Below are 288,358 nucleotides of genomic sequence, written 5' to 3' on the forward strand. Positions count from 1 at the left end.
ATTACGTTGTCCAGGAAGCAATTTATACGCAGGTCATGAAGGTCCCTATCCGCTGTAAATGGAGACACCTTATCCACCGTAAATGAAGACACCATATACGCAGACAAATGGAGATGTATGAGGTGCAGTCATCTACGAATTGGGCCAAGGTAACAAAGCCACAGTCATGATAACCTAGCCGCAGTAAGCAGCAGGAAGATGATCTACATACGCTGTAATGGGAGTCAATCATACGCTGTAATAAAGAATCTATACACACAGCGTGGACAGTCTATACGTTGTCATTACACGCAGCAATGGAAACTCTTTATACACAGCCACAGTGAGAAAGAGGAATCACTGTAAAGGCATGAAGCCGCAGAGAGCCGCAGTCAGGCAAAGTCATAGTCAAATGGAGTTACAATCAAGGTCATGGAGCCATAGTGAGTTCAGTCTCCTCGGATGGATTAAGGAACTAAAGCCTATCCATTCTCGGCATGGCAATCTTGATATGAGAAGGAGCAGTTCTGATTTTGGTGGCAGTCGTATAGCAGACTTGTTACAGTCTTGCTATAAGAATTCAATGAGAAGATCCTTGGCATACGTATCATCACTGCAATCAGATCTAGCTCAACATGTTTCGAAGAAGTGGCAAGGACAACATGATGATGAATGAGATCATGATGTATGGGCAACATAATGTAGATCATGGGCAGCATGATGTATGGGCTGCACAGTGATGCATGAGATCAAGAGCAGCATGATGATGCATGATGCATATGCAGTGGTGCAGCTTGAGAACCTGATGTAGGATGATGATAGGTGAAGGAGTCACCTTGGAGGATCAGTTGAAGCAGAATGTCTTCAACTGATCTCATCGTTATAGGAGATGATCTATGCTCAGATCTAGACAAGTCAAAGTGTTGACTTCTGTTGTAAATGTACTCTCTCTCTTTCTCTGCTGAACTTTGAAGATAAAAGAAGGATTGACCAAAGGGTTTCCCCACACATTGTGGGGTTTGTCCCTGGCTCGCGCCATATCTTGTGTCCTCTTGTCTTGGCTTGTCTTCTGTGTTTTATATTTATGTTCTATCTGCAGTTTATCGTAATGCTGATGTGATTGCTAACTGTGAAAATTTAAATAAATTGCTCTAGCATAGAACATACCTAATCTTAACATTATTGTTAGGTCGGCTTGGTTATATTGTGACTCCTTAGACTCCTATATATAGAAAGGAGGTTTTGTCATTTGAATCATCTAAGAATTGTTCATTTATGTAATGTAAAAGAGGTTGCCCCCTCGAAGAGGCTGAATTCTAAGTCGTTGATCTATCTTTTCTATCTTTTCTTGAGTTGGTTTCATAACATTTAGTATCAGAGCTTTGGATTCTAGGGTTTCGCTGCTCCAAATAGGTCATTGTGGCATTTTCGCTATAAATTTTTTTCTACAATGTTTTAGAAGCTAAAAAAAAAACCCATTTGAGAAGACATCGCACTGAACCTCGGGTCTGAATTTCAGAGCTTTTCGCACTATATTTGTGGATATATGATCTGAGGAAGTTGGTCTTTTTGCAGACTCCTGAATTACATTCCAAATAGGTGACCTGGGGAAAATCGTCATACCTTTCTCTCTGAGCATCGGATTGAAATTTCGTAAGAAGTTATAGAAATAGGATGTAATTTAGTTTCTTTTAGATATTTTTCAGAGCCAAAGGTCGAAACAGCGACTCGTGGAACATCATACAAGTTCGCTCTACTGAACTAGTCTATAAACAAGTCACTGTGGGAGATTTTGCATAACTCTTCCTTGGAGAATCCAATTTGGGTCAGACTGGTGGCATCGGAAAGAGGACACAGAGGGCTACTGCAGGTCATGATTTCAGAACTGGATTATTAGAAAGTACAGAGATACATCAGAGGCAATATCGAGCTCCTACAAAGTGAAAAAAGGTGTGTAGATTTTCTTAAATTTTTGCTTAAGCTTGGTTTGAAAAATTATTTTGAAGGAATTCAAAGGGCATAGTAGAGCATTATTATCGGTAACTGATGTCTCGAGGAAAGAAAATGCAAACACCTAGTAAGAAACTTGAAAGCTCTAGCATGACTCATGAAGAAGAGGAAGAAATGCTACATGATATATCAAAATTACAAGAACAAGTGCAACAAATGTCACTCTCACAAAAGCTAACAGAAGCTAAGATAAATGGCGTGGAAGCTAAGATGAATGGCATGGAAGCTAATATGGACAACTTGAAGATAGATTTAAACACAAATTTGAAGACAGGCATGGAAGATTTGAAGACAGATTTGACAAAGTTTCTACAAGAAATACTTACTAATGGTGAAAAGGTAGTAAAGGAAACTCATGATGCGAACAAAAGAAATGTTAATCATGATTTCTTAGACTCTAATGTGGGATCGAAGACCCACCATATTCCAAAAATCGATATGAAGAAGTTTGATGGCAAGGATCCCGCAACATGGATATTACAAATGGAGCAATTTTTTTATCTCAATAATGTGCAAAACAACAAAAGGTACGTATTGCAACTTTATATTTGGAACCAAATCAGATTGTATGGAATCAATGGCTTTGCTCTCGTAAACAAATTATCACTTAGGAAATTTTTACGGAAGAATTGATAGCACATTATGAGGATACAAAAAGCAACACTTTTTTTAGCCAATTGATAAGTCTCAAACAAAACGGTTCAATAATGGAGCACATTGAGGAGTTCCAAAAATTGAACATAAGGGTAAAAAATATTCCAGAGGAGCATAGGATTAATGTGTTCATAGGGACTTTAAAGGATAATATCCAACATGATTTTCGCCTTTGGGAACCTGATTCATTAGAGAAGGCATTTAGGTTAGCAAGAAAAATGGAAAGCAAAATTATGGCAACCAGGAAGCATACCACTCACAACGATAAAGATGGAAGTGTGGTTGCTCCTAGTCTTCCACAACCTATAAGGTTGACACCACAACAATTGGAAGAAAAAAGAGCAAAAGGGTTGTGTTACAGTTGTGATAGAAAATACACTAAAGGTCATAAGTGTGCTGAGAAGAAATTATTCTACATAGATTGCGAAGAGGAAGAAGAAAAGGAGCAAGAAAGGTCAAAAGAAGAGGATATACTCCAGGAACAAAGCCTAGATAAAGAAGAAATGAATCCGACCATATCTTGTAATGCATTGGCGGGAATTACCACTCCTCAAACCATCAAGATAGAAGGACAAATCAAGAAGAAAAAGGTAATAGTGTTGATTGATTCAGGAAGTACCCATAATTTTATTCATTGTAAGGTAGCAAAAGAATTGAATTGCTTCTTATATCCAGCACCAGAGTGTCAAGTGATGGTTGCAAATGGAGGAACAATAAATTGCTCTGTAAAGTGCCATAATATCAAGCTATCAATGGGAGAATATGTATTGACTAGCCCAATGCTTTCCATTCCAATGGGAGGTGCTGATGTTGTACTAGGAGTCCAATGGCTACAATCCTTGGGTACAATAGCTTTTAATTTTCAAGATATTTTCATGAACTTTTCCGTGGAAGGAAAGGAATTTGAATTAGGGGGTATTGCAGGGAAATCGGGAAAGATAATTAGCTCTAATGGTATGACAAAGCTTCTAAAAAAGGAACAAAGGGGTGTAATTGCACAATTATGTTCGCTAGATGTTTCCACATTGCAATAATCTATTTCTCTAGATCTCCAAAAAGTCTTGGACAATCATTCCAAGGTATTTGAGACTCCCAAATGTCTCCCACCTATTCGTGATCATGATCATGCTATTCATTTGATTCCAGGAAGTGTTCCTCCAAACATCAGGTCGTACAGATATCCCTACGCCCAAAAGAGTGAAATTGAACGTATGGTTGCAGAAATGCTAGAGACTAGTATAATTCAACCGAGTCAAAGCTCTTTCTCTCTTCCAGTAGTATTAGTGCACAAGAAGGATGGATCATGGCGCATGTGTCCGCATTATAGGGAGCTCAACAAGCTCACTATTAAAGATAAGTTTCCCATTCCCGTCACTGATGAATTACTAGATGAAATGCATGGATCAATTTACTTCACCAAGTTGGATCTTCGTTCAGGATATCATCAAATTAGAATGAAGACTGAAGGCATTCCGAAAACAACATTTAGAACTCATGAGGGTCATTATGAATTTTTGGTCATGCCTTTTGGCCTTACCAATGCACCTTCAACATTTCAAGGTTTGATGAATTCCATTTTCAAACCATTCCTTAGAAAATTTTTGTTAGTATTTTTTGATGATATACTAATCTACAGCAAGTCTTGGAAGGATCATGTTGAACATGTTGACAGGGTGCTACAACTATTGGAGAAGAAACAATTATATGCAAAAAGATCCAAATGTTTCTTTGGAGTACAAGAGGTGGAATATCTGGGTCATATTGTATCTCATGAAGGAGTTAAGGTAGAGCCTAGCAAAATTAAAGCCACTAAGGAATGGAAAATCCCCACATCCATAAAGCATCTGTGAGGATTTCTCGTGTTGACAAGGTATTATCAAAAGTTTGTTAATAATTATGGGAGAATAGCAGCACCTCTAACAACATTATTGTAGAAAGATGCATTTTCATGGACTCCAAAAGCAACAAAGGCCTTCGAACATCTTAAAGAGGCAATGTGCCAAGCACCGGTCTTAGCTACACCGGACTTCACAAAAACCTTTATTGTGGAATGTGATGGTTCAGGAAATGGAATTGGTGTTGTTTTAATGCAAGATGAAAGACCCATTGCTTTTTAAAGTCGTGCAATCAAGGGAAATTTTTTACACAAAGCTATTTATGAGAAGGAAATGTTAGCAATACTCCATGCACTTAAGAAATGGCGACCCTACCTAATGGGAAGACACTTCAAGGTAAAAAAAGATCATGATAGCCTTAAATACTTTTTAGAACAAAGATTATCCTCTGAAGAGAAACAAAAGTGGGTCACAAAGATGTTGGGTTATGACTTTGAAATCATCTACAAAAAAGGGAAGCAAAATGTGGTGGCAAATGCACTCTCAAGAAAGGATGAGGATGTGGAAGCATTGTTGTGCACCATTTCTATTATCCAACCAGATTGGATAAACGAAGCAAGGAAGGAATGGAAGAATGACGAACAAGTGTGGGCACTTATTCGAAAGTTACAACAAGATTCCAGTACGTCTGATACATTTAGCTGGCAAAATGATTCTTTATGGTACAAAGATCGCTTATACCTTTCTAATAATTCCTAGCTAAAACAAAAGATTCTTATGGAATTGCACACTTCTCCCTTAGGAGGGCACTCAAGATTTTTAAATACTTACCACAGGGTTAAGAAGGAATTATTTTTTGGATGGCCTTAAATCGGATATTCCAAAATTTGTTCCATAAAGTTGAAACAATTAAGACCCCGAGTCTATTACAACCTTTATCCATTCCAAGCCAACGTTGGAAGGAGGTTTCAATGGATTTTATCACAGGTTTACCCAAGTTTGAGGGAAAGAGTGTCATCATGGTGGTAGTTGACAGACTTACCAAGTATGCACACTTTTGTGCATTATCACATCCATTTAAAGCCAGTACAGTTTCTACTGCATTTATGGAAACAATTCAAAAGCTACATGGAAACCCAAAGATTATTGTAAGTGACAAAGATCCCATTTTCACTGGAAATTTTTGGACATAATTATTTTATTGTCTTGGTACTCAGTTAACTCATAGCTCATCTTATCATCCTCAATCTGATGGGAAAACTGAGATAGTAAACAAATGTTTGGAAGGATATCTTCGTTGCTTTGTATCTGATAAACAGACACAATGGGTCAAATGGTTGCCTCTGGCTGAATGGTGGTATGACACTTCCTTCCATACAACAACAAAAATGACCCCATTTATGGCACTTTATGGATATCAGCCACCATCCATCACATCATATTTAAGAGAAAATTCTAAGGTTCAAGCAGTGGAACATCACATTGAACATCAACAACAAGTCCTCCAACTCTTAAAGGATAACCTCATGTTGGCACAGAATAGAATGAAACAACAGGCAGATCAACATTGCAGTGAAAGAAGTTTTGATGTAGGTGATTGGGTATTCCTACGGCTACAACCATATAAGCAAATGTCCCTCAAGCAAGCTAAGAAGGATAATAAATTATCACCAAAGTATTATGGTCCGTAAAGGTGTTGCAAAAGATTGGTACTATGGCATACAAATTGGAGCTTCCTGCAGCTTCTCGATTGCACCCAATTTTCCATGTTTCATGTTTAAATAAGGTTATAGGCGACAAGCTCCCAGTTCAAGCAATATTACCGAAACTTGACGAGGAAGGAAAAATTATATTGGAACCGGAATCAGTCACAGAAACAAGAACTCGACAGCTACGAAATCAATCAATTTCAGGGTATCCTATCAAATGGAAGAACTTATCCACTGAAGATTCCACATGGGAGGATGAGAATTTTATACAGAAACATCCAGAACTACTCAAGCATTGAGGACAACACTTTTTTTGAAGGAGAGGGGCATGTTGGGTCCCTATAATATTAGTAATTACCCCATTAGTATTGTAGTTGCATCCTTTATTAATATTGTTGTGCCCCTATTATCCCCATATTGTTATTATTGTTCCCCATAGAATCCCTCTATTGTTATTTTTGTGGCTTTATATCATTATTGTTAGGTCGGCTGGGTTATATTGTGACTCCTTAGACTCCTATATATAGAAAGGAGGTTTTGTCATTTGAATCATCCAAGAATTGTTCATTTATGTAATGTAAAGAAGGTTGCCCCCTCGAAGAGGCTGAATTCTAAGTCGTTCATCTATCTTTTCTATCTTTTCTTGAGTTGGTTTCATAACACATATCAAGAGAGAAAATGAAATGTACAAGGAGAAAAATAACAAGGTTGTTAAAGAAAACAAGAGGTTGAATAAGAAACTGAATAAATTAGAAACACAAAACATCCTCATTTCAAAATAGGCATACAGGTGGCTAAAAGAGAAAAAACAATGGCAGTACAAATATGAAAAATAGAAAGTGAAGAGTGTAATCTAAAGGAAAGAGAGCAAGAAGGTATTGACATCCTTTTACAAGCATCTCAGTGATCTGTTGTTGAATGTTAGTTTTGTTGTGCTAATTTCAACTTCAGAATTATAAACAATTGCTTATCACTTGCTTCATATGCATAGGTTTCCTTTATGGTGTTTGTGAATGAACAGGTAAATTTTTGTCAAGCTCTATGTGAAATTCATTAGAAAAATAGCATGAAAGTAAAGTGTTGAACAATAGCAAACAAATTTACAAAAAACCATCAAAATGAACACTTAACACAGTGTTTTGATGAAGGTATTCACCCCTCTTGGGCTACATCTCCTTGGTCCAGCGTCCATGGCTTGGGCCTCTATATTAGCTCAATAAAGGAAAAAGTGTTGTTTACAATGCTCTACTTCTCCTAAAACCTAGTTCAATGTGCTCAGAACATAAAAATCATCTATGAATGCCTTTTCCTGATCCTAATTTGGTCGAATTTTGCAAAAGTTATGGCAAAATCAATTTCTCTAAGGAATTATGCACTAAAACTAGAGGAACTCCAGTTAACTCTGTTAAAACTAGAGTTACCGCTGAATATGGGGGCTTTGGAAAACATGTTTCCATATTAAATGCACTTAATTAAATGATAAACATGTATTAACTAAGCATTATTCATGATTAGTGCATTAAACTTGTTTTATGGCGTGGTTTTGGCTAACCATTAACCTGCGATTTGTAGTGATTATTACATGGTGAGTGGTACTGGTTGTGGTTACCACTAACTGTTGTGGTTTGCGTAGCCACCAATTATGTGTTAGTGATCACATGGGAGGGGGCTAGCCTATGGGTTGGCTCCCTCCTCACCCCAACCGCAAACATAATAAACTTTAAATATAACTTAAACCTGATACATGTTAAGAACTGAAGTTGCGGTATAGTAGTAAGTCGTGGAGTTTATACAAGCGAGGTCGCGGGTTCAACTCCGCAAAACTGCCAATGATTTTTCTAAAGTGCGCCGATATGCCGGTCCTTTGGGGAGGGACACATGGCGGCCTCTGGGCTTGTCACTTGTCCCCTCCTCATTGGTCCACCTCCAACCAATAGAATCGCTCCAAATCACCAACCTACAAACCAATAGAAATGTGCCACTTGGCGAAACCTAGTAGGCAGTTGATCACCTTTGACCCTTCCCAATTACCTACCATGTCAACAATACAGACTTTTGACTATGTTGTGACTGTACCTTTTTTTTCAAAAATTCATATGTTTAGAAAAGCGGACAGAACACAATATCTTCCTCATACGAACTCAACTTTGAGTGAAATGAGTTGTGTTGGGATAATATCGCTGAGACGGATGCAGTCAATTAGGTTTCGAGTGATTCTGAGAACTTTGATTTTTGAGCTAAATATTGAGCACCTGATGATTCCTCGCCACTGGAAGCCTTTTGGACCCCAAAAGATACTATCAATTGTTCAGCAAGTGATGGTACAACTACCTCACCTTCTTGATCTGCAACCATTTGGCCTTATAAGGCTTTTGTCCCTTCATTGAGTGATTCTGAGAACTTTGATTTTTGAGCTAAATATTGAGCACCTGATGATTCCTCGCCACTGGAAGCCTTTTGGACCCCAAAAGATACTATCAATTTTTCAGCAAGTGAGGGTACAACTACCTCACCTTCTTGATCTACAACCATTTGGCTTTATAAGGCTTTTGTCCCTTCATTCCCACTCGAAGGTATTCAACATTCCCTCCCTTTGAAGTTCTAGTTCTTCTATCAAGTATGAGATCTTACTGAAGTTCATCAAGATATTCTGGCGAGAAATCATCTATTGATGGTATCTAAACATTCTCTCCTTGATCATCAATCAAAGGAGGCTCAAACAATCTCAAATTCTCAACATTAACAACAGAGTATATTTGCATTTAAGGAGGCAAATCTAGCTTAAATGCATTGTTATCAATCTTTTCCAGGATTTTAAAAGGACCATAATGGATTGGTTTCAGCTTTTTACCTTCCCCTTGAAGTCACTCTTTTCTAATATATAACCAAACTTCGTCTCCAACTTGAAATTTATGATTGACACAGTGTTTGTCATGCCTTGCCTTGTAGCTGCTCTGACTCTTTTCAAGTTGTTCTTGCATTGTATGATGTGTCAACTAAATTTTCTCAATCAACTTCCTTGCCTTATCAATATCGCTATGACCATCAATGGCAACATATTTCTCAAAGATGAATTCCAATGACGATCTTGGCAAGTACCCAAAACATGCCTCAAATGGCGATGTGTTTGTGGAAGAATGCTTTGCCCTGTTGTATGCATGTTTTATGTAATGCAACTGTTCATCCCACAACTTGGGATGTTTGCTACAATATCCTCTAAGAAGATGAATGACTATCTTGTTGACCACCTTGGTTTGTCCATCTATTTGCGGATGAAAGTTTGTACTCTTCTTCAACTTAGTTTCCATCATGTTCCACAAATTTGACCAAAAATTCCCAACAAATCGAGAATCTCAATCACTTACAATGGAAGTAGGAAGACCAAAATGAACCCAAATATTTTGAAAGAAAATATGAGTTTTTTGTTCAGCTATAATTTGATTTTTACATGGTGTTAGAATACACATCTTGCTGAACATGTCTACAACTACATACAAGTAATCATGACCTTTCCTTGAAAATGGAAGACCTCCTACAAAATCCATTGAGATACTCTCCCATGGACGTGAAGGTACCGGAAGTGGAGTGTACAATCCTAGTTTCCTATTGCTAGGCTTACTTGTTGCACACAAAGAACATCCTCTAATGAAACGAGATACATTATCAAACATGTGTGGCCAATAACAATACCTTTGGAGATTCGCTATTGTCTTTCCTACACCAAAGTGTCCAGCAATCAATGAAGTGTGTGCCTCCCTTATGATATTGTTTCTTTCTCCCTGTGGAATACATAACTTGCCCAAGTGATACAACAAATTTTTATGTACATGGTAATCTAACTCTTAAATTTGGTTTCCTTGCCTCAAGCTTGCATACACATCTTAAAATTCATTATCATATGCATATTGCTCAATGTAACTTTCATGTAAAACAGAATTGTGCTTGAGTATAATAGATGAATTTACAATAGGCCTAGAAAGCATATCATCTACCTTATTGTATATTCCCTTTTTGTATTTAATAACCAAATGAAACTGTTGTAGAAAACCCATCCATATGAAGTGTCGTGATTGCTGCAAATTTGACTGTGACTGTAAGTACTGCAATTGTTGATGGTCGGTATGGATAATGGTCTCTTTCCCCATCAAGAAGTGTTTCCATTTTTTAATACTTTGCACCAATGCGTAAATTTATTTGTCATAAGTGGGATAGTTAGTCATAGCACCATTAAAAATTTTAGAATTAAATGAAATGGGCTTACCATGTTGCATAAGAACTTCTCTCATGGGGTAATCTCTAGCATCCGTTTGAATCTCAAATGGATGTCTAAGATCTGGAAGAGCTAATACCGGTGTTGAACTGATCTTGTGTTTTAAAGCATAAAATTATTTTTGTTGTACATCTCCCCAATGGAATACTTTCTTGACACTAGCCAATGCATGTAGTGGTGCCGCAATGGAAGAAAAATTAGCAATAAATTTCCTCCAATAGTGTGTTGCCCCTAGAAAGCTTCTTACCTTTGTAACTGTATTGGGCTTGGGCCAATTCACAATGACCTCAACCTTAGAGGGGTCTATATTTAGCTCACCTCCTCCAACAATGTGTCCCAAATACACTAAATAAGTCTGCCAAATTCACACTTTCACATCTATAAAAACAATTGTTCTTTTCTCAAGACATCAAGTACTTTGTTCACATGCATGACATGTTCATCTCTGGATTTGTTGAATATGATAATATCATCTAAGTAAACAATTACAAAATCATCTAGAAATGGTCTCAATACATCATCCATAACTCTCATGAAAGTAGCTAGAGCATTTGTAAGACCAAAAGGGATAACAAGCCACTCAAACAATCCTTGTTTAGTTTCAAATGCGGTTTTCCAAATGTCCTCTTTAGCTATTCTAACTTGAGGATAACCACTTCGTAAGTCTAACTTAGTGAAATACTTTTCATATCTCAATTGATCAAGAAAATCATCAATTCTTGGGCGTGGATAACGATACTTTACCATTATCTTGTTTAGTGCACGGAAATCCACGCACATGTGCCAAGTCCCATCCTTATTTGGCACCAAAACAATGGGTGAACCACACGGTGAGGTAGATGGGTGTATGATACCTTTTTTCATAAATTCTTGAATTTTCTTCTTGATTTCCATGCTCTCCATATTCGACATGCGATACATGCCAATGTTTGGAAGTGGAACATCTTGTTGCAGTTGTATCTCATGTTGAATTCCCCTCTTGGGAGGTAACCCCTTTGGTTCCTGAAACATCTCACCATGCTTGCTTACCTCATCAAAAAAATCAGATTTTAACTTATCATCACAACCTTCAAAAGATTCATAATCAATATCATTCTTTTTCTTGATCATGAGAAGCACAAAATGTTTACTTGCATTTACTAGTATGTTCATCTGCCTTGCATTAACCAAAGAAATGTTTAACTTTTTTCGATGGGATCTCACAATATACTCCATTCCATCCTTGATCAACAGATATTTATTCTCATGGCGATAAAATACCGCTTTCCTATCAGACAAATATGGGCTTCCCATAATGATTCCTGAGATTTCAAGTGGAACTACATCTAACTCAACTTCATCAATGAATTTTTAAGTAATGGAAAACCTGAATAAGCATTTCTTTGTAACCTGTAAATTTTCATTATTGACTATCCAAGCCAAGGGATATGGCTTATGATGAGGTACAATTTCAAGGTTAAGCTTTTTGACCAAGTCTTATGAAATTAAGTTCAATTGTGACCCACTATCAAATAGTGCATCAATATTTGTATGATTTGAAATTACCCTTACATAGAACAACTCTATCCTTGATTCTTCGTTTGGAGTGTTGTTGTGACTATATGAGGAACTAGTGCTTGCAATAGCTTATTTTCCTTTTGTTACCATGGCTGAAATCTTGGTCTCGTCACCAGAATCTAATCCAAGATCATGTTGTGTGGTAGCGATCGTCTTTTGTTTTCCCTTATTGTTTGGTTTCTTAAGCCTTAGTTCGGGATGTAATTTCCAACAGTGGGGCATGATGATGCCCCGCTTTGGAACAATGTTGGCAAATAGTTTTCTCCCCTTCTTTATTCACACTTTCATTCTTCATTCCTTTCCCTTTTCCACCCTTCTCTTTCTCCTTACCCTTGAATGGCTTCTTCTTACTACCCTCTTCCTAAATGTTCTTTCCTCTTTCTTCAAGGTGTGTGGCTGCTTGCACACATACTTCATCCAAATTGCTTGGGTTGAACATAAGGATAGTATGTTTTAAGTAGGAATGTAAACCCCCAATATATTTCAAGAGTGTATCTTGGGAATTCAAGTTTACTCCTAACAACAAATCCCTTTTCCTAAACTCCTAGTATAGTCTTGAATTGTTTGGCCCTTGAGTTGCCTAAAATTTTTCCAACTCATAATGGCTTTTTGCATATAGGCTAAAGGATAAAACTATCTTCTAATTGCAGAAACAAATTCAACCCAAGAAATGGATATATTACCATGAATTTTAATTTTCTCTTGAGTCTTTGCTTCCCACCATACTAGTGTTTCTCCTTCTAGCCTCAATGAATCCAACTGGATCTTTATGTCATCTTCTTGAAGGTTCTGAATTCTGCAATAAACCTCCAATTATCGAATCCAATTTTTTGACTTTTCTACATTCACTTCACCATTGTACATGGGAAGTTCAAACTTAATGTCCAATTTGAGTAGAGTTTTTTCCTTTGGGGATTTTGAATGAGTATGAACATTTTTTTGTGGTGGAAGTGGAAGATGATGTTGTTTGAGATGATGAGGATGATGAAGATGATGAATATGGTGGAGATGGAGGAGAAGTCGTCCACTACCCTTTGAATCCTTCTTTTCATATTTTTTATCTCCTGAGCTTCCCTCTCCATGTGGGGAATTAGAACTCTCTCCAGCCATTCTAGTATTCATCTCTTCATAAAGGACTATAACCATGTCAGTTAAGTCATAGAAATATTTCTTGAATGCTTCCTCTTCTGAGACCTTCAGTCTCTCCTACTCCATACATGATGGCTTTGGATTCAAGCTCAGCGTCTAGTACTGCTTGTACCTCCTCAATCTCAATTGAAGGTAAAACTTGAGGTGTTTCAAGTGCAGCGGGGATTAAAACTTTGGGTGGAGATTGTGGCCTTGTGGCTCTCCTTCTTCTGGGCATTACCTCAATATTTTAAAACAATAATTTCCTTTCTCCTCTCTGCAACTTTAACCTTGTAAGCATCACAAATTTGCAACCATTAAAGCCCTACTTGCACAAAACTCAATAAATCAAACAAATAACCTTTGCTCTGATACCAACTTGATCTATTGTTGAATGTTAGTTTTGTTGTGCTATTTTCAACTTCAGAATTATAAACAATTGCTTATCACTTGCTTCATGTGCATAGGCTTCCTTTATGGTGTTTGTGAATGAACAGGTAAATTTTTGTCAGGTTTTATTGAAATTCATGAGAAAAATGGCATGAAAGTAAAGTGTTGAACAACAGAAAGAAAAAAAATGTACAGCAAACCATCAAAATGAACACTTAACACAGTGTTTTGATGAAGGAGTTCACCCCTCCTGGGCTACATCTCCTTGGTTCAGCTTCCATGGCTTAGGCCTCTGTATTAGCTCAATAATGGAATTTGTTGTTTACAATGCTCTATTGCTCCTAAAACCTACTTCAATGTGCTCAAAACATCAAAATCATCTAAGAATTCCTTTTTTTTAATCCCAATTTGGTCAAATTTTTCAAAAGTTATGGAAAAAGCAATTTCTCCTAGGAATTTTGCACTAAAACTTGAGGAACTCCAGTTAACTCTGCTAAAACTGGAGCTATCAGCGAATTTGGGGGCTCCTCCAAACATGTCGTCATCTTAACTGTGCTTAATTAAGTGATAAACATGTATTAACTAAGCACTAATCGTTATTAGCGCATTAAACGTGTTTTATTGTGCGGTTTTAGCTAACCATTAACCTGCGGTTTGTAGTGATGGTTACATGGTGAGCTGTAATGGTTGCAGTTACCGTTAACTATTGTGGTTTGCTTAGCCATTAGTTATGTGTTACTCATCATATGGGAGGGGGCTAGCCTGCGGGCTGGCTCCCTCCTCCCCCCAACTGAAAACATAATAAACTTTAAATATAACTTAAACCCATTACATGTTAAGAACTAAAGTTGTGGTATAGCGGTAAGTCATGGAGTTTATATAGGTGAGCACACGAGTTAGACTCCGCTGACTTGCCAATAATTTTTCTAAAGTGTGCTGATATGCCGGTCCTTTGGGGAGGGACACGTGGCGGCCTTCGAGCTTGCCACTTGTCCCCTCCTCATTAGTCCACCTCCAACTGATAGAATCGCTCCAAATCACCAACCTACAAACCAATAGCAATGCGCCACTTGGCAAAACTTGGTAGGAAGTTGACCACCTTTGACCTTGCCACGTCAGTGGTACGGACTGCTAACTATGTAGTGATTGTACCTTTTTTTTAAATTTCTATGTTTAGCAAAGCAAAAGAACGCGATATCTTCCTCATACGAACTCGGTTTTGAGTGAAACAAGTTGCATTGGGATCATATCACCGAGACGGACACGATCGTTTAGGTTTTGAGTGATTCTAAGAACTTTGATTTTTGAGCTAAATTTGAGCACCTGATCACTCAGATAGGGGCTTTGACATCAGGAGGCAAGTCCACAAGTATTACATGAGGGAGATTAGCATGCATAGGCAGGAGATCCAAAAGACAAAGACAAGCATGAGGACATGCTTGTAGATCAGCAAGGGGGAGATGTTGGCCCCTAATTTTTACATTTTTCACCATGCACATTCCACCATTATATCATCCCTTACCTCCATATCATGATCATATTTGTCATATTTTGGCCTCTTTTTTCACATTAAGGTAAAATAATTATGTCTTTTAATTTTTAGTAAAAATTGGGTATTAAAAATTATTTTTGGCAGAAACAGAATTTCTCGTAATGGCTCCATTGAAGTCGTATGTGTAGGACACTTGGGCACAAACTGAAGATAGATTCGAGAAGTATAGGAACCAAGGATGAACAGACTCCTATTGGCACACTCCAAATGAGTCAGAACAGGCCCAGTCAAAGTTGGTCAAACTTGACCAGTCATTCAGGAAATCCCCTGATTTAGGGGCAGTTTTGTGATTTTGTGGAAACTTCCCATATTTTGTGCAACAAAGGGATGGATTTAACCCTAGTAGGTGGAATAGGACTCTCATTGGTGGTTACAGCCATTATAGCTGATTTAGTTATACTTTTAGCCTATTTAAGCACAACAACTAAACAATTATGAACATATATTATTATCATTGTGATTACTCTCTTTTTGGGAATACATTTGAAGACTTGCTCTATATTTCTTATGCTTCATTGTTGTGGGATTTGAATGATGAATTGTTGCAACTAATTATTTTAGAGGTGTACTAAGCAAAGGTGGAGGGCCCCCATTCCAAACTAAGTACATTATTTTGTGAATTAATGTGCATAATTGTGAATAAGTTAGCATTTCAGTTTTCTGTATGATTTATTGTGAATATTTTATATATATAATCATTGTCATGTTATGATCATTTAGATTTTGGAATTGATCTTCTTTCAGTGACTATTTCGGATAAAGAAGGACAACACAGGCCTCCAAGTTGGAGCCTCTTCTTTGTGGACTAAGAATTGGACTGAAATTACTTTCTATGCATTCATCTCCTCCTGCGTTCTTAAATCAAGTGTTATGCTTTATGGTTTGTTTGTTTTTGGTTGAAAAAGAAATCAAAGGAAGGACAATCGGGATCTCTAGAATTAGAGTCTCTTTTGCGTTGATTCCGATTCAATATTTAAAATCATTATTTCCTTATTCATGTTTGTATATCAAATTTTTATGATTTCTTTATAATTAGATTTTATATTTGTAATATGAATTTCCATTATTTTCATCTAAACAACTACTTCCTACACTAGTTTAATCTAAGTTCCATAAACTTTCGTTTGCTTCTAAGTCTACCAACCTGGATTGATAAGTAAAATATATGCTCTAATTTATCTTATTAAATTGGACTGACACTCTCAATCCTATTCCGAAGGCCTAGTACATATGTGAACCCATGGATAGATAAAGTGTTGGGTTGTTCTACAAACCCAGTGCTATGAAGACTTCTCTTTTGTTGATAAGTCTCCCAAGGTAACTAAAGTTATGAAACTTATTAAGAAATTATTATTTATTGATAAGTTGAAGAACGTTCATTCTCCTATTATTTGCTATTAACACCAAGACATGTATTATTTTCAAGAATTGATGGGACAGCTAGACTTTTCCTTGGGTTGTGGAAAAATTGGTCAAGATAGAGAAGATCCAAAAGTTTTAGAAAATCTGAGGCATCTTCCATAATTTTAAGATATTTGAAAGGACTATGAAAATTAAGGAATAGAATATGGAGTGCCAATGCTTTATATAATCATCCTCTAAAGCTATGGAAGATCAATATTGAGAGTGGAGAACGACCCAAGATAGTTTCCATAGGAGACCATTAGGACAACCACACGATGGTTGATATAGAAGCTTTGCTTAGAGAATATAGAGCCTTATTTATACAAATTTTTACTAACATGAAGGGAATAAAAGGAGGCCTTGGTGATATGAATATTAAGTCATGGTCAAATCCCATGCTTGTTTAGTGTCATCCCTATCAATTCAACCCTTAGAATTAAACAAAAGTTCAAGAAGGAGATTGATAGGATGCCAGTTGCAAGTTTGATATTCCAATAGGAAAATCCAACTGGGTGTTCCCATCATCATCTAGAGAAAAAAGGATGCTAATGATATCATGATTTGTGTGGACTTCAAAATCTTGTACATTGCTTTCATTTAAACAATCCAACAACTGTTATCATACATTTCCCATACATTCAACAATGAGATATTTGATCAGGTTGGGAGAAAGGATGCCTATGTATTACAAATGGATTTTTGAGGTACCATAAAGTATAAATTATAGAAGATGACAATTTTCACTTCTTAATTAGGCTCTTTTACATATAGTCATGCATTTTTGACTTAAGAATGCCCCAGCTATTTTTTCTAGAATTGTTATTGCTACATTTATAAATTTTATGTATATGTTTCTTGAAGTTTATATGGATGAGTGAATTATATATGATTTATTGAAAAAGTATATAGGATTTTTTAGGCTCATGTTTGATCAATGTAGACAGCTTCAAATCTCTTTAAGCTTGAAGAAATGTATATTTTGTGTGCCTTTTGACAATTTGTTGGGACACGTTGTTTGCAAGGAAGGATTATTGGTCAACCTTACAAAGATTGCAGTCATTGTAAACCTACCTATCCTAAAGAAAGTTAAAACTAGAGAAATTTTGAGGTCTAAAATGGGCCTCTTAATGAATATTATAAAATAAAAGTGGAAATAATAAAATAAGATTACATTACATTATCAAATTTTACAGGGACAAAAAAAACTGCTCATTTCAACTTGTATTTTCAACTTATCTCCCTACATTTTTACTCAAATTTTGAGCAGGAGCACTCGTTAGATGCAAAATTTAATTTCTCATTCATGGATTACTCATGTTGCATACTTTTGATGGACCTCGCTTCACGAAAAATGAGAAATACATGAAACACGTGATTGCAATCACATTTTTCATGTATTTCTCATTTTTTGTGTAGTAGGGTCCATCAAAAGTATGCAACATGAGTAATCCTTAAATTATGCATCTAATGAGTGCTCTCGCTCGAAATTTCAGTAAAAATGTAGGGAGATAAGTTGAAAATATGAGTTGAAATTTTTTTCTTATTGTTTTACTTTTGAACTCCAAAAATCATGAATCATCCCCCATGGTTGACATCATCATATTGAATCTTATTGGTACTTATAAAGTTGATTTTGATTGTACATTTTTTACCTCAAAAATTCTCTAATGACTAGGCCATACATGATATTACAAAATATTTATTTGCAACTATTCTTCCACCACAAATCCATTGGAAAGGTTGTTAAAGAGGACTAAATTGTTTGTGTGGACTTCAAAATGTGATTCAAATTTCCATATACTTTAGGAGAAGATGGTAAGTTCCCCAATCCTAGTGCACCTTGATTGGGAATTGGAGTTCCATGTGCATGTAGATGCCTCAAGGATCGTCGTAGGAGCAGTGCTTGCATAAACTAGAGAAGGAAAATTTGACCATCCCATATATTTTGCGAGTAGAAAGTTGTAGTAGAAAGTTATAGTGGGCTAAGCACAAGTACAAAAGCACTGAATAGGAAGGATTCATTATGTTGCATGCCTTAAAAAAAATTAGGCACTATATATTAAGAGGACAACTTAAATTTTATACTTATCATTTTGTATTAAAGTATTTGGTTAACAAGCCCATGTTGGAAGGTCAAATTTGTAACTGGTTGTTGTTATAAGAGTTATCCTTTGATATTATGGTCAAACCAAGAAGGCATAATGTGGGAACTAATAATCTTTCTAAGTTGGAAAAGGAGAACAAGAAGTACTACAAACGATCAAATTATCGATGCATATTTGTTTGAAATAAAGGTTGTTATTGATTATTTGGTCAATATTACTTGACTTTCACCCAATAGTGTCACCTTGAAAGAAAATTCAAAAACTTAGAAACAACACTTGGTGGTTTGAGTTGTATAATATCAGTTGATTGCAAGATAGATGTACAAATTGAGCATTGATGATATTCTTAGATGTTCTCTAATGGACCATGAACAATGGGGTATTTTATGGAAATGCCACATTAATGGAGTTGCAAGAAGACATGTGAGAGATAAAGTAATTGAACACAAGGTATTATAAGAAAGGTTGTTGTGATCAAACACGTTCAAGGTTTCTAAGGAGTATGCTAAATCTTGTGATGTATGTCCATATGTCGGGAAGCCCTCCAAAAGAAACAAGCTACCTCTCCATTTAGTGAGGGCATTGCAGCCTTTTGAGAAGTGGGTTGTAGATCTCATGGAACCCATCAACCCTCCTACTCACCATTCCAAGGCCCACTATATCATCACCACAGTAAAGTATCTAACAAAATTGGAAGAGGCAAAAACTATGAAAGTTTGATCAACCCATCTTGCTACCAAGTTCAATTACAATAATATCATCACTAGATTTGGTTGTCCAAAATTTTTGACAAGTAAATAAGGTATGCACTTTATGAATAATACTATAGCTACCTTGACTAAAGATTTTATAATACAGCATCACAAAAGTGGCCCTTATCACCATCAAGCTAATAGAATTATAGAAGCATTCTATAAGATTTTAGAAAAAGGGTTGACAAATTATGTTCTGCAAACAAGGATGACTGGTACAAAAGAGTTATTGTGATGTTAGGGGCATATAGGACCACTACTAAGAGATTGCACAAGAAAACACATTTTCAGTTGGTGTACGGTCAGAAGATATCATTCCTACATAATTTATGGTACTTAGTCTCCATATTTCCCATGCCACTTATATGACAAATTAGGAATTGAGGAATAGCTAGAAAAGTCAATAGAGTTGGAAAAGTCTCAGTTTAAGGCTCATTCTCACCAAACAATAGAAAAGTCTTGACAAAAATCATGGCATGATCAACATATCAAGGTCAGTATCTTTGTTGAACGAGATCATGTTGTAACATATGATCATAAGTACATGAAGAACCCTATAAAGCTTCAAATGCAATATTTGGGACATTTTATAGTTGCAAAAATCATAGATTTGGGTGCAATTTGACTAACCTATCTTGATAGAATCCTTAGGCTAGGATGGATAATGGAACTCACCTAAAGCCCTACATTTTAGCTCCCGGAAATTATTTTAATGCACTCTTGTGAAATGGAGTGGGGAACGTTAGGAAAATTTTAGGTTTTGGTTTCAATTTTGGCTTGTTTTGCAAGCCTAGGTGAGTTAGTTAGATGTTATTTTTCCATCATGTGTCAAGTTTTGGTCAAATTTTAGTTTAAATCTCAGTCAAAGCTTGAGGTTGGGGACTTATGTATTCTAGTTCACTAGGTTATTAGTTCAATTATTGGATGATCCATTGTGGTTAGGGGGAAGCCAAGTTAGCTTTAGGGTAAGGAATTTTGAAAACACAATGCATCATTACATCTTTGTCAATTACGGAACCCCCAAGTTCCCACAAGAATGGTCTATAAGTGTCTTGTTTGTCCAATGGATTGCATCATCACACCCTATCATTCACCAAGAGTCTTAGTGGATCAAGTTCATTGGCTAGTAAGAAATTTTATAGGTTGATTTTATGCATCTCGGTAGTCGTCACGTGGAATTTAACAGCTGGAAATCCAAGTATTGAATGACATGGCATGAAAACTATAACATGTTTGGCTAAAACCTTGTAGCCAATTGAGAGGTTAATATAGGAAGAGTCATAGAATATCCACCCATCAATCCAACTCTCACTTTCATTTTCATTATCATAAGCTATTAACCACATTGGAGCTCCAAGTAGTTGAAGATTTGGAAACTAGAGCCCATAGTTGCCCTTACACTCACCCTATGATCTAGTTTGTGTACTAATGTGAATCTACAAACATGGGAAAGGTATCTTGTACTAAAACAGTGGTTGCATGGACAAAATAAGTTGTTATGATTGATTTCTATGATCCATGGGTAGAGATTATAGGGGATCTACAAAAAAGGGAAGGACTATACTTGGTTGATTTAACAATGATTTTTTCGATGGTGGCTTGTTACCACACATGAGATTGACCATCTGTATGGACCAATTTCCATAGGAATTTGGAGAAATCGCTTTAGTTTTGAAACCTTGTTTCAAACCTACATGACCTCCTGGTGTTTGGCATCATCGGTAAGTTGGTGAAGTGCACTAAAATTTTTATTTATAAAGTGCATAGGAATTCCCTATGGTTGGATAAGGTGCATCCTTATCACGGCCAAGATATCCATGTGCTAATGGGTTTGTATATGGAAGGTTTAGATGTCTCAAAATCTTTCCAAGGGGTCAAAAAGTATGATTTATCAAAGAATGAGCCAAACCTATACTAGTATTAAAACACACAAAGAGGAGGTTGTAAATTTTTTATTCCTTAGATAAACCATGATCAAGTTCACCAAACCTATCATATGTTCAATTTTTTCCTCATGTGAAAGTATTCCAAGGGTGATTGAACCTTAGACACGATCTTGATAGTGGAATTTTTCACCCAATGGGCTATGCTCAATTGGTGAAAATTCTTAATGGATGAGCTATTGAAAGCTTGTGTCAAATCCCATACTTGAACATATTACTTCATCTTATGATATTAGTTGGACACCTTTGCAATATGGAAATTTCATCCTCTGTAGGGTAAGGAACTACACCTGACTCCATGATGAAGCATCATTTCCTTATGGTTTGATCCCTAGAGGAGTCAAGAAGATACAACCAATAAAGATTTCAATGATTATATTTTTGCCAAGAGGTGCAATCACATGATCATGGCTACCAACCTGCTTTTGAGAATTCCACATGTGTATTACCAAATGAGCATGCCAAAAATGTATGGTTTGGCATGTCTAGAAACAATGCCTTTGTATGACTGAAGTCACTACTAAGGGCCCATGGATGAAACAAGTTGTTGTTAAGCTAGAAACATACAAGAAGTGGAAAGGAACAACAACTAGCCCATATTTTGATATGGATCTCAAGGATAAATGAAGCCAATCTTCCAACGCACCTTAATTTTCCAACATTCTAAAATTGACCACCTTGGACTTTGTGATCTTTTCAAGGAAGGAATTCAAGGAATGCTTGGTTCAAGTGGCCAAACTTTTGAAGGGGGAGAAAACTAAATGAAAAAAATAACATCCATGAGTTGGTTACCCCCAAAGTTATTAGATTTATCTAGCAAGTTTGGGTTGGAGCCTACCCTACTTATGGCATCTATAGGGACATCTCAGCAGCCAATACCATCAGACATAATTTTGTAGACTCTTGTTGAAAATGTATCTAGTGTTGGTCTTCATAATGTAATGAAAATGTATCACTAATGTATTTATCATATTCAATATTATATCTCATTTATTGGTAAAGTCATTTTCTTCATGCTTATTAAAGTTAAAAAGAGTTAAGAATAAATTATTTTGAGTCGAATAAAATGTACTTGATTCATGTCCCATTTAGAAATTTGTAAAAAAATATCTTTAATTCTATATTGAGTTGAAGTCCACCTATTGTCGTTGTGACAAACATCCTCCAAGTTATTCTTACATTCAAATTTTGAATCCTCATTATGATTATGACATCCTTTGTTTCAAGCCATTAATGTCATGCTTATTTATGTTGCTCTCTTCCTACAACAATTATAAATTTCGAAGTGACATGCTTTTGCATGCTTAGATTGTGATGCATTTACAGAAAAACCTCTTCTAACCAATCCAAGTCAAGCACTATGCAATGCCTAATCATAGTGACTACGCAGTGCCTAATGACAGTAACTACGTAGTTCTTCATGACAGTGCTTGCACAATCCATAGATACAGAGACAATGCAATCCTTATGTACAAAGGCAGTGTGAGGGAATACTTTGCAAATAGTGATTGCACACTCTTTGTCGACAGTGAGAGTTTACTTTTGGCTTCTAGTTTCCTGACATGCACTAAGCACGCCAACCAATTGTAACTCTAATTGCATGTTCGCTCTCCCTGTATAAAGAGTCCAACCCGGAGTTCATCCCAATGTTCATCTTTCACTTTTGAGCTATGTGCACTATTGGAGTATTCTCTCACCTATGGTTGCAAATACCCCATCATTTGGGTGATCTACTCAATTGTCACCTTTCACTAGTGTCACTTTTGCTTTATTTTTCTCTTACATTTTTTTTTTTGCGTTCTCTATCTTTTATAAGTTTCACTTTTGCCTACTTTCATTCTTACATGTGTTTCTTGTGTTTTATTTTTGTTTGCAAGTGTCATTTCCACTCTTGCATGTGTTGCTTTCACTTGTTTTCACACATCTTAAGAGCACTATGGGGCACCTTCTAAAGGCATCTCTAATGCATTCTCTTGCAAAAATTGATGGTATTCATCACTATAATATGTGTTGGACACATTCTTATGGCATAGCGCACCTTTCAGTTACAGTCGACACTTGTGTCATAAAGATACATCCTAAGTGTCACACTTAGAGTCAAGTATCGTTTTATTGTCATTTCACTGTATACATGTTGATTTTGGGTATTGAACATCTTCTGGTCATGTGTTGGATTTTATAATTGTGTGTGATCATGTTTACGACTTCTTATATGCTCTTACTCTCACTCTTTTGTATCACTAATCCCACACTTAGTCAATTTTTGAGTTTTCTTGGTCCTCTCAACTTGCACAATTCATAACTGACCCTTCAACCCTATTTAACTATGCATTGTGCATTCACAAGCCACATAGATGAAGTTCATACCTCCTGGAACTTCCCACTGTGCATTCATAGATGACATCCTCATTCAACTGCTCATTACGCAATCCCTGATCTTAGCCACTCCATTCTGCTGACTACACTTTCTCACTTTGAAGTCCTTGATAAACTTTACCCAATGTTTTGCATTGCACACTTCTAGTGCACAATAAGGTCATTCTTAGACCCTTCCCATACTCAACTGCAAAACCCTTAGGTCCTCTCCTTCATTAACTATACACTACGCAATCAAAGTTCCCAAGCAAGTCACTCTTGTCTCCTTAACTTTACCAATGTGCATTGCCTTAAATAGCCTTGCCTTCACTGTGCAATACACAATTTTAGTGAGCAGTTGGGTCATCTCTTAGTCATTGCAGTGCTCAACTGTGTAGCACCTAGACCCTCCCCTTCAACCATTGTGCACTGTGCATTCTCAGTGAGTTGGAAGGCCTCCCTTGCCTCTTGGACTTTCCCAATGTGTAATATCTCACTTTGCCACATTTTCCAACCGAGAAACCCCAATGCCAATACCCTCACTCCTTTCCTCCTTAACCTATTCACTGCACCCATGAAGGCCTCTCTCTCATCCCTTGTTCATTGTCCCATCACGGTCAGCATGTTGCATGAGTAAACACAAATAGAATAGGTGATTATGGGACTGATGTTGTCTTGTCATGAGTGAAATTCAATTGCAGATGATATAATTTGACCATGACAAGATGATGTTAAGCGGTTCATCAAGGACACTTGTGGAAGTGGGACATGAAGATGATATCATACAGGAGTAAAGGAATCTTGGACCACTACAGAGAGATAAAACTCATATTCATTTAGAAGGTTCCAACACTCATCCAGACCCTTTGGACAGTGAATATGAAGCACACCATAGATCAATAATTAAGAATTGAATAAATGGCAGCAGATAAAGGAGACTCACATTGATACATCACAATGAAGTCTCACATCAAAGTCACCAAGTTATAGTCATTCAAAGTGCCAACACAAGAGTGTTGTTTGGTTCCATGTATTTTCGCCACATTATTTGTGGAATGTAATTATGTAATTTCAAAAATGAAAAAATATAAAATGTGTGGAATCCCAAGGGTCACACATGTAACATGAGGAGTCACTAGGAGGCCCTAAAGTCATATAGAAGCTCAAAGGTCACATAGGAATTCAAAAAGTCACATGGGAGCTCAAGAGTCATGAGGGAAGGTCACGAGTCACAAGGGATGTGGAGAGTCACCTTATTTGTTATAAATACACCCTTATAGCTCAATCAAAGGACTTTTCACCTTGACTTCTCTAGCTTGGCATAGGAAAGAAGATTTTCTTTGGATGAGAAAGTGGTGACTTAATGTTCCACTATTGGGGCTAGTGTTGCATCATTGTAATCATGTATCTTGGTACTTTCACTTAATATATGAAGCTATCAAAACCATCACACTTACTTTCATATGTCATGAAGTATTTTAAGACTATTATTTCATTTTTTTTAGTGCATGTTTATTTTCACACATACTAATGAAAATGAACGATTTTGTTGAATTTTGTATTCATCTTGATGAATGTGTGTTGTTACTTTCTTTTATGATCGTTGTTATCTTGTGAACTATGTTGCAGGTTAATCAACGATTCTTTCCTTGCTATCGTGTGTCTCTTTCAGGATAATACTATTACTTTTCTTCTAGAGGCTCACTCTCTCTTTCCCTTCTGTGAAAGTACCTTATATATATTACAATCGTATGCCTCACAGTGTCAACTTACTTGCTTGTTTCAAAGGTTGTGTGCATAATATCAAATGTTGATAATTGCAGCCAAGGAAAATCTCTAATATTAATTATGGTCGGGCCTATTATCTAGATGGGGCTCCTACTCCAAATGGTGTGAGTTCTAAATGAGACTTCATACCGGGCATACCCCCTTTGTTGGTGGATTTCCAACACCTTCAACAAGTGGTTCTAGAAGGAGGGCCAGATGACAAGATGAGCCCATTGAGTTTGTTTTGAATCTTCATCTTGAAATGGCTCATTCCCAAATCATAATCCTAGAATGCTTTTCTAATAAATAAAATCTTACAATCCCCATGAAACTAATGTATAACTTGTCTAAATTTGAGTTTGATGGTAACAATGAACTAACGTTCCTTGGACATGTGATTCAATTTCTTCATTTTTTTTCTTTCTAATGGAATACATTGTAAGGATGTCATGGCCAAGTTTTTCACCCTCACCCTTGAATGTCGTGTTAAACTATGGTGTCATACATTACCAACTACTTCTATTATTTCATTCGAACAACTTGTTAAGGAGCTTTGTGAAGCTTTTGATAGGTACGATTATCAAGATACATGTAAGAGGATCAATCAAATTAGAATGAAATCTGATGAATCATTAGAGGATTTTTTTGATAGATTTCTTCATCTTTGTTATGAATTTCCCAAAGAGGATGTGGATTGGGATTTCATGGGTGAAAAGTTTTAGGATTTGGTTCAAATCTCTTTGAATCAATTTGAATATGAATTCCCTGTTGATGGTGGATTATCTTATAATGATAGTAATATTCAAAACACAAATCAAGCAAGTTCGATCCCAAATTTTATTTATTTCCAACGTTTCTCAGTCATGAGACACCTCAAATCATAGAGTAGGAATCTGATACCCCTTTTGTTCCTTCTCCTCCTCCTTTTTCATTACCAAATAAATTACTCTCTTGTGGAAATGTTGGAGTTGGGAAATCTGAAAATAAAACCATTGATCCGCTTATCCCACCTTCATTTTCTTCACATGGTCAATTCTTTATCTAGGAAAACTTTCAATGTTATAATAAATACATGAAACCTAAGGTGAATATTGACCCCTTGGTTTCTCAAAATAACATTACTGGACATAATATTAATCTTGAATTTGATTCTATTGAAAGTATTGTTTATTCAAGGGATACCTGTCATCCTCCATCATTTACATCTCATGGCTCTTTGCACCTTGATTCTCTTAATCAATCTACTCCACTAACAAGTTCTTTAGATACTCATGATTCTCAATTTGTTCATCCAAATGGTGACGAGGTACAAGGTAGTCACATTCTACAGGTAGAGAAGCAGAAGGGTGAAGATGCTTTTAATCTCTCTTTCCTTTTTCAAATTCCTCTATGTCAAGATGTTGCTCCTTCGTTTTTAGTTGATCATGAATCTTGTAATCTCGGTAATCATTCAAATGGAACCAAGCTCTTAACCAAGATGAAGCCTTGGACATCCATCGCCCTGACAACGATGACTCCATTACTAGATATGGTGATGAATTCCCAAGTACATCAAATAATCTCTTGTTTTCTCAAGAAGACTTAGATTTGCAAAGATTTTATCTGGAATCTAATCTAATTATAGAAGAGTTTCTCATAGGAATTTCTTCCTCAGCTCACCATCCCTTGTGTCGAAATGTGTATAATGAATCAACTGATATATCTTCCAATTTTCATTTTGATGAATTAGATCTTAATTCCACATGAGGTGGTAAGGATTCCCATGATGAATAATATGATTTGGTAATCATTGAACATGTTTACTACAATTTGGGTAACCTATTTGGTGAGGTTGACACATCCGATTAAACTGTTGATTTCAACAGTTACCATATGATTCATAATGATATTGCTAAAATAATTGGTGACAGTTGTCTTCACACAAATTTTGATATAATTATGCCCTCAAAATTTAATTATTCAACATTCAAAAGTTTAAGGGCTCATTAGGAAGTCGCGGCACTTCAACTCTTGTTGATGGTTAGGTCAGGTTCTCGCAATCCTGATGAGGTCCCCGAACTAGGTCGTATTAGAATTTTCTCACATAATTATTTTCTCATAATTGTTTCACTGGATGTAAGATCAGTCTTGACGGATTTTCAACATTTTCAAGTAGATCTTCTTATTCCTCAATATATATTTTTTAATCATGTACAATATTCACGTTTGGCTAATTATTCTTCATGCAAATCTCTTGTATCTAACCCAAGGTTGGAAGGCATATCTTTCTCATATGTACATAGCTTTGAAGCCTATCATTTTGATTGTCAAGAAAAATATCATCACTAGTTGAAAGGTTCATTCCTATCAATTTCTTCCGTGATTAGTCAACTTCTTATCTCTCTAGTGTATGCTATAAAGTTAATAATTTTCCTGGCACAATCAATCCTTTTGAGTATCATTCAATGCTTGAATCATTCGGTGAATCAAAACCATCATGTTGACATGAATACTAGATTTGACTTCACATGTGCTTCTAATCTTTTGTCAACTTAGTATTCTAATTGGTTTCCTAGATTTACAATGCCAACAATTTTTTTTAATTCCCCAAGCTCCGAAATTGTTTGTTTAGTATGTAATCAGATACAAAGGGAAACAATAGAGAATCGAGAATATTATATGTTGATCCTCCCATCTGATCATAACATTGGTTTTAATAATTTTCTCTCAATTAATCATTTTCCCACTAATCCATCTGATGATAGTTTTTTTACATCAGTTGATCTTCATGATTCATCATTTCATTATTCAGATACTTTTCGAATAGTTGAGGCACTTCATCTTTTGTTGATGGTTATGACAGGCCCTCACGATCATGACAAGGATTCTAAATGAGATCAAGTTATCTCTTCATTGCATGATTCTCCCCATGATTTGATGGCACTGATTGAAAGTTCATTCTCCCAAGAATTTCAGGATTTTCAAATTGGTTGTTTCGGATACTATGATCAAATCTATAATTGGCTAGAGAAATATTACTTAGCAAGCTTTGTCATTAATAATAAGTTTGAATCTTATCTGATGTTTTTTAAGAATGAAAACACTAATGAATGTATAATTGCATATTGGTTAAAAGAAGCATGTATGGCACACTTTTCTTCCAATAGGAAAGACCATCAAAATTTTATGCAGGATATTCAGGTAAACCTTTTTATTTTTGCGCATTGTTTAATCATGGTGCTAATTGCTCGTATATTTCTGCTTGCAGGTGAGGAGTAACTCTCATGGATATATTATAAACTTGATTTCACGTGATCCTAACCTTCTAATTTATATAGATTAGGATTTAGGTTTAGTTATTTTCTTTGGTTAGTTGCACGATAGCTATGTTTACATTTACATTACAATACTTTCCCTGCATTCCCTTTATCATTTTATTTTTTTCTTTGATTTCGTATGTTATGTATTTTATGTCGTGTCAATTGTCCTTCCATGTCTTTGCTTGCATTTTGTTTTAATAATACCATCTATGAAAGTTGCTTTGTTTGGATCTAAGGTAATGTGGCGAAATTCGAAAGGGTAACTATAACAACTAGCAATGCTTGGCTTATCTTTGGTCTACTCCTTTGTTTAATATCTTTTAAGGTCAATGATGCATGTACAGAAAATATGTTTCATCCTAAATGAAAGCTCAAGCGGATCTATGATGCCCGTATTTATCGTATTATCTTATTTTCTTGAATCATCCATTTATATTGATCGGTTTTAAATGTGTCAACTCAGTTGAGTAGAGAATGGAAAAGGGAAAAAAATTAAGCGAGAAAATCAATTTTAGAGTTGTATATATAAGAGTCTTTGCAAAACAAGGAACAACCTCTCTTGCTCGTTAAATAAGTCGGGATCCCTCTTCCGCCTGATCAGCATAAAGTTATAATTAAATAAAAGGGTGAAAAAAGAGAAATCCTTCATGCACAAAGAAGTGAAGAAAGCAACTTCGTCGTGGTATTGAACAGGCTCACTGGCAGCGAAAAAATGCTTGTGATTCCTTGACGTGACTCTGCAAGTTTACTAAATAGATCTACTGGAAATAGATAAACACTCGAGACAATAATAAAACTATGAACATATTAAACTCATGGAAATTACATACTCCTATAGAAATTATGATGTATATTCGAAACTACTCATGAAATTTACTAAAACACGAGACTGAAATCTACTCTACTATTCTACGGAATTCAATTCATGATCAAGAACAAAAATCATAAATATGCAATAATAATTATCACACATGCACAGATATTTATCTAGGGGAAATCAACTTCTCAAAACCCCTTCCTATCTATATTGCATTAATCAAATATGAAATACATATGCTTGCTTAAGCCTAAGCACAACCTGCAAGGATAGTCTATCCCTCTGCCTCACTGAATGTCTATGGCCAACACTTTGCTAAATTTCAAGCCCTTCATGCTCCTATTTCCTTGCATTGTTCCTTGAGGAAATTAGCCCATATTATTTAGGAAATTCCCTCAATTGGATTGTACAATTCCTCTAGGGTCATCCTCTAACTGGATGCACCACATGTACACTTCAGAATAGTTTACAATTGATAGTACATTTCCTTGGAATCTCCATCTCAACTGCATAACTTGAATTCTCTGCATGCATCAGTTATTTTGGTTTAATCGATTAGTTAACTAGTTTATCACTAAGTTTGGCTAAAGTTACACTTCCACAACTTGACCTTCCACTAGTTCCTCCAATAGTTTGAACTAGTTTAATTGATCATAACTCAATTTTAACATCCTTAAGTCTGAGAGGGGATCCTGACTCCCTATGAAAGGTGACTGTACCAATCCTGGTTACGAAGTATGTTCCATTGTCTCCCATAGCGATGTACATTTGGAGATATTTCTCCTCCAAATCGCTAGTAAAATCTCTATTCCCCATCATGTGGAACAGGCACCATTGTCCAAGTACCACACACTCCCCATCACTGTGTTCCCCATTCATGCAATGATGGTAAGTTCAAGCTCGAGCTATGAACCCAAATTTTCACCTGCTACTCCTCCTGAGGTCTTCTTTCGTGTCTTCTTGTGTGGACACTTCATGGCATAGTGCCTAAATTCATGACAGTGAAAGAACTTGATTCTGGACAAGTCTTGCCCCCTTGACTAGAATTTGGTTTGGATTTGGATTTCTTCCCTTTTCCCTTCTTTTACTTTCCATCCAAGGCATATTTTTCTTCATCCTCGCCCTTAGATGAAGTCTTGTCTCTCGTATTCCACCTTATTTCCTCGTGTACCAAATTGTACCATAAGGGTTCTCAATTTGGTAGTTTCTCCCTCCCATTCACCGAATCTTGGTAGTTATGCTAGCTCTTAGGAAGGCCTAGAAGGGCTAACCTTACTAAATCATATCCTACAATAGTAAGACCAACTTAACCAAGTTCATCATGACATTATGTGAACCTGCTCAGGTACTGCAGAATAGTGTCTTTCTTTTGTATCTTGATATTTCGAAGTTTATCCTTGAGTGTTAGCTTCCTGTAGTCACTACTATTCTACAAAAAATCTATGAGTGCTTTCCACATTGCATATGGAGTCTCTTTCCCATGGATATTTGAGACAATGTGGTCTCATACTCCCTCCAATATGATTCTCCTCACCTTGTCTACACACTTCATTCTTTCTGCTAGATTCTAAGTATCAGTTGTTGTTGGTTTCGAGATGTCATTATCAAAAAATTCCTCCAATCCATTATCTTCCAACATTGCCTCCATGCGGTCCTTCCAAGAAACATAATTTTAGTTACCCTCAAAGGAATACTCAAGACTTAGTCCATAGAAATCCATCCTTCTAGCTCTGAAGAATTGATCCTGCAAATCTGATGCTCCTGCAATAAGAACTTCAAAATTTCTACTCTATTATGAATCTTAATCTAGTTCCATGTAGAAATTACGATGTAGATTCGAAACTACTCATGAAATTTACTAAAACACAAGAATCAAATCTACTCTATTATTCTGTGGAATTCAATTCATGAATGAGAACACAAATCATAAACATGCAAGAAGAATTATCACACATGCACATAGATTTATCTAGGTGAAAGAAACTGTTCAAAACCCCTTCCTATCTATATTGCATTAATCAAAGAATAAATATGAAATACATATGTTTTCTCAAGCCTAAGCACAACATGCAGGTGTATAGTCTATCCCTCTGCCTGACTAACTGAATCTGGCCAAAACTTAGCCAATTTTAAAGCCCTTTAAGCTCTTATTTCCTTGTGTTGTTCCTTGAGGAAATTATCCCCTATTATTTAGGAAATTCCCTCAATTGGATTGTGCAATTCCTATAGGCTCATCCTCTGATTGCATGCACCACATGTGCACTTTGGAATAGTCTGCAGCTGATAGTACACTTCCTTGGAATCTCCATCTCAATTGGGTAACTCGAACTCTCTGCATGCATCAGTTATTTTGGGTTGATTGATTAGTTAATTGGTTGATCACTGAGTGTGGTTGAAGTTACACTTCCACAACTTGAACTTCCACTAGTTCCTCCAACAATTTGAACTATTTTAACTAATCATAACTCAATTTAACTAAAATATATTGCTACAAATTAGCAATCAATCATACTAAATTGAACTCAAGCTTCCCCAACTTGAATTAACTAAGTTAACTGGGTGACAAGTTCCATGTCACCTCGATTAACTACCTCCAAGATTTATGCTAAAATAGAAATTCGAATTTTCTCTAGTTTGACCAAGGAAAAGTCAAACTAAGATTTTCTTGTTGCATTTTCAACAAATCCTACTCCCTAATCGAAACCATTCCAGTTTGAATAATCTTGTGGAATGTGTTATGTCGACAAGGGGAACATAAGAAACTGCATCTATAACTGGGCTAAGTAAAGAAACTAGGGTGATCAATAGGATAATGCAATACTTCCAAAAGTCTAGACCTTGTACTTAATGTTAGACCTAAATAAAAAAGTTGGAGTTCTTTTAGTGTGTTGCCAAGTGTTATCGTTGTGACAAACACCCTCCAAATTTTTCCTACATTTAAATTTTGGAGCCACCTTATTATCATGCCATCCATCATTTAGGGCAATTAATGTCATGCTTAGTCATGTTGCTCAAGTGTTTAAGTCTTCCTTCCAGAATTTTAAGTTTCGAAGCGACCTACTTTTACATGCTTATCTTATGATGCTTGTATAGCAAACCTCTTTTGAGCAAGCCTAGCAGTTAATGTGTATCCTTGCAAGTCAAGCACTTTGTAACACCTAATCATAGTGACTATGAAACTCCCAATGAAAATGACTACACAATTCTTCATGACAGTGCTTACACAGTCCCTAGAGATAGAGATTGTGCAATGCTTATGCAAAGAGAGTGTGAGGGCATCCTTTACAAATAGCGATTGCACACTCTTTGTAGACAATGAGAGTTTACTTTTGACTCCTAGTTTCCTAACATGCACTAAACGCACTCACCAATCATAAATCTAATTGCATGTACACTCTCCTTGTATAAAGAGTCTAGCCCATAGTTCATCTTGATGTTCATATTTCTCTTTTGATATTTGTGCATTGTTGGAGTATAAGGAGCATTCTCTCACCCATGGTTGCAAATACCCCATCATTTGGGTGAGTTACTCACTTGTCACTTATGCTTTCGCAGGTGTCACTTTTGCTTTCTTTTTCCCTTACATGTGTCACTTTTAATTTTTCTATCTTTTACAAGTGCCACTTTTTCGTACTTTCATTCTTGCATGTGTCACTTGTGTTTTATTTGTGTTTACAAGTGTCATTTTCAATCTTGCATGTGTTGCTTTCACTTGTTTTCACACATCTTAAGAGCACTATGGGGCACCTTATAGCGGTATCTCCATCGCATTCTCTTGCACTAGATAATGGTATTCATCATTAGAAAATGTTTTTGACACATTCTTATGGCATAGAACACCTTTAGGTTGCAGTCGACACTTGTTTCGTAAAGGAACACCTTAAGTGTCGCACTTGGAGACAAGTGTTTCTTTAATGTCGTTTCACTGTATATATGTTTATCCTAGGTACTGAACATATTTTGATTATGTGTTGGATTGTATAAGTGTGTGTGATCATGTTTACAACTTCGTGTATGCTCTTATTCTCACTCTTTTGTCTCATTGATCCCACACTTAGTCAATTTTGGAGTTTTCTTGGTCCTCTCAACTTGCACAATTCATGATTGACCCTTCAGCCTTCTTAAACTACACACTAAACATTCCCAAGCCATAGAGATGAAGTTACTACCTCCTGGAACTGTGCACTGCACATTCATAGAGGACAACCTCCTTCAACTATGCATTGTGAAATCCCAGAGCTCAGTCACTCCATTCTACTGACTACACTTTCTCAACGTGTATTCCTTGACCAACCTTGCCCAGTATTGTGCATTGCACACTTCTAGTGCATACTTGGGTTATTCCTGCACTCTTCCCATGTTCAATTGTGCAACCTATAGGTCATCTCCATCATAAACTGCACACTATGAAATCACAGTGCCCAAGCATGTCACTCTTGTCTCTTTAACTTTCCTAATGTGAAATTCCTTAACAACCTTGCCTTCACTGAGCACTTCACACTTTCAGTGAATAGTCAGGTCATCTCTTAGTCCTTTCATTACTCAACAATGCAGCACCTATACCCTCCCCTTCAACCACTGTGCAATGTGCATTCTCAGTGAGTTGGAAGGCCTCCCTTGCCTCATGGACTTTCCCAATACGCAATCTCTCACTTGTCTTCCTTTTCCAACCGTGCATTGTGTAATCCCAATGCCTAGTCCCTCACTTCTTGCCTCCTAATCCTATGCATTGTTCCCATGAATGCCTCTCTCTCATCCCTTGCACATTGTCCCATCACAGTCAACATGTTGCATGAGAAAACACAAATAGAATAAGTGATTATGGGATTGATGTTGTCTTGTCATGAGTGAATTTCATTTGCAAGTGATATAATTTTACCATGACAAGATGATGTCAAGGAGGTCATCAAGGAGAGTTTCAAGAAGTACATTTGTGGAAGAGAGACATGAATATGATATCATGCAGGAGTAAAGGAATCTTGGACCATTATAGGCATATGTAAACTCATATTCATATAGAAGGTTCCAACACTCATCCAGACCCTTTGGAGGGTGAAGATGAAGCACACCATTGATCAATCATTAAGAGTTGAAGACATGGTAATAGAGAAAGAAGCCTCTATACATCACAATGAAGTATCATCTCACAGTCACCAAGTTATAGTCATTCAAATTGTCAACACAAGAGTGTTGTTTGAAACCATGTATTTTTGCCACATTATTTGTGGAATGTAATTATGTAATTTCAAAAAAGATAAAATGTAAAATGTGTGGAATCCAAAGGGTCACACATAGAACATCAATAGTCACTAGGAGGTCCTAAAGTCATATAGAATCTAAAAATTCACATAGGAATTTGAAAAGTCACATGGGAGCTCAAGAGTCATGAGAGAAGATCAAGATTCAAAAGGGAGATGGAGAGTCACCTCATTTGTTATAAATGCACCTTCATAGCTAAAGCAAAGGACTTTCACCTTGGTTTCTCTAGATTGGATAGGAAATAAGACCATTCTTTGGAGGATCAAGGGGTGACTTAATGTTCCACTACTGTTGTTAGTGTTGCATCATTGTAATCATATACCTTGGGACTTTCACTTAATATATGAAGATCATAGATCTGATGCACTTTCATGCATATGTTGTGAATGATTGTAAGACTATTATTTCATTGTTTGTGGTGTATGTTTATGTTCACACATACTAATGAAAATGAAATATTTCGTTGGCTTTGGTATGCATCTTATTCAATGTGCATTCTTGCTTTAATGATCGTTGTTATCTAGTGAACTACTTTGCAGGTTAATCAATGATTCTTTCCTTTCTCTTATGTGTCTCTTTCAGGATAGTACTATTAATTTTCTTCTAGAGGCTCACTCTCTCTTTCCCTTCAATGAAAGTACCTTATATACATTACAATCGTATGGCCCATAGTGTCAACTTGCTTTCTTATTTCAAAGGTTGTTTTCATAATCTCTTATGTTGATAATTGTAGCCAAGGTAAATATCTAAGAATAATGGTGGTCGGGATTATTATTCAAATGGGATTCATACTCCAAAATGTGTGAGGTTTAATTGGGACTTAATACAAGATAGACCCCCTTTGTTGGCAGATTTTGAGCACCGTAAACACCACCAAAATGGTCAAAGTCAGCCCTCCCTAGGATAAGCCAACCTGGCCCTCCAAGAGCCACCTATTTGACCTCCTGGACAATTATATATAATAATCCAATTAGACTTAATTGAAGGTCATCCATTCAACCATAAAGATAGTTCTGAAATCAATGAGGAAGATAAGTAAAATGAAGTCAAAAGAGAGTAAAAGGATGAAGTCAAAAGCAAGAGAAAACTCAAGATTGATCGAAAATTTGACAAAGGAGAAGCTCGCACATGTGGTCAACAATTATTTGCACAAGGTCGAAATTTTCTGAGGTTGCCACAGGGCGGAATTTTTACCTCCTTCTACATGTCTATAATTTCAGTGCGTTGACTATATTTGAAATTTTGACTATCGTTGACTTTGACTATAGTTGACCAGACTTGTAGGAGAGTTGGATGAGGGTTGGACTTGAAATTTTGGTGGAAGTTTTGTGTCTTAGTCTTGGTCTTGGAAGTCTTTTTTTGATTTGATTATATAAGAGAAGGATTGGTTTTTTTTCCCCCTTGTGGTTTTTTGCCCTAGCTTGGAGCCTAATTTTATGTCTCTTGCTTCTTTGCGGTCTTTTTTTTTTGGAAGACTGAATATTATAGGACTACTTGATGAAGAAAACATAATAAGTAATAAGAACAAGTTTAACATTCACAAGTAATTATCAAGATAGAGGAATCAAGCATAATCTACATACCCCTTCATTTCTCAACATTGTTTCATAGCTATGGTGAAGATAGGAGCATTAATGAAGTAGTTGAAGACTAGGAAAGAAAGATTTGGGCATCTGAATTCAAGAAAAGAAGAAAATCCAAACATGTGATGGCACTTTTGAACAAGTCAAAATTGTGATGATACTTTGCAAGTAGTCTAAACCTATGGTAGCATTTGTGAATATTTTGAACCTATGATCATATTTTAAACAAGATACAAACCTATGAAGCAATCTGAAACTATGTGACGGCTTGATACAATCTATGTGGCATGTCTCTCTCTTTGTTATACAAGTGGCATATTTCTTGAAACATATATGATGTGAGATTTTAATTTGTTGTAGTAATCTGAATTTTAGTGTCTTCTCATATGAAAATACAAGTTTCAGTAGCACTAAAGTCATAATTAGCCCTCGCTCAAGTAAATTATAAGGCGAAAGCTTACTATCTGAAGATACATGAAGTTTATTACTGTGAAACCCTAAACGAAGTACTGTGCGAATTTTTTGGCTAACATACATGTGTTTCTAAGATATAATGTTTTGAAAATGTTACTCTATTACAAGCAAATGACAAAACTTATATGTCAAGGACCAAAGTTTAATCTTTCCCCAAGTTCTATAACTTTGTGGAAAGTCCAAAATTAGTACTCTTGCTCAAATTGTATTACCATCTGAGATCTAGTTCTAAGACTGATACCTAAAAGGATAATTCAAGCATCCTTTATGTGATCCAATAATTTTTTTTTAGATATTTCCATTTTGAAGTTAATTTCTAGGTCGAACCCTAGAGGGACAGTATAAGTTCATCACTGTGTGATCAGAGATACATTTATTGATGAAAATTCCTGAGGTTTTATCTGAGTTCAATAACATAAATGCAATATTTGTGGGTTTGGTCCAAGGTAGTGGTTCAAGATTAGACATTCAATTGCATTGGAATATTTCTTGTGGATTAAAGCAATTTTGCTTGAGAGAAACTGAAAGATATTACTTTTTGATAGATGTGAAGGACAAAATAGAAATTCGTCATTAAGATTCTAAGGTGCATCATCTATGTAACAAAAATCTGATGTTGAAGTTGACCTCATTACAAATATTCATGGAGAACAAACCTATAACATTTTTCTTCGGAAGTTCACTTTGTCTATGGTATCGTCGAAGGGACCGAAACTATGTGGGAGAACTATGATAAGACATCTAAGCTCATCTCAATGGCACAAGTATGTGAAGTTTCTATACCATTATCCTATATATAAAAGAAGGATGATTTTTATTTCAATGAAGTCGACATGTCTATGAAGTTTGAAAGGTACCAAGACAAAGCAAGCACCCCAAAGAAGTCTCTTTGATTCGTAATCTAGTACAATGGTTGAAAGATTGAGGTACATTTGTTGGATAAAATATGTTACATGACAAATGAATAAAATTCAAGAGATAATATCTATATAAGGATGAATAAGGTAAAATTGAAGAGGTATTTATAAATTTTGTTCACTTGCATCTAATGACTTATGTCAATCATATTACACATGACACCAATTCTTCTAGGTCATCGTGAAGTCGCATCTAGGAACTGAAATAAAGAGTAAGCTAATGATATGTTGAAATATAGAGGTGTGCTAGAAAATGGTTTGCATAGTTACATTAGAAATCATGACTTAATTGAAATAGCAGCATTCAAATTCTTTCCTTGCATATAAAGACTAGGTTTTTAAATGAAATGATCTCCATCTCATAGAAAACTTGACTATAGCATCTATAGGGTTTTGCAACTAACTCTCTAGTATGCTTGTAGAATTTTCAATTCTTAAATGGTATATCTTGAAGAATTTTGAGAATCTATGTTTTGTAAACCCTATAAAAAGTTTGAGTTAGAAAACCCTAGGAACATAAACCCTAACTAATTGTTTCCACTGTAAAAATAAAAACTAGCTCTTGAGAATGACAGGATTGACATCATGTTGATGTGAGGACAAGGTTGATGAAAAGGTCCAAGATTAAGAGGGAGTTTACTCTCCTCAAAGAGATAATTATTATCCACCTTTATTTAATTATTATTTTTGTTATTTTGTCTATCACTACAAGGAAAAGACCCTCTGATGGAGATTCTTACGGAAGCCCCTATATAAATAGCCCAAAAAATCTGTTCGTAGCGGAGGTCACTACTGAGAGGTGGGTGGGCAGATGTTTTGGCGGATTTTATATTAACAGTGTGTTTATAATATACAAACGCATAGGTGATATAATATACATATAAGCACCAGTGTGTATTAGAACATGGTGCACCATGGCATTTTTTTTCTTTTAATTAAAAAAAATGGTGCGCTAAATAAAAAAGAGCATCAGTGCGCATGCTACGCGATAGCACCGAAAAAGGGTTAAAGCTACAAAAATGTCGGTCATGAAATTCATTTTTCCCAGTCCGGTTTTATACTGTGACGACGAACCGGTGCTAAACCAATACTCTAACACCTCGGTGCATACATAATATAGTGCACCATCGAAGCGTTATTTAAAGCAATGGTGTGCTACCTATATATAACACACTAGTTCTTACACTAATCGATAACACTAGATAGAGATTAAATTTAAAAAATGTTGGTCCTAAAATTCTTTTCACCATATTGGTGCTATATCCACTCAAAGCACCAGTGTTGTTCTTGTATTAAAAATCCTCGGTGTGTACTTAAAAGGAGCACTCCTATAGGGTTTTTAATTTTTTTTAAATGTGGTGCTATACTCCAATGAAGCACCAGTGTTTTTCATGTATTAAAACGCAATGGTCTCTCTTAGAAATAGAACCACTAGGGGTTTTTTAATTTTTTTTAAAAAGAGGTGTTATATTCCCACGAAGCACCGGTGTGGTTCATGTATTAAAATATCCTAGTGCGTCTTAACAAGAGCACCGCTATATGGTTTTTATTTTTTTTTAAATGTGGTGATATCTTCCCATGAAGCACCGATGTTGTTCATGTATTAAAATGCCCCAGTAAGTCTTAGAAAGAGCAGTGCTAGGGGGTTTTTATTTTTTATTTTTAAATGCAGCGATGTTATATTCCCACGAAGCACCGATGTGGTTCATGTATTAAAACGCCCAGGTGTGTCTTAACAAGAGAAAAACTATAGGGGTTTTAATCTATAAAAAAAAACGGTTCTCTTGGAGATAGTACGCACGGGTGTGGTTATAATAATGCACCTAAACAAGATTAAATAATAATAATAAAAAATATCGGCTATAAATTTCATTTTTACCATATGTAGTGTTGTATATTTCTAGAGCATCGGTGCCACTCTTTCCTCATGCAAGCACCCTGTCGTTGGTGCTTCTCTTGCTCACCATCCTTTTGCATTGTGCTTAGTGCATGGCTTTCCAATTTTCTCAAATGGTGGTGAAATTTGTTTTTCTCAATTACGTGTCAAATATGCCTCCTCTACAACCAAATGTCCAAATAATGTCTATGTTTCTCTCTAATTTAATTTTTTAACGGATTAGAATTGCAAAATAGGTCCAAAAATCCAATGTTTTTGAAATATATTTTTTCCTACACAGTGCGTTTGAGAGGTTCCGCTCGCACAGATAGTGGTGCACCATGTAAACTTATAGGATGCACCGTAATTCGATGTGTGAACCTAACACACCGTGGTGTTGTCAACATGTCTTGTAAATTACAACGCACCAGTAATAGCTATAAATTGTACATCGGTGCATACATTTTTAGGTTACTCCCAGTGCATTTATATTTACCAAACGCATTGCACATGTAATATTAAAAAAATATAGCTCGGTATGTTTGATAACCTGAATGTTTCGTACCAATGCGAAAAGGTTATATGTACGCATCATTGTATAAGGTTATCTCTACGCACCGCATTGAAAATTTATGTATGCCCAAAAGCAGTGTGTCATATGTATTTACGCACTATTGTCGGTGTTGTTGTGTTTGATAGTGCGCCGGATCAAGTGCATTATTGTTTTTTGGGTGCACCAGGGATGATTTTTTTTTTCTTTTTAATTGAAATTTATGTATCCATATTTATAAATACATTTTTCATTTAATAAGAAAAAAATTGTGTTTTATGCATGAAGTTGATGTATTTTATATGGCAATCATGTAGCAGAGATGTCAACAAAGGGAGCAGGAGCACTAGCAAATAGAGGACCAATACAATGTGGTCCAACCATGGGAGGCACAAGAGAAGGAGAGATATTATACCCTCGCCCTATTAGTGCAATGACCCGAGTGATGTTGAGGAATGTAGGCCTCCTTAAGTATTATGAGGAGGATACATCCCTGAAGGTACACTCTAGATTGTTGGCACAACTGATCCATCGGTGGAATGTCCAAGAACAGTCTTTCAGTGTCGGTCTTGAGACGTGGTATAGGCCCTCTTAGGGGGACATATATTTTATCACTGGCCTATCCATGAGATGGGAGGATTTTACCAAGTTCCCTAATTTACCCCATGGGGTTGCAGTAGAGATTCAGTTTGTCTACTCTCAGAGATATGTTAAGGGTCATGTAATTTGTCTAGTATATTTTCAAGTGTGTGGTGGACAGCTACAGATTACTTCTTTTGTTGCACAGGAGGTTAGGTTCCTCTCATTATTAGTGACCACCATTGCACACTATACTAGTGATGGGCATGGCATCAATTTCCCTCTTTTGTATTATGTCAATTCTTTGATGCAGGTGCCACAATGTATCAAATGGTCTGCGATTTTTTAAGGTAGTTTTGTAGGGCTTTAGATAGATGTAGTGTGATGATACATGGGAGGAAAAACTTCCCTTTCGCTTTAGATATTTTGTGTTTATTTTTTTAGAGGTTTCCATAGACAAAGACTACATTTGAGAGGGGCACCCCTTGTTTTAGACTTTGCATACAGCAATCTCATACTTTTAAGAATGTTTACAGCGATGTTTATAGTTATCTAGATTGTAGGAATTATAATGACACTCAAACGTATTTAGCGTGGCTTGCTAGACTCATTATCTTTTGCTTTTGGATGGCTTATCATGTTGTTAGGTGGCCAACAGACCTAGTTTCTCAATGGGAAGGTTGAGGCCACATAACCATATGAAATGTGGACGTAACCTACTTATTTTTTACAGAAAATTAATAGAAAAGACCTACCAATATTAAAATATATATATATATATATATCTAGAACATTCTTTAACTTTTTTTATTAAGTTATTTAATGAAATTGTCTAATTATTGTTGTGCACTATATATTTTGTAGACATCTACACATCTGTTGGGGACATGCCTCCTCCCCCACTGGAGGGGTCAAAGGCAAAGATGGGCGAGGCCCAAGAGGGTGAGGCACATGATCCTCAAATGCAGAGGGGTGGCACAGTCATCTAGGCCTATAGGGTTGGTCTCAGACTTAGGATGGACTACTACGACCGACTATCTAGAATTTTGGTGGAGAAGAGTCTTCCATGTGAGGGCCCGATACATTAGGGCAGATCCTAGGCTCCTGGAGCGCCTTAGGGATTTTACATGCAATATGATGACTCTTATGCATTATATCGTTGAAGCTACGAGGCTACTGGAAACGAGGAGGGATACACGACATGCAACAAATGCGTCGCATGAGTCCACGCAGCGTTAGCCCATCAGATCATGATGGTGAGGGTGGTGATCATGCTTCTGGTAGTACTACCCCATCAGATCATGGTCAGGGTGTTGGTGATCCTTCTGGTAGTACTCCACCTCATCATCATTTGCCTCATGATGATCACCCAATATTAACGGTGGTGCCTCATGTTTCTCCTAAGAGAGTATACCACCCACCTTCTCCTCCACCTGATAGTTCAACTATTGAGGCAGTACTTGACCATCCATCATCTTCTACTACAAACCAAGTTGCCACTACTACGTCTGTTGTATCAGATATATGATAGCAGATATTTGACTTGAAGCAGTTGTTTGACTTGTTTGTGTGTATATATATATATATATATGGTGCATTTTTTTTCTTCAAGTTTATGTACTTAATTTATATGTTGGTGTTGATGTGTATATTGTTAGGTCATGTTAGATATGCTCATTTAATGTGCTTGCAGATAGATGTGTATGTGATAACAATTATTTGACATGAAATGTATATTAATTTGAGGATGTGTGTGGTGATGATGTTAGATTACAATGCTTTTGTTTTGTTAGATGTGATCACGATGATGATGCCATGTTAGATTATTAGATTTGTGTGCTAGCTAATGATGTTTATATGTGCTAAAGGTGTATATAATTAGATGATGGTAGTGAATTTGAATGTGTATCTTAGATGATATTTATGTTTGTTAGATGGTTATTATCATGATGTTTATTTTTATGAAATAATGTTTATTATATATTATGTAATTGTGAACTTATATCAAAATTTTATATATGAAATTACATGCAAAACGACTTACTTTAAAAAATGCAAAGATTTTTTTATAAATTATAAAGTTTAGCATAGTAGAAACTATAATTGTAAAATTATCATAGATATTTTTTATTGTTTAGATAGTTCATTTGTATTCATTCTAACCCGATTAGTAAAATATTTCATTACTCACAAGGAAAAAATAAGTAAAGATAAAATATTTTAGTCGGTTCTTAATAAGACGAAAATGTGTAACTCATTCAATTTTTAATATAAAATATTAATAATAATAAATTATTCAAAAATGCAATTTAAACAATTAAAAGTTACACTATGGTCAATGTATATATAGATAGATAGAAAACCACTATAGATCCATCTTAATCACAGATTTATCAATCACTAAAAAAGATTAAAACTTTCGTTATTGTGGTTTAAATTTATCCTTTTTTTTAATAATAAATATGAGTTAAATAATACAAAAATAATACTATATTAGATTTAAATTTTTGACAAATAATATATTTGATTATTTCTTAATAAACAACTCAAGAAATATTATTGTTTCCAAATACTTATCACGAGGTAGTCACTAAAATTCATGTTTTCACGTTTCTCCTAGCTAATATTACATGACGTTTACAATGATAAATACATGTCTACTTTAAATAATTTACTTATAAATACATAAAAATATATATTTATTTTACATATTCTAAATATGAAAGAAAAATGCATCACCAAGTCTATTAGAAAGTCAAACAAATGTCTCTAAATCACCATTACATTATTTATCATTTAATTCTTAGTCATAAAATATTTATTAATTCAACTTTTATTTATAATTACCATTGAAAAAAAAAATCAAAATTGTTTCATTATCCATGAAGAAAAAATTAAAACCTCTCACGCATCCATGTAAGCCCATTTTTTTATCTTATGATCCATAAAAAAAAAAAAGTAAACAACATTTTATACATGCATAAGACCTCCTTTTAGTTTACATGATGTTGCGAGAAATGGAATTTAAATATAGTAAACATGACTTTACCTCTCATGTCAAGAATTTAATATTACATATTAATACACATGTTTTCATTGTTAAAGTCCTCATAGATTTATCACTAATGATTTATATTGATTTTCAAATAAACATGAAAAAAAAAACATGTGAACTGATTAATAAACCAATAAGTATCTAAATCTAGAACAAATATTCAATGTTGTTTCTAAATTCCATATTTTCTCATTTTGGTTATATTCTTCTCATTTTCCTATTTGAGAAGGATTGTGACCTTGAATCTTTATTATCATAGATATTGTACACCATGTTTTAAACTGCATTTATATTTATGGATATATGTTGCATAGCAAAAATAAGGGAGGCTATTTTACTATATTGAAAAACTTTGACGATGGACTTTGTAGTAGGCCTTTTAGTACACATATATAACACAGATATGATTTTCCTTCTACATTTTCTATAACTTTGTGAGTCATTTGAGATTGATACTCAAAATGTCATTTGAGAAATGAGATAATATGAATATATTTAGATTGATATCTTAATAAAATATAGCTATAAATTGATAACTCATGCTTAGAATTACAATATTTTGATCCACATAATTATCACGAGATAGTCACTAAAATTCATGTTTTCACATTTCCCCTAGCTAATATTACATCATGTTCACAATGATAAAGACATGTCTACGGGAGCTAAAAAAGTAGGAGTTGCGGAAAACATGGCGAACTACGGTTTAGTGCAGGTTATCAATCTGTGCACGGTGGTCATGGAAAAGCGGTTTTAACCGTGACCTATTTCATCAAGGGTGCTCCAGGGCAGGGTTTTTTACCTTTTTCACAAATTCCATTGTAAATGTTAACGGGTTTTTGGAGGGCAACGATTTGGAGACTTAGCTTTCAGGCTACCTAGCCACGACGTCTATCAGCTTGTGTTTATACCTGTGGGTTGTAAGGAACAGTTGTTGTTTTTTGGCGGTCACTGAACCGAAGTTGGCAGTTGTCAGGGGGGCTCGTGACCCTTTTTCTCGGGACAACATCTGGGTTTCTCAAACGACATTTTTCATGCATGGATGAAGAGCTTATAAACTATTCTTCCGACACCATGGACCCTTCACAAATATGGGTTGAAGACAAACATTTGTCGGGTGGAAGACACTCATCAGAAGAGAACAAGCCACCAGATGCATAAGTTGTTGTTTACTCCTTGGTAATTGAGGATATGGAAGTAACCCCACAATGGTTAGGGTTTACCCAACCGGAAACGGTAGTGACTAATGGTTTACTCAACCTAGGGGAGGAATCGGAAGTGCCCTTTCTGAATATCCCATTGCCAACTGAGGTATTGTACTGGGCTCATGAACGGCAGGGTATTGAGAAAAATGTTCTGGAAACCTCAGGGTGGCAGTGCGGGGGGAGGGTGGAATGGCTGCGGATAAATTGTGTGGATTAAATTAGTCTCGTTACGCACCTGGGACTTCCACGTTTGATTTCTCATCTCCGGGGGTTGCATCTATTGCTGGCACATTGGGGTGTTTCGATGGTATCACAAGGCAAGAATTGGGCCCTGAGGAAAACAAAACCTCAGACTCTAATGACAATCACCAAGCAGATGGCGAGAATCAGCCCTTAACTCCGAAACACATATTTAGAGAGGGGAAAAATCCAAGTACTCCAAGGTACATGAGCAGGGGCGACTCCTAGTTTTCGGTGAGGGTATCAGTATGGCTCAAGCGGCGTTTACCGAGAGCACAATGTTGGTTGGCAAGGTCCAGGGAGGTAATCATACACTGGCACACCTAAAGCGGTGGACAGCAGAGATTTGGGGTCATTTGATGGATCAATTACCTGCGGTGCTCACCATGTCCAAGGGATGGTTTGGCATAATCTTCCCACAACTAGAACCTGTCAATTGGGTTTTGACCAGATATTGGCACATAGAGATGGTGCATGTTCTCCTAAAGAGATGGTTTCCCCTTTTCTATCCGGAGAAGGAAAACATGGGGGCGGGACTGATTTGGCTGCGGTTCCCTGGACTGCCTCTGCAATTATGGCCAGAGGAAATATTTCAGTGCATTGGAGATGATCTGGGGGTTTATCTGGACCACGACAGATCATATAACGAAATTGGATGCCTGGCCATAACCAGAATACGGGTGCACTTGGACACCCGTGAGGGCTTGGTGGAAAGCTATCAGCTACAGATGGGGGAAATTATAAGGTGGCAGATACTGGACTATGAAGGAATTCCCTTTCGCTGCAAGCAATTCCATGAGGTTGATCATCTCTACAAAGATTTTCCATTTGATAAAAGGGAAAACAGCGGGAACCCCCGTGAATGTATGTATTTGCGGTCACCCAAACAAGCGCAGAGGCGGTTTCATCCCAAGTTGTGCACACAGAGGACCCCCTGCCGAGCCTGAGTGGAGTTGTGACGGCGGCACAACAGACATACACCTAGACCTCCGAGGCACCAGTCACTCATTCATGATCAAGGGGCACTGATTCTTTTACATGTACTCTTTCCCCCTCTTCCCTTTCTACTCAAGATTGTCTGATATCTGAAATTGCATCATCTGTGATTGTTTCAGGTTCAAGTTATGGGGCTTGCAATCGATCTTTTATTAATTGTCCTATACCTACCACTCCCCCTGCTCCTCTTTGACTTTACAACTGGAACCTCTCCCTATGGCCTCCAGGGAAGGCTTGAGCTCTAGTGGCTCTCATATATACAATCTCAAATATTTACCTCATCCCCGAACCCTCTCATATGGATTTGTTGAGGACCCAATCCCTCCCAAAACCCTCAAACTACCTAGGGGTAGACAATCTCAATTATCAAAAGCCATCAAACGGGCTGGTATGGAGGTGGCATCGGGCATTCAGACTCTTATTGACCAGGTTCTTAGAGAAAAAGGAAACCCTGACAGGGTTACCCCATGAAGTGCCTCTCTTTCAATTGCAGGGGCTTGTCCAGCCAAGATAAAAAAATTGGATCTAAAGAGGTTGTGTCGATCAAAGCGTATTGATGTATTATTTCTTCAGGAGACACTAGGTGAGGGGTTCTCCATTAACAATGTCTTGCTGAAGATGCTCCCAGATTTGGATTTCCACTCACTGGGTGTAAGAGGGAGATTTGGGGGTTGTGTGTTGAGATTCAACAAAAAGACTATAAAGGTGGTCAACATTTGGGGGGGTGAGGGTTTTTTGGGAGCTGACCTCATATCCCCTGATATCAATTTTCCCCTAAGACTAATTAATATCTATGGACCATGCCACAATAGGGAGGCTTATTGGGACAGACTGTTGGGTGCAAATTACATGTAGGTGGACAATTTGATCATTGGGGGTGACCTAAATTTCTCATTAGGGCATTCATAATCTTGGGGCAATAGGGCTCAGACTTACCCCCTGACGGCCTATTTTGAACTTCTAATGGATTCCCATGATCTCTTGAGCATAGACTCGTCCAAGATTTTGTCGACTTGGAGGAACAGAAGAACTAGTGAGGATGTGTTGGGTTGTGTTATATTCTTTCCATGACTAGCCCACGTAGTTAATCGGGGGGGTAGAAGGGGGGTGGAGCCCCCCCTTCGTTGCGTTGATTGCGTAGTGGGGGGAGTCACAGGGGGTTTGAGTGGTGCAGGTAACCCCACTCTATGGGGTCCGGGGCAGCGCCCCGAAAAATTTTTGTTTTGGACCCTATGTTAGGTTGGGCGGACCTACCTATGGTTTTGTGCATGACTTTTCGCACATGGTTTTGGACGCGATGGTTTTCGGTCCATGATTTTGGACGCGATGGTTTTTCGGTCCATGGTATTGGATGCTTCGGCATGTATAAATATGTATTGTAACATTGAAAGGAATATAATGAAAAATCAAGCTGGTAGTCCCGGTTTTGGGATCCAGAGGAAAATCTCTGTGTATGTGTGTTTTATGTCTTATGCTCTCGCATTGTTTACTTTTTGTGTTTTAGAATTCATATGCAAGTAATTTCTGTACGGGGTTAAAACCTACATTTGGTATCAGAGCTGTTTTGGCTTCAAGGGGACGCCTTTGTTGTTGAGGGGTTTCACTCGGGCCTGTGTTAGACCCCGTTCAGTGGGAGATCTGCGGGATCGATTCTGGTGGTGAAAGAAGATGGCGAGCAGTGGAAAGATAGAGATCGAGAAATTTAATGGTCTGAGTTTTGAGTTGTGGAAACTCAAGATGGAGGATCTGTTGGTGGATAAAGATCAGTGGATCGCGGTAGATCCGGGTACTAAACCAACAGGAGTGTCTGATGAAGAATGGAAGAAGTTAGATCGGAAGGAAAAGAGCACAATACGATTGTGTGTCTCAGATTCAGTATACGACGAAGGCTTTGTGGGACAAGTTAGGGACTTTGTACCAATCTAAGTCACTGCTGAATAAATTGTTCCTACGAAAAAAGCTATATAACCTAAGGAGGAAAGATGGAGACTCGGTGACAGAGCATCTGAATGCGTTTAATACTGTGGTAAGTCAGTTATCGCCTGTTGATATTAAAATTTCAGATGAAGATAAGTGCATTAGTTTGTTGTGTTCTCTACCAGATTCGTGGGATACTCTGGTTATTGCAATAGGTAGCAATGCAACTGCCTTGCAGTTTGATGAAATAGTCTCATCCTTGCTGACGGAGGAGATGAGACGAAAAAATATGGAGAGCCAGAATGGTGATTCCTTGTCTGTACGAGGACGGTCCCAGAATAGAAACAAAAATAAGTCATCGAGTGGGAGATCTAAATCTCCAGGAAAACCTGTAAAGGTAGTGTGCTGGAAATGCGAAAAGGAAGGGCACTACAAAAGGGACTGTAAATCTAAAGCTCCTGAAAAAGGGAAGGGATCTAATGATGCTCCTTCAGCAGAGGCGAAAACCACCTCAGATGAAGGTGGGGATGTGTACTTGGCTTCTTCAAGTACACATGTAGATCACGAGGCATGGTTGATTAACTCAGGTGCATCCTTTCATTTCACTCCCTATAGAGAGTGGTTCTGCGAGTATGAGAAATATGATGGTGGTGATGTCTTCTTGGGGGATGACCGGAAGGCTAGAATCGTTGGTCGCGGAAAATTAAAGTTGAAGTTGCAAGGTGGAAGGGTTAGAACACTTCCGGGTGTTCTGCATATTCCTGCATTAGCCAGAAATATGATTCTGTAAGCAAGTTGGATGATACAGGTGTAAAAATAGTGTTCGAGAAGGATACCTGCAATATGATTTGGGGAGCACTGGTATTGATGCAGGGAGTTCAGATTGGGACTTTGTACAAGCTGCAAGGTAGCACTACTGTTGATGGGTGAAACAGCACTGTGGTTCCTGAAAGTGGAGCAGAAAATCTAGTGGTCTCTAGAGAGAAGACCATGTTGTGGCATAAAAGGCTTGGACATATTGGAGAGAAGGGCATTCGAATACTTCATGGTAAAGGTATGGTAGAAGGTATGAGTAATAGCTCTCTGGATTTTGATTTCTGTGAAAATTGTGTATATGGGAAGCAAAATCGGGTGAATTTCCCCTCTGGTGGTAAGAGGGCAAAACAGATATTAGAGCTTGTGCACAGTGATGTGTTTGAACCTGTGAAGATTCCATCACTAGGTAAGTCTGTGTACTATGTATCATTTATAGATGACTTTTCAAGGAATACATGCATATATTTCCTTAAGAAGAAATCTGAAGTCTTTGACAGGTTTAAAGAATTTAAGGCTCTAGTGGAAAACCAGATAAAGAAGAAGATAAAGGTGTTGAGGACAGATAACAGTGGAGATTTTTGCAGTAAGGAATTTGCAGAATCCTGTAAGAAGTGTGGTATAGCACAACAAAAGACTACTCCATACACACTTAAGAAAAATGGAGTTGCAAAAAGAATGAACAAGACGTTTATGGAAAGGGCAAGAAACATGCACAGTGGTGTCGGGTTAGGACAAGAATTCTGGGCAGAGGCAGTGGAGACAACATGTTACCTGGTCAATAGATCACCTTCATCAGCGTTGGAGGATAAGACTCCACAAGAGGTATGGACTAATAAGAAACCCTCTCTTTCACATCTGAGGGTATTTGGATGTGATGCATATGTACATGTTCCAAAGGAGAAACGAACCAAGTTAGATAGTAAATCTCAAAAGTGCATCTTTATTGGGTATAAGGATGGTTTAAAGGGTTATAAGATTTGGAACCCAGTAACAAGGAAGGTTGTGTACACCCGAGATGTGGTGTTCAGAGAGGTGAAAGATGTTATTAAACATGAAGTCCAACCAAAGGAACCTGAGAAGATAGAGTTTGAGCTAAAGGAGGAAGAATCAGACTCTACAGCAGAGGAGGAATCAGAAAATGAAGAGCCACAAACTCCGGGTGTGAGAAGATCAGTTCGAGAAAGAAGGCAGCCAGAAACGTATATTCCATCTGCTTTCTGTTCAAATTTTTCTTTATCTATTACTAATGATGATCCCAGAACTGTGAAGGAAGCAGTAGATTCAGAGGATGGAAAACTCTGGAAAGAAGCCATGGTTGATGAAATGGAATCTTTACACAAAAATGAGGCTTGGGATTTGTTGGACACCTAATCCTCTAAGGGTTCGTGTGGAAGCTGAATAGTCTAAGGAATTCCAAGAGACCTTGGAATATGAAACCAAAGGTCATATGATTGTACTATAAATATATATCATTTGTTAATAATAGATGGACTCTCCTGCTTATCTTTAATATTCTGTTGTTGCCATGTGTGTGTTTAACAGGATCTTGTGGAGTTGTCGACTGGAAGGAAACCCATTGGCAGCAAATGGGTGTTCAAGAAGAAGACAAATGCATAAGGAAAGGTGGAGAAATACAAAGCTCGGTTGGTAGAAAAAATTTATTCCCAGGTGTCGGAAATTGATTTTGGTGATATTTTTTCTCTTGTTGCCAAGGTAACTTCTATTAGATTACTTTTATATGTTGTTGTTGCTTTTGATTTTGAGATAGAACAGATGGATGTGAAGACATCATTTCTTCACGGGGATCTAGAAGATGAGATCTACATGAAGCAACCTGAAAGCTTTGTTGTGAAGGGTAAGAAAGAATTGGTATGCAAGTTAAAGAAGTCTTTGTATGGGTTAAAACAGTCACCAAGGATGTGGTATCAGAAATTGATACATTTATATGGGGACTTGGCTTCACCAAAAGTAAAGCAGATCACTGTGTGTATTTTAAATTAATTGGTGACCGTGTTATTTATCTGGTCTTCTATGTGGATGATATGTTGCTGGTTGGAAATGACAAAGAAATTATCTAGGATTTGAAGACCCAATTGTCCTCCAAATTCGACATGAAATATCTTGGTGTTGCAAACTATATTTTGGGCATGGAAATTAAAAGAGATCGGGCAAAGAGGAAGCTCCAATTAAACCAGAGGAAGTATGTCGAGACAATATTGCAAAGGTTTAATATGCAGGATAGTAAACCGGTGAAGGTTCCTATTCTTGTAGGTCTAAAGTTATCTGCTGAACAGTGTCCCAAGACACAAGAAGAGGAAGAAGATATGTCTTGTGTTCCATATGCAAGTGCAGTCGATAGTCTGATGTATGGATGGTCTGTACTAGACCAGACATTGTACATGCAGTGGGAGTATTGAGCAGGTTTATGTCAAAACTAGGGAAGCAGCATTGGACAACAGTGAAGCGAGTTTTCAGGTATTTGCGCGGCACTAGTGATTATGGTTTGTGCTACCAAGGAAGACCAAGATTGGACAGAGTGTTGGATATTCATGGCTTTGTTGATGCAGATTGGGCTAGAGATTTGGATCAGATAAGATCTACAAGTGGGTATGTGTTTAACCTATTTGGAGGTGCAGTCAATTGGATGAGTAAGAAACAATCTGTAGTGGCACTATCAACTACAGAGGCAGAATACATGGCAGCCACTCATGCAAACAAAGAAGCAGTTTGGTTGCAGAGATTGTGTTCAAGTATGGGGTTAGTACAGGGCGCTATAAGGATAAACTGTGACAACCAAAGTGCAATTTTCTTGGCAAAGAACCCTGCATATCATTCAAGGACAAAGCACATTGATGTTCAGTATCACTTTGTGAGGGATATGATAGAAGACAAAAAGGTGTTGCTGGTAAATGTGGACACTTTGAAGAATACTACAGATGCATTGACAAAATCTGTGAGCTCTGAGAAGTTCTCTTGGTGTAGAGAAACAATGGGCGTTGCAGGGCTGGATAAAGGACTAAGCTCTCTTGTGGCCCCTTGTGGAAAGAAAACAACAAGTGGGAGAATGTTGGGTTGTGTTATATTCTTTCCATGACTATCCCACGTAGTTAACCGGGGGGTTAGAAGGGGGGTGGAGCCCCCCCTTCGTTGCACCAATTGCATAGTGAGGGGGGGTCACAGGGGGTTTAAGGGGTGCAGGTAACCCCACTCTATGGGGTCTGGGGCAACGTTCCGAAAGATTTTGGTTTTGGACCCTATGTTAGGTTAGGCGGACCTACCTATGGTTTTGTGCATAATTTTTCGCACATGGTTTTGGACGCGATGGTTTTCGGTCCATGGTTTTGGACGCGATGGTTTTTCGGTCCATGGTATTGGATGTTTCGGCATGTATAAATATGTATTGTAACATTGAAAGGAATATAATGAAAAATCAAGCTGGTAGTCCGAGTTTTGGGATCCAAGGGAAAATCTCTGTGTATATGTGTTTTATGTGTTATGCTCTAGCATTATTTATTTTCTGTGTTTTAGAATTCGTATGCAGGTAATTTTTGTACAGGGTTAAAACCTACATGATGCACTGGCCAGAAGACAAGACTACTTAATTAAAGCTCCTCTGCTGGCTAGTTTGGATCGTATTCGTCAATGGGTGGGATCAAGGGGTATATCTGACCACTCCCCTATTTTTATGGATATTATGGAATCCAAACACAAACCAAATTCCCCTTTCAAATGTAATGCTACTTGGCTTGTTGATGCTAATTTCCATAAATTAGTAATGGCGTCATCGACACCCTGTGTTCTAGACAATCGCACCTCACCGGCAGAAGTGTTAGCATGCAACTTGGCCTGCTTAAAAACCAAAACCATCAGTTGGGCAATAGAAAAGAAGCAAAAGGATGAGATCTCCATAAACAACTGTTTTTTGGAGGAAAAATTCCAACACTATCTGGTCTCTGTGGGATCAGACTAGCAGGTAGGCCAGGACTCTCAGTCAACTTGCAGATATGGGCATCAGACATTTCTCCCATATGTTCAAATCCCCTAGGGAAGCCTCGATCGTTGAGATATTCCGCATTGCTGAAGTTTTTCATAGATTTGTGGAGGCTGAAGATGTAGTGACCCTAAATGAGCCTATAACGCTAGGGGAAATGGAAGCTTCCCTGAAAGGCTTCAAAAGAGATAAGAGTCCAGGCCCAAATGGGTGGCCTATGGAATTCTACCTTACCTTTTTCGATCTCATTGGGCCTGACCTCCTATTGGCTATTGAGGACTGCAAACTTTCTGCCCAGATGTATGAAGGTTTCAACTCGACTTTTCTTTCCCTCGTCCCCAAAGTTCATAACCCTCTATCCTTTGATGAATATCAGCCTATTTCCCTTTATAACTTCATATAAAAACTAATCTCCAAAATTATTGCTATGCACATCAAACCCTTCTTGTCCAAGATGATCTCCAAGGAACAATTCGCTTTCCTCATCCATCGACGGGTCCATGAAGCCATAGGGACTGCTAAGGAAGGTCTCGACTCGATCAAAAAAAAGAACAAAAATTGTATCATTCTCAAAATTGATCTTTCCAAATCCTTTGATCGTGCAAGTTGGTCATATCTGCAGCTTATCCTACTCATATCAGTTTCCCCCATTTATTCATAAACTGGATCATGTGTTGTTTCACTTCTACATCTTATAACATCCTTATCAATGGGGCTACTTCGGGATTTTTCCGTGCTGAACGCAGTCTAAGATAGGGATGCCCTTTATCCCCTTTGTTATTTCTTTTGATCATGGATGGATTAAGTAGATTGTTAATAAAATCTTTGGCAGATGGGTCTTTGGGAGGTGTAATGATATCTAATGTGTCTTATCTCTCACATATATTGTTTGTAGATGATATGCTTATTTTTTAAATGGTTCATTCTGTGACACCACTTGTTTCAAGAAAATACTATCTCTGTTTTAGAAAGCTACAGGTATGGAGCCCAACTTCAACAAATCCACCATCATATTAGCGTCTTGCCTCCAAAATGAGGAAAGACATGCCTTACAACAATTTGATTTTGTCAGAAAAGAGCTGGAGACGGGTCTCAAATACCTTGGATTCAGGTTCAAGCCAAATGGATACTGTATTGCTGACTAGTCATGGCTCATTGCAAAAATTGAAGGTCGCATAAACATTTGGCAACAGAGATGGATCTCCAGAGCCGGCAAACTCACCCTGATTAAATTTGTGTTGGAGGCCATTCCATTTTACTGGATGACTCTTGCCTGGATACCAAAAGGCATTATCAACGGGATACAAAAAATATGTTGTAGGTTCCTATGGAGGGGGGGAAATGTGGGGTGACTTTTTCTTGGGTCCGTTGGGACAGGATAGGAAAACCCAAGAAATGGGATGGATGGGGCATAAAGGATCTACACGTTTTTGCAAAGGCACTGGCTGCCAAGATGGGATGGTAAATTATCAAGTCAGAGAGCCTCTGGAAAGAGGTGGTCTACTATAAATGCATACATCATGTATCAGTTATTAACTGGATTCGAAGGCCTTCACAGTGCATATCCAGTGCTTCAATCATATGGAAGGCCATCTCGTTATCGATTAGTATCATCAAGGATGGTCTGGCATGGCGAATTGGGAACGGTATGCAGGTTAGACTGGTTATTGATGCTTGGTCTGGATGTGGGAACACACATTTACTACCACTGGCATTGCGACAATTTCTATCAACGACTAGCATCACCCAGGTCACCCACAAAACTAAACATAACAGAAATGGCTAGACACTTTGGACCTGGGCATCCCAGATAGATGGAGAAGGGCATGGCATAGATTTATAAGTGCACTGGAGGAAGAAAATATCAGAATTACTCCACATGAAGATGAAATCATATGGGCTTCTGCACCTCATGGTCGATATACACCAAAGGATGGGTATTTTGCTCTTATGAATGCTCAGGACTCGGTGGAGGTAAGTTGGTGGTGGCGCTCACTATGGAAACTAAAAGCACCTCACAAAACACAGTTGTTTATGTGGTGTATTCTATCGAATAAAGTACCCATGGAGGTAAACCTTATGCGACGTGCCTTTCACGGTCCGTCCAGATGTTGTCTCTACCATGGAAACTTAGAGGATATTGATCACTTATTCCTCCACTGTCCGGTTGCTGGTCAAGTGTGGACTCATATTACAACCACCCTTAACATTGCGCACAGATGGGAAGGTCTGCACATCAACGATGCCTGGAAACGTTGGTGGAATGAGGCAACCTCTCCAAAAGTCAGGAACCTCCCTCTGATTGTCTATCGGGGTATCTGGTTGAACAGGAATGGTAGTATTTTCCAAGATGCCCTGACCCATTGTCCACCCACTTGCAACTATATTGTTGCCATATATAACCTGATTCCTGATGATCCTAATCAACATCATGCTCGGGTAATCGTTCCGGAAGTAATAGACAAGAGCACTCCATGGGCTTACTTTGATGGGTCTGCTCAAGTTGCGATATGTGGGAGGGCGGGGGGGTGTTGTACTTCATATAAATGAACATATTTTCTTCAAGATAAAAGTGGGTTTAGGGAGAGGCACAAATAACTATGTGGAACTTAACTGCCTAAGACACCTCATATTTGCTCTGAAACAAAACTGCCAGACAATTCAGATTTTTGGGGACTCTCAGCTTGTTATAAACTAGATCAACTCTGCATATCATTGTCAGTTTACTAGATGAATTCATCACTCTAAAATCACAATTTTATTTTATTGTATGCTATCATATATTTAGGAAAAGGAATGTGGTCGCTAATTGTCTATCCAAATAGGTCGCGCAACAAAATAGGGGGCAGTGGCTGATTCAGGAATTCAGAGATCGAGTATTTTTCCATTTCTTTCATTGTCCATTGATCGAGTTGGATGGAAATATATCGGAATGATCTTCATAAAGATCATTCGACATTTTTTTTATTTTTGTTCAATTCCTGGCTTATTGATCGGTCTATTAACAATACACCTCCCAAAGACCCATCATTGTTCTTCATAAACTTTTTTTATGTAAATATTATGTTGATTTTTGTAAATATGGAACTATGACTGTACTGATCTGAATGGTTTCTCCATTTACTGGTGACTGCATCTCACACATGTGGATGATACAACATGTAATTTTCTTATAGTTAATGAAAATTGCGCTTTTTCTTGGGAAAAAAGATAAAGACATTTCTACTTAAATAATTTACTTAAAAATAAATAAAAATATATTTATTTTACATAATCTAAATAGAAAAAAAAATGCATCACCAAGTCTATTAAAAAGTCAAACAAATGCTTCTTAATCACCATCACATTATTTATCATTTAATTCTTAGCCATAAAATATTTATTAATTCAACTTTTATTATAACTGCCATTGAAAAGGAAAGTCCAAATTGTTCTATTATCCATGAAGAAAAAAATAAAACCTATCATGCATCCATGTAAGCCCATTTGTTTCTCTTATGGTCCATAAAAAGATGTAATCAACATTTAATACATGCATAAAACTTCCATTTAGTTTACACAATGTTGCAAGAACAAGAATTTAAATATAATAAACATGACTTTACCTCTCATGTCAACAATTTAATCTTACATATTAATATATAAATTTTTTCATTGGTAAATTCCTCATAGAGTTATCACTACATGATTTATATTGATTTTAAAATAAACAAGAAGAAAAAACATGTGAACTGATTAATAAAGCAATAAGTATTTAAATTTAGAATAAATCTTCAACGTTGTTTCTAAATTCACTATTTTCTCATTTTGGTTATATTCTTCTCATTCTCCTATTTGATAAAGATTGTGATCTTGAATCCTTATTATCGTAGATATTGTACACCATGTTTTAAACTTCATTTATATTTATGGAGATATGTTGCATAGTGAAAATAAGGGAGGTTAATTTTCTATATTGAAAAACTTTGATGATGGTTCTAATAGGTATTTTAGTACACATATATAACACAAATATGATTTTCCTTCTCCATTTTCTATCACTTTGTCAATTACTTTAGATTGATATTCACACTGTCATTTGAGAAAGGAGATAATATGAGTATATTTAGATTTATATCCTAATCAAATATAGTTATAAATCGATAACTCATGCTTAGAATTAGAATTACAATCGTTTTATCCATCTTGATGTATATCAAACGCCTATAAAAGAAGTCTATTGTAAATTAGATTTAAACACATTAAACAAATATGATAAAAAAAATATTTTTTAAATTGTAAATTACATAATTGGAAATACTTAGTTTTAAGTGTAAAAAAAAAAATCACTGCAAAAATATGTGTAAAAATGTTTGTGAATCTTACCAATTATATAAAATTCCAACAAGATGAATAAAAAAACAACATAATTAGTGAAATAAAGAAAACAAAAACACACAACAATTGAAACAACACAAGTACATATCACTCTCTATTGTTATCACCCTAATTATCTTCCTCGCTTGGCATGATAACATTGATGTTCTCAAAAATATGTTTTGATCTAGGGTTGTGTTTAATAAGAACTACCAATCCTTATCCAACACATCTAGGTAAAAAAACACATGGTTGCATTGTTTTGGGAAAACATAAGACTCCATAGCTTCGTGCCACATCTTTCTAGAGTTGATAGACATCAACCCATTATCATGATCTTTTTTACATTATTTCGATCAAAGGTGTCCCACAACTTACACCTAAAAATAACACATTGCAACGAATATAAGTCCACTTGAATGATCTCTTGTATCTTTCTGGCGTAACCTAACGTCCCCTATATTAGGTTTTCATCATGGTGGATAGAACAACTACATTAATCGAACTCGACTTCCACTCTACAATATTTTGTCATGCATCTGTCATCGCCATCCTCCGTGTGAAAATGATGTTCATATGCCCACATAGATGGAAACAAATGCACCTATAAAAAAGTGAAAAAGTCATAGTGTCATGTGTCTAATAACCTTAACATCATTAAAACTATAAAATTTAAACATTATAATTCAAAGGCGCAGTATGAAGTTAAAAATGTAAATAAAGAGACTATTTTCGAGTTGTTGCTCCCAATCCCTATGTTTAGCGCATCCTCTTCGGCACGCATGTAACAGCCAGATGCACCGTATTTCTCTCTGACTTGATCAGGAACCCAACTGTTAGGGCATGTCATTACCATATTTTCTTTTAAATGATCATGATAAAGCACACTTCTACCATTCAATTGTTTGAATTATTTCTTATCACTGTCCCATTTCCTCTTCGTTTGCTCATACAATGCAACCCACGGTTATGTCACTTCCATATTGTAAAGAATGAATTTGTTGATGACTTCAATTTTTGAATTCATTGATGAAATCAAATCAACATATATATAGTACATATGAGATCAAAATATGCATTAATATGAAGTTTAGTATGAATAGTTATTGTGTAGAAATTTGACAAATGATAAGCCACTTACTCTTTATCATGCGCCTCTTTCCATTTGTTTGGAGAAGCTCCCCTTCTCTTTTGTCTTCATCCCTTTCGTCTTCCCAAATCATTGCACCTGGTATGTTGTCAATCTGCCTGATGTACTCATTGGCTTAATAGAAAGACATACAATATATACCCCTCGATTTTTTCAATTTATCGAGCAAAACCTGTCAATTTCTTCATGTACCTCTCTAAGAAGAACATCCAATGACAAGAAACCACCCCAACTAATTCAACCTCATCTACTAGGTGAATTAGAAGATGAACCTACAAGTCCATGAAACTCGTCGGCAATTCCTTCTCAAACATACAAAAAATCTCAGTTATCTCTTGATGCCACTATGGAATGCTAGCCATATGAATGTCCTTTGATGTGATCCAACATAAAAATGTAGGTAATTTAGATATGGCATGTTGTAGGTCTTGGGGAAAGTCATGGTTCACACACCCATGCATGAGCAGAGGATAATGACACTGCACAGTAAATAGTACATTATACAAAAATTAATTATAAAATATTCCATTGCATAAAAATAAATAATAAAATAATAAAATCATTTTTTTGACATACGTACTCTTAGAAGGTTCAAATGGTCATGTGATTTCAACCCCAACAAACGGTCTTCCACAGTGAAGCAACATCGTAGTGAAGACCCATATAAAGAAGCCACCGTCACACTCATTATAAATTTTGTTGCCAAAGAAAGATCATTTTTCTTTAAAATCCATGGGACATCGACTTCTTTGAAAGACCAAGAGGGACCAGCGTCTCCTCTAGTTTCTTGTCTTGGCCAATGTTTCTTTTTAGTTTTTAGAGAAATAAGATCTCTCCTAATAGCGAATGTGTCATTTTCTTTCAATGATACGTGTCTCCATAAAGAAGATGAAACATTTTCAAATATTGCATGGGATCTAGTAAGTGGGCAATCTTAAGATGCTCCCAATATGGGAGCTCATGAAAGACATTTATTTTTCATCCCAATGGGAAATTTCTCAACATAGGTGTCGAACAACTCTGGATCATCGAACATAGGCTTCCCATTTGAATCAAACATTTATGAGAACTCCTCTTTATCTCTCGTATGCTCTAAATCATTCAACTGGTGTCCTTATTGCAGGCCTTTGGGTTCTCTCTGGTTTACTATTGAAAGCATATGTTGTTCTTCTGTAAGGGTGTTCTTCTGGGAGGAATACCCCGGAGCAGTAAAATCATTTTTTTGACATACGTACTCTTAGAAGGTTCAAATGGTCATGTGATTTCAACCCCAACAAACTGTCTTCCACAGTGAAGCAACATCGTAGTGAAGACCCATATAAAGAAGCCACCGTCACACTCATTATAAATTTTGTTGCCAAAGAAAGATCATTTTTCTTTAAAATCCATGGGACATCGACTTCTTTGAAAGACCAAGAGGGACCAGCGTCTCCTCTAGTTTCTTGTCTTGGCCAATGTTTCTTTTTAGTTTTTAGAGAAATAAGATCTCTCCTAATAGCGAATGTGTCATTTTCTTTCAATGATACGTGTCTCCATAAAGAAGATGAAACATTTTCAAATATTGCATGGGATCTAGTAAGTGGGCAATCTTAAGATGCTCCTAATATGGGAGCTCATGAAAGACAAATTTATTTTTCATCCCAATGGGAAATTTCTCAACATAGGTGTCGAACAACTCTGGATCATCAAACATAGGCTTCCCATTTGAATCAAACATTTATGCGAACTCCTCTTTATCTCTCGTATGCTCTAAATCATTCAACTGGTGTCCTTATTGCAGGCCTTTGGGTTCTCTCTGGTTTACTATTGAAAGCATATGTTGTTCTTCTGTAAGGGTGTTCTTCTGGGAGGAATACCCCGGAGAAGTCATACATTGGCTTTCGTAGGTGGTAGGACCACCTTGCCTTTAAAGAAGGTCCACAACATTTACATCTATGATACCCTTTTGTTATAAGACATACAAAATTATTATATACAAAGCACATTAACGATCATGAAGATTAGAAAAATTGTAGCAAATTAAATTAATATGTGAAACAATATTGTTACGTATATAAACAAATCAATAAAAATGTAATTTACCAAAGAAAAATCCTAAGCCTAGATAATCATGTATGGTGTAGGCACATATGCCATACAACGTAAAACTCCTCTCTGTTGTGATGGTTCTTAATACATCGTACACATGTATCCCTTCCCATAATTCTTTCAATTCATTTACCAATGGTTGTAAGTAGACATCCATATTCTTCACTTGTCTTTTACCAGAGACTATGAGAGCCAACATAAGATGTTCATTCCTCACGGACAACCATGGGGGGATATTTTTATTGATCACTACTACAGGCCAAACAAAATAATTGGTGTTTTGAAAGGAATATGGGTTGATGTCATCCATGGCTACGCTGAGTCATAAACTTTGCACTTCATCGTTGAATTTTTCAAGCCATCTATCCTCTATATGCTTCAGAGCTATTCAATTTGTTGGGATTCGCATAACTCTCAACTCACTTCTGTGTGAGGCATGTAATCCTTGCAACATAGCTAATTCTTTGCAACGAAAGAGCCTTTGAATTGTTGGGATTATAAGCATGTGCCTCAATATATTATGAGGAGGACCATGTGATTTACCCATTTTTATTTATTTATGGTACCTGTCATGCTCACATTTCAAACATATCTCTTTATCTGCATATTCTTCTCCATATAATATACAATCATTCGGACATGCATGATATGATATGTACTCAACACCCAACATTTTCAACAATTGTTTTGCCTCTTCGCAGCTACTTGGCAAGACATTATCACTCGAAAGAACCTTATCTTTGAATAACTTGCAGTTGAGGGGGAATATAATTGTACAATTTCAATATTTAACGTTCATAAAATCAACAATTTTTAATGTTGATTATTTGACAAGATTTCTCAAAATATAATAGACTTGATAGATCATGTAGGTGAATTACCTCAATATTGCCGAGAAAAATGCATTCGATATGCCAAACTTTACTTTCAAGTTGTACAACAACATTGTTGTCCCCAGCTGAGTAGACTTTGACTTGCCACCAGGTCTAAAGAGAGGGGTGGTGGAAGCAAATTTTAGGCTTTCAAATAAGGTATCAATGATAAAAGCATCATCCCCTAGCTCATCATTCTAGAATGCATCTAACAACGTTGCCTCCATGGCAGTCGTATCCCGTAAATAATCATCCATACTGACCTCTATTTGATTGCTTCCATTGCCAACTTATGATGAAAAACTACTATGGTTGTAGTCATTCCTAAGTGGTGAATCTGGATGTAGTAGGAATTGAATAGGTGGTTGATTCAACCACTATTTGTATGCTTCCTTTCTGAGTATTGCTCTTAATGCAACCTTCTCTCGATTTAATGTTGTAGTGGGGTACACCGGAAAATGGTAGGTGGGTCGTTCATCATCACTAGAATCCTAATTTCAAAAAATATTTAACATTAGTATATCAATGATATTAGTAAGCACGTCAATGTAATTGGTTTGTTGAAATGACATTATACCAAACAATTATTACTGGTTGGAAGATGTCATTTTCCAATTGGAAGGGTGAAGTGGTTGTCCATTTTTATCTACCAACTACTTGTGATGTGCTACAACTGATAAGACCTTCCGACGTTTTTGAAATGGAGGAATATTTTGTGCATCTGAACTCGATTCAAAATCAGGATCTTGAAAATTTGGATAATTTTTTATTCAAATTAAAAAGGATTATTAAAAAAATATCAATTAGATAATCGAAATATAAATAAAATCTGAACTTACTAAAGATGGAAAGGGAGAACTTCGCAAAGGAATTTGATCAACAATATGGAACCAGCCGGAATTTAGAGAATTGACCATTTGATATTATGAAAATTTATCTCTGCATTTGAGCAAAACTAGAAGTAAAATCTTGTGTACATATCTAAAATTAATTTCAAGAACCATGTAACCACAATCTGAATTTCAATATAGTTTTCAAACCATTTTTCAAGAATAAGGCAATTTTAAGCGGAAAATGTATACTATGAAGTATTACAACTCATGCGGATGCGTCCTAAATGATAATTTGAGATGAATATGTCATTTTATCTGAAAAAAAATTGATATAGCATTTAAACCCTATCGGTGCTCTTATCAGGACGAATCACACTGATGTGTTTAAATAATAACCACACTAGGGCGTTCAAATAATAATTGCACTACTTTCCGACATTTCAAAAATAAAATAAAAATTATTTTATCATATCGATTCTCTTGTAAAAAGCAATACTAATGTGTTTAAATAAAAACAGCGTCGATCTGCATTTGTTTCTGGGATTTTGAAAATAAAAATGAATCCCACCTTACCAGTGCTTTTATAACAATTACAGCACTGATGCATTTAAATACAAACCACATTTTTGCGTTAAAATATTAACCGCACCATTTTGCGATTTCGAAATTAAAATAATAATAATACTAATAATAATAATAAAAAAATATATATATATATCCTGTCATGTCGGTGCGTTTAGAAAATTTGGTGTCTCGGCAATTTTAATGTGTTTTACTTGTAAATGCATTGGTGCTCTTACTATCGAACACACTAATATTCAGATTATGTGGAAGAAAAAAATGCAAGTTTTTTTCTTTATTTTTAAATTGAAAAATGAGCGGCAATTGATTTTTCGAAATCTAATTTCATAAAGTTTTTTAAATATTAAAAAGTTATTCACTATTTCATTATTTTTCCCAAAATTTCAAGGGAGTGATTTGCAAGAGAGACATAACGAAATCATTGTGCAGGAGTAGAATACTTTGGAGTAGCAGAACTATTCAGAAGATCAAAAGCTGAAAGATATGGTGATTCACTTAAATCCATGCATAGTAAAAAAATAAATTTTATTGCAGATTTTACTAATAAAAATGTTTACAATTTTTGTTAGGGTTTAATTAAAAGATATATCATTTGCAAGAGATACATATTGGGAACACTGTGTAGTAGAATATTTTGGAACCACATAAAGATCATAATTTGAAAGGTATGGTGATTCACTCAAAACCCTGCATAGCAAAAATTTTAAATTTTACTGTTGATTTTACTGTTAAATTTTTTTAATTTATGTTAGATTTATTCAAAAATAAATAAAAACCATACATAATAAAAAATGTACTATTGATTTTACTAGTAAAAAAAATTATCATTTGTATTCCTATTTAGATTTAATTAAAATTCAAAAAAAAAATCAATACTTACTCTTAATTTTTGTTTCTTATTGTTTATGTGACTGCAAAATTTCACCTTAAAGTTTAACTCCCTTTACCACTTCACAATTACGATTTTTCAATTTAGGCATTTTAGATTTAATAGGTTTGTGTACTTACTATATATAGGGCATTTGACAAGCAAATTAGGGGGATCATTTATTGAATTAGATCCAAACCCTGTCAGCCATGTCCGTTTTTCTTTTCTTTAAACATTTGTTTCACGGTGCGCCCTGTGTAATATAATGCATCAGTGTTAGCGGTACTTCTATCGTTACATATCGCGCTGAATCATGTTGACCTTGTCTAGTCTGTTTATCAATGCATCTGGTGTAATATAACGCACCTTTGCCAAATAACATCGTTAAATGATGATAATGCTTGTATCATTACAAATCGCACCGTCATAATTTAAAATTATTTTAAAAAAATTAATTTTCGTTGTCATTGTTGAACAATTGTATGTCTGGTGTGTTTAGTATGTTAAACGCATCGGGGTGTTTATTCAAATAACCACACCGATTACCAAAGCTCTTTTTGGCTTAAAATTATTTGATTTATGTATAAAATATATTTAATGGCTTTTGTATTGAATGGTACAAGTTGTATATTGATAATAAAAAAATGTCTAAGAAGTTGTCAAGTAACAAAAATATTGATCGGCACAATGATAACACATCCAAAAAAGCAGAAAAGACAAGTTCTTTATAAATTCTTTACAAAATTAATATGTTTGAACTATATGTAAGTTTAACTAATATGTATTGGTTAGTGTGTGTCATGCAGAGCCACAAAATGAAGAAGATCAATAAGATTATTTCTAATCTAAGTGTAGAAGAGCATAAAACCCTGACAGAAAATTTGCAGGTGAATGAAAAAATATTATTCAATATGAGTTTTTTTTTTAATTTTCATTAATAACATACTTAAGAATATTAGATAATATGTTTCAAAAAATATATTAATTCATATATATGTTTAATGTTCTACAAGGAGCAACAACAAAGGAAAAACAATGTCGTTCTAAGAAAAGAAAAATTATAAAACATATAAATAACGATGAATTGGTCCTTAGCTCATCTGGAGTGGTGTTAGAGGTTAATGAAAGGGGAGAATTTTTTTTATAAAACTATGAAAGATATAGTGGAACAAACTTATAGACGTACTTTCCACTTAAAATACAAAATTCAATTCAATGATTTCAATAATCAAATTATATCTAAACTATAGGAAACGTTTCCAGAGCAATGGTCATTAAGACCTGTAGCAACAACATACAACAAAAAAAATCATTCAAAAAGTAATATTCGTAATATATATATATATATATATATATATATATATATATTACTACAAACCATTTATTTATTAATATCAATTTTGTTATATTTAATTCTCATCTATCAATATAAAAATAGTTCATTAACATTTTTTCAGGAAAATTATGAAAATCTCAAAGGATCAACGAACTGATATGTGAAACATGCCAATAGGAATGTCCAAAAAAGTGTACAAGGAGATGGTCAAAGAAATGAACATAATTACATCACAGGAAGAGTCGTCTCAACAGCAGCGTGCTTCAAATATATGTAATCATGATTGACATTCTACATATAAACAAATAATTTAGCATTAAATATTAATTTTCAAGTATTTTCTTGCAGAAAATAAAACAAAATGGAACTCATTTAGCACATAAAACAAGACGACAAGGAATAAAATGGTTGACATCAAAGTTTATGAGTAATTGTTAATATTTCCTTATAAGAACCCAAGGTTTCATTTTTGTATATTTTAAGTTGTTTTACAACAGTGATCATTGAATGTCTTTAAATAGGTGTTAACATATGAAGGAGAGTCATCAGAGGAATTGATTGACATTAGGTTAAATATAGGTTGTGAATATATGTTCGCATATCAAAAATTAATTGTGGAATTTGTAAGTATCTATGTTGTTTTACTTCTCTGAGTTTATAATTAATAGAACAAAAGAATCGTTTATATTAAATATATTATTCGTAATGAGGTATAAAACTTGTAGGAAACAAAGTATGGAACTACGTCACCAAAAGAGTTGTTGCAACAAGGCATGAGACTTGGTTTTAAAACCATGTGTTCAGTTCATGAGTCATTTATTGCTATGGTACATTGATATTCGATTTACATTGATGTATATTATTTATTTCAATTTTCATTATTAATGTGAATACACTCATTACACTTTATTTTTATGTTTGCGGATGGAACAAAATCAAGAAGACGAAAGCAATTGATGCAATCAACAAAACCTTTGTCCAAATAACTCAAGTGATGGAAGTAGTTTGAGCACTGACAATAGTTTCAGCGAAGAATAATAATCTCTTTGGATATCAATGCAAGTTGTTGTATTTTTTGAAATAATTGTTTGTGAAAATCAGACATTTTGTTTAATGTAATGGACAATGTCTCAATTGAAAGACAAAGAGTTACTACTAACAATCCCATTTTGTCTGACGAAAAACCTCTTATTGATATATAATAAAATACATTTTAATTTATTCTATTGTGTCATCTAATGTCATTTTGAAATGTTACATCATTGATTAAATATATCGTTGATTAAATATTATAATGAAGAGATGTGAAATCTGATAATATAACAAATTAATCCAAACATCATATACAAATGTACTAATTAAAATTTAATTTATAAGAATATTGTTATAAGATATATGTCGATTTTTCAATGAATAACAGATTTTAAAAATCATAATAATTGCATTGTCACAGGTCGATGTTTCTAAAAAAGAGAATCCCATACAAAAAACTGGTGCATCCATAACATAAAAATTCGTCAGTGCGTTATATTATCTAAAAGCGTCGTTACGACATTTTTTTGCATGGTCAATGTCGTTTATGAAAACGACGACACTGGGGTGTTTAATTCTTCAAGCACGAGTATTTTTTGCAATTAACGCCTCGGTGCATTGTAATTCTTAAAGCACCAGTGCTTTCATAGAACTAATGCCCCAGTGCTTCAAAATATTATTTTCAGCCCTCGTGCATTATTCAAATTAACAACACTGGTTCTTTTGTATCAGTAGTGCACCGGTGTTTTTATACAAATCATATGTATCATTGCTGCGAGTTTAAATAAAAGCACTGGACCTAGTCTGTAATATTTTTTTGCCTACCTCGGTGTCATTCCTGAAGAGAACACCACAGGGAGTTTTTTTAATATATACGCATTGGGGTAGTATACATTTCAGACACTGATGTTCTTTGCCTTCAACGCATCGATACTTTTAGTTATGTATGCAACCCTAGTGTTTTTATATATTTAGCAAACCAGTGTTATTTTTCCATAATGTTTTTTCGACAATTTTTGCCAATTTTATAGCACTAGAAACCTTTGTTATAACCTCCACTAAAAGGTATTTTCCTTGTAGTGTATGCACTTTGCCATTTTTCTTTCATAGTCTTCTTTAATTTATTCTATTGTGTTATCCAATGTCATTTTGAAATGTTACATCATTGATTAAATATTATAATGAAGAGATGTGAAATCTGATAATATAACAAATTAATCCAAACATCATATACAAATGTACTAATTAAAATTTAATTTATAATAATATTGTTATAAGATATATGTCGATTTTTCAATGAATAACAGATTTTAAAAATCATAATAATTGCATTGTCACAGGTCGATGTTTCTAAAAAAGAGAAAATCCCATACAAAAAATTGGTGCATCCATAACATAAACATTCGTCAGTGCATTATATTATCTAAAAGCACCGTTACGACATTTTTTTGCATGGTCAATGTCTTTTATGAAAACGACACTGGGGTGTTTAATTATTCAAGCACGAGTATTTTTTGCAATTAACGCCTCGGTGCATTGTAATTCTTAAAGCACCAGTGCTTTCATAGAACTAATGCCCCAGTGCTTCAAAATATTATTTTCAGCCCTGGTGCATTATTCAAATTAACAACACTGATTCTTTTGTATCAGTAGTGCATCGGTGTTTTTATACAAATCATATGTATCATAGCTACGAGTTTAAATAAAAGCACTGCACCTAGTCTGTAATATTTTTTTTGCCTACCTCAGTGTCGTTCCTGAAAAGAACACCACAAAGAGTTTTTTTAATATATATGCACTGGGGTAGTATACATTTCAGACACTGGTGTTCTTTGCATTCAACGCATCAATACTTTTAGCTATGTATGCAGCCCTAGTGTTTTTGTATATTTAGCAAACCAGTGTTACTTTTCCACAATGCACATCGCTAAAAAAACATCTGCTAAAACCTTCAACTGCCCAAATTTTGCGATGAAGTTCCGTTATAATCTCCGTTGAAACATATGCTACTACAAAATGATGTTTTAGCGGATTTTTTTTCGACAATTTTTGCCAATTTTATAGCACTAGAAACCTTTGTTATAACCTCCACTAAAAGGTATTTTCCTTGTAGTGTATGGACTTTGCCATTTTTCTTTCATAGTCTTCTAAGAAAGGTTGCAGGTCAAGACAAGATCTATCTAAGCTTGACTAACAGATAAAAGAATTAGAAGAACGTAGCAAAGCACAAAGACAAGTAGAAAACAGTTTGAAATGCATCAAATAAGTCAATTAGATGGCAGCATGAAAACAAGGCTTATTAAAAGAAGTTCACCCACCTCAGCGAGAAAGAGGGAGCTCTGATTGGTGGTTCAATTCAGGAACACATTGATTGGGTTGACAATATTGATGTTGATAGCGATACTACTAATAATTGGGAGCTAATATGATTTCTTAGAAGAGCATGAAGCATAATTTTGTTGCAATATGAAGAAATAAGATGTGAAGGCTTGTGCAATCAGTTGTGACTCATGTTTGGCTCCATAAGGTGTTTGATGAACTACTTGATGACATGTCAGATTCAAAGCTACATGAAGTTTACCAGGAAACCAGGAAGGTTAAAGCTTGATTCATGACATCATACAGGCTAGGAATTGAAAAGCTACAACAGATCTCCACAAACGAACAGATAGTCGATGTATTGATAAAGTTCTTTCCTAAAGGGAAAGGTTGAGCATTATGTGACAAGCTTAGGCTTGTGGTTATCTCCTCCCAGTTGAGAGGGAGTGTAAATGGACACCTTATTATCCGCATGTCATGTATTATGGCCAAGACTAACAATTGTAAGCTTACTAAAGAAGATTGGTAGGGAGAATGGTGGATTGGATAACCATCAGGGACGTACATTCTTGAGTCATGTCACTAGGACTAACATTCTAAGTTGGATACATGGACTTCGTAAAAATGATGTAGAGAGCAAGCTTTTCCTTGGGATGAGAAGGAAATTGTCCTATGAAGACATATCTTGGGAACACTTGGGTGGGGTATGTGCCTGAGAGGCGATGATGTCCATGCCTCTCAACATTGTGCTCCGATCTAAGTGGAGAAATGGATCTTACTTATGAAGGCCTTGATGTTTATCAATCTAGATCCTTTCTTATATGAATACTTCAACTTGAGATTGTCCTGTCAAGACATTATGAATACCTCCCTATTTAAGGGGGAGTGTTGAAAATGTAACTAGTGTCGGTCTTCATAATGTAATGCAAATGTACCATTAATGTATTTTTTATATTCATTATTATATTTCATTTGTTGGTCATCATGCTTATTAAAGTCAAGAAGAGTAAAAAAAAATTATTTTGAGTCAAAGAAAATATGCTCGAGTCATGTCCCATTTGGACATTTGTAAGAAAACTATTTTGAATTTTATATTGAGTCAAAGTCCACCAAAATGGTCAAAGTCAGCCCCCCTTGGGATAAGTCAGCCTGGGCCTCCAAGAGCCACCTATTCAAACACCTGGAAAACTATATATAAGAAGCCAATTCGACCTAATTGAAGATCATCCATTCGACCATAAAGATACTTTAGAGAAAAAAAAACAAAGTCAAAAGCAAGAGAAAACTCAAGTTTGACCGAAAATTTGACCAAGGAGAAGCTCGCACGTTTGGTTTGAAATTTTATGCATAAGGTCGAAATCTTTTAAGGTTTCCACAGGGCCAAATTTCAGCCTCCTTTTGTGTTTTTGTAAATTCGGTGTGTTGACCAAATTTGGACAATTTGACTATCATTGACTTTGACTAGAGTTGACCAAATTTGGAAGAGACTTGGACTTGACATTTTGGTGGAAGTTTTGTGCCTTGGTCTTGGTCTTGGAAGTCCTATTTTTATCTAATTCTATAAGAGAAGAATTGGTTGAGTTTCCCCTTTTTGGGGATCTACCCTGGCTTGGATCCTAATTTTGTGTCTCTTGCTTCTTTGTGATCTTTATATTTTCTTGGAAAACTGAATATTGTATAATTGCTTGATGAAGAAGACATAATAAGTAATAAGAAAAAGTTTAACATTCACAAGTAATTATCAAGATAGAGGAATCAAGCATAATCTACATACCTCTCGGTTACTCTCATGGATGCTCAATTTAGGAAACTATAAAAGTCTATCAAGATTTTGATCCAATATGTATACCATTTGACAAAGGCCAAATTTGTCAAGAAGATAGAAAGAATTTCTCATTAAGGAGAAATAGTTTGCAATGTCCCTTCATGTCCCCCAAGTTGAGATTAAGAAAGATGTTAATGCAATTAATGCTCCATTTTTCATTTATGAAACACCATATCAATTATCATTATTGTGTTTATTAGAAAGTGGTATGGTAATTCCATATCAATATAATATATAAAAGATGTCTTAATAGATCATAATAACTATATTAATTAATCTTGTGTTAATTGTTATATGTAAGATTTTTTATCTTCTTTGTAACCATATATGACACCATAATAAAGTTTTTTTTTAAATATTATATTTGCGAAAATAGAGTTTATCTTGTAAAAGTTTCCATGTTTCTCCACTAATATTTGTTTATCTTGTAAAGGATTTCTCCACTATCAACTCAATCGTCATGTGATCTGACATACCAACTTTACTTTCCTAAAAAAGAGTAGACTCCCTCATCTTTGTGGAGTATAGGCTCTTGCTAAGTCATAAATTTCTAGTACATATGGCTTACAAATTGTTGGATATACTCTTGGTGTTATAGTGACAACTGCTAGGTTTGATCTTAGACCTCACCAAAATTACTCCAACGAGTTACCAATTCACCATGGTTTAAAAAAAAACATATAAAACTATTTCATAACCACAAACACTAATTACATGGTCTACTTAGACTCTTGCCATATCACTAACGAAACGGAAGCGACGCAATAAAGAAATAATTTAGCACATAGAATAAGATTAGTAATTGGTTTGACAAATCTATCTGGGGTATAGCTAATAAATATTCATTGAATATTCTTTTACAATAATTTTTAAACAAAGAACTTGAACATTTAGCAAACCCTTTAACCCCTTTATTAGTCCCTCTGCCTTTAGCAGGACTGTAGCGATCGGTAGATCGTTGACTCTCAATTAATTGAATTGGCGTAATCATCATTTAACCAAACTTTTTTTACGGTTATTTTCCCATCAAAATATTAACGAAAGTTTTCGGCAGTGTTTGGCTAAGAAAAATGGACCTCTTATTGCAGGCTTGGCTGAGAGAAAATGGACTTATTACTACAAGCTTAGCTTACCCAATAAAAATGTTGTGAGAATCTATATTTTATCCAAAGTCGAGGTTATATTCACTTGCACAAATTTCAATTTTTTTTATATTCTTTTTTAGCACAAGTGCCTCGTGCTATTGATGCCAAATGTTAGAGACTTCTCCTTCTGTCTGTACCTTGATTTTATTGTTTTGGTATCACTAAGATAGGTAGGTTACAAAATCTCAAATAAAATCTTTTGTTGCAAACAATACAGAAGGGAATATTTTGCAGCAGGGAAGCTAGCGTAATTTATTCCAGTTTGATAGCTTTGCTCACTTCGCTTGGTTTCTGCATTTAAGCGGTTCCTTTGCATTCGCGGGTGTATAGCTTCAAATTGGGGATGGTCCAGTGCAGGGGGTCTGGAAAGGTCTATTAGTTAGGTTTACTAGCTAGGCGGTCTGGCAAGGTCCATTGGTTAGGTTTCCCAGCTAGGTCATACTTGCCCAAAAAAAAACTAAATGTTGGTTATAACCTACTTTCTTTAGACTATAGCTAGAACCTGCAGCTAGTCAGTTTGCCAGTTTCTTTAAACTATAGCTATAACCTACAGCTAGTCAGTATAAGGACAGCTCCTATCCTCTGAGCTGGTGAAAATTTCTCTTTGGCAGCAAGGACAACTCCTATGCTCTGATTTGGTTGTTGGAGGCCATGATAATTCTTGCTAAAAACACCTCGTGAGAATAAGAAGTATTGGAAAATAATTAGCAGGCTGACTGAGCTATTGTTATTCTTCATAAGAAGGTCAATTGTTAGTAGATTAACTAGGTTATATCTCATGGCTGGTGGATATAACTCACCTGTGCGTATAACGTTGTAGCAGTCCCAGGCACGAAGGAATGATTCTAGTAACAATCTTTTCCACCTTGACTTTTGGAAGGACCTATTCGACGTAGAACCAATTAGCTTTATGCCTATATGGATGAATTTTAGATTGGGGGAAGAGGTTATCTCTAAAAGACTTTGCAGATTCCTAATGTGTAAGACGAACATTACTGAGTTGAATGCCAACCCGCACTGTCTTGCCTCCCTTTGTGTGTCCATCGACCTTTCGGAATTGGGTATGAAGCAGGCTATGTTCCTAAGTCGCCCTTGCTTCTGCATGCACGAGGTGTTTGTCTCGCTTTAAATCTTCAACAAATGCCTCTGCCACTAATGCAGCTTAAACCACTCAATCAATTAGTTCTTATGGTGAAACTACTTCTCGAACAACAATTGACATTCGGTTCATTAGTTGAGATAGCTAGCAATTGTAATTGGGTTCATTAGTTGAGATAGTTATGATGACTACTGTTATGAAACCAGCTCAAGAAAAGATAGAAAAGAAAGATCAACACCTTAGAATTCAGCCTCTTCGAGGGGGAAACCTCCTTTACATTACATAAATGAACAATTCTTGGATGATACAAATGACAAAACCTCCTTTCTATATATAGGAGTCTAAGGAGTCACAATATAATCCAGCCGACCTAACAATAATAATATAAAGCCACAAAAATAACAATAGAGGGATTCTATGGGGCACAGAAATAACAATATGGGGGTAATAGGGGCACAACAATATAAATAAGGGGTATAACTACAATAGTAATGGGGTAATCACTAGTATTATAGGGACCCAACATGCCCCTCTCCTTCAAAAAAGTGTTGTCCTCAACGCTTGAGCAGTTCTGGATACTTCTGCATAAAATTCTCATCCTCCCATGTGGAATCTTCAGCGGATAAGTTCTTCCACTTGATAAGATACTCTGAAATTGATCGATTTCGTAGCTGTCGAGTTCTTGTTTCTGTGACTGCTTCCGGTTCCAATATAATTTTTCCTTCCTCGTCAAGTTCTGGCAATATTGTTTGAACTGGGAGCTTGTCGCCTATAACCTTCTTTAAACATGAAACATGGAAAACTGGGTGCAATCGAGAAGCTGCAGGAAGCTCCAATTTGTATGCCATAGTACCAATCTTTTCCAACACCTTGTACGGACCATAATACTTTGGTGATAATTTATTATCCTTCTTAGCTTGCTTTAGGGACATTTGCTTATATGGTTGTAGCCGTAGGAATACCCAATCACCTACATCAAAACTTCTTTCACTGCGATGTTGATCTGCCTGTTGTTTCATTCTATTTTGTGCCAACACGAGGTTATCCTTTAAGAGTTGGAGGACTTGTTGTTGATGTTCGATGTGATGTTCCACTGCCTGAACCTTAGAATTTTCTCTTAAATATGATGTGATTGATGGTGGTTGATACCCATAAAGTGCCATAAATGGGGTCATTTTTGTTGCTGTATGGAAGGAAGTGTTATACCACCATTCAGCCAGAGGCAACCATTTGACCCATTGTGTCTGTTTATCAGATACAAAGCAACGAAGATATCCTTCCAAACATTTGTTTACTATCTCAGTTTGCCCATCAGATTGAGGATGATAAGATGAGCTATGAGCTAACTGAGTACCAAGACAAGAAAATAATTCTGTCCAAAAATTTCCAGTGAAAATGGGATCTCTGTCACTTACAATAATCTTTGGGTTTCCATGTAGCTTTTGAACTGTTTCCATAAATGCAGTAGAAACTGTACTGGCTTTAAATGGATGTGATAATGCACAAAAGTGTGCATACTTGGTAAGTCTGTCAACTACCACCATGATGACACTCTTTCCCTCAGACTTGGGTAAACCTGTGATAAAATCCATTGAAACCTCCTCCCAACGTTGGCTTGGAATGGATAAAGGTTGTAATAGACCCGGTGTCTTAATTGTTTCAACTTTATTTTGTTGGCAAACCAAACATTCCGCCACAAACTTTTGAATATCTGATTTAAGGCCATCCCAAAAAAATTCCTTCTTAACCCTGTGGTAAGTTTTTAAAAATCCTGAGTGCCCTCCTAAGGGAGAAGTGTGCAATTCCATAAGAATCTTTTGTTTTAGCTGGGAATTCTTACAGAGGTATAAGCGATCTTTGTACCATAACGAATCATTTTGCCAGCTAAATGTATCAGAAGTACTGGAATCTTGTTGTAGCTTTCGAATAAGTGCCCACACTTCTTCATCATTCTTCCATTCCTCCTTTGCTTCGTTTATCCAATCTGGTTGGATAATAGAAATGGCACACAACAATGCTTCCACATCCTCATCCTTTCTTGAGAGTGCATCTGCCACCACATTTTGCTTCCCTTTTTTGTAGATGATTTCAAAGTCATAACCCAACATCTTGTGACCCACTTTTGTTGCTCTTCAGAGGATAATCTTTTTTCTAAAAAGTATTTAAGGCTATCATGATCCGTTTTTACCTTGAAGTGTCTTCCCATTAGGTAGGGTCGCCATTTCTTAAGTGCATGGAGTATTGCCAACATTTCCTTCTCATAAATAGCTTTGCTTAAAAACTTTCCCTTGATTGGACGACTTTCAAAAGCAATGGGTCTTTCATCTTGCATTAGAACAGCACCAATTCCATTTCCTGAAGCATCACATTCCACAATAAAGGTTTTTGTGAAGTCCGGTGTAGCTAAGACCGGTGCTTGGCACATTGCCTCTTTAAGATGTTCAAAGGCCTTTGTTGCTTTCGGAGTCCATGAAAATGAATCTTTCTTCAATAATGTTGTTAGAGGTGCTGCTATTCTCCCATAATTCTTAACAAACTTGCGATAATACCCTGTCAACCCAAGAAATCCTCGCAGATGCTTTATGGATGTGGGGATTTTCCATTCCTTAATGGCTTTAATTTTGCTAGGGTCTACCTTAACTCCTTCATGAGATACAATATGACCCAAATATTCCACCTCCTGGACTCCAAAGAAACATTTGGATCTTTTTGCATATAATTGTTTCTCCTCCAATAGTTGTAGCACCTTGTCAACATGTTCAACATGATCCTTCCAAGACTTGCTGTAGATTAGTATATCATCAAAAAATACTAACACAAATTTTCTAAGGAATGGTTTGAAAATTGAATTCATCAAACCTTGAAATGTTGAAGGTGCATTGGTAAGGCCAAAAGGCATGACCAAAAATTCATAATGACCCTCATGAGTTCTAAATGCCGTTTTCGGAATGTCTTCAATCTTCATTCTGATTTGATGATATCCCGAACGAAGATCCAACTTGGTGAAGTAAATTGATCCATGCAATTCATCCAGTAATTCATCAATGACAGGAATGGGGAACTTATCTTTAATAGTGAGCTTGTTGAGCTCCCTATAATCTGGACACATGCGCCATGATCCATCCTTCTTGTGCACCAATACTACTGGAGCTGAGAAAGAACTTTGACTCGGTTGAATTATACCAGCCTCTAGCATTTCTGCAACCATACGTTCAATTTCACTTTTTTGGACATATGGATATCTGTACGGCCTGATGTTTGGAGGAACACTTCCTGGAATCAGATGAATAGCATGATCATGATCACGCATAGGTGGGAGACCTTTGGGAGTCTCAAATACCTTGGAATGATTGTCCAGGACTTTTTGGAGATCTGGAGAAATAGATGATTCCAATGTGGAAACATCTAGCGAACATAATTGTGCAATTACACCTCTTTGCTCCTTTTTTAGAAGCTTTGTCATGCCATTAGAGCTGATTATCTTTCCTGGTTTCCCTGCAATACCCCTTAATTCAACTTCCTTTCCTTCCACAGAAAATTTCATGAAAAGTTCTTGAAAATTAAAAGCTATTGTACCCAAGGATTGTAGCCATTGGACTCCTAGTACAACATCAGCACCTCCCATTGGAATGGAAAGCATTGGGCTAGTCAATACATATTCTCCCATGGATAGCTTGATATTATGGCACTTTCCAGAACAATTTATTGTTCCTCCATTTGCAATCATCACTTGACACTCTGGTGCTGGATATAGGAAGCAATTCAATTCTTTTGCTACCCTACAATGAATAAAATTGTGGGTGCTTCCTGAATCAATCAACACTATTACCTTTTTCTTCTTGATTTGTCCTTCTATCTTGATGGTTTGAGGAGTGGTAATTCCCGCCAATGCATTACAAGATATGGTCGGATTTATTTGTTCTTCATCTAGGCTTTGTTCTTGGAATATATCCTCTTCTTTTGACCTTTCTTGCTCCTTTTCTTCTTCCTCTTCACAATCTATGTAGAATAATTTCTTCTCAGCACAGTTATGACCTTTTGTGTATTTGCTATCACAATTGTAACAAAGCCCTTTTGCTCTTTTTCCAATTGTTGTGGTGTCAACCTTGTAGGTTGTGGAAGACTATGGGCAACAACACTTCCGTCTTTATAGTTGTGAATGGTATGCTTCCTAGTTGCCATAATTTTGCTTTCCATTTTTCTTGCTAACCTGAATGCCTTCTCTAATGAATCAGGTTCCCAAATACGCACATCATGTTGGATATTATCCTTTAAAGACCCTATGAACACATCAATCCTATGCTCCTCTGGAATATCTTTTAACCTTATGTTCAATTTTTGGAACTCCTCAATGTGCTCCATTATTGAACCCTTTTGTTTGAGACTTATCAATTGGCTAAAAAAAGTGTTGCTTTTTGTATCCTCATAATGTGCTATCAATTCTTCCGTAAAAATTGCCCAAGTGATAAATTGTTTACGAGAACAAAGCCATTGATACCATACAAACTGATTTGGTTCCAAATATAAAGTTGCCATACGTACCTTTTGTGTGTTTTGCACATTATTGAGATCGAAGAATTGCTCCATCTGTAATATCCATGTGGCGGGATCCTTGCCATCAAACTTCCTCATATCGATTTTTGGAACATGGTGAGTCTTCGATCCAACATTAGAGTCTATGGAATCATGATTAACATTTCTTTTGTTCTCATCATGAGTTTCCTTTAGTACTCTTTCACCCTTAGTGACCATTTCTTGTAGCAACTTATTCATATTTATCTTCAATTCTTCCATCTTATCATCCATGCCATCAATTTTAGCGTCCATGCCATTCACCTTAACTTCCATGCCATCCATCTTAGCTTCTACGCCTTTCTTTAAACAGTCCATCTTAGCTTCTACACCTTTCTTTAAACCATCCATCTTAGCTTCTACATCTTTCTTTAAACCATCCATCTTAGATTCTGTTCTTTTTTGTGCAAGGGACAGTTGTTGCACTTGATCTTGTAATTTTGATATATCATGTTGCATTTCTTCCTCTTCTTCATGAGTCATGCTAGAGCTTTCAGGTTCCTTACTAGGTGTTTGCATTTTCTTTCCTCGGGGCATCAGTTACCGATAATAATGCTCTACTATGCCCTTTGAATTCCTTCAAAATAAATTTTCAAACCAAGCTTAAGCAAAAATTTAAAAAAATCTACAAACCTTTTTTCACTTTGTAGGAGCTTGATATTGCCTCTGATGTATCTCTGTACTTTCCAATCATTTAGTTCTGAAATTGTGACCTGTAGTAGCTCTCTGTGTCCTCTTTCCAATGCCACCAGTCTGATCCAAATTGGATTCTCCAAGAAAGAGTTATGCACAATCTCCCAAGATGACCTGATTATAGACCTTTCCAGAAGAGTGAACTTGTATGAAGTGCCACGTGTACAATTTTCGACCTTTGGTTCTGAAAAAGATATACAAGAAACTACAGTCTGTCCTCTTTCTGTACCTTCTTACGAAATTTCAATCCGATCCCCAGAGAGAAAGTTATGACGATTTTCCCTAGGTCACCTGTTTTGAATGTAATTCAGGAGTCTGCAAAAAGACCAACTTCCTCAGAGCATATCTCCGCAAATATCACACGAAAAGATCTGAAATTCGGACCCAAGGTTCAGCGCGATTTCTTCTCAAATGGGTTTTTTTTGCGACTTCTGAAACGTCACAGAAAAAAAGTTATAGCGAAAATGCCACGATGACCTGTTTGGAGCAGCAAAACCCTAGAATCCAAAGCTCTGATACCAAATGTTATGAAACCAGCTCAAGAAAAGATAGAAAAGAAAGATCAACGCCTTAGAATTCAGCCTCTTCGAGGGGGAAACCTCCTTTACATTACATAAATGAACAATTCTTGGATGATACAAATGACAAAACCTCCTTTCTATATATAGGAGTCTAAGGAGACAATATAATCCAGCCGACCTAACAATAATAATATAAAGCCACAAAAATAACAATAGAGGGATTCTATGGGGCACAGAAATAACAATATGGGGGTAATAGGGGCACAACAATATAAATAAGGGGTATAACTACAATAGTAATGGGGTAATCACTAGTATTATAGGGACCCAACAACTACAATGACCTTATAGAAATTCATATGGTGAAGTTTGTGTCGCTACTTATGCCAGTGCTTGAGGAAGGACTGAACCCCTGACGCAACTATTGGTTGATGGGCTTTGCACCAACAGTTGATGTGGGTTGAAAAGATTTGCAACAAGGTGAGGTAGTGTGAATATTGAGTACGTACGCAAAAATTTTGAGTTAAGCCCCTCTATTTGTGTGTCTCCTCGATTTTTTGATCAAGCTCAAATCGTTTCTCACATCAATATTTCAACTCAGCAAAGAGTTCATTAATCCTTTCACTTTTTTCCACCTATAGAGCTTTGCTGCAAAGTGGGTTAGCTCGACCCAACCCCTTAACTGCCAGCCCAACCCTTCAATCAAAACGATGCTTTGAGGACTACCTTCTTTCTTTTTATCCTGCCATTACCGCCATTGAATAAGCTGAAGCCCAGTGTCTTTCTTTTGTTTCTGCTCGAACAGGGTCACAACAAAGTACCATTATCATAGTTTTTGGGATATAATGATAGTTGAGATCATAGGCTACTACTACTATCAATCACAGGCACCCAGATAGCACCCTAACAGATAACACCATAAAATTCTCCTAAGATCCACTCGTCTAGATTGACACATACTACAGGCGAGAGAGACAGGTGAGAGATAATTGCTTTCCATATAGGCTTATTAGCATGTTGCAACTTTAAGTGGCGTGGTTTTGAGCTTGCATGACATATTATGAACATGGAGTAAGGAAACACGTGGCTCTCATGTGAGGGTCCACAATCGAGGTCATTTATTCGTTATATTTACAAAGCACTTTGATGAATAAATTTTTGATTCATTAAGTTTACAAAGCACTTTGATGAGAAATTTTTGATTCATTAAGTTTACAAAGCACTTTGATGAAGAAATGTTTGATTCATTGAGTTTACAAAGCACTTTGATGAAGAGAATTGTCGATCGTCCTTAAGTTTTTGGTTGTAAATACGAATTGCATGCATTTTGCTCGCATCTTCGATTTTTATTCCCCTCGATTCTAAAGCTTTTCGAATGTGGACCACTGTGTTTCTTAGGTGCTTGGGTTTTGGAGCATTCTTAGGTGCATTTAGTCAATTGGAGATTGAGGCCTTTGACTGACTTCTCAATTGATGTGTGTGACTTGAGTTTTTTCGGTTGTGACTTGAGTTTTGTGAGTTGTTGCTTATGCCTGGAGGTTTGGAAGTGGTTGTTTGTTTGGTTTAGAAGTGGTTGTTTGTTAGGTTGAGGTTTGGACGTGGCTTTTTGTACCTTTACTTGCTATTTGGAAATGGAGTTTCAGCCCCGATCGGTCTTGTGGGCCCCCCCAGTTCTTTCTTCCCCTTCTTTCTTTCAGGGCCTTCCTTTCAGCATTCGGTCCCTCATGTGGTCTCCCGTGTTATCTCGTTTAGCCCCGAGTAGCTCCGGGTAGCTCTCGTTCCTTCCTGCATATTACCCTCCTATTTCTTTCATTTCTCAACCTTCCAGCTTCTCAGTTTCCCGTCAATAGCTTTGTCTTTTAGTCAACCACTCAGAGCTTTATTCCACATCTCAGTTAGCTCAATATTTTATTCAACTCAACCTTTTAGAGCCCTACGTCCATGAAACGGTCAGGACTCTCCAACTTCTACGCACCTCCCCCCTCACCTCTCTCACCTTAGACCACACAGCTCCACCTCACTTGTGCCTTCTAATTCCATGGATCATATATGCACCCTCGCCCAGCGTTGTGTGTGTCCAACTCAGTCTATGTGTGTGAGCGAGTGCTATTGTTATTCTTATAAAACTATAATAGCATATGATCAATGAAAGCACATTTGGTCATCCTGTAACCCTGTTTGAGACTGAATATATAAGTCCCTTTATGGGAGTCCAATGAAATATTGTAAGGTTTTCAGGTCAATAATATAGCACAAGAATTTCAACTTTCATCTTCCAAAAACGAGGACTTTGTAGAACAGGGCTTTGAGTCTTGGTCTTGAAAATTGGCTCTATGGATTAAATTCAGAGAAATTTGCTTTGATTGTGCGCCCAACCAATATCTTTTTCTCTGTGGTTAATGACTGAGTTGTGGTTAATCACTAAGCTAGTATTGGTAAGTCCAAAAATAACTGCTTTTCCCTTTGATTTCTAGTAAGAAACCGCAATAGTTTAGAAGCATCTTCAACATGCGAGTATACGACAAAAGATTGATGTCTGAAATATATTTCGAAGACCAGGTTTTTTCATGCATTTTTTACAACATAGTATGCTGGTTAAAGCGGGGTTTGTTTTTAGCAAGAGACATCTTAGTTATGAAAGGTGTTTTTCATCTTATCTTTGATGATTTGCTAAATTTTCCAATGTCCAGACCCTCAGTGATTTTTTGGAAATGTTGATGTTTTCAACAGTGCATATTTGTACTTGCGATGTCTAGAAATTTCATTTGGAAATGTTAATGTTTTCAACAATGCATATTTGTACTTGCTATCTAGAAATTTCAATCGTCGTAGAAATATCATTTTCAACTTAACTCAACAAAACCCAAATGAAAGTTATCTAGTGTTAAATTGCATTCTTTACATGAGCTATGTAATGAACACTGACATGTCCCAAAACAATGATAACCCAAAATTTATATAAAGGAATACTGATTATTACAACATATCTGGCTCAGATGATATGTTGTCCATGTTAAAACAGAGGCCATGGTCTCGTGGCCAACAACTAGCCTTGATAATAGATCATCCTAAAGATAGACACATGAATATTGATTATTACAGTATACATGGCTTAGATGATATGTTGTCCATGTTAAATTAGAGGCCTCATGGGTAGCAACTAGCATTGATAATAGATCATCCTGAAGTTGAATGCTCGAAACCTGCAATATAGCAATCCTTAATCCAGCTACTATCTCCTAAAAGAACGCAGGGGAAAGGAAGAAGCTAAAAGAAAAGCAAGGGAAAAGGAAGAAGCTAAATTAAGTGCATAAACATATTAATATTGTATTCCCTAGCTATTGCAACTCCTTTGCAAAATTAGACATGGACAGCAGTATTTTAAAGAATCAATTGCTCTCGTAGGGTATCTATCAACATATCTAGCAACAACGATGGTAGTTTGTTACCATTGTGGCAATTCTAGCATAATTTTAAAGAATCAGTTGTTCTTGTAGAGTATCTAGCAACGTATCTAGCAACAACAATGGTAGTATGTTACCATTGTTACAAGTCTAGGATAATTATGTTTCACAATTATCATTGTCTTTACATCTCTTTGTTTATCATCTAACACATTATTCCTTTCAATTATTCATCCTTAACTAATCATTTGATAGAGTGCATTTCCAGTATCTATAAACTTCTAATGAGGGATGTGATAAACTATAACCATACTTATCTGCTTTCCTTGACATTGAAATCAGAATCAGCTAAAAGAAAATAAGCAATTGTGAAAAGAAACCTTCAGAGCTAACAAACTAACTCACTAAATAAGGACATGAATAATAGAGAGGACTACAACTCGATATTCCAATTCTATGAATAGATCATATTGCCCCAACAATCGCTGATACAATTAAAGGAATATCCCAGTTAAGCATAGTTTCTTTCAAGAGTTTGTTCTTACGCCTTTTATATTAGACATCGTTGTGGATTTAAGAAAAACTTAGTTTAGCTAAGCATAAGTTTAAGAGATGATGTTGTTTCTTCAAACACATAGTATACTTGATGGCAATTACTTCAATGGTAATAATAATGTGTTGTTTTGTGCATTTTACATCAGCATTCTGCGCCATTTTGAAACACATTTATATGGTTGATTTCTCAATTCCCTACTAAATATAATGTTATGTTAGTGCTCATGAACATCTCCTATGTTACCAGAAAAGCGAAGTGAAATAAAAGGAAAGGGAAAATAGTAGTGAGCTCAGAAGGTTTTGGATACAAAAAATAGGGCTATGAAATTAGAAATAAATAAACAAATTCCAAATTTGAAAATAACCTTATTTTTTGCATATAATGTGACAGACATATATGGATTGTTGTGCAACAAGTAAAGTAAGTCCCATCACCCAAAAGGTTATACTATATTGGATTTCATTTAAAATAATAAAATTTACATTTACAATGTTCCCAATTACAAACTTATGAAATACGAATAAGCTAGAGTTTTCAATCCAATAGACAATAAACAAATAAGCAAAGGGGACTCAGTTATCTAGCATATTTTTCATTCTCTTGCAAAACCACGAAAAGCAGCTCCCTATTCTCGTAAATTTTGTCAACAGCCATAAACCTACATTATAGGTGTCCACTAAGGTATTATGGTTGCTACTGGGATTAAAGACGAAAATTTGAGTTTCCATAAACCAATTCTTGAGCTTTTTGTAAAATTAGGTGATCAAAGTTGATACCATTGTATTTAGGCCAATGTTGACAGGCTTCCACAAAACTTAGCTAAATTTTGGTTCTGAGTTGTCCGCAGTCCACAAATGCACCAATTTCTTGCAGAGCCAAAGCTTGATTTCCGGGTTCACTACATTGCACAAGCCTAATGTTTTGTGCATATCTAGTCTCCTCAACATAGTGGCAACTGAACCCCAGGCTTTGTATCAATACAAGCCTGACTACCCTGGTGCTAGACCATAGTCCGTGGGCAATTAACAGAATTTTGGTTAAAAAGGTACATTTTTTACAAACATTTTTTTGGTGTATAGTTGAGATGGGTATGTGGTGCATGGAGAAGGCATCAAGATGTGTGGTTGTGGATGGTATAATGGAGACTTTCTAGGAAGTTGTTTTCCATTATCATCATATTCAGTTGCCGATTGCTTGCACTATTCAGAGGTGGATTGTAGAAAATTTTTACCAGCCACTTGGTCAAAGATAAGTTAATATTTTTTTGGCACAAGGGTTTCTTTCCAATATGACCATGAATTGACAGTGATAGAATTTGCTTGGTTTAATGATCACATCATTAGGTTTATTAGGTGTTAATGTTAGATAATTAGTGACTTGAGACATGTTGTAATAAAGTCACGGGTCCTTTTAGTAAAAATGTGAAGACTTGTAAAGACTAATGAGCTTTGCAGTTATTTGTTGACTCTTAGACTATGTTACCGGATCCGCGAGGGGCAGGTTGCGAAAACACGAATCCTCGAATCTGAAACAGATTCGGATACGGATCCGTCTGGATACGTGTGAGATCCACCAAGAAACAATTCTAAATATTCTGGGAAACTAATCCTGCATACAGGAGCAGTTTCATCCATCTTGGTCGCAGATCCCATGGCTTTAGAAGCATATTTGGCAACAACGAACTCTGTAATGTGCATCGCTAATTCACTGTTCCATTCTTTGTGTTTTGGCATTTGTTTTAGAAAGTTTTACAAATCTGTTTTGCCATCTTCTAAAACGAAATCCTCATTTCCTCATCGCCCGTTATAGGAACACATGTGGCATGGTAACTATAAGATAGTAATAATCCTCATCGCTCATTAAATTTAAAATAAAATAATTTAAACCATAAACCATAATATTTAATGTTATTTAATTATAATATAAATGTAAGCGAATAATAATAATATGGATTTTAACATACCGTTAACCGCCATCCTCATACTATTATAAAAATAATATTAGTTTTATAAATTTTGACATAACAATTAAAATTTAAAAAAGTATTATAAAGTTTAATTATTTAATTATAATATAAATGAAAGAAACAATAAAAATTATAACGATTATGCTATGCTCTATTAATTTTATAAATTTTGACATAACAATTAAAATTTAAGAAAGTATTATAAAGTTTAATTATTTAATTATAATATGAAAGAAACAATAAAAATTATAACGATTATTGGTCGGGTGTGATGTGGCTATGCTCCAACGTGGAGTCGCAACCTGCCCATGGTAATTAAAAATACTTCCCATCCTTTACATTTATTTTATGATTTACATCACCACTAAGTGGTCGCTTTTGCTCTTTGGTTAAAAATACATATAAAATCTCTATAATTTTTAATAAGTGGTCAATCTCTATAATATTTAATATACAATTAAATATGATATAAACATTTAAAGATGATTATATTATAATTTATTTATTTTTACCATAAATAATAATAATACAAAATTAAACTATAGACTAATTAAAATAATTTAAATTGTGTAGTTTCAAAAATATAAATTATAAACTAATTTAAGTTATAATATAAATTATTTTTAACTATTATACATAAATTAAATTATTTTAAGTCATGGTTTGTTTTTCTATATTATTTTAATGCTTCTATAATTTTAATAAGTGGCCAATCTCTATAATATTAATATAAAATTAAATATGATATAATACATTTAAAGATGATTAGATGATTATATTATAAACTATTGTTTTAACCATAAATAATAATAATAATAAATTAAACTAAATTATAAAATAGTTTAAATTGTGTAGTTTTCAAAGTATAAATTATAAACTAATATAAGTTATAATATAAACTATTTTTAACCATTATACATAGATTAAATTATTTTTAAGTCATTGTTTGTTTTTCTATATTATTTTAATGTTTTTCTATATTACTTTTTTCATTTTATTTTATTGGTCACAATTACGTGTTTAGATTTATAAATTATCTAATGATTTCATTTCAATGCTAATGTTGTTATTCATGAATAGTTCTTGCTAATGTTGTTATTCATGAATAGTTTTTTATTTTGAACTTTGAATATGTTTTTTTAACTTTCTAAAATTTAAAGAATATTATTATATAATTTTGTACTTAACATATCCTTGTATCCTTGCCGTATCCGGATCAGCGAAATTTGTTATTCATGAATAGTTTTTTATTTTGAACTTTGAATATGTTTTTTAATAAAAAATTTATTGAATATATTTTTTTAATAAAAATTTTAAAAAATATTATTATATAATTTTGTACTTGACATATCCTTGCAGTATCCGGATCCTCACTTTTCAAAATTTTGGCGGATCTGTATCCGAATCCGTTTCCATATCCAGATCCTGGTAACATAGCTCTTAGCGCAATGCTAGTTGGTTTTACAGGTGTTTGACACTCTCATGAGCTTTGCATCACATTTTTTATATTGAACGTGGCACAATCTTGTTCTCTCTCTATGATTAGTGGAGCAACACCAAAGACCTTTGGTAGTACTTGCATGTGGGATAACGTCTCTATTATCACATTAGGATTTTCTTGGTTGTGTAGGAATGCTACAATGAGATTGGCATTTTGGACGTTCAATAAAGTTCTATTCTCTCGGCAACTTTATACTGTGTGTGGATAATTTAATGTCTAGGGAAATACCAGATTGTTCTGGGGCCATATGTTGTTTAAAAGAACATGGCTTTTCTGTTTTTTAATATTTCAATTTTGATATTGTTGATTTTGCCAGTGAAGACAAGATGGAATGTTAAACAAGGAAAGTGGACATGAATTCTGGAACTATTTTATTTTGCATCAGTGAAAACTTACAAATGCAAAGTAGATTTATGTTTATGATCTTGTAAGGTCGTATATAGTTTGACAGAAGTCAGGACATTTGGTTGGCAATGCCAATGCTATTGTGAGTTATTGCCTATTTCACAAATCAGGTGGGCATGAATAATGATATTCGCTGCCAAGTTGTGATACATTTGAAATATACCTATATGATTGGTTACAGTTTATAAGGTTGTGATTTGCATTTGCAAACATTTTTATTGGTTCTTGGTACAAGCCGTATGGGAATTTGTTAATTTGATAGTTAAAAAACTGTCATTACCGCTGGTGATATTTGTTCCAAATTTCCTTTCGTTTTTCAGAAAAAATAACTGTGAAATCTATTTCATGAGTTATGCTTGATATTGTTGCTTTATGTTGACACAACTACAGGGGCTGACAACTGGTGGGTTGCCCACTTTTATTGATGTTGGAATTTGTTAATTTGATAGTTAAAAGCCTCGGTCACCACAATTTGGAGCATCCTTGAAATACATTAAGTTTGGTTTATGATTGTATTGGGCTCATAATTGAATATATGAGCATCCCCTTTAATTTTAGAAAACAACATGGACCTTGTTTCATTAACGTTAACCTCCTTTGAATTGTTCAAAGCAAATCCATCAACTGCCTTTTTCTCAATGTTCATCTCTTTATTAGTACTATATACATGGGAATTGTTGCCCAACATCTTGCAAAGAGACCTTGTGCTTTTTTTCATTATTGCATTCTAGGTTTGCGTCATATTTCCATGCCAATTCTTTGCGAATTCATTAGACATTTTTCTGTTCATACTACATAGTGATTGAACCTGCTGTAGAGTCATCAAGGATAAAGAGCTCTTCACATTCTAACCTGTTTTTTTAGCATGAGCAGAATTTGTAATATCTATAAAACCTTCAAACTCTTCATTCCTTTTTAGATTTGGAACATGCCTTCCCATTCGTCCTTGAATATCTGTTCTCAACTTTCATTATACTGCAAGTCTTCATCATCAAATTTTTGTAGCCCATCAAATTACAGTATATAAGATCTTCTTACAGCACACCCCCTTATTTACCTCAATAAGGAGAGGTGGTTCCTATGAAGAGCTGATTCTCAATGCAGAGTCATGAGAATGGGATCTGAAGGGTTTGCTATTTTCTTTTTTGCATTTTACTTTATTAATGTTAAGTATGTAGGAGATCTCTCCCACCCTGCACTATAAAAGCACATTTCACCCTACAATAACAAGACCTGTAGTTAAAATCAGATCCTTTTGTATCTAATCAGTTCTTCCCATCATGATGTATCAATTAAGAATGGCATTTTAGGGATTGGGTTCTGATATCTAGTTTCACAGAAGTACTGGCAGCGGTTGCTTCAACCCTTTCTATAGTCACGTAAACTAATCATTCCCCAAATAAATTTCGTTTTTGTTCTAAAAACCCCTAGTTCCAGAGTTCCAGTGGGAAGGGACACAATTGGATCCAAACTGTTGCAGATGGTATGGAATCATTTGCCACTTTAAATCCTGCTATTAGGTTTTCCATTTGCCACTTCAAATTCTACTGTTAGTTATTCTTATGCAATCTTATAATGTTAAAACGTAAGTCGTCCCTGAGCTATTCTCTTTTCGTCCTCAATGCTAGTGAGTACTACAATGAAAAGGCTTTTTGTGGAAAGAATAACCTGTAACTCTCCCTTTAGATGTCAATTATATGAGATCTATCCCCTTAATGCTTTCTCCAAGGGCCAGGCACCTAAAAATTTAGGTATAAAGAAATGGTTGCCTAGATAGCTCACCTCCTCTGCTACCACGTCTAGCTTTGTTAAGATCTTTGGCTTTTCTTTCACATTTGGGAAGCATGAATTCATTCAATAACAGTTTTGGATTTTGTGGATTTTGATTAATAAGTTCTTTAAAAGGGAAATGTTGGTACATTCCAAAAGAGGGCAAGGAATAAGTACCCTGTCTTGCAAAATCAACGAGTATATAGGTTGACATATATCATGTTAGATGTGGAAAGCCTCAGCTGGCAGAGGTATGGGGAGCTTATGCTTGACAAATAAAAAGACAGGTTGTTTACTATCTAATGAGATTATCAGAAAATAGGAAGCAGACAGAAAGCTTTAACTAGGATATAGGACCAGTAGCATCAATGCATTGGATAGGAAATGACAAGAAAAAACACTTACGTAGCCTTGATTTCTGTTGGTGAGGGCTAGAGCTTCCCAAAAGAAGTAACTAGATGCAGAGAACAAAACCTCTCAACATTTTTGAGAAATACGATATAAACTGGGCCAATCCAAACAAGATGTATTCTCCTTGTGTGTTTTTGGTCCAACACATCAAATTCAAATCGATTCAGTGATTTTCACAACAACAGAAAGCTGCATCAATTTAGACAATACAAGGAACTAAGAAAAATTATGTAACTTGCACTCAAAGGTCACCGATAATTATGTCTGTATAGTGTCTTCTATCTTTCCACCGATAATCTATTTTTGTCTATCCCAAGGTTCTGTCATCCAACCCTTGTCAACTTCCCATCTAGTGAGAGGTCCTTATGATGCCAAAACCAAAGCTTACTCTGAAATTGTTGAACACATGATACACCACAAATGCAATGCCTAGATACCTCACAATTGCCGTGGGTCAAACATAAGTCCAAGCTGTGGGAATCTAGTAGGCTGAGACTCTAACTCTAACAACCAAAAATTTGTCTTGTGGTCATTGACCACAACATTTAATGTAGAACCGAAGATGTCCAGACAAGCATGAGCATCATTAACCAATCTCTGCTTAACACTCATAGAATAAGGATCCATTAGCAAAATGATTGTTGACAATCTCGACCCATCCAGATGTAAATGATTGTTGACCATCTCGACCCATCCGGATGTAAATGATTGTTGACCATCTCGAACCATATGGATGTAAGATGTCCTTCACTTGCCCCCGAATGCCAGCAACTTCCAATAGGTGATCCAAGACATCCATTGTCAAACATACAAATATGGGGCAAAGGGGCACCCTGGAAAAATGGATTGATTTATCAAAATTTGGGGGGATAATAAGTTATTATCAAAGCCAAGCAAACCAACATGTCTGTGATGAAGCTCCAATCTGCAGAATACTAGGGCGCTAGCCACTGTCTCCAGCCCATTGTAAGGCTTCTCAAGTCTAGATTACATGTCTAGAATAATTGGACCCTGTACAGAACCTGTCTTCTCTTGTGGAACTACTTTCTATGCAATTGAGCGGATTTGCAGAGCCACTGCTTTAGCCATGATCTTGCATGAGACACTAAGGAAGGTAATGGGCCTCCAAGCTCCAACGGTGCCCCTAGCTACATTCTTGGTAATGAGTTTACTAAGGCCTTGATTGAGAGATTTAGATAGCCTTCTAGAAGAGAATTGTTCAGCTATCTCAACCATTCTTTTATGAAGGAGACATTTTTCATACACATCCTTATTTTTCCTCATCTTTCATTCAGGTTGCCTAAGGAATGTAAGGTATGAGGATTACAACTTAGGGTCCATTAGAGCTCAGTCAGGAAGCATTAAAACATCCCATTCAAGAATTGCATACATGAAGGAAAACCATTTCACCTTTTCAAGTACTCTCAAGGCCTGTGCTAGTTTAGGACCTTTGGTTCTCTTGTTGATATGTATGCTAAATGCAAGAGCATAGACAATGCAACTAAAATGTTCAATCAGATGCATGAATGAAATATTGTCTCATGGAATGTGATATTTGCAGCCTGCAGGATATGCTCAAAATGGTGAAAGTGATCTCTGGGCCAACTGAACTTCTTGCCTGCGCAGAATCCAATAGGCCATAAATCAATCACTTTCCGGGAAGCATTGCTCACTCTCACTTCCTGGGCTATTGTCGACCTCTTGCTAATGCTACTGACTATCGGCGATGAGAACAGGCACTGAGCACCTTCTGAAACTGACCGGCTGTATTGAAGATCTCTCGACAATGACTGTTATCAACCCAACCTGGTATTAAAGCCTAGTAGCCAAGTATCCCAGGCCAGCCTATCCCATGATCTCTATTTTTCCATTGCATTTAGGTACAGTGGTAAGTGTTTTGGCAACACCCACAAACAGAGGAGATATATTCAAAACTAGAAGAAATGACTGGGAAAATAAATTTGCACAATATGAAAGAGGTGCAGAAGGAAGATTTTCTGTTTCAACTTTCAACACAGTGAGAAGTTGGCTATTGTTTGCGGAGTTATCAGCAAGTCGTTTCCATCAATGTAAGGATGGGCTGTGTTCTTGTTGGGATTATTGGTGATGGCAGTAATGCTTCCTAGCGTTACACTGCAAAAACAAAACTTGCAATATGCAGAAACAAAACTTGCAATTTGATGTGTTGACAATCGATGATATTGAATTATTCTCCATGACCTTAATGCTTCCTAGCTTTACACTGCAGAAACAGAACTTACAATATGATCTGTTGTTATTCTTAGACTAAAGTTGGATTGGCGATAATAATGACTAAGCTATGCTATCCTAGAAACCTTCATGTGCTGAACTAAATAGACATATCATGGTTAGGCTGTCTCTATATAATTTGGATGGCATTGAAGTATCTTGCTTATGTTGCTTCGTTATATACGATGTTATAACCTAAGCATATCGGCTGGGTATACGATGTTATAACCTAAGCATATTGGCTGAGTATACGATATTATAACCTGGGCATATTGGCAGGGACTACCGCTACGCAGTTGCACGCAGTTGCCCTTGTTGATTGTAGAGAATGTGAAGAAATAACAACATTTATTAAAAAGATAATTTTATAAGGCAAATAAGATTTCAGAACACATATATTACAAAGTTGAAATTCCATGACACACAAGATGAACCGAGGAATAAAATTCCCAAATCAAAAGAAAGAAACCATATGTAACTCAATGTTGCTTTACACGTTCTAAGCTAGGCGCAAAGCAGTTAATCTATATGCATACCATAGATTATCACAATTTTTATTTGATGGTATGCAAAGCAAGGTCTTGCCATTTGTCTTCACTACCTTGTGGAAGCTCCTCCTGACCTGGCAAAAAGGAGCAGACACTAGATCAGATAACCATACCGACTTTATTATATTCAGCAATAATAAGCTCAATTCTTCTCCCAAAATAACAAAGAGATACGATAAAAACCTTTCAAACAATAACCACAGGAAGAAAGAAGTCAGAAGTGAGATAATTATTATGGAACAAAAATGTCCCCGGAGATCAAAGAAATGCAATGAATGTCAAGCCAAACTATGAAACTAGTAAGTATTCAACCCAGGAAACTATGTAGGTAGCAGTTGCTCATAAAGAAAGTCATGCAAAAGAATGGTGCAAGTTGTGATGTTAAACGCAAGTTGATTATTTAAACTTTATGAGGTTATAAATCTGGTTATAAGAAAATTGGATGCTTTGCTAAGGGAAGGATGGCTCACTTGCCTCCTCTCCTTGGTGATTCATTTGTTCTGCCTATAACCGTAGCAGCGTTGTAACACATTCCAAGATGCAAGGGATTAGCCAAAAGGGAGAATGGAGAAAACTTTCATGTAAGCTCACTGAACTTGCCAAGTGGTTTGCCAGTTTGTATACAAAGAGGAAGGGTGCTTTTGGAGCATAACAAAACCATAAAGTTATATAATATATACCATAAGGATAGGGCATTTCAAACATTTGATTGTTACAGTTGCAGATCAATCTAAATAGCAGAAAGCAAGAAGCACCTCTGATCTCCCAACTCCAACCTCCACGTGTGTTCTTATGCAAGACTCCATCTTATGAAGCTACATGCAACAAGAGTTCATAACACATATTTCTAGAACTTCCTCAGAATTTAGGGTTTCATTTGTATGATTTGACGGGGTCATCCCCCTATGATCATAAGAATGAAAGGTGTTTAATCCGTGTTTGCTCAATGTCCACCTTGTGGTCTCGAAATGAGTACGTTGTACTCTCATGTCTATGTAGTGTTACTATGTAATGTTTCCTGGAAATGAGTAGTTTTGCTGGGGTTGATCGACAGGAATGCTTAGGCAAGCCTCCACTTGATCCGGGAAGGCAAACATTCTTGCAACATTTTACTTTACCTCAGCTTGCCATGAACAATCTAGCTACGGTGAAGGAAGAATCTAAAAGAGTGCATGTTGTGACAGCCATCTCTTTTTTAATTGCACACATTTAATTTAATCAAAAGAGCAACATGATATTTTGAATAACAAATTTAGTCTACCCAGCAAAATTCCCTTGCAGAAAGAGGCCTAGTTTATAAAGAATGGCCACTAGGAACTACCAATAAGATGTTTTCTTACAAAATGGAACTCATCACGATGCATATTCCAAGAGGGTTGAGAATTTCCACCCTTTCATTAGTCCAATCTCTTCTAGTTGTTTGTAACCATGTAACCTTTGAAATCAATTAAGTGGAATTTGTATGAACAGGATATCAGTTCATACAAAAGAATTTCTGGGAGAGAAGATACTAGTTTATAAATAATCAGTACAACGAGGCCAAATAAGAAGAATTTCTGATCATGTCTTCCTCAAAAAAGGCCACATAAAAATCATATCTAGGGGGCTAGAGAACTTCCATCTTCCCACAACTATTTGATCAATATGCATAAAATATGATATTAGAACTACAAGAAGCTATCAATCCAATCAAAAGGAGATGTCCAATGAAACAAAATGAATATATTCTATGGGAGTTTGACTTATTGTAAAGATTCCTCTTCGTTCTTACAGACTGAGTTCAGCTATTTGAAAGATTAATGCAATAGGAATAGTTAACTTTCACATCACAGTTTAATATATACATTTTTAGCATTATTCCCGGTTGTTGTATATCCATACATGCATAAATATAGCCCCTTATCTTTGAATTGACTATCTTAAACCTTTTCAGTACCTCATATGCATAATTTTTATTTTTTAAACCAAGGTGAATCAGTAACACATTGGAGTAATCTGGGCAAGGCCCAGGATCAAATATTCCAGCTGCCACTATAACACCAAGAGTATATCCAACAGCCTGCGAGCCAGATATATCAATATGCATACATAAGTTGGGACATGGAGATGTTTTTAACCATTTGCCATACTTCCTAAACAACAATGAAGCAGGCCCCAAAATGCCATTTTAAAGGCTTTATGCAACTCACCTTTTAGTTCTTCAATCATCTTGGTATTTTACTTGTAAAGATCAGATTCTCGTCATACAAAACCATGTTCACAATTTTATCATCGCCTTTGATTTTTATGTATAATTTTGGATATGGACTTGTTTTAAACCCATTCACTTTTAAGGGTTCATCTATTTCTGTTGAAATTCTAGTGAGGCTAGGCTAGGGCTAGAATTGTTTTTCACAGTTGATAACTACTAATGATGCAATCAATTCTTTCTTTACACTTCAATCATCAAGTAGCTATACATGAAAAACTTCAATCATTCAATTCTTTGATAAGAGCAGTAAACAATGAACAGTAGACAGGAGACACCAAGAATTAGGCTCACAGTTAGGGCAAAACCCACAAGGGGAAAACCCAACCAAAATTCTTTCCTTATGTGAGAGATATTTTGTCCATCAAAAGTACATCAAGAATATTCCAATAAATCCAAATTTGATCTTAATAGAGTCCCAGTCAAAGCCAGTCAATAGGAGAGAGAAAGTCAACTTCTGTTCAATGAAAGTAGTCTGCACAAAGAGGCCGAGATTCTGTCCTGAGATGACTGAGGTAGCCAAAATTCAGCTCTGAGATGGCAACAGAACAGTCAACAAAATAGTCAAAAATTTCGGCCAAACCAGCAGCCCAGAGATGTGGTCAACACAGATCAACGTGCCAATAAGTATGAGCAGAATCTTCAGTCAACAGAGATCAATAAACACTGAAATCTTCGGCCTTCCAAATGATCAAAACAGAGATCCAAACCAAATGCCAATGTACCCAAAACAAACACGGTCAAAGTAGCTTCAAGAATAAGTCAACGCAGCTTCAATTAACCTTCCTTCTGATATTCACACGTGTGGAAACTCGCTTAGAATTGCAGAACAAACTTTCTTGTGAGACGTCTCAAATGAATATCATTGATTGCCCAATTTATATAAGTTTGATGTGGGCTAATTAGCCCTAAGTAGGGCCGACTTGAAGAATTTGTGAGGCCGACTTGTAGGGTTGACAAAATAAATTTTCTTCATGATTTTTAATGAAAAATACCGACCGCTGCTATCTGAAATTTCAACAATTTCTGCATACCAACCTCCAAAAGCTTGTTTGAGCCCATATAGTGCCTTGTTCATCTTACACACTAGATGCTCTTTTCCCTTTTTTGCACAAGAGTCGAGACTGTCACATGGCCATTTCCTCTTAAAAATCTCTGTTCAAGAGGCACTTTGACATCTATCTGATGAATGGTCCAATTCAACTAAACTTCAATGGCTAACACCAATTTGATCATTATTTGAGTGCCTAAATACAGTAATTTTATTAAAATATAAATGTCTATGAGTTATTTTAGAGAGAAATAAGGCATTGGAGATAAGTTGACTTTACAAATTTTGGTTTGTGGCGATGACATTATTGGCTGTTAATTTCTAACCCCAACACCTGGTTAATTACTTCCTAGCAGATTAGATCTACTGAACAATAACATCGTTGGGATTTTAATACAAATGAAATAAGTTGCGGAAGAAAACTTAAACAACAATCTCACAATCACATGTATACAAGATTTCTACCCTTCAAATCAGTCCTTCATACATTAAAAGCAGAACTTACAAGGGCTATGTTCTTGGGAAAATGGCTCACTAAGGAAAATACATACAACAAGAACCTGGAACTGATCTAGATGATCAAGCCCTCTGCAAATCTTGTTGGTTGATCTGGTTCTCCCTTGGTGCCCCTTGCACCTTCCTCGAACCCAACACACTTGAATGGAATTCCTTCTCCACTCAATCAATGTGATCTAACTCTCACTGTGTCTTGTCCTCAAGATGTTTTGTGTGTCTTCTCCATTAGCCTAGACTTCCCTTTATAAGTTTGAGTTACTGACTAAATCCACAACCCTAATCTCCGATGTGATTGACGGTTGAGATTAGCTCTCACCTCACTTGAGATCAACAGTTGATATTCATGTAATTCACCAACACAGGTAACCTTTGCATTTCATTAGATCAACTCACTTTATCTTATAAAAATGAATCACTTTAATAATAAAACAATTGCTAAAGTTAAGGGTCAATTAGGCAACTTCCGCAAGTCTAGACACTTAGGCCTACACAAAACTACCTACCCAAGTTACAAAAGTCAACATTGACACTGCCAAATTTAGAGATGCCCTTCATGTTCCAAGAGCTAGACCCAATTTTTCTATATACCACATCACTCAAACCAACAAAAAGGTGGACCTTATGTTGGTACCTGTTGCACTCAAATTGTCAAAGTTCTAGGGAAGCAAAAGTACCAACTTTTTCAACAAGGATCGGATCACATATCAGCAGTCCATGTGTCATGGTCATCCGATTCTGCAAGTTATATATTGTAAATGATCTTAGTAAAACCTTGAGTCTATGCAACAACCTAGGTAAGCCTATAATTTGATGACGAATTCCATCCTAGGAGGTTTTTTAACTTCACTCGCTCCCTGTGTTTTCGACACGACTAATCAGAAGAGTTTTTCCCTCCAGCTGAAACCCCCAAAGCTAGGGTGAAATCTATTGTCATATATTAGTGTTTTAGTCGAGTCTAACATAAAAGTGGTTTGGGAATAATTTAAACTAATTGGCTTAATTATTTTATTACAAATCACTTGGTTTACTAGATCATATTGAGTCGCAGATGGGTTATGTGTCTCGAGGGTCTAAGCCAAATGTGTATTCCCTCTTTGAGTCTTGTAAATGAAAAATCATATGTATTAGAGGGTTGGAAAAATAATTAAATCCCTTCATGTGTAAATTAATTAATTTTTCTGGGAAAATAAACTTATCCTAAGCCGGAAAATTAATTAATTAGAGTCTAGTTAAAATGTCTTAGGAAAATAAATTCTCCAAATGGAAAAGTTCATGGGTCTTAAAAGAGTCAATTTTTAAAGGTCCTCCACCAAGAAAATATTGTCTTTTTCAAGAAAAAAAATGGAACCTTGGACCTTGGTGATTAAGTCAAAGTCAAATTTATGAGAAAATTAGCTCAAAATAATTTATTTTGAGCTCATTAAAATAGAATTAAATGATAAATTCGAAAATTCTTCAAAAATAAAAAATCAAGGGCCAAGATTAAAAGATCTTGAAGTGTTTATCAACAACCAAGATTATTTTGACAAGGATCAAAGAAACTAGCCGTTATTTTTCCATTTGGAGGATTCATCTATAAATTAGAGAGTCAGTTGAGTCTCTAGTCATCTTGATCTCTGGCTAGAATTGTTGTTGAAGCATTTTGTAAACTATTGTCCCACTGGGAACTATTTTTTCTACTATAATAAAAGACTTTGGGGTGCAACTCGAGGTGTTCTTGTCGCTGATTTGTGGTATGTATTGACTACGGACTTCCTATGTGGTGTTTTATATTATTATTTTGAGATAATACATAACGTGTGCAGGTACTCAATCCTTCGTCTCCAAGTTAACAGACTGTCGGCAAGGGTTACTTTGCTTGGATCTCTAGTTTTTTTATATGGTGGATTGAATCTTCGCTTGGGCTATAGCGAACATTAATATTTCTGAAGCGTTTTAACCATTCTTTCAAAGAAAAAATATCATAAAAAATATTTTTTCAAAATCTATTTTAAAAACCCATGTATATTTACAAAATTAATTTTTTAATTTAAATTGTGAATTATTTTTTCTAACTTGGTTTGATATTTTTAGATTCATTTTGCATATATTTGGGGTTTGGGTGTTGTAAATATTATTTTTGTAGGTTAGATCAAGGAGCTAAGTGGAAGAAGAGCTAGATCTAGGCCCTTGGGGGTAAGATCTAGTCTCTTGGAATTTTTTGTAGGGTTTCCACTGAAGAATTTTCAGAAAATCAAAGAGTTGACGCATAAAAAAATTTGGAACAAGGGTTTCAAACTTTTCAGGGCAACTAGCCCTGGTTCTACCTTCCTAGGCCTCAACATCAGTCTTTCTCCCTCCAACGTCTTAGTTTCTAGCCCTCCCAAGGCTAGTCGTGACCCTTAGGGGTAGCGGCTTCCCTTGTTTACCCTTGCCGCAGGCCCAAAAGGCCTTGTGGCCTCCTCTTTTCCTCTTTCCCTCCCCTCCCTCAGACTCCTTCCCTCTCGGCCCTCCTCCCTTGGCCTTCCTCTCTCCTCTGTCCTAACTCAGCCTCCCTCCTCAGCCCTCTTCCCCCTCTCTTCCTAGGTCGCAACCCTCTAAGGGCTTGCAGCTCCCTCTCCTTGGCCTTTAATGTTAAATTATGGTATGTTCTATGCTTAGAGCAGTTTACTTATTTTTCTTCTTATTACCCACAGATTAGCAATCACATATACATTAAGTAAAGTGCAGATAGAACATTAAATGATCAACAGAAAACAAGCCAAGATAAGAGACACAAGATGTAGTGGCTAGCCAGGGACAAACGCCAATGCAGGGAAACCCTTTGATCAAATCTTCTTTTATCTTCAATAGTTGAGCAGAGAGAAATAGTACAAAATCTGAATTCTAAAATTTTATATTAGCAGCAGCAAACCCTAGATCAGCAAATTCAAACTTGGTCAAACTAGTTGAAATTGACCTCTAAAATGCTTGGTCAATTTCCGGTCAACTTGTCCTTGAACAGCCTGAAGAAATAGCCCTTGAATAGCCCCAAAAGTATAGTCAATTTGCATATTTCTGAAGTCAACTTGCAACCCTAAACTAGGGCAGTCAACATCGGTCAAACCAGAGGTCAGATCACCTCAGTTTTCGTGCCAAAAATTGTGGCCTGCCTAGGAGAGTCAAACACACCCAATCCGCACTTCTGGATGGTCAACGCTTGGTCAACGCTAGTCAAAGAGATGACCTGTTGCCCTAGCGTCCTTCTTTCTGCGTCTTCCTTGCCCTAGGACGTCTTCCTTTCAGCCACACATGTGAGAGAGAGAGAGGGAAGATGAGCGAATGAGTTGTTCAATTGAGGAGGAGGCTCCTTGTATTTATATGCAAGCGTTGAGGGTGAATAGACGTGACTGTTGGGCTTCTGAGCCTACATAAGTTTATTGGCCGACCTTGACAATTTGTCCATAATCAAAATAAATTCATATATCCATAAATACTTATCGGAATCAGATGATCTTTAGATCAATCCTACACCTCTCGATGAGAGGAATCTAGGAAAAATATTAGAAGCCATAAATAAGGTGATCCACATGGAGTTTGGCCCTAGTTGCCAATTTTAACACTCCCTCTCAACTAGGGAGAACTTCATCTGCAATTTGTCAGACGTCGCTACTATCCATCCATCAAATGCACTGTCATGTACAGCTTGACCCCGCTCTGCTCTGCTCTGCTTTGCTTTGCTCTACTTTGCTCTGCTTGAACTATGAAGAATAAGAAATGATCGAGGATGTATCATACCATCCTCCACTGACCCGAAGTCAGTCTCAGAGTGTGAACCACTCTCACTGATCCCAGATCAGTATCATTGATCCCAGATCAATGGAGGTCATCCTAGCATAGGGAGTACGGTAGACACAGCGATGCATCCATCGATAGTAATACTATGGTCCCTATCCTCATTTCCCTGCTCATTGATCAGATGAGAGGTACTTCCCATGAGTCCCAGACTGCATTGGTAGGATGCCTCAATAGGAGAACTAATCATCCTGTCCACAGGAGAATGAATCATCCTGTCTAGTGGATGCCACGGAGAACTAATCATCCTGGGCTACAGGAGAACTAATCATCCTGTTCCACAGTCGCCATAGAGAACAAATCATCCTGGCCCACAGGAGAACTAATCATCCTGTTCCACAATCACCACGGGGTGTCACAGGGGAAGGTTGAACCTTTACCCTGTACATAGTGCACCACCAGGGGATGGTGAGTCGCCCTGTGGCCACATGTTGCTCCAAGAAGTACCCGCGCCCCCCCCTGGAGCTCCCAAATCTCAATACATCATACTCAACCCTCATAAGAGGGTCTCTGAACAACACCAAGTCGTTCTCGGAAAGTCAGGAATTTGACCTTTCCTAGGGGCTTTGTCAAAATGTTGGCGACTTGTTCATCTGTACCAATATGTTGGAGCCTTATTGCTCCTCGCTGCACCATATCTCGAATATGGTGGTACCTGATATCGATATGCTTGGAGCAATCATGAAATACGGTATTCTTTGATAAATGGATCCTGCTCTGGTTGTCACACAGGATCACGGTGGTATCCAATGTAAATCCAAACATCTCACTGAAGAGCTTTCGCAGCCAGACTGCTTCACAGGAGGCCATGCTAGCAGCAATGTACTCTGCCTCCGCGGTGCTCAAAGCCACCGACTTCTGCTTCTTGCTCATCCAGGATATCGAGGCAGATCCCAAAGAGAAACAGCACCCGGAAGTGCTCTTTCGATCCACCACACTTCCTTCCCAATCAGCATCAGTATACCCAAGTAGTCTCACATCTCCACCAGTGTATCTCAACCCATGAGTGATTGTGCCACGAAGATATCTCAACAGATTCTTGGCACCAATCCAATGTGAGTGGTGAGGCTCAACCATATGTTGACTCAACGTGTTGACTGCAAAGCATATATCCAGATGGAAGTTCACCAAAAACATTATTGCTCTGACAAGTTGACGATACTCGGTAGCATTTCGTAAAACAGGTCTGGTAGCACTACCGCTTAACTTCTTGAAGTCAAGCTCCATCAAGGTAGTTACGGGCTTGCAATCCACCATGCCGAATCTCTCCAATATCTTCACCACATATTTTCCTTTTGATAGGAAAATCTCCTCTGGTTTCTGCCAGACTTCCAGTCCTAGGAAATAGTGCATAAGTCCTAGGTCTTTCATCTCGAACTTAGAAGCCAGCTCCCTCTTAGATTCGTGAATGAGAGGGTCTGCACCTATTAGAAAGAGGTCATCAACATATAGCACCAATATGAGAGGCTTGTCATCTATAACCTTAAAGTAAAGGTTAGGGTCGGCTTCACTCCTAGTGAATCCCAGCTTCATCAAGTAGCTATCGATCCTTTCATACCATGCTCGGGGTGCTTGCTTTAGCCCATAGAGGGCCTTCTTCAACCTGCACACATGAGATTCTCAATCATAAATCTCAAATCCTTCGGGTTGCTCCACATAGACCTCCTCTTTGATCGAACCATGTAAGAACGCAATCTTGACATCCATCTGATGTAGGTTACATCCTTGCGAAGCAGCAAGGGCTATGATCGAGCGGATGGTGGTATATCGGGCAACAGGTGCAAATATCTCGTCATAGTCTATACCTTCCTTTTGGGAGAAGCCACGAGCGATAAAACGAGCCTTATACTTTTCCGCACTTCCATCAACTGCATGCTTTATCTTGTAAAGCCATTTTGAAGTGACAACTGCTTTGTCCTGGGGTCTAGGGACCACATCCCAAACATCATTTTTCATAATGGACTCATATTCCTCGGTCATAGCATCCTTCCATACTTGATGCTTGACGGCATCTGTGAATGACGAAGGCTCATTTTGGATGATCGTGCTCATGATGGTTAGGTATCCCTGATACCTGTTTGGCTTCTTACTTTCACGGAAGGTTCCTCGGGGTGCAATGTGTCCTTCAGCATCATCAAGTGTCCCCCTAAGCCATGAAGGCCTCTTCCTAGAAGAGGAAGGCTCTTGCAAAGGAGGATCAATAGGATCCATAGGTTCCTCCACATCGGGCATCGTCTCATCTTCCTTTTCCTTTGGTTCCCCGGTGTCAGTTTCTTTAGATCCCCTTAAAGTAGGAAGATTGTCTACTTTGCTAAGAGCCATATCTTCGTCAAAGGTGACACCATGACTAATTTCGACTCCCCTTTGACCAGCTACATAGATTCTATAGCCCTTAGTATTTTCGCTATAGCCCATGAAGATTCCTTTCTTTCCAAATGCACCCAATTTATTCCTTTTCTCTTTAGGCACATAAAAATATACAGGGCTTCCAAAAATTCTAAAATGAGATACGTCAGGTTTCTTACCGGTGAACATTTCTTCGGGAGTCTTGGAACCCAATGCTTGATGAAGGCATCGGTTTTGTACATATACGACAGTATTTCGGCCCATAGAAACTTCGAAAGTCTTTGATCATGGAGCATAGCACGGACAACTTCCACAATTGTACGATTCTTCCTTTCCGCCACACCATTCTGCTCAGGAGTATATGGTGTAGTAGTCTCCCTCTTAATGTCAGAGTCTTTGCAAAAGTCATGAAACTCATTGGATTCATATTCAGTCCCATTATCAGTCCTTAAAGTCTTGATCTTCTTTTCGGTTTGATTCTCGATCAAGGCTTTGAAGTGTCGAAACCAAGAGAACACTTCATCCTTCTTTTTCAAGAAGTATATCCAAGTCTTGCGAGAATAATCATCTATAAAAGTGATGTAATATAAATATCCTCCCAAGGAGTTCACAGGCATCATACCAGATATGTCTGAGTGAACCAACTACAATATATCGGAGGTATTGCTTGGCTTGAGGGGAATGGTCCCCTTTTGAGCTTTCCTTCGGCACATCCTGGACATACACCTTCTTGCTCTAATCTGAACTCGGGCATCCCAGTCACCATTTTTCTTACATCGGGTAGAGCTTTATAATGAAGGTGAGCAAACCTCCGATGCCATAGTTCGAACTGAAGAGATGTGTCGCAAGACATGACACCCAGCGGACTACCTCCGACTTGATATAATGAATCAACTCAAAACCCAAGAGTAAAAGCATCTTTAAAGTTCTTTTTCCATACACGTATCTTGCCATCGCTAAAGGCCACCTTGTAGCCTTTGTCTTCCATTGCCGAAATGGACACCAGGTTCTTTTTGAGATCAGGTACATATAATACATCTTGTAAGTGGATGGTATTACCCTGATTCAATTGAAGATTGACATTTCCTACGCCTTTCACGGGGTATTTTGAATTATCTCCAAGAACAATTTCCAGGTTGGTTTCCTTCTCTACCAAATTATAGAGAGCTTCTTTGTAACCAGTGAAGTGCCTTGAGGCACCACTATCAATAAGCCAATTTCCCAGCGAGTCAGGGGGAGCAGTGGTAGATAGAGTGACTGGCAGATAATATTCATCTTGCTTATTGTTAACAGTGTTAGATTCATACCTGGAATTTCTTGCCTTCTTGAATGGTTGTCCTCTTCCTTGATTTCTGGCACTTCTTTTACCTCTGCCATTTGACCTGCCATTCCTTTGATTGCCTTGAGAGGGATTTTGATCATCGTCTCGGTCTGAGTCCCTCTTATCAGGGCACTCCCTTGCATAGTGACCCGTTTTATTGCAATTGTAACATCGTCCTTTTCTTCCACCCTTTGGTCCAGCCTTTCCTTTGAATTTAGCCCCGAAATTATTTCTTCTTTTAGTATGAGAAGAAAAGGCAGAGGGATGACCTTTAAGTATGGGCATTTCTTGCTCTTCCATCCTCGTTTCTTCTTGAATGCATCTGGCCATTAATTCCTCAAATCCAGGAATTACGTTATTGTTGAGAAGAGTAGTCCTGAATATATACCATTCAGATGGCAGTCCTCCAAGAGTTGTGAGTGTCATTTCCCTGTCAGGAATTACTTCCCCAATAGATAGGAGATTGTTCTTGATCTCGGTGATCCTTAAGAAATATGCTTGCATACTCTCATCTTTGCCCTTCTTAATTTCCTTCAGCTTATTTCTAAGAAACAAGACTTGATTTGCATCATTAACTTTAAATAAACTCACCAATCTATCGTAGATTTCCTTGGAGGTGTTCAGCTCGGAAACATAGGCCACCAAGCACTTGTAGATAGAGTCTCGGATGATCTTCCTTGCTTTGACTTCTCCCTTGGTCCATTTGTTCCTAGCAGCAGCGGATGTATTTGATGGAGGCTCAACAATTCTACCTCTCACATGGTCCAACACTTCCTGTTCTTCTAATGTTAGATCAAGAGATATCTTCCATCCATGATAATCAGACTTCTCACAGAGTTTGTCTTCAGCAGGGAAGTGTGTTGAGGACCCCATGTTTTTTTTAAGATAGCCTTGCCAACCTTCTCTTCGGTGATTGCTCTTGCTCTTGCTCTTGCTTGGGCTTTGTCTTCACCTCAGCTCTGATACCATGTTAAATTATGGTATGTTCTATGCTTAGAGCAGTTTACTTTTTTTCTTCTTATTACCCACAGATTAGCAATCACATATACATTAAGTAAAGTGCAGATAGAACATTAAATGATCAACGGAAAACAAGCCAAGACAAGAGACACAAGATGTGGCGGCTAGCCAGACACAAACCCCAATGCGGGGAAACCCTTTGATCAAATCTTCTTTTATCTTCAATAGTTCAGCAGAGAAAAATAGTACAAAATCTGAATTCTGTAATTTTATATCAGCAGCAGCAAACCCTAGATCAGCAAAGTCAAACTTGGTCAAACTAGTTGAAATTGACCTCTAAAATGCTTGGTCAATTTCTGGTCAAGTTGTCCTTGAACAGCATAAAGAAACGGCCCTTGAACAGCCCCAAAAGTACAGTCAATTTGCAGATTTATGAAGTCAACTTGCAGCCCTAAACTAGGGCAGTCAACATCGGTCAAACCAGAGGTCAGATCACCTCGGTTTTCGTGCCAAAAATTGTGGCCTGCCTAGGACAGTCAACCACACCCAATCCGCACTTTGGATGGTCAATGCTTGGTCAACACTGGTCAAAGAGATGACTTGTTGCCCTAGCGTCCTTTCTGCGTCTTCCTTGCCCTAGGACGTCTTCCTTTCAGCCACACCTGTGAGAGAGAGAAAGGGAAGATGAGTGAATGAGTTGTTCAAATGAGGAGGAGGCTCCTTGTATTTATATGCAAATGTTGAGGGTGAATAGACATGACTGTTGGGCTTCTGAGCCTACATAAGTTTGCTGGCCGACCTTAACAATTTGTCCATAATCAAAATAAATTCATATCTCCATAAATACTTATCGGAATTGGATGATCTTTAGATCAATCCTACACCTCTCGATGAGAGGAATCTAGGAAAAATATCAGAAGCCATAAATCAGGTGATCCACATGAATTTTGGCCCTAGTTGCCAATTTTAACATTTACACCGTAGGCCATAGGCCTTAGGGCTCTTCTTAGGCCTCTAAACCCTCCATACCTCCAACGCTAGCCTCATTGGGCATAGTGTTACTTCTTCGAGGCTTTATTCTTCATCCTTGGGCCCCAATCTATCATCTTAGCCCTCTTATTCCCACAAATTTGTCTCCCTTAACCTTGTTCTCCATTTTCTTAGCCTCATTTGCCCTAAATTGACCTGAAACCCTAATCTGAAGTTTTAAAGCTAAATACTTGGCGGTTTTGCAGGCTTAAGGTCTCAAAATTCATATTTTTCAAGCGGCAATGTGATCCCAAAATTTCAACGAATTTCAACCGTGACATTTTAAAGGCCTTGAGCCTAGGGTTTGACCTCTAAACCCTTGTTTTGCTTCAATTTTGTTACAGCAGTAAAATCATTAATATCTAAGCCCTAAAACCACATTTTAATTGGTCAAAATCAATTAGAATTGCAAAATCTGAATTTCCACAAGTTTTGGCCCACTTGGGCATCTCTAATTTGACCTAGATCTAACATTTTAGTTTGCTAGAATTTACTGCATAACTATGAAATTCAGTCTAAAGTATTTTTGAAGCATATACTTCATAAGGATCAGAAATTTTGAATTTTTAGTTTCCAGCAAAAACTTACTATTTTCAGACATTTTGGGCATCATCTTCAATATTTTATGCCTGCTGATTTGTGACTAATTTACTGCTGTGATAAATTTATCAGTTTTGAAATTTCTAAATCATACTTCCTAAAAACCCTAAAAATTGAATTTTTTGAGTTCTAGTGCATTTTTACTATTTTTGGGCAAATTGACCATCTATTTTTGGCATCTTTAGCTTGTTGATCTATCGTTGTTTACCGCTGTAAACCAATGTTTTACGAAAGGGCTGGCTCGAAACTGAAACAACCGAGCTAGTGCTTGGTCAGGTCGGCTCGGTGGCCGAAACAGTTTAGCTGGCTGGCTTGTTACTGAGCCGACCAAGCTGGTGACCGACTCTGCCGGCTCGGTAACAACCAAGCTAGGTCGTCCGAGCCTGAGCTAACTCAGCTGGCTCGATCACTGTCGCTAAAAAGTGGCATGCGGAATTTTTTTGTGGGGAAAAGGACCCCACAGACAATTCTAATTTGGCTTAGGGTTATTTTGAGGTCCATTTACCTCTCCCAAATCCTATAAAAGCTACCCAACCCCTCTCATTTCCTCACAGCTATCTCATTGCATGTGTGAGAATTTGTGAGGAGTTTGTGAAGAGATGTGGAGTTTGTTTTTGGAGCAGCAGTGAGGAGTCTTGGGCAAGCATTGGAGCAGCAGTGAGGAGCTTCTTGGGTAGCCATTGGAGCAGCATTGAGGAGGCGGTTTGTGCCTAGAGGTATTTTTTTTCACTTCTAAAATTTGTTTTTGCTTATTTATTTTTTTGTGCAAATCTGGAAATTGAAAAGAGTGTCTTTTTTAAAAGAAATAAACATTGAAGCAATGCTATTATTTTTTTTTCATTTTCATATTTTTTTTCCTTTCATTTTCAAGTCAAAAAATGGCTCCTAGAGTGAAAGATGTTGGTTGAGCATATGTTGAAATGGTTGATAATCAAATTCATTACAAATTTTGCCATAGAAAAATTAAGGAGGGTCTTGGGGGCATTCATAGGCTGAAACAACACTTGGCAGGTATTAGGGGCCAAATTACTCCATGTGAATCACCACAAATTGGGGAGATTAGGAAGGAGTTGTTAAATAGCTTTGAGAAGTTTCAAGAAGAAAAAGCTAGGAAAAAAAAATAGAGGTTGAAATTGGGAGGAAGAGGAGTATACAACAAATGATAGCTACCAACCCCCATTTTGATTTTGAGGGCTCTTCTTCTATCCCTTGTACTAATGCATCCAACCCCTTCCCTTATGTTCCTCCCTCTTTGGAGTCTATGCAAGAATAAAAGGGTAAGGGTAAAATGAAAAAGAAAGGTGATATGAATATCAAAAGTTATTTCACTGTCACACCCTCCTCTCCATCAGATGCACATGGTCCTCAAGCTAGTACAACTTTGCAGACCACTTTAGATGACCATTGGAAGAAAGAATTGAGGGAGACTGCTTGTGATTACATATCTAGATGGTGGTATGATGTTGATATCCCCTTCAATGCTTCCCATTCATCATATTACGAGCCTATGTTTGATGCAATATTTGCTACTAGAAAGGGCTTCAAAGGCCCTACTATGCATGAGTTAAGGGGGCCTCGTTTGCAGAAAGAAATTTCCCCCATTAATGAGTATTTGAAAGATTTCAAAAGCTCATGGGCAAAAACAGGATGTACCATCATGTCAGATGGATGAACTGATCAAAGGAACCGTACCATTATAAACTTTCTTATCTTTTGCCCACAAGGAACCATGTTTCTAAAATTAGTTGATGCATCTGATAGGGTGAAAGATGGACAATTGTTGTTTTAGCGATTGGATGAGGTTGTTGAGGAGGTGGGGGTGGCTAATGTTGTTCAAGTCATCACAGATAATGCCTCTAACTATGTTCTTGTTGGTAAACTGTTAAAGGAAAAACACAAAACCATCTTTTTTACCCCATGTGCTGCACATTGCATGGACCTCAAGCTTGAGGATATTGGCAAATTAGATTGGATCAAGAACACTGTAAATCATGCCAAAAGCATAACAAAATTTATCTACAATCATTCATGGATTTTGAGCCTGATGAGGAGACACACAGGGGGCAGAGATATTATTAGGCCTGCCATCACTAGATTTGCAACTCATTTTTTGACATTGCAATCTATGCTTTCCCAACATAGAAACTTGCAAAATATGTTTTCCAGAGATGATTGGAATCAAAGCCAGTGGTATAACAAACAAGATGGAAAAGATTTGAAATAGAAAGTTAATGAAGAAATATTTTGGAAAAAGGCAGCAAAGATTGTGAAGGTTACTGAGCCACTGGTTAAGGTGTTACAGTTGGTGGATGGGGAAAGATTGGCTATGGGCTTCATTTATGAGGCTATGGATCAAGAAAAGGAGCAAATAAAGAGGGCATACAAGGATAGAGTGGCTAAGTATGGGCCCATTTGGGCAATCATTGATGAAAAACAAAACAATCAACTCGATCGCCCTATACAAGAAGCTGGGTATTTTTTGAACCCACGGTATCATTATAAAGCTCTTGAGACAAGAGCTTTGGGTGGGGAGGTTAGAGATGGATTGATTGACTGCATTGATCGCATGATCCCATTGGAGAGTGATCAGCTGGAGATACACCGACAGGCACTTGTTTCAGCAAAGCCACAGGTACCTTTGGCAAGAACCTAGCAAAGATTGCAAGGGAAGCAGATGAGCCAGGTAAACAAAAATTTCAATTTTCAAATTCTTATTTTCTTAAATTGTTTATAATTTGAAAATTGGACATAATTTGTTGAGCTACCTCATTACATTACTATATTTTTTGTTGCACAATGGTGGGAGGCTTTTGGTAGCCATTGTCCTCAATTGCATAAATTTGCAATTCGTATTTTGAGTCAAACTTGCAGTGCTACTGGGTGTGAGCGCAATTGGTTTGCCTTTGAGAGGATTCACACAAAGAAGAGAAACCGTTTGGACAAAAATGGTTAAATGATCTAGTCTATGTCCAATACAACCTCTGGCTCAGACGCAACCAATTCTTGAACAAAAAACCTGATTCAGATCCCATTGTGTTGGAAGGTATTGATCCAACATCAAATTGGGTAGTGGAGGGTCATCCAGCAGAGTTTGATTCTGATCAGGATCTTGATTTGGATTTACTGACGAAGGGATCACTTGAACAAAATGTTCAGTTGAATGCAGATCCACTTGTACCAGCCTCAGGCCCAGCCCCAAGTCCTTCAGTTGCAGGTGCTTCCTTTGCTCAACAACGATGGAAGCGCATATCTCGTCTATCTCAGCATGCAGTTGCTACACAGCCTACTAGTGCTACCACTTCTATAGTTGCAGTTGGAGATGATGAGGAGGAGGAGCCATGGGTTTCCCTGTCTGACTTTGATTCAGAGTCTGAGCCAGATGATGTTGGCTCCTCTAGCAGTAGCCAGTAGTACTGGTGAATAGTGATGTTTCACAGTTTACCTTTGTTGTAGAGGCCATTTCTAGCCTCCTCGGTTATGTGTTTTTGTTTTGATCTCTGTATCACCATTCATGTATGTATTGGGCAGTGCACTAGGTGCCATTTTGATATAATGGATAAATTCATGAGCCTACTTTGATCATATGTTGTCCTCTCTCTATGTTCTAAAGCTTTGTGTTTAGAAACATGAATGAAAATCTTTAAAATTATGTTTTTTATTAAAAAAAAAATATTTAATGTATTTTTTACAACGACCAAGTCATTGAAATCAAACTGGCTGAGTCGATACCGAGTCGAAGTCGAAGTCAGCGACGACCCTCCGCTGTTTCCGAACCAGAGTCCGAGTTTTAAAACATTGTTGTAAACTAACAATCAGATCTGAAATATCATTGAATACAGCTTTACTAAGTGGGCTAAATAAGTTAATTTACATTTGTTGGTCATTGAGAAATTTTATGTTTTGTGTCCAAGGCAAATTTCATGATTTGAAGTGGTTTCCTCACTACTGTCATAACGTTGATAAAGTCTGAATTTTCTGAATTTCCATTGCTGATATAAATTGTCATAGATTTGAAATTGGATTATATCATCTTTGCACTCATAATCTGACATTGATCTTGTTGATTGGCATAATATCTTGTGTTAATAATCATTGGTGGATAAGTTGGTTACTTAAAATTTACACGTGTATCTCTTAGCACTTATCTTGTTTAAGATTGCATCACAACATTGTTAAGTACTCTTGCATTAAGATAAATTTCACATAAGTACTTAAATAATTTAAGCAATCTTGACTCAAGATAATCTCAGCCATAATCTCTTGCATATGCATATTAGGCTTAGATTGCATTAATAATTTACCTCCTAGCATAAGCTAAGTTGATAGAGAGATAGGGCAACCCTTCTCACTTAGCTTGAGGGGCCTCGGCAACTCTTCGGTGGTTAACACGATGACCTTGCAGTCGTCAAAGCCACAGTGATAGGAGCAAAACAGAAGGTATCGTTAATCAGGCCCTGGCCTGCTTCCTGTTGGTCTCCTTCCCACAACCTACTTTGGAGCTCAGCTTCAAAATAGTTAAAGGAAGGTTACATCTAGATTAGGCATTTAATTAAAAGATAACCAAGATCTTTGCATCACACATAGATCATAGGTTTGTATATCATTCAGGTTAGTCAATCATCTTAAACAGCAGATGTCCATCTAATCATTTGGTTCCATTTTATTATAAGCAAGACTTTGTGACTCCATTAAGGCACTGGTCTCATATTTTAAAATCTAATCTAATCAATAATCTTGCTCAAATTTAACCAATCGGCAAGGCCACTCATTCGTGTCTCCCAAACAAGTTGGTTTCCAACTTGTTTTCCTTAATCTCATTCCATAGGGACTACCCCCCATAGCCTGTTGTTGGGAGACAGCGAGAACGGATTGGGCGAAGATCAGACTGACAGCCCTCGTCCTGAGCATTGTCACGGTGCCTGTACAATCCGGGCAACAACATTTTTTGGCGCCGTTGTCGGAGACAAGTTTGCCTTGTTGTCGGGGTTAACGACATTATCATTATTGTACTCTCATTTCTCCATTTAGCTCATCAAACAGCACAACATTTTTTGGCATCATTGTCAGAGATAAGTTTAACTTGTTCTCAGCACTTCAACGACATCATCTTTCATCATATCATCTTGTGATCTTTCATTCTTCATTCATTGTCTCGTCAATGCCACAACATTTTTTGGCACCTTTCTCTCATCAATTTTCATCTTCTCATCACCTTATCCTTTTTTCTCTCACTAATCCTCTCATCTTGTTCATTCTCACATTTAGCACCTGGACATTTAGGTTGGTTTCTTGTTTGAGTAGCAACTCCACTTATTCATCCATTTACAAGAACATACTCTAGAAGGAATACTGGTGGCCTGGTTAACCCCGCTCCCAATCCTAAAAAGGTTCTAAGAGCTGGTTAAACAAGTTACACTCTAGAGATCATTTAAATTTTCTAGAACAGGAAGCTCTCCTTGACCTCCTTCGGCTTTTCATCAATCCTCCAAATCAAGACATCATGGGTGACTTCTATGGGCCTTGCAACTTCACCAACATCCATGGGTATCCGCATGATCTACCAAATGAGTCAACTATGAACAGATTGCCAATTTTTTAAGGAAATAATGCTATCAAAGTTATTAGTGTTACACCTACCTCTTTGATAGTGTATAGACTCCTATAAATACACCAATCCTCATTAGTATCCTCCACTCAAGCAGGTCACTTTTCAAAAGTTATTTACCTTAGGGGGCCTTCTCTATTGCACTCCTGAGTATGGCTATGGCTCACTCTCCTTAGCAGACTTTCTCTCTCCCAAGTGCACTAGTGCTAATTCAATGTTGATGATTTATCAGAATACCAATTGTATCAATGGTTGGGTTTACATTCCCAAACTTAATGAGGCTCCAACTTCTTTCCACATTGTGATTTCCATAAATTTCAATATTTGTCTGCAGTAATGTGACGCTATCAGATCCATGATAGGTGACATTTTTTAAGTGGTTTACCATAATGTGGTTCTAGCTTTGCTGGTTGTCTTCCCTTGGTGCAATTCAAGGACTTTAAAAATTATCCTACCATGGCATGCCGCCACAGGCCATATCTTAATTGTGATATAAATTTTAATGTGCTTCCTATAGGTTTGCACCAGTGAAATTCAATCACTACTATATTTGAGTGTTCAGATTGTTTACCATGCTTTATGGTTTAATACTCTACCTTTGTGTTCCATTTGTATTTCTGCAATCATGCTTACGCTATTTGTTTGGTTTGTCTTTTTCACATTATAGGATTTTGTGAATTGATGTCCTTGGACATGCATTTTAATTGTGGTAATAGAGCATCCTATGGTGTCATTGAAGGATAAGAATCTCATAATTTTGGAAACCAATTGTTTCATTATGTGGTTCCAATGTGTGGCTTTGTTAAGTTGCTAGCATTTACCAGTGATATGGCATGCGGTTGTAAAGCAGCCAGTTTACTGTTATTGATCTGCATTTTTATAGTAAGAATGGTGGGCTCTAATAGAACATTTGTAAAAGGGAAAGGAAATTGTACAATCTATGGAGGGATATAGAAAAAACAAAATGTATAACCTATGTGAATATACTTTCCTCGTGTTTTTCCCCAAGGATTAAAACATTAGAATCACTCCAAACCAGTTTAAAATGATAAAGGACGGAACAATTTTGCAAAAACAAATTTCCAGAGACAGATAAAGCTTAGAACTAGCAAACATTTGAATAAAGAAGCTCTATGATAATAGAGCCCCATCTTCCAATGGATCAATCAGAAGACAACTGAAGATTGACGAGTTCCAAACAAGTTAAAAGAGATATGACAGTAGAGAAAAACCATTAAAAGATACTTACAAGAAACAAAATAGTAAAATACAGAAAAGAATTTTAGTTAGATCCTAAATATCCTAGAACGGCCAATGGGATTGATACAAATATATCTAAAATATTTTAGTAGTAACATAAGATTGAATAAAGCATTTGTAGAGCCCACAGAGGTTTGGTCTCGTGGCCAGCAGACGATCTGTTAAGTCGTCTGTGCCGCTGTGCAGGTCACGAGTTCGAGTCTCATCTTACCCGAGGGCCATTCTTGCGGGCTGAGCGGTTCTTCCTAGAGGTTATAGTGGCAGCCGGTGGGATTCGACCCCGTGTAACACGAGTACAATACCACCACCGTTGCCGATTCCGCTAGTCAATTAAATATATATATATATATATATATAAAATAAAGCATTTGTAGAAATTTTTAAGGTTTTGCTGAAGCTCAGTTCTGCGATAGCCCACCCCAGTCTCAATTGGTTTTGCATAGAAGTTTAATGCCCAACCCACGGTTTATTGCATATAAAACTTAAATGCAAATTACGAGAGAAACAAAAAAGGATGACTACTACGTTTCTTTCACTTTTTCTTTACAGTTGATAAGAAAATAAGACAAGCATTCACACATAAATGAGACACTTATTTTTGGTCAACTCTGACCCTAGAAAAACCCACAAGGGGAAAACCAGTCTAGAAGGAGATTTTATATTTGCTTTTCTCAGGAATCTTTACAGCATTAAATTACAAAGTACAGTGTACTTATCTCTCCCAGATTTTTGTGCCACTGTCCTAGGAATTTGTGCCTATACAGCAATCACTGCCTGGAAGTTTGTGCCTCTTTCCAGCCACTCAGACTTCTGAAATTCAAGCCTCTGACAGAATGAATTTTGTGCTCTCTGCCCAGAATTTTTCCTCAAAATTCGGGCCACTGTTCTGACAGATTCCCCTTGAATTTTGTGCAGGAAACCTCCTTGATTTCAGTGCTGAAGATGCCTGCATTTCCAGCCTGATTCTCAGTCTGCATCCCACAGAAATTTAGGGCCTGTTCCTGCCCCCCTCTGCCTCAAAATCTGCGTTGGAAGCTACTTCAACCTCATCGATTTGTGTCCCTGTGCTTCAGTCCTCTTAGAACTGCGTGCCTCTTCCAGCTGTGAAATTCGATCCTGTAGTAGGGTCTCTTTGCTGTAAGTTAGCTATCTCAGCCACTTACTTGCTCCAGCAAACTCTCCTCTTCTCCTTGCTCTCCTCCAACACATCACACGAAGAATGAGAGTTCTCTTACCTTTTTCCTCCTTTTTAGTCTCATTAAGTTGAGAGAACCTTGTTACCGCTCAAACTAGCAGGAGCTCCTAAAGGGGCACTTGCTAGGTCAAGAGCAACAATGAAGCTAAAGCCCACTGTCACTACAGCTAAAGCTTCCTACTCTTTACGGACTTTCACTGATGGGAGGAGACCCGATATATAGAGAATCACTTATGAAGGATAAATCAGCTAAGATGGGTGTGAAGTCATCTCGGGAATCCTTTCTTAGGTGAGACTCAAGAATGAGACTTGCTTGCTTCTTAAGCAAGGTACAAATCTCTCTAGGAGAAGGGGATGAAGATTTAAGGGCTAGGTTTAAGGAGTGTGAATTGTAAAGGAGTTTCAAAAACCCTAAAATCCTTATTGAACTTGATTTCCCAAGTGGTTTTTGAAGAATTGACTTTTCAAAGTTATGGGACCACACGGAACCAAGTGAACCCAGGTTAAGTTAAGGGGAGAGAGATTAGCAACCAATGATGATCTTAACCTAAACAAGGAAGGGGAAAGAATCAAAACAAGAGTTTCCACTTAAAGGTGCCAAATTAATCCTATGATGCACTAGCCTAGGGAACACCAGGGCAAAGTTCGGTCTCGGGGCTAGAGCTTGGGATACCTCGCAATCCCACTGTCAAAATTTCTTCAAATTTGGAGGAGACCTTGAGGACACACCAGCGCGGTAGAGGACAAGAGATCGAGCTTTTTCTATGGCTACTTTGTCGGGAAAATGATGCCCTAGGTGGCCCAACGTGGAAAATTGAAGAAAAAGAGGTTTTAAGGTGATCACCTTATGGTGGATCAATGTCTAATTCCTTTGGGGATATGGAGTCAAGAAGAATTATGAGAGTAAATTTCTTTTCTAGCTCAAAGAGGCTTTAAGGGCAACTTCGTTTAGCATTAGGGCAAAAAGGAGAGTGAGCTTAAAGTGTTTATACTTCGTTCGCAAATCAAGATGGCTTGTCAAGATAACTTTGATCTCTAGGAAAATCCGTACAACAAACATGGCCCATACATAGAGATATGCTATATAGAGACAAAATTCCACAATGAAGCAGTAAATGCATGCAGCAATTAGCCCTAAAATAGTGAAAATCCCATGCTCAATGTATGTGACGAAGTAAAAGAAAATAGCATCAAGACTGTATTTACATGTAAGAGAATATCCAACGATCAATACATTTGCCAATTGAGAAGCTCCAAGATAGGAAAATACAATCCAAACATCAAAATTCATCCATGCTCCAATTTCATCCACTAAGAAGGAAATGTGAAATTCTCAAGAGAGAGAATGATCCAATCCAAGTGATGATACAAAATGAATTCATGTCTCTCATATTTATACACTCATTAGGAGTTCGAAATACCTAATTTGAGCCTACATTAGCCCATCAAATAAAAATAATCTGCAAATAACTAACTTTTGGTGACAAGCCCACCAAACTAGTTCATAAACAAAATAAGACTTCTCTCAATAGGTTGAATAATCAATAATGCATGTCATTGGGCTCTCTAAGAGGTTTGAATCTTGATGAAGTCCATAAGTGCCAAAATGATGAATTGGACTTCCAAAAGTAATGGACAAGAGGTTGGCCCCTTGTTCTCCACATAATAAACCGATGGTGCTCCCAATGGTTGTGAGGGCGCACAAGTGATCTCATGGATCTCCAACTAAGTCGAAGATGCCTGTAGACCATTTGTAAGGGCTCAGATGATGGTGTAAGTGATGCCACATTAGCATACAAGTCCTGGTCTTCTGCCAAGTGCATAGTACAATTGTGGGGTTGGCTGGGCAAAGATGAACCAAGTGCATGTTCTTCGTCCAATAGGTGAATCTCGAGCAATCTTTGAACATCTGTGGGGATCCATGGAGTGTTGTCTACTGTTGTGGAGGCCCGTGGCTCTCAACACACACCCTACATGTGCCAATGTAGCCCTCTGGAGGGTTAGGACCTCGTATAGGGAGACCAAACCCAAGATGGAGAACACCTGCAATCCTGGATAAGATCCAATGCATAACCTGACCTTCCAATACAACAAGCCATCAAGGAAATCGAGTAAAAGAGCTAACAAACCATGGACAACAGGTGGGAACTTCATAATGGCATGCTCTTCCATAATGGGCTTTGGCATGTGTTAATATCTCCAAGCTCCAAATGGGGTTAACCAAGCATCCCATTAGGTGGTTTTTACTTCTAAATGGGATAATATATCCAAGGTACAACCTTTAAAAGGTGGTGGCATGTGATAAAGAGATGAATGGAGTAGGGAATGAAAAGGGGCAGCCCTGGGCCACATGCTAGGGTACAAGGGTAGCTAGTAAAAGAAAAGCCCACATTTGGGTATATAATGTATAAGAGGGAGCAATCATGGTACATGAGGTGCCCCGGCCTTGATTTTTCCACCCTTCTTTATATGTCTTTCGCCTTTTATGATTTTTCTTTAATTAACTGCTTGGGGCTCAAGGGGTAAGAGCATGATGTGTGAGATATAGCAGTGGATACCCCTTTTAAGGTAGGGCAATTCATTGCGCACTAGGGGTTGGGAAAATCATGGGTTCCTAAATGATAAAGGCGGTTCATCTAGGGCCTGTAGGAACTAGGGTGATGGCCATGATGATGGGGTAGAGCTCATGTATTGGCTTTTGCCCACGTGCTAAATGTGTTTGCCCCGACCATCTTTTGCATTTTCTGGTACATTTTCCTGTTGAATGTGCCCAATTATGCTTTTGATTTTCTTTTCAACTGCATCAACCTCAGGGGCATCATTCCAGGCCTAACCCAAGGTGTGGGCAAGGGGAAGGGGAAAGTTAACCCTATGTGGACCCAGTGGTGGAATGTCGACCTAGGTGGGAGAAATGATTAATGGGGTTATAATGAGTGGAAAGGGGGCAATATATGTGGATGAAGGAGCGGGACCATGCAACCAAAATCAGAGTTTCTTGTGAAGTACCATCTCTAAAGCCAAAGGGTCAGTAAAAGAGATCCCAAAGGACTAGAATCCAAGGTTAACATCCCAAAAGGGTCTAGGGGACAAGAGCACAGACCTAGACCATTCTTTCTGTTGAAAACCCCATTAATCCATGCCCAAAAGTGTCCATGATAAGAAAACTACAATACTCAATTACCAAATGACAAGGCATACCTTTAGGTTCGGGAGCCCCACCTTCAAACATACGATCATGGCAGATGGGTGAAGGACCACATGGTTGGCTCAGGTGGCGGAGAAATAGCACAACGAGCTAATTGGTGGCTGCAAAGGGTTGTTGGCTGTTGGCTGTCGGCTGAAGAGCATTATGGAGAAAATTTTCACCTAAGGATATCGCCCACAAAATGGTGGGTAACAAACCCTATCCCTAAGATCAAGGGTTAAATTAGATCTCAATTCTCCTTGATCAAGGGTGGAGATCTAATCTCCCATAAACCCCTTTTTAATGTCTCCCCCCTCATTATTGAGCTCCCTAGTCACTTTTATATTGTTTTGGTACCTTGTACCTTTTTCTCATAAAGTCAACTTAAAACCATAAAGTGACTTTATTAACATAAAGTACATACTACAAAAGTACCTCATAAAGTGACTTGTGTTAATTTTCTTGAAACTCTGCAACTACTTAGATGAATTACTGAAAACTGAAACCAGATTTACTTTCACCAAGATACAGAGTTTCCTAACAAACTATAAGCAGCGGAAAATAATCAAGAGACAAAAAACACATTCACACAAATTGACATACTTGTTTACCTAGGAAACCCAAAAGGGAAAACATGTTTTCTTTGTTGTGGTAGTTTATTGATTGTTCTTGAGCAATTGGATCTATTACAATTCACATTGCTTCCTGCAACTAGCAATTTGACTCTGAGAACACACTTGTTCTCCTGCTAAATAGTATTGACTTGCCCTTGCAAATCCCTGATCCCTGCTCCTATTTCCTTGCGCACTAGAAGACCCTATTTCCTTGCGCACTTCCTCCTAAACCCTTGCACACAATCGCTCCTCAATTTGTTAATTTGGCACCTCAGTGACAAATTCCAACCATGGGACGAGATTCCTCTTTTTTAGAGGACTAATTTTGACTATTGAAGCCCACAATGTCACATTTGATCAAGTCAGCCCTAATAGGAAAATGGGCACCCTTGGAAACCTATAAATACAAGTAACCTCAAGCTCATTTGGACATCACCAAGCATCTCTTCTTCTCTTCTTCGTTGATTGGTTCGCACAGGTTTGAGGCTGGATCAAGGAAATTGGTTAGTACAGGTCCAAGATTGCAAGGCCCTGTTGTAGCAGCTACAACCACCCTCCAAAATTTTGCCTATGCTTCGATTTTGGAGCCTTTCTTTTTATCACAGGAGCTCATCTTGCACTGATCCAAGTATTCATGCTTCGACTGAGACTTACCTTTTCATTTTCGCTTATGTTTGCTAACTTATCTGATTGTTCTAAGTCACAAGCTAATCTCCCAACTTGATCTCACAGCAATCCTAGGCTTGCCTCCAAAAACTGCGCAATCCTTTAGGGCAAGCAGCCTTGATGATGGGAATTGCGCAATCCTGACACACATTGAGCCTTGAACTCAGAAACTGCACAGTCATGGGAGGCAGCCCAGCACTAAGCCTAGAAATTGCACAACCCTCACTGAGCTCAGAAACTGCTTAGTGCACACTGACCTAGAAAGTTGCCCAGTTCCCCAGAACTACGCAGTCTTTCCCGGCAATGTGCATGGCAAGTTTCCCCTGGAAAGGAAGAAAACTAAAGGGCAAAAAGCATCCCTAGGAAATAGGGATCTATTATTAGTTTCCCGAAGATGGCACATTTCTATTTTTAGAAGTTTCCACCAAGTGTCGCTTTTGTCCTTGATCTCAGGCATGCACGTCATAAAACCTCATTTGCTCAAATCTAGTTAATCAACGCCTCTAGAGCTCATTTGAGCATTCAATCTTGGAGCTCTAGCATTCCCAAAGAGATCAAGGAACCTTCGGTGGGGTCATCGTCGCTTTTCCAGGTGAGTTTTGCTTTTATCGCCTTTTGCCGCCTTTTCTGTCGCTTTTTGTCATTTCGCTTGTGTGAGTGTTGTTTTTCTTGTTTCTCTTCATGGTTGTTGGCGTTTCAACATATTTTAGCTTGTAGAAGTGTTGTTTCAAGTTATCATTTGCCTTTCACAAGTGTCGCATCGGTTTCTTTGTTTTTGCACCGATGGTCGTCGTTGCGGCAACTCTCCTCACCAATTTGATTCTCTTCCCGTTCATTCAGTTTCTGCACTTGATCTATCATGATTCATTCACACTTAGTCAGATCTGCACTCAAGCTTACACCATCACTTAGATTTGCTCATTTTTCACACTTCCTTGGGGCAGATCTGCACTTTCCTCTGCTAATTTTGCCTTGCCTAGCTAGGCACTGTGCAATCTTAAGGCTCAAGCCACAAGCTTGGCCTCTAGAACTGCGCAGTGCGCAGTACAGGTTGGCCCCAACTGCGCACTGCACAGTTCCAAGGGTCACCTTGTCACCTTGGCCACTAAGATTGCGCAATGCGTAGTCTCTCCCTGTCTCTGCCCAGGCTGGGACTGCGCATTGCGCAATCAAGCCTCAAGCTTCATCCTTGCCTGCTGGGACTGCGCAGCACGCAGTTTCCACAGGCAGCCAGTCCCCCTTGCGAATGAAAATTGTGCAATCATTCCCATCAGATGCAATTGAACAGACATGAGGATAGTCCAAAGGTCACAAAGGGGAGTTGAAGAGTCACCACCTCTTGTTATAAATAGAACCTCATAACTCATGTAAAAGGGGCTTTTGGGAGCCAAGCTTTTGGCTAGGCTTAGGCTTAGGAAGAGCTTGGGAGTATTGTGAAGAGCCTTGGCTTCTCCATAGCATAAAGTGAGTATACTTCTTTGGAGGAGCAGGTGTTCTTGACTGTAATGTTCCACTATTGGGGCTAGTGGTCGTCAATGGTGTATGTATGAATGGAACTTTCACTTATAATAATAAAATCAAAGTCAGCACACTTTCATGCATATGTTGTTAATATAGTAGAATTATTATTGTATTGGAAATGTATGTTATTTAACTTCTGCATATGCTTATGAACTATTTTGTTTGCATTTGTACTTATCTTGTTGAAAGTATGTTGTTGTATTAACTCATCACTTTACCTTGTGGACTATTTCGCATCTTAGCTTGTGATGTCATTTCACTCGTGTGTTCCTTTCAAGCTGCATACTATTACAGGCTTCCAAGGGGTGCACTTCCTTTTCCCTTTGTGTGTTGGAAACTTCATGCATCGCACTTGACTCTCTACAAGGTCAAACACTTGCTCTCACCCAAAGTTATCATACTTCTCTCTACGTGTTTCTGCAGGCAAGGCATAACATTACCACCCACTGTTGGGACTCCTACTCCAAACGGTGTAAGGTCTAGTTGGGACTTCATATCGGAGAGATCCCTTGAATGTTGGCGGGTCCAACACCGTCAACGGGTTTGAAGCTCGCACGTGTCTAGGGTTTTGTTCACAACTGCACGCTTGTCACAGGTCGATTTCAGCAATAACCGCAGTCTTGCAAGCTCAATAGTGTGGTTTTAAGCTCTCAACCACACGCATATCTCTTCCTCCATGCGGATGGGATCTAGGGTTAAAATTTGACATTTGACCGCAGTTGATTGCAGACAGAAAAAAGTTGTCTTTGATCTATGCTGATGCTGAGAACATGTTTCTGAATGTTGTTGGGTTAATTTTGCTAGATGATTTTGTATTGGGCTCATTGTACTCTCTGTTGAACATTTTATGACTATCTAATAGAAGAAGAATTACAAAAGGTTTTCCCTGTAGTGAGTTTTTCCTTGGTTCTTGGCCAAATCTGCTATCTCTTGTTGATGTGTTGATTGTCTCCTTTGTCATTGCACTTCTATCTTCAATTACTATCGAAGATTGGATGTATTAATTATTGATTATTGATGAAATATTATTAATTGAAGAATTGAATTGGGCTGAAGTCATTGAAACAACATAGAGCAATCTGAAATTTAACACAATTATGCGCACTCCACACACAAAGAATGATCTCACAAACTGATAACGATCATGTGCCTTCATCCTCCTCTTTATAGACCTAATTCGAGCATGCAAGAAGGCCCTGTCCAATTTAGAAGTTTGAGTTATGATTGCGAGTTAACTAAGATTTCTACTCGTCCTCTCTCTAATCAACACTTGGAGTCTTAACTCATTCTCTATCCAATCAAATATTGAAGACTAACTCGTTCTAACTGAACTTGTAACTGCCACCTCGTTCTATAGTTAAACTGAAGAAGACTCCACATAACTAAAGCTCCAACTCTACGCATGCAATCTAGATGATCATTCCAATAAAATGGAAATAAACTCATCATAACTGAAGCCTATCTCATGAGCGTGCACTCATGCTAAAAAAATACAAATCAAAGTCTTCATTGGCTAAGGGACAAGCCAGAAGACCTTCACTTCGCTGCATTTTCAACACTCCCTCTTAGCGAGGAAGGGATTTTGTACGACTCCCAACTTATCTTTGAAATAGACAAAACTTCCTCTTGCCAATGCCTTGATCAAGATATATGTTGTCTACTCTATTGGAATGTATGGTAGCTTCACTATACCTTTCTGCACACAATCCCTGAGATGATGATACATGATCTCAATATGCTTGGAGCGATCATGAAACACTGGATTCTCAGAGAGCTTAATGCAACTCTGATTGTCACAGTGTATGATAGTGGGCTCCATCCTCTGCCTAAAAAGTCCCACAAGCAACTTCCTCATCCAAATAACTTCACACATTTCCAAACTGGCAGCCATGTACTTAGCCTCTACTGAACTGAGTGCAACTGATCTCTGCTTCATGCTGAACGAGAAACAGTTGTTGACCCAATGTTAAATATGCAACCTGAAGTACTCTTTTGATCTATGGAGCTCCCTACCCAATATGCATTTGTGAAGCCCTCAAGCCTCACTCCATCAACCTGTCTATACCATAATCCATAATTTGTTGTGCCTCTGAGATATCTCAAAACATGCTTTGCAGCAACCCAGTGAACTCTGGTAGGATCCATCATGAATTGGCTCAACTAGCTCACTGCAAATTAAATATCAGGTCGTGTGTTGACTAAGTACATCAACGACCTAATGAATTGCTTGTACAATGTAGCATCTACTCACTCTTCTCTGTTAGCATCCACCTTCCTCCAGTTTGTGACTAGAATCGTGGTCATGGGCCTACAATCCTGCATATGAAACCTCCTGAGGATCTCTGTTGTGTCCTTCCCCTATCCCAAGAAGATATCCCAATCACCCTGCTATACCTCCAGCCCGAGGAAAGTGCATAAGCCCTATATCCTTCATCTCAAACTCCCTTGTAAGGTATACCTTGCAATCTTGGATCAAGTTGTCTGCTCCAGTCAATATAAGATTGTCAACATCGAGCACTAGAATGAGCAGAAGCCCTCGAACTGCGATGTAGTACAGGTTGGCATCTGCCTCGCTCTTAGTGAAGCCAAATCCTTGAAGGTAACTGTCAATGCGAGTGTACCATGCCCTTGGAGCCTGTTTGAGCCCATATAGAGCTCTCTTCAGCAAACAAACATGAGTGTCTCTGCTGAAAGTCTCAAACCCCTCTAGCTGCTCCATATAAATCTCTTCCTCAACCACCCCATTGAGGAATGTTGTCTTCACGTCCATCTGGTGGATCTTCCACCCCATCTATGCTGCAAGTGCTAGAATCGTCCTAATGGATGAATAACAAGCCACTAGGGAAAACGTCTCATCATAGTCGATGCCCTCAACCTGCGAGAAGCCCTTGGCCACAAACCTGGCCTTGTACTTCTCCACACTCCCATCTGCTCCATGCTTCACCTTGTACACCCAGCGTGAGCCTACTATTGATTTTCCCTCTGGCCATGGCACAATCTCCTAAACATCGTTCTTCATGATGGAGGAATATTCCTCCACCATGGAATCCAGCCAAACTTGCTGAGAGGTTGCATCCTCACAACAAGAAGGCTTTGTGTCCTGTTACCCACCATTTTGCGAGTAATATTCCTAGGAGAAAATATTTCTCCAAGATGGTCCTCAGTTGGCAGCCCCTAACAACCATCAACTAGCTCATTGTGCCATTTCTCCGCCACCTGAGCCAGCAATGTGGTCCCTCGCCCATCTGCCATGATCGTATGTTTGAAGGTGGGCCTTCCGAATCTAAAGGCATGCCTTGTCATTTTGAAATTGAGTATTGTAGTTTGCCTATCATGGACACTTCTAGGTATGGATTAATGGGGGTATTCGGAGGAAATAATGGGCTAGGTCTATGCTTTTGTCCCCTAGACCCCTTTTAGGAATTAACCTTGGATTCTAGTCCCGTGGAATCTCTTTTACTGACCATTTGGTTTCAGGGATGGTATTTCACGGGAAACCTCGATTTTGGTTGTGTGGTCCCGCTCCCTTATCTGCTTATATTACCCTCTTTCCATTCATTATTACCCCATCCATCATTTCTCCCGCCTGGGTCCACATTCCTCCATTGGGTCTGTTACCACTCAAACCAACAGGGGACCTAAAAGAGGTTCCTAAGAGGGCAACTACTAGGTTAAGGGCAACGGTGGAGGCTTAGCCCACTGTCACCACAGCTAAGTCTCCCCACTCTTTATGGACTTTCACTGATGGGAGGAGTCCCGGTTGTGTAGGGATCACTTGTAAAGTATATGTCAATGGATAGGTGGAAAGTGACCCTGGAAACCCTTTTCCAAGGATGGAGTGAAGAATGGAACTTGCTTGCTCTTTAAGCAAGGGACTTGGTCCTCCAGGGGTAAGGGGTGAGGATTGGAGGGTTGAGAGAGAACAAATAGGCTTATAGACGAGGTTTTCAATCCCTATAATCCTTGGGAAACTTGGATTCCCAAATGGTCCTTGACAAATAATCTTTATTGAGAAGTGGGAACACACGGGGCCAAGTGGACCCAGTCCAAGTTCGGGGATGGAATATAGCAACCAATGATGTTCCTATCCTGGACAAGGTGAAAGGAAAGGACCAAACAAGAATATTTACTTCAAAAGGTTGAATTGATCCTGTTGAGGTCTAGCCTTGGGGATGCCTAAGGCAAAATTCGATCCCAGAGCTAAGGCTTGGGATTCCCGAAAATTCCACCATTAGATTTGCCTAAAATTTGGAGAAGAGGGAGGGGACCCACCAGCGCAGAAGCCTATAGGAGATCGAAATTTTTCCTTGGTTCAATTCCTGGGAAATTGATGCCCTAGGTGACCTAATGGGGCTAGACCTAGGGAAAAAGGGTAAAAAGAGGGTTAAAATTATCACTCTTTTTGAGAGTTCAGTGCCTAATCCACTTTGGGATATGGAGTCAAGGATGATGATGAGTAAGAACTTGGTTTCTTGATGAAGGAGGCCCGGAAAGTCAACTTCATCCAAGGTCGAGAGAAAGAAAAGAAAAGTGACCTTCAAGCATTTATACTTCAAAGCAAATGATGCAAGCTTATCGAGACAAATAATCTTTGGGACATTTCATTCATATAACATTGGCCCATACATTAAATTAGTTAAAACATGCTTAATTCCACATTTCAATTATGCAGCAACTAGCCCTAATTTTAGCAGTATGCAACAACAAGAATAACAACATCAAAATTTACTTACAACATTATAGAATATATCCAACCAACATTTCGTTTGCAAGACAAAGCTCCAAGACAAGAAAAATAGCCCAAATCCATATGTCAAAATTCATCCATCTCCAAAAAATATCCTCCAAGGAAAAAATGTGAAGTTCTCTATGATTAGAGAGATCCCAAGTCAAGTGATGATCCAAATGAATGTATCTAACATCAATATATAGCCTCCTAAGGAGTTTGAATTAGCCTATGGGCCTACATTAGCCCCTAATGATAAAATAATGTGCAAATAAAACCCCTATTGGTGACAAGCCCACCAAACTAGCTCACAAGTGTAAAAATAAGCCTCACAAGGGGCCAAATAATAATATGTACATGTCGTGGGGCCCTCCAAAGGCCTAATAATGTCCTGAAGTGCCATACTGAGGAATAAATTCCTCAGAATATGATGGACAAGGGGGTGGCCCCTTGTTCTCCAAGTAGTAGACTGTGGTGCTCCCAGTGGGTCTGAGGGCACATAAATGACCCCATGGGTCTCCATATGAATCGGAGATGCCTGTAGATCCTCTGCAAGGGTCCGAGTGGTGGAATGAATGTTGCCATGACATCATACAAGTCCTGGGACACCTGCCAAGAGTGTGGGGCTCCTGTGGGGGCCTGTTGGGCATAATGTACCAAGCATATCACCATCATCCCAAAAGTGGATCGCTAGTAGTCTCTGAGCATCGATGAAGATCCGTGGAGTGTTGTCTGCTGCTGTGGAGGCCAATGGCTCTCTATGCACACCCTATATGTGCCAATGTAGACCTCTGGGGGTTAGGATCCCATATAAGGAGACCAAATCCAAATGGAAATCACCTGTAATCTTGCATAAGATCCAATGCGTCCCCTAGGCTTCCAGTACAACCAGTCATTCAAATTTAAAATAATCGTGTAAAAGAGTTTACAAAACATGGATCACAAATTGGGCACTTCATAATGGCATGCCCTTCCATAGTGGGCTTTGCGCTAGTGTCTCCAAGCTCCAAAGGGGATTAACCACGTACCTTATTAGGTGGTTTTAGCCCTTAAAGGGGCTAGTATGTCCAAGGTACATCCCTCTAATGGGAGTGGAAAGTGATAAATAACTAGAATGGAATAGGGAATGAGAGGGGCAACCCTGGGCCACATACTGGGGCATAAGGGTAGTTGGATAAGGGGAAGCCCACAACTGGGTATGTAACGTGTAGGAGGGAGCAATTGTGGTACACGAGGTGCCCCAGCCTTGATTTTAAAACCCTTGTTTATATGCCTTTTGCCTTTTATGAATTTTCTTTCATTAACTGCTCGGGGCTCAAAGGACAAGAAGATGATGTGTAAGATATAGCAATGATTACCCCCTTTTAGGTAGGGCGATTCACTGCCCTCCAAGGATTGGGACAATCATGGGTTCTTGAATGATAAAGGAAGCTCATCTAGGGCCTATGGAACCAAGGTGATGACCATGGATTGGGGTAGAGCTCATGTATTCGTTGTTGCCCACGTGCTAATTATTTTTGCCCTAACCATCTTTTGTATTTTGTGGTACAATTTCTTGCTAAATGTCGCCAATTATGCTTTTTTCTTTTTCTTTTAGCTGCTTCAACCTCTGGGGCATCATTCTAGGCCTGACCCAAGGTAGGGGCAAGGGAATAGGGAGGTTGGCCCTATGCGGACCCAGGTGGGAGAAATGATGAATGGAGGTATAGTGAGTGGAAAGGGAGTAATATATGTGGATAAAGTTGCGGGACCACGTACCCAAAGTCGGGTTTTCCCAAGTAGTACCACCCTAAAACCAAATGGTCGATAAAGGAGATACCACGGGACTAAGATCCAAGGGTGCCATCCAAAAGAGATCAAGTGGACAAGAGCACAAACTAAGCCCACCCTTTCCGCCAAATCCCCCCATCAATCCATACCCAAAAGTATCCATGAGAAGTAAACCCAATACTCAATTACCAAATGGCAAGACATACCTTTAGATTCCGGAGGCCCACCTTCAAACATACAATCAATACAGGCGGGTGAGGGACCACATGGATGGCTCAAGTGGCAAAGAAATGGCACAACGAACTAGCGAGAGACCGCAAGGGGTTGTTGGTTGTCAGTTGAGGTCCATCGTGGAGAAAAATTTCTCATGGGGATATCACCCATGAAGTGGTGGGTAACAAGGTCCACAGAGTAAGCTTGCCCCTTCCCTTTGCCCACACCTTGGGTCATGGCCTGGAATGAAGCCTGAAGGTTGATGCAGCTGAAAAGAAAGTTCGCAGCATATATGGCCACATTCAACAAAAAAAGTACCACAAAATGCAAAAGATGGCCGAGAAAAAAAATTTAGCATGTCGGCAAAAGCCAACGCATGAGCTCTACCCCATCATCATGGCCATCACCCTGGTTCCTACAGGTTCTATGAGCCTTCTTCATCATATAGGAACCCATGATTGTCCCAACCCCTAGTGGGCGATGAACCGCCCCACCTTAAAAGGGGGATTCCACTGCTATATCTTACACATCATGCTCTAACCCCTTGAGCCCCGAGCAGTTAATCAAAGAAAATCATAAAAGGCAAAAGGCATATAAAGAAGGGTGGAAAAACCAAGGTCGGGGCACCTCATGTACCACGATTGCTCCCTCCTACACATTATAAACCCAAAGTGTGGGCTTCCCTCTTATTAGCTACCCTTGTACCCCAGCATGTGACCTAGGGCTGCCCCTTCTCATCCCCTACTTCATTCACCTATCTGTCACATGCCACCACCTTTTGACGGATGTACCTTGACTATATTATCCCCTTTAGAGGTAGAAACCACCTAATAGGGTGCTTGGTTAACCCATTTGGAGTTTAGGAGACATTGGCACATCCCGAAGCCCATTATGGAAGGGCAAGCCATTATGAAGTCCCCACCTGTGGTCCATGATTAGGTAAGCTCATTTACTCGATTTCTCTAATGACTTGTTGTACTCGAAGGATAGGGGATGCATTGGATCTTATGTAGGATTGCAGATGGTTTCCGTTTGGGGTTTGGTATCCCTTTAAAGGGTCCTAATCCTCAAGAGGGCTACATTGGCACATGTAGGGTGAGTGTTAGAGCCATGGGCCTCCACAGCAGCAGATTGCACTCCATGGATCCCACATCCATTCAGAGATTGCTCATGGTTCACGTATTGGACGAGGAGGATGCACTTGATCCATCATGCCCAGTCGGCCCTAGATCTACACCATACACTTAGCAGATGATCCAGGACTTCCATGATGATGTGGCATCACCTACAATATCATACTAGCCCTTGAGGGCAACCTACAAGCCTCTTCGATTTGTTTGGAGACCCATGAGGACATTGGAGTGCCCCTAGATGTCATTTGGAGCACCACAGGTTATTACAAGGGGCCACCCCCTTGTCCACTGCTTTTGAGGATCCTTCTCTTCATTGTGGCATGCATGGACCTCATTAGGCCTCTGAGAGGGCCCTACGACATGCATAGATTATTATTTGACCTCTTGAGAGGATTATCTTTTCATTTATGAGCTAGTTTGGTGGGCTTGTCACCAAAAGTTGTATTAATAGCACATTATTTTATTTTTGGGGCTTATGTAGGACAAGGAGGCAAAATCGAACTCCTAAGATGTGTATAAATACAAGTGAGGTGAGATCCTTTCTCATCATCACTTTGGATTGGATCTCTCTTTTAGGAAATTTCGCACTTTTTCCTAGAGGATGAATTGGAGCTTTTATGGATGATTTTTTATGTATGGTTGTTGGTCTATCTTCTCTTGGAGCTTCTTTATTGTCATTTGTGAATGATTGGATATACTTGTTGGCTGCTTTATATTCTTTCCATGAATAGCCCCAAGAGTGGCCAGCTACCCCTTCGTTGCAGTGGGTGTAGTGGTAGCCCTCTCCGTTGGGCGGTTTGCAGGGGGCGGTAGCCCCTGCACGGGGTTTGGGGCAGTGCCTATATTAGGTGGGCGGACCCTATATTAGGTGGGCGGACCTACCTATGGTTTTGTACATGGATTTCGCACATGGTTTTGGGCATGATGGTTTTCTGCCCATGGTATTTTGTAGACCCGGTCAAGGGAACTACGGTTATGTTCTAATCCAGGGTTAATGGATTGGGGTTTATGGATGCTTCCGCATGTATATATATGTATTGTAACATTGAAAGGAATATAATGAAGAATCAATCTGGTAGTCTCGGTTTTGGGATCTAGGGGAAAATCTCTGTGTATATCTATTTTATGCTTTATGCTCTCGCCATTGTTTATTTCCTATTTTTAGAATTCGTATGCAGGTAATTTCTGTGCAGGGTTAAAACCTACAATACTCTACTACATGTAAATACGAAATTTTGATGTTATTCTTGTTACTTTTATCATATATGCTGGATTGGGATTTTCGTTGTTTTAGGGCTAATAGTTGCATGCAAATTATTATTTAATATTGTGGGATTATATCTATTATAACGTTCTCTCCATGTATGGGCCATGTAGTGTGGGAAAAATCTCCTAGAGGTAAAATTTGACCCTGATAAGTCATTCCTCTTGTGCATTTGAGGTATAAAAGCTGCAAGATTTCTTTCACTTAACATAGAGGGTTTGGTAAGTAATTTTGAAGCCTCCTTGACTGGGAACCAAAAAATCTTACACATAATCAACATAGACTCCATTCTCCCAAGGATTAAGGCACTGATCTACCAAGGGTGGTCACCAAAACTCTTATCCTTTCACCTTCTCCCAAGTCTAGCCATAATGGGGTGCTTAGGGCATCGATTTCCCGACAAGCTAGCCACTGAAAAAAATTGATCTCCTAGGGCCTCATGCGCTGGCCTTTCCTCTAGCCCTCCTCCAAATTTGAAGACATTCCAATGGTGGAGTTGGAAGCCCTAGCTCCGGGACCAAAACTTGCCCTACCATCCCCAAGGCTAGCACTTCCTAGGGTCAAAACAACATCTCTGAGTAATTATATTTCCTTTGATCCTCTCCCCACCTTGTCTAGGGTAAGAATATCATTGGTTGCTACATTCCTTCCTCATACCCTAGACCGGGTCCACTTGGCCCCGTGTGGTACAAAGACCATTTTTCAAGAACCATCCGGGATACCAATTCTAACAAGGATTTTAAGGATTAGAAAGCTCCTTCACAAGTCTTATCCCATAAACCTAACCCTTGAATCCTCTCTTCCTTTCCCTAGAACACATAGTACCTTGCTTAGAAAGTAAGCAAGTTGAATCCTTCCACCTCTTCTGGGAAACGGTTTATTAGGGTCACTCATATCCATTCATTGTCTCATTCTTCATCAGTGACTCCATACATACCAGGTCTCCTCCCATCGGTGAAAGTCCGTAAATAGAAGGGAGCCTTAGCTAAGGTAACAGTGGTCTAAGCCTCCATTTGTTGCCCTTGGCCTAGCATTTGCCCTTTAGGAAATCCCCTTAGGTCCCCTGCTAGTTTGAGTGGTAACATGTCCAACAACTCAGTGATCAAAGCCATATAACCTGTGTACCTTTGTGGTTGCTTGCTCTGCCTGAACATAGAGCTAGGAGTCTCAACTCGCTCCTAGGCCTCCTAAATTAACCTCTCGGCCCACTTGGCTCTCTTCCTCCCTGTGTTAGGAGTCACTGACCAAGCCGACTCCACTCGTCCTGGTCTCTCCTCCTCATCCTGTAACGACTTCTAGTCATCCCACTGTGCGACCCGCTTGCCACCTAGTTGAGACTCAAGTTGTGATACTAGTTGAGGCTCCTGCTTGAGAGCGAGTAGCTCCTCCTTAGGTACTCCAACTTAGTCTCGCTCCAAGGATGCCCTTAGATCTCTCTCCTCGTCAAACCTCACGTACCACCTGATAACTGTCTTCTTGAGTGATGGTATGTGCACCTTGTACGTCTAAGATGTCTCACTGTAACCCACGAAAATTCCCTTTTCAGTTGTGGACTCCAGCTTCTTCCTGCTCTCTTTGGAGACATGGCAGTAAACTTTTGTGCCAAAGATGCGGAAGTGCGAAACATCAGGCTTCTTGCCTGTGAAAGCCTTTTTCGATGTAACTCATCCACGCACTCTATGTGGACTCCTCTTCAGTAGAAATACCGAAGTGTTGCACGCCTCTGCCCACAAGAACATGGGCAGTTCCTGGTCATGCAACGTGGCCTTGACCACTCCAACTATGTTGCGATTCTTTCTCTTAGCCACCCCATTCTATTGAGGGTTATGGGGTGTCATAAGCTCTCTCCTAGTGCCCTCCTTGGTGCACACGTCCCTGAAAGCATTGGAGACATATTCCCCGCCAGTGTCACTCCTCAATGCTTTGATCTTCGTCCCAGTCTGGTTTTCTACCAAGGCTTTAAACTCCATGAACTTGGAGAAGACCTCCTCCTTCATAATGAAGATCCATGTTTTCTGAGAATAATCATCTATGAAAGTGACATGGTACCTGTGTCTCATGAGTCATGAAGAAGAGAAGGACCCACATACGTCTGAATGTACCAACTCCAAAATCCCTTTGGCTCTATTGTCTTCACCATGAAAAGATGACTTGGCATATTTGCCAAGTGTGCACCCCTTACACACATCATGCTGGTCAAATGCGCATTGTGGTAGTCCTGTGGCTATCTGCCGAAGGATCTTCAACGCCCCATCATGCAAATGCCCCATGCATCTATGCCAAAGTTCCCCCACATCTCTGCTTTGTGCACTTCCTACCTTGTTGCTCAAGGTTGTGCATGTCTCAACCTGCAACCTGTAAAGATTCTTCATCCTCACACCAATTTGCTTCATGGATCCAGAAGTTAAGTGCTTGAGGTAAGCCTTACCTCTGCCAAAAATGACATCATAACCCTTGTCCTCTAGGGTAGCAACAGAAACAAGGTTCTTCTTAAGGTCTAGAACATAGAGGACATCCCTGAGATGGAGAGAGCTACTAGACTCCCTCTCAAAGCTAATAGTACCTACTCCCCTAGTCAAGTACTTGCCATCATCTCCTAGCTCAATGTGAAACTACATGTCCTTCTCCTTCAGTTGGCTCAAATATTCCTTATTCTCGATCATGTCGAAGGATGCTCCAGAATCAATGTACCATATGTTGCAACCTACTGAGCTTGCCATGCAAGCGATCAATGAAATGTCTTTCTTGAACTAAGAAGAAAATGCATCTACCTCAATTGATGCAGCCACATGATCCTTACTGGACCCCTTCTGATTAGGACACTAAGTGGCATAGTGCCCAAACTGTTGGTAATGGAAGCATTTGATCTTGCTCAGATCTTTCTTCTTCTTCTCGCCCTTCTGACCTGACTCAGCGTTTCCTCTTCCCTTCTTGCCCTTGGCTTTGTTGCCTTTGCCTGCCAGGGCAAATTTATCCTCGTTCTCTGTCTTCACTAATCTACTAGCTCTCGTCCCTCTCCAGATTTCTTCTTGGACACAGTCTGACCACAGCCTTTCCCAGCTAGGAAGATTCTCTCCACCACTGACTGCCTCCTCGAAATTCTCCCAAGATTTGTGAAGTTCTAGAAGCACAAGACTCACAAGATCATTGTCTACTGTAGTCTCGCCCACTCCGAGTAGCTCATCCGAGCCTGAATGGAATTGGAAATATACGTAATGATGGGCTCTCCTTTGCTCATCCGAATATTTCTTAGTTTGTCCTTCAGTGCAAGCTTCCTGGCATCACTGGAACCCTGATACAGATCTAAGATGAATTTCCACATCTCGTATGTTGTCTTCTTCCCATGGAGATGAGGAACGACATGGTCTTTGACCCCCTTAAGAATGATCCTCCTAGCCTTGGTGTCATTCTTGTTATGTTGGATCAACGGCTGGGCATCTTGAGGTGGCACTATTTGATTCTTCGCAAATTCTAGCACCACATTATCTCCCAACACCACTAAGATCCTCTCTCTCCACGAGCAGAAGTTAGAGCCTCCCTCGAAACAGTGATCTGCCCTCAGTCCTAGGAATGCCATCCTACTATCCAAAAATTGCTCTTCAAAACTCTAGCGCAAGCCTTCAACCTAAACTGCGCTCTTCACTGACTTATCAATTTGGTGTTGGTCTTTATACTGAACTTTGCTCTGATACCATGTTAATTTTCTTGAAACGTTGCAACTACTTGGATGAATTACTGAAAACAAGGCAACTAAAAACTGAAACCAAATTTACTTTCACCAAGACACAGAGTTTCCTAACAAAATATAAGCAATGGAAAATAATCGAGAGATACAAAGCACATTTACACAAATTGACACACTTGTTTACCCAGGAAACCCAAAAGGGAAAACCTGTTTTTTCGTTGTGGTATTTTATTGATTGTTTTTTAGCAATTGGATCTATTAGAATTCATGTTGCTTCCGGCAGCTAGCAATCTGACTCTGAAAACACACTTGTTCTCTTACTGAATGGTCTTGACTTGTTGAAGAAAAGGGTAACTAGGTTCAGTATTTGTCAATGTAATTTTGATCTTTGTACTTGTCAAGAAAAAGAAATATTATTTTTATAAATTATATGAATGAGTTTCTTGCTCATTCCATAGGTCTAGGAAAGTCAAAGAGTCAAAAGAAAATTGAAGAGCTCTTCTTGAGCCTATGTGTAATGTTTATGGGTCAAACCGAATGTTTAGAACAGCCCTCCAAGACAATCACAATCCTCTGGATGAAGTCGGCCAACAAATGAACTAAATAAAAGTCATGTCGGCTTGCAAATACAGACACATCTGTTCACACTGACAAGTCGGCTTAATATGTGGGTCAAACCACTATAAATAGGCATGTAAGTTCAGAATTACAGTCAAGGAATTTCAGACATCTCTCTGCAACTCGCATCTTTGAAATCTTGGACAAGTACAGGGGTCTGCAATCTGCATTACAAAAGGACACATTTTCAGTTGTCTATGAAACAATCTCGGTGTAGGAAGATCTCGATGCAAGAAGAATACTATCACAGCCTCAGTGGATATCAGCAGTCTTCGCATATATGTTATGAGAAGGATCTCAATAAGGATCATGATGATCCCATAGTAGCACACACAGTCTCGGCATATCTATTATGAAGAGGATAATACACTCTTGACATACTCACAGTCACACTCTCATTGTAATGATAAGAACCTCTGTGATCCTACAGTAATTTTCTGTCTTGGCATACATTCTAAGTACAGCTATACTCTCATAGAAGTAACCATGTAAATACAGTCATGATCTCGATGAAGACAAGGTCAGTATAGAGACCTAGTTGACATGGTGATGATCTCAATGAAGGTCCAGCAATGGTATTACAGTAATGCAATAATGATGACCTCAGTGAAACAGCAGTGATGAAGATGATCTCAGTAGTAACAAAGGAAAAGGATTGGTGTCTTGGTCTTGGAGTGGCATAGAGGGTCAAGTATAATGGTCTTGGTGTTCGTCACTTAGAATCTCTACAAGAAGAATTATGTGTGGGTTTTCCTCTCCAAGAGGGAGAGGTTTTGGCCCTGGTAGAATGCCAACTTCTTGTGTTCTTGTCTCTTTGTTTTGGTAGCAGTTTGATGAAGTAAACACACACACTCAGAATAAGAAAAAGATCAAGATAAGATAAATAATAAAAGCATTTTAAATTGTTATCAAGTATAGAAGAGTCTATCTCATGCTAACTGCCCTAGATTCTTCAACATGGTATCAGAGCTAAGGTGTTGAAGTCAAATAAAGGGCAGCAAAAGAGACATAAAAGGATATGTCTTCAAGGACATCAAAGTAGGATGAAGGGATTAAAGGAACAAGTATACAACAAGCAAGTCTACAATAGTCATGGAGTATCAACTTCAGTAATTACAATCATGCACTCAACTCGTGCTCAGTTTGATGGAGTATATCAGTGATCCTCATTTCTTGATCATTGAACTTTCTCCATGCCATAAAAGATAGTCTCAAGTATATATATATTGCAGAAGTAATCCAAGGAATACCTCTCACAATCCATGATTACATCACTGTCTCAGTATAGTTATTACATCAAGGCAGTTTCGGTGATGAGACAATCTATCTATACAGTGCCACCCACTGTTTAGTTATGTTATTCATTGACAAGTTTGGGCTCTCAATACATTGCCTCTCTACACAATGCACATAGACATCACTATGCAGTGCCATATCAATATACTTGTCACAGTCTTGAATTCTGTCTATGATTATGATCTCAATAGCATGGTGCTCGGATCAGAACATAGTATCACTAACATGTCAACAATATGTTGAAGTCAAAAGTACCTTAAAATTAATTGGGAAGGTCGTGAAGCAGTGTCGATGATGTCAAGACCACTTGATGTCATGGTGCTAAAAGGCCTCCAAGGAAGTCGTGATGAAAGGATACTAATGATGGGCAGCTCAAGCAAAAGAAGCAACAAGGTGAAGATCTCCTCTCCACACATCAAGTAAGTATCTTTCAATTTTATAATCAGATTTGGTTAAATGATTTCATGATTGCAAGGGGATTTATAAATCGGTTAGATAATCGAAAGTCCTTGCATAGAATAAGGAGGATTGTCATAATCCTCATAGAAAAGAGAAATCATTGATATCTATGAAAAGGTCTATGAAGGTCAAGCATTGTTTGAATCCATCAAGAGATTCATAGGATTCATATGATATCACTCAAAAGTCCTCTCATACCTAAATAGCAGAAGAGGAGACATAAAGAGAGATATATGAAATGCTAGATATACTCTCGGAAATTAAAGTAAAGAAGGTCACTTAGACCTACACAATAGTAAAGGTATCAAAGAATGAAGGAATAACTTCATGAAGATCTAGGAAAGATGATAAGAAGGTAGTCATCATTGATGAGCAAGGTAACAAATATCAATGAACAAAGAAGGTTACCTCACCCAGCAATTTGTGATCGCTATGCTAGATAGAGAAAGACAAGTTGCAATCTATACTATTAAAGGATAAAAGAATTCAACCTTGTGCAAAAAGGAAAGGCAAAGTTGGTCCTCAAGCAAAGACAAAAATAAGTATAGTTAAGATTCAACACTATAGAAAGATTTTGCAAGCTCATATCACTGAAAGATGGAGGAAGCTAAAGAAAAGAGCCAAGGAAAGGGGGAGAATCAAATCTCTCCTATGAGTAAGATGGTATCCCTCACAAAAGGATCCTATCATAAGCTCCTATATCTTGTGTTATAAGATATGGCAATGATAATAAGATGCATCATAGCATCATGAAAGCATTAGAAGCAAGAGCTCGTGACATCACCATGGAAATCATGAAGGACAAAAAGGACAAAATCCATGGCAATCAAACATGAAGGATATAGCTCTTGGGAATCTCATTGAACATTAAAGGAAAGAAATGAGTCATCTAAGGCTCATCATACATCAATTCAAAAGGAAACATCTGTCAGTTGGGGATATACAAGATCCTCAAAATTATCTAATGGAATCCTCATCGTAGGGTTCACTAATCTAGAGAGGAAGCAAGTGTTTCAAGTTTCAACAAGAACTCCAACGTATGGAATCCATGAGATGATGATATGACATGAAGCAGATCAAGGGATTGAAGATCTTTTCAAACAAGGAAGTTGCTGGAAGAAGCCTCGATGACCTGAAGGTAAAATAAGGTATGAATGCTTGTGTTTAATATTATAATGTCATGACGTATGGTTGCAAGTAATATGGATCTTTACTTCTATCTTACGAAGCATGATCAAGAGAAAAAGGATCTCTTCCTCTGAAAAGATGCAGGAAGGCATAAGTCACACTAAATGAAATCAACATAATATGTCCTCATATGAAGTATGAAGTGATTGACTACAATAAAGAAACTGTGATTGAAAGTTATGGAATGTGTGAGGAAGGAAGAGATCGTGAGATATGCAAACATGATGAAGGCAATCAACATCCAAAAGACCAAGAAGATTTTACCAGGAAATCTCCCAAAAAGATATGAAGCCTCTGATGAAAGTCTGAAAAGAATGAAGACCCTTGATAATGGATATCTTTGGGAGATGTGACAATATGTGTGCAGCATGTTGATACCTACAAGAAGATGTCATGATGAAGCGCCATCTCGCAAGATATGATTTAATTTAATATAATGTTTTAATTTCTTGAATAATATCTGGATGATTTCATGCAGGGCAACTAGAACAAGACTTGTAAGTACAAGTGCAACCAGCATTCATGTGATGGATGGAAACTCCTGAAAGAAGCATGGAGAGAAAAGAAATAGTCATATGAAGAAGGTTCCAGATATGTACCAAGAAGGCCACTTTCCATAAAGAAAGGAATGACATGACGGAATAAGAAGGAAAGTGATCGACGGTTGTTGCCCTACAAGGAAGAAGCTCAACTAAATTTCATGACATCAAGGAGAGAAGTTGATCAAGCAGCTAAAGGACCCACAAAGAAAAAGTTATTGATATATAGAAGAGTCCCTAGCTAAGAGGGAGCTCTGACAGGTCCCTCATCAAGAGGGAGTTTGAATTAAGATCACCCCTGATTACAAAGGAGTGACATGTTAAAATTTGGGTACCAGAGGACAAGTGGTTCCCTAAGGCTTTGGTCTTTGGCCTAGGGAAAAGTGTCCAAATTTATTTTTTTCTTTTCTCCTAAAGTGACTTTGTAAGTGGTAAAGTCAATTTAATTTAAAAGTGACTTTATAAGTGGTAAAGTTACATTCTAATTTAAAAGTGACTTTATAAGTGGTAAAGTTACATTCTAATTTAAAGGTGACTTTATTCAAGTCAATGAAGAATTAGAAAGTGGAAAAGTGACTATGGAAATAAAAGGCTAAATGGGTTTTTATTTAAGTGGGTGAGTTAAAAAATAGAAAGTGAGAATTAAATGCACATTTATTCTCATCCCTAGATCTAAATGAATCTTAGCCATTAGATCTTAGGGTAACTCAAAAGGTCATTTAGAGAATAAAAGGAGAAGAGAAGAGGAAAATATCAATTCATTCTTTCATGAGCATTTGAGAGAAAGAGAAGAGAGAGCAAGGAAAAAATTTCTGAGTAGTGAAGAAGTGAAGGAGAGCAGCAAAAATACATTTCAGCAAATCTGGACAACAACATTTATTGGCACACATCCCAAGGCAAAACCGTACAGCAGGAGAAAGGCACAGAAATCGAGGAAGAGGGACAACAACAACGGCACGAATTTTGAGGCAGACTTAGGCACAAATTTCTGAAATCCGTACGGTCTGTACAGTCCATACGGCAAGTTTTGGGCAAATTTTTCGAGGCAAGCCATACAACATTTAATGTTGTTTTATTGCTATAGAAATTTATGTTTTGGTTGTTTGCTAATTGGCATGATTTTCGAGGTGGAGTTCAAGCACGGAAATTAAGATAAGTTGTAATTTGTGGTTGCTGGAATTTTTACTGTGTATTTCAGTTTCTCTGTAAAAGCATTTTCAAAAATAAAGAAGAGCTCTCAAACTAGTTTTCCCCAAGAGTTGTAGGGGGTTTTTCTAGGGTCACATTGACCAAAAATCACTGCTATTTTCTGTGTGGCTGTCATAATTTTGCTATGTTTTATTTCTGCAATTTCAGCAATTGTGAAATCTCTAAATTTGTGTTTTCAGAAAATATTGTCATTTCCAGATTTTAGAATTTTTTATCATGCTTGGATTTAAAACTAAATGCATGGAGTGATAAGGAAAATTGATAACTGGAGTGGGGGTTGAAATTCTTCATGACAATTGTGTTTTTCCATGTCATGTGTCATGCACTAGACCAGGACTAACAGTCGTAAGTCTAGATGAAGGCCATGAATGGAAATATAGACACATGATAGACACAAGATTCTTGTCTTCACTTGGGAAGAAAGAATGGGAGGATTGGGTAATCATCTGGCATCCGATACTCTTTGAGGATGTGTAGGGCATCCAAGATAAAAGTAGGCACGGATATTCTTTGAGGGCTGGGAATCCAAGATAAGAATAGTCCTAGAAGGTCATACTCAGTGAACACCCGGGTGGGTATGTACCTTGAGAGACAATGATGAAGGTCTCTATAAATCAATGGTCTCATCAACATTGTAGCTCATGGTCTCATGGAGAGATGGAGTTATTAGTCAAGGCCTTTCACTATGACAATGTTGATTGATATGATGCTATACAAATGGGATTACCAATCTGATTCTTCTTATGAGAAATTCTTCAGATTGAGAATAACCAAGTACCATTGTAAATACCTCCCTAGTTAAGAGGGAGTGTTGAAGAAAAGGGTAACTAGATTCAATATTTGTCAATGTAATTTTGATCTTTGTACTTGTTAAGAAAAAGAACTATTATTTTTATAAATTATATGAATGAGTTTCTTGCTCATTCCATAGGTCTAAGAAAGTCAAAGAGTCAGAAGAAAATTGAAGAGCTCTTCTTGAGCCTATGTGTAATGTATACGGGTCAAATCGAATGTCTAGAACAGCCCTCCAAGATGAGCACAATCCTCTGTATGAAGTCGGCCAGCAAATGAACTAAATAAAAGTCATGTCAACTTGCAAATAGAGACACATTTGTTCACACTAACTGGTCGGCTTAAAATGTGGATCAAACCACTATATATATGCATGTAAGTTCAGAATTACAGTCGAGGAATTTCAGACATCTCTCTACAACTCGGATCTCTGAAATCTCGAACAAGTACAGGGGTCTGAAATCCGCATTACAGAAGGACACATTTTCGGATGTCTCTGAAACAGTCTTGGTGCAGGAAGATCTCGATGGAGAAAGAATATTATCAGTCTCAGTGGATATCAGCAGTCTTTGCATATATGTGATGAGAAGGATCTCAGTATTACTGCCTTGGCATGGTTAAGGATCACGATGATCCCACAGTAGCACACACAGTCTCGGCATATCTGTTATGAAGAGGATAATACACTCTTGACATACTCACAGTCACACTCTCATTGTAATGATAAGAACCTCGGTGATCCTATAGTAATGTTCTCTGTCTTGGCATACATTCTAAGTACAGCTATACTCTCATAGAAGTAATCATGTAAATACAGTCATGATCTCGATGAAGACAAGGTCAGTATGGAGACCTAGTTAACATGGTGATGATCTCAATGAAGGTGCAGCAATGGTACTATTGTAATGCAATAATGATGACCTCAGTGAAACAACAATGATGAAGTTGATCTCAGTAGTAACAAAGGAAGAAGAATGGTGTCTTAGTCTTGGAGTGGCATAAAGGGTCAAGTATAATGGTCTTGGTGTTCGTCAATTAGAATCTCTATAAGAAGAATTATGTGCGGGCTTTCCTCTCCAAGAGGGAGAGGTTTTGGCCCTGGTAGAATGTCAACTTCTTATGTTCTTGTCTCTTTGTTTTGGTAGCAGTTTGATGAAGTAAACACACACACTCAGAATAAGACGAAGATCAAGATAAGATAAATAGTAAAATCATTTCTCAAATTGTTATCAAGTATAGAAGAATCTATCTAATGCAAACTGCCCTAGATTCTTCAACATGACTTGCCTTTGCAAATCCCTGATCCTTGCTCCTATTTCCTTGCGCACTAGAAGCCACTATTTCCTTGCGCACTTCCTCCTAAATCCTTGCGCACAATTGCTCCTCAATTATGTGCACTCCACACACAAAGAATGATCTCACAAACTTATGTTGATCATGTGCCTTCGTCCTACTCTTTATAGACCCAATTCGAGCATTGCAAGAAGGCCTAGTCCAATTTAGAAGTTCAAGTTTTGATTGCGAGTTAACTAAGAGTTCTACTCATCCTCTCTCCAATCAACACTTGGAGTCTTAACTCGTTCCCTCTCCAATCACTATTGAAGACTAACTCGTTCTAACTGAACTGGTAACTGCCACCTCATTTTGTAGTTAAATTGAAGAAGACTCCACGTAATTGAAGAAGACTCCACGTAACTTTAATAACTCATAAAAGTCACTTACTAAAAAGGTGTTCCCATGTCTTTTCCTAGGCAAAAGGAAAAAGCACTAGTGTTAAGTTTAGGTATGTTCTATGCTAGAGCAATTTATTTAAATTTTCACAGTTAGCAATCCCATCAGCATTAAGATAAACTGCAGATAGAACATAAATATAAAACGCAGAAGACAAGCCAAGACGAGGACACAAGATATGGCGCGAGCCAGGGACAAACCCCACAATGTGTGGGGAAACCCTTTGATCAAATCTTCTTTTATCTTCAAAGTTCAGCAGAGAAAGAGAGAGAGAGAGTGTACATTTACAACAGAAGTCAACACTTTGACTTATCTAGATCTAGCATAGATCATTTCGTATAATGATGAGATCAGTTGAAGACATTCTGCTTCAACTGATTCTCAAGGTGACTCCTTCACCTATCATTGTGCTGCATCTCGTCCATTTGCTGCACCTCACCATGTACTGAACCATGCTGCACTAATCATGATAATCATCATGCCCCCCCATGTTCATGATCTTATTATGCTGCCCATACTAATATGCATCATCATCATGTGGTTCATTCATACATCATTCTGCTTCTTCCAGGGCCTTCTCAAGCTGCTCATGATCTTGTTTATGATAACGTTGCCATTTATCATTATGCATCATTGTGCTGGTTATCATCATGCTGCACATTTATCAGTAGCATCATTGTGCATGATCCTTGTCATTGTGAGTGCATGACTGCGGCTACAGGAATTTACAACGACCTCATACCTTAATTGTTGTTATGACTGCACATGGATATCTCTGTGCATAACATGAACAGCATAGATATATGACATATGAACAGCGTATAATAACATGAACAATGTTGAACATCGTATATATGAACTGTGTGTAAGGATATCTCCATGACTACGTATGGACCCTTTATTAACTGCGTGTTATGAATTTATGACAGCAGCTGTTCCAGGAATCACGTTGAATGATCAGCGTGTGGATTTCTTCATTTCAGCGTATAGGGTTTCCACACCTGAGCGTATATTGACTGCATGGTAAAGCTGTGCATGACAGCGTATATACCATCCACGCTGTGTTACATCCTATGAGTGTTTGTGCATATATAGTTTTATGACTGCGGCTGCTACAGACATTACGATGATTGATCTGCGTATTGACTGCGTTAACATCTGAGAAAAGTGTGTATCTTCTACGCTGCCAGATCTGCATATATTACGTGCCATGAATGCATTGTGTTGCTGTGTGTTATCTACGCTGCCAGATCAAGTGTATGCTGTGTGCATATGTGATGACCAGCGTATAGACACCGTATGAACTGCGTATTGTTCCATATGCTTTGACTGTGGTTCCCTTTTATTGACAGTGTATAACTGTATCAAGAGCATCACTTAACCGTGCGTCTAATAGCTGGACTAAGGCATCGTACTTGTAGCTAGGGCATCATTTAGCTGTGCGTATAATTGTTAGATAGGGGCATCGTATTCTTTGGTATCTCTCCTCCTCCAAAAACCCAAGACGTGGAGAGGAAGAGATCACTCAAGAATGTGTCTTCAAATGACATCAAACCTCATCTATTTATACTAATGTGTAGATGATGAATAGACACGACGTTTGGCCTTCTAGAGCCTACATAAGAGCTGGTCGGCTTGATAATAATTACATAAACAAAATAAATTCATATCTCCATAAATACTTATCGGAATCGGATGATCTTTGGATCAATCCTACACCTCTCGACGAGAGGGATCCAATAAAATTATCAGCTGCCATAAATAAGCTGACCCACATGGAGTTTTTCCCTAGTTGCCAATTTAACACTCCCTCTCAACTAGGGGGAACTCCATCTGTTGATCCATATGTCTGACTGTACTATCTCTGCCATCAGTGCCCTGCACTGCTCTGCTCATCTTTGCTCAGCTCTGCTGGCTCGGCTCTGCTCTGCTCAGCGCTGCTGGCTCTTGCTCTGCTCTGCTCATCTCCGCTGAACTATGAAGAAGAAGAATTGATCGAGAATGAGTCATATCATTCTCCACTGACCTGAAGTCAGTCTCAGAGTGCATACCACTAGTCCCAGACCAGTCTCAACTGACCCGAAGTCAGCTTCATAGTAAGTATCACTCCTACCACTGGTCCCAGACCAGTATCGCAGTCTCAGAGAATGTACCACTGGTCCCAGACCAGTCTCAACCGACCAGAAGTCAGCGTCATAGTATGTACCACTCTCACTGGTCCCAGACCAGTACTGCACTGACACGAAGTCAGTCTCGAAGTATGTACCACTGGTCCCAGACCAGTCTCAGCCGACCCGAAGTCAGCGTCATAGCATGTACAACTCCTACCACTGGTCCCAGACCAGTATCATTGATCCCAGATCAATGGAGGACATCCTAGCATAGGGAGTACGGTAGATACAACAATGCGTCCATCGGTACTACTATGGTCCCTAACTTCATTTCCCTGCTCATTGATCAGATGAGAGGTACTTCCCATGAGTCCCAGACTGCATGGGTAGGATGCCTCGACAGGAGAACTTAATCAGTCCTGTCCTCACAGGAGAACACATCAATCCTGCTACAATCGCCATGGAGAACACATCAATCCAGGCTGCCATGGAGAACACATCAATCCAGGCCTCACAGGAGAACACATCAATCCTGCTACAATCGCCATGGAGAACACATCAATCCAGGCCTCACAGGAGAACACATCAATCCTGCTACAATCGCCATGGAGAACACATCAATCCAGGCCTCACAGGAGAACACATCAATCCTGCTACACAAGAGAGCGAATCATCTTGTCCCACAAGAGAGCGAATCATCTTGTCCCACAAGAGAGCGAATCATCTTGTTTCAGTGCGCACCACCAGGGGAGGGTGAGTCACCCTGTGGTCGTATGTTGCTCCAATAGAACTGCAAGCCCCCCAAAGCTCCTAGAGCTCAATGTATGCAGCATGCAGGACCCTTTTACAAAGGTCTCTCGACGACTCCAAGTCGTTCGGGAAAATCACAAATTTGATCTTTCCTCAGGGCTCTGTCTTGTACATCATCTCAGTGTGATGGAGCCTCCTTGATCATCGACTTACCATATCCCAGATAAGGCAGAAATTGATGTCTATCTGCTGGAGCAATTGTCAAATACGGGATTCCTCAATAATCTAATCCCATCTCTGGTTGTCACAGAGATTCACAGTGGTATTCATCATGTGTACAAACAGCTCACTGAAGAGCTTCAGCAACCAGACTGCCTCACAGAAGGCCATACTATCGGCAATGTATTCTGCCTTGGTGGTGCTCAGAGTCACCGACTTCTGCTTCCTGCTCATCCAGGATATCAAGGCAGATTCCAAACAGCACTGAGAAGTGCTCTAGTGATCCTCCATACTTCCGGCCCACTCATCATTCGAATAATCATGAGGTTTCATATTTCCGGCAGTGTATCTCAATCCATGAGAGATTGTGCCCTGAAGATATCTCAGAAGATTCTTGGCACCAATCTAGTGAGGCTCAACCAAATATGAGCTCACCATGCTAACTGCAACACAGATGTCCGGACGGAGGTTCTCCAAGAACATCAACGCGAATGAGTTTATGAAACTCAGAGGCATTTCCCAAATCTGGTCCGACATCATTACCGTATAGCTTCTGAAAGTTAAGATCCTCGAGGCAGTCACAAGCTTGCATCTTATCTTCCCACATTCAGAATCCAACTCCCTCTGTCTCCTATAAATGAGAGGGTCTGCACCTGTCAGACATAGGTGCCGGTACGAGAGGTTTATCATCCACAACCTTCGAGTAATGGTTTAGATCGGTTTCACTCCTAGTGAATCTCAGCTGCATTAGACAGCTATCAATCCTCTCATATTATGACTGAGGTGTTTTTCTTCAAGCCATAGAGGGCTTTCTTCCACCTGTATACATGAGATTCCTTGAAAGCTCCTCGGGTTGTTCCAAACCTGTGAACCTGCTGCATGAGGGGAATGGTACCCTTATAATATTTTCCTTTGGTACATTTCAGACATGTACCTTCATGCTTCCTTTTGAATTCAGGCATCCTAGTCACCATTTGACTCACAGACCTCTAGAGCTGAGTCAATGGACATGGTCCCCAATGGACTTCCTGCAACTTGATACAACCCTGAACTCAAAAACATCTTTAAAAGATCTATTTTCAAACACGTACCTTTCCATCGATAAGTGCCACCCTGCAACCTTTGACTTCCATTTCCGAGATGGACATCAGGTTTGATCAGGTACATAAAGGAGATTTTGGGGTTCCTTGCTTTCGTGGAAGATTCGACCATTTCCTTGATGACCTGCATTACCAGTGATTCTTTTGATCATTGAACATGTCCCAGGAATGATTGTTATCTTCATCAAGAGATGTGTCTCTGCCATTCGGACACTCCTTCGCATAACGGCCGAACTTATTTCAACAAGGCATCCGCCTTTCCTTCCACCCTTAGATCCGGACTTCCCAATGAAGTGATCTTAAGATGGACCATCAAAATCTTCCGCTGTGTCATTCTGATAACATTCTCTGCTTCGACTTCACCCTAGGTGAATTATGAGGAACCCATTGATCCTTCTGTCTTGTCCCAACTATCTTCGGTGATTGCTATTTCACTCTTGCTTGGGCATTGTCTTCACCTCAGCTCTGATACCATGTTAAGTTTAGGTATGTTCTATGCTAGAGCAATTTATTTAAATTTTCACAGTTAGCAATCCCATCAGCATTAAGATAAACTGCAGATAGAACATAAATATAAAACGCAGAAGACAAGCCAAGACGAGGACACAAGATATGGCGCGAGCCAGGGACAAACCCCACAATGTGTGGGGAAACCCTTTGATCAAATCTTCTTTTATCTTCAAAGTTCAGCAGAGAAAGAGAGAGAGAGAGTGTACATTTACAACAGAAGTCAACACTTTGACTTATCTAGATCTAGCATAGATCATTTCGTATAATGATGAGATCAGTTGAAGACATTCTGCTTCAACTGATTCTCAAGGTGACTCCTTCACCTATCATTGTGCTGCATCTCGTCCATTTGCTGCACCTCACCATGTACTGAACCATGCTGCACTAATCATGATAATCATCATGCCCCCCCATGTTCATGATCTTATTATGCTGCCCATACTAATATGCATCATCATCATGTGGTTCGTTCATACATCATTCTGCTTCTTCCAGGGCCTTCTCAAGCTGCTCATGATCTTGTTTATGATAACGTTGCCATTTATCATTATGCATCATTGTGCTGGTTATCATCATGCTGCACATTTATCAGTAGCATCATTGTGCATGATCCTTGTCATTGTGAGTGCATGACTGCGGCTACAGGAATTTACAACGACCTCATACCTTAATTGTTGTTATGACTGCACATGGATATCTCTGTGCATAACATGAACAGCATAGATATATGACATATGAACAGCGTATAATAACATGAACAATGTTGAACATCGTATATATGAACTGTGTGTAAGGATATCTCCATGACTACGTATGGACCCTTTATTAACTGCGTGTTATGAATTTATGACAGCAGCTGTTCCAGGAATCACGTTGAATGATCAGCGTGTGGATTTCTTCATTTCAGCGTATAGGGTTTCCATACCTGAGCGTATATTGACTGCATGGTAAAGCTGTGCATGACAGCGTATATACCATCCACGCTGTGTTACATCCTATGAGTGTTTGTGCATATATAGTTTTATGACTGCGGCTGCTACAGACATTACGATGACTGATCTGCGTATTGACTGCGTTAACATCTGAGAAAAGTGTGTATCTTCTACGCTGCCAGATCTGCATATATTACGTGCCATGAATGCATTGTGTTGCTGTGTGTTATCTACGCTGCCAGATCAAGTGTATGCTGTGTGCATATGTGATGACCAGCGTATAGACACCGTATGAACTGCGTATTGTTCCATATGCTTTGACTGTGGTTCCCTTTTATTGACAGTGTATAACTGTATCAAGAGCATCACTTAACCGTGCGTCTAATAGCTGGACTAAGGCATCGTACTTGTAGCTAGGGCATCATTTAGCTGTGCGTATAATTGCTAGATAGGGGCATCGTATTCTTTGGTATCTCTCCTCCTCCAAAAACCCAAGACGTGGAGAGGAAGAGATCACTCAAGAATGTGTCTTCAAATGACATCAAACCTCATCTATTTATACTAATGTGTAGATGATGAATAGACACGACGTTTGGCCTTCTAGAGCCTACATAAGAGCTGGTCGGCTTGATAATAATTACATAAACAAAATAAATTCATATCTCCATAAATACTTATCGTAATCGGATGATCTTTGGATCAATCCTACACCTCTCGACGAGAGGGATCCAATAAAATTATCAGCTGCCATAAATAAGCTGACCCACATGGAGTTTTGCCCTAGTTGCCAATTTAACAACTAGGAAACACCTCCTTGGTACCTTTTCTCAACACTCCCTCTTACCAAGGAAGGTGTTTCTCACCACTCCCAACTTATCTCTGAAATACACATGCTTGCCCCTTGGCAATGACTTAGTGAGGATGTCTATCTCCTCAATGGATATGTACTCAAGTTTCACTACTCTACTCTAAACCCAATCCCAAATGAAGTGGTACTTGATCTCTATGTGCTTCGACTGGTCATGAAATACTGGATTCTCCATCAATTTAATGTAACTTCGATTATCACAGTATATTGTAATCGGTCTCAACCTCTGACCAACTAAGCCACACAACAACTTGCAAAGCCAAATATCCTCACAACTGGCCTAACTGGTTACAATGCACTCAGCCTCCGCGGAACTCAATGCCACTGATTTTTGTTTCCTACTGAACCACGACACCAGTGTCCAACCCTACCTAAAAACAACATCCGGAAGTATTCTTCTCGTCACTAGCACTGCCTGCCCAATATGAGTCTACACAACCTATCAACGTAACTCCATCCTCTTGGATATAGTTTAGTCCATAATCCATTGTGCCTCAAAGGGATCGTAACACATGTTTCGCAGCCACCTAGTGCACCCTCCTGGGCTCCATCATAAACTGACTCAATGTATTGACTGTGAAACAAATATTTGGCATAGTGTTGACAAGATACATCAACGAACTGATCAACTGACAATACATAGTGAGGTTCACCAACTCAAAATCCGAAGCATGCAGCTTCTTCCAGTTGGTGATCACAAGCGTAGCCATAGGCCTGCAATCCTCCATACGAAATCTCCTCAGTATGTCACCTGCATACCTGCCCTGGCCCAAGAAAATATGCCCATCCTTCTACCAAACCTCCAACCCCAAAAAGTAGTGCATTAGTCCCATATCGATCATGTCAAAATCTGAAGCAAGGTCCCTCTTGCAGTGTTGAAGGAGTCTCTCCTCCTGTAATAAACAAATCAACCACATACAGAACCAGAATGAGTGGATCCTCGCCAACCATAATGAAATATAGGTTGGGACCTGCACCACTCTTCTGGAAACCCATCTGCTGCAAGTAAATATCAACCCTCTTGTACCATGTTAATGGCGCCTGCTTCAATCCATATAAGGCTTTCTTAAGCCTACACACATGATACTCTCTCCCATGCACCTCAAAGCCCTGTTGCTGCTCAATGTACACCTCATCCTGTATGGCCCCATTGAGCAAGGAGGTTTGCACATCCATCTAGTGAATCTTCCACCCAATCTCAACTGTTATGGAGATCACTGCTCTAATAGAGGTATAACGAGCAACTGGTGCGAAGGTCTCCTCATAGTCAACTCCCTCTGCCTATGAGAACCCCCATGCCACAAAACGAGCTTTGAACTTCTCCATGCTACCATTTGCAGCATGTTTGATCTTGTAGAGCTACTTGGAAGTCATCACTGACTTCCCCTCAGGTCTTGGCACTATCTCCCACACATCATTCTTCATGATGGAAGCATGCTCCTGCACCATGGCATCCCTCCAGATATATTGACTCGCAACCTCTTCGTAGCTAACTAGCTTAGTATCCATAACATCTGCCACATAGCCACCCAACCTCTCTAGAGGTCTGCTCTCCCTAACTGACCACTTGGATTTCCCCACCAACTCCAAGACTTCAACAAAGAATCACAAAGCCATCTTGGTTTTCTCTTCCCTGAAGTAACCTCCTATACTGGTGTGGGAATCTCCTCCCCTAGAGCCTCTCCTTTAGATGAGGATTCCCCTGTGGTCTATGGTGAACCTGTAATCTGAGATCTTGTGCCTAGTGATCCTGTACTCTATGAACCTGTCACCCCAGAAGTCGGTGATCCTCTTGACCTTGGTGTACCTCCTGAAGATCCTGAAACCTATTATGTGGCCCTTGCTGATTTGAGGTAGCATCAGATGTGCTCTAGGCCTCAAATTTTGCAGGGAGGCTTGGGCACATGTATTTCAAAGAACCTAGAAATCGTTTTTGGAAATTCCACCCAGAAACGATTTTATTAAAATAATTAATATTTTTAATGGAGTTCCTAAGTCTAAACTTATGAAAATTAAAATATTAATAGGTATTAATCTAATTGGTGATGTAACTACTAGAAGAAGACGGAGATCAAGCCAAAACGATCTGAGCCTTTGATTAGGAGTTAATCTAGGTCGTTGGTTGTCCAACAGAAAGATATAAGAAGGGGCTTGAGAGTCATTTGGAAAACACACCAAGAGATCAAGAGATCAAATTTCTGAAATGAGAAGTTCTCAGGAGGAAATTTCGATCAAGGAGATTTCTTGCAATTGAAGGGCAGGGACAGCATCTGGAGAGAGATTTTCTCAGCCGGAGAATCATCGGCAAAGAGACACAAAGAGTAATCCAGGTGTGGCAGCGCTGAGCTAAAGGTGCTGACGCAGAGCCACGCAGAGGCAGCGCAGAAGCCAAGAGGGAGTTCGAAATTTGTAGAGGGAATTCGAGTTTCAGAAGTCGAGAGCTACGGTGTGAGATTGAGAGGCAGAAATCGAATCTCCTGGGCAACAAATCGACCAGCCCGAGGATTGACGTTGTCCCCAGACAGCTTGACGCTACGCTGACACATATATTGTATGGAGGCAGCACAGAGGCAGCCAGAAAAGCAGGGGGCAATCATTCTGGGGCTGAATCAGCCAGGATTTCGAGTGATAGTGTGAGGTAATCTCACAATTCTTTTTGCCAGTATTTCTCTCTCTGTAACTGAATAACCTGAGAGGTATTCAGAGATGTATTCAAAATTTTCTACTGCTTAATAATAATAAACCCTCAGAACTGCAACACCGGTTTTCCCGCATTGGGTTTTTCTGGGGACATTTGTCCAAAAACAACAGTGTGTCTATTGTGTTGTATTTTCTTTCTTGCTCAGTGTCTTTTTTTCCCTTAAGGAAAAATCGTAATTTTCATTAAAATAAATTTGTTGCTCAGTCTCTTGTTTCTGCATAATAATTAATTAAGTGAAAGCTGCAGCGTATGTATTACGATATTTGTCATAGGAAACAGCAAGTAATTTATTTAAAGAAATTTAACAAATAGGAGTAATATCATCAGTTGCTGCAGTAGGGATTCCTGTTGTGGAATTTTCACACTATTGGGGAGCCTGTTGCTCTACTAGATCATCATCCTGAGACACCCTCAAGGCCCTCTCCTCCTCAAATCTCACATCCATCCTCAGGACAACTTTCCCCTACCCAAGAATGTATACGCAGTAGGCCATGGGAGTCTCACTGTAACCCACAAGAATGCCCTTCTCTACGGTGGGTTCTAGCTTTGTCCTCTTCTCCTTGAGGATATGTGAATAAAGCACCCAAAAATCCTCATGTGCCCAATCTCAGGCTTCTTCCAAGAAAAGCCTCCTCAGGAATTTTACTCCCTAAGACTCTGTGTGGACTCTTGTTCTGCAAGTACATTGCAGTGTTACATGCCTGGACCCATATGAAGAAAGGTAGCCTCTGGTCATGCAACATAGCTCTCGTTGTACCCACTATGGGCCTGTTCTTCCTCTCTGCCACCCCATCATACTAGGGGTCATAAGGCACTATGCACTTCCCCCTGATGTTTGCACTCTTATAGAACTCCATCTCATTGGAGGTATACTTGCCCCCATTGTCTATCCTCAAGACATTGATCTTCTTTCCCACTTGGTTCTCCACAAGAGCCTTAAACTCTTGGAACCTCTTGAAGACCTGATCCTTGGTCTTCATAAAGAAAATCCAGGTCTTCCTGGAGTAGTCATCAATGAAAGTAACATAGTACTCAAATCCACTCAATGATACATGAGACATAGGACCACACACATTAGAGTGTATCAAATCCAGAATACTTGTTATGACTGCTCGAGAAAGGTGTCTTGGTGTACTTTCCCAAAGCACCCCCTGCACACATCATGATACGCATTGTTGAACTCAGGTAAACCTGTAACCATCTCCCTCAACATCCTAAATGCTCCATGGTGCAAGTGGGCCACCGTCCTATGCCATAACTTGCACAAATCACTGCAACTAGTCTATGCCACTAAGGCTCTATTAGGTTGAAACATGAACCTGTGAAGCCTCCTATTGCGGACTCCAATCGCTCTAGCAAAAGTGATACTGGATCTCCTGGGATATATAAGCACCTATCCACCTTGGAACACCACTACATGCCCCCTGTCCTCAATACTGGACACTAGTCATATGGAAAGAAGTTCCATTGTCAACAAACCAAACACTGGAAGATGTGACACTAGTGGCAAGACTCGCCACTAAAGCAAACTCAGTGTCAAACATGGTGGAAAACTCATCAACCTCTACTGAAGCTGCAACGCCTTTCTTCTTCCCCTTCTTATTGGGATAGTGTAAAGCATAATGACCCATCTTCTGATAAGCAAAGCATCTCACTTTGTTCATGTCCCTTTCCTTCTGCTTTTGTTTGCACTTTTGCTGCTTGGCCCTACTAGAAGACCCTTTCTTGGCCTTCTTCTTGCCCTTAGCTGTGAGGGAAACATTCTCCACTTTTACCCCACCACGTTGGCTGCCACTCTTGGCACTCCTCCTGATCTCCTACTAGACGAAATCATCCCACATCCTGCTCCAACCAAAGATAATGCTTTCTAACAACAATGCCATCAATGAATCCATCCCACCACATGGGAAAACCGTCCAATGCCATCCTGACCAACTGGTCCTCAGGGACAATCTCTCCCACTGCAGCCAACTCATCTCTCAACTGTGTGATCTCGGTAAGGTATGAAGCCATTGTGTCAGTTTTGATCATCTTGGTGTTCTTTAGTTTCTCACGCAACACCATCTTCCTATTCTCATTATTGCTCTGGTAAAGTGTGATCAAGGACGCCCACATCCCATAAGCAAACCTCTTCCCTGACAAATGAGGTATAAGGTGGCCTTTCAATGCATCTAGAAGGATTATCTTAGCCTTCACGTTACGTTCGTTGAATTCTGCTAATAGAACATGATCTGTAGGTGGAACTACTACACTCTCTACAATATACCACAACTCAAACTCTTCAAGCAACAAGGTTATCCTCTCCTTCTAGGGACCAATGTTTTCAGCCCCCCTCAGTCTATCCTCCACCCTCAAACCAGTGGCCATGGCCCTCTCAACAACCAACCTCCCTCTCAACCACTGTTCTCTGGTATATAAGGCAAGTTTTATGCTTGTTGTAGGTTCACTGTTTATCCGCTGAAGGTTTCACTGGCAGCCCTGATACCATGTAGAAATTTTTAATTAAGGTTCTGTTGAAGCTCAGCCCTGCTGTAGCCCACCCCAGTTTCAATTGGTTTTGCATAGAAGTTTAATGGCCAACCACAATTTATTGCATATAAAACCTAAACACAAATTACAAGAGAAACACTAAAGGACTACTTCTACTTTTCTTTCACTCTCTTTACAGCTAATAAGAAAATAAGACAAGCATTCACACATAAATGAGACTTATTTTTGGTCAACTCTGACCCTAGAAAAACCCACAAGGTGAAAACCAGTCTAGAAGGAGATTTTATATTGCCTATTCTCAAGAATTTTAACAGCATTAAATTACAAAATATAGTGTACTTATCTCTCCCAGATTTTTGTGCCACTGTCCTAGGAATTTGTGCCTCTGCTCCAGCAATCACTGCCTGGAAGTTTGTGCTTCTTCCCAACCACTCAGACTTCTCAAATTCAAGCCTCTGACAGAATGAATTTTGTGCTCTCTGCCCAGAATTTTTCCTCAAAATTTGGTCCACTGTTCTGACAGATTCCCCTCAAATTTTGTGCAGGAAACCTCCTCGATTTCAGTGCTGAAGATGCCTGAAATTTCGATCTGATTCTCAGTCTGCGTCCCACAGAAATTTAGGGCCTGTTCCTGCCTCCCTCTGCCTCGAAATCTGTGCTGGGAGCTACAGAAAACCTTCCTCAATTTGTGTGCTTGTGCTTCAATCCTCCTAGAACTGCGTGCCTCTTCCAGCTGTGACATTCGAGCCCATAGTAGGGTCTCTTTTCTGTAGGTTAGCTATCTCAACCATATCTTTGCTCAGCAAACTCTCCTCTTCTTCTTGCTCTCTTCCCACACTTCACATCAAGAATGAGAGTTCTCTTACCTTTTTCCTCCTTTTTAGTCTTATTAAATTGAGAGAACCCTATCCCTAAGATCAAGGGCTGAGATTCGATGTCAGCTCTCCTTGATCAAGGGTGGAGATCTAATCTCCCATTGACCCCCTTTTTATGTCTCCCCCCTCCATTAATGAGCTCCCTAGTCACTTTAATATTGTTTTTGTACCTTGTACCTTTTTCTCATAAAGTCAACTTAAAAACATAACGTGACTATAATAATATAAAGTATACAGTACTAAAGTACCTCATAAAGTGACTTTAGGTCGCATGAGAAATAACTCATGAAGTCACTTACTAAAAATGCATTCTCATGTGTTTTCCTAGGCAAAAGGCAAAAGCACTAGGAAACACCTCCTTGGTAGTCAACAGCATTTCCACCAGCATGTTAAAAACTACTATTGTCAAAATGCAATGAAATGAAAATTATATTGACATCCACTGATGACTAATATAGGTCAATGGGAATGAAAGTACAAGCTCACAAAATGGACAAAATGAAGAGTGCAAAATCATCTCCCAAGAGTACAAAAGAAAACCTAGAACTAGAAGAATAAGAAGAAAAAACCTACTAAGAAGTCATCTAATAAGGTATGAACTACAAAATGCCAATAAAATCCTAATGAAATATGGCTGTCATTAAATCAGTGAAAATACAATAAAATCTATATTGCATGAAACCTCTAACCCTGTGGCATTTCAACCACTTGAAACATGGAAACGTTGACCAAATGCATTGGAAATGTGATCAAGCATTTCACTGGCATTTCGCGATTTGAAAACATGGCATTTCAGATGGGTTTCACCTAAAGACCATGTTTCAACGTCCAAAAAGCTTGTTTCGGCTCAGGAAATTATCACTAGGATCCATCCAAACAACTGATCTTGTTATTAACCTTTCATAATCATGCTAAGACACTTATTTGATTTTGATGACAAATTGGATTTATTTTTAAAATTTATATCCTTTTGTATTTTTTATTACAACATATCCCCTTTCCAAAATTTAGGTGGTTTACATTTCCAGCACATACCCATTTTCCACTATCATGCAACATAGGATAAATGCTATATATTGAGCAGGATTCAACGTATCTGGTTCATTATCTTTCTTAAGGCATCCCTAACACCCGTCAAATAAAGACATCAAACTATCATCACTTGCAATTTAGCACATTATGGTATCAACCTCTACACTCACTAAATTTTATATGCATGTGTGATGTATAAAGGAAAAATGCTGAAATTATGTTTGAGACCATGGAAAATGGGTGAGTACTTGTCTAGAATCTCTATGCCTTAGACTAGCTCTACAAATTCGAAATGAGGATATAGGGCAATCTGCTCAACACTAAGAATGATTAGAACCCAGATCCCTGTGCATTAAAAGGCACACATATATGTGAACTCCATCCAATCAGCCTGTTTGCAGGTTGATGGTTGACTTTTAGGTAGTAGAACTAGTGTGGTTATGCTGAATGTTTGAACCTTATTGCAGGAAAGTTAAAAGCCTATCAATGGTTATACTAAGTTCTAACACAAAATTACAATTTATATTGTTGGTCAGGGATGCCACTTAAAAGCATGAAATCATAATAGAGAACCGATCAGAGTTTATGAACCAAAAAAATTTCAAACAATAAACACAACTGCCTGCACGGCACACATTTCACCCTCAGTTTCCTTCCCTGAAATTTGAAGAGTTTTTTCATATTTTGATTTGCAACATAGGGCTTGGGAGGTAAGAAAAGTACCTGCATCTTCAATCTCATCTGGCAGAGGTGCCATTCCAGGAGGCAAAGGAACATCTGTAACATCATGAACAAACTACGAACTATTAGTAATAAAGAAAAAATTTGAGATAATAAATGTAACTTTGTTTTCACAACCCTTCTTACACAGTTCTGTAAATAAAGATAAAGACTCAAGAGTATGAAATGATATTCATGGTGTATTTTAATGGATATGACCACCAGTTATAAATAGACAATAAATAACATTGATTAAGAGAGAACTGATATTTATGTTGAAATATGTAACTAGGTTCGGTCTTCATAATGACATATGTAATCATGGTTTTATGTACTTAATGTAAAGAGAAAAATAAATTTATTATTGTTATTCTTGAGGGATGGGTTTCGTGATCAAGGGAAATTTATTTACAAGACAAGCACCCATTGAGTGCTTCCAGGGCTTGTCATTGAGTCTACAAGTCAATTGAGTCATTGTCATGTATGGAAGACCCTTTTGGGCATGTTACATAATGTAAAGAAAATTTATTTGAGTCAAATCTAGAGTCAAAAACCCTCCAAGACCTCGTCATGGTGCAAAGATCAAGTCGGCCTTCTCAAGTGGACAAGTCGGCCTAAAAGAAGCAACTCGACCTAGTAGGAGACCTATATATAAAGGAGAGTTCGACCTCAATTGGAACACTTAGTCACTTCACACAAGTTCGATCAAGGAAGAAGAAAAGGAAGGACAAGAAGAAGAAATGAAGAGTGAGAATCTTGGACCGTTTTTGGGCTATTACTCTCCACATGTGCAAAGAAATCAAGGCACCTATTGCAGTAGAAAAGACCAAGTTGAAGAAGTCAAGTTAGGGCATTAATAAGTACACTTTGCAAGCCGATTTCTCTAGAAGAGAGAATCAACTCAAGTGAAGAGGAAAGGAGAAAGAATCTACCATAATTTCCTCACATGCAAGATCTAGGGTTTCTGCAAAAGAAACTGCTAGAGGACGAAGTTGCAAAAGAATTTGTTGGGGGCTCGAAGTTGCAAAAGAATCTACTGGGAGGTCAAAGTTGTAGAAGAATCTGTTGGGGGTTCGAATTCGCAAAAATTGTTGAGGTCGAAGTTGCTAGAAGGAACTCTCATCAAGGAAAGGTTTTACTTGGTCTTGGAGGGGCCTTGGTCAACGGTCATAAGTCTTGGAATTCGTCAATTGAGGTTCTATAAGAAGAGAAGAATTCTTGTGGGTTTTCCTCTCAAGTGGAGAGGTTTTGGCCCAAGCTGCTCACCTATATCTTGTGTCCTCTTGTCTTATTGTTCTTTATGGTTTGGTAGTTGTTTGATGAAAAGAACATTAAATATAATCAAGTAAAACAAGAAGCTAATTAAGTTAAGAAAAATTACATCACAAGCAGTTATCAAAATAAGCAAAATCACCTAACTTGTTGCCCCTAGATTTCTCAACACGGTAGCAAAGCTAAGGTGACTACATAAAGGAAATGCAGCTTAAAGAAGGATATTCAAGGGCCGAAGCACAAGAATATCATCAATCATCAAGAAGAACTAACCCTCTCATCATCTTGAAGAAAGTAATTAACGAGCATCAAAGAAGACCTCAAAAACCTAGCTCATTTAAAGAACGGTTCTTCAATTGAAGCATTCTTAAGAAGCTTACACATTGAACAAACTTCATCACAAAGAAAAGAAGACCTCAAGGACCCGACATCCACTCAATCAAAGAAAGACCCTACATTTGAAGCACCTTGGAAAAGCCACCACATTCTACACTATCATCTGAGGAAGCAAGAAAAGGCGTTGTCATCATCATCAAGGAATCAAGGTGATCTCCCTCTCCTTGAGTCAAGGATCACTTTTGAAGGAAGACATCTTCTATCATCAACATCATCAAGAAAGGCATCAAGTTGAAGATATCATCATCAAAGAAGCATCTTCACTTGATAAGTAAGTATCCATATATCTATGTCTGAATCTATCAAAATGACTTCGTTTTGCAAGGAAAGCAACAAATTGGTTGGGTCATCAAATTTCCTTGCATGGAAGAAGAGGACATATTTGATCCTCATAGAAAATGAAGTCATTGGTCATGTTAAGGGTTTAATTGTCGAACCACCAAAGGAAGAAGCTCAAGCTCAAACAAAGTATATGAAGGGGGAAATAAGGGCTCAAAGAATCCTTATAGAATCAATCAAGGATTCTCTCATCCCCTATGTAGCAAAATTAGAAAAATCAAAAGACATCTATGAATTGGTAGAATTATTCTCCGTAAGCACTACAAAAGAAGTAATATCTTTGAGAACCGAGTTACATAAGATGAAGGTATCAAAAGAAGAAGGTATAGCCTCATATCTTATGAGGGTGTTAGAAGTACGGGATCAACTACAAGAGTGGGGGGAAATAATGTCTGATAGAGAGATGACCACAGTTGTGCTCAATGCACTAGGAATGGGGCAACTTTGTATCAAGCATCTGTGCAAGGAAGGAAGCCACCCCTTCAGTGAACTTTGGTCATTATGTAAAATTGAAGAAACCAAGTTGAAGGCAAAAAGCGATGCAGTTTCAAACGAGCAAGTTCAAGCATTTGTTGCCATGGCTATGAAGAAACGAAAGTTTGGGAAGTTTAGTCCTCAGAAAAAAGAAGAAAATTGATATGTCGAAGATCCAATGCTATGGTTGTCAGGAATATGGGCACTACAAGAGAAATTGTCCTAATATCAAGAAGGACAACAAGAAAAGAAAAGAAAGGAATGAATCCCATATCATCGAAGAAGTGGAAGAACCCGAAAAGAGGAAATCAAAGGAGGAAGTGAAATATTTCTACTATGAATGAGACAATCTCCTTCACTTAGTTCTTTTCAGTTTTGTAAATAATAGCTATCATGATAGGAAGCATTGTAAGTATGATAGGATGCATTATATTAGGAGATGGCATCATATTGAAGCAAGAGCTCATAACATCATCATTACAAGGATAGCTGAAGTAGAAGTCTACATAAATGTAGCAGTCATCATAGAAAGGAAGTAGTTCTTGGTAACCTCATTAAAAGCATAAGCGGCACTTATGGGTAGGAGAAAGTCATCTATCATGGTAAAAAGAAACCATCATACATCATCATCATTAGGAAGGAGCATTTGCAGAATGAGGGTAATTAAGATCCTTTGTTGGAATCTTCATTAGAAGGTTCCCCTCTCTTGGAAGAAGTGTCTCGCTGATCATTTCACCTTGTGTGGAATACATTGTTTAGAAGGGTGATGGTATGGTGACAAAGGAGTGCAGCATGTCAAGATGGTTGAAGTACTTTCAATCAAGGAAAGGAAGTTGTCGAAGGAAGTCTAGATGACCAAAAGGAGAAAAGAGGTATGTATATATTTGATAGATTAAGTCATGTCATCATATAGTTGCAAATAGCATGGGTAAATGCTCTACCTCATGAACATGATCAAAGAAAAGGGATCTCTTCCTTTGGAAAGATGCATGGAGGCATGCTTCACAAATTGACAAGATGAAATCAACATAATATGTCCCCATATGAAATATGAGGCAGTTGACAAAACTGAAGGAACTATGGATGTAAGTTCCTGGGAAGCAATATGTGAAGAAAGAAAGAAGAGATCATGAAAGATGCAACTATAGTCACACAAGAAAAGATAAGAAATCAACATCCAATGACTAGAAGAATTGGCTATGACATCTCCATAGAGCGAGTATGAAGACCCTGATAACGTTTGTAAAGAAAGGAGACCCTTGACATTAAAAAACCTTGGAGATGTGTTTATGTAGGATGTTGATGTTGCAAGAAGCAAATGTCGTGATGAAAGGCCATCACAAAAGGTAACTTTGATTTGATGTTCATTTTTTATTTTTGAACAACATCTGGATGGGTTGGTACAAGGCTACCAAAAGAGATGTCACCTACAACTAGCACTCATGTGGTTGGATGGAAGATCCTGAAAGAAAACATGACTTGGAAGAGGTAGTTGTATAAAGAAAAGCCAAATGTGGACTAGAGGATCACTTTCCGATAAAGAGAAGGATGACATGACCAATGTGGTTCGTGAAGGAAAGTGATAGATGGTCAATGCCCTATGAAAAATGAAGGCTCCATAATAAAGAAGATGTAATTCATGACATCAAAAGGAGGAGCCCTACAAGCAACTGATAGTACCATGATCTCCACCAAAGAGCTAAGAGTTGTTGGTAACAAGTCCCTGGTTAAGAGGGAGCTTGGACAAGTCCCTGGATAAGAGGGAGCTTGGGTACATTCCTTTTATAGGAATGGGTATATCTTCCCTAGTTGAGAGGGAGAGATAGACACATCATTCTTGTCTTCATATTGTGAAGAAATAATGGAGGATTGGGTAAGCATCTGAGACTGATTCTAATAGTCTTTGAAGATGTGGTAGGGCATCTGAGATAAAAGTAGTCGAAGAGGAAATTCCTTGCGGATGTGTTATTCCAAGATAGGAATTGTCCTAAAAGGACATACCCTGTGAACACCCAGGTGGCGTATGTGCCTTGATAGACAATGATGATGGTGTCTGTCAGACATCGGTCTCGCCAGCATTATGCTCTGATCTTGTGGAGAGATAGACTTGTTAGTCAAGGCCTTGCTATGTGACAATGTTGGTTAGTATGATGAGATGTTCTGGCTTACCAATCTGACTCTTCTTATGAGAATTCTTCAAATTGAGAATGTCCAAGTACCTTGTATGGATTATGAATACTTCCCTAGTTAAGAGGGTGTTCAAATATGTAACTAGGTTCGGTCTTCATAATGACATATGTAATCATGGTTTTATGTACTTAATGTAAAGAGAAAAATAAATTTATTATTGTTATTCTTAAGGGATGGGTTTCATGCTCGAGGGAAATTTATTTATAGGTCAAGCACCCATTTAGTGCTTCCGAGGCTTATCATTGAGTCTACAAGTCAATTGAGTCATTTTCATGTATGGAAGGCCCTTTTGGGCATGTTACATATAGTAAAGAAAATTTATTTGAGTCAAATCTAGAATCAAAGAGCCTTCAAGACGTCATCATAGTGCAAAGATCAAGTCAGCCTTCTCAAACGGACAAGTCGGCCTAAAAGAAGCAACTCAACCTAGTAGGAGCCCTATATATAAGGGAGACTTCGACCTCACTTGGAAAACTTACTCACTTCACACAAGTTCGATCAAGGAAGAAGAAAAGGTGCGAAGAAGAGAAGGACAAGAAGAAGAAAAGAAGAGCAAGAATTTTGGATTGTTTTTGGGCTATTACTCTTTGCACATGCGAAGAAATCAAGGCACCTATTGCAACAGAAAAGACCAAGTTGCAGAAGTTGAGTTAGGGCATTAAGAAGTACACTTTGCAAGTCGAGTTCTCTAGAAGAGAGAATCAACTCAAGCGAAGAGGAAAGGAGGAAGAATCTACCATAATTTTCTCACGTGCAAGATCTAGGGTTTCTGCAAAAGAAACTGCTGGAGGACGAAGTTGCAAAAGAATTTGTTGGGGGGTCAAAGTTGCAAAAGAATCGACTGGGAGGTCGAAGCTGTAGAAGAATCTGTTGGGGGGTTGAATTTGCAGAAATTGTTGAGGTCGAAGTTGCTAGAAGGAAATCTCATCAAGGAAAGGTTTGACTTGGTCTTGGAGGGGTCTTGGTCAAGGGTCATAGGTCTTGGAATTCATCAATTGAAGTTCTATAAGAAGAGAAGAATTATTGTGGGTTTTCCTCTCAAGTGGAGAGTTTTGGCCTTGGATGGTCGCTTATATCTTGTGTCCTCTTCTCTTATTGTTCTTTATGGTTTGGTAGATGTTTGATGAAAAGAACATTAAGTATAATCAGGTAAAAGAAGAAGCTAATTAAGTTAAGAAAAATTACATCACAAGTCGTTATCAAAACAAGAGAAATCACCTAACTTGTTGCCCCTAGATTTCTCAACAATTTAGAGAAAAGATGTAGTCATGGATTAGAGATTGCATAGATAGCACAAGTTGTTAAATTTCCTTAACCCCAGCAAACAGGCAAATTATTTCCTGGTAAATTTCTTGTTGTGAATTAAATTGCAGTTTACTGAATAAATTACACTGCTGGGATTTTTAACTGGTAAACAAAAAGAATAATTTCAGCACAAGCAAATTAGCCAATTTCAACACATGCACACAAAATATTTATTGCCTTCAAATCTATTGTTCATTAAAACAATATCTTAGCATACAAAGGCTCCCTTATTGGGAAAATGGACATCTGACAAAAAATACAAACAACAGAAAATTATTTCTAAATTTACTAGGCAACTGTATGGCTTGTACGACCCTAAAAAAATCATTGGACCACCCCCTCAACCTGCTTACGCAACCTGCACTCTGCAATCTTGCTCGCTGGTTGATCTGGTGGTTGATCTCTCCTGCTGTAATTTTTGCTTGCACTCTCCTCACTTAGCCTAAACACTAAATGAAGATCCTTTATCACCCTTGCTAAGTTCTACTTAAAACCCCGTGTCCTGCATAACTAAGATAGAGAGCAAATTCTTCCACATTCCCAATACATATAGCACATTCTCCTCCAACAAATCACCTAACTCAAGTTGAAACAAGATTGTTCCCTCCTGCTTCACTACATACTTGGTGTCATTACCAATCTCCACACGAATCCCTCAGTCTTTCTCCGTCAAACTATTGAATAGCTCTCGTGCTTCTGGCATGTCATGAGATGCACCACTGTCCAAGTACCATGCATTCCTAGTGATTGTGTTGGTAGAAAGGCAGGAAACTGTGAAAATTTCAACTATTGCAACAACTGGAAATTATTCTTCTAACTGTAAATTAATTAGCAATTTATTTGCTACGGCAAACAACGAATAATTCACAACTGCAATTTTCACCAAATTAAATTTTGTGGAAGATAAACTAGAAATTGAGAAAATACTGGCACACACACAAAACTATAACACAGTGATTTTTGGCATTGTTTTAAGATCCAGCCAACTCGGAACCGACTCAGCCGAGTTGGTCCGAGCCAGAAAAAAAATTTCAACCCAGCAGAAAATTCAGTTCGGTCGGCCGAGTTATGACTGACCCGGCCGAGTCATAGCATGACTCAGCCGAGTCAGTCATAACTCGGCCGACTCAGCCGGATCTGTAACTACTCGGCTGGGTAGCTGATAATGGCCAGTGAACCATAAAAACGCGCCTTTTTAAAAATTTTTTTATTTTTCTAAGTGTGGGGGACTCCAAAGGGGTTTATGAATTAGTTCGCTGGTCTTTGGGGTCCATTCCCCTCTCCCAAACCCTAGTATTTGATCATATTGCCCTACTAAGGCTATGCTACTCATGGTAATGTTAAATTCTTAAAGTAAAAGTGACATTCTCCTTAATCTTCATATGACTCAGGATGTTTGAGAGTGGTTCCGGCCTCATTGGATTGCATATGGAGAAAGTAGAATTTTAGATTTCATTCAAAATCCAGCAGACTTATCGGTTTTTTAGGATTTCAGGATTAGGGGATTGCAATGTTTCCATTGAATTTTATCATGTATTAGGGTATGGAACTCATATTTAATCAAGAGCACCAATCCCTCTATGTACCTTGATGTTAGTGACATTGGTTGTCGAACTCCTCCGGGATTCGCTCCCAAACCGGGAGCTTCCGAAAATGTCGCTCCCACTCCCCGCTTTCGCTCCCGCTCCCAAGTAACACTGAGCCAGATGATGTTGGCAACTCTAGCAGTAGCCAGTAGTATTGGTCACAGACTTTTGTTGTAGAGGCCATTTCTAGCCTCCTTGGTTATGTGTTTTTGTTTTGATCTCTATATCATCATCGTGTATGTATTGGACAGTGCACTGGGTGCCATTTTAATATAATGGATATATTCATGAGCCTACTTTGATCATATGTTGTCTTCTATCTATATTCTAATGCTGTGTGTTTGGAAACATGAATGAAAATCTTTAAAATTATGTGTTTTTATAAAAAAATAAATATTTAATGTATTTTTTACAATGACCGAGTCATTGAAATCGAGCCGGCCAAGTCGATACCAAGTCGGAGTCGGAGTTGGAGTCAACCATCGGCCGAGTCGGAGTTTTAAAACATTGACTTTTGGACAAAAGTCCCCGGAAAAACCCAATGTCGAAAAATCGATGCAGTAGCAGAATTTTTTAGTACAATAAAATGTCACCACACTGGTGATTCTACCCAAGAGAAATACTGGTAAAAAATTTTGATGGAAATTTACCCTCTCTCTAAGCAATCCAGTAACAAACTAAGCCTCAAAATTAGCTCTAGAATACTTTTGTGTCAACCTCATAAGCTCCACATGTGCTACCCAAAAACTGCCTCTGATGTGACGTCTAGCCTGTTGCTACCATAGGAAGTGATTCTTCCGGCCTCCTGGAAATTTTCCCAACCATTGGAAGCTGAATCGACCCCTTCTCTAGCTAAATCGAACTGCCCTTCTTGAGGCTCTACACAACCCTTACGTAGCATCCTGGAGGTAAAACTCGACCCCCTCTTCTGACTCTTCCGGATCTAGAATCCTCCTCCAGAAATCTGCTACTCTGCCCCTCTGACACCTGCTACTCGATCTCCACTGCTGAATCACCTGCCACTAGGAAATCGAACTATCTGGACTCTGAGCAACTGAGTATCTGCTACTGGTATGTCCTCCATCTACCCATCGGCCTCCTCTTATAATCTCCAATCGAGACTCCAACGACCAAGATTAAAATATAATCGATGGCTGAGATCATATCTGGATCGATCCATGTGAGTTTCTAGATGATTCACACCTTTCTCAATTAATACTGATTAATTAACCCCTTTACCTAAGTTTAGACTTAGAAAATATTTAAAATAAGCTAATAATCTGATTAAGACACTTCTAGGTGGAATTTTCAGAAATGATTTCTAGGTTATGGAGAACTCTTGTGTTTTAGCCTCTCCACAAAGTTTCGAGGCTAGAATACCTCTGATGCTACAAAAACTAACAGAAACTAGTGAGAATTCCTTTTCAAACTTTGCAACAAACTCATCGAACTGAGTTTCAGCTAATGTTACTGTCTGTTGCATTTTTCCCTCACCCTTCTTCTTCTTTGGACATTGAGATGCATAATGTCCATTCTTGTGGTATATGAAACACTTGATCCTACTCGAGTCTTTCTTTTTCCTCAGCTATGAGGTTAACTCCTCACCATTACCCTTCTCTCTAGAAACCTTTTATTTTCCCTTTCTTTCCTAACAGACAAGGGCCAAGTTCTCTTCTCTAGCTCCTTGCCTGCTAGCTTTGGACTCCTCTCAAGCCTATTCCTAGATGCAATCATCCCAAAGCCTCTCAAAATTGGGAAGTTTCTCCTAAGCACAGATACCCTTGATAAATGGTTCCCAAGGCTTTGAGAAACCATTCAATGTAATATTAACTAGCTATGTATCATCCACCTTCTCCCTAATTACTGCAAGTTGATCAAGTACGTGGGTGATCCTCATGACGTAGCTAGTAACATCATTAGATCTTAACATTTGCACAGATCTAAGCTTGTTCCTCAAAATCATCTTCCTATTTGTGTTCTTACTCTGGAATAAATCCACCAGAGCCTTTGACATTTCTCTAGCCAACTTCTTCTCAAACAAGTGAGAGATCAAATGTTCCTTCACTGCATTCCTGATTACCCGTTGGGCTTGTTATCCACCACTTTGTGGGTGATATCCCTGGTAGAAATTTTTTTCTCCAAGATGGTCCATAGTCGGCAGCCCTCAGATAGTTCGATGTGCCATTTCTTCTGCCACCCGAGCCAGCCTTGTGGTCCCTTGCCCATTTGTTATGATCGAATGTTTGAAGGTGGGCCTCCCGACCCCAAAGGTATGACTTTTCATTGGTTTAGTTGAGTAACTTTGTTTATTTATCATGGACACTTCTGGGCATGGATTGGTGGGGGGATTCGACGGAAAGAGTGGACTAGGTTTGTACTCTTGTCTCCTTGGCCCGATTCGGTCATTAGCCTTGTATCCTAGTCCCGTGGGATCTCTTTTACTGGTCATTAGCTTTAGGCTGGCACTACATAGGAAATCCTGATTTTGGTTGCGTGGTCCCGCTTCCCTGGCACTACATGGGAAATCCCGATTTTGGTTGCATGGTCCCGCTTCTCGACACCATATACATCACTCCCCTCCACTCATTTTAACCCCATTCATCACTTTTCCCATCTGGATCCACATGTGTCCATTGGGTCCACATATGGTTAGCCTCCCCCTCCACTTGTCCACACCTTGGGTCAGGCTTGGAACAATGCAAGGAGGTTGATGCAACTAAAAAGAAAGGAAAAAAGCATAATTTGGCCACTTACAACAGGAAATGTACCACAAAATGCAAAAGATGCCCAGACATACAAATTTAGCACGTGGGCAAAAGCCAAACATAAGCTCTACCCCTATCTATGGCCATCACCCTAGTTCCTATGGGCCCTAGTTGAGCCCCTTCACATTAAGGAACCCATCATTGTCCCAACCAGGCAATGAAATCCCCACGTTAAAAGGGGGTACCTACTACTATATACCACACATCTTCCTCTTGTTCATAAGGACTATCCTCTTGAGGATCCTCAGAGGGTTGATACCATGTTGACCATCCTTGCCCAACCATGTTGGTTGAAGCAAGAGTGTTTCAATCATTGCAATTCTATTCATGAGAGCCCTTTGACCTTGCACAACCTCAGTGGTGAATTTGTCAAAATTTTGGGCAAAGGATTGCATGACAAGATCAGTTTGAGTATTAGACTTAAGCTTAGACTCAACTTTGACCCTAGGAAAGTTGAACATATCAATGCGAGAAGCATTGCGATTTTGTTCAACTTTAACAGCAATCTTCTTAGCATCAGCTAAGTTTTGGGAATTCTTATCTTTGAGGGCATAAGTTAAGTGCCCATGACAACCCTTGATGTATCTATCAAGGACAATGGCATCAGAGGGTTTAAATCTATCAGGGACTTCCCTAAGGAGGTTATCAAACCTTTGAGTAAATTCCTTTATGGACTTTATCACTTTTTGTTACAACTAGGAATCTATCAAGGCACATACCTCCATCTAGCTCAATTGCCCACCTCTTCTTGAATGCCTCATGGAACGTGTCCCAATCAGTGACACTTCCTTAGGGCAAGCTAAAGTACCAATCTCTAGCATCTCCATCAAGTGAGAGGGAAAAAAGCATCATGATGATATCCTCATGATCAATACACTAGGACCCACTTCCCAATAGAAATTGTGAATGTTTCTCAGTAGTGGTAACATCAGTGTCGAACCTTGGCAGCCAATCATGATATTTATTAGGCAAGGGATGAGGTACATCAGGATGGATACTAAAATCCAGTGGTTTGAAGACAACAAGATTCCAAGGCCTATTCAAGGCTGCAGTAGGGGGAGGGATTGGAAAAAAGTTGTCTAACCACAGGTGTAGTTGGTTTAATAGGGGAGGTACCTACCTCAACAGTCCTCTTAGCAGCGTTTTTTGTTCGTGGAGCTATGGTTTTTTCAAGAGAACCCTCAAAAGAGCTACTAAGGGATTCAGGGGTCGCCGAATGGGATCTATCTTGTCATTTGAGATTTTCCCTCTTCAAAGGAATGAAGCTAAGGCTTCAAATTACAAGGAAATAGACTCACTTCGTCCTCAGCAACGGCACCAAAAATGTTGCCGCAAAATCTAGCAAGCCTTAGAGAGGGGTCCCCTACAAGGTAAGCACTAGACTAAGTGACAATAATGGGGTGATGGCCCACTATCACCACAACCAAAACACCCTGTTCTTTATGGATTTTCACCAATGGGAGCAGTCTCGGTATAAAGTCACCTATAAGGGATATTCTAGGTATAAAGGTATAGGATAACCAAGAGGCTTCTAAGGGAAAGACGCAACTTAAGTACAAGGCTCCAATCACTGAATGAGGCAATTTGCTTTCGTTAGAGATGCTTAATTTGCGCAACACGAGACCTAGGGCTTGACTAATAGGTTGAGAGTTGGAATGGCCAAAGGTCAAGGTGTGAAGAAAGGGTTTCCCACAATGTATTTCAGCAAGGATGTGGCACATGAAACCCTTAAGAAGCCCCCAATTTGAAGTTAAAACCAAACTAGGGTTGTAACTACCAAAAGTCATATACGCTGCGGAAATCTTCAAAATACTTCAAAAATGTAAATGTCCATTGTAAGACATGTAACTGTATATTGAATATTGTGAATTGAATTGATGTAAGATGATTATAATGAGGGTGAGAGCCTAATTATATACCCTAGGCAAGTACCCCTTCACCAATGGTTATGTCCATAGAGACATACCATTTCATTAACTAATTACTAATTAATCATTAATTATTATTATTGTCATTTACATTATTTGTGTTATTTTTATATATATTGTATTCGTAACATTGTCTTCCTCTTCAAAAAGCTTTGTCCTCAAAGCTTACTGATGAAAAGCCTTGATCTCTTTTTTCAGCATGTCGCGGAACTATCATCTTCGTTGTTACAAGACAATATGATCCTTGGAGCGATAAATAAAATTGTTGAATCGAAAATGGATCTGAATGTCCTAGATTAATCCTCTATGAAATCTTCCGATCACTGGAAATTTGCAATGAATTGTTATTATCAGCTGGATTCTGCAAACTTCAGCTTTATGGGAACATAAATTTTTTGTTTATGTTCTGAGTGATACCAGTACGTAGATTGATTGAAAAGTCTACTCTTATGGTTCGGATGTTGATAAATATTTCTTCTAGTTGGACTTTCCCTTATCATATTAGTGGTTGTTTCTTGATTTCCTTTAGGCATTGTTATTGTGGAGTTGGCTACTTGGTCACCATTTGGAATGTCCATCTTTTGCACTGCAACTTCCGAATATGTTTTAACCTCTCTAGATATCTCTTCTTCTTTAGTTGTGATATCGATTGGATCGGTATTTATTCCTTTATCTTCAACTTGGACTGAAACGACCGACGAATTCAAAACTTCTTCTTGAAGTTGTTCTAACTTTTCATTTAGTGACTTTTTGTCACTTTTAAGCTTCTTAATTTGCATAAGTAGGGCTTGGTTATGATTCCTTAGACGTGAAAGTTCGTCATTTTCTGAATCGTCGACTTTGTCCTTAGTATCCTTCTCTTTATTTTTGATTTGTTGTAATAACCTTTGATTCAGAGTTTTTAAACACAAATTTTCTTCTTCCTTCTTCGACAGATTCTCATTGAATTTCTCCTTAGAACTTTCGTTCTCTTGTTTTAATTTTTGCTTCTTAATCTTGGACTTTTTGATCTATTCAAGTAATTTTTTATTATGGTCTCTTAGGCGCAAAATCTCTTCATTACTTTCCGTTGATTTTTCACAATGTTGCATGACTCATACTCATATAAGACTCGTCTGGCTATTGACTCGTCGACTCATATAAGACTCGGGAACGACCCATATACGACTTGTCAAAATACAAAAAAAAAAAAACTTAAAATATGGTATATTTTAAGCACAAAAAAGAAACTAATGACAATTCCAATCCTTATAAGTTATAAAAACCATAATATATGCAATAATTCATAACATCATCTCATATCTGTAAAAGTACAACATAACATACTCAATTTTTGTAAGCAAAACATTTAGATATTGAATAAGAAAAGGAATCATGATTCCATAATTAAAATCAAAAATGTCAGCAAGTTCAAAATTCAAATACATATGTCATAAATGATAAATGATTGTCTCATAACAATCTTGAGTCTCATCACTCATGGACGACTACGCCTACAATAAACCCTCATGGAGCTAGTGCTAACATCAGAAGGCTGAAGCAACTGTGAGGCAGCTGTATTTGGATTCTCCATTTGATATGGCAAACTAGAGAGATCCTTGGTCTCTTCATCAAACCAACTCAAATCAGGGGACTCCTCCTCCACAACCCAATCAAACTCTAAATCAACAGTATCCAATGCAGGGTTACTTGGGAGCGGAAGCAAAAACGAGGAGCGGAAGCGAAAACGGGAGCGGGAGCAACATTTTCAAAAGCTCCCGGTTTGGGAGCGAATCCCAGAGCGTCTTTTATATAATATATATATTTTTTATATTTTGATGCATATATGTCAACAAAAACATGTAGAATGATGAATTAGATATAAAAAACATTAAAAACATAGATTGAACCATATAACAACAATCATCTAGAAGTTATAATCTTCATCAACCACGTCCACAAGTTAGTAACATAGTAACATACAACATATTGAGTCTCATGATTCATCAATCTTGAAGTTTCAAGCTTTCAACATCCAATATATAACATTTATCATCATTGATCACCAAAGTTGTACTTGTAAGCTAAGTGTAACCATTACAACCAATAATATCTAACATGAAATGAAACAACTTTCAACTTTCATGAAGCATCATATTCATAATTCATTACTAATGAGTTATAATTGCCAACTTCAAACTTCAAACTTAAATTGTCATATATTGTTTAAAAAAATATCATAATAAATATGAAAGAGTCAATAGTTATAAAAACTACTAGAAACTAGAAAAAACAAGTAAATATATTATCTATTGCTTATGCTTGGGCCTCTTGCCACAACAAGAAATGTCTAATTTTTTAGCCTTGTTGGAAAATCAAGATCTTTGTCATTAATATCACCCTCTAAGCATTAATATCCAGAGGTATCTTTGTCATTACCTCTGGATCTGTATAGGAATCTTTGTCATTAATATCACCCTCTAAGCATTAACATAAGATAAAAAAAGCATAGCATGTCAAGTCAAGATTTTGTTTGAGTGATGCGTACATTTTTAGGAGGGTCATGATAAAGGAGTTCGACAACCAATGTCACTAACATCAAGGTACATAGAGGGATTGGTGCTCTTGATTAAATACGAGTTCCATACTCAAATACATGACAAAATTCAATGGAAACATTGCAATCCCCCAATCCTGAAATCCTGAAAAACTGATAAGTCTGCTGGATTTTGAATAAAATCTAAAATTCTACTTTCTCCATATGAAATCCAATGAGGTCAGAACCACTCTCAAACATCCCGAGTCATTTCATGGTAATGTTAAAAATTTAACTAAAAGGATGAAAATGAAGATTAAGGATAATGTCACATTTACTTTAAGAATTTAACATTACCATGAATCGCATATCAATACTAGGGCCATAGGCTTGATCATTAAGTTGCCCCACTCAAAACTTATTTGTTTCTTTGAAAAAAAATTGCATTTGGAACATTACTGCAAAGAAAAATTGCAAAAAAAAGCTAAACGCTCCCGAAAAGGCAGGGAGCATTTTTTTAGAGAGCACGCTCCCGAAAATGCTCTCTCCTCGAGAGCATTTTCAAGAGCACACTCCAGAGCCGCTCTTGCTTGGAGCACGAATTGGGAGCGGGAGTGAGAGGGGGGAGGGCGCTCCTCCACAACCCTGATCCAATAAAAAAGGATCTTTATCCTTTGGTTGCAATTGTTTTGTGAGCATTCGAAAGTTGTAGTAGATGATAACCCAACTTCTCCAACCTCTCATGCTCCAACCTGTTTCTCTTTTTGTTGTGGATGTGCTCAAACACTAAACAATTTCGTTCACAAGAAGAAACCTGCAGGGTTGACTCAAAACTCTAATGGCGAATTCTTGTAATTGTGGTGCCTCAATGCCACAATCTATCCACCAATGAGTTGTAAAAAAATAAAATCAAAGATTATCAGTTTGCAATGCCAAACATATAAAAGAGAACTAGCAAAATTACAAGCTAAGTTCTAACAATTTGCACTTACAAGGCATTTTCTTGTCCTTGAGACGTTGGCTTGAGCTAAATCCAAACATGTCAGATGCTTCCTTGTACATGTCTTGTTGTATGTTGATTTTATCTTGAATAACTTGATTCGGGGACATCTTCTCAATGCATATCATGACACCTTGGGATCTCTTTGAATGTTAGACCCCTCATTATAGAATAAGCTCAGATTGAGATATGCTCATGTTGCATGCAATGGTGAATGTAGTTGCTTGTCCCACCTGGAATTTGTTGTTTGCCATATAGGGAGATGTTTAGATTCATTTCCCTTATAGAAAGTCTTTATGGCCTCTTTGGCCTTGTCCATGCCCCCATAAATATATCCCATTGCAGGTTTCTCTCCATCCATCAATCTCAAGACTTTCACAAGGGGCTCAGTGAAGCTGACAATCTCAGTGACTTTGTCCCACAAACTATCACCAAAGACAAATGCTTTCACAGATAATTCTTCTGGTTTTGTGCTATCTTTCCAAAATACCCATTGTTGGCTACAAAGCATTCTTCTCAAAGCTTGGTACTCACACAAAAGGCTTTGGAGGGAAAGAAAGTTTTAGCAAACTGTGTGACATTTGGGCGACTAAGCTCACCCTTGTGAATTCCCTCATAAGGTTCAACACCCAAGCATGATTATAAATATACTTGGTAATTTGTTTGCATTCTTGCACAACATGTTGCACCCACTTTAACTTCCCAGTGTCCTCTATTATCAAGTCTATGCAATGGGAAGTGCACGGAGTCCAAAAAATGGTGGGATATTTGGCATAAAGAAACCTTCTAGCTACCACATAATTTGTAGCATTGTCTGTGATTACTTGGACAACATTTGCAACCCCAATTTCCTCCACCACATCAGCAAACAATGTAAAAATCAAATGTGCATCTTTTACATGTGTAGATGCATCAATGGATTTTAGGAACATGGCTCCTTTTGGGCAAGCTACAACAAAATTTATTATTATTCTACCCCTCTGATCTATCCACCCATCAGACATAACTGTACAACCTGTAAATTTTCCATGAGCTTTTAATGCTCTCCAATTGTTCCTTGACATACTCAATCATTATAAGATGGGGCTTTGTATCCAAGGTCGGCACTTGCAATGGCATCCACCATGGGCTTATAAAAATAAGACTTCGCATAGTTGAATGAAAGATTGTTATGGTACCAAAACCTCCTCACTGCCATATATGCCTCCTTCCTCTTCTTTTCATTAAAACTATCCAAAGTTGGTTGAGATCCTGGAGTTGTACAAGGATTGAAGAAAGAAGAGGTTATACTCCTGTTTGCCACAACACGTGAAGACAAGTTACCAATACCTGGACTTTGAATTTGTGTTTCACTCTGAGATGAAGATCTACTTATACCAACAATCTCATCCTTCCTTTTTGCCCTCTTACAACTTTCTTCTTTAATGGCTTCCAAAGCAACTGCCATTTGAGTAGTGACTTCATCAGGGCAATTTTCACAACATCCCACACCATTCCTAGGAATTCTAGCTAGGTGGTATTTTAGTCTGTTTATGTCTACATGCATTGTGGCATTGCAATAATTGCACTTGACATGGTGGCCATTACTGGCAATGATTCGTTGACCATGTGCCCATGCCGAATCATGAGACTTTCTAAAACCCTTTGGTGTCATGGTTACAAAAATTGGAAGAAAAAATTAAATTTTTAAAATTTATATTTTTTTTGTTTTTTAAATCTTTTTGGTTTTTAAATTTTTTTTAATTAACAAATTCTTTTGGGCCTTGTGACTGAGTTTCTCAGCCAAACAGGGCCGTTGTGTGGCTGAGAAACTTGGCCACAGGGCCTGCGCGCTGAAGAGGACTGCCTCCTTAGCCCGCAAACCCTGTGGCTGAGTTTCTCAACCACACACTGGCCCTATGTGGCTGAGAAACTCAGCCACATGACCTGTAGGCTAAGGAGGCAGTCCTCCTCAGCCCGCAGGCCCTGTGGCCGAGTTTCTCAGCCACACAACGACCCTGTGTGGCTAAGAAACTCAGCCACAAGGCCCAAAAAAATTTGCAAATTACAAACAAAATCAAACAAAACAAAACAAACAAACAAACAAAAAAGATGAAAACCAAAGAAAAATATTGAATACAAAAAATTTAAAAAAATTACATGGAAAACATTCAAACAAGGTTCATGAAGCCTACCTGAAGTTGGGTCTGATCTGATGAAGCATCCTTTAGCCTCCTTCAGCCTCCTCCAAGAGCTCCTTTATTGTGCAATGGAGTCACTCAACACTCATAGAAATGAGCCAAACACTCAAATGACAAATGGAAGGGAGAGAGGTGCTTATAAAGCATTTATTTGCCTCCAATTTCCCTTTCCCTCCACCTTATTTCCAAAAAAGAAAAGAAAAATCAAAAAAAATTGCAATCTGAGGATCGACGGACAGGTCTTATAAGGGTTTGATGTGGGTCTTATGCCAAACCAGCGAGTCTTGGGTAGACGAGTTTAATGCGAGTTTGGTTGGGTCCAAGTCTTAAGCGCGGGTTCTATGCGAGTGACCCAGCTCGCTATAGAATCTGCCAAGACCCACAGGTACTCGCAGGTCTTATGCAGGTGGTGCTACACTGATTTTTCATAAAACCAATCTTCGAGATCTTTATATTTCTTCTCTGATGCTTCGTTCTTTTGTTGAATTTTTGTGATTTCTTCCTTCAATCATTTTATTTGCATCTACTCATTGTCTTGTGTTCTTCTATATTAAATAATCATCCACACCTTGGACAACGTAAATTGCACTTTTTTTTAATATATGTATCAGTTTTGCGAAAATCGCGATATTATCGCGATAATATTGGAAAATAGCGATTTTTTGAGTTTGGCGATATTATCGCCTGATTTTTACATTAATAGCGAATTTTTCGTATTACCAACAAACAAACAAAATGTGCGATGTTTTTATGAGGAGGAGGAGGTGACACAACCTACCCAGGCTACCCCTATCACTAGTAGAGGACATGGTCTACCTCCTGTAGCTCCTAGTTCTTCAGCTTCTAGAGCACAGCAAAGTCCACTGCCAACTCCACCGGCATCTACATCTAGAGGGAAAGCTATTGCATTTTCTCGCAAGAGGGGCAGAGGAAATCAGTGGTATTAGTTATTTGGTTCATTTCATTGTATATGACATTATGACTCATGATATGAGATACATTATTATATTTTTTGTTGATATTTTGAGGCTGAGTTGGGACTCAGGAGTCAGGACTGACTATTCAGGACATGATTCACTGTTATGTGTGATGTAGCACTAGAAATGATATTACACATCTTATATATTAGTTCTTTTATCATATTTATGTGTCAATGTATTTATTTTATGTTGTAGATGCTTTAAATATTTAAAAAATTGAAAAAAAAATGAATATTTTTGTATTTTACCATTTTTTCCCAATTATTTCCCGATTTTTACGATTTTTTTCTAATTTTTCCCGATTTTTTTCCTCGTCTATATTATCCCGATAACAATTACTGCAACATTGATATGTATACCCAATTTCATTTAGACAACTTGGACATTTAGTCCAAAATAATGTTGTGTGTGGAACTCATCCTAACTTCCTTCATCATTTTTTATTTGGACTCCATGTGGCCTATGGCGATGAACTTAGGATTTTCAAGAGTAACCCCCTTTTTTAAATTAATTTATGTAATTTTAAATATACATATTCTTAATTATATATATATATATATATATATTGATTGTGTTTTTTTTAATATATATATATATATATAAAATCTTATAATGAATTAAAGGGTCGTGATTAAAAAACATCACTAAACTCATGCGGCTTTTGACCAAGGTAAGACGGCGAGGAAATCGAACTGTAGGGACATAGAAATGGTCGAGTGGTCAGGGACAGACTCATACGAGGCAACAAGAATAGACGGACAGGATAATGGAGGAGGCTGGCGTCGGGCCAACAGCGTATTACGTGGTGGACGATGGTTGCTAGTGATGGACAATGCGATCGTGGAGGGTGTGGGTAGATCGAGGCAGAAGGAAGCGAACTGAGGAAATGGTCTTGAATCTCTGGAACGATGACTTCTGGTTGACAAAGCAAGCAGCGGTGGTAAGTGGTTGCAAGGGGGCGATTAGCGGCTCATCCAAACTGGTGAGACAGATTTCACAAGAACGAATGGTGGTGTGCACGTCAGCAAAACAAGGCAATGGCGTTGTTGTGGGAAGAGTGGAGAGTGGGGTGGCATGGAAGAAATTGCGGCAGCAAGGAGTCAACAGATTAGGCTACACGGCAACTGAGTTGTGAGGGCGATGGTGGCGTTGGACTATCGAGTCAGGCTGCAGAAAATTTGAGTTGTGTCAAGGGGATGCTTTCAGTGTTTTGTGCCTTCAATTGTGGACGGCAAGCAAGGCTGCTTGCGTCGGCCTAGTAAGTCGCTAAGACGTTTTTTTTTAATAATTTTAATTTAATTTAATTTAATTTTTTATTAATTTCCTTTTTTTATAGTTTTTTTTAAGTTTTCTTTTTTCCTTTTTTTTCTTTTCTTTTTTTTAATATTTATTTTTTGCAATATACCCTCTTTCTTTCCACACACACACACAGATATATATATATAGATGTTACGTTTTTTAATGGCGGGTCGACAATGAATGGAGGATCTCCAAAAAAAATTATAGCGAAACACCCGAGTTCTGACAACAACGAAATTGACGAAGAGTCGATGGCCAAAGGCCAGGATCAGCCAACGTGGCTCTGATACCAATGAAACGAACAAGGTTCGTATACTCAGAGGAAAGTTCTATACCAATGTAACGAACAAAGTTCGTATACGCAACAGAATAATCTTCAAAATACTTCAAAGACATAAATGTCCATTGTAAGACATGTAACTATGTATTGAATATTGTGAATTGAATTGATGTAAGATGATTACAATGAGGGTGAGGGCCTGCTTATATACCCTAGGCAGATACCTCTTCACCAATGGTTATGTCCTTAGGGACATATTTTTTCATTAACTAATTACTAATTAATCATTAATTATTATTATTGTCATTTACATTATTTGTGTTATTTTTATATATAACTTATTCGTAACAAGAGATTTACCCTAGGGCAAGAGAAATTATGGACAAAACTAGAATGAATATCTACCAAAGGCAAATGAATTTGAGGCAACCACTTCACCCTTGCTATTTAGACTTTCCAAGAGCCAAAATTTTCCTCCCTAGCCAATTCACACTAAGCCCTAGATAGTTTCTTGGCCTTAAAAGGATCGAATTAGGTAAGAGAGAGAAAAGAGTAAAATTTATGGATAAAAAGTGATTTGATCACCAACAAAAGATGGCCAATGCCTAGTCCTTGGGTTGATGATGTCTATGGATGTCTACAGTTAGCTAATCCTTGCAAAGGAGTAAGGATATTTTGATGCCCTAACTATTATCTTTATGAGGGATCAAAGGCACTTGGGAGAGCTACAAAATGAGTTCCCAAGGGGAATACTATTCACATGTTATATAATGAGTAATGCATGCAATTATGATATCTAGCTTCTATACAATTGATTTTCAACAAATTAGGGCTCAATAAAAAACCCTAGATTGCCAATATATTCCATACATTAGACATACAGTAAAAAAATTACCAAATACAAGGTTCACTTACAATTTAACATGCATAAATAATCTATGATTGATCCAAGATAACTTCTCCAAAGACAATGGCATAGCTCCAATATAAAATTTGTTCCATAGATCACATTTGTCCACAAGTAAAAAAGGTCGAAATTCTCCTAAGTGAGGTTGAATTCTCCAAGTGATGATGAGAAATGCAATAGTCCTCTTCTCTATTTATATGAGGAGGGATAGTTCCTAATTAGCCTAAAAGCCCCCAGAAAACAAGTAAAATCACAATACAAGCTTCGGTTACAAGCCAACCCAACTAGCTTATACATAAACTCAAGAGAAAGCCCACACGTGTGAGCCTTGAGGCCTCAAAAGGCTAACATCATCCAATAAATGAGCTCCATGTGGCATGCATTGACGCTATAGGGTGCCATGAGTGGTGTAGAAGCCTCTAAAAATCATGATGTGAGGGTTGGCCCTCAAATCTCTGTCAATATCCCTCTATGGACCCCAAGATCCAATTTGGGGCACCAAAGGTGGTCTCCTAGGTCTCCAACTACTCAAAATGTCCATCTTTGCTCCAACATTGAGGGCTTTCCAAGTGCTACTAGCCCTCCCAAGTCTCTGAAGGTAAGACCTTCCTCATCTAGGCTCTGGATCAGCTTCCTTCTCTCAAAGAATGATAACGTCGACCTGGGGGGCATGCTGGTCCAAGCGCATCATTCCGAAGAATCATTAAATATAGTGCAAAGTGGCAGGATGTGCCCAAGGGTAGGTTTGTTATGCTACCATTGCTCAGAGACTCCAAGGCTCCCAACACTTCACCTATGGGTGCCAATATGCTTCTCAAATGGCTTGGGTACCTGTGGGTAAGGTGCCCAAACCCTGGGCTGCAGAACCACCTGACAATTACAACATAAAGTCTACTGAAAGCAACCAGTCATCAGCTACAATAATCAATTTTGCATCTAAGTGAACCAAGCTTGAATGTAGAGGGCTATGTTCAAATTATAGAAAGAAGTGGGCCAATTCCTTCTTAACACCAGAGTTGCTCTCCAAGAGATGGAGGAAATGATTAAACAAACGAATTTACCTCAAGGAGAAGTTTAGCCTTATGATCCCCATAAAATCATATCAGATACAAGAACCAAACAGGGCTTTGCACCCTATATACATGTGGTCAAACCAAACATTGACATACTAGCCAACAAGGATGCTCGAGAAATAGAGCACACTCATAGTATAGAGCAAATTGCAAAACTTGGGCAATCCTCTCAGCCTCTTGTTTTGGAAACTCTTGAATCAAAACAGAAGGGTTTAAGAAGAACTTATACACAAAATCTTCAAATAATCTCTAAGACAAAGGAAGAGGATCAACAATATGGAAAGAGACCAAGAACAGAAGAAGAATGAGAAGTAGAAATACCAGTGCAAAGTGGAGAGGAAGCAATGTTGATGATTGTAGCTATGACAGGTAGTTCCACAAAAGCAAAGTGTCCAAGTTGCAGGAATTGTCATTAAATGACTCTTAAACTTAGGAGTTCATTTTATAAATTAATTAATTAAGTGAATGTCTTTTTATAAAGTGAGTTTAATTTAATAAAGTGCCTAAGTTTGGGTACTAGCGATTTAAGTTGAATTTTGGGCCATTGAGATTAGGGATTTGGCCCAACTTAAAATTATAAAAGGAATCCAAGTGAAAGAGAGGTCACGTTAATTATTTTCTCAAGAAGGATTTTGAGAGAGAGCGGGAAAATCAAAAGGACCTTTTGATTTTCCGAGCAAGAAAAAGAATTGCAGTAGCAATGAAGGGGAGGGAAGCCATTAATTTGCAGGTTGTACAAACCATACGTTTCGAAACAAATGTGATCCAATGTGAATTTGTTAGAGCTAGAAATCCAGGTTTGTTGGAATTTTGTTTGTAGTTTTTTTCTCAAAGCCATTTCCCAGTATGGGAACTCTTGTAAGTTCAAAAGTTATTTGATTGATGAACTAATGTTGAAGAGAAGAAAAATTGTGCATGCACAAGATTTTCTTTTTTTCTGCCTTTTCTATCTTTTCTTGCTTTTCCAAGTTTTTTTGTTGCTTTATTTGGTTAAAGAATTCTAGTAGTGTAAACTTAGCTTTGATCTATTTAACTAGGCACTAGTTTTCAAAAATCAACATGGTAACGAAGCTTGGGCTTGACGAGAAAAGCAAATCCGAAATTGTTCAATGCAAATCTATCATATCTCAAGGTTTCAACATCAAATCTACAGAGTGCTTGAAGGATTAAGCACAAGACAACTATGGCAGGAAGCAGCCCTAGGTTCAAGGACAAACTAGATGGGCTTCAAATCTCTTGTCTTGGAAGGCAGGAGCCACATTGCTCTTGAAAGAGCAAGACTTGTGAGCGAATGTGGAGAAGGTCCTTCCAGTGCAAGCAGATGCTATAGATCAAGCAGCACGAGACAAGAAGATTGTAAGAGCAAAAAGGGTGATATTAGATGTTGGGAATGATCCCCTGATCCCACATGTGGCAGAGAAGACCACAACCAAGGACATGTTTGATGCCCTTGTTGGTCTCCTCCAAAGTGATAATCTAGACCAGAAAATGGTTATGAAGAACAAGCTTCGAGATTGTCAAATGACCAAATCCAATTATGTTGTCAGTTACCTTTTGAGGATCACTCAGATCCGTTATGAACTTGCAACAATTGAAGAAAAGATCATGGACGCAGAGCTAGTGAATGTAGCTCTGAATGGGTTCACCAAGCCTTGGGAACAATTTGTGAAGGGGACTAGTGCCCGGGAGAAAATTCCAAATTGGCAGAGACTATGGGATGACTGCATTCAAGAGGAGACTCAAGAGGAGTCCAAAGCCAACAAGCAGGGAGGTGGTGATGAAAACTTGGCCGTCATCAACAAGATGAAGGGAAAAGGGAAATTTTTCACCGAGAAAGATACAATGAAGGAGAAGTGTGAAAATTTTTGAATCTAACACATCAGAAACCCCTATTGCAATTACTGGTTTACAATCTCCTACTTGTTCTTTACATTAACAGGTTATTTAATTGCATAAACATTGAAGTAAACACTATTGCAGCCTTCACAAATATACAGATCATGCATTGAAATAAACACAAACAATAACACAAGGGACACCGTTATTTTTGGACAATCGTCCTCGAAAAAACCCAATTCAGGAAAATCGATGCAACATATGGAGGGTTTGTATTATTAAGCAGATTTTTTGAATACAACTAGGATGCCAGAAATGGCTCACCCAATAGAGAATATCCTTGGCAGTAGTACCTCTATTCGGAGACAAATATTCTGGCAAATCAACAACTGGATGATCAAACCCCACAATGACTCTGGCAGTTCCCTATGCTAGACAGCGAAAGCTGCTCCAAGCACTACTCAGGAACTGCGTCACTCCTCCAGGATCTGTGTCACCCTCCTCTACTCAAAATCTGTTGATCTGCTCCCAATGTGCCCCACAGAATCTCCCAGCGCTGCCTCTGAAGCCCTCTACGACTTTTGTGTCAGCCTCTACAGCCCTCTGCATCCTCTGCATCAGCGCCTACGACATCTATGTCAACCCTTCTAGGGCCTGCGTTGTCTCTCCCGGCACTTCACTGCCTCTCTGTTATGTATTCTTCTGCCTCGGATGGAAATCCCTTGCTGAACTGCCCCTCACTGCAACTAATCACTAACTCAATTTCCTCAGCAAACCCTGCCCCAGAAAATCAAATTCATGATCTCTCTTGGTGTGTCTCCAACTGACCCTCAAGCCTCCTCTTATACTTTTCCTGTTGACGATTCAACGGCTAATATTAGAACTGGCATGATCCTGGTCACTTGGAACTTTCTCACCCATTTTAGATTAATGCACATTAATATTTTTATTTTCCTAAGTTTAGACTTAGGGACCCATTAAAAATATTAAATATTCTAATATCTCTTCATCCAGATGGAATTTCTCCAAACAATTTCTAGGTCTTGGAGATCTCATGTTCCTTAGCCTCGCCACCAAATTTCATGGCTAGATCACATCCAATGCTACCTAAAAATCAACAAGAAGGACATCATCCTGGAAAAAAGAAAGACATGAGAAAGATCAAGTGCTTTGTTTGCCATAAGCAAGGTCATTATGCTTCTCAGTACCCATAGAAGAAGAAAGGCAAAGGGAAGACACAATAGGTAGCAGCAAAGACCTAGCTAAGTGAATTTGCAATAAAGTTCGAGAATGATGTTTCCCTTGTTTCCTGCCTTTCTACCAGCACTATTGTCAGGAGTGCTTGGTACCTGGACAGTGGTGCCTCTCGCCACATGACTGAAGCACGAGAGTTGTTTAGTAAACTTTCAAAGGATGACTCAGGCATCAATGTGGAGCTTAGCAATGATGCCAAGTATGCAATGAGGGGACAAGTGTTGGTGTAGTTCCAACTTGACTCAAGAGGATCATTCGATCCTCAGGAGTTGTTGTATGTGCCTAATCTGAAGAAGAACATGTTGTCCATCTCAGTCATGGAGGACATAGGTTATGCAATTACCTTCAAGAAAGGGCAGGTGTTCATATGCCCAAAGGGAGCCAATCCAGACACAGCTATGAGGATTGGAGTCAGGGAAGGCAACTTATACAGGCTACAGGGAAAGCTTGTTTAGTCATTGGTGCATGAGAGTGAGAGCCTGTGTGATCTTTGACACAAGAGAATGGGGCCATTGTGAAATTTCCACGAATGCAGCAACAGGAAATTTATCTCCTAACTTATGCAGTTTATTTGTCCTATGTAAATTAACTTACGACAAATAACGATAAATTCACTACTGCAATTCTTCACAAATAAAAACGTTGTGGAAAATAAAATGCAAGAAGTGAGAAATAATCCATGCGCACACAAGATAGATGACAACATTATTTTTGGACAATCGTCCCTAGAAAAACCCTGAAGGGAAAACCAATACAGCAAATGAGGGTTTTATTATTATTAATCTTCAACAATTCAGGAGTACAATGATATGCTTGCCTGATAATTGGCAAAGCTCTGGCAAAAAAAATCTCCACTAGCAAAATAATCTGGAGATACAAAATCTCCTACGCAAACAAACTCAGCATCCTCCTAGCCAACTCGTACTTCTCCTGGCACTCACACTCCTACCCACAAATGCACATTGGTGGCCCTGGAAAATTTGAGGAAATCCTCTCTGGGATCCTTCTCCCAAATCTTTGTCGAAGCCTTGTTGTTGGTGTCTCCCTCTGTTTCAACTGCACCCTTGTTGAATCACTGCAACTAGGTAAGTCGAACTGCTCAAGTGTCTTGTATGTCTTCTCCAAACCCCATCGACTTACTCTTATAATCTCTCATTAAGAGATCAATGGCCATGATCTGATCACAATTGATGGCTAAGTCATCTTGACTCCTTCAACTCACTTTTCCGGAAGTTTCTAGAGCAAAATCAATTATCCTCAATTAATATGATTTTATTAACCAGTTTTCCTAAGTTAGACTTAGGAAATATTTAATTATTGGCTAATTAATCTCATTGAGGTGTTTCTAAGGTATTTCTTGCAAAACCTTTTCTGGGTTTTGGAGATCTCGTGTGCCTTTAGCCTCTTAGACACCATAGAGACTAGAACACCTTAATGTTGCTACCAAATATTAATAGCCATTTGCATCACAAGGCACTACCCATACTGAGAGAGATGGTCAATGGACTTCAAGATTTTAGTCTAGATCATCAGGGGGTGTGCAGAGGTTGTGCGCTTGGAAAGTCTATCAAGGTTTTGTTTCGCAGCAGTGAGACTCGATCCAAAGGGATTTTAGATATAATACATTTCGATGTTTGTGGGCCTATGTTAGTGACATCACTGAAGGGTGCATCCTATTATGTCACTTTCATAGATGACTTCTCCAAGAAGACCTGGATCTACTTCATTAAGACCAAAGATGAGGTCTTTAGTCAATTCAAGGAGTTCAAAGCTCATGTGGAGAACTTGACAGGGTAGAAGATCAAAGTGCTGAGATCCGACAATAGGGGTGAGTATAACTCCAATGAGTTCAAAGATTTCTACAAGGATGTAGGAATCAAGGAGCAAAAGATTGCCTACAACCCATAGCAAAATGGGGTTGTAGAGAGGACGAATAGATCCATTATCAGTTTTGTGAAGGACATGATCCATGATCAGAGTATGTTGATCTTTCTATGGGAAAAAGCATGCAACATAGTTGTGTACTTGCAGAACATGAGTCCTCATAAGATTGTAGAGGATAAGACCTTCGAGGAAGCATTCACGGGGGTGAGACCTGAGATAGGACATCTCAGAATTTTTGGTTGTCCAGTCTATATCAACGTGCCTATGGAGAAGAGGACAAAGTCGGAGCCCTTAAGTGAGAAGGACATTCTGATTGGATACAGTGGGGATTCAAAGGCATACAAGATCTTTATACCAACACAGTAGAAGATAATTGTGAGCAGGGATGTCAAGTTTGATGAGAACTTGGCCTCCAAGAAATCTCATGATCTACTTACATTTGCAAAGGATATCCAACAAGTGGATCCAAAGGGTGTGTATTGTTCGCAGACTTATAGTGCAGGGGCAGTATTCAAGGGAGGAGGGGCAATTATCCCCCTCCAAATCATACAAGAGGCCCAGATGTTTGAGCAGACCTTGAGAGATGCCCGAGATCATGTCGAGGCTCCTAGATGTTAGCTTTTATAGCATCGGATGTGTTCTAGCCATGAAATTTTGTGGAGAGGCTAGAATACATGAGATCTCCAAAACCCATAAATTGTTTCTGCAATTTTGCCTAGAAATGACTTAATTAGATTATTAGCCAATTTTTAAATATTTCCTAAGTCTAAACTTACAGAATATGGTTAATTAATCAGAATTAATTAAGTCATGGTCTGAATGTTCTAAAAACTCACACGGATCGACTTCTAGTTAATCCTAGCCATTGATTAAGATTTAATCTTGGTCGTTGGAGTCCCAACAGAGGATTATAAGAAGAAGTCGATGGGCACTTGGAGAGTACACTTGAGCAGCAGTTCCTTGTGCAAATCGAGCTAGCAGCAATAGAGTTCGAGCCAGAGAGGGACGCAGTGTCAGTGAGGGGCAGGGGTAGTGATCCGGAGGAAGATTTCCAGATCCGAAGAGGCAGCGACAAGAGGCTGAGTTATTCCCAGTGCAGGAACGCACGTGTGCAAGAATGCGCAAGTGAAGGAACGCAAGTGCAAGAACGCGCGAGTGCAGGAATGCTAGTGCAGGTAGTGCGAGTGTCAAGGTGTCTTAAGGGAATATCTCTGCCAGATTTTCTTGCTGTTTGGATTGCCAATTGGGCATCCATAGATGTACTTAGATTTCACTGTTGCACCAATTTTCCCAAGTTAGGCTTTTCTGAGGACATTTGTCCAAAAATAGCTGTGTTATTTTATGTGTGTGCTAGCATTTCTTCCAGTGTTTATTCTTCCACAGTTGTATTTGTGTAGGTTGCAGTGTGAGTTATTCATATTTGTTGTCGGAAACAGTAAATAAATTGTTAAATTAAATTAACAATTAGGAGAATAATTTCTAGTTGCTGCAATAGGATTTCGTTTTTCAGAATTTTCACATGGTATCAGAGCATAGATGATCAATCAAAGAGCTCAGTAGCGAAGAAAGGAGTTTTGTTGTTCAGTGTGGGCAGCAGATCGAAACCCTACAGGGAAGCGCAGTCAATTTGCCAAAAGGACGAATTTCTGGAGGAGATTCGATTTTTCTGAGCAGAAAAAATCGATCTCTCCAGATCAAGGGATTCCAGAGGCAGAGGGAGCAGCCCAGTATTTTGGCAGAGCAGATCTCTAGCTGGACACAGTAGTTTTGCAGTAGTTTTCTAGAGAAGAGCTAGCGTCGGGTGGAAGAAGAGCATACACTGAGGGAAAATTTTCCTTAGGGAACTTCTAGTCTCAATAAGTTTGATTTCCTTTGAAGATCAGCAATCGTTGTGTGCAGAGTTTCTCACTCCATAAGGGAGTGCGAATAGCTGAGCAGCAATGAGCAGAAAGGAAGAGGAAATTTTTGACATTTGTTGAGACGACCACTGTTGGGCTTCATGATCAAGATAGTTTGGATGGACCTTCCAACTATGTCATCTGGAAGGCAAGGATGTCCTTCCTTCTAGATGAATATGGCCTGAAGACATATATTGATGCAACGGTAGCAGCTCCCACAGATGCAGATCAGCCAAAGGAGTACAAGAAGGGGATGGCACGGGCGAAGAGGTTGATCCTAGACAAAGTCCGGGATCACATTGTTTCACACATATCGACTAAGGGAACGACCAAAGAGATGTGGGAGACTCTCTCCGCACTATACCAAGGCACTTCCGAGCAACAAAAGATGTTCTTAGAGGAGAAGTTGAGATGCATCAGGATGCAGAAGGGGGAAAGCATAGACCCCTTCCTCACCAAGATTCAAGAGGTCTGAAACCAGTTGTCAGCTGTTGGGGCTACGCCTCAACCCACAGAGCTAGAACGATTGGCACTGAATAGTGTCTTTGAAGAGTGGCAAGTGTTTGTCCAAAGTATTTTGGGCAGAGATACCTTGCCAAGTCGGGACAGGATGTGGGCTGATTTGCAGCAGGAGGAGTTGAGACGCGCTCTATTGAAGAGCTCCATCAGTGGCAGCAACAGTGGATCGAAGTAGATGAAGGAGGAGGAGAATGTGACCCTTGCATCGAAGGGTCCCAGTGAGGGACACGGGGAGCAGAGACAGAAGGACTTGTCGAAGGTCAAGTGCTTCAGATGTGGTGAGCTCAGTCACTACAGTACCCAGTGTCCTCTCAAGAAGAAGGATAAGGAGGAGAAGCAAGACCAACAGGCAACATCAGCAGAGATAGATAGGTTGTCCTCCAGGCTGGAGGAAGACTTCGCCATGTTTGTTGATATACCTCCAGGATTGAGGTGGGGAGATTTGGTGTTGTAGCCCCAAAGCGCTATAGATGGGCAGGATCCTTGAGGAGTCCACCTCATGGATCATTTCCTGACTACGAGGGCCCACAGTATACAGTAGCAGGATGGATCAGTGACAGTTGAGGCAGTCAGATGCTAGAGTGACAATTGTAGACTAGTAGCAGTCAAATGCTGAGGAGCACAGTGCAGTGTTGGCAGCAGTGCAGAGTGGCACAGTAGCAGAGTCAGCAGCAACACAAATCCTCCAGTAGACAGTGCAATGGCTAGTAGCAATCAGGACTCGAGAGACAGACGCATCATACCAAACACAGTTGATTCAGTATTTAAGATGTTTCTCAGTTGCAGTAATTGCAGTTGCAACAGCAACAGATGAGAGGGAGTTGCAATGCAGATGCAGGGTTAACAACAGTATGGCAGTGTCAACAGCAGCACAGATGCAACATATATCAAAGTTGCACAGTGGTTGTTGGGCAGTATGGCCAGACATCAGCAGCGCGACAGGAGATGATGCAGAGACAGAGTGTTGTCATAGGATGTGCAGTAGAGCACTAGAACACATTCCTCGCTAAGAGGGAGTGTTAGTTTTTGTAGCAACGATGTGTTCTAGCCACGAAATTTTGTGGACAGACTAGAATACATGAGATCTCCAAAACCCATAAATCGTTTCTGTAAATTCTGACTAGAAATGACTTAATTATATTATTAGCTAGTTTTTAAATATTTCCTAAGTCTAAACTTAAGGAATATGGTTAATTAAACAAAATTAATTAAGTCAAGGTGTGAATGTTCTAGAAACTCACACAGATCAACTTCTAGTTAATCCTAGCCATCGATTAAGATTTAATCTTGGTTGTTGGAGTCCCAACAGAGGATTATAAGAAGTCGATGGGCACTTGGAAAGTACACTTGAGTAGCAGTTCCTTGTGCAGATTGAGCTAGCAACAGTAGAGTTTGAGCCAAAGAGGAACGCAGTGTTAGTGAGGGGCAGGAACAGTGATCTGGAGGAAGATTTCCAGATCCGGAGAGGCAATAGCAAGAGGTTGAGTTATGTTGATTTCTGGTAGCATCGAACGTGCTCTAAGCCTCAAAATTTGCAGGGAGGCTTGGACACGTATTCCACATTACTTGGAAATCGTTTTGAGAAATTCCACCCAGAATCAATTTTATTAAAATAATTAATTATTTTAATGGGTACCTAAGTCTAAACTTAGGAAATTAAAATAATTAAAGGGTATTAATCAAACTGTGGGTGAAACTTCTAGAAGAAGACAAGGATCAAGCCAAAATAATCTGAGCCACTGATTAGAATATAATCTGGGTTGTTGGTTCTCAATAGAAGGATCAAGAGGAGGCTTGATGGGCATTTGGAAAAAACATCGAATGAGAGATTAGAGATCGACTTTTTGAAGAGAGCAACACAGCAGTTGCCGAAGAGAACTTCGAAGCGATTTCTGGCAGTGAGGGGCAGGGATAGTTCCGCTTTGGAGATTTCTCCTGATCCAAGAATACTCAACAGAGGAGGCAGAGAGAGATCCGGGAGAGGCAGCACGAAGGCTACGTTGAGCAACGTAGGCTGACGTAGAGTCAACATAGAGCCATGAGGAGATCTGTATTTTTGCTGGAGAGGTCTATTTTTGAAGCTGGAAGCCGGGATGTGAGACCAGGAGGACAAAATCGAAGTCTCAGAGGCAAATCGATTAGCAAAAAGGGTGACATTGTCCCTAGAAGCTGTGACGTTGGGCCTACACAGCAACTGCGTAGAGGCAGCGCAAAGGCAACAAGGGACAAGCCATTATGTGGCTGGATCAGTTGGGATCGCTAGTGATAGTGTGAGGTATTCCTCATTAATCTTCTGTCAGTCATATTCTCTATATTGGATAGCCAGCAAGGCATCCAAATATTGTATTCAAAAAACTACTACTTAATAATGCAAAACCCTCAGCAGCTGCACCAGTTTTCCCACATTGGGTTTTTCTGGGGACATTTGTCCAAAAATAATTGTGTAACCTGTTGTGTATTTCTTTCTTGCTCAGTTTCTTGTTTCCGCATATAATTTTTAATTGTTGAAGGTTGCAGTGTATTAGTTTCGGTATTTGTTATAGGAAGCAATAAATAATTTGTTCAGTAATAAACAAATATAAGAGACTTAATCAGTTGTTTCAATAAAAATGTGGGGCCTCCAAATTTTCACAAGTTATAGAGTGCAGGAACGCGAGTGCAGGGAGTGCAAGTGTCGGGGTTGCTTAGGGAATATCTCTGCCAGATTTTCTTGCTGTTTGGATTGCCAATTGGGCATCCATAGATGTACTCAGATTTCACTATTGCACCAGTTTTCCCAAGTTGGGTTTTTACGGGGACATTTGTCCAAAAATAACTATGTTATTTTATGTGTGTGTGCTAGCATTTCTTCCAGCATTTATTCTCCCGCAGTTTTATTTGTGTAGGTTATAGTGTGATTTATTCAGTATTTGTTGTAGGAAACGGTAAATAAATTGTTAAATTAAATTAACAATTAGGAGAATATTTCCAGTTGCTGCAATAGGATTCTGGTTTTAGGAATTTTCACACTAGAACCACATTTGAGGAGCGTAAGCCTCCACAAAAATTTCCGACATATATGGCTTTGATGACCAACATCATAGACTTGAAGCCTTTTAGCTTTGAGGAAGCAGTCAGCCAACAAGTATGGAGAGATGCAATGGTGGAGGAGCACAACTCCATCATGAAGAGTTATGTCCGAGAGGGCCAAGACTAGTAGGGAGGTCAGTGGTGATTTCTAGGTGGTTGTTAAAAATCAAGCATGCAAATAATGGCAATGTGGAAAAGTACAAGGCGAGATTTGTGGCCCAAGGATTCTCTCAAAAGGAGGGAGTAGACTAAGAGGATATTTTCGCTCCTATTGCCAGATACTCTTATATTCAAGAAGTGATATCTATTGCTTCAAATATGGAGTGGAAGATTCACCAAATGGATGTGAAGACAACATTCCTCAACCGAGTTATTAAAGAAGAGGTATATGTAGAGCAACCACATGAGTTTAAACTTTAAAGTACATGACAAAGAGTCGCATGTATGCAGGCTTAAGAAAGCCTTCTATAAACTCGAATAGGCACTAAGGGCATGGTACTCCAAGAAAGATAGTTATTTGCAGAGCATGGGCTCCACCAAGAGTGAGGTCGATTCCAATCTATACTTCATACTGGTTGGATTTGAGCCCCTCATCTTAGTGCTCTATGTGGATGATTTGATTCTTATTGAGGTAGAGAAGTTGAAGGACAATAGATCTATGGCTATTCCAATGGTGACCAACTTGAAGAAGGTGGATTCTTCAGAGTCCAAGTTGGCAAATTCCAGATAGTAAAGGAAATTGATTGGCTCATTGACGTATCTGGTCAACACTGAAATAGGCATTTGTTATGTTGTGAACACCTTGAGTCAGTAAATGGTGGAGCCCAGGCAGGTGCATTGGATCGCAACAAAGCATGTTCTTAGATACTTGCAAGGCACGATGGAGTATGACTTGAGGTACCTTGGTGGAGATGGGGTGAAGTTGTAGGCCTATTTAGATTCGGATTAGGCAGGGAGTGATACATATCAAAAGAGTACCTATGGATATTGTTTCAGTTTGGGGTCTATAGTGATTCCCTAGTTCAAGAGGAAGCAGATTTCATAGCACTCAGTTAAGAAGAAACTGAGTATATGGCTGCCAGTTTGGCTAGTTGTGGAAGAGTTTGGCTTCACAAGTTGTTTATAGGATTGTTTGATCAAGGGTTGGAGCCTACAATGATTCATTGTGACAATCAAAGTTGCATGAAACTCTCAGATAATCTAGTATTTCATTACAGGTCGAAGCACATCAAGATCAGATACCATTTTATCAGAGACAAGGTCCCGAAAGGAGTAGTCAAGCTATAGTATATTCCGGCAAATAAGCAAGTTGCAGACATACTCACAAAACCTTTGGTGAAAAGAAAGTTTGCCTTCTTTAGAGATAAGCATGGAGCGGTGGAGAATATCTTCTTCGCTAAGAGGGAGTGTTGATGATTTTAACTCTAACAAGTATTTCCGCAAAAGCAAACTATCCAAGTTGCGGGAATTGTCATTAAATGGCTCTTAGAATTAGGGGTTCACTTTATTAATTAATTAATAAAGTGATTGTCATTTTATAAAGTGAGTTTAATTCAATAAAGTGATTAAGTTTTTGTACTAGTAATTTAAGATGAATTTTGGACCATTGATCTCAACTCAAGATTAGATTTAATCTTGACTGTTAAGATTATAGATTTGGCCTACAACAAGGATAAACTCCTTCATCCAGCTCCCAACTAAAATTTCAGCCACCTGTAGCAATCACAGAGAATTGCGGCCCAAATTCATGGAGAAATTTGCCACTAAAAAACTCGCACAAACAATCCCAAAAATTCTTCTAGATCTCGGCATGTTCCTCTCCTTGAATCTACCCAAATAGTCACAAGAAGTATCCCAAAATAAGTCTCCTCCTCTTCGTTGAGCTTCAAGGTCTGTGGCCTAATCAGATGTTCTTCTTATGACAAATTGCACTTACGTGATCTTAAATCTGTTCCAAGCTCTAATACCATGTAGAAAATCCACGAAATTATGATCTGCTAATATGAGCAATTTGAAATATAATTTCTTCTCATATAAACACAGAATTTCTCTACTAAACTTTGCAACGGAATAGGAACAAAAATAAACACAATTCACACAATTCAAGACACGAAATTTCTAGGGAACCCAACTGGGAAAACCCTCTACTTGTTGACAATATTATTGATAGAAACTAAGGAATGATCTCTTACAATACAACTTTGTTTCAATAGAGAATACACCCTTCTCCCTGCCTTGCCTAGGCTTGAAAAACACACTTGTTGTAGCCTGATATGCTCCCTAAATCCTTGCGCAATAGGTGCTCCTATTAAATAGGAATTTCCTCCTATTTCTATGCGCACTACCCAAGGGAACTCTTCCTCACAATAATTTTGTGCACAAGTTTCTCTTGCACACTCTTCCTCACAAGCTCACACACAACCTTGTGCGTACTCCTATTGCTTTGTCTCACCAACCTGTGCTCACAAAACAATGAGCTCCTATTAAATAGGAATTTCCTCCTATTTCTATGCACACTACCCAAGGGAACTCCTCCTCGTAACAAATTTGTGCACAAGTTTCTCCTACACACTCTTCCTCCCAAGCTCACACACAACCTTGTGCGTACTCCTATTGCTTTGTCTCACCAACCTATGCTCACAAAACAATGAGTAAACTTGTGCCTTCGTTCCTCCTTTTAAATGTAATTCGAATGGTTAAAATTAGTGAGTTCTATATTAGGTAATTCGAACTGGTGGTTCACAAGTTAACAAAGGCTCACTTTTAGTGTTAAATCGTCCTTCCTAAATTTTAGGAGGCTAACTCAAACTCTTGGTCCTGTTCCCAATACAACTCACACTAGAAGACAAATAACTCGGCCTTCTATTTTAACACATTGGTTAATTGCTTCATAACTTGTCCTGGACTCCTATTTTTTAGGAGTTCGAGCATGCCAAAGAAGAAACTCATGTTGGCTCCTATGATTAAGGCACAAATCAAGGAACGCTTTTCTCGCTAATATTTTCAACACTCCCTCTTAGCAAGGAAGGTGTTCCTGGAAGAACCTTGTCCACCTACATTTGTCTTCAACTCTACCAAGTTCCCCACTACTACAGTTGTTCCCTCTAAACTAGAAGACTTCCCTGCTTTCTTCTGTGGATCATGCGTTGAAGACCTGTTCTTTCCTACCATGCTCTGTGAGTCCACCACTTTAGTCATAAGTGCCATGTACCCTGTGTACCTATGTGTTTGCTTCTTGATGCTGGGAGACTCAACTCTCTTCTGATCTCCCTTAACCAAATCCTCTGCCCACTTGGCTCGAACTCTCCCTATACTGGGAGTCTCTGACTGAGTGGCTACCTCCACTCGCCCTGGGCTATGGTCCTCATCATCATCCTGTTGGTCAGCCCAACTGCCAAATAGCTTAGACTGAAACTAAGATACTGGTTGAGTCTCCATCTTGAGAGCTCTATCCTGCTCTCACTCAACCACCACTTCTCTACTCTGAGAACTCCCTACCTTGTTGCTCAAGGTCGCACCTGTCTCTACCTCCAACTTGTAGAGATTATTCACCCTCACACCAGCCTACTTCTTAAATCCAGAAGCGAAGTGTTGGGGATACGCCTTACCTCTGTTGAAGATGATATCATATCCCTTGTCCTCAAGGGCATCTACTGAAACAATATTTTGCCTCAATCCTGGAACATAGAGAATATCTCTAAGATGAAGAGGATTACCTATCTCCCTCTGAAAGTTGATAGTACCAACTCCTCTAGCTGCATACTAACCATCATCTCCTAGCTTAATCTGAAATTGTGTGTCCTTCTCCTTCAGGTGGCTAAAACTCTTCTTGTCCTCGATTATGTGGAAGGATGCTCCTTAATCAATATACCATATATTGTTATCTGTTGAGCTTGCCATGCAAGCAATCAATGAGAAATATTTCTCGAACTGGGCAGAAAATGCATCTACCTCCGTTAATGCAGCAACATGATCCTTACTGGACTCCTTCCGATTAGGACACTTAGAAGCATAGTGTCCAAACTCATGGCAATGGAAGCACTTGATCTTGCTTAGATCCTTCTTCTTGCCCTTCTGACTGGACTCGGCCTCTCCTTGGCCCTTCTTGCCCTTGGCCTTGCTACTCTTGCCTACCAGGGCAAAGTTCTTCTCGTCCTTCTCAACCTTGGCACCCTTGCCACTGCTGCTAGAAGCCTCAACTAGATTGAGCCTTAGCTCCTCCTGAGTGAAGTCACTCCACAGGCGCTCCCAATCTGGCAACTTATCTCGTCCAATAATCCCTTGAACAAAAGTAGCCCACTCCTTGGTAAACCCATTTATAGCAACTCGTACTAGCTCTCCATCCACCGGCTTCTCTCCTACAACTACTAGCTCATCTCGGACTCCTTGAATCCTCGTGAGATAGGAAGTTACAGTCTCACCCTTCAGCATCTTGATTGTCCTCAGCTTCTCTTTGAGAATCATCTTCCAATTCTCGGAAGGATCTTGATAAAGCTTGACTAAGGCATCCCGCATTTTCTTAGTTGTATCTTTACCTACAACATGAGGGACTACATGATTCCGGAGTCCATCTAGGATCATCCTCTGGTCTTGGCCATCTTCCTTTGGAAGAGTCATAACTCATCTAGATCTGAAGGTTCTACAACACCTTTCCCTGCATAATCCTTCAGTCCAAACTCATCCAACAAGAACATTATACGGACTTTCCAAACACGAAAACTCGAGGTGCCATCAAGTCTATCTAGCGCTCTCAATCCTACTCCAACGTGTGTCATTTTGGCTACTTAGAGAAGCCCACTAACAGTCTTGTAGTCCTTCATAAGAGGTTGTACATAGGGCCTGATTCACTAACCCACTTAGGCTGCCACTTCTTCCTTCAAGGGATCAACCACTAGGCCACTTCAAGTCAACCCAACTTACAACTGTCAATGTCCTTCTCAACAACTGATCTAGGGCTACAAAGACACCTTACTGTTGCCCTCCAACAGACCTTCAAGATGCCCTTCAACTTCTGTTCAAACTAAACCATATATCCACTAGCAAACATAAACATAGGAAGAGCAAAATACCTCTGTTATCTCCTTCTCGGACTTGTGCTTTACTTCAGTGGAACTCGTCCCTGGTTAATGTTGTTGTAGCAGCTACTACAACCCTATTTTTGGGTCCAAATCACCTCACAATCACTGCGGCTTCCTCTCTTCTCCAATCCTTGTGATGTACTCGGCCTAGAACAAGGATAATCTCCTTCGTCCAACTCCCAACTGAAGTTTCAGCCACCTGTAGCAATCACAGAGAACTGTGGCCCAAATTTATGGAGAAATTTGCCACTAAAAACTCACATAAACAATCCCAAAACTTCTTCCAGATCTCGGCTTGTTCCTCTCCTTAAATCTGCCCAAATAGTCACAAGATGTATCCCAAAACAAGTCTCCTCCTCTTCGCTAAGCTTCAAGTTCTGCGTCCTAATCATATGTTCTTCTTATGACGAATTGCACTTAGGTGATCTTAAATATGTTTCAAGCTCTAATACCATGTAGAAAATCCACGAAACTTTGATCTGCTAATATGAGCAATTTGAAATATAATTTCCTCATTTAAAAACAGAATTTCTCTACTCAACTTTGCAGAAGAATAGGAACAAAAATAAACACTATTCCCACAATTCAAAACACATAATTTCTAGGGAACCGAACTGGGAAAACCCTCTTCTTGTTGAAAATATTATTGATAGAAATTGAGGAATGATCTCTTACAATACAACTTTGTTTTCAATAGAGAATATACCCTTCTCCCTGCCTTGCCTGGGTTTGAAAAACACGCTTGTCGTAGCCTGTTCTGCTCCCTAAATCCTTGCGCAATAGATGCTCCTATTAAATAGGAATTTACTCCTATTTCTATGTGCATTACCCAAGGGAACTCTTCCTCACAATAATTTTGTGCAAAAGTTTCTCTTGCACACTCTTCCTCACAACCTCACACACAACCTTGTGTGTATTCCTATTGCTTTGTCTCAAGAACCCGTGCTTGTTCCTCCTTTTAAAGGAAATTTTAATGGTTAAAATTAGTGAGTTCTATATTAGGTAAGTCGAACTAGTGGTTCACAAGTTAACAAAGGCTCATTACTAGTGTTATCCCGTCCTTCCTAAATTTTCGGAGGCTAACTCGAACTCTTGGTCTTGTTCGCAATACAACTCACACTAGAAGACAAATAACTCAGCCTTATATTTTAACACATTAGTTAATTGCATCATAACTCGTCCTAGGCTCCTATTTTTTAGGACCTCGAGCATGGCAAAGAAGAAATTCGTTCTGGCTCCTATGATTAAGGCACAAATCAAGGAACACTTTTCTCGCAAATATTTTCAACAATTCGTTGGACATGTAGGAAAGAAACTCTGAACAAGGGTTGGATTCTGAGAGACCATATTGTATTATATTTTGTATTAAGTCAGTGGACAATATTTTTATGATCAGCAATAATAGACTCTCTTTTCAGCTATTTGCAGTCCATATTTTTATTGTGTTAATATATTTCTTATAAATTACAATATTTGCATCTATATGATAGTTCAAAATTATATTAATTACTCTTTGAGAGGTTAAAATTGAGTATCAAATTTTTCTTAGGTCAATTGCAGCATCTTCATAAGTAAAGAGACTTATGATAGATTCAATTTGTTTCTATCAATGTAGAAAAATTCGGCAAAAAGTCCCGATTAAATCGCCAAATTCTGATTTTTTGGGCTGGACGATTTAATCGGCCGACTTTTTGGCGACTTTTTCACTGCTCAAAAAGTTGGGATTAAATCGTAAAAATTGCGATTTAATCGGGGGTCGACCCAAAAAGTCACGCAGCCCACCCAAGCCCCAGATAAGTGGCGAAAAAGGGAAAAAAATAGTCATTTGTCACTCCTCTTGTTGCCATTCGTCCCTGTGGAGAGAGGAGGTGTTTGCAAGGTTGAAGAGGAGGAGATTTGCTAGTTTTGTGGTGTGGATTTGGAGATTTGTCCACTGCTCAATGTGAGAAATTCAAGGTGCTGATTTGTTGCTGCCAGGTATGTATTTTAATTTCTCTCTTAGTCTTTGTTACACAAACAGCTTCTTAAATCTTTCTATAATTCTATTAGCTTTTTTTATCTTATTTTTCTTAGAAATTTGAATCAAGACATTGTTTAGAATCTAGATTGAATCAAAACTTCAACTTTCAAGAATCAAATGACAAAAATTCAAACCCTTGTTTAGTGAATCTGAGTGTGTTCAAGTGAGTGAGAAGAGGCATTTAAAATTTAAAATCAACAATTACATTTGTGTTTGCTTCTTATGTGATGGGCAATTTTTTATTTTTTTCAAAAAAAGATTGTGCCCAGGTTCAAATTCAAGTTCAAAGTTTCAAACAAAATGCCAAGGCTTTTGGACCCTATGTGGGAATATGGTGACCCTGATACTATACATGAATCTAGGGGGTCAATAGAATGTATTTGACTTGCAAGTTGTGTGGCAAGAATATGTCAAGGGGTGTCAACAAATTAAAATTCCATTTGGGGCAAATCTAGAGGCAAAATATAAAACTTTGCCTCCAGAAATCATCTGAAAGGCCACTAAATCGTTGATGGATAAAGAGGAGGGCAAAGACACCAAGGCAACACTAAAAAGCCAACTTGTAGGGGCCTCAAGAGTGGGGGGAAGTGAGAGTGGTTCTTCAGCATCACCTTCCACACCCACATGTCCCAACCCCTCAGCTTTCTCATCTTTTTTTGTTCCTAGAACCACACCTAGTGCACAACCTAGCATCAAATCGGCACTTAAAAAAAAAAAAAGGCAGAAGCTGAAAGGTTGGTCAGTAAGTGTCTTCTATGGAGTGATGTTCCTTTCAACATTGCCAAGACAAACCCATTCTACCAACCTATGTTTGATGTTGTTGTTATCGTTGGCCCAGGGTACAAAGCCTCTACCTTTGCAGAGTTGAGAGGGCCTCTTCTTCAAGATGAAAACACTGATTGCACTGCTAGATTGGAGGAGTTTAGGGCATCATGGAAACACACTGGATGCACAGTCATGTCAGATGATTGCACTGACCAGAAGGGTAGGACCCTTCTTAACTTCTTGGTTAGTTGTCCCAAGGGGAAAATGTTTATGAAATTTGTTGATGCATCTGCACACATTAAAGATGCACGTCTATTATATGAGTTGCTGTTGGACATCTTCATTCAGAAAGTAGGCTCAAAAAATGTTGTCCAAGTCATAACGGACAACGCTGCATATAAAGTTGCAGCTGGCAAGTTGCTTATGGAGAGGTATCCTAACTTGTTTTGGACACCTTGTGTTGCTCATTACATTGACTTGATGTTGGAGGATATAGGTAAGATTCCTCTTGTGAAGGATATTGTTGAATCATCCAGGAGCATAACAAAATTTATATATAATATTACATATGTGCTTAGCTTGATGAGAAGATTCACGAACAACAAAGAGTTGGTGCATCCTGCCATTACACGATTTGCCACTACTTTCATATCTCTTCAGTCTCTGTTGAATTCTATGTGGGAGGTGAAGATCATGTTTCTTTCACAGGATTGGCGTGCTTTATCTATTAGCCGCAAACCAAAGGGAGAGGGCATATACAGACTTGTTTCATATGATCAGAGCTTTTGGGTAGGAGTAGAGGAGGTGTGTGCCATTTTAGAACCTTTGGTAAGGGTTCTTCGGTTGGTTGATGGAGACGAGCCCACAATGGGCTACTTGTATGAGGCCATGGATAGAGCCAAAGAAGCCATTCGTGCTTATTATGAAGATAAGGGAGACGAGGGGTTAGAGAAACAACATGTCATACAGAGAGTGATTGATGAGCGATGGAACAACACCCTACATCGCCCCATTCATGTTGCAGGTATCTACCTCAACCCCACATTTTCTTACTCCTGTGGTTTTAGATTTGATGCCAAGGTGATCGATTCTTCACTTGTGTTGAGAGGATGGTATCATCCGAGCAAGAACGTGAAGTTATTTCTAAAGAAATGGAGATATATAGGATGGCAGATGGCACATTTAGTTTTACCATGGCTATTAAGAATACGACGACCAAAATGCCAGGCAAGCTTCAGTTTGTTTCAACTTTCAAATTTCATAAGTCATAATTTCATTGTCTCTTCATAATTTGCTTCAAGTTTAGCATTTCAATGTTTTAACCTGCTTTTTTATGTTTCTCATTTTTCTTTTAACTTGTAGATGCTCGGTGGACAAGCTATGGTGGCAGAGTACCCCATCTCCAAAAGCTTCCCATTCGAGTGCTCAATCAAACATGCAGTTCCTCTGGGTGCGAGTGCAACTGGAGTGTACTTGACAAAATACACAGCAAAAAGCGCAACAGGTAAAAAAATCAAATTAAAATTTTGAATTCATTTGATTATTTTTAATATTTAAATTTTCTAAGTACTAATTTACAATCTATGACCCTAATACAGATTGGAGTCCCAACGCCTCAATGACATGGTCTACGTCTACTACAATCTTCGATTGTGGGTGAGACAACTTCAGAAAACTCTTGATGTGGAAGCCATCTCATTGGACAATATTGATACCACTGCTGCATGGAGGGTCGAGACTGAGAGGCCGACCATGGACTCGATCCCTGATTGGTTAGATGTGGATCCAAAGGCACTAGCGGCAGAGGAGGTAGCAGTTGCAGGGGAGGGAGAGCCAGAGGTAGAGGAGGAGGAGCAAGGTCAGGAGGCAGAGCAGGAAGAAGATGAGGAGGAGGAGGTGACACCATCTAGTTAGTAGTATGCGCAACAGAAGAGGATAGAGGCCACTTCTTTTATTGGCTTCTAGAAGACGACTAGGTCCATTTGTATCCCCAGGGGCAAGACCTTCTTCCTCTAGAGGAAATGGCAAAGCCATTCCCTATTCCCGTAAAAGGTGTAGAGGATCTCAGTGATTGATTAGTGATTACTTTATGACATGTAGATGACTCATGATATACATTTATTATATTTTTTGTTGATATTTTGACTCTTGAGAGTTGAGACTGAGACAGGACTCAAGATTCAGGTCTTGATTCACTATTTTGATATGTGATGTAGCACTAGACTTCGTATACATATTATATACTAGATTTCTTTACATGTTTATGTGGAAATGCATTTGTTTGATGTTGTGGATACTTTAGATGCTAAAAAAAAAAATTAAAATGAATATTTTTGTATTTTTTTAATTTTGCCGACTTTTTGCAGACTTTTTCAATTTCTGGACCCTTGCCAATTTAATCCCGACTTCGGCTTTTTCCACATTGGTTTCTATCGTACCTCTTCTTGGTGAATTGGTATGCTGAGTATTTCACATAATTATTGTCTATTAAAGTGTATGATTACTGGAATATTTTCAATACATCTTCCCCATTGAGAGATTTGAGCATTAGTTTAATGTTTTAAATCTCAGTTTATATTTCTCATTCTGCAACTCATTCCTTTTATACACATAGGTGTCATTCTTGGTTAGAAAGTAGCCTGTTGACTGGCTATCAAAACCAATGGTTCCACAGTTCCAGGAGTAAAATACAATCTCTATCCAATAATTTATTAAAAACACAGTCTGATGCCTTAGCATAGTTCCCTAGCCAAAATTGATCTCAAGGAAACAACACCTTCCATCCATAAAGTTGGGGAAGTAGGGAGAAATCACAGGGCATTGGCAAGGTACCAACTTCCTCACTCTGACTGCTTAATATGCAAGAGGATGAGTGGAATTTATTTTTCCAGAAAAACAAATGGCTACCACCTCTACAGTTGTGCTATCCTTGATACTCCTATTAACCTTCTCCAATCTTAATTGAATTTTATGAAGCAACAATGTTGCCATCCCAGCAGTAAGATTATAACCAGGTGCAGAAGCAGAAGCATTGCAACATCTTTCAGCAAATTTGGTAGAGCGACAGACAGCATAAAGGTTACATTTTCAAAAATCTAATGGAGCAGTATCAAAAGATGATGCAGAATTCACCCAATGTGAAAGGTATTACAACATCACATGTCCCTGAAATCTCTTTGTATTCCCGTGAAACACGTCAAGAATAAATAATGTTTACACTTGCTGCAAAGTCATCATAAGAATACAGTTTGAGAAATGCTCACCCACGCATACAGTTACTTGTGCATTCCATGAAACTACATTCCGTTCTGACATTTCATCAAACACCTTACAAGAATCTTTCATAGTTCCACTTTGTGCATACACTGTAACAACGGAATAGGTAACGCATCCATTGATCTCAAGAGAAGTTTTGACAATGCACGCATAGATTTACCTATCATGTTCCAGATAGCCATGCTGGCACATGCCTTGATGACAGTGGCAAAGATGAAATTATTTGGCTTCACAACAGCACATCTCATTTGGCAAAATAACTCCAATGCCTCCTCGCAATGCACCACTCTGAGCATATCATGTTTCATCCGACATTCATCAGAACAGTTTGAAGATTTCCATATCATTTTCACTCTGTGCATATCCAATAATGATTGCATTCCATGATACTAAATCTCGCTCAGGCCTTTGTCAAGTGGTTGTAATGCACCCACTCCTTGCATATAAATTCCCCAAGTTTATCATCTATGAAATTGTCAATCTTTGGCCCCAGTTGATTATGTGGGTGTGAACAAATTTACCATTTTCCAGATATTAGGCAGTAGCACACTGCTTAAGGAGAGTAGCATAGTATACCACATGATTAATTTTCTAGTTCAACAAATGTGCAGTGTTCAAAGATTGCTCCAGTGTCTATCTATGCATAATGTATTTAAACAACTGTGTTGCAAGTTCTTTGGATATTCAACAATAGCAGTTGAGTTCCATCATCAACGACGCCCAAAAGGAAGATGTGGAATAGCTTCTTGAAACATGCAAATCTTTAGAAGCAGTTAAGAGATCAAACATAGATTTTTCCACAGTGATATCTGGCATGTAGAGCCTCTTGCACACCACAGAATGAGCAAGAATAGTGTGAAAAGTGGAATAAAACACAACATAAAGAGGAGAACTTAACACCTCAGCAAACTCTTCTTCCCATCAAGATTATCATGTGGGGCTTCCTCTTTTATGACAATGCATTGGTTCCAGTCCTTACAGCCTTAGCCATTGTATCCACCATGTGGCTTCATAGTTTTATCATCTGCTGACTACCATGGTGTCATGCCCTTAGTGAGTTTATTTGATGAGGATTTTCCAGCTCCAGCTTGGTCTCCTCTCCTTTTCACACACCAAAAAGACTATTTGAGGCTCAAATGGAGGATGGGGGCTTTTTATTAAAAAAAAGTTTTATTTGCTTTTATCAATATCCACAAAAATGGTAGTTGTCTGTGTTTGTATTTTGCTAAAGGAGAGTGTGTGTGCAAAACCTGGTATTTGAATTTGGAAGTCTGGTTGCATTGTCTTTTCTATATTATAAATCCCATTATGCTTAAAATAATAATATGTAATAACTGTGGAAATTAATGCCCTCATCCCAGGGCCAGGATAAGGGACACTATATAGTATACATAGCAGCTCCCCTTGTCTTTCGATTGAATATTACAGTATTATATGCAATGATACCTGAGTAGTGAATCACTCTTGAAATTACTTTGTACATCATCTTGTGCCCTTTTCAGGTAAGTTGTGGATGCAGACAATATAGAATCTAGATATTAAAGTAATTCTTGCTGTAAGTGTGTAAAATACCTGATGAGAATGACACCTCAAAGTCTGACTATTTTGAGAAGTCCTTTGCAAACACATCAAAAATACAAATGAATTACTAATTTACTGTCCACTGTGCTCAAGACCAGATCCTGTTCTAAGCCTCAGACCACATGCAGATGGAACTGGCCCAGGATGATGAATTCAAAGGCTTACATATCAGAAATGTGACAAGTGGGTGGCCGTTCAACGGTCAACCAACTCCTTTTGCTAAAAGCATAAGGCATAGAGCATTAACAACAAGGACAAGTCCAAGCTATCCATTGCCATCTTTATATCACAAGATTTGACGCAGTGATTGGTCCTGCACCAATGCTGATTGATGAAACCATCAACATTTGTAATCCACATATATGGTTAAGAATATCATTGAACTTGTCCATCATTTTCTTGTTCATGGTAACTTCACGTTTTATACATTTGGAGTGCTCTTAAAGCAAATCAGATTTTTTTAGCCCCAAGGTTTAGCTCAATCTGCCACAGTTGCCAGGACATTATCAGTAATCCAGCATGTTGTGCAGTTACCCTGTTTGACTCCCACAGAGTTGGAAGTCTGTGCCACCCACTCTACCTTAGGTACCATCCTCAGAATAAGGGGAAGTGCCCAGGTGTTTCCTGGGGATTTGTTTCCAAAGAAAAAAAATAACAACACATTTTTAATAAATCAATCATTGTAATGCTATTCAAAAGTGTTGAAAATTGGCAGGTCAGAGATGAATTTCCTTAAATAAAATTTTCATTTCTGACAATTCTGGAGTGACTTTCCAAAATTAGAAAGTCATGTCTAGCATCTCAAGCCTGGCTTTCCAAAATTAGTAAATCACCTTGCATCAATTGGTAATCAAGTATAGATGTTGGAAAATCACTTTAATTATCATTAATCAATCTTAATAGTTCAAATTTGACTTAATCATCAATATTATCATTACCTTTATTATTATCCTTATGATACTATGACATTATTATTATTAAAAGAAACTTCAAGTCACCTTACCTTCATCACTTAATCACTTTGTACCTTTATGTCTCTCATAGCACATCATAACTCTCTCTTTCTTAATGGATATGTTTCACTCTCATTAAAGTCTCGTCATAAAAGATTCTCTTATGCTTTCATTAATGCATACATTACTCCCTCTCTCTTACGCACTCATTAAGACATTGCATATTCCTCTTACTCACAATAAAAGCATGTCATAAAAGGTTCCTCTTATGCCTCCTTAATGGCATTGGTTACAAAAGCATGCATACCGCCTTAATGGCATGAGTTACAAAGGCATGTGTACCTCCCTAAATGGCATATGTAACTCCTCCTCAAGGCATGCCTATTGCTCCTATTTGACCAGATTTTGTTGTTCCTCCTATATATATATATATTTCATATCAACTCATTCTCACTACTTGTGCATTGTGAAAGAAGGATTCGAACTTGAAAGAGAGAGTTGGAGAGACTTGAAAAATATTGTGAGAGGGAGACTTGGAAAGTAAGAGCAGAACTTGAAGATTGATTCAGTGTTTGCATCAGTTGCTGCTACCAGTAATTCATGCTACACCTTGTTCAGATTTGGGTGAAGTTATTCATTCTCTTGATCTCTCATTACACTTTGTATCTCTGTTGAACAATTGATATTTAATAGAAGAAGAATCTGGTTGGGTTTTTCCCTGGTCATTGGACCTAAATTCTCTGTGTCTTATCTTGTTCTTGGTTGTCTTCAATTGTGCATTTGGTTTATGTTTTATCTACAATTGCTTAACTAATATTGCTGCAAAAAGAAGTTTTGGAACAAATAATTGTTACAGCATAGAACATCTTTTTTTTAAAAGTACCATGCTACTTGTTGAGGAATTTTTTGCAGGGTTTTATATCTCATGATGCCTAGAATAGAACTTCAGCACTGCACAACTTTTTGAAGGAAATGTCAAGAAATGACTGTCATCCTTCCAATATTTTCTCTGTATACTGAAGCTTGATATTGTTGAAGACCATTCTGTTGCATAGAACAGATGAATGCATCACACAATAACATCTCAATAGCTCTACCATTGCAGTTACTTTGTGGGATGATGGAGTCACTCCCTTTAGCATCTCCAGTAATAGCTTTCAATAATGGACCCAAAAAAATTTGAAAATCATCATTTCATCCACAGCTTCAAAAACTTAGCTTGAACAAATAGTCTTTTGGAACTTGACTTGAAAGGGTAGAAAATGAAATGATTTTATTTTTGAGGTTACCTTAATGGCATCTTTACATGAGCTCATAACAAAAACTTATTTTCATCATACCATATTCTCCACCAAGTGACCCATAGGAGAAGGTTCTGATTTCCAATAAAGATTATAATCAGATTTTTCTAGACAGAGGTAATCTGCTTTAAATATGGAGCTTCCTAGTTTCAATCCTGATTCCCAAACTAAAAATATCTGGGTAGGATTTAATGAAGACCATTCTTTTAGTCATAGATAACACCTTCGAAATGTCATCATAATCAGCTAGTAAATCACGTGATATTAAAGGTCAGTTTTTTGACTTACTAGCTTTGCAGCGTTAGCTGGCAATCCTCCTCGAGAAGATCATTGATCTTCCTAATGTTTGCTACCTTAGAAATATTTTGACTCTTGTGCCGTAAACAAGTCTGATAAAGTAGCAAACTTTGGTATTTTCCTTAAAGGATGCTTCCCATAATAGAATGATGCCCAAAAGACTGCTTTCTTTTGTGAATCAAATTAAAACATATCTGCACATTATTCTAGATGCTTAAGCCTTCGTGACGGTGATACTTATAACAGAGGGAAAAAAAATCCCACTTGTTTGCTCCTTGCATAACTGCACCAAAGGATTTGCTGCCATAAGCTGTTAATTTAAGAGAAGGCTTCAATGCCAGCTTGGCCAGCAGGGTTTGTTCAAAGTTCAAACAGACTTAAATACTCAATATGCAGACCACTGTCCCTTTGGACAAGCAAAATCCTCTCCCATTTACCAAAGGAATTTTTTTCATTTCAATTTTTCCTCCCTCGACAATTTCTAATTTTTGCATTCTATTTCTACTAGGACAAATGTTGGAGCTGAAATAACCAAACACTAAAAAATAGGGATGGCAGATGAATGCTGAAAAAAATTGCTTTCTATCTACAGTACGCATTTTTTGTTTTCTATGGTAAGCTGTTAATTTTAGGTATGTTCTATGCTAGAGCAATTTATTTCAATTTTCACAGTTAGCTCAATATCTTTTCCAGATTAGCAATCACATCAGCATTAAAGTAAACTGCAGATAGAACATAAATATAAATCGCAGAAGACAAGCCAATACAAGAGAACACAAGATGTGGCGCTAGCCAGGGACAAACCCCAATGTGAGGAAACCCTTGATCAATTCTTCTTATATGTTCTTCAATAGTTCAGCAGAGAGAAAGAGAGAGAGAGATAGTACATTTTCAACAAAAGTCAACACTTAGATTTTCTAGATAAGAGAATAGATCATCTCTACATGAAATCAGTTGAAGACATGCTGCTTCAACTGATTCTCCAAGGTGACTCCTTCACCTATCATTGTGTTGCATCTCATCCACATGCTGCACCTCTCCGTGCTGCACTCAATTGCTGGACCTCATGCTGCCACTGCTGTCCCATGTACCATAATGCTGTCCCACTGTTAGTGACATTGCCATTCCATGTTTGCCATACAGCTGTTCCGTTTGCTTGCTCCATCCAGCTTCATTGTTGTCCCAAGGCTGCACTATACAGCACCATATGCCTTCATCATGCTGCCACCTATCACAATACTGTGCAAAGACCTGCCCCATGCCTATCCACGTTGTCTCTTGATCTGAGGTGATAAGGCCTGCTGCCTATCACAGTATAGCTGTCATCTACAGCTCACTTCAAAACCCCTTGATTGCAGTCCAAACTATCTTGATTTTGGGCTGGTCTCAACAGCCATACACACAGCTCCTTGATCCTTGAGACAGCCCTGTTCAGGACTTGTTTTCACCCTCAAACAGTTCTCATACTAATCCGCTCTTCAACAGCAACTTGGCCTCTGATCTAAGCTCTCCATGTTGTCCTGAAGTGGCATTGCCTTGCTGTCTCTTCTTGCTGCTGCTAGGGCATCCAGTCATCATCTTTGGGCTGCATTTGGCTATGTATAGACTGCGGCTTAGTCTCCTTGTTGCTGCGTCTAAGGGCTGTCCTAAACTCTTCCAAAACAGTGTAGTATGACTGCGTTTAGGTCTCACCTTGCTGCATATAGATGATCCTCTAAACAGCTCCCTTCTTGCTGCAGCTAAGTAGCCTCTGTTGACTGCTGTTAGGGCACTCTTTTAGACAACGAGTTAGGGCAGGCTGGGGCAGCGTATAGGAGCAGGTTAGGGCAGTGTATAGGGCTGGTTTGGGCAGCGTATAGGAGCAGGGATCTCCTCTCTTGGACTGCGGCTTAAACCACCCTCTTTAGGACTGCGGCTAGGGTAGTATAGAACCTCTTCATGACTACGGCTAAGGTTCTTTTGAACAGCACATAGGTCTCTCTCCTTAGGGCTGCGTATAGGTGCCTTTTAGGACAGCGGATAGGGTCTCTTCTTAGACCCTCCATGGCTGCGTATTACTGCTTCTTCATAGGGCAGCGTTAGGGCTTCCTTCACCGTGCTAGATCTCCCTTTCCTCCTGCGTCTAGGGCTTCTTCATTAGGGCAGCGTAGAGCCTAGGGCACTCCCTCTAGATTAGGGCAATGTTATCCCTTAGGATCTCTCCTCCTACTAAAACCCAAAGACAAGTAAAGAGGAAGAGATCCCAAGTGTGTGTCCAAATGACTTTCAAGACACCTCTATTTATACTAAAACGTTGAGCACATGTGGGCTTTATTTGGTTGCTGGCCGACCTTGACGAATTGTCCCATAACACAAATAAATTCATATCTCCATGAATACTTATCGGAATCGGATGATATTTAGATCAATCCTACACCTCTCGATGAAAGGGATCCAAGAAAAATATCAACTGTCATTAATAAGATGACCCACATGGAGTTTGGCCCTAGTTGCCAATTTTAACACTCCCTCTCAACTAGGGAGAACTCCATCCGCTGATCCATATATCCGACTACACTATCTTTGCCATCAGTGCCAGACATTGCTCTGCTCTATTGAGCTTTGCTCAGTTTTGCTCTGCTCTGCTCTGCTCTACTGAGCTCTGATCAGTTTTTCTCTGCTGAACCATGAAGAAGAAGAATTGATTGAGAATGTCTCATACCATTCTCCACTGACCCGAAGTCAGTTTCATATGAAGAGAGTGTGTCATACCACTCTTACTGACCCAAAGTCAGTTTTATTGATCCCAGATCAATATCACAAGGGAGTGTCTCAAACCACTCATATTGATCCCAGATCAGCTGGAGGTCATCCTAGCATAGGGAGTACAGTAGATACAACAATGCGTCCATCGATAGTACTACTATGGTCCCTAACCCCATTTCCCTGCTCATTGATCAGATGAGAGGTACTTCCCATGAGTCCTAGACTGCATAGGTAGGATGCCTCAACAAGGGAACTAATCATCCTGTCCCACAGGAGAACTAATCATCCTGGCTCATAGGAGAATGAATCATCCTGGCTCACAAGAGAACGAATCATCCTGTCCCAAAGTCGCCTCAGGGTATCACAGGGAAGGCTAAGCTATTCACCCTGTACACAACGCACCATTAGGGGAGGGTGAGTCGCCCTATGGTCGTGTGTTGCTCCAGTAAGTACCCCAAGCCCCCCAGAGCTCCCAGAGCTCAATGCATGCAACATGCAGGACCCTTATACGAAGGTCTCTCAACGACTCCAAGTCATTCGGGAAAGTCACAAATTTGACCTTTCCCCGGGGCTTTGACAAAACATTTGCGACCTGTACATCAGTCTCAATGCGATGGAGCCTCCTTGCTCATCGATTTACCATATCCCAGATAAGGTAGTATCTGATGTCTATCTGCTGGAGCAATCATCGAATACGGGATTCCTCAACAATCAAATCCCCCCTGGTTGTCACAGAGAATCACAGTGGTATTCATCATGTGTACAAACAGCTCACTGAAGAGCTTCTGCAACCAGGCAGCTTCACACAAGATCATACTCGTAGCTATGTATTCGGTCTCGGCAGTGCTTATAGCAACAGACTTCTGCTTCTTGCTCATCCATGATATCGAAGCAGAATCCAAAGAGAACCCGCACTGAGAAGTGCTCTAGTGATCCTCCACACTGCCTGCCCAATCAGCATTTGAATAATCATGCAGTTTCATATTTCCAGCAATGTATCTCAATCCATGAGAGATTGTGCCCCAAAGATATCTCAGAAGATTCTTGGCACCAATCCAATGAGGCTCAACCAAATATGAGCTCACCATGCTAACTGCAAAACATATATCCGAACGGAAATTCACCAAGAACTTCAATGCAAATGAGTTTGTGAAACTCAGAGGCATTTCCTAAATTTGGTCCAGCATCATCACCATATAACTTCTAAAAGTTAAGATCCTCGAGGTAATCACGGGCTTGCAGTTTACCATTCCACATCCAGAATCCAACTCCCTCTTACTTCTGCAAGTGAGAGGGTCTGCACCTATCAGAGATAGGTCGTTCTCAGAAGGTGCCGGTATGAAAGGTCTATTATCCACAACCTTCAAACAATGGTTTGGATTGGCTTCACTCTTAGTGAATCTCAGCTTCATCTGACAGCTATCAATCCTCTCATAATAAGCCTTGGGTGTTTTGCTTCAAGCCATAGAGGGCTTTCTTCCAACTATCAATCCTCTCATACTAAGCCCTGGGTGTTTTGCTTCAAGCCATAGAGGGCTTTCTTCCACCTACACACATGAGATTCCTGATCATGAATCTCAAATCCCTCAGGTTGTTCCAAACCTATGGACCTGCTACATGAGGGGAATGGTCCCCTTGTAAGATTTTCCTTCGGTACATCTCAGACATGTACCTTCATGCTCTTCTAGAATTCAGGCATCCCTGTTACCATCTGACTCACATCGGGTAGGGCCCCATAATAGACCTCCGGTGCTATAGATGAGATGTGTCAACTGACATGGTCCCCAATGGACCATCCTGCAACTTGGTACAAATTGCCAATCCTGAACCCATGAGTAAAAGCATCTTTGAAAATTCTATTTTCAAACACGTACCTTTCCATCGATGAATGCCACCCTGAAACCTTTGACTTCCATTGCCGAAATGGACACCAAGTTCTTCTTGCAATTAGGTACATAAAAGAGATTATGTAGATGAATCAAGTTACCCTCATTCAATTGAGGGGTAACACCCTTTCCAGGATAGGTGGCATTGGCTCCAAGTATAATGCCACGAATGTTTCCATCTCTACCAAATTAGAGAGAGAGCACCCTTCTATCTGATGGAGTGCCTTGAAGCACTACAATCAATAAGCCAAATTCCCAAAGAATCTAAAGGAGAGGGCCAATACAAGATAACACTTCTTTATCTTATCAAAAACAACATTTGATTCTTCATACCAGGGGTTCCTTGCTTTCTCTGAAGAGTCGACCGTGTCCTTGATGACCTACATTACCTGTCATTCCTTTGATCATTGAAGATGTCCCTGGAATGATTGTTATCATCATCAAGTGATGTGTCCCTACCAGTCGGACACTCCTTCGCCTAATGGCCGAACTTATTTCAACCAAGGCATCTGCCTTTCATTCCACCCTTAGATCTGGACTTCCCATATAAGTGATCTTCAGGTAGACCATCAGAAACTTCCGTTGCGCCATTCTGATAATATTCTCTGCTTCGACTTCACCCTTGGTGAATTAGAAGAGGGATGAGGAATCCATCGATCCTTTCCCAACTGTATTCGGTGATTGCTCTTTCACTCTTGCTTGGGCTTTGTCTTCACCTCAGCTCTGATACCATGTTTTTTTAGGTATGTTCTATGCTAGAGCAATTTATTTCAATTTTCATAGTTAGCTCAATATCTTTTCCAGATTAGCAAACACATCAGCATTAAAGTAAACTGCAGATAGAACATAAATATAAATCGCAGAAGACAAGCCAATACAAGAGGACACAAGATGTGGCGCTAGCCAGAGACAAACCCCAAAGTGGGGAAACCCTTGATCAATTATCCTTATATGTTCTTCAATAGTTCAGCAGAGAGAGGGAGAGAGATAGTACATTTTCAACAGAAGTCAACACTTAGACTTTCTAGATAAGAGAACAGATCATCTCTACATGAGATCAGTTGAAGACATGCTGCTTCAACTGATTCTCCAAGGTGACTCCTTCACCTATCATTGTGTTGCATCTCATCCACATACTGCACCTCTCCATGCTGCACTCAATTGCTGGACCCATGCTGCCACTGCTGTCCCATGTACCATAATGTTGTCCCACTGTTAGTGACATTGCCATTCCATGCTTGCCATACAGCTGTCCCGTTTGCTTGCTCCATCCAGCTTCATTGCTGTCCCAAGGCTGCACTATACAGCACCATATGCCTTCATCATGCTGCCACCTATCACAATACTGTGCACAGATCTGCCCCATGCCTATCCACGTTGTCTCTTGATCTGAGGTGATAAGGCCTGCTGCCTATCACAGTATAGCTGTCATCTACAGCTCACTTCAAAACCCCTTGATTGCAGTCCAAACTATCTTGATTTTGGGCTGGTCTCAACAACCATACACACAGCTCCTTGATCCTTGAGACAACCCTGTTCAGGACCTGTTTGCACCCTCAAACAGTCCTCATACTAATCCGCTCTTCAACAGCAACTTGGCCTCTGATCTAAGCTCTCCATGTTGTCCTGAAGTGGCATTGCCTTGCTGTCTCTTCTTGCTGCTGCAAGGGCATCCAGTCATCATCTTTGGGCTGCGTTTGGCTATGTATAGACTGCGGCTTAGTCTCCTTGTTGCTGCGTCTAAGGGCTGTCCTAAACCCTTCCAAAACAGTGTAGTATGATTGCGTTTAGGTCTTACCTTGCTGCATATAGATGATCCTCTAAACAGCTCCCTTCTTGCTGCGGCTAAGTAGCCTCTGTTCACTGCTGTTAGGGCACTCTTTTAGACAACGAGTTAGGGACTCTTTTAGACAACGAGTTAGGGCAGGCTGGGGCAGCGTATAGGAGCAGGTTAGGGCAGCGTATAGGGCTGATTTGGGCATCATATAGGAGCAGGGATCTCCTCTCTTGGACTGCGGCTTAAGCCACCCTCTTTAGGACTGTGGCTAGGGTAGTATAGAACCTCTTCATGACTGCGGCTAAGGTTCTTTTGAACAGCACATAGGTCTCTCTCCTTAGGGCTGCATATAGGTGCCTTTTAGGACAGAGGATAGGGTCTCTTCTTAGACCCCCCATGGCTGCGTATTACTGCTTCTTCATAGGGCAGCGTTAGGGCTTCCTTCACCGTGCTAGATCTCCCTTTCCTCCTGCGTCTAGGGCTTCTTCATTAGGGCAGCGTAGAGCCTAGGGCACTCCCTCTAGATTAGGGCAGCATTATCCCTTTGGATCTCTCCTCCTACTAAAACCCAAAGACAAGTAGAGAGGAAGAGATCCCAAGTGTGTGTCCAAATGACTTTCAAGGCATCTCTATTTATACGAAAATGTTGAGCACATGTGGGGTTTATTTGGTTGCTGGCCGACCTTGACGAATTGTCCCATAACACAAATAAATTCATATCTCCATGAATACTTATCGGAATCAGATGATCTTTAGATCAATCCTACACCTCTCGATGAGAGGGATCCAAGAAAAATATCAGCTGCCATTAATAAGATAACTCACATGGAGTTTGGCCCTAGTTGCCAATTTTAACATAAGCTTATACAGCTTTTGCAGGGAATTCATGTTGTTTTGTTTACATATTGCCCTTGGAGGCCATTGGAGTCTAAAATAGGAACAGTTAGACCAAAACCTTGGATCTATTAGGTGAACACATTGAAAATTTACAAATACAATTAAAGTATAACAGATGTTGAACAAACGTTACAGATAATTGATGTCACGTATTGATCTAACTTTGTATGAAGGTTGATGGGTCTTTTTTTTAACTATTGATTTAGAAATGCAATATCACGTGGCCTATTGATTCCATTTAAGAGTATATACAATACAAATTCTAGTGGTGTACTTGGATACATGCCTCCTTTTGAAGGAGATGGGAATTCGAATCCTTCTTAGCTATCTTCAAACTTTAGCACCATGGTATAACAAATGAGGGGAAAAAATCAAATATAGATTGTGTATCCTCCCTAATCTCTGAAAATCACGTGGCCTTTTCCTGGAGCAGCTGATACTTGAGAATAAATACTGTTAAGTATTTAATTTCAGAATGGCCATTGAGGTTTAAGTGCTAGGAAATATGGGCATTTAGTGTGCTGGTCCATATGGAGCCTCAGGTTTACTCGGATCCCAAACCAGTTGAGAAATCTGACTTTCCAGATTAAAGAACCTTTCAAGCTTGCAGCTGACAGGGAAAGAATTTTACCAAAGATGTAGGGCCTAGCCCTTCTTTAAGGGGTAGTTTTGAAGATATTTTGATACTTCTGTGAATAATAGATTTGGGATTAAGATAGATCTATGCTAGTAGAAAAAATAGAATATATGCCATGAGGATGGTAAAATTTATTGTTAAATAGAGATTATTTTGCCTCGATATCAATGCAAGACTCAGATAAGGTGAAGGGAATTATGACTGCCACCTATTGGAAGGTCACTTTCCTTATAATGGGAAATTATGAATTTCACCCATTAGATAATCAGCGTTGTGCTAAAGAGTGCACCTTGAGGATAAAAGGATTTAACAATGCTAAAGAAAAAAAAAGGTAGAAGTTTACTACATGTGTGTTTTAAGCAAAAAGAAATCTTTAGATATAAATTACTTAATCCTAAAGCTTTTGGAAGGATTTTAACCTTCACATGCTCAAATCTGAGGTATGCTAACTTTGCACCCCAAAAACTTCACGTCCTTATACATTGATCGAAGCTAAATGATAGAACCCTGGAGCTTTTATTTATTGAAGGACTACTACATATATAAGGGCTTGTAACTGTAAAATCCTGTATTAATTATAGAAATTACTTGAATCAACACAATTGGGAAACTAAAAAACATTGAGAATGATAAACTGTAGTTTCACTGCTATTTACATTGAATTTATATTTCTCAAGGTCACTTATTATCAGGAAAATCTCAAAAAGGCCTCTGAAGTGCAACTTGGCATGCTCCTTGATTATAAACATATAAGATGATGAGAATAGTATCAGATGCATTTTTACTTTTACCATTAATAACAGTATCTACATGACATGGTGATTATATTTAGAAACATCCAAGAACCTAGGTATGTTTGCGATGAATGAACTCTAAGCATAGCACTAGACCATAACTTCATTTGCTCAATCTTTAGCTACTAAGGCATTAGTGTTTTTCATTGTTAACTAGAGAACTGAATACCACTAAAACTAAAATTAAGCTTTCGATGACTTTTCAGTAATATTGGATGATCTCACGAAGTAATCCGAAACAAGTTGTGCAAATGTCAGAGATTTGTTGTTGAGTAGTTTCAATAGATTGTCATACTCCACAAGTTTCCTAAATCAAGACAAATGTTCAGCATATAAAGATATAATTCAAGAAATAGCATACCAACTTTATCACCAATGTGCCCAGAGAATTAATCGTACTTTCTTTAGAGAAATCAAACATTTCATCCTAAGGGGTTGGTTCAACTGGTTGTCTCCAATGTCGGTGGGCATTTGGCTAGTTTCACACCTACAGGTGAATGGTTCAAAACCCCCTAGATTTACGAGGAATACAATTCACAAATGTGAGGAGGCCTTTCATTTCCCTACAAACCTTTCCTTAGATTAAAAAAATATCAAACATCCTAGCGGCAGAATTTACCATCATCATCTAAAGTGTCCCGCATCCATTCTTCATCCACAATGTCTATTAGCACACCCATGCTTAGCTCTGCCATGTTCACCCTGTAAGTAAAGTATGCAATATTAGTCCTTGACCAAAGGTAAAAACACAAGTAGCATATAACATATCGACTATAATATAAGTTACCTAGCACTAGGACATGACTGTCTAACACAAGACACACAAACCCCCCAGCAAGAAGACAAAAAGTACATCGAAAATGTGTGTGTGTGTATTATAAATAAAATATAGATATAAAGATGGAATTTTTTAAATATTTCAAATGTAGAACAACAATGCAAATTTGCAAACAAACAAGTCCATGGGGCTTTGAATTGACGGTGAATGGGTGTACTATTAAAGCACTCCTTGTGAAAAAGGTCAACGGTTGAAATCCCCCCATGGGTTAGCCAACAAAAAAAACAATGCAATCAAACAAACAAGAATATGCAATAGATCATAAATATAGATTCTAGAACCATGAATTGTTGTTCTCATTTGATGTCTTCAAAACATATTACATAGACAAGATGATAGATGGGAATACCAATATCAACAAATACAAAATAGGGTAGAAGAGTCTCATTGATTCTCCCCCTTGATCTCAGAATCAAGATTCAAAATCATCAATGTCACCACCACTAACACTAACAATATACTCTCCTCCCTCCTCCAATGTATATAGTCTATGTGTTGCATCGATATGCGTGGCACACAACCCCTCAAAAGGATCACCATCATCAAAAGTTACCAACTCTAGGACCAATATAATGTTGATGTTTGTAGCTCAGGTAAGTACTTTCGCATAGGCCTATGTGTCTAGGCATGCAGAAGTCATCCAAATTCCCCTTAGTACACTTGCTCAAGTATTGAGTAAGTTGCTATGGTAACTTAATTTAGGAAAAGCACATAATTAATTATGTTGGCTATTAGCTATCGACCATCCATCACTTTGGAGATTAGGGTTAGGGATTTATCTCAATGAAAAGTTATAAAAGCAAGGCTAAGGAGAGGAGAAAGACACACCATACAATGGCACAAGCCATTGAGAAAGAGATTTTCTCAAGTGAGGAGTGAGATACTCAAGTGTGCCAAGTCCGAGGAAGGTGCAAGGGCACAACATAGGAGATCCAAATCAGCCAAGCAAATCAAGAATGGATCTAGGGTTTGATTAGCTAGATCAGATCCAAGGTATGTTGTATTTTTTAATTCCTCAATTGGGCCATTATCCCAAGGCAGAAGCCCAAGTAGGGTTTATAAATATAATGAAGAATTGTTGATTGGGTAGAACTTTTACATGTCACATGTGATTGATATTGGTTGTGTAATTATGCTTCCACTAAATAATTGTGTTAAGAACCTAGTTGTACTTTTATTTAGTAGATCTGTGATAAATCTATTAGGAACCAATTGTCAGGTGCTAGGTTCAAAATTCAACATGGTAACGGAGCAAAAACTCTGAGAGGTCAATCTTTGAATCATGTAAGTGTCAAGTTTGTACATGTATCCTTGGGGCCAGGTTTAGCCGCAATGTACAAGACACAAATATTTGCATGCCAAGAACCAAAGGGTCATACAAAGGCCACATGTAGTACGGCGACAAAGGAAATTTGCTGAAAAATCCATACGTTTTGAAGAAAAGTCATGATGCTAAGTAAAGTTTGAAGTTAAAATTAAAAAAAAAAAAAAAAAAGGAGACAGCCCAATCGTGGGTGGGTGGCAAACAACCGTGGTCTATCAAATCATGTCGCCAAGGCCAACCAATTGGCACAGATTGTAGGTGAACAAGGCTACAGACAAGAGATAGCACACAGGGGTTGTTTCGACGAGGTGCGTGAAGGGTGGTGGAGTCGAATAAGAAGTCAATGTCGAGGAGAGACCAAGTAGTAACGTCAAAGCACGCAGGAATCGACAAGTGTGTTGGACGCCGAAATTAACAATCGACGTAGGCAAGTGGCTGAAGGTTCAGTAAACAACATTCACAACAGGGACTAGCAGTCGTGCGAGTGGACACAATGGTTTAGCCATGGGCTTACAGAGGAAGTTGTCGTCGCAACCAACTACACAAGCAAAACCATTGGGCCGAGACGTGGGGTCAAAGTTTGCGCCAAGAAGCTGAGAAGGTTGCGGAGTTGCGGAGTGTAGGAGCCGCCCCTTGTGCAGGAAGGCACCAAATATTGTCGCTCCAGTAAGACGGAAAGATAGTCAACGCAACAAAGAGGTGTCGTGGGCTCGCTAGGTGGGTGGGGCCGTAGCCGCCAAGGGCCGTGACAAAGCACACAACCAACAAGAGAAGCTGCCAAATCAAAGAAGCCTAGAGAAAATTAGTGTTAGAGGCCAGCCACCAGTGTCAGGGCAGTAGAGGGTTGCAACCGCAAAATGGTAAAAAATTAATTTTGTGAGTTCCTAAAGGACCGACAAATTTTTTCAGTAAAGCAAGCTTAACAGACTAAGCACATATCTTCCGCAAAATTTAGCAATATGATTGCAGTATGTCTTTAGTTTGAACATAGGCTGGATGGAGCCTCAAATTACCTATCTTGGAAGGCTAGGGTCACCTCTTTTCTCAAGGAAAACGATCTCCGAGAGATTGTTGAGAAGGCGATCCCAGAGCTGACAGATGCCAAGGAGAATGTCGCCCTAGCAAAGAGGGAGATAAAGGCACAAAGCATACTCTTGGATGTTATGAAGGACCATTTGATCCTCACTTGTCTAAGAAGAAGTTAGCCAAGGAGATGTTCGATGCTTGGGTGAGTCTGTACCAAAGAAAGAACATTAACAAGAAAATGGTATTGAGGGACAAGCTCCAATCTACATAGAAGACCAAATCTAACTCAGCGGTGAGTTACCTGATGAAGATCACTTAGATTTGTTATCAACTTGCAGCAGTAGGGGAAAATGTTGACGATGCAAAGGTAGTGATCGTAGAGTTAGTGAACGTGATGTTGAACGGCTTCCCAGAGACATGAGATCTGTTTGTCAAATGAATTTGTGCTCGAGAGAACCAACCCTCATTTGATAGGCTATGGGATGAATGCATCTAGGAGGTGATGAGAAAGCAATCAAAAGCTAAGGCCACCAAGAAGGAAGGTGACAAGGACCTGGCTCTTGTCAGTAAGACAGCAAAGAGAGAAGGAAAAGGTTTGAGCGGGAGTGAGGAATCAGCCTCACAACCAAAGAAGAAGAAGGACTTGACTAAGGTCAAGTGTTTTGCATGTCATAAGACAGGCCATTATGCTTCACAATGTCTAGAGGGGAAGAAGGGCAAAAAAGGTGCACAGTCAGCTACAGCTGCATCAATAGAAACTCATGCGGAAGAGTTTTCCAAGAAGCTCGAAATGGAATTCTCATTTGTTCCCTACCTTTCCTTGAGCACCATACCAGTTGGTGCATGGCTATTGGATAGTGGAGCCACATGACATATGACAAGAGCACAAAAGCTATTTCAGCGTGATAAAGTGGGACTCAAAGTTGCATATGGAGTTTGGTGTTGATGCCAAACATGCAGTGAAGGGAGTTGGGACAGTGTGATTTCCAACTTGAGTTGGGAGGTGTGTTGAAAATGAAGGACATGCTATGGGTGTCAAAACTCAAGAGAAGTTTGTTTTCAATCTCTATGATAGAGAAGAAGGGGTTTGTTGTAACATTCCAAGATGGACAAGCATTGATCAGACCCACTGGATCTAGATCTAACGATGGCCATGTCATTGGAGTTAGGGAGGGAAACTTGTATAGCTAAAGGGCCAACCTATTCGAGCCAGGGCAAGGATCAAAAGTTCAAAACAGTGACAGAGAACAAGAAGCAAGAAGCTCCAAAGGTTGAGCAACATAGGGGGAGTTAACCTTCAAGTTCAGGGGGAGGAGTGGTCAACAAATCCTTCCAAATCTATCAAGAAGGTCTCATGGTATGACATGACCTTACGGGATGTTCAAGAGCAGAGGGTTCTAGGAACAAGTTCAAAGGGAGTGTCTTTGAGGATGATTCTAAATCAAGTGGTAGGGAAGGCTTCCAATTCAAGGGGAATAGTTATGGTAGCAGATCTAGGATCAGAGCCAGTTCCAAGTGGAAGAAGTACATCCCTCACTAAGAGGGAGTGTTAATGTTTGTAGCTTAGGTAGGTACTTCTGCACATGCCTAAGTGTCTAGGAGTGCAAAAGTTGCCCAAAGTCTCCTTAGGACACTTGCTCAAATATTGGGTAAGTTGATATTTTAAATTAGCCTAAGTCTAAGTTAGGAAAAACACATAATCAATTATGTTGGCTATTGAGCGGAAGAAACTTAGAAAAAGTAAAGTATTTACTTTGGTGATTATGTTTTAATCTCAATAATTGAGCTCAAGTGAGGCAAGATCTAATCTCGGCCATCCATCACTTTGGAGAATAGGGTTAGGGATTTAACTCAATGAAAAGTTATAAAAGCAGGGCTAAGGAGAGGAGAAAGACACACCATACAATGGCACAAGCCATTGAGAAAGAGATTATGAAGTGAATAGAGAGATACTCGAGTGTGTTGGGTTCGAGGAATGTGCAAGGGTGTAGCATAAGAGATCTAGATTAAGGACAAATATAGGACTTGATCAGCTAGATCAGATCTAGGGTATGTTGTATTTGTAAATTCCTCAATTTAGCCATTATCCCAGGACGGAAGCCCAAGTAGGTTCAAATTATTAATTTAATGAAGAACTATTTATTGGGCAAAATTTGTATGTGTTGCATGTGCTTGACGTTGGTTGTGTAATCGTGCTTTCGCTGAACAATTGTATTAAGAACTTAGTTGTGCGTTTATTCAATAGACTTGTGATAAATCTACTAGGAACTAATTGTCGGGTGCTAGGTTCATAAATTAACATATATTAAGATCCAAGTATTGATGCTTTGAAAATAGGTATTAACAATTGGCCAACATTGGGATGGGGTGACCTATGTGTATGAGATGCATGGGGCATGTGCCCTAATCAGAGCATATGTCCCACGAGCATTCAACACTAAGGCCATGAGAGTCCCAAGTGTCCATGTGACCAACATGGGGTCACAAGGCCAATGGCATAAAAGAAGAGTAACTTTGTTTTGGAGACTATAAAGGTATGGTTGCAATTTGATAATTCAACTTGCATTTAGCTTGCATGTGTTTAAACTTTAAAAAGGCTACGATTAGAGTTTGCTAATGAAATTAGAGTAACAAGAATGTCAAGTTATACTCTCCAACTCGCAGTTCCGATTCAGGTCTTCCACCATAGGTTTTTTCCAACTCAGGCTGTGTCAAACTAAGTTTGGCCAATTTTGACTCAAGTTTGACTCATAATTAATCACAAACAAAACTTTGACTCACAATTAATAATGACTATAACCCGAGTTGACTAAGTTTGACTCAGTTTACAAAAGCAAACTCACCAAATTTTCTACAAAACACCAAAATGTGTAATTCTCCAAATTTTTGTACTAGTCAAATTTTACCGAATCTAAATCAAACTCTCGACTCTTCTACATTGCCGTGTTTTTCAGCGATCTAAGTATTGTATAGCTATTGAATTTAGGCTTTTGTGATCCATATCAAGTTTATTGAGAAGGTTTTTGGTGATAATCACATCAGCATGCATTTGTCGACGCGTTTTGAACCACACTTGTCAGGTTGAGATAGCTTTCAATGAAATTCCATTCAAAGGAAAATTCAAATATCACTATAAAACATTTGCACGAAGAAATCTGAAAGCTGACAAACTCAGTAAATCATGTGTCATACGCGACCAAATAAGCTTCTAGAAATAAGCAAATAATATATAAAAAGCATCCTAGAGAAAACCACCAGCACCACCATGATAAACCATGTGGTCAACTTTCAGTGACAAATTACATAACGTCATCCATCAGTTGTGAAAAGCAGTGGTTGTGAATGACAAGAAAACATGGGTTTTTATAATCTATGCAAATTGTATTCTACAATTCCAAGCATTGCACTTAAAAGGACCAGTGGTTAAAGCTTAAGCAATTGTGGTGTGATCACATGTACTAACAATAGGACATAACATTCATGGTGCACTCTACCTGTCATAGGGAACCAGGGTTTCAATTAACTCTAGCATGTTGCTTACCATTGTTTCTAGTTTTTCCCATTATTAGCTGGTATTAGTTCTACTTACTGCTTCCCTGTATTACATTATGATCAGAACATGATATCTGGATTTCTTGATGAACAATCCGGCCCTCGTGGAATCTTTTTTCCTGTGCATTGGCTATTATGTAGCTCCTGAATATGTCACGGGGTTCGCCGAATTCGAACTGTGCGATTCGAAATTCGGTGAATCCCGATAAAAAAAAATAAATTCGTTGAGGTTTGGCAATGAAATTCGCCAGCTAATCATACAGTCCGTTTTTTAAGAATGACAGCCCTATTTTTTTTCTCGATTATTTAAAAAATGAAGAGGAAATACTGCCAAATTCGTTGATCTAGCTCGAATAAAACATGTAAATGCTGGCCATCTGAGGCCAACAGGAGAAGGAATAAGACGCCCAGCGAATAAGAGATTCACCTGATTGATCTCGCTCTCTCTGGACACACAAAAAGATGGATTATAGTACGAATTGATCCTTCGAATAAACCAGTATGCACCGAAGGAATGCCCTAAATCGTGGTCGGCATGTGATTGCAACTGCAATGGCGAGTATTCTTTAGTTCTTCAACGGCGAGTATTGCAACTGATCTGGTTAATTTTCGCGAAATTCTTTAAACTTCTGTGACAGTCCGGTTAATTTTCGCGAAAGTCATTTACACTTTCAACATACGGACGGACAATGCCAAAAGAAAAAAAGAGAAAGAAAAGTAAATCAGAATGCATCGGGGCATGTCCCAAGCGATGGAGGTCCTTCGAGGACCGAAAGCGTACCATATCAACTATCCATTATTCATAAATTGAAATCATATAAATAGCAAATATTTGAATCCTTCGAATCAATTTGAAAATCAGAATCAGGCAAGAAAGATTGAAAATCAGGCGAATACTCTCACCCAATTTCCGAATACTATCGACCAAATTATGACATTATAATCCTACCATCGTAAAGCAACTCTCATGATCAATGGATAATATTTGAAACAGATAAGAGTTAATTTCATGTACCTCAAGTGCAGGTGAAAAGGTCCCAGTCGTAGCTTGAATTAGGCCTAATAAGGCGATCTTCAAGTCTGCTCCCGGGGGGCTTCAAAGCTGATGTGTGTGAGAGGAGTTGGACTCAATATGAGGGCTCGGCTCGAAGGTGAGTGAGATTAGGCTGTTATTGAGTTGGTTTCTCCGCTTACACTTTCCCTGTCCAAGGTTTGGTGTTGACCAGTAAGGCTGCTGGGTCCCCTTGTTCCCAGCTCTTCTTTGAGTTCCCTTCCCTTCCTCTCTTGCCTCTCTGCGGGCTCCTCCCCTCAATTTTCGCACGTGGCTTACTTATTACAGCGGCTTTCCATCTCGGCGATTCGGGTGCCCTGTTCCTGTCAGGTTCCTGCGTTTCCTCCGTTCATCCGTGCTCGTGGTGGGTCTTCGCACGTGACTTACTTGTTACAGCAGTTGGAATTTGACGGGCATTTTGCCCGTCAGAAACCATTTTACCCGTAAAATACGTTGAAAAATTTTAAATAACCGTCTGACCTGACGTGTTTGGAAGGATGCATAACGTATTTTTGACGTTTAAGGGGTGCATAACATAGAGAGAGACACCTTTCCATTTCAACTTGGAACGGACACGATAATAAATCGATAATGATATTATTAAGAAATAAAATAACAATTTTGCATATTTTTATCCCTAAGGTTCACATTTTTAGTCTTTCTTTATTTTCTTTCGCGGAGTTTCACAAGGCGGATGAGTTGTCTGGAAAGTTATGGAAATTCTGGTCATATTTAGATAAAATCTGGCAAGGATTATTGTAAATCCAAGTTATAGTTGTTAAACTTCAAAATTTTAGGTGTCCTAGAGGTTTTTGATGGTGTTGAATCCATTTCCACTATCAAAAACATGATTCAAACACTACCTTTAACAGATTTTTTGAAAAAAATTTACCCGAATTATGGCTACTTTTGGTTGTCTGGGCAATTCCTCCACCTCGTTAGACGACTCCATTTTCTTTTGTGCCATTAATATCGCAAGATTTCAATTTTCCATGGGTAAATCTATTTAGGCCCCTTTTCACTTTTCATTGATTTGCTTTCTTGTTGATGCGAGGTGCATGTGAGTGGACCATGCCAATTGAAGTTCTCTATTTACTTTTGTGCCATTAATATTGCAAGATTTCAATTTTCCATGGATAAATCTATTTAGGCCCCTTTTCACCTTTCATTGATTTGCTTTCTTGTTGATGCTTGAGGTGCATGTGAGTGGACCATGCCAATTGAAGAGAGCTCTCAAGTGAATTTGAATATGCACACGCATAGAAAGTGAAACATATTTTTATTAAAGTAGGAATTAAAATACCTACAACTTGGACAAAAGCACCTATAGCCTAAGGACACACAACCACGGAAAATGGATTTGAGACCATTCAACAAAGGTTATTACCTAGTCTCCTTAAATATATGTCTACAAAACTAAGTGATCAATAAGCATCTAGTCTAATAGAGACTTTATATCAAATAATGTCATTCATATATATATATATATATATATATATATATATGTCCACAACACAACAAATTTTGCTCGGTTTGAAATGTTTTGTTCATGATGAGATCTCATTGGATGGTCAATCTTAGTATGATTCAATTCCCATAAGTGTCACCTAGAAGGTACAAGGGGAACAAAACATATATTTTTTGTACTCCTTAGAAGGAATTTCATTCAATAACTCACATTTCATTCATTTGATCAGGGTAATATCCAATGAATATGTATCTATCTCTTATGCAAACATCATTAAAATTCCCACTTGAATGAATCAAACAATCAATCCATGAGTGTGTTAGTGCATCATCGAACCTACGTAGCTAAAAGAACAAAACCTCTTCCTTGTCACAATAATTTTGGACCACAATCTTGCTCGTTCCTACTTGCTCTCCTTGAGTGTATTGGCCACCCACCTTTATTGGATTTTTTGGGCCGGAGGCCTGTCACAGTGTCACCGACTCACCACTCACTTATGAAAGTTATCCTATGTCATAATATCACCTATGGAACAGTGGAAGTGTCACTTCGACTACAATTTGCACCAGATATCGAGTGTCTCAACATATCACTTAAAAGATTTGAAAGATATGGCTCATGAAGAACGACATCTACCGCCACTTATGAAATACTAAAACACTTTTTATACATTGTACTTACTTGACTACAAACTCTTCGCGGTGGACCCCCACATTGATTCCATGTGATTATGATCGTGGAGAGGATGCAGAGGATAATCCATCTCATAGTTTTACTTTGTTGGTCATCTTATACGTCCCATAAGATCTCCTTAGTAATATCGTGTTATCGCATATTTGAGTCAAGGACATTTGATTTCAGAGTTATGGAGATTTTATTGTGAGTGTTCCATATAATTTCAAACCAAAATTGAGAATTCAATAAGTCATTTATGTGTTATGGTCATTTTGTTTTTTTTCTTATGATAGATATGTGTTTTTAATGAAACCTTTATTAGTGAAGGGTTAATTTATTATCAAAACATCACCCTTGGAAGGGAAAAATTTTAAACATAACGTTTCTTGAAAGGCAGCATAAAGACCTAAAACGTCAAAAAAATGGTATGATGGGTAAAGAGGAATCCAAATTCCAACTCAACTTACAGTTGATATCTGCTTCCTTCCTTCTCAGCGATTCGAATGCCCTGTCCCTGTCAGGTTCCTGCATTTCCTCTGTTTCCTCTGTTCGTCTGTGTTCGTGGTGGGGCTTGCAGGCTTGTGGGTCATGATCTGATTTTCTGTCTGACCCTGGTGATACAACTTATGAGGTGCGGCTCCGGATCCTCTGGGATCCTACACTGGTCTCGCCCACACCTTCGTCACAGAGTGGGCAGTGCCTCTAGTGTTGAAGGCCAAGGATGCAAGAGGATGGGGTCAAAAATCTCACTAATGACAGGCATCCAAGAATCTCTGAGAGAGGTTCCATCTGGTTCCCCATATAACCTGGAAAATAACAACACAGCAATCATCGACGACAATAATTGGTCTTTGTAAATTCTCTAGACTATTTCGATATTCATAGAGAACAGATCGTAATGGGTGCAAGGAGGGAGCATCTCGGATCCAACGACGAAAGGTTTATTTATCCATTTAAAGTGACTTTTTTTTTAGACAAAGTTCGGTTGCTGTTCATTAACTGAAAAAAGATGAGGCTAGAGCCTTACATAGGTTGCTTCTGGAGCATTGTTGGGCCAAGGAATTACAAAAAGGGATTTTTCCTTGGTCCTTGCCTTAACTAGACTGCTACTAGTGCTACTTAAGCTACTATAGATATTAACATACTGCTGTCCCCAAAATTTACATTTACAAAGCATGATTAGTCGATCTCAATATGACTCATTTTTCTTGCTGTTGATCCTTCTGGGTCCAGATCGACTTCAATGGGCTTGACACTTGAGGAGGAGGTGGCTTCTTTCTTTTCCAGCATTTTCTTGAGTGCATCAATCTTTTCTTCAGCATGGATGCATCTTTCTTCAGCATGGATGCATCTGTTGTGCAGATCACTGTATTGTTCATGGAGGGTGTGGACCCTGTGCAGAAAGAGATTCATTTCTGCTCTATATTTGTCATGGAGGATCTTGACTTGTTCCTCCAGCCTATTCTCCAGAATGCGGACTTTGTCCTCCATTCTGTTCTCCATGCTGCGGACCAGGTCCTCCAGTGCTCTTTGTTGGGCTCGAACTTCATTGAACTCCATGTTCAGATCACGGCAGTGAAAGCAATCCTCTGGGCGCTCCATATTTTCCTTTGGCTGAGTGTTTACTGTATTCTCTTGCTTTTTCCCTTGGCTGTGTCGATTCTCTTGGTTACTGATATGGTTTCTGCTGAGACTCTCTGCGGCGATGGGAGCTCTTAAGAGACCGCATGAAGGGTGCCTGAGACTGCCACTGATACCCTTTGAGTTTTGATGAATATCAACGACGCTCCCACTGTGTAACAGAGTGAGAGCAGAGTTTCTAAAACGCTCTCCAATCTTGCTTATATTCTTCTTACTTAGATGGCCTTCATAACCGGCTTCACTCTCGAAGTTGCAATGGGATTTTCCAGATGTGAGTTGGAGCGTATGTGCTGAAGGGGTACTTAAGGAGTTTCTCCGGCTATACTGGCGGGAGAGGGGTCTCCTCATCCCGATGCTCCTTTGAATTCTTCTGCGCATATCTTGGTTGGGATCCCCTGCCCTGTGACAAGGACGATTTCCTGGGCTGCGGATCTTAATTCCTCTACGTTGGATTGTGCTTCTATGCTGTCTGCTGATACCATTGTTGTCATTCTTATCTGCTCTGACCTGTGATCCTTTGAATTGGTTGCTGTGGCAGGTTCTGCTGGATGGGATACCGCACATTTCGATTAGATATTTTTGTTTCATGGCAGCGATTGGGTGGATACGCCATCATTGCAGCGGAGCTGACCTTTGGGTTGGTTACATGCTTGGTTGGCGTGGTGGTCTGCCTTTTTATTGAGACCCCTTAAGATGTGAAAATAGTGGGCTTCTTCCAACATTTTGTGTAAATTTTGATTTCTATTGTTGATTTGTTGCAGTAGAGTATTTGGTGAAGTTCGCTTTTGCTCCATAAGCCGAATGATAATTGCTGAGTCACCAAAGACATTCACTTTCTTTATGCCCAGTTTGATGACCTGATTTAATCCTTGGTATAAAGCCAGCCCTTCAGCCCGATTGTTGGATAGGTCACCCAATCCCCATTCAAAATACAAAATAGTTTTGCCATTTGCATTGCATATAACACCTCCGGCGCCTGCGAGACCAGGATTGGATTTTGAAGCCCCATCGAAGAAGAGACAATATTTGTTGCAGTTGCTCAGCCAGAGGGCGAATTCCTCTTCCTTAGGTCTCAGCTTCCATGCTGTAGCTGTCTCTTTTGATTTTGAGTTGTCCTTTTCTTGTTCATAGGTACTGATTAGGCAGCCATAATTGATCAGGTTTCTCTCTTCAGCACTGAAGCTGCTGAGATTGATTTTGCTGTGGGAGCGAATGGTCACTGCTTCTACAGCTAAACTTATAGCTTTGTGACACATATATCTAGAGTTGTGGTTTTTATCTTGGAACACCTTCTTGTTTCTGGCTATCCAAATGCTCCAGAGCAGTGTTAAAGGTAAAGTGCTCCATATTCTCTGAGATAATTTGATCTTCTTACTCTTCCATGGGCAAAGTTTCTTCCAATTTTTGATTGCCTCTGCTATGTTTGGGTTAGGATTCCATTCTGCTCCTCCTACAGAAGCAAGATCTTTCCAACAATTTGCCGCCACTTGACAGTCCATAAACAGATGCTGTATAGTCTCTTCTGCTTGAAGACAGATTGGACACCTGGAAGGGCCTAGGATGCCCCTCTTTTTGAGGTTTTCAGCTGTTAAAATCTTTCCTTTCAGGAGGAGCCAGCAAAAGAATTTAACTTTAGGAGGGGCTTCTGCTTTCCAAACCAGTCTCCAATAGCTCCATGTGTCCTGTGGAAAGGTATTGGCGCATAGATGATGGTATCCTACTTTGGTTGTGTATTCAGTGCCTGAGGGGTCCCATCGAAAGCTGTCTCTGACACCCTTCTGAATAGGGGCCTTGCTGTGCAATTGGTCTTTAAGAGCGATGAAACTTGATTCCAGATCCCTTGGGTAGTTCGGCAAATCCCAGCCAGTCCATGCTTGGGAGGAACTTCCCCACTTGGAGATTTGAGCTAGATTCCAGATTCCTTTGTTTTGTAACCAGTTTAAAGCTGGGATTACTTCTGTTTTGGATTCTATGGGGCTCTGGCCAAGGATTCTATCTTTAGAAATGCTGATGTTGCTTCCTTCTCCAGGTACTTTGGAGACGTGCTGGGCCATGATTGGGATAATTTTCTTGCACAACTTCCAGATATTGGAGCTGTCTCTATTGGGTATGTTTACCTCCAGGAGCTTGTGCCTAGAAGTGCTGAGATACTTGGCTTCTAAGACCGATTTCCACCAGGCAGAGTTCCCCGTGATTAATCTCCAAACAATTTTAGCCCCGAGAGCTAAATTCAAGAGATATGGAGACCTTATTCCGAGACCTCCTTTTTCTTGGGGCTGAATGACACTTTTCCAACCAACCAGATTGAATTTTTTTTTCTCAGATTTCCCTCCTTGCCAGAGGAAAAATCGAAGGGCCTTTTCCAATTTGTGATGGAAGTTCATTGGCGCTTGTAACAAAGTAAAACGATAGATGGGGAGAGAGGTCAAACCTGATTTGAGAAGAACAAGACGGCCTGCTGGGTTCAGCCACATGGTTCCCCAATGTTGAATTTTCCTTTTGATTTTATCAAGAATTGTGTTCCAAGTTTCGATCTTCAGAGGGCCTTTGCTCACTGGCATTCCTAGATAAGTGAAATGATTCCAATCGACCTTGTAAGAGACCTCTAAGATATTTGCAATACTTTGAATGGTGTGAGCCGATGTATTCCATCCGTATATGCAGCTTTTGTCTTGGCTTACTCTTCCTCCAGAACAGTCCATAAATTGATCCAGGATCCTTTTGAAGCGCCTAGCAATGATAGTCGAAGCACCACCCATCAGAAGGGTGTCATCAGCAAATTGGGAGTGGTTGATGTTCTTTGTGCCCTGCTCGAATTTGATACCTGTTATTAGTCCTGCTCTTCGATTGTAATCTAGTGCTTTGCTGAGGGATTCGGCTATGAGAATGAAAAGGTAGGGGGAGAGGGGGCAACCTTGCCTAAGTCCTCGGGAGGATTGAAAGGCTGTGCAGGGTCTTCCATTCACAAGAGGCGAGATCCAAGGATTAGAGATACAGGCTTTGACCATGTTAATGAAGGTAGCATTGAATCCTAGTTTGCTCAAAACAGCATAAAGGAAGGAGTGTCGGACTCTATCGAAAGCATTTGCTAGATCAAGTTTAAGGATAAAGCCCTTTTCCTTTCGGCTAAGGCTAGAGTGAATAGCTTCTTGTACCAGAAGGATAGAGTCCGAGATGTGCCTGTTTGCTAAAAAACCACCCTGATTTTCCGAAATTAAGGAAGGGAGGAGAGGCTTAAGTCTTGTGGATAGGATTTTTGTGATTATTTTGTAAGCAGAGTTGCACAGGGATATTGGCTGGAATCTAGAGAAGGAGGTTGGCCGATTCTCTTTTGGGATTAGGGCTAAAAAGGTTGAATTGGTATAGCCGCCTAGTTTGCCTTTCCTGAGGACCCAGCGTATCATCTTGAGAATGTCCTTTTTAATCAATGACCAAAATTCTCTATAGAAGCTGATTGGGAACCCATCTGGGCCTGGGGCCTTATCCGGATGAAGGCTCCATATCGCCTTTTTAACTTCCTCCTCATCGACTTCTTGTGTGAGACTGATATTCATTTCTTGAGTGACTTCTCTGCTCATGTGTTGGAGGAAGTTTGAGAAGTCCTCCTCATTGTTGTCCTCGGTCAAGAGAAATTTGAAGTGGGCGGTTGCAGCATCCTTGATAGAGTCTTGAGTTTCATGTATGTTCCCTTCTCCGTCTCTGATTGTATTCACTGTGTTTCTTGTCTTTCTGATTGTGGCTTGTTTGTGAAAGTAAGAGGTGTTTTTGTCACCTTCACGCAACCAGGTCTGTCGAGATTTTAATCTCCATTTGATTTCTTCGGCTCTAACAGTTTGGGTTAACGCTGCATACAATCTGATCTCGTTTTGCCTTGCTTGCTGAGTGAGTCCTTCCGCTTCAATACTTTGCTGTAGTTTTTCAAGGTTCTGTTTGATTTCTTTTTTAGCTGTCTCGGGTTCCTTGTAATTGGTTTTTGCCCATGCCTTCAGCGCCTGCCTTGTTTGCTTCAGTTTTGATTCCCAAATGAATATGGGGGAGCCTTCCACGTGCTGTGACCATGCCTGCTTGACTATGTCACGGGCTGCTGATATTTGATTCCAAAGGGAGGAGAATCTGAAAGGGAGGGCGCCAAGATGGCTTTGACTTTGCAGGGTAAGAGTGATGGGGAAGTGATCCGAGGCGGATGAGTTGAGGATGTCAGACTGCCCGTTAGAGAAAGAGGAAAGAAAGGCGATATTGACAAGGAAGTGGTCAAGACGCTCCATAATATTACCTGCCCCCAACCGCCTATTGCTCCATGTATATTTGCGGTTCTTGGGCTTTAAATCCACCAAATCTTTTTCTTGCATAATGCGTTCCAGCCGGTTTCGACAGTGGTCAGCAGTGAAGTTTCCTCCCCTTTTTTCATTTGAGTGCAAGATCAGATTTAGGTCCCCTGCTAGGATGAGGTTGTTATCACTATCTCCATCTAGTTCTTCCTCTAAGGTGGTCCAACAGACTTCTTTTTCCCTGAAGTGGTTGGGAGAATAGATGTTGTAGATTTTTACTTCTGTGCCATTGTCCTTGTTTTCCAGTTTAATGCTTATCCAATGCTGCTTTGTTTTGACCACACTACAGCTCCATTTGTTGACATTCCACATTGTTAGTATACCCCCTGAAGCTCCTCTAGCTTCACTGGTACAACCCTCGTACTGCTTTTGTTGATCAATAAGCCTACTGATTTCCGGCTGACTTAGTTTTGTTTCTTGTACAAGTAAGATATCTGGCTTTTCGCTGTGGATTAACTCCATGAGGGCAGCTTTTTTGGAGGGGTGCCCTAGTCCCCTGCTGTTCCAAGACAGCACTTTCATCATTATTTACCTGTGGTATGCAGAGGTGCTCGCCTCTCTTTGCCTTTGAGGTTGTTTTCCTTGTCCGAAATTCCTAGTATGAAGGTTTCAATCGGTGTCTGTGATCCCATTGCTATGTCCTTTTGCGCACTTTCTTCTCTATGTTGTTTTGCCGACTTCCTTCCTGGTCCATGTTTTTTCTGAATCTCACTAGATACTCCTAGATCCTTTGATAGGCTTCTTGTGATTCTGGTTTAAGTGTTATCCGGGGAAGGCTGAGAGGTATGAGGGGGTGAAGTGATATGTTGCTCAGGTTCTTGAATGGGGTCTTCCTCGGATAGGGTTGCAAAAGGGTTTGAGGATGGGGGGATGGAGGGGTCAGAGGACCGTGGAGGGGAAGGGGGAGAGGGAGGAGTTACTTGCTGAGAGGAGGGGGGTGGAGGTCCCGAACTGGATGGGTGCATGGAGGAGGAGGGTGTTTTCGATGAGGGCTCAGCTGGATCTTGCGGAGGGTTTGCTTCTTTTTTTTTTCCGGACTATTTCCCATGCTTCCTCAGGAGCTTCTTTGCTGCTATTGTCTTCTGTTCTAGATTTGCTGCATCTGTTAGCAAAATGACCATATTCATGACATACCTTGCATTTGAAAGGGAGTTGCTCGTAGTCCACTTGCTGAATGTGCGTCCACTGGTCTACTTTGAGTTTGACTGCCTCTGGTAAGCCTTTGCCTAGGTCCACTTCTATGCATATCCTCGCACAAGCATACATATTCTCCTTTGGTTCCGATCTGTCTACATATTTCCCAACTGCGTTTCTGATAGCGCGAACGGATTCATCTCCCCAGCAATGGAGAGGGAGATGTGGCAGACGAACCCATACCGGGACCGCGTTAGGGACATCCATTTCTGGATCGAAGTCAGGAGTCCATCGATTGAGATAAAGTCCTCTGGTGTCCATGAAGTAGGGTCCGTTTCTAAATATGAGATTGCGATCTTCCACTGATTCAAATAGGAAGGTATAGAATCCCCTTCCACAAAATCTTATAGCGATTTTCCCTTGGACCATCGCATTCCAGTTTCTTTCCACCCATCTTTGCACCGTGCGAGGGGAAGGCCATAACCCTGTGAACTGTCCGACTAATCCACGATCTGCCAGAGCTACAGTAGCTCTTCTTGGAAGTGCTGAAGGAAGAGGGATCTCCGGGATTTCATCCAACTTTTTAATAAACTTTGAAGCTGTGGGACGGATCCTTTCCTTATTGGTCTCAGGAATGAGCGAGGCGAAGGCTTTCTCCATTTCAGCTTGCTCTTGAGAAGGCTGAGCCATGATTCCACTCAGTGGCGCAAGAGGGCAGCTGGGGGAACTGGCGGTTCGAAGGAGAAGATGGCGGAATGTCTTGAGAAGGCGAAAGGTTAACAGGGGGCGCAGACAGCCGCTGGGCTGCCGCGGGGAGGGCAGGAGGCTCAACAAGATCGAAAGCCCGAAGCTCGGGGGAGCAGGAGGCTCAGGCCGAAACCAGAGCAGGGGCTGCGGCCCAGCAGCAAGGCTGCCAGGCGCGGCGAGCTCAAGAGATCAGGGGCGAAACCAGGGGGGGCTGCTATCCATCTTCTCAGAGCGCATTTTTTTGCCTGGGATTATAAAATTAGATCATTTTTTTAGTTGGTTATCCATTTAAAGTGACTTATTATTATATTAAAAACATATTTTAATAAATTTAATTATAAAAAATAAAAGAGACATATATATAATAAACATATATATTAATAAATAATATTTCGTAATTTTTCTTGATAGCATTCAACAATACAATATTTTATTACATGTTCTATTTGTGTGTTCATTGTTTTTTAATTTAATTAAATTATCTTTAAGCTAATCCGCAATACTAGCTACTATGTAGCCCTGGTTTATTTCTTTTTGTTGAATTTGTATTATATAATGTTATGACATATTTTATCTATTATATATTTAATAGATATGTTATAAAGTATTATATGTAAATAGTTAGAAATGTTATTTATTATATACAAAATAGAAATATATAAAATGTGTTATCCATAGAACATTTTTTTTTGCAGAATGCACTTTTGTACGTCAGGGTAGGAATGCTTGTAACTATGTTTTAGGTCAAGATTGTGTCTAGGAAGGGGAGGAGGGGTAGAGGCTTTATGTTCAGAATACACATACCAAATATTTCAGAGCACTTCCCCTACTTTTATGTTGGGGAGTTTGGCTGGCACGGAATAAAGAGATTTTCGAGAATAAGCCTTCCCTTTCAGATAGAGCGGTTGTTGATGGTTTGGCTATTATGTGACATTTCCCCAATCCAAGAATCCTCCTCATAATAGACTTGTGATCCCAGAGGAACCTAATAGATCTTTCCCTTGGGACTATTTTAATGGGGCTGAACAAGGGGAAGAAATGATGTGTGGTGGAGGGTTCATCTTACATTTGTCTGAGCAACGTTATTTTCATGTCAGAATGGGTTTAGGGAGGGGATCAAACAATTTGGCAAAATTGATTTCTTGTCGTTCTTTATTGGATTTTGCACGAGAAAAAGTATGTGAACAACTTCAAGTTTTTGGTGATTCTTTGGTGGTTATAAGCTGGGTCAATGAGATTCAATAATGTTGCAGTCTACTTCTTTCTCACATTCTGGAGGATTTATAGAGGATCAAGCACACTTTTGTTTCTTTTTCTTTCACACATATACCGGAAGCAGATAGGCTTTCTAAGGAAGGCCTACAACTTGATCAAGGGTTGTGGCTCATAGAAGAATTCATGAACGATGAACACTTTCGATTCTATCACAAACCCTACATGGATGACCACATACCTCAAATTTAGTTTTCTGTTTTGGTGACACTTTTTATATTTTGTTAGTTTTGATATATACCATTGTATGAAACCTCATAGGTTGTATCTCAAGTACTTTGTATCATTGATATTGAAACATGTTTATTGTTTGATGTAACTAGACTATATAAGACCCATGATGTCGGTACATGTATTTTTTGAATATTTTGGACAGTTGTTTCAGCCATCGAGAGGATTTGGGCAGATCCTTCAGACAACACACTTGTTTGTGTATATACAAAATGTAATTTGGTCTATAATTATGAATGAAATTACAGTTTTTTTCCCACAAAAAAAAATATAAATGTGCTATAAAATATTTTTATTTTAAAAATATGTATATGGAAGATTTTAATGGCAAACTTTACCCTAACTTTATTGGGAAATTTGAATTCAATTCGAAATTTATCCTTATCAAACCCAAACCATGTGACATAACTTTTAGAGTTCTTCACTTTTCTTTAATTAAGGTGGTTTTTTGTCTTATTGTTATTCTTTATTAGATTTAGCATTTTACTCAAATTAACTAAAGACTTTATATTTCTTAAAATTATTAAGGCTTGATATTTCTTAAAAAGCGCATAACGTAGAATTGGACCTTCAACATCCCTTAACTAATTTGGCCACTATTTTTTTTACATAATATAAACACTTTCAATGTAGGTCTTTAACTAGTGGTTTCTAATGGACCTTTTTTCCGAGGAAAACTTCACAATGAAACCTAAGGGATGCTTCCCAACATTCGTGGATGGCATCCTTATTAAACTCATCGATGAAGACTACTGCACGTCACCCAAGGGTATTCAAATCAAACACTTTTTGACACAACTAGTCAGGTGCCCAACACCATTAGCGACAACCACATGAGCCAATCCCTTGAATTAGTTCTCGATGGATTTTGTGATTGTTAGCCTCATCCTCACATAAAACAATCAATAAGTCCCAATATAAAATTATTAAACTTTGAAAATATATTTCCTACTTGTCTTTACTGTACTCATCAAATTCTAGAATGAGTATGTTCATCATACTTGGGAGTTTGTTGAGGTCTAGTTGGTTGAGATATTCTCTCCGACTAGTTAAACTCCTAGATTGGTGTGTGGTTGAAATATTCTCTCAACCAAAGAGATTGTGTGTCCAAGATAAATGAACTATTTTGAGACATAATCTTGATGTATTTATATTGTATCATTATCATTATTTGTAAATCCAATACATTAGGCTCAATGTCTTTTCCTCCTTGTCTTTGTCTCTCTTGAATTTAAGTTTTTATTTTTTAATTCTCTTTAATTGGTATTAGAGCTAGTGTACCGATGTGTGAATGGGAAAGTAGTGTGTAGAGTGAAACATGGACGAAGTTGAGCATGGAGATCTCCGTGAATTCGTATACAACTTGTTACCACTCAAACTAGCAGGGGATCCCCAAAGGGCAAATGCTAGGCCAAGGGCAACAAATGGAGACTTAGCCCACTGTCACCTCAGCTAAGGCTCCCTTCTATTTAGGGACTTTCACTGATGGGAGGAGACCTGGTATATTATGGAGTCACTAATGAAGGATAAGTCAATGAAATGATGTGGAGTGACCCAAACAATCCTTTCCCAGAGGAGTTAGAAGGATAAGGTTTGCTTGTTTCCTAAGAAAAGTACAAGGCCTTCTAGGGAAATGAGAGGAGGATTCAAGGGTTAGGTTGATGGGATATGACTTGTGAAGGAGCTTCCCAATCCCTAAAATTCTTATTGTAATTGGTATCCCGAATGGTTCTTGAAGGATTGTCTTTTCAAAGGAATAGGACCACACGAGACCAAGTGGACCCGATCTAGAATAGGGGGAGTGAGTATAGCAACCAATGATGCTCTTACCTTAGACAAGGTAGGGGAAAGGATCAAAGAAAGAATTTTCACTTGAAGGTGTTAATTTGATACTACGAGGTACTAGCCTTAGGGATGCTAAGGCAAAGTTTGATCCTGGAGCTAGGGCTTGGCTTTTCTCCCAACTCCATCGTTGGAATGGCTTCAAAATTGGAGGAGACCTTTATGAAACACCAGCACGGGAGACCCTAGGAGATTGAACTTTTTAGAGGACTAGGTTGTCAAGAAATTGATGCCATGGGTTCCCCAACTTGGATAGACCTAGGAGAAGGTGAAGAAATGTGTTTTTTTGTTACCACCTTTTGGTAGATCGGTGCCTTAGTCTTTAGGAGAATGGATTCTATGATGAATATGAGTAGGATTTCTTGGTTCCCAGTCAAGGAGGCCTCAAGACCACTTCGCTAGCCTTTTAGGTCAAGGAGAAGCAATCTTTCAGTTTTTATACTTTGATGCACAAAGGGGATGGCTTATCAAGGTCAAATTCTTTGATAAAATTACCCCTAGGAGATTTCATTCATATTACATGGCCCATACATTGAGAGATGTTATAATATAGACAAAATTCCACAATTTTAAGCAGTGAATGAATGCAACAATTAGCCCTAGAACAACGAAAATCTCAGTCCAATGTATATGACAAAGTAAAACAAGAATAACATTAAAATCGTGTACTTACATGTAATACAATATATCCAACCATTCACAATAGACAAGAGAGAAGCTCCAAGAGAAGATAGACCAGTATCCACACATCAAAATTCATCCATAAAGCTCCAATTCATCCTCTAGAAAAAAGTGTGAAAATCTCAAGAGAGAGAAAAGATCCAATCCAAAGTGATCATAAGAAAATGATCTCATCTCACTTGCATTTATACACAAATTAGGAGTTTGAATTAGCCTCCTTGGCCTACATAAGCCCCAAAAATAAAATAATATTCTAATAATTTAACTTTTGGTGACAAGCCCACCAAACTAGCTCATAAATTAAAAGGTAAGCCTCTCAAGAGGTCAAATAAAAATCTATGCATGTCGTAGGGCCCTCTAAGAGGCCTAATGAGGTCCATGGGTGCCACAATGAAGAATAGGACCCTCAAAAGCAGTGGACAAGGGGTTGGCCCCTTGTAATAACCTGTGGTACTCCAAATAACATGTGGGGGCACACAAGTGTCCTCATGGGTCTCCAAACAAATCGAAGATGCATGTAGATCACTTACAAGGGCTAGGATGATGGTGTAGGTGATGCCACATCATCGTGCAAGTCCTGGATCATCTCCCAAGTGTATGGTGTAAATTTGGGGCCAGTTGGGCATGATGGATCAAGTGCATCTTCCTCGTCTAATAAGTGAACCAGGAGCAATCTTTGAATGGTTTTGGGGATCCATGGGGTGATGTTTGTTGTTTTGGAGGCCCATGACTCCCAACACACACCCTACAAGTTCCAATGTAGCCCTCTGAAAGATTAGGACCCGTATAGGGAGACCAAACCCAAAATGGAGACCATCTGCAATCCTGCCTAAGATCTAATGCGTCCCCTAGCCTTCTAGTACAAGAAGTCATTAGAGAAATAGAGTAAATGAGCTTAACAAATCATGGACCACAGGTGGGGATTTTATAATGGCTTGCCATCCCATATGCATAATGGGCTTCGGGATGTGCCAATATCTCTTAAACTCCAAATGGGGTTAATCAATAATCCTATTAGGTGGTTTCTACTTCTAAAGGGGATAATATAGTCAAGGTATATCCTTCAAAAGGTGGTGGCATGTGGAAGATAGGTGAATGAAGTAGGGAGTGAGAAGGGGCAGCCCTAGGTCACATGCTAGGGTACAAGGGTAGTTAATAAGAGGGAAGTCGACACTTGGGTTTATAATTTATAGGAGGGAGAAATCGTGGTACATGAGGTACCCCAGCCTAGGATTTTCCACCCTTATTTATATGCCTTTTGCCTTTTTATGATTTTCTTTGATTAATTGCTCGGGGTTCAAGGGGGGAGAGCATGATGTACAAGATATAGCAGTGAATACCCCCTTTTAAGGTGGGGCAGTTCATTTCCCACCAGGTGTTGGGACAATCATGGGTTCCTATATGATGAAGGAGGTTCATAGAACCTATAGGAACTAGGGTGATGGCCATGATGATGGGGCATAACTCATGTATTGGATTTTTCCCATGTGCTAATTATGTTTGTCCTGACAATCTTTTGCATTTTGTGGTACATTTTCCTGTTGAATGTGGCCATATATGCTTTTATCTTTCTTTTTAGCTACATCAACCTTCGGGCTTCATTCCAAGCCATGAACCAAGGTGTGGACAAGGGGAAAGAGCATGCTAACCCTATGTGGACCCAGGTGGGAGAAATGTTGAATGGGGTAATAATGAATGGAAAGAGGGTAACATAAGCGGATAAGGGAGCGGGACCACGCAACCAAAATCAATATTTCCCATGAAATACCATCCCTAGAGCCAAATTGTCAATAAAAGAGATCCCACGGGACTAGAATCCAATGTTAATACCTAAAAGGGGTCTAGGGGATGTTACCGCTCAAACTAGCAGGGGACCCCTAAAGGGAAAATGCTAGGCCAAGGGAAACAAATGGAGACTTAACCCACTATCACCTCAGCTAAGGCCCTTATATTTACGGACTTTCACCAATGGGAGGAGACCCGGTATGTATGGAGTCACCAATTAAGGATAAGTCAAAGGATATGAGTGGCCCAAATAAACCCTTTCCCAGAAGAATTTGAAGGATGGAGCTTGCTTTCTTTCTAAGCAAGGTACTATGTATTATAGGGAAAGGAAGAGAGGATTTGAGGGTTAGGTTTATAGGATAAGTCTTGTGAAGGAGTTACCCAATCCTTGAAATCATTGTTAGAATTGGTATCCCAGACGATTCTTGAAAAATGGTCTTTGATAGGAGCGGGGCCAAGTGGACCCATTCTAGGGTATGGGAAAGAATGTAGCAACCAATGATATTCTTACCCTAGAAAAAGTGGGGAAAGGATCAAAGAAAGTATTTTCACTTGAAGATGTTGTTTTGAACCTATGAGGTACTAGCCTTGGGGATGGCAGTGCAAGTTTTGACCTTGAAGCTAGGGCTTGGCTTTTCTCCCAACTCCACCACCAAAATGGCTTCAAAATTGGAGGAGATCTAGAGGAAATGCCAGCACGGGAGACCCTAGGAGATCAAATATTTTTTATGGCTAAGTTATCGGGAAATTGATGCCCTAGATACCCCAACTTGGCTAGACCTGGAAGGAGGTGAAATAATATGATTTTTAGTGACCACCCTTGGTAGATCAATGCCTTCATCTTTGGGAGAATGATGTCTATGATGAATATGAGTAGTATTTCTTGGTTCCCAATCAAGGAGGCCTCAAGATCACTTCGCTTGCCTTCTAGGTCAAGAAGAAGCAACCTTGCAGCTTTTATACTTCGATGTGCAAAAGGAATGGCTTATCAAGGTCAAATTCTTCGATAGAATTAGCCCTAGGAGATTTCGCTCATATTGCATGACTCATACATTGAGAGATGCTATAATAGAGACAAATTCCACAATTTTAAGCAGTAAATGCATGCAACAATTAGCCCTAAAACAACGAAAATCCCATTCCAATGTATATGACAAAAGTAAACAAGAATAACATGAAAATTCATGTACTTACATGTAGCAGAGTATATCCAACCATTCACAATCAACAATAGAGAAGCTCCAAGATAAGATAAGCCAAATCCACACGTCAAAATTCATCCATAAAGCTCAAATTAATCCTCCAAGAAAAAGTGGGAAATTCTCAAGAGAGAGAAGAGATCCAATCCAAAGTGATGATGAGAAAATGAGCTCATCTCACTTGTATTTATACACAACTTAGAAGTTCGAATTAGCCTCCTTGGCCTACATAAGCCCTGAAAATAAAATAATGTTCTAATAATTCAACTTTTGGTGACAAGCCCACCAAACTAGCTCATAAATGAAAAAGTAAGCCTCTCAAGACATCAAATAATAATCTAAGCATGTCATAGGGCCCTCTAAGAGGCCTAATGAGGTCCATGGGTGCCATAATGAAGAATAGGGCCCTCAAAACCAGTGGACAAGGGGTTGGCCCCTTGTAGTAACCCATGGTGCTCCAAATGACACGTGGGGGCCACACAAGTGTGCTCATGGGTTTCCAAACAAATCAAATATGCATGTGGATCGTCTTGCAAGGGTTGGGATGATGGTGTGAGTAATGCGACATCATCATGAAAGTCCTGGATCATCTGCCAAGTGTATGGTGAAGATCTGGGGCCAGCTTGGCATGATGGATCAAGTGCATCTTCTTCGTCCAATAAGTTAACCACAAGCAATCTCTAAATGGCTGTGGGGATCCATGGAGTGTTTTTTGCTATTGTGGAGGCCTATGGCTCTCAACGCACACCATACAAGTGCCAATTTAGCCCTCTGAAGGATTATGACCCTGTATAGGGAGACCAAACGCAAAATGGAGACCACCTGCAATCCTGCATAAGATACAATGTGTCCCCTAGCCTTCCAGTACAACAAGTCATTAGAGAAATCGAGTAAATGAGCTTACCAAATCATGGACCACAAGTGGGGACTTCATAATGGCCTGCCCTTCCATAATGGGCTTCGAGATGTGTCAATGTCTCCTAAACTCCAAATGGGGTTAACCAATAATCCTATTAGATGGTTTCTACTTCTAAAGGGTATGATATAGCTAGGGTACATCCTTCAAAAGGTGGTGACATGAGACAGATAGGTGAATGAAGTAGGGGATGAGAAGGGGCAGCCCTAGGTCACATGTTGGGGTATAAGGGTAGCTAATAAGAGGGAAGCCCATATTTGGATTTATAAGGTATATAAGGGAGAAATCATGGTACATGAGGTGCCCCGACCTTGTTTTTTCTACCCTTCATTATATGCCTTTTTCCTCTTTATGATTTTCTTTTATTAACTGCTTAGGGCTCCAGGGGTGAGAGCATGATGTATAAGATATAACAGTGAATACCCACTTTTAAGGTGGGGCATCTCATTGCCCACCAAGGGTTGGGACAATCATGGGTTCCTATATGATGAAGGAGGTTCATAGAACCTATAGGAACCAAGGTGATGGCAATGATGATGGGGTAGAGCCCATGTATTGGCTTTTGCCCACGTGCTGAATGTGTTTGTCCCGAAAGCATTTTTGCATTTTGTAGTACATTTTCCTGTTGAATGTGGCCATATATGCTTTTCTCTTTATTTTTAGCTGCATCAACCTCTAAGCTTCATTCCAGGCCATGACGTAAGGTGTGGGCAAGGGAAAGGGGCGTGCTAACCCTATGTAGACCTAGTGGAGGGATGTGGAACTAGGTGGGAAAAATGATGAATGGGTTAATAATGACTGGAAAGATGGTAATATAAGCGAGTAGGGGAGCGTGACCACGTAACAAAAATCGGGGTTTCCCATGAAATACCATCCCTAGAGCCAACTGGTCATTAAAAGAGATCCCACGGGACTAGAATCCAAGGTTAATACCTAAAAGGGGTATAGGGGACAAGAGCACAGACCTAGCCCATTCTTTCACCGAATCCCCTCATTAATCCATGCCCAGAAGTGTCCATGATAAGCAAACTACAATACTCGATTTCAAAATGACAAGGCATACCTTTAGGTTTGGGAGGCCCACCTTCAAACATATGATCATGGCATATGGGTGAGGGATCACATGGCTAGCTCAAGTGGCGGAGAAATGGCACAATGAGCTAGTTGGTGGCTGCAAGGGCCTGCTCACTACCAGTTGATGACCATCTTAGAGAAAAAAAAAATCTCAGAGGGATATTACCCACAAATGGTGGGTAGCATCTGGATCCAACTAGGACGTGATCTCTCGAAGGAGTGGGTGAAGCTACTCGAACGGGAGGTCATGAGATCTCCAACAATCTCTTGGTTACTATTGACCTGTCACTTGCACATGTGATAGATGAAAAACACGGGGCGACATGCTTTCACGGCATCTTATGATCGCACATGCTATATGTTAGGCCATAAAATCAAGAGAAAATAAAATATGCAAATATGAATCTATATACCATGAGAAATATCCGGTGACGTTAATTCTAATGTGGAAATGAGCATGCATTGCATCCTACCCTAACATGCATATGCTGAAGCTATTATTAAGTGTAATCATAAAGCCAGTGCAACCAACATATCATCAAGTCAATATAAATATTCCTGCTATTTGATTACTCATGCGGCAAGTCCCAAAGCGAATGCAAACCCAAACACATGGAGGATGTTGTAGGCGAGGGATAGGAAAATATGATGCCCAAATATGGATGATTATGTGAGAAGATGTAAGAAAAGGATGTAATCTAATCCATGAGATCTTCTCTTGCAACTAAAATATAGAGATGTCACAACCAAGCTCATAAACCTTTGAGGAATGGAAACCTCTATCATATCAGTTTCACCATTGTCCTTATTATTTATGTCATGGCTTATGGTCTTCATTGGGTTATGATTAGTGGGAAAGGGAGGCCAACGAGATGGAGAAACACAAGTAGGTTACACATGATGATTACACTGGAGAGGGGAGACTATGGAGTGATCAAAACCTTGAGGGTGCGTCCAAGGAGGAAAAGTATAATCAATGAAGGGCTTCTCTTTGATACTATAATTGGGAGGGGGAAAGGGCTCATAGTTACCTGAGATCATATAATCAGGGGTGAGGGAATCACTTGATGACAACTAAATATGATGACCAAAAAGGGAGAAAGAAATATTGTATTCAACAGGTTGTGCTTTCCCAGAATCATAATCTAAAGGCTCAAGTGATTTGAACATAGAATCATACTCAGGAGATGTGGGAGCCTTATCGATCTCCTTAGTATCAAATGTTTGGCCTCTCCTAAAAAGAAAATTGATCACTTCCAACTACCCCTCTTTGTGCAAAGGAAAATGAAGATTCTCCTTCCCAAGGATATCAATGGGTATGTCATTGTAAATAATGCCTGAGGGAAAGGGAAGATCAATCTCATCCTCATCCTCCTTGTCGATGTCATAAATGGGAGGAGAATAAAATTGAGGACCAACAATTTCCCATTTGCCCTTTTCAATGTGGAAATAATCTTCAATGTCATCTTTCAAAGGGCTAATGGGATCAACTCTCTCAAGGTTGTCAAAAGAGGATTCATTGAGAGTAATATTCTTGAGAAAGGTAGAGTTGGTCTTAATTTCACTTTGCATAAATTCATCCTTCCCAACACATGTGTCCTCAAAATTGTCATTTTCGTCATGCGAACCCAAGGAGGACCCACCTTCTTGCTTATTACCTAGATTCTTAATGTCTTGATGATGCTTGACGAGGGCTTCCCCTTGGATGCTTAATGCAGGGTGTACTTGAAAATGTCTAAGAAATCCATCAACGAACTCTTCAATAGATGAGATGCTCCAAGGTTCATGATCATGCAGCCATGAGTTATGACCAGTGAGAGATACGATGAATAATAACATGATGACATATTGGTGGAAAACCTTCTCTCTTGAAGCATGTGCATTAAATCTTTCTACGTGGTCAATTGCGGAGAGTGGATCACCATCAAACACGGGCACCCCACATACCATCCTTCGCACGACGTGATCACGATGTCCAAGGATGCTAACAATGTCCAAAGCGAGAAATTTATGAAATATTGACAACCTAGTTAAGGTATACATTAAACATATGTAGGAGTCGCTAGGGTGAATTTAAAGAGGCTTAGAAAAATGCTTGCTTCACCCTACAAGCATCGACCTTAAAGTTTAATGAAGAACTAGGGCTTTGTTCTTCCAATGGAGTCGCCAATAATGATATGTCAATATGTCGTACTACGAACAAAACACACGTTTCGTGTTCCCGACAACGACGCCAAAATGTTATCGCTCAAACTAGTAGGGGACCTAAAGGGGGATCCCTATACGGAAAATGTTAGGCCAAGGGTAACAAATGGGGACTTAACCCACTATCACCTCAGCTAAGGCTCCCTTCTATTTACAGACTTTCACCGATGGGAGGAGACCCAATATGTATGGAGTCATGAATGAAGGATAAGTCAAAGGATGTGAGTGATCCAAGTAAACCATTTCCCAGAAGAATTTGAAGGATGGAGCTTGCTTGCTTTCTAATCAAGGTACTATGTATTATAGGGAAAGGAAGAGAGGATTTGAGGGTTAAGTTTATAGGATAAGACTTGTGAAGGAGTTCCCCGATCCCTAAAATCCTTGTTAGAATTGGTATCCTGCATGGTTCTTGAAGAATGGTTTTTCAAAGGAGCGGGACCACACGAGGCCAAGTGGAACCAGTATAGGGTATGAGGAAAGAATGTAGCAACCAATGATAATCTTACCCTAGACAAGGTGGGGAAAGGATCAAAGAAACTATTTTCACTTGAGGATGTTGTTTTGACCTTATGAGGTACCAACCTTAGGGATGGCAGGGCAAGTTTTGATCCTGGAGTTAGGGCTTCACTTCTCTCCCAACTCCATTGTTGGAATGGCTTCAAAATTAGAGGAGAGCTAGAGGAAAGGTCAACACAGGAGACCCTAGGAGATCGATTTTTTTTATGGCTAGCTTGTCGGGAAATTGATGCCCTAGGTACCCCAACTTGGCTAGACTTGGAAGGAGGTGAAAGAATATGATTTTTAGTGACCACCCTTGGTAGATTAGTGCCTTGATCTTTGGGAGAACTGATTCTATGATGAATATGACTAGGATTTCTTGGTTCCTAGTCAAGGAGGCCTCAAGATCACGTTGCTTGCCTTCTAGGTCAAGAAGAAGCAACCTTGCAACTTTTATACTTCAATGTGCAAAAGGAATGGCTTATCAAGGTCAAATTCTTTGATAGAATTACCCCTAGGAGATTGGATCATATTACATGGCCCATACATTGAGAGATGCTATAATAGAGACAAATTCCACAATTTTAAGCAGTAAATGCATGCCGCAATTAGCCTAAAACATCGAAATTTCCAGTCCAACGTATATGACAAAAGTAAACATGAAAAGGGATGTACTTACATGTAACAGAGTATATCCAACCATTCACAATTGACAATAGAGAATCTCCAAGATAAGATAAACCAAATCCACACATCAAAATTCATCCATAAAGCTCCAATTCATTCTCCAAGAAAAAAGTCTGAAATTCTCAAGAGAGAGAAGAGATCCAATCCAAAGTGATGATGATAAAATGAGCTCATCTCACTTGTATTTATACACAACTTAGGAGTTCGGATTAGCCTTCTTGGCCTACATAAGTCCCAAAAATAAAATAATGTTCTAATAATTCAACTTTTGGTGACAAGCCCACCAAACTAGCTCATAAATGAAAAAGTAAGCCTCTCAAGATGTCAAATAATAATCTATGCATATCGTATGGCCCTCCAAGATGCCTAATGACATCCATGGGTGCCACAATGAAGAATAGGACCTCAAAAGCAGTGGACAAGGGGTTGGCTCCTTGTAGTTACCTGTGGTGCTCCAAATGACATGTGGGGGACACACAAGTGTCCTCATGGGTCTCCAAATAAATCGAAGATGCTTGTAGATCGTCTTGCAAGAGCTGGGATGATGGTTTAACTAATGCCACACCATCGTGCAAGTCCTGGATCATCTGCCAAGTGTATGGTGTAGATCTGGGGCCAACAAGGCATGATGGATTACGTGCATCTTCCTCATCCAATAAGTGAACCACGAGAAATCTCTGAATGGTTGTGGGGATCCATGGAGTATTGTCTGATGCTATGGAGGCCCATGGCTCTCAACGCACATCGTACAATTGCTAATGTATCCCTCTAAAGGATTAGGACCCCGTATAGGGAGACCAAACCCAAAATGGAGACCATCTACAATCTTGCATAAGATCGAATGCATCCCCTAGCCTTCTAGTACAACAAGTCATTTGAGAAATCGAGTAAATAAGTTTACCAAATCATGGACCACATGTGGGGACTTCATAATGGCCTGCCCTTCCATAATGGGCTTCGGGATGTGCCAATGTCTCCTAAACTCCAAATGGGGTTAACCGATAATCCTATTAGTACTTCTAAAAGGAATGATATAGTCAGGGTACATCCTTCAAAAGGTGGTGGCATGTGACAGATAGGTGAATGAAGTAGGGGGTGTGAAGGGGCAGCCTTGGGTCACATGTTGGGGTACAAGGGTAGCTAATAAGAGGGAAGCCCACGCTTGGGCTTATAAGGTATAGGAGGGAGCACTCATGGTACATGAGCTGCCCCGGTCTTGGTTTTTCCTATTTTTTTTGTAGCATCGGATGTGTTCTAGCCACAAAAATCATGGAGAGGTTAGAATACATGAGATCTCCAAAACCTGGAAATCGCTTCTGGAAATTCTGCCTAGAAATGTCTCAATTAGATTATTAACCAATTTTAAAATATTTCCTAAGTCTAAACTTAGGGAATATGGTTAAATAATCAATCTTAATTAAGATAAGGCGTGAATCATCTAGAAACTCACACGGATCGACCCAGAAATGATCTTAACCATTGATTAAGTTTTAATCTAGGTCGTTGGTGCTCCGACAGTGGATTATAAAAGAAAGTCGATGTGGTGATAAAGATCATCTAGTGCAGATGCTCAGTTGCCCTGGCAGTTCGATTTTCTCAGTAGCAGCAACTCAGCAGAGAAGATAAAGCTAGAGGGTGAGTAACAAGCGGAGGAGGAGAGAAGTAGCATTCTCGGAGCAAGTTTTTCAGTTCCTGGATGAGTCGGAGGAAGGAAGCCTGAAATCTTTAGAAGGCCAGCATAGGTTCAGCGTAGAGGGTGACACAGGAAGTTCATCACAATGGTTGGGGAAGCTATCTCTGAGGCAAAAAAATAGTTGCGGGGTGAGAAAAAATTCTCACAATAATTTTGCCAATATTTTCTTCAGATTAGATTGCCAGTTGGGCATCTAAATTATTGTACTCAAAATTGTTGCAAAACATTAATTATAAAACCCTTATCTACTTCACTGGTTTTCCCAAGTTGGGTTATTCCAGGGACACTGTCAAAAAATAACTGTCAAATTTATTGTGTGTGTGCTAGAATTTCTCAGTTTCGAGTATTTTATTTTCCGCAGTATTTTTATGGTGAAAATTACAGCTGTGGTTTTATTCGTTATTTGTCGTAGCAAATAAACTGCATAATTAATTTTTGAGTTAGAAGAATAATTTCCAGTAGCTGCAATACATAAAATTTTCACATGGTATCAGAGCAAAACTGATCATCTGGGAAGCTCAGAAACAAAGAAAGGAATTTCATGTTCAGAGGGAACAATAGATCAAACTTCCGAGTGAAACTGCGCAGAGCCCAAAACGGGGAGTTCGAGTTGTTAGGGAAGTAGTTTGATTTTTCAGTTGAAAGGAGGCAGGAAAATCAAATTTCACAGATTAGTGGTTCCAGCAGTCAAAGGTAGTAGTTGCAGCTCATATTTTCACTGAGTAGAATCCTGGTTGGACGCAAAGAGTTTTTGCTGTAGGTTGTAGATCAGAATCCACGTCTAGAGGAAAAGAGGAATAACACACTAAAATTGTTCAAGTATAGCCATGGATAGAAGTAACATTCAAGAGACTTCATATTTCTCTTCCAGATTAGAAGAAAAATTTGCTTGCTTAGTAGGATCATCTTCACAGGGAGTTTGGTATATAGAAAGTGGAGCATCAACTCACATGATAGGGTTAGGGAAAATCTCTCTGGCTACAAAGAGGAGCAGATGGATTTCTAGATTACTATGGGAAACAGAACAAAATGTACTCCAATAAGGAAAGGTACCATAGATATTCATGGGGAGTCAAGAGAAAGCACCAAAGCTTTAGATGTATTGCATGTGCCAGGATTAGGTATGAACCTGATTTCAGTATCCCAGTTACAGGATAATGGGTATGATATTCACTTCGTGGGGAAGAAAATGTATGTCAAACAACAAAGCTGGAAAAAGGTAAGACATCTTGGAGTTCGAAGTACCAGGTTGTACCGATTACAAATCGATTCACCAATGGTGCATATAGGCAATACAAGTAGCAGTGGGAAGGAGTTGAATGAATTATGGCACATGAGAATGGGACATCTACACCATGGAGCACTCATGATGCTCAAATAATCCGTAATAGGGGTTCTTGAACTTAGAACTGAACATGATGATCTGTGCAGAGGATGTGTACTTGGGAAGTATGCTAAGGCGGCATTTCCAGGAAGTGACAACAAAATTGATGGCGTGTTAAGACTATACACTCAGATATTTTTGGCCTGATGTCCACTAGAGCTCTCAACGATGGCGAATATTTCATCACCTTGATTGATGATCATTCCAGGAAAACCTGGATCTACTTCTTGAAGACCAAGGATGAGGTCTTAGATCGTTTCAAAGAGTTTAAAGCTCTCTTGGAGAATGTGACAGGGAAGAATATCAAGGTGCTTCACTCAGATAATGGTGGAGAATATATTGATAAAGAGTTCACAGATTTCTGTGCAAAGGAAGACATCAAGAGAGAATGGACAACTCCATATAATCCACAGCAGAATGGTGTAGCGAAGCAGAAAAACAGAATCATTGTTGGAGTTGCAAAGGCTATGTTGTATGACCAATATTTACCCATATTTTTGTGGGTAGAGGCATGTAACATGGAAGTGTATATTCAAAAAAGGACTCCTCATAGAGCATTGGGGAAGAAAACACCAAAAGGAGTCTTTGCAAGGAAGAAGCTAGAAATCATCCACCTCAAAATTTTTGGTAGTGTTGCTTATTGTCACATGAAAGATGATAAAAGGACCAAACTGGATTAGAATGCAGAGAATGGGTTTTTCAGTGGGTACATCAAAACCTCAACGACATTCAGAATCTACATTCCTAGCAATATGAAGATAGTAGTAAGGCGATACATGAAGTTCATGTAGGATCGAACTTTCAGGAGGTCTCATGAGATGCCTGTAGGTGATCAGAATCAGTTAGCAGAAGCTCCTTCAGTCCAGCAGCAGGAGCAGCCAGTGGGATAAGCAGGGGGACAATCATAAGGGTCAAGTATTATGACCAATACCAATATTTCCTCAAGTGTAGGAAATCTAGGGAGTTCTTAGCAGATGGAGCAACAAAGACAAGATGAGGAGGAGTTGGCAGAACCTCCCATGACTAATGGTTGAGCCAGTAGAGAGGTTCGTCACAAATTAAGAGATGCAGAGGAGTTTATTGGAACTCCTAGGATGAGCAAGAGACAACGCAGACAACCTGACAGGTACTAAGCATTGGTAGCTCAGGTTGCAGAACCTTCCAGCTTTCAGGAGGTCGCACAACATCAGGTGTGGATAGATTCCATGGTAGAAGATTACAACTCTATCATGACGAATGATGTTTCGGAGGTAGTGCCAAGGATGGAAGACAAATCATTTGTAGGTTCGAGGTGGATCTATAAGATCAAATATGCGGAAAACGATAGTGTGGAAAAGTAAAAGGCTAGGTTCATGGCAAAGGGGTATGCACAAAAGGAAGGAATAGATTACGAGGAAACATTCACCCTAGTTGCCAGATAAACTCCAATCTAGTCAGTTGTATCTCTAGCAACTCAAATGGGATGGAAGATTCACCAGATGGATGTCAAGAGAGCCTTCTTGAACAAAGTGATAGACGAGGAAGTGTACATAGAACAACCAGAGGGCTTTGAGACCTAGGAGAGGCGCACGCATGTGTGCAAATTGAAGAAGGCTCTATATGGGCTCAAGCAAGCTCCCAGGGCATGGTATGGTAGAATTTCCACCTACTTACAACATTCGTCGAAAGTGAAGCAGACCCCAACCTTTACTATTTGATGGTAGAGGATGAGCCCCTAATTCTAGTTTTGTATGTGGATGATATTTTCTTAACAGGATCATCAGGGCTCATAGAGTATTGCAAGAGGAACCTGGTAGCAAAATTTGACATGAAGGATTTTGGGTTGATTCACTATTTCCTAGGATTGGAAGTGAGGTAGAAGGATGGGGAAATCTTCCTTGGGAAAGGAAGATACATTATAGACATTTTGAAGAGGTCCAGAATGCAGGATTGCAGACCCATGTCTACACCCATGATTACCAACTGGAGGAAGATAGATGCATCAGATGATAAGGATGTCGACCCACCTTATATAAATAGCTCATTGGGTCTGGTCAACACTAGGCCAGATATTTGCTTCGGATTCAATACCCTTAGTCAATTCATGGTAGAACCAAAAAGGGTACATTGGGCAGCAACGAGGCATATTCTAAGGTACATTCGCGACACAGTTGAGTATGGGCTGAAATATACTCGAGAGGATGACGTCAAACTTTGTGGGTACACAGATGTAGATTGAGTAGGCAGTTCAGTGGACAGGAAAAGTACCTCCGGGTACTACTTCAGTGTTGGATCAGGGATGGTTTCTTGGTGTAGCAGGAAGTAGAAGTCAGTAGCATTGAGCTCTAAAAAATTAGAGTATATGATAGCCAACACAACTATGTACGAATATATATGGCTTCGGAAGCTGCTAATTAGCCTCTTCAAGTAGAGGATGGAGGCGATCAGTGTCTTTTGTGATAACCAAAGTTGCATAAAGCTCTCTAAGAATCCAGTGTTTCATGACAGGTCAAAGCACATCGATATTCGATGTCACTTCATCAGAGATTATGTACAACGAGGATCAATCCAACTACAATATGTTCCCACAAAAGAGCAGGTTGCAGATTGCAGGTTGAAGAGGGGAGCGGGACCACGCAACCAAAATCGAGGTTTCCAATGAAATACCATCCCTAGAGCCAAATGGCCATTAAAATAAATCCCACGGGACTAGAATCCAAGGTTAATAGCTAAAAGGGGTCTAGGGGACAAGAGCATAGACCTAGCCCATTCTTTCTGCCGAATCCATGCCCAGAAATGTCCATGATAAGAAAACTACAATACTTAATTTCAAAATGACAAGGCATACCTTTAGGTTCGGAAGGCCCACCTTCAAACATACGATCATGGTAGATGGGTGAGGGACCACATGCCTGGCTCAAGTGGCAAATAAATAGCACAATGAGCTAGCTGGTGGCTGCAAGGGGTTGCTAGCTGAGGACCATCTTGGAGAAAAAATTTCTCATAGGGATATTACCCACAAATGGTGGGTAACAGGGGACAAGAGCAGAAACCTAACCCATTCTTTCCATCAAATCCCCCCATAATCCATGCCCAGAAGTGTCCATGATAAGCAAACTACAATACTCAATTTCCATATGACAAGGCATACCTTTAGGTTTGAGAGGCCCACCTTCAAACATACGATCATGGCAGATGGGCAAGGGACCACATGGTTGACTCACGTGGCGGAGAAATGGCATAATGAGCTAGTTGGTGGTTGTAAGGGGCTACTGGCTATTGGTTGAGGATCATCTTGCAGAGAAAAAAAAAATCTCATAGGGATATTACCCACAAAATGGTGGGTAACATCTGGCTCCAACTGGGACGTGATCTCTCAAAGAAGTGGGAAGCTACTCGAACGGGAGGTCATGAGAACTCCAACAATCTCTTGGTTACCATAGACCTGTCACCTGCAAATATAATAGATGGAAAAACATGGGGCAACATGCTTTCACGATGTCTCATGATTGAAAATGCTTAATGTTAGGCCATAAATCAACAGAAAAATAAAATATGCAAATTTTTATTTAGATGCATCCAATCTACCATGAGAAATATCATATGATGTTAGTTATAATGAGAAAATGAGCATGCAATGCATCCTATCCTAACATGCATGTAGTAAGGCTAATACTAAGTGTAATAATAAAGCCAGTGCAACCAACATATCATCACATCAATATATGTGTGCGTGTCAGTATGATTATTCATGTAGCAACTCCCAAATTGAATGTGGACATAGTCACATGGCGGATGAAGCGGGTGGGAGGTGGGAAAATATGATCTCCATTCGAGGTAAAGGGAAGTCCTAGGAGAAGGAAAATAGGTCAATCTAGAGGTCCCGAGCTTTCCTTCTAGGTACATAATAGTGGAATAAATGATCACTCTCAAGAACTCCTTATCACAATCATTGTCTATAATATCATGCTTTGTAGATGCCACAAGGTTGTGATGAGAGGGGAACAAAAGGTTAGGGAGAGAAGGAGTGCAACAAATGGGTCTCTCAAGGTGATGGTCACATTGGGGAGGGGAGGTCGCGGAGTGATCACAACCCTGAGGATGAGTCAAAGGGGATAAAGTATATTCAATGAAGGGTTCTTCCTTGACACCATATTCAAAAAGGGGAAAAGGGGCATTGTCACTCGAGGTCATATCAAAAGGGACGAGGGAATTACTTGAGGAAGACTCAAGGTGATGAACAAGAGGGAAAGGCAAAGGGGAGGGTGAAGTATCATATTCAATGGGTTTTCCTTCCCCACAATCTAAAGGCTCAAGTGATTTGAATACATAGTCATAAGGTGGGTAGGTGGGAGCCTCATTGCTTTCCTCATTATAAGCATCAAAGATTGGGCTTTCATTAAAAGGAGAATCAATCACTTCCAACTGTCCTTCTTCATGCAAGGGAAAATAATAATTCTCCTTCCCAAAGGTATCGATGGATATGTCATCGCAAGTAATGTTCGGGATAAAGGAAAAACCAATCTCAATCTCATCTTCCTTGTCAGTATCATAAATGGGAGCACAATCAAATTGAGGCCCAAAAATCTCCCATTTCTCCTTTTCAATGCGGAAATAATCTCCAATGTCATTTTCCAAGGAGCTCATGAGATCACCTTCCTCAAGGTTTTCAAAAGGAGAGTCATCAGGAGTGATATCCTTGAGAAAGGTAAGGTCATTATTGGCCTTACTTTCCATAACTTCATTCTTCTCAACACACATTCTCTCAAAATCATCCTATCCGTCATGTGGCCCCAACGATAACTCATCTTCCTGCTCATCACCGAGATCCTCAAGATCATCTTCATCTTGGTTGGTTGACAAGCGGGATCTCTCTTCTTCTCTCTTCTCTTGAAGAACAATGGTTAAGGTATTTTTTACACGATTCTCGTAATATGATTCTAGGAGGAGAGCATTAGTAGGGTTCTCTTTATATTCACATTTCATCTTATGAAGCTTCACCTCTTCATGATATAAATTGGAGAAAACTTCATTAGGATTATATTCCCTTACTACCTCCGTGCATGACCTACTATATTCATCCATTCTTTCTTATGTGATTTGGAGGCTCACAGGATCCAACTCTTCGTCATCCTCATAGGAGGTATTCCCTTTCCCATTGTTATTGATGAGGTTATCTAGAATATTCACAACACAGGTTATGTGAGCAAGGTCAAGGAGACGACTAGGATCCTTTTCATAAGCACACCTTAATATGTCGAGTTGTACTTCTTGCGACCTATAAAGCCTGAGCACGAATTCCATATCCATGCCCTCCAACATATTTTTAAAAGATTCTGCATATTCTACCGCTTTCTTTTGCAGTTCCTAAATCTCTTGGTTATTGAGTTTTTCAAGTATAAGACCAAGAGAAATATCCATTTTCTATGATTTTGCATATTAAGATTATAATGGAGTCGCCAAGGTGAATTAAAGTTCCTTGATAGATGCTTTCTTCACCCTACAAACATTAACTTTAAAGCTCAATGAAGAACTAGGGATTTGTTCTTCTAATGGAGTCGCCAATAATGATATGTCGATATGTCATATGGGGAACAAAACACATGTCTTGTGTCCCCGGTGACGACGCCAAAATGTTACTGCTCAAACTAGTAGGGGACCTAAAGGGGATCCCTAAAGGCAAAATGTTAGGCCAAGGGAAACAAATGGAGACTTATCCCACTTTCACCTCAGCTAAGGCTCCATTCTATTTACGAACTTTCACCGATGGGAGGAGACCCAATATACTATGGGGTCACCGATGAAGGATAAGTCAATGAAATGATGTGGAGTGACCCAAACAATCCCTTCCTCGAAGGAGTTAGAAGGATAAGGTTTGCTTGCTTCCTAAGTAAAGTACAAGGTCTTCTATGGAAAGGAGAGGAGGATTCAAGGGTTAGGTTTATGGGATATGACTTGTGAAGGAGCTTCCTAATCCCTAAAATCCTTATTGTAATTAGTATCTCGGATGGTTCTTGAAGGATTGTCTTTTCAAAGGAATGAGACCACACAGGACCAAGTGGACCCGGTATAGGATAGAGGGAGTGAGTATAACAACCAATGATTATCTTACCCTAAACAAGGTGGGGGAAAGGATCAAAGAAAGAATTTTCACTTGAAGGTGTTGATTTGATCCTATGAGGTACTAACCTTGAGGATGTTAAGACAAAGTTTGATCCTGGAGCTAAGGCTTGGCTTTTCTGCCAACTCCATTGTCGGAATGGCTTCAAAATTGGAGGCGACCTTAAGGAAACACCAACGCAGGAGACCCAAGGAGATCAAACTTTTTTGAGGGCAGTTAAGAAATTGATGCCCTATGTGCCCCAACTTGGCTAGACCTGGGAGAAGGTGAAGAAATGTGATTTTTGGTGACCACCTTTTGGTAGATCAGTGCCTTAGTCTTTGGGAGAATGGAGTCTATGATGAATATGAGTAGGATTTCTTGGTTCCCAATCAAGGAGGCCTCAATACCACTTTGCTAGCCCTTTAGGTCGAGGAGAAGCAATATTTCAGCTTTTATATTTCGATGCACAAAGGGAATGGCTTATCAAGGTCAAATTCTTTGATAGAATTACCCCTAGGAGATTTCATTCATATTACATGGCCCATACATTGAGAGATGTTCTAATAGAGACGAAATTCCACAATATTAAGGAGTAAATGCATGCAATAATTAGCCCTAGAACAACGAAAATATCAATCCAATCTATATGACAAAGTAAAACAATAATAACATTAAAAGCATGTACTTACATGTGATAGAATATATCCATCCATTCAAAATTGACAAGAGAGAAGCTCCAAGAGAAGATAGACCAATATCCACACATCAAAATTCATCCATAAAGCTCCAATTCATCCTCTAGAAAAAGTGTGAAAATCTCAAGAGAGAGAAAAGATCCAATCCAAAGTGATGTTGAGAAAATGAGCTTATCTCACTTGTATTTATACACAAATTAAGGATTCGAATTAGCCTCCTGTTGACGATGCTGGACCCGCCAAAATGTCAAGGGGATCTCCCTGGTAAGAAGTCCCAATTAGACCTCAGATGGTTTGGTGTAGGAGTCCGAGCTGTGGGTCGTAAGGTAATGCCTTGACCACTATGTCGCACAGAGGCAAGTAAGATAACTCTATCAGTAGCAACGGTGTGACTGATGCAGTGAGTCAAGGAATGAGTATGAGAGGTTCCAACACTTAAAAGGGAGAGGAAGGTGAAGGTGAGTTCTAGGTTGAAAGGGATCAATCCCAACTCGGCTAGGAACACACAACACAAAGGACATGCACAGCTTCCGACAGAGCAGTCGACACGGATGTGGCAATCAAAACATAAAAGGTAAGATAACACGAACAACACTCACGGATCAGTTCGAGACGAGTGTGACAGTTGATATAACAAGGTTCAGAGAAAGGTCTGTCTGATGTCTGACAGAGTAGTCGACACGGACAGTGACAACATTAACAACATATGCAACACATTAACAACAAGATTCATATAATTGCATAAAAATCAGTTCATATACAAGTACGTAAGTTAAACAACATATATCATTAAGGCAACCGGAGCAGTCCAACTACAATAACAACATATGCATGAAAATGTGCTGCCTTTTATTATATAAAGAAGTGTGAGTCACAATCATACAATACATTATGTAAACCTGCTAGCCCCATCAGTGGAATGTTACAGCCACATCTGCCTGCTTCTCCAAAGAGATGTACTAGCTTCGTGCAGTGGAGAAGCCAAGGCGCGTTACAATATTGTCCAAGCCTTCTTCAAGATAGTCTTAGTAGAAGCTTGGCTGACAAAAATCCCTTACAATGAGTTATGAGGGACTATTTATAGCAAAGGGTGGGGTGACCCTTGACATTCCCCTTTGTGACAATTCAACTACCCTCATGACTCTTCACCTACTCTATGACTGTTACATCCAACTGTTAACACTCGACTTACACTTGACATGACTCAACATTACAATGCACATGTACTCATGTGAGACAACATGGCTTGAGCAAGCCTTGCAAGACATCACTAACACTCGGTCCGCTGTGATGAGATCAATTCTTCGACATAATTGTGATGGTGAAGGTGGTGAGTTGATGCCAAGCTTGGTTGTCCATGATGATGTGCATGCACCTCATGGTGACGTCTTACTGAAGCGAACTTTTGCCTCTATTGCAATCAGTGCATTGGTTCGACCCCTTCATCCAACTCGTCTGCTAACATGTGCATGGTCTTCTTGGGTATGGTTGAACCGGAAACACACTGATGCATAGTGTCCGTGCTAATCTTCAAGTGTGTGCTAGTGGTCATGTGCATCAACTTGCCGAAGTACATGTTCAGCCCCAGTTGGACTTGCTTCTTGTCTTCGCCTTAGTGAGTGTGTTCAATGGGTTGGATTGCATGTGTGCACTCAACGACGTGCATGCTGCTGGATCCCTTGCATGCGATCAACAACATTGCTCCCCATGTTTGCTATGTGTCAGCTGCTGGGATATATCCTTAACTCGTATTGGCGCAGTTTCATCCGCGAGTGCATGTTCTGCCCACTGTTGTTCCTGTTACTGCTGCAACTCATTGGGTTGTCTGTGTAGCTTCATGTTCTTCCTAAGTTGTTGCTTCAACACATGCAACTCCTCCTTTGTTCCATCTTTTGCTTTCACGTGATCTTTATGTCACACCGTCACTTCATAGTCTGAGCCTCCAAAGTTGCTTTCATTATCAGTGGATCTGCTTGCTCTTGCAACTTTGCTCCGCATTTATGTTTTCAACAACCTTCCTCTTGCATTTGTTGTGTTTGTTGCATTCACTGCATTCGGTATGATGCCTTCAACTACTGTTCATGATGTTGCTCGCTATGATGTTGTTGCTTGATGTCCTTTTCCATGAACAACTTGATGTCTTTGTGAGTAGGTAAGCCCATGGACACTTGATTGACTGCATCCCCAAGCGTGCTCTGAATGGTGTCTTCGTCTCTGCTCTCTTGGAAACCATTGTACCTATATTGCTGAGAGGCAGATGAACACCTGTGATACCTAGAGACATGGCAACACTCATAGCAAGCAATTTGTTAGTCGAAAACCAAAATGAACATGAGAACTGACTTGCAACATACCTGGGCGAATGATTAAGAAGCCAAAACTGCACAAGGCACAATCTGGGCTGCTAGGAGACTGACTAACCGCTGGAACTACGAAATGTGAATCCAGTTGCGCAGTTGGCTGCTCGGATTGCGCAATGCGCGATTCCAACTGGGGAAGACTGCTAGCCCAGGGATAGATTTGCGCAAATTTTTGGGCCAAGCAGCCATTGACCTCCAGAAATGCACAATTTAGTCTAGGAGGCCAGTGCTGGGCTAGAATGTGCAAATATGGGGAGAAAGGTGAGCCTTCCTTCTCCAGATTGCGCAATGTAGCCTTGGTGAAGGCAAAGATCGGGCCAAGGTTGGCCCGACTCACCGACGTGCAACTGAAAGCAAGTAAGTCAATGAAATGCATGGCGACACAAAGTGATAGCATAAGTGATAAACAGTGCATGCAAAACATGAATGGAAGATTCAACAAATAGATTAACATGCATGTGGGTGAGGCTGTTCACCAGTTGGGCGAACGTCCGTGCAAAATAGTTTCATGCATGCGACAGCAGTGAGATAGCAACGAAAATTGAAACAGAGCCAGGACAAGCTAGAATATATGTAAACGACAGCAGACATTCAAGGAAATCAAGCAAACAACACTCACACAAGCGAATACACAAAAAGTGATAGAAATGCAGCACAAGGCATGGGAAGCGAGCTTACCCAAAAACAACTGAGCTGAATGTGCCAACTACTCATAGATGTGATGTGGGATGTCAGAGCTACAAGGTCGATGTGAGGAATGAGCTATGAAACGTCTGGTTGATGAGTTTTGATAACAACAAGGTTATGACGCGCATGCCACAAATTTAGGGGAAGCGACACTTGGAGGGAGGTTTCTGAATTGTTCCTTGCATGTAACCTCCAATTGCTAAACATAGATCCTTGAAATAAGGGATGCCTTTGCATGTTGCCTTGGGAGAAACAACTCATGCATGCAAGTCTGTTTTGCTCAGTCTTAGAGGGAACCGGTCAACTCAGTTGCACATGCAAGAGACTGCTGGAGAAAAAGGCACATTCCTGACTGTAAGCTGGGCTGACTTCCCAAGGGGATTTCGCAATTTCTGGGCCCAACAACTGACTACTACCTAGATTTGCACAAATCTTGGGTTGAACAGCCTGTTGATGGGAAAAATTACACAAACCCTACTGGGAGGGTTGGCTGGTTGCGCAATCTTGGAGACCAGCCGACTGTCAAAGAGTATTGCACAATTCCTAGAGGGAAAGGTTGGTTTCCCTTCAGGAATGCGAAATTTTCAAGGGGAAGTTTCTCAGCCTGCAGTTGGACCAAGTCCGGGTAAGCAACCTGTGAGGGGAATGGATCGACTGTGATCGACAGGCTGCCTTTGTACAAGGGAAACACTGAAGCTTGAGTACTTGAGGAAGCAAGACAAAGTGTTGTTTAAGATTGGTAGGGAGGCTCCAAAACAGGCTAAGGAAAAATTTTGGAGGGTGGTTGTAGCCGCTACAACACCTCCTTGGCCTACATAAACCCCAAACATAAAATAATGTCCTAATAAAAAAAAATTTGGTGACAATCCCACCAAACTAGCTCATAAATGAAAAGGTAAGCCTCTCAAGACGTCAAATAATAATCAATGCATGTCGTAGGGCCCTCTAAGAGGCCTAATGAGGTAGGGCCCTCTAAGAGGCCTAATGAGGTCCATGGGTGCCACAATGAAGAATAACACCCTCAAAAGTAATGGAAAATGGGTTGGCCCTTGTAATAACCCGTGGTGCTCCAAATGACGTGTGGGGACACACAAGTGTTGATCTAATTTAGAATATTAGTTTGCAGTGCTAAGATCTTCCTCAGATTATAAACAAAATGTTTTCATTGTGCTTAAGGATTCGTCAATTTTTGCAAGTGAAATGAAGAGTTTTTATGTGAATTTTATGAGAAATTTAACATAAATCAAAATATGAACAACATCATAAACATTTACAGAACATCATCCAAAACACATTACAACAAGCACATGATAAAGGAGTTCAACCCTCCTGGGTTACGTTTCCTTGGTCCAGCTTCCAATGGCTTGAGCCTCTCTATTATGCTCAAAAGTGTAAAAATCCGTGTTTACAATGCTCAAATGCTTCTGAAACCTACTCCAATAAGTTTAAAATGTCCAAAAATGGCTATCTAGCATCTTTTTGCAACCAATTTGATGGAAAACTGAAGAAGTTGTGACTTCCCCTTGTTTTCCCACTATTCATTCCACAAATTGCTCCAAACCCAACATGATCCTCCAAATTAGCTCCAAAAATCCGCTAATCGAGCGAGAATTAGGCCACGCGGTGGGCCTTAATTTGTCGACCGATATTTTTATCACAAATCGCAATCGACAAGGACCGGCGGCTTAAGGTTTGTGTATGCGACGATGATTGTGTGATTGCGATTTCGCAAACCTGGCAGCATTATAAATTGCAATTGATGAACATCTCGCATCCAGGAACTTTTTCGCACATCGTAGTTCGACGGTGCCATGGCAGGTAATCATAATGCGGGACATGCACCATTGCGATTTGCGATTGCGATATTGCATCACAACCCAAAACCTACCGAGGGTTGATTCTGTAACACTGACCCTTCGCCGATCTACGATTGCCATCGCATCACACCTCCAATTGTTTTCTTGCTAACCGTCCCGCTTGCCTTATCGCATCGCACCCTTCCCTTCACTGGGGACAATTTCTAACGCTGACTTGCCTACGATTATGATTTGCGACATGTGGGGTCCAATGGCAGCTTGCTACTCGACGCCTCCTCATTCGCTGAAGGACCTTGCCACATCATCCAATCCTTCCATGTAAGCAAGTCAAATCTGAACTTTGACTTGCTTTAACTTATGCATACGAGCTCATATTTGAGTGTCATTCACATCGTTGAAATCATAATGATGAGCTCTTCGATCTGATGCTAAGTTTATCAAGATTCTGACACTTTGATTTTTTAGCCTAATTTTGAGCACCTGATCACTCCTCCCCACTGGAAGTCTTTTGGACCCCAAAAGGATCACTTTCAATTGTTCAGCAGGTGAGGGTATAATTCCCTCACCTTTCCAATATTGATCCATTGATCACTGAATTGGAACTTGTGATTTCCACGATTCTTGTCGTGCCTTTCTATGTACTTGCCTTTAACCTTTTCAAGTTGTTCTTGCACTATTTGATGTACCATTTGGAGTCATTCAATGAACTCTTTGGCATTTTCCATGTTACTATCAGTAGCAACATCCTTCTTACCAAAATGATACAATACATTATGATGCAAATGGTAAACAAATTCCTCCACTTGATTCCTTTTACTCAAGCTTGAATATACATCTTGAAAGTATGTATTTTTATGAACATAACTTTTATGTAAAACAAAATGATGCTTGAGGAAAGTAGTTATACAAACTATAGGCCTAGAAAGTACATCAACAAACTTGTCGCTTATACCTTTCTTATACCTTTTGACCGAGTGGAATAGTAGAATAAAACCCATCCAATGGAAGTGCCTTTGTCGCTACAACTTAAACACTTTATCATTGAAAATTTCTGAATGAAAAGAAATGGGCTTACCACATTGCAAAAAGATTGCGCCCATGGCATAGTCACATACAACAACCTAAAACTTAAATGATTGTCTCAAGTCTGGAAAAGCAAGTATTGGAGTTGTACTGATATTTTGTTTATAGCATCAAATGCCTCTCATTGTTTGCCTCCCCTCTCAAAGACCTTTTGCACAACTGCCAACAAATGCAAATGAACTAAAATAGAATAAAAATTAACAAAATCTTCCCCCCAACATTGGGTTTCTCCCAAAAAAACTCTTATCCAAATGACTATCTTGAGCCTGCCTGCGTAAATTGTGAGCAGAGCAAAGGCATCTGCGGCTTCACGGGGATGTATGATTCTTTCACCTGTGTCTGCAGGAATGGAGTCAATACCACCACAGACTGTTACGACATCAATCTTGGAGAGGTCTAACTTCAGCTCACCTTCTCCACGTCCCACACAGACTGCCAAAAATCCCTTGGGAACCTGAACACGCTTGGAAGAACCAATTTCATGGCTCAAGTACATCAAAGAAGTTTTATCCAACATATACTTTGACATCTTCATAAACAAATGTTCTTGACATACGACATCAAGTATTTTTTCTCACACGTGACATGTTCATAATGAAATTTGCTAAAAATGAAAATGTCATCCAAATAGACTATCATGTCTAGAAATGGCTTCAGCACATCTTTCTTCATATGCGTAAAAGTAGTAGGAGCATGGCAAAGATCGAAAAGCATAACAAGCCATTCAAACAAACCTTGTCTGGTTTTGAATGTCGTCTTCCCTATATCTCCTTCAACAACTCTACTTTGATGAAAACCACTTCTTGAATCCCATTCAAGGAAATGCTTACCATTCTTCTCGGGCACCAAAACAAGAGGTGCACCACATGGTAAAGGAGTAGGCCAAATGATCCTTTTATTCAACAATCCATGGATTTGCGTCTTAATTTATGTGCTTTCCATCACTGACATCCTGTACATGCCAATGTTAGGAAGAAGACACTTTTGCTGCAACTGTAACTCAGGTTGGATTCCCCTCTTGGGAAGTAATCCCTTTGATTCCTGAAACATTTCATCAGATTGGTTAACAACATCAACCAAATCAATTTTCAAATTCGAATAATAACCATCAAACGCTTCATAATCAATATCATTTTTGGGTTTGATCTTGAGAAGCACAAAATTCTTGCTCAAATTCACCAGTCTTTTTATCTGCCCTGCATTAACAAGCAAAATATTTGTTTTCTTGTTGTGAGCTCTCACAATATATTCTACTCCATTTTTTAATATGCGATATTTGTTTTCATGTCGATGGAAAATAGTTTTTCTGTCATAAAGGTATGGGTTACCCAAAACGATGCCACAGATATCTAACAACACAACGTCAAGGTCCACTTCATCTATGAATTTTGCAGTGATAGCGAATTTCAGTTTACGCTTTCTCGTAACCTGCAATTGCGCATTGTAACATACCCATCCAAGTGGATACAATTTATGATGTGGAACAGTTTCCAAATTTAAATTTTTGACAATGTTTTCAGAGATAAGATTGGCTTGAGAGCCGCTATCGAACAACATATCAATCATGTTATGTTTTGATATCACCCTTATGTGAAACAGTTCTATTCTCCTCCTTTCATTTGGAGTTTCATTAGGTGAGTTTGAAGAACTAGTGCTGGCAATGGATTTCTTTCCTTGAAACCCCATGACTGTGATTTTCGTTTCGTCACTCGATTCAGATCCCAAATCCTCTTCTTGAGTGACGGAGGTTGTATTTTCTTTTCCTCGTTGTTGAATTTCCTTGGTTTCATTTCGGGATGAAGCTTCCAACAGTGAGCTTCATCGTGACCCTCTTTGGAACAATGTTTACAGATTGTTTTATCTCCTTCATTTTTAATGGATGCATTTTTCTTTCCCTTGAAACCATTTTCTTTCTCTTTACCCTGAAACGACTTTTTACTACCTTCTTCTGGGGTGTTTTTCCCTCTTGCCTCAAGATGAGTGGCTTGCACACACATATCATCTAGATTACTTGGATTAAACATTAATATAGTATGCCTAAGGTAATTGTGTAAACCACCCATGTACTTCAGCAAAGTGTCCTGTGACTGTAAATCTACACCTAAAATCAAAGACCTTTTTCTGAATTCTTGGGTGTGATCTTGCACATTTTGACCTTTAAGATGTCTAAAGTTCTGCCAAATCATGATGGATCTTTGCATATAGGCTAGAGGGTAGAATTGTCTTTTAATTGCAGCAATGAATCATTTTAAGAAATTGAGATCTTACCATGTTTTTTAATCTCCTCTTGGGTCTTTGATTCCCACCAAACAAGTGTTGCACCCTCCATTCTCAAGGAAGCTAATTGAATCTTTATGTCATCCTCTTGAAGGTTTTGAATCCTGCAATAGACCTCCAACTGACGAATCCAATTATCAAGCTTCTCTACATTCACTTCACCATTATACATGGGCAACTCGAATTTAACATCAAGTTTAAAAAAAGGTGATTTACCAGTTCCTTTTGAAAAATGATGATGAGTATGAGTAAGGGTTGTATTAGTGGAAGAGTGTGAAGATGCTTGTGAAGAAGAAGATGAAGAAGATGGTGGAGAGGGTGGAGGTTTGTCTCCATTTCCATTACCTCCTCCTGAAGAGCCTTCTCCTTTGGGAGGTTTGGAACTTTCTCCTTGCAACCTGCTATTCCTCTCTTCATAGAGGACCTTCACCATCTCTGTCATATCAAAGAAAGACTTTCTGAAGGTCTTCTCATATTTGTAGGTTCTCCTTCATGAGACATGATCTCTAGAGTCCCAACTGCACCTTGAGGCTGAACTAGTGTTGGAGATTGTGGTAACCTTGCTCTTCTTCCCCTTGACCCAACTTCAGGGCTTCCAACCAACTTTCCTTCACCTCTTTTGAGTTTTAACCTTGTAAGCATGACATAAACTTGCAAACAATTAAATCCTTCTTTCACAAAGCAAAACCTGGCTCTGATACCAAATTTGATTTTAGTTAGAATATTAGTTTGCAGTGCTAAGATCTTCCTCAAATTATAAACAAAATTCTTTCAATTTGCTTAAGTATTCATCAATTTTTGCAAGTGAAATGAAGAGTTTTTATGTTAATTTATGAGTAATTTAACATAAATCAGAATCTGAACAATAGCATAAACATGTACGGAACATCATCAAAAACACATTACAACAAGCACATGATAAATGAGTTCATCCCTCTTGGGCTACGTCTACTTGTTCCAGCTTCCAATGGCTTGGGCCTCTCTATTATGCTCAAAAGTGTAAAAATTTGTGTTTACAATGCTCAAATGTTTCTGAAACATGCTCCAATCAGTTCAAAATGTCCAAAAATGGCTATCTAGCCTCTTTTTGCAACCAATTTGGTGGAAAACTGAAGAAGTTATGACTTCCCCTTGTTTTCCCACTATTCGTTCCACAAATTGCTCCAAACCTGACATGATCCTATAAATTAGCTCCAAAAATCCGATAACCAAGAGAGAATTTTATTGTGCGGCGGGCCTAATCTGTCAGCCGATTGTTTTATGGCAAATCGTAATCGGCAAGGACCGACGGCTTAAGGTTTGTGTACGTGGCGACAATTGTGCGATTATATTTCGTAGACCCAACAACATTATAAATTGCAGTTGATGAACATCTCGCATTCGGGAACTTTATCGCACACCGCAGTTCAGTGGTGCCTCGACGGGTAATCATAATTCAGGACATGCACAAATGCAATTTGCGATTGCGATATCGCATTGCAACCCAAAACCTGCCGGGGGCTGATTCTGTAACACTTACCCTTCGCCGATCTGTGATTGCGATCCATTGCATCACACCCTTCCCTGCACGGGGACTGATTTCTAACATCGGCCTGCCTGCGATTTCCATTTGTGACATATGGGGGCCAATGACAACTTGCCACTTGGCGCCTCCTCATTCGCTAAAGGACCTTGCCACATCATCCAATCCTGCCATGTAAGCAAGTCAAATTTGAACTTTGACTTGCTCTAACTTCTGCATACGAGCTCAGATTTTAGTGTTGTTTACACTGTTGAAATCAGAATGACAAGCTCTTCGATTTGAAGCTAAGTTTATCAAGATTTAGACGCTTTGATTTTTGAGCCTAATTTTGAGCACTTGATCAAGTTTCCTCATGGGTCTTCAAACAAATTGAAGGTTCCTATAGATCGCCTACAAGGTCTAGGATGATGGTGTAGGTGATGCCACATCCTCGTGCAAGTCCTGGATCATATGCCAAGTGTATGGTATAAATTTGGCCCCAGTTGGGCATGATGGATTAGGTGCACCTTCCCCGTCCAATAAGTGAACCACAAGCAATCTCTGAATGATTGTGGGGATCCATGGGGTGACGTCTGCTACTGTGGAGACCTGTGAATCTCAACGCACACCTACAAGTGCCAATGTAGCCCTTTGAAATATTAGGACCCCGTATAGGGAGACCAAACCAAAAATCGAAACCATCTGCAATCCTGCATAAGATCCAATGTGTCCCCTAGCCTTCCAGTACATCAAGGCATCAAATAAATCGAGTAAATGAGCTTACCAAATCATGGACCACATGTGGGGACTTCATAATGGTCTGCCCTCCCATAATGGGCTTCAGGATGTGCCAATGTCTCCTAAACTCCAAATGGGGTTAAGTAATAATCCTATTAGGTGGTTTCTACTTCTAAAGGGGATAATATAGTCAAGGTATATCCTTCAAAAGGTGGTGGCATGTGGAAAATAGGTGAATGAAGTAGGGAATGAGAAGGGGCAACCCTAGGTCACATGCTTGGGTACAAGGGTAGCTAATAAGAGGGAAGCCCACACTTGGGTTTATAATGTATATGAGGGTGCAATCGTGGTACATGAGGTGCCTCGAACTAGGTTTTTCCACCCTTCTTTATATGAATTTTGCCTTTTTATGATTTTCTTTGATTAACTACTTGGGGCTCAAGGGGGAAGAGCATGATGTACAAAATATAACACTGAATACCCCCTTTTAAGGTGGGGCGGTTCATTGCCCACCAGGGATTGGGACAATCATGGGTTCCTATATGATGAAGGAGGTTCATAGAACCTGTAGGAACCATGCTGATGGCCATCATGATGGGGTAGAGCTCATGTATTTTCTTTTGCCCACGTGCTAAATGTGTTTGTCTCGACCATCTTTTGCATTTTGTGGTACATTTTCCTATTGAATGTGGCTATATATGCTTTTATCTTTCTTTTTAGCTGCATCAACCTTTGAGGTTCATTCCAGGCCATGACCCAAGGTCTGGGCAAGGGGAAGGGGTGTGCTAACCCTATGTGAACCCAGTGGAGGAATGTGGACCCAAGCGATGGAAATGATGAATGGGGTAATAATGAATGGAAAGAGGGTAACATAAGCGGTTAAGGGAGTGGGACCACACAACCAAAATCGAGGTTTCCCATGAATACCATTCCTAGAGCCAAATGGTCAGTAAAAGAAATCCCACGGTACTAGAATCCAAGGTTAATACCTAAAAGGGGTCTAGGGGACAAGATCACAAACCTAACCCATTCTTTTCGCTGAATCCCCCCATTAATCCGTGCCTAGAAGTGTCCATGATAATTAAACTACAATACTCAATTTCCAGATGACAAGGCATACCTTTAGGTTCAGGCGGCCCACCTTCAAACATATGATCATGGCAGATGGGTGAAGGACCACATGACTGGCTTAGGTGGTAGAGAAATGGCATAATGAGCTAGTTGGTGGCTGCAAGGGGCTGTTGGTTGCTGACTGAGGATCATCTTGGAGAAAAAATTCTCCTAGGGATATTACGCACAAAATGGTGGGTAACACAACTCTTCGTTGAAGTTCAAACCAGAAATCGGCGTATGAGAGGGGTGTGATCGCGCTTGCAGTCAAGCTACAATAGTGGGGTTCAATCTTGTTTCATCAAATCTACATGTAATTGCTTGGAGAATGTCCAATTCCCATCACTGGTGAGCAAATTGGTGGGAGATGTTTTATTTTGTGCATCCAAGCATGTGCCAGGGTATGGAGAAAATGAACAAACCTGCATATAGAGTTTGTGTAACTGATATCTGCATGCTTGAAGGAGGAATTCGTTCAATATTCTTTTGGGAGGCTTGATATTCAATTTAGAGAACAAAGAGCCATTATCTGCACAAATCTCGTAGCGTTGGTCTTGTTGAGATCATTATAATGCGTGGAAGAGGCACAAAATTTGTGTAAAGATTTGAGGTCATGGCATGATTATGACCTTGGAATGATACCAAACCTGTATGTTGAAGGAAGCATTAGTGTGTGTCCTGTTAAGTTGGAGCCGAGTTGACAACATTGTTGGGAAAGTATCGAATATATGAAGATTGTCGGTGCAATAAAAAAAGTGTGAAAGAACAATTGTGTGGAGTCCTTCATTGAATTGAATAAAATGTGTAGTTGAGCATTGTATGCTGAGCTTGCAGTTGAAAAATGGAAGACCAAGTGTGAAGACATGTGTGTGGTGCTAAACTGAGGTGGAGACATGTCGTTCGTAGACGACCTGTGTATGGTGCTAACGGTGCAAACCCATGAGAAATTATTGGGGAGGAGCCATCACTCCCTAAAAGGATAGTTTTTAGGGTGTGAGAGGTAAATCTCCATGATTAATAGAGAAGAATGTGTAGTTATTCTGGAAATTGCATGCCACTGCTGTTATAAAATATGAAGGAATTTTGATGGCTGGAATCACTCTTTTGAAGATTGCAATTGATATGATTGTTCATGTATCTGTGTTATAATTGTTGGATCGAATCCTTTTGAGATGGATAGAAATATGGATTTGATTTGTGGAATATCCCTTGAGATATGGTGTTCAACCTGTTTGTTGTAAGTGGGTGATACATGGAGCTGCAAGTGCGAGTAATGAGATTTGAAGAGCATTCGAAATGAATTGTGTCTAGAAAAAGTAAGGAGGGTTGAGATTTTGGTGTCTTGGCATGATCTTGAAGAGGATATTAAGCATTTAATAGAAAAATTGTGAAAGAGTTCCATTCCTGGGAACTGTAGCGTGCGACGTAGCCAAGTATGCATTTGTAGCGGTTGTGTTAAAGAGCCACTGTATTTTATTTATTGAACATCTCTTGCATGCGATGGCATTGAGAAGGACACCCAGATCTGTTTGTTTTCTAAGAGAAGTGGGTGGATCTGATGGATGATTTATGTTGTTTTCAAATGTCGATGGAGATTAAGCTACATGCCATATGGGAGCTGCAATTTTTGTTGATTTCCAATATTTATTCTCTATAATTTCAAGTGATGGTTGTGATTTCAATGCAAGCCATTGAAGAGGCCAATGATTGTGTGAGAAGCCGTAGTAACAAGTATATTTGAGAAAATCAAGCTAGCACAACCTTTCTGAACCCACTCTAGATTTAGAGAGATCAACGTCTGCTCGTTATGAAATGAAATGATATTTTAAGGTCCACGAGACTAAAAATAGTCTATGAGACCATTAGTTCCCTGTTTTTCACTCTTTGCAATTCAGTCCTTTTCCAATTCAAATTGATGATGAGCTGACCCAACCTTCCAACAATCCCCTCGCTAAAAAGACAATGCCAAGAAACTCATGCTAACATGTTCTCATAACTTTCTCTGATATCTTTGAATGCATCACATTCCAAAATGAATGTTTTTCCGATTCCACAACCATAGACGTGCAAAATGTACACACCCTTTCTTCCCAAGCTTCTTTAGGCCTTTTCCACCGTCCTATTTCACACGAAGTTGATGTGAGTTGGTCCTTAATTGAGCAATAAGAACCTCTGCCCTCCATGAAATGCTAGCTCCAATAAACTCTTTTTGTTGTAAATCACACGTAGGGTTGAATTCCTCAATGTAATATTTCTTCTTTCTACCCAATTCTTTTCCCCATACCTTTTTACGAAACTTCTCTGTAGGTTTTAACCCCATACAGAAATTACCTGCATAGGAATTCTAAAACACAGAAAATAAACAATGCGAGAGCATAACACATAAAACACATATACACAAAGATTTTTCCCCTGGATCCCAAAACCGGGACTACTAGCTTGATTTTTTATTATATTCCTTTTAATGCTACAATATATATTTATACATGTCGAAGCATCCAATACCATGGACCGAAAACCTTCGCGTCCGAAACCATGTGTGAAAACCATGCACAAAACCATAGGTAGGTCCATCCAACCTAATATAGGGTCCAAAAAGAATTTCCTCGGGGCATTGCGCCAGACCCCGTAGAGGGGGGCTATCCGCTCCCCTCAAACCCCCTGTGACCCCCCCACTGCGCAATCGGCGCAACGAAGGGGGGGATCCACACCCCCTTTAACCCCCCGGTTAACTACATAGGCTAGTCGTGGAAAGAATATAACACAACCGAACATTCTCCCACTTGTTGTTTTCTTTCTACAAGAGGCCACAAGAGAGCTTAGTCATTTATCCATCCCTACAACGCCCATTGTTTCTCTACACCAAGAAAACTTCTCAAAGCTCACAAATTTTGTCAATGCATCTGTAGTATTCTTCAAAGTGTCCACCTTTACCAGCAACACCTTTTTGTCTTCTATCATATCCCTCACAAAGTGATACTGAACATCAATGTGTTTCGTCTTTGAATGGTAAGCAGGGTTCTTTGCCAAGAAGATTGCACTTTGGCTGTCACAATCTATCCTTATAGCTCCCTGCACTAACCCCATACTGGAACATAATCTCTGCAACCAAACTGCTTCCTTGCTTGCATGAGTGGCTGCCATATATTCTGCCTCTGTAGTTGATAATGCCACTACAGATTGTTTCTTACTCATCCAACTGACTGCATCTCCAAATAGGTTAAACACATACCCACTTGTAGATCTTCTCTGATCCAGATCTCCAACCCAGTCTGCATCAACAAAGCCACAAATATCCAAAACTCTTTCCAATCCCGGTCTTCCTTGGTAGCACAAACAATAATCACTAATGCCACGCAAATACTTGAAAACTCGCTTCACTGTTGTTCAATGCTCCTTCCCTGGTTTTGACATAAACCTGCTCAATACTCCCACTACATGTGCAATGTCTGGTCTAATACAGACCATTGGATACATCAGGATACCGACAACACTTGCATATGGAACACGGGACATGTCCTCTTCCTCTTCTTGTGTCTTGGGACACTGTTCTAGAGATAACTTTACACCTACAGGAATAGGAACCTTCACTGGTTTACTATCCTGAATATTAAACATCTGCAGTATTGTCTCGACATACTTCCTTTGGTTTAACCAGAGTTTCCTCTTTGCCCGATGTCTTTTAATTTCCATGCCCAAAATATAGTTTGCAGCACCAAGATCTTTCATGTCGAATTTGGAGGACAATTGGGTCTTTAAATCCTGGATAATTTCTTTGTCATTTCCAACCAACAACATATCATACACATACAAGACCAGATAAATAACATGGTCACCAATTAATTTAAAATAAACACGGTGATCTGCTTTGCTTCTGGTGAAGCCAAATCCCCGTATAAATGTATCAAATTTCTGATACCACATCCTTGGTGATTGTTTAACCCATATAGAGACTTCTTTAACTTGCATACCGGTTCTTTCCTACCCTTCATTGCAAAACCTTCAGGTTGCTTCATGTACATCTCCTATTCCAGATCCCCGTGAAGAAATGTTGTCTTCACATCCATCTGTTCTACCTCAAAATAAAAAACAGCAGCAACAAATAAAAGTAATATAATAGAAGCTACCTTGGCAACAAGAGAAAAAAATATTACCAAAATCAATTCCCGCACCTGGGAATAACCTTTTGCTACCAACCGAGCTTTGTATTTCTCCACCTTTTATTCTGCATTTGTCTTCTTCTTGAACACCCATTTGTTGCCAACGGGTTTCCTTCCAGCCGACAACTCCACCAAATCCCAAGCCACATTTTTGTGCAAAGATGCCATTTCATCAACCATGGCCTCTTTCCAAAGTTTTTCATCCTCCGAATCTACTGCTTCCTTCACAGTTCTGGGATCATCATCAGTAACAGATAAATCAAAATTTGAACAAAAAGTATATGGACTATACCTTTCCGATTGCCTTCTTTCTTGAACTGATCTTCTCACACTCAGAGTTTGTGGCTATTCATCTTCTGATTCCTCCTCTGTTGTAGCGTCTGATTCTTCCTCCTTAAGATCAAACTCTATCTTCTCAGGTTCCTTTGGTTGGATTTCATATTTAATAACACCTTTCACCTCTCTGAACACCACATCTTGACTGTACACAACCTTCCTTGTTATTGGGTTCCAAATCTTATAACCCTTTAAGCTATCCTTATACCCAATAAAGATGCACTTTTCAAATTTATTATCCAACTTGGTTCTTTTCTCCTTTGGAACATGTACATATGCATCACATCCAAATATCCTTAGATGTGAAAGGGATGGTTTCTTACCAGTCCATACCTCTTATGGAGTCTTATCCTCCAACATTGATGAAGGTGATCTGTTGACCAGGTAACATGGTGTCTCCAGTGCCTCTACCCAGAATTCCTGTCTTAACCCGAAACCACTGAGCATGCTTCTTGCCCTTTCCATCAACGTCTTGTTCATTCTTTCTGTAACTCGATTTTGCTCAGGTGTGTATGGAGTAGTCTTCTACCGTGCTATGCGACACTTCTTACAGAATTCTTCAAATTCCTTACTGCAAAACTCTCTACAGTTATCTGTCCTCAACACCTTTATCTTCTTCTCTGTTTGGTTTTCCACTAGAGCCTTAAATTCTTTAAACCTTTCAAAGATTTCAGATTTCTTCTTAAGGAAATATATTCATATATTCCTTGAGAATTAATCTATAAATGATACATAGTACACAAACTTACCCAGTGATGGAACCTTCACAGGTCCAAACACATCATTGTGCACAAGCTCTAATATCTATTTCGCCCTCTTACCACTAGAGGGAAAACTCACCTGATTCTGCTTCCCATATAGACAATTTTCACATAAATCAAAATCCAGAGAGCTATTACTCATACCTTCTACCATACCTTTACCATGAAGTATTTGAAGGCCCTTCTCTCCAATATGTCCAAGCTTTTGATTCCACAACATGGTCTTCTCTCCAGAGACCACTAGATTTTCTGCTCCACTTTCACGAACCACAGAAATGTTGCACCCATCAACAACAGTGCTACCTTGCAGCTTGTACAGAGTTCCAATCCAAACTCCCCGTATCAATACCAGTGCTCCTCGAACCATATTTGCAGGTATCCTTCTCGAACACTATTTTTACACCTGCATCATCCAACTTTCTTACGAAAATCAGATTTTTGGCCAATGCAAGAATATGTAGAACACCCAGAAGTGTTTGAACCCTTCCACCTTGCAAATTCAACTTTACTTTTCTGTGACCAACGATTATAACCTTCCTATCATCCCCTAGGAAGACATCACCACCGTCATATTTCTCATACTAGGAAAACCACTCTTTATGGGGAGTGAAGTGAAAGGATGCACCTGAGTCAATCAACCATGCCTCATGATCTACATGTGTACTTGAAGAAGCCAAGTACACATCCCCACCTTCATCTGAGGTGGTTTTCGCCTCTATAGAAGGAGCGTCATCAGATCCCTTTCCTTTGTCAAGAGCTTTAGATTCGCAGTCCCTTTTGTAGTGCCCTTCCTTTCCGCATTTCCAGAAAACTGCCTTTACAAGTTTTTCTGGAGATTTAGATCTTCCTCTAGATTTAGATCTCCCACTTGATGACTTATTTTTGTTTCTGTTCTAGGACCATCCTCATACAGACAAGGCATCGCCATTCTGGCTCTCCATATGTTTTCGTCTCATCTCCTCCGTTAGCAAGGATGAGACTATTTCATCAAACTGCAAGGCAATTACATTGCTACCTATTGCAATAATCAGACTATCCCACGAATCTGGTAGAGAACACGAAAAACTAATGCACTTATCTTCATTTGAAATTTTAATATCAATAGATAATAACTGACTTACCACAGTATTAAATATGTTCAGATGCTCTGTCATAGAGTCTCCATCTTTCATCTTTAGGTTATACAGTTTTTTTTCTCCGTAGGAACAGTTTATTCACCAGAGACTTAGATTGGTACAAAGTCCTTAACTTGTCCCACAAAGCCTTCGCCGTAGCTTCCCTTGATACATTCAAAAATACTGAATCTGAGACACATAATCATATTGTGCTCTTTGCCTTTCGATCCAAATTCTTCCATTCTGCATCGGACACTCCCGTTGGTTTAGTACCTGGATCTATCGTGATCCACTGATCTTTATCTACCAACAGATCCTCCATCTTGAGTTTCCATAACTCAAACTCTGACCATTAAATTTCTCGATCTCTATCTTTCGACTGCTCACCATCTTCTTTCACCACCAGAATCGATCTCGCAGATCTCCCACTGAACAGGGTCTACCACAGGCCTGAGTGAAACCCCTCAGCAACAAATGTGTCCCCTTGAAGCCAAAACAACTCTGATACCAAATGTAGGCTTTAACCCTGTACAGAAATTACCTGCATATGAATTATAAAACACAAAAAGTAAACAATACGAGAGCATAACACATAAAACAGATATACACAGAGATTTTCCCCCTGGATCCCAAAACCGGAACTACCAACTTGATTTTTCATTATATTCCTTTTAATGTTACAATACATATTTATACATGCCGAAGCATCTAATACCATGGACCGAAAACCATCGCGTCCAAAACCATGTGCAAAAACCATGCACAAAACCATAGGTAGGTATGCCCAACCTAATATAGGGTCCAAAAAAAATTTCCTTGGGGCATTGCCCTGGACCCCGTAGAGGGGGGCTACTCGCCCCCCTCAAACCCCCTGGACAGGGGGGACTTGTTACACAGTATTTTGTCACTGACCCCGCATCCCTTGATCCTGGGTAGAGTCAGTCCTTGAATGTCATTTGCACTGTGTCATACATCAAAATATGTGTCCACATCTTCCATATTACTCAAGAAGATTAACCATGTTCATTAATCCTAAAGTTGACCCTTTTTACCTATGTTTCAAGATCGTCGCAGGACATTAGTATCCTGTCTGTGACAATGGACTAGAGTTAATGAGAACCTCGTGACATCGTCGCAAGAGTACATTTGTTCTTAGCGACGGTCGGATTTTAGGGATCGTCGTAGGTTATCAATATCCTGCCTGCGATGATAGCCCAGAATGCACTAACGCCTTGCGACGTCATCTCTGAGTCTCATATGGTGAATTAGTTCAAACATAATGCTTCTGGGTGGTTCTGGAGCTGGTTGTAGGTGTCGAAGTTGTCAACAAGGTGTTGGTTACTATGCTTCAGCGTACCATTGGAATGCACAAGTCCAACTGGAATTTAATGTTGTTTTCTGCCCTATGGGCCTACCGTACCTCGGTTAAAGATGCGATTGGATTCACACCATTTCAACTGGTTTATGGTTTGGAAGCTACACTCCCGATTGAATGTGAAATCCCTTCTCTCAAATTAGCTGTCAAATTGCTCCCAAATACTACTCTGGTGGAAGAACGCCTTCTTTATCTAGAACGGCTGGACGAGACTCGTTGGCTTGCTTCTTTAGTTATTGAAGCACAAAAGAAGAGAGTCAAGACTCACTTTGATCAGACAGTCAATCCACGTTCCTTCACGGAGGGAGATTTAGTCCTACTGTATGATCAAGCTAATGACAAGCTGGGGGTAGGCAAATTCGAACCCATGTGGCATGGGCCCTATATCGTCAAACGAGTATTGCAAAAAGGGGCTTATGAGCTAGTTGATTACGAAGGTAACCCTTTGGATAAGCCCCGGAATGGGCTTTATCTTAAGAAATACTATGCATGAGTCTTTTGTGCATTGCTGTGTACATAAGTGTGTTTTTCATTTTGTACATGTTTGGCTTGGTGTGTAAGCATTTTCCGCTTATTGTGTCCTTTTTACTTCTTATGCAGATGTCTGTCGCACCTTATATCGATTTCGCTGATGGTGCCTGTCACAGTACCCGGAATCTTTCCTCCGCGGCATGGGTTATCTACGATCCTCATGGTGAGTTAGTGGATCTTCAAGGTGTTTGTCTAGGGTGTACCACAAACAATGTCGCTGAATATAGTGCCGTCATCGAATTATTGGCTGAGGCTGTTGACCTCAATATTCGTGCATTGGTTGTGAATCTATACTCCCAGCTTGTTGTTCTTCAACTTAATGGGTGTTATTCCGTCAGAAATTCTCAAATTCTAAGGTTGTACTTACGGGTTCGCTTACTGGAAAGGAATTTTGATTATATCACATATCAACACGTTCCTAAAAGGCTAAATACATTAACTGATGCATTGGTGCATTAAGTATTAGATAGACATTTGCGCAATTTATAAAAAAGCATAAGCAAGCATTCAGACACAATAAGTAGATACAGTAAAACATAGATAGATGTATATCATGTGTTGCGCACCATGGCGCTCAAAAAATATATATATGTCCAAAAAATATGTGTGTTCAGTTACATCGTGAGACACATGTCTCTCAAAACTCTACAGAAAAGAAACCTAGACGTCTACTATGCATTATGCTCTCTATAGCAGACTACTGCTCGGACCACACGTCGAAGCAATTGGTGTATCCTGTTCGACACACCCGCGGTGTGTCGCTGGTACTGCCTGGGAATCTCCTTGAACCCTCTATAGTCTGGGATCCCCTCAGTCAAGCCCTCTAGGTTTCGGGCTATTTCCTCCTCAGCATCTCCACCCGGAGGTGGTAAGTCAATCTCTCTGGCAGCCCTCCGGGCAGTAGGAGCGAGACCTACTGGTCTCTCAGGACCAACATCTGCAAAGAATTGAACATAATAATTAGGGCATGTATATTTAAAATCCAAAAACAACAAAAAATTACAAAAAGTTTATCGGTCAAACTGAGTATTTTACCTCTCTCGTCCCACTGTTCGCCCGGTGGAAGCAGCATGTCTGGATCTCCCCTGAAGTCCATCCCAGCGTATGGCCAATCCTCGACTACAACTTGTTGGCGGTTCATCCACTCAACAAATTCCGGACCCCATGATGTAGGTTGGCCACCGCCTCCTCGCGGCATCACGAGCGCCCATCGAGTTATCCGTGTCTGTCGTGGCCCTGGCCATCCCAACGTCACGTCCTGTCTCTGCAGGATCGGTACTCGCTCCAGCACTTGGTCAGTTGTCTCTTCATGTTGAGAGACACGACCTCTGCCCAGTTAAACATAGTAGGGTTCAAGTAGTCTTGGGCTAACCATAACTAAGTTTTGGTTGCCTCGTGCTGGGCTTGGGAGCCAGCTGCTCTAGTTATGTTAAATAGCAGTACCTGTAATGACAAATCATTAACAGTGACAATTTGCAGCTTGCCACTTGTTGATGATTTCCATGCTCCTGGGGGGCACAGTCGTGCGATAAGGGTGTCCATCGAGTCTCCAGTGACCCGAGTTCCCACCATGCGGGGCATCTCTCCTCTCCTTGACAACCTAGTCAAGAAATAGATGTCTGTGGCATCAAATTCTATCTCTTGCCCACGAATTATGAACTTTCTTTCATTTGGGTTCCATGCTCAGATTAGGTACTCCAGGAGATCTAACTGTGCTCTTAGTAGTGGTGTCAGGAAGAACTTCAGTAACCCACAGTTCGGCAAGATGTTCAAGCACTAAGGATCTGCCATTCCCATTTCATCATCATGGTCATGGGTACGTTCTTTCCATACAAACACCATTGTTTATCCCTGCATGCATAAACATCCCGTTGTTAAAAGCCATCCAACCATTTTCACCATTTAAAACTGATTATAAATGAAGTTTTTTGGGTTCCGGCACTCGTCGCAGCTGTTCCTAAAACAACTGCGACGGGCCGATTTGCATAGTTCATAAATTCACAGGTCATCGCAAGTGTACATCACTTTCCTACGACGATCCAGTTTTTTCCTTGTGCAAATTTCTCGGTCGTCGCAACCCTGAGGGGGAAACTTGCAACGACCGAGGCATAATTTTTGTCCAAAAAATCCCTTTAATTATCGGTTTAAAACATGAAGTTACATCTAATTTAGGCGAAAAAAAAGGTAGGGATGGGGTATTTACCTGGAGGAAACACGAGAGGTAATGGACCACTGAGTTTCCCAGAATCGATCACCTAGTTTCACAAGGTACGCAATGTTTGAAGTTTTTTTACCACAGTAAAAAAACACAAGTAAAATGGTTTTTCCCCATAATGTCTCTTTTATAATCTTTTTTTTTTCAAAAAATTTATGGTTTTTCTTAAGGTTTGAAATTAGGATTTTGGCCTATATGTGTGTTTTTGCAGATCTTATACTTGCGTTTTCTTGTGTAGCGACAGGTGTTTTGAGGCTGGCGATGATCGATGCACGAATTATATATTCAAGCAGTACCAAAAAGACCCTTTTCGAGTCAACTTAAGCTCTTTTCTGACTCTTGAAACGTGAAAATATTGTCGAGCCCTTGTTGTTTAAGCTCATTAATGGTTACGAAACGTCGTGTCCTCAGTAGGTTTTTTACTTTTTCGGGTTGGAGGCACTATTTACGAAAAGTACTCCTTGACTGTAATGGTCAAGCGGTTCTCTCAAGTATCGTTTTCTACCATTTCGGGCTTGAGAGACACAAAAATATGAAAAGGGCCCCTTTGGAGTTTTCTTTTCCATATCTTTTTCAAACTCTCTAAACTAACGACATTGGACTCATCACCATGATGAGACCCGAGTTTCTCCTCCCTAGGGCTCGTTAAAATTTCACTGGGTTGGATTTTTCTGAAGGACAAACTTATATTGCAAGCATATGTTATCCCCTTGAAGCTTGTGTTTCAAAAATAATTGGGGTACTCGCCAGCAATGGTGGGGGAAAAAATTGGAAATATTTTGTTGATTACCTATGACAACTTGTCGCTCTTGAACATTGACACCTTTGTTGCTTCTCGCCGGGTTTGGGATATCCTCACTTCATCATTGGCCTTCCGGGGTTTGGGTTCTTCATTTTGCCTCATTCCATTCGATCCCTGCTGTCTCCACATGACCTTCGATCCCTTGGTACCAAAATGCTGCCACATTCCGGAGTCATGTCACCGATATGTTCAAGAGCTTAATCCTTCTGCAGTTTGCGCCCTTACATCCTCCTCTGATTCTCTGTTTCATCCATCTACATCTTGTTCCTTTGTCTCGCATCGTTGATGTGGGAAACATTATGGCCCTCATGCGACAGATCACTTCCTATCAACATCAACTCATTATCTAGGAAGTTGATCTAAAGACTCCTTTCGGGTACCTTCGAGCTTGCATGCCTCAATGGAAAGTTCTTCGCATTCTATGATAGACTTGCATCATTGGTTTTCGATCGGGTGATTCCATAAGTGCTTGACTCCAGATCATTCTTCACACTTTGTGGACTGTATTAGCAGTACCTTGATAACCATTGACATTACTGGTGGTCTCTCTCACGCTTGTTAACAGTTCACATCATTGGCTAGTAATCAAGCGATTTTCTAGTATGCTCGACTTCAACACGTGTATTCGCATATTAGAAACTATACGATGGAAAAGTCGGGGTTCAAGACCCTGGGCTCAGATCACACAAGTCCAGGTTGCGTGGATTATTTATACATGACTCTTTTGATTGGATGGTTGCGACCATACCTGAGTCTTTCTGGATGGCTGTGACCATACCTATGTTTTCATATGGTTTTTTCGACTGGATGGCTGCGTTCATACCACAGAGCAGTTCTATTTGTCTTTTGGATGCCTGCACCCATACCTCGACTACATGTATTTCTTTCACTATCAGAGATATCAGTTGTGCTTGCGTCTGCAGGTTCTCCATGATGGTGTTCTGGTTCAGTTATGGTTTCGTAAAGCATTTCACCCCTCCCATTCTCTCAGCTTTCATGATTTAGGGGGCATCTGTTACACAGTAATTTATCACTGACCCTGCATCCCTTGATCCCGGGTAGAGTTGGTCCCTGAATGGCATCTGCACTGTGTCATACATCAAAATATGTGTCCACATCTTCCATATCACTCAATAAGATTAACCATGCTCATTAACCCTGAAGTTGACCCTTTTTACCTATGTTTCAAAATTTTCGCAGGACATCAGTATCCTGTCTACAACGATGGACCAGAGTTAACGAGAACCTCGCGACACCGTCGCAAGTGTACGTTTGTTCTTAGCGACAGTCAGATTTTAGGGATCGTCGCAGGTCATCAGTATCCTGCCTGCGACGATAGCCCAGAATGCACTAACGCCTTGCGACGTCGTCTCTGAGTCTCAATGTTTGACTTGTGACAACCGAGATATGGCGAATTAGTTCAAACAAAATGCTTTTGTGTGGTTTTGGAGCTGGTTGTTGAGTCAAGGAAGTTTGCCTCTCCCCATTTGAGATGGTGGTTCTGCCTTTTGAGTAACCTCCCTTGAAGATAAGCATCTTCTCCCCTCATTTATGGAGGCTCCTCCTCTTATAAAAGCATCCTCATGACTATGATCAGCTAGTTCGGAGTTCTAAGAGTGCTAGTTGAGTGTTGGAGTGGTAGTTCTTAGCTTGTTGGATTGATAGCTTACCTTTCATGTTGTAAGAGTGTAAATGGTTTTGTAAGAAGGAAGCCTTGTTGTGATTGCCTTAGTTTCATACTTGTGCTTTTGGGTGAGAGAGAGAGTCATCAGTCTTTCTAGGAAACCTTTGAGAGTGAATTCTTATGGAGACATACTGATCGAACCCTTTAAGGAAGCTTGCGACGTCAAGGCGTGGTTGTAAGCTTTACTATTGTTCATATTAATACAATCAATGGTTACTTCCTATATCATGTATGAAATGTATGTTGATAGCTTATGGTTCCTTGACTCTATAAGTAGATAGTTTGTTGTTGTGCTCTATTGTTGGGTCCCTATAATACTAGTGATTACCCCATTACTATTGTAGTTATACCCCTTATTAATATTGTTGTGCCCCTATTGCCCCCATATTGTTATTACTGTGCCCCATAGAATCCCTTTATTGTTATTTTTGGTGGCTTTATATTATTATTGTTAGGTCGGCTGGATTATATTGTGACTCCTTAGACTTCTATATATAGAAAGGAGGTTTTGTCATTTGAATCATCCAAGAATTGTTCATTTATGTAATGTAAAGGAGGTTGCCCCCTCGAAGAGGCTGAATTCTAAGGCGTTGATCTATCTTTTCTATCTTTTCTTGAGCTGGTTTCATAACATTTGGTATCAGAGCTTTGGATTCTAGGGTTTCGCTGCTCCAAACAGGTTATCGTGGCATTTTCGCTATAACTTTTTTTCTGTGACATTTCAGAAGTCACAAAACAAACCCATTTGAGAAGAATTCACGCTGAACCTTGGGTCCGAATTTCAGAGATTTTCGCGCGATATTTGTGGAGATATGATCTGAGGAAGTTGGTCTTTTTGCAGACTCCTGAATTACATTCAAAACAAGTGACCTGGGGAAAATCGTCATAACTTTCTCTATGGGGATCAGATTGAAATTTCGTAAGAAGGTACAGAAAGAGGACGGACTTTAGTTTCTTGTATGCATGCTTCAAATCCAAAGGTCGAAACAATGACTCGTGGCACATTGTACAAGTTCGCTCTACTGAACTAGTCTATAAGCAAGTCACTGTGGGAGATTTCACATAACTCTTCCTTGGAGAATCCAATTTGGGTCAGACTTGTGGCATTGGAAAGAGGATACAGAGGGATAATACAGCTCACAAATTTAGAACTAGATGATTGGAAAGTACAGAGATACATCAGAGGCAATATCGAGCTCCTACAAAGTGAAAAAAAGTGTGTAGATTTTCTTAAATTTTTGCTTAAGCTTGGTTTGAAAATTTATTTTGAAAGAATTCAAAGGGCATAGTAGAGCATTATTATCGGTAACTGATGCCCCGAGGAAAGAAAATGCAAACACCTAGTAAGGAACTTGAAAACTCTAGCATGACTCATGAAGAAGAGGAAGAAATGCAACATGATATATCAAAATTACAAGACCAAGTGCAACAACTGTCCCTTGCACAAAAAGGAACAGAATCTAAGATGGATGGTTTAAAGAAAGATGTAGAAGCTAAGATGGATGGTTTAAAGAAAGGTGTAGAAGCTAAGATGGATTGTTTAAAGAAAGGCGTAGAACTAAGATGATTGATGTGGAAGCTAAGATGGATGATTTGAAGATAGATTTGAAGACAGACATGGACGAATTGAAGATAAATATGAATAAGTTGCTACAAGAAATGGTCCCTAAGGGTGAAAGGGTACTAAAGGAAACTCATGATGAGAACAAAAGAAATGTTAATCATGATTCCATAGACGCTAATTTTGGATCGAAGACTCACCATATTCCACATGGATGGAGCAATTCTTCGATCTCAATAATGTGCAAAACACATAAAAGGTACGTATGACAAATTTATATTTGGAACCAAATCAGTTTGTATGGTATCAATGACTTTGCTCTCATAAACCATTTATCACTTGGGTAATTTTTACGGAAGAATTGATAGCACATTATGAGGATACAAAAAGCAACACTTTTTTAAGCCAATTGATAAGTCTCAAACAAAAGGGTTCAATAATGGAGCACATTGAGGAGTTCCAAAAATTGAACATAAGGGTAAAAGATATTCCAGAGGAGCATAGGATTGATGTGTTCATAGGGTCTTTAAAGGATAATATCCAACATGATGTTCGCCTTTGGGAACCTGATTCATTAGAGAAGGCATTCAGGTTAGCAAGAAAAATGGAAAGCAAAATTATGGCAACCAAGAAGCATACCACTCACAACTATAAAGAGGGAAGTGTTGTTGCCCCTAGTCTTCCACAACCTATAAGGTTGACACCACAACAATTGGAAGAAAAAAGAGCAAAAGGGCTTTGTTACAGTTGTGATAGCAAATACACTAAAGGTCATAAGTGTGCTGAGAAGAAATTATTCTACATAGATTGTGAAGAGGAAGAATAAAAGGAGCAAGAAAGGTCAAAAGAAGAGGATATACTCCAGGAACAAAACCTAGATGAAGAACAAATAAATCCGACCATATCTTGTAATGCATTGGTGGGAATTACCACTTCTCAAACCATCAAGATAGAAGGACAAATTAAGAAGAAAAAGGTAATAGTGTTGATTGATTCAGGAAGCACCCACAATTTTATTCATTGTAAGGTAGCAAAAGAATTGAATTGCTTCCTATATCCAGCGCCAGAGTGTCAAGTGATGATTGCAAATGGAGGAACAATAAATTGCTCTGGAAAGTGCCATAATATCAAGCTATCCATGGGAGAATATGTATTGACTAGCCCAATGCTTTCCATTCCAATGGGAGGTGCTGATGTTGTACTAAGAGTCCAATGGCTACAATCCCTGGGTACAATAGCTTTTAATTTTCAAGAACTTTTCATCAAATTTTCTACGGAAGGAAAGGAAGTTGAATTAATGGGTATTGCAGGGAAACCAGGAAAGATAATCAGCTCTAATAGTATGAAAAAGCTTCTAAAAAAGGAGCAAAGAGGTGTAATTGCACAATTATGCTCGCTAGATGTTTCCACATCGGAATCATCTATTTCTCCAGATCTCCAAAAAGTCTTGGACAATCATTCCAAGGTATTTGAGACTCCCAAAGGTCTCCCACCTATGCGTGATCATGATCATGCTATTCATCTGATTCTAGGAAGTGTTCCTCCAAACATCAGGCCGTACAGATATCCCTATGTCCAAAAGAGTGAAATTGAACGTATGGTTGCAGAAATGCTAGAGGCTGGTATAATTCAACTGAGTCAAAGTTCTTTCTCTGCTCCAGTAGTATTGGTGCACAAGAAGGATGGATCATGGTGCATGTGTCCGGATTATAGGGAGCTCAACAAGCTCACTATTAAAGATAAGTTCCCCATTCCTGTCATTGATGAATTATTGGATGAATTGCATGGATCAATTTACTTCACCAAGTTGGATCTTCGTTCAGGATATCATCAAATCAAAATGAAGACTGAAGACATTCCGAAAATAGCATTTAGAACTCATGAGGGTCATTATGAATTTTTGGTCATGCCTTTTGGCCTTACCAATGCACCTTCAACATTTCAGGGTTTGATGAATTCAATTTTCAAACCATTCCTTAGAAAATTTGTGTTAGTATTTTTTGATGATATATTAATCTACAACAAGTCTTGGAAGGATCATGTTGAACATGTTGACAAGGTGCTACAACTATTGAAGGAGAAACAATTATATGCAAGAAGATCCAAATGTTTCTTTGGAGTCCAGGAGGTGGAATATTTGGGTCATATTGTATCTCATGAAGGAGTTAAGGTAGACCCTAGCAAAATTAAAGCCATTAAGGAATGGAAAATCCACACATCCATAAAGCATCTGCGAGGATTTCTCGGGTTGACAGGGTATTATCGCAAGTTTGTTAAGAATTATGGGGAATAACAGCACCTCTAACAACATTATTGAAGAAAGATGCATTTTCATGGACTCCGGAAGCAACGAAGGCCTTTGAACATCTTACTGAGGCAATGTGCCAAGCACCGGTCTTAGCTACACCGGACTTCAAAAAAACCTTATTGTGGAATGTGATGCTTCAAGAAATGGAATTGGTGCTGTTCTAATGCAAGATGAAAGACCCATTGCTTTTGAAAGTCGTCCAATCAAAGGAAAGTTTTTAAGAAAAGCTATTTATGAGAAGGAAATGTTGGCAATACTCCATGCACTTAAGAAATGGCGACCCTACCTAATGGGTAGACACTTCAAGGTAAAAACTGATCATGATAGCCTTAAATACTTTTTACAACAAAGATTATCCTCTGAAGAGCAACAAAAGTGGGTCACAAAGATGTTGGGTTATGACTTTGAAATCATCTACAAAAAAGGGAAGCAAAATGTGGTGGCAGATGCACTCTCAAGAAAGGATGAGGATGTGGAAGCATTGTTGTGTTCCATTTCTATTATCCAACCAGATTGGACAAACGAAGCAAGGGAGGAATGGAAGAATGACGAAGAAGTGTGGGCACTTATTCAAAAGTTACAACAAGACTCCAGTATGTCTGGTACATTTAGCTGGAAAAATGATTCGTTATGGTACACAGATCGCTTATATCTCTGTAAGAATTCCTAGCTAAAACAAAAGATTCTTATGGAATTGCACACTTCTCCCTTAGGAGGGAACTCAGGATTTTTAAAAACTTACCACAGGGTTAAGAAGGAATTTTTTTGGGATGGCCTTAAATCAGATATTCAAAAGTTTGTGGCTGAATTTTTGGTTTTCCAATAAAATAAAGTTGAAACAATTAAGACACTGGGTCTATTACAACCTTTATCCATTCCAAACCAACATTGGGAGGAGGTTTCAATGGATTTTATCATAGTTTTACCCAAGTCTGAGGGAAAGAGTGTCATCATGGTGGTAGTTGATAGACTTACCAAGTATGCACACTTTTGTGCATTATCACATCCATTTAAAGCCAGTACAGTTTCTACTGCATTTATGGAAACAATTCAAAATCTACATGGAAACCCAAAGATTATTGTAAGTGATAGAGATCCCATTTTCACTGGAAATTTTTGGACAGAATTATTTTCTTGTCTTGGTACTCAGTTAGCTCATAGCTCATCTTATCATCCTCAATCTGATGGGAAAGCAGAGATAGTAAACAAATGTTTGGAAGGATATCTTCATTGCTTTGTATCTGATAAACAGACACAATGGGTCAAATGGTTGCCTTTGGCTGAATGGTGGTATAACACTTCCTTCCATACAGCAACAAAAATGACCCCATTTATGGCACTTTATGGGTATCAACCACCATCCATCACATCATATTTAAGAGAAAATTCTAAGGTTCAGGCAATGGAACATCACATCGAACATCAACAACAAGTCCTCCAACTCTTAAAGGATAACCTTGTGTTGGCACAAAATAGAATGAAATAACAGGCAGATCAACATCGCAGTGAAAGAAGTTTTGATGTAGGTGATTGGGTATTCCTACGGCTACAACCATATAAGCAAATGTCCCTCAAGCAAGCTAAGAAGGATAATAAATTATCACCAAAGTATTATGGTCCGTACAAGGTGTTGCAAAAAATTGGTACTATGGCATACAAATTGGAGCTTCCTGCAGATTCTCGATTGCACCCAGTTTTCCATGTTTCATGTTTAAAGAAGGTTATAGACGACAAGCTCCCAGTTCAAACAATATTGCCAGAACTTGACGAGGAAGGAAAAATTATATTGGAACCGGAAGCAGTCACAGAAACAAGAACTCGACAGCTACGAAATCATTCAATTTCAGAGTATCTGATCAAGTGGAGGAGCTTATTCGCTGAAGATTCCACATGGGAGGATGAGAATTTTATGCAGAAGTATCCAGAACTACTCAAGCGTTGAGGACAACACTTTTTTGAAGGAGAGGGGCATGTTGGGTCCCTATAATACTAGTGATTACCCCATTACTATTGTAGTTATACCCCTTATTGATATTGTTGTGCCCCTATTGCCTCCATATTGTTATTACTGTGCCCCATATAATCCCTCTATTGTTATTTTTGTGGATTTATATTATTATTGTTAGGTCGGCTGGATTATATTGTGACTCCTTAGACTCCTATATAGAGAAAGGAGGTTTTGTCATTTGAATCATCCAAGAATTGTTCATTTATGTAATGTAAAGGAGGTTGCCCCCTCGAAGAGGTTGAATTCTAAGGTGTTGATCTATCTTTTCTATTTTTTCTTGAGCTAGTTTCATAACATCTATTATGTGTTTTGTTGTTTTCTTATGTTGTTTCAGGTGCATCATTCATTAAAGAGAAGAAAGCGATAGTTGAAGCGACGTGAAAAAGACTTCATCGAACACCGGTTTAAGGTAGGCCTCTTCAACGAGAACTATTTAAGGAATTAGCTATTGTCTTTGTCTTGCTATGACTAGACCCACTCTAGGGCTAAAAGGGTTGTCTCTGTTTATAGAGGGAACTTACCTGCATCACAGGGCTGCCGCCCCCCCTCTAACCCCCCGGTTAACTACATATGCTAGTCGTGGAAAGAATATAACACAACCCAACATTCTCCATAACAAAATCCTTTAGCTCTTTGCTATTTGTGGGACAGACATTGAGGTAGATATTCCATTTTTGCATCCATGTGTAGTTTTGTTTCATCCATGTTTTCTTTCTTTCACGGATGCCTTCATTGAAGATAACATTAGGCCATCTACCTACTCTCATTTGTTCAATTCTTTTTGGGTATCTTATGAGGCGCACCATAGAAATTGCTTCAATGGAAGTTGCTCCTATTTCACTCAAAATTATTTCATAAGGTACCGAACTTTTTATTTTGAACTTTCTCATGATCAAGCGTTTTTGGATTTTCTCAATTTGTTTCCATTTTGAGACGAGAGTGTTGCTAGCCCACAATTCACGCCCATATAGCATCACTGGACAAACTAGGAGTCCAAAAATCACTTTAATCGTTTTCCAATCCCATAACTCTGCCTCTCTACATCTGCTTTGAAGAGCATATAATGCTTTCCACCCTCCTAAAATTATCTTCTTTTTGCAGTCCTCCCAATTGAGTTTGTTGTTGAAATCAATCCCAAGGTACTTGTACTCCTTTACTTCTTCATGAATGTTGTTTTCAAAGAAGAAAGTATGCTGGCTTTGCTTCCTTTTATTAGAAAAAATCATTATTTTGGTCTTGCTAGTATTGACTTGCATCCCCATTGCTCTACAAAAATGCTCAAGGGCATATAAATGCATTTGCAATCCATGGGCCGATTTAGAAATCAATACAATATCATCAGCATATAAAAGAAGATTTATCACAAACTCCCCCAACGGAACACCATCTCCACCTTGCAGATTTAGCCACTCTTCCAATTTATCAATATATAGACCAAAAAGAGTGGGGGATAGAGGGAAACCTTGCTTGAATCCAATGTCACTTCTAAAGCTTTCTGAAATACCTGCTAAGGTTCTAATTTTGACTTTCACTTCTTCATAAAGTCTATGGACAACGGCTCTATAATGCATATGAATTTCAAGTTATTCCATTCTACGCCACAACTTATCCCTAGGGACTGTGTCAAATGCTTTTTGAAGTCAACAAAGCAGAAAAATACTTCTTCTTTGTCCTCCCAAACCTTTTTAACAATGTGTCTCAACGTGATGCCATGATCCACTGTAGAATGTTTCGGCCTAAAATCTACTTGTCCTCTTGCCCTCTTTTCTTTTACTTCTGCCCACTTGCTAATTTTGTCTTCTACCATGCTGCCGAAAAGATTTACAAACAAAGGATTGATCATAATTGTTCTATAGTTGGATGGATTATTAATGTCTCAACTTTTAAAAAGGGGTATTGCTAGGCTAGTTGTCCAGTCTCTTGTGAATCCTTGCTGAATGACGTTGTTTAATATTTTCGTGATGTGCGGTGCAAGAGCATTCATTCCCCATTTTAGATACTCTACTTGATGTTCAACCAAGTCCTTTGCCTTTCCTATTTTCAGCTTCTTAATTCCATTCTCCACCTCCTGTAATGTGAAGAGCTTTGAATTTGTGTTGATTCTAGGGGGGAATCCACCTCAGATTCTTTCTCATAGAGTTGCCTTGCATATTCAAACCATTGATTGGCTGTAATATTAATTTCAATTTCCTTCTTCCTTGGTTGCAGTTCCTCCCAGAAAAGCTTTGGATTATTCTTGCTTAAATATATCAGCTCTTCTCTCCTTGTTTGCATGAACTCATCTTTTTTCCTTTTTAGTATCTGCTTATATAACTTTACATTCATCTTCTCTTTTCCTACCTTTTTCAAGGTTCTCCTTGCCATTTTGCATTCCTCATCAAACCAAGCATTTTCAGGAAAGCAATTTGATTCTGATTTCCTATTTTTTGCTCTTTTGCACTTCTCAAGTGCGCTTTGGATTATATTTGTTAACTCATGGCTGCGAAAGCGTTTGAAACCAGTTTTCTCCTTCTCAATTAATCTCTCTAACATTGTCTTGAAGATAGTACTATTTTCTTGTGTTAGAAGAATTTTTCCCCTTGATAGTGATTGTCGAGAGCGTTGGGTTTTCCTCCTATGCCGCCTTTCTTCTAACCATGATAACCTTACAAAAATTGGGTTATGGTATGATTTTAAGTCCCAAATATGCTCTCCAATACTAACTTCATCTATCTTTTCTATTAAGCTTTGTGAACACACCACATAGTCAACAACACTTGCCCCATTGTATGTGTTGCAAGTGAAATTCCTCGACCTTTTCCATCTATCTAGACCATTGCAAATAATTAAGTTGAAAGCCCCACACAGTGTAAGCAACTCATCTCCAAAATGATTTCTAACTTTTTCATATTCTGAACACCTCACCCATTGGGGATTCTCCTCTTCAGTGAGCCAAATAGGATTGTTATCCTCTTTGCAACAAAGGATGCTAGCTTGATTATTTGTTGTTCTAGCATTGAAATCTCCCACTAAAATAACTTCTCCTTGCTGAGAGTACACAACAATATCTTGTTTTAAAGTTGCATATGGATCCTTGCTGTCAAGCCCCTTATTTTTGTAAGTTTTTGAGACTTGAGGGGAAAAATAGCATGCTGCAATTTTTATGTGATTCTCATTCTTTGATATTTTCAACCATAAATATTGTTTATTTGCATCTTCTTTAATTAACTGAATGTGACAACCTTCTTTTTCTTTCACTAAAACTAGTATTCCCCCATACCCTTTGCCATTTTCTGCTACCTTGTTCCAAACTGCCAACTTCAAATAACCGTCAAACACAGGAGTTTTGCAACCATCATGCTCATGAGTTTCCGTGAGACAAATTATGTCTCTACCTTCCGCAATAGGCCTTAACCCAGGTCCCCTCCTCTAAGGGTAACCTCTACAATTCCAACAAACTAAACTTAGGTAGACCTGGGTAGGATTTGACTACTACACAGTTTGGCACATAAGACTCAAATTTGAGTCTTCACCCCTTTTTGTCCATGTTGTTTTTGTTGTTTTCGTCTCTATTATTGAATTCTTTGTTTTTTCTTTACTGTCAGCTTGCTGCCTTGATTTGCCTGGAGGCCCAAACACTGCAATAACGGATTTCCCATTGTACAACCATGCCCTTTTCCCTTCATTTCTTGTTGTTTTAGTTTTCTTCACTTCATTCCTTCTCGCTTCTTGTTGTTTTTTGATTAAATTTTCATTGAGGAAGAAATATGAGCCTTTCAAGAGTTTCTTTTTGCCCAAAACATGTCGTTTTTCTTGTACACTTGCCACGGTAACTTTTATGGGTCGAGGCCTCTCTTCACATATCCTCCCAACCCTTCTTGCTTGGAAAATTTGCCATTTCCAATGTAGTTTCTCTTTCAGAAAGTCTCTTGTCAAGTTGAGAGTACTTTAATTCTTCCCATAATCTCTTATTCCCCTGATAATTTATTTATTTATTTATTTTTTTTTTTTTTTCTGTCTTTCTTTTTGTTCTATTTCCCATTGTTATGAAACTAGCTCAAGAAAAGATAGAAAAGATAGATCAACGCCTTAGAATTCAGCCTCTTCAAGGGGGCAACCTCCTTTACATTACATAAATGAACAATTCTTGGATAATACAAATGACAAAACCTCCTTTCTATATATAGGAGTCTAAGGAGTCACAATATAACCGAGCCGACCTAACAATAATAATATAAAGCCACAAAAATAACAATAGAGGGTTTCTATGGGGCACAATAATAACAATATGGGGACAATATGGGCTCACCAATATTAATAATGGATACAACTACAATAGTAATGGGGTAATCACTAGTATTATAGGGATCTAACATGCCCCTCTCCTTCAAAAAAGTGTTGTCCTCAACGCTTGAGTAGTTCTAGATGCTTCTGTATAAAATTCTCATCCTCCCATGTGGAATCTTCAGCGGATAAGTTCTTCCACTTGATGAGATACTCTAAAATTGATCGATTTCGTAGCTGTCTAGTTCTTGTCTCTGTGACTGCTTCCGGTTCCAATATAATTTTTCCTTTCTCGTCAAGTTCTGGCAATATTGTTTGAATTGGGAGCTTGTCGCCTATAACCTTCTTTAAACATGAAACATGGAAAACTGGGTGCACTCGAGAAGCTGCAGGAAGCTCCAATTTGTATGCCATAGTACCAATCTTTTGCAACACCTTGTACGGACCATAATACTTTGGTGATAATTTATTATCCTTCCTAGCTTGTTTCAGGGACATTTGTTTATATGGTTGTAGCCGTAGGAATACCCAATCACCTACATCAAAACTTCTTTCACTGCGATGTTGATCTGTCTGTTGTTTCATTCTATTCTGTGCTAACACGAGGTTATCCTTTAAGAGTTGGAGGACTTGTTGTTGATGTTCGATGTGATGTTCCACTGCTTTAACCTTAGAATTTTCTCTTAAATATGATGTGACGGATGGTGGCTGATATCCATAAAGTGCCATAAATGGGGTCATTTTTGTTACTGTATGGAAGGATGTGTTACACCACCATTGAGCTAGAGGCAACCATTTGAACCATTGTGTCTGTTTATAAGAGACAAAACAACGAAGATATCCTTCCAGACAATTGTTTACTATCTTAGTTTGCCCATCAGATTGAGGATGATAAGATGAACTATGAGCTAACTGAGTATCAAGACAAGAAAATAATTCTGTCCAAAAATTTCCAGTGAAGATGGGATCTCTGTCACTTGCAATAATCTTTGGATTTCCATGTAGCTTTTGAATTGTTTCCGTAAATGCCATAGAAACTGTACTGGCTTTAAATGGATGTGCTAATGCACAAAAGTGTGCATACTTGGTAAGTCTGTCAACTACCACCATGATAACATTATTTCCCTCAGACTTGGGTAAACCTGTGATAAAATCCATTGAAACCTCCTCCCAACGTTGGCTTGGAATGGATAAAGGTTGTAATAGACCCGGGGTCTTAATTGTTTCAACTTTATTTTGTTGGAAAACCAAACATTCCGCCACAAACTTTTGAATATCCGATTTAAGGCCATCCCAAAAAAATTCCTTTTTAACCCCGTGGTAAGTTTTTAAAAATTCTGAGTGCCCTCCTAAGGGAGAAGTGTGCAATTCCATAAGAATCTTTTGTTTGAGTTGGGAATTCTTACAGAGGTATAAGCGATCTTTGTACCATAACGAATCATTTTGCCAGCTAAATGTATCAGATATACTGGAATCTTGTTGTAACTTTCGAATAAGTGCCCACACTTCTTCATCATTCTTCTATTCCTCCCTTGTTTCGTTTATCCAATCGGATTGGACAATAGAAATGGCGCACAACAATGCTTCCACATCCTCATCCTTTTTTGAGAGTGCATCTGCCACCACATTTTGCTTCCCTTTTTTGTAGATGATTTTAAAGTCATAACCCAACATCTTTGTGACCCACTTTTGTTGCTCTTCCGAGGATAATCTTTGTTCTAAAAAGTATTTAAGGCTATCATGATCCGTTTTTACTTTGAAGTGTCTTTCCATTAGGTAGGGTCGCCATTTCTTAAGTGCATGTAGTATTGTCAACATTTCCTTCTCATAAATAGTTTTGTGTAAAAACTTTCCCTTGATTGGACGACTTTCAAAAGCAATGGGTCTTTCATCTTGCATTAAAACAAAACCAATTCCATTTCCTGAAGCATCACATTCCACAATAAAGGTTTTTGTGAAGTCCGGTGTAGCTAAGACCAGTGCTTGGCACATTCCCTCTTTAAGATGTTCGAAGGCCTTTGTTGCTTCTGGAGTCCATGAAAATGCATCTTTCTTCAATAATGTTGTTAGAGGTGTTGCTATTCTCCCATAATTCTTAACAAACTTGCGATAATACCCTGTCAACCCGAGAAATCCTCGCAGCTGCTTTATGGATGTGGGGATTTTCCATTCTTTAATGGCTTTAATTTTGCTAGGGTCTACCTTAACTCCTTCATGAGATACAATATGACCCAGATATTCCACCTCTTGTACTCCAAAGAAACATTTGGATATTTTTGCATATAATTGTTTCTCCTCCAATAGTTGTAGCACACTGTCAATATGTTCAACATGATCCTTCCAAGACTTGCTGTAGATTAGTATATCATCAAAAAATACTAACACAAATTTTCTAAGGAAGGGTTTGAAAATGGAATTCATCAAACCTTGAAATGTAGAAGGTGCATTGGTAAGACCAAAAGGCATGACCAAAAATTCATAATGACCCTCATGAGTTCTAAATGTTGTTTTCGGAATGTCTTCAGTCTTCATTCTGATTTGATGATATCCTGAACAAAGATCCAACTTGGTGAAGTAAATTGATCCATGCAATTGATCCAGTAATTCATCAATGACAGGAATGGGAAACTTATCTTTAATAGTGAGCTTGTTGAGCTCCCTATAATCCAGACACATGCGCCATGATCCATCCTTCTTGTGCACCAATACTACTGGAGCAGAGAAAGAACTTTGACT

General features: G+C 39.1%; 2 protein-coding genes across 15 annotated transcripts; one reads left to right on the forward strand and one right to left on the reverse strand.

Moving 5' to 3' along the window:
* Nucleotides 1-45,512: 45,512 nt before the first annotated feature.
* On the forward strand, nucleotides 45,513-46,211 carry LOC149248241 (uncharacterized). The gene has a single exon (XM_089448427.1). The coding sequence runs from the start codon at nucleotides 45,513-45,515 to the stop codon at nucleotides 46,209-46,211; it is 699 nt and encodes a 232-aa protein (XP_089304553.1).
* Nucleotides 46,212-64,698: 18,487 nt separating this feature from the next.
* On the reverse strand, nucleotides 64,699-219,110 carry BNS (bonsai). Of its 14 annotated transcripts, none has more exons than XR_016266658.1 (7): nucleotides 218,658-219,080; nucleotides 211,522-211,604; nucleotides 153,950-154,003; nucleotides 93,790-93,866; nucleotides 91,075-91,160; nucleotides 65,299-65,360; nucleotides 64,699-65,014 (listed from the first exon to the last, which is right to left on the reverse strand). XR_016266658.1 is itself a non-coding variant. In XM_089458373.1 (7 exons), the coding sequence occupies exons 4-6, from the start codon at nucleotides 211,595-211,597 to the stop codon at nucleotides 93,796-93,798; spliced, it is 201 nt and encodes a 66-aa protein (XP_089314499.1). In that variant the 5' UTR covers nucleotides 211,598-211,604; nucleotides 217,680-217,786; nucleotides 218,070-218,271; nucleotides 218,658-219,110; the 3' UTR covers nucleotides 90,870-91,160; nucleotides 93,790-93,795. The 14 variants fall into 14 exon arrangements, 10 of the variants coding, with proteins under 10 accessions (XP_089314503.1, XP_089314502.1, XP_089314501.1 ...); XM_089458373.1 differs by lacking the exons at nucleotides 64,699-65,014; nucleotides 65,299-65,360 and adding exons at nucleotides 217,680-217,786; nucleotides 218,070-218,271 and having other exon boundaries at nucleotides 90,870-91,160; nucleotides 218,658-219,110; XM_089458372.1 differs by lacking the exons at nucleotides 64,699-65,014; nucleotides 65,299-65,360 and adding exons at nucleotides 217,680-217,818; nucleotides 218,070-218,271 and having other exon boundaries at nucleotides 90,870-91,160; nucleotides 218,658-219,110.
* Between the last annotated feature and the right edge of the window lie 69,248 nt (nucleotides 219,111-288,358).

Source organism: Pinus tabuliformis, chromosome 7 (genome assembly GCF_031772625.1).
Source record: "Pinus tabuliformis cultivar Carrire ecotype Pingquan chromosome 7, CPIR1, whole genome shotgun sequence".
Taxonomy (NCBI): domain Eukaryota; kingdom Viridiplantae; phylum Streptophyta; class Pinopsida; order Pinales; family Pinaceae; genus Pinus; species Pinus tabuliformis.

Coding starts and splice junctions, on each gene's coding strand:
- LOC149248241 (XM_089448427.1), top strand. CDS start 45,513: ATGGCTCAAGCGGCGTTTACCGAGAGCACAATGTTGGTTGGCAAGGTC.
- BNS (XM_089458373.1), bottom strand. CDS start 211,597: ATGGCAGAGCTAAGCATGGGTGTGCTAATAGACATTGTGGATGAAGAA. Junction 154,004..211,521: donor GGACACTTTAGATGATGATG/GTAAATTCTGCC, acceptor ATGATGTTACAG/ATGTTCCTTTGCCTCCTGGA. Junction 93,867..153,949: donor AGATGAGATTGAAGATGCAG/GTACTTTTCTTA, acceptor TTGCCATCTCAG/AGCTGAATTTTGGCTACCTC.